Source organism: Rhinolophus sinicus, linkage group LG02 (genome assembly GCF_036562045.2).
Source record: "Rhinolophus sinicus isolate RSC01 linkage group LG02, ASM3656204v1, whole genome shotgun sequence".
In the NCBI taxonomy this organism is placed as follows: Eukaryota; Metazoa; Chordata; class Mammalia; order Chiroptera; family Rhinolophidae; genus Rhinolophus; species Rhinolophus sinicus.
This window is the reverse complement of record NC_133752.1, coordinates 197,327,575-197,570,257: the sequence shown is the minus strand read 5'-3', so window position 1 is coordinate 197,570,257 and position 242,683 is coordinate 197,327,575. Positions and strand designations below refer to the sequence as shown.

At 46.0% G+C, this 242,683-nt stretch overlaps 1 protein-coding gene and 2 long non-coding RNA genes across 4 annotated transcripts; all 3 read right to left on the bottom strand.

Moving 5' to 3' along the window:
• Positions 1-50,153: 50,153 nt before the first annotated feature.
• On the bottom strand, positions 50,154-198,015 carry ATXN10 (ataxin 10). 2 transcript variants are annotated; one of them, XM_019739234.2, is made up of 12 exons: positions 197,611-198,005; positions 177,331-177,522; positions 175,778-175,860; positions 166,570-166,666; positions 164,397-164,555; positions 152,290-152,370; positions 144,594-144,759; positions 137,108-137,216; positions 135,202-135,371; positions 78,660-78,723; positions 50,956-51,143; positions 50,154-50,477 (listed from the first exon to the last, which is right to left on the bottom strand). In XM_019739234.2, exons 1-12 carry the CDS (start codon positions 197,724-197,726, stop codon positions 50,475-50,477), a joined length of 1,428 nt encoding a protein of 475 aa, XP_019594793.2. In that variant the 5' UTR covers positions 197,727-198,005; the 3' UTR covers positions 50,154-50,474. The 2 variants fall into 2 exon arrangements, with proteins under 2 accessions (XP_019594793.2, XP_074182662.1); XM_074326561.1 differs by lacking the exons at positions 135,202-135,371; positions 137,108-137,216 and having other exon boundaries at positions 197,611-198,015.
• LOC141570201 (uncharacterized) lies at positions 142,967-144,587 on the bottom strand. The gene is made up of 2 exons (XR_012494187.1): positions 143,424-144,587; positions 142,967-143,330 (listed from the first exon to the last, which is right to left on the bottom strand). It is a non-coding gene; the product is annotated as an uncharacterized LOC141570201 (long non-coding RNA).
• A 12,897-nt stretch (positions 198,016-210,912) lies between the features above and the next one.
• LOC141570202 (uncharacterized) lies at positions 210,913-211,548 on the bottom strand. The gene is made up of 2 exons (XR_012494188.1): positions 211,227-211,548; positions 210,913-210,960 (listed from the first exon to the last, which is right to left on the bottom strand). It is a non-coding gene; the product is annotated as an uncharacterized LOC141570202 (long non-coding RNA).
• Positions 211,549-242,683: the final 31,135 nt, after the last annotated feature.

The window sequence follows — 242,683 nt, the reverse complement described above, 5'->3', positions numbered from 1 at the left end:
TCCCCTATCTATGGCTTCGATGCTGTTCCTTTTTCACCTCACCATATCCTGCGTTCTTGTGCAGGGAGCGCGAGCTGAGACCCTACATGACAGCAAGGCAAGTTGGCAACGTCCACCTGTGCCCCAAGGGTGGGTGGGGGCTCAGGGCTGATGGAGGCCATGAGGCAATAGCCCATTGCCTCCTGGTTGGACCCTGTGGGGCGAGAAAGGCTTGGCCCTGCTGGAAGGAGCTGCCCGGCAAGGAGACCGGACAAGGACCCAGGACTCAGAGAGAAGCGCCTGGGGGCGGGAGGGCTGGGGCTCACAGGAGCTGGGACCAACCCCAGCTTTCTATGGCACAATTCAACTTTTGATGTGACTGGAGGTGATGAGGGCGGAACCTCCAGAGCCAAGGCCCATGGCAGGAAAACCAGTGGAGCTCCTGGGCCAGACGGGAGGGTCTGGGTCCAGGGAGTAAGGGCAGCTGGGAGGACCCTGGTCCTAGGACCAGGGTATGCAGGGCCCTGACTCTGCTTCCACTCCAAGAGCCACTGAGACCACCTGGCCTCGGGCAGGTGACAGCTGGGGTCAAATCTTGTGGCTGCTCTCAGGCCTCTCGCCCTGGGCCCCCATGAGCACCTGCCACTGCTGATTGCCAGTTTTGTAGGCCCTATACAGACACAGCACCTGCCCCCAGGCCTCTCGCAGGTGACAAGTGAAAGAATGAATGACTGAAAGGACGAACAAAACTGAAAGGACGAAATGAAGGAAGGTGAGGGGATCAGTGAGTGAAGGATTGAATGAATTGGCGAGGAATGAAGGAATGAATGAACAAGGGAGCATCCCTGAGCACTGCTGTTTCTCAGCCCCAGAAGCGTCCCCCTCATCGGCAGGGCCCCCAGCTCCTGGGGGTGGGCAGGGTCCTGGGCAGGCTGGCTGTATGTACACGCCCAACCCCTGGTGACAGAGACAACAGACCTGACCCACAGGGCCCCGTTTCTTCCTCTGTGAATGGGGCCTGTGCTGGCCTTGCAGGGTGATGTCAGGGTCACATGAGGTCCTACGTGCCCCACACTAGTGGCTGCCGTTGGAATGGTGTTGATGGGAAGCGACTTGATCTCTGCAGTCTCCTGTCATTCCCCTTGAGTCAGGGAACATTCTCTCACGGTCTGGGTGCCCGGGAGGGCTGGGGTGGGACCCGACTCTGTCCCACACCCTGCGGGTCTGGTGGGGCCCAGGAAATGGCCCTGCTGTCGTGGGCCTGGGAGAGGCCCTGGGTCCTCTCCCTGAGACCTCCAGCTGTCGTAGCCGCAGCTCGCTTTACCCAGGTGCCGGGAGCTGGGAGGGACAGGCAGACCGTGGGCAGCCAGGCCAGACAGCCGTCCAGGGTGGGCCTCTGGTCTCAGGGCAGAAGCTCCCTTGGGGGCCTCAGCTTTCTTGTCTGCAGGCAGATAACCCCCACCTGCTCTCTGGGAGCGAGGCCCTGGGAAGAAGCCCCAACCCCTCTACTTGGGCCTGGAGGGAGACCCCCAGGGTTTTCACTGGTTGCCCCATCCTTGGGGTAATTGAGAAAGCGGCTTCCTTTTAATTAAAGATCTGCAAAGGGCCAGTGCTCCCCAGGAGAGGAAAAGTGTAGATGCAGAATAATTAGCCAGACAAAAGACAAATCCTCTTAGCATCCCCCTGGGTGATTGCAGGTTAATTGGTTGGTGCTCCTGCCGGCTACTTGGACCAGACACCCCAGCTTTCCCCAGCCTCCCACAGCTCATTGACCCCGAGGCCACACCTGCCCCTGCTGTCCGGCGTGGGAACACAGCAGGGGCTCCAGTTGTCCTCTGATCTGCCCCTGCCCTGCCAGGCCCTCTGCTCAGCCTCCCGTCCCGCCCTCCTCACCCCTCAGATCCAGGGTGAGCAGCCCTGGCCTGTCTCCCTGGAGCTCCTGTGCCCCTGGGCAAGTGTTCTGGCACTGCCCCAAAGGCACACTTTCCTGTGGCCACGTTCCAGCCACAGCACACCTCTGAACCTTTGCCCTGGCTGACCCCTCTGCCTGGCGTGTCCCTCTCCCTGCCAAACACCCTTGACCCTGGAATAACTCCTCCAGGGGCAGGACAGGCCCAGAGTCTCCTGAGACATGGCTCTTCTGCGAGGTGCCTGCCCACGTGACTCTGAGCAGGTCGCTTAACTGGCTACAAACCTATCTCTTCAGCTTGTCCTGTCCTTATCTGTCCCTAGGCAGAGTTAGAGTGATCTCCAGGGATGAAGGGCCCAGCCCAGGCCCAGCACATAGTAGGCACCCAACCAAGTTTTTATGCGCATTGTAACTAAGGAGGTGGGGAGGGCCGGTAGCCTGTCTCACCAGCCCAACCACGGGCCAGGGAGAAAAGGCTGCCTTCCTGCCCACAGTCTCCGTGAACCTAGAAGGTTATCTCGGTAGAAAAGAAAGGAGGGAGGGAGCGAGGGAGGGAGGAACCCTGATGACCTGACTATGGCAGCTCCAAGGTCATCAGACACCGACTGGGCAAAGCTCACCCAGAGGCCCATTTCACGTCCATCTTTGTTAACAATCATTTTGAAATGTCTGTTTTCCTGCCCTGCTACGTGAGGTCTTCCACTGGCTGTGAGTCCTGGGTGGACCCCTGAGCCACAGCCACCATCACCGTCCTCAGCTGTGGACAGTAGCGGGAGGCACTGGGCCTGCATCTGTTTGGGGCCCTGAGGCTGCTAAGGCCCGGAGAGGTCAGGGCCTGTGGGCACACACCGAGATGCAGGACAGCAGGGGTTCTGCAGGATGGGCGAGTGCCCTGTCCTCCTGGCCCAGTGAAGAATGTAGGGCCCAGACGGGTGGGCCTGGCCTGAGGTCACCACGGGGCTCCTGGGGCAGCCCTGGGCCCCTTGTCACTGCCCCTGCCCCACGGCTGGTGAGTCAGCCCCACAGCTCGGCCCAAGGCCCGGGCTGCGGTGGGGTTTCCAGTCCCAGAGAGAGGAGGACAGCTGTTTATTTTTCTTGCAGTTAAGGGTGGCGGGGGAAGGGGGGGCGGGGACAGATGGAGCTGACCCTGCTGATTCTCACACTGGCACAGGCTCCCCGGGAGCCCCCAAGGGGAAGGGGGGGCCTCAGGGACAGGCTGCTGGGAGGGGGGGTGTGGGGCCCGGGCCTCCCCGCCACACTCCTGGGGCAGCCGGCCAAAGCCAATTCCACAGGCCAGTTCCTGGAGCGGGATGTTGGGGTTTCCGAGGTCGGGAAGGAACTGGCAACACTCAATTCATGATGTCACCGGCCTAGCCCCAGCGCTGGCCCAGGCCTGGTGTGCCACTGCCTCTCAAGGAGAGGGGCACCGTGGGGTCTGCTCAGAGCTGCCGGGAAGGGGTGCCCAGGGACTCAGGTGCCCGTTCCAGAGTGGCCCTGGACACCCCAGCCCCTTCATGCCCAGATCCCCACCACCAGGGATACCAACCTGGGAGCCCCTTGGAGGCAGAGGAGTCTCCCGCCTTCTGGGCCTGGCCTCAGTGGCACGGAGGGAGCATTTCCCGAACCAAGAGGACATCTTTCCAGCATTTAGTGATTCACCGATCCTGGGAGGTATCCTGAGGGCCACTGACCTGTCCGGCCCAGGGCCCGAGGACAGACACCCCTGTAGGGTTGGGGAGACCTGTCATCTGCAGCCCAGATGCCCCATTCCCCACCCTCTCACGTTGAGGACCTTCCCAGTGGAGAGAATATGGACAGGAAGAGCCACCTTCTTTCTCCTTTTCTGGGACTTTCAGTTTTCTGCCGCAAACACTATTTTTGCTGGAACTTTTTAATGAAGTATAACCCACAGGAAAGTGGACACAGAAGTGTACAGCTCGACAAATTTTCACAAACCAAACCCTGCACGTAACCGGCACCAGATCAGAAACAGAAAGTGGCGAGCTCCCAGAAGCCCCCTGAGCCCCTCCTGGCCGCTGTCCCCGCCCTGGGGGCCACGCTCCTGCCACCACTGTGGATCTGTTTCTCCTGTTTTATACACTGCACAGTCACACAGCCTGTCCTCTCGGCTGTCTGGCTTCTTTGTTCAACATCGTGTTTGTAAAAAACAAAAACAAAAACAAAAATCTATGTGAAGTGAGGAATATGGTAATTAGCTTGATTGTGGTACTCACTTCACAATGTTAGCGACATTTCACGTTGTCCACCTTAAATACACACCTTTTATGCGTCAGTTATACCTCAGTAAAACTGGGGAAAGGATTCATAAACAAACAAACAATAATTGTGTTGGTGAGATTCACCCCTAGTGTTGTGTGTGGTTATAATTCATGTAATACTCTTTAAAAAAAATAGGCTTTTTAAGAGCAGTTTGGGTTTCTAAAAAATTGTGGGAGAAGTACAGAATTCCCATATACCCCCCTTTACCACCCCTGCAGCTGCCCTATCATTAACTTCTCCCAGACAATATTGATACATTATTTTTCATAAAGCCCATAGTTTACATTAGGGGGGTCACACTCCGTGTCGGACATTCTATGGGTTTGGACAAATGTCTAATGACACGTATCCGTCATTACAGTATCATACAGAGTATTTTCACTGCCCTAAAAATCTTCTGAGCTCTGCTGAGTCATACCCGCCTCCCCCCAACCCTGATAACCACTGGCCTTTTTACTATCTTCACAGTTTTGTCTTTTCCAGAATGTCACAGAGTTGGAATCATACAGTGTGCAGCCTTTCCAGACTGGCTTCTTTCACTTAGTCATATGCATTTAAGGTTCCTGCACATGTTTGCATATGACATGATGTGACATGGCTTGATAGCTCATTTCTTTTTAGTGCTGAATACTATTCCATCGTTTGAATGGACCGCAGTTTATTTATCCATCACCTGCTGAGGGACGTCTTGGTGGCTTCCAAGTCTTGGCAATTACGAGTAAAGCTCCTGTAAACATCTGTGTGCTGGTTTTTGTGTGGAAATAAGTTTCAACTCCCTTGAACAAATATCAAGAGCATGACTGCTGGAGCGTATGCCAAGAGTACATTTAGTTTTGTAAGGGGGGATGGTCAAAAAGGGTAAAGGGATCAAATATATGGTGATGGAAGGAGAGCTGACACTGGGTGGTGAGCACACAATGGGATTTATAGGTGATGTGTTACAGAATTGTACACCTGAAATCTATGTAACTTTACTAACCACTGTCACCCCAATAAATTTAATTAAAAACAAACACTGAAATATCTTCTAACGTGGCTGCACCATTTGCGTCCCCATCAGCAGAGAGTGACAGTTCCTGCTGCCCACGTCCTCACTGGCATCTGGTGTTTTCAGTGCTCTGGGTTTTGGGGCACTCTATAGGTATGAAGTGGGATCTCACTGTTGTTTTTTGGGGGGAGGGGAACAGGACTTTATTGGGGAACAGTGTGTACTTCCAGGACATTTTTCCAAGTCAAGTTGTTCTTTCAATCTTAGTTGTGGAGGGTGCAGCTCAGCTCCAGGTCCAGTTGCTAGTTGCAGGGGGCACAGCCCACCACCCCTTGTGGGAGTCGAGGAGTCAAACTAGCAACCTTGTGGTTGAGAGCCTGTGCTCCAACCAACTGAGCCATCTGGCACTGGCCCATGGGGGAATTGAACTGGCAGCATGGAGTTCCAACCACCTGAGCCACCGGGCCGGCCCCTCACTGTTGTTTTAATTTGCATTTCACTGATGACATATGAAGTGGAGCATCTTTCCACGTGCTTATCTGCCATAAATGAGTTAGAAAATAAGACACTGCATATGCTTATTTATCATCTTTGGTGAGGTATCTTGTCAGGTCTTTTGCCCATTTTTTAATTAGGTTGTTTTCTTGTTGTTGAGTTTTAAGAGCTCTTTATATATTGTCGTCACCAGCCCTTCCTCAGATGCGTTTTGCAAAGATTTTCTCCCCAGCTGTGGCTTGTCTTCTCATTCTCTTAACATCGCCTTTCACAGAGCAGAAGTTTTAATTTTAGTGAAGTCCAGCTTATTAATGATTTCTTTCATGGGTCATGTCTCTGGTGTTGTGTCTAAAAGGTTCCCGTTCTCAAGGTCATCTAGATTGTCTCCTATGTTATTTTCTAGGAGTTTTAGGTTTTGTGTTTTACAGTGAGGTCTGTGATCCACTTTGAGTTACTTTTGGTGACAGGTGTGAGTTCTGTGTCTAGGTTCATTTCTTTGCACGTGGATGTCCCCTTGTCCCAGCACCATCTGTTGGAAAGACTATCTTTGCTCCATTGTGTGGCCTCTGCTCCTTTGTCCTAGGTCAGTTGATTATATATATGGGGGTCTATTTCTGGGCTCTCAATTCTGTTCCATTGATCGATTTGTCTGTTCTTTCACCAACACCACACTGTCTTGATTAGGTAGTTTTACAATCTTGTGTATTGTGTATCACTGCAGCTTTGTAGTAAGTTTGTATAATACTCTGTTTAATTAAGAAAAATGACCGATGCTAGTTTTAGGAGACGCCATGGTAGGAAGGGCTCTGCCTACAGCTGTGCCGCAGCTTGGGTCCCCTCTACTGGCTCTGTGGTCCCTGGCAGACTTCTGGGTCCTAGCAGACCTCCGCATGGCAGGAAGGGCAGGGAAGGGGGGAACCTGTCTTCATCTCCATGTCTGTGAGCTTGTTTCTGTTTTTCAGGCGATGGTGAGTGTGTGGGGGTGGGGTGGGGAGGTGGGACTTCCTTGCTGTCATTTGAACATTAACCATTTCATCAGCCAGACCAGGCTGATGGCAGCGGGAACGGATATTTCCCACTTTGGCTTCCCACAGCCATTCTAGAGAGAAGTCCCCTCAATGCTATTGCCGGCCCTCATGGAGAGGAGGGGAGCCGAGTCCCTGTGGGACCTTGGGCAGGTCACTTTCCTCTCGAAGCCCCTGGCTCCTCACCTGCATCTTGGGCCCCAGCCCTGCCCAGGGAGGAAGGGAGGCCAGGTAAGGCAATGGGCAGACAGCCCTTTGCAAACTCATGTACCAGGCAGACCAGTGGATATTAAGGTCAGCTGGATCACAAGCATGGGCCAGGCTGGCTGGGGGTCTTAGGGCAGCTGAGGAGGCAGCTGAGGAGGCAGCAGAGAACGGCCTGTGGGGCGCTTCTCAGGCACCTTTGTCTTGTCCTGAGTTTATAGGTAAAGGGAGCAGGGCTCCCGAGAGATGTAACTTGCCAAGCACGCAGGGTGGGGAGGCAGAGGGGCCCCAGACCCAGTTCCTCCCACCCTCCTCCAGGCCCCAGGGCACCAGCTTGCTCCCAGGCCCTCCACATGGTGAAGACGTCGTTGATCAGATGGAAACCACAGCCAGGCCACGGCACAGAGAGCTCGGTGCAGGCGCCAACTGTCAGACCACCTGCCCCCACTCCCTCTCCCAGCCCGGCCGGCCTCCACTAGGAGCATCAAGCAGCTGATGACGAAGAACCTCACTGCCTTGTGTGGGCCGTGTGGGAAGCACCTCATGGCTTCACTCACCAGGTCCTCTCCATGGGGTGGACGCCATTGGAACCTCTGCTGCAGAGGAGGAAACTGAGTCCCAGAGAGGCTGGGAGTAAGTGGGGAGGTGACCTCGTCCAGGCTGCCTGACCCAGAGCCCAGCTCCTCATCCTCCTACCCCCTGCCCCCCAACCTTTGGCTCCTGAGGCTGACCTCCTGACCCCGTAGCCTTGTGCCACCCCAAAGGAACATGTTGCCCAGACAGCCCCTAGGCAGCTTGGTCGCCAGATAGATGGAAAACTACTCTGTCTGCCTTCCACCGATGTTTTTGTTCATTTATTTGTGTCATTTAAGAACATTCAATTGGTCCTGTGGGGAGTGAGTGGGGCTGTGTTGTCCCATGTCTGGATGAGGAATGGAGGCTCAGAGCTTTATACTGGTCTGGCCTGGGTGACTAGGCCGGAAAGGGATGGTGTCGGTGGACTCAGAGCCCGGGACTCCAGGGCCTGGCTCTGTCTGAGGATGCTGACCTGGGGGTGGGGGGTGGGGGTCTGACAGTGCCCCGCCCGGCCCCTCCTCCTCTTGGGCCTGCAGTCCCCTCCCGGGCCAGATTGTCTCTTCAGCCTCCGCCAATTTCTAGACAGTCATTCACTCTCAGTAGATGCACCCTGGCCTGAGCACCCCTGAGTCAAATGTTCCCAGAGTGGGAGCCCAGGCAGCCTAGATCCTGGAGCTCCATTAAGGACATTTTAGGGAATAAGATCAGAGAAGGAGGATCGGGTGTATACTGACAGCCCTGGACGTCTAGTCCTGGGAGCTTGATCTGTTCTCTGCACAATGGGGAGCCATGGAAGGTTCCAGAGCTGGGAGAGGATGGTGGTTGGAGGAAGAACACCCTGGTGGGTCGTCTGGTTCTCTATAAGGACATCCTCTCAGGACACCTGCTCCCTTTACTAAGAAAGTTAGCCCATCAGCAGCAGCGTGAAGCTTAACCAAACCAAAGGACATGAGACCTGGTTGGTGCTGGACACGCAGTAGGTGAGGAGCCAACGTGGCTCTGTCTCCAGGACTTGGTGCCAGGCTGTGTCCCTAGACGGTAGGACGGGGGGGGGCTCTCAGTGTCTGTGGACAGCTCCCCATTTTACAGACCCAGAGATGAAGCCCAGACTAGCATCCCAGCCCCAACCATGAAGCCCCCTCCCTAACAGGCGGGACAGCGCACAGTAGGCCTGGCAGATTCACTTGTCATGTTTAATGAGCCAACCCAGGTTCCAAAGGAGGACATTCAAAACTGGTCAAACCGGTTGCAGATAGGAGTTCACCCATCCGGCAGCTGTCCCTTCAGTTTTTATAAGACACTGAGCCCTCCCTCCCTGCTTCCTCGTCCTCTGAGGCCAGGCGGCCAGGCCCAGCTCAGCCCGCGGGCAGCAGTCCCGCAGTGGTCTGGTCAGACGGGGCCTCCCTCTGCGGGAGACCTGGCCTCACCTCTCCCATCTCCGCCCCCTACTGCTATGAGAAAGGGCCACCAGCAGGTCTCCTTTAGTGAGCCCCAACTCCAGCACGGAGGGGCCTGGGTGCCACCTGGTTAAGCAGCTGCCTGCCTGTGGTCTCTGACAAGCCTGTTGCTTCTCGCTGGACCTCAGTTTCCCTCTTTGTAAAGTGGAGTTGGGAAGAACCAGATGGCCAGACCCCTGTGGTCCTACCCTGGCCAGTCATGCGCTAGCATAACCCAAAGGGCAGCAGAGCTGGCTTTTGGGCTAAGGAGACAGCCCCAGGGTCAAGGGCAGAGCCCCAGAGTACAGGGGTCTTAGGAGCCCCGCTCAATGGTCCTTCCTCCAACTTGTGGCCCCCAGGGGCTCCATGGGCCCTGCTCTGTGGCGCCTCTGAGAGACCAGGGCACCTGAACCAGCCTTCACTCTGCTTGGCCTGCCGGACTCCTGTGCGCCAAGGGCCCTGCACCCCAGGCAGGGCTCATGAGCCTCGTCCAGAACCTTGTCGCAGCCCCTCCTGCAGCTAGATCTACAGTGTTAGAAACCTCCCCCAGGCCGTGGGGCTGAGCTCAGCGTCCTGGGAAAGAAGGTGCAGGCGTGACCAAGGCCAGTGGGATGGCCGGGGTTCTCTGGTACCTGGCAGCTTCTCCCCTGGGGTCTTCAGAGGCCTCCCCCTCCCAGGTGTGCTCCTCCCGGCCCCACTGTAGGCAGAGGGCCTGCTGAGCTCAGTGCTGCACAGACCACAGCCCCCCATCCCCACCAAAGCCCTGGCCCTCCAGCTGACCTGCCTGACTCAGACACCACCTGGGTCCTCACCTCCCTTCTCTGCCAGGCTGACTGCTGTTCACCTTCCGAGACAAAGCTCCATGCCCCCTTCTCTCTGGTCAGGGCCCTGACGAGGGAGACCCAGGGGCCACGGTAGCCCTGCCTTGGAGCAGGGGACGGTGAAGCAGAGGAGACAGGAATTGAAGAAGGAGGACCCTTGCCACCCTGCTGGAGTTGACTAGTTTATCTGGTTGCCCCGCTTCTGGGCTGGGGGCCCTGAGAATAGGGGCGGGGCTGAATCCTCCCTAAGGGGTGCGCCTGGGAGGTGCCTGACCCGGCTGGCTACATGGGTGAAGAGTGGGTCAGTTGCCCTGGGAGCCCCTTGCTGGAGGCCTACGTCTATGGGAGGGACCTGTGGGGCATAGGGGTGTGTCATGTGTGCCATGGAAGTGAGACTGACACTGCCACTCACATCTCTATGGTAACAGGCCGGTTAACATAGTGGTCAGGAAAGTGAGTACTGGAGCCTCTGCTGGTTCAAATCCCAGCTCCACCCTTTCCTCCCTGTGTGACCTCAGAGGGGTCACTCAGCCTTTCTGTGCTCTGCAGTAGGGGATAGTTAGCTAGGGGCCCGGTCTGCAGGGCTGAAGGAGTCAACCTGCGAAAACGCTGGGATCAGGGCTGGCACAGTAAATGCTGGTAATGTTGAGCCAGGCAAACAGGGCCGTTTGGTAATCACATCACAGGGGACTCGCACAGTGAGGTCACGGGGCTTCACTACACTGCTGCCCCGGGGGAATTCAGACGCCGAAGCCCATTCTGGGGCGATGCCAGGAGCAGATCCAGACAGAGGCAGTGCTGCATCCAGCCAAGATGCAGGCTCCCAACCCCTCAGTCCCGGGCACAGCCCCAGGGAAGGACGGGGACCCCAAGGGTGAGATGGGGACCCCAGGCATTCCATGGAACAAGCAGGAGAGGGGACTGTCCAAGCCCAGGGAGGGGCAGAGGGGCCAGTGATGGCAGAGAGGGGAGTGGGGCTGGGCCCCTGGGCATGCGGGTCAAAGCAGGGGTAGAAATGATTTATCATCCAAACAAGGACACTTTTTGAAAGGATGGGGGTAGGGACTAAATATCATTTAAATGATTAGTTGTTTAAATATTTATTTATTGACCAACAAATTAATTTTATTATATTGATGAACCTATAAAATAGCTATAGTCAAAACCTTTTTTAAAAACGATGCAACTATTTCTGAAATAATTGCAATAAATTGTGTCAGTGCATATCAAAATAAGCCTGTCCCATGGATTGATTACTTGAACATTGAAAATAACATATGTAGAATGTCGATTCTTGGTCTTACCCACATCTTGGGCCTTATCTGTCTCTATTTGTCCCTGGTATTTCTCTGCCCAATGCATTTTTAAAATACGACCTTATTATTTTTAATTGATAGAAAGTTTATTTCCATCAATTTTCCTGTGATCTTCAAAGTTGCTTAAAATGCCCTCAAAATGTGAATGTGTTTGTACCTTCAGCTGATGCTTCTCTATAGATTACAACATTTTATTTTATCTTATTTTTTAAAGATTTTTTTTTATTGGGGAAGGGGAACAGGACTTTATTGGGGAACAGTGTGTACTTCCAGGACTTTTTCCAAGTCAATTTGTTGTCCTTTCAATCTTGGTTGTGGAGGGTGCAGTTCAGCTCCAGGTCCAGTTGCCGTTGTTAGTTGCAGGGGGTACAGCCCACCATCCCTTGCGGGAGTTGAGGAATCGAACCGGCAACTTTGTGGTTAAGAGCCCACTGGCCCATGTGGGAATCGAACCAGCAGTCTTTGGAGTTAGGAGCACGGAGCTCCAACCGCCTGAGCCACCGGCCCGGCCCGAGATTACAACATTTTAATTGGGAAGCTCCGCTCTCTGCAGGGCTGGGCTACCTGGTGAGCTCAGCACAAATTCTGTAAACGCGGGTTCTCAATTTTAACATTTTGTATTAAAATGTGTAAATATTTCAGCCCAAATGTTCTTATAGGCACTGTCTTTTGGCCTTCATTCAGGGTGCAAATATTCAACAATAAAAGACAAACAGTAAAAGACAAATCTCAAATAAGTGATGGGGAGTTATGATTCTTTCTAATGAATCTTCAAGTTCAGATGCTGTAAAACTGGGGGCCTTCTCGATTCCATCCCATTTTAATCCAGAATATAAATTTACCCAATTAACCATTGAAACTCCATCAACAGATGCTTCCCACTTGTCAAGCGACTCCGAGGGCAACTGCACACTTTCAAAATGAAACCTCGTCAGTTTTTGCTCCCTCACCAGTCGCAGCAATCAGCTACTCCCTCGCTTTTGTGGGCATGAATGTTAATGTGCTCTGCTTTGCGATCCTGGCAATTCTGTAAAGGCTTCCAACGCTGAAGATTTCTGATGCTCTATTTGTTGAAATGTTTGATTAAGGATTTCCAAAAGAATTGCATGCTAAATTTAAAGAACTCATTTCCTAAACACTTGCGAACATTGGAGGTCTCGGGTTGACCATGGAGTGGCACTGCAGAGGCTTTGGGGATGAGGGGACAGCGGGCAACACGTGCTCTGTGGCCAGGGCACCTCTTTGCACGCAACACCTTGTCACCGCAGAAATGTGGCCGTTCAGCCCCTGAGCTGGGTGCACACAAAGGCAGTCTGCAGTCTTGAATTCTGCGTGCATCACCGCCCAGCCCATCTCGATGCCATCGGTTTGTGAATGTGAGAGGAATATTGGTTTTACCACCAGAATCTGTATCGATGTCACCCCTGCAAAGATAGGTCACTTAGTCTTCGTGCTGAACTTATAGCTGAATTTACAACAGCGTTCACAATCATGTCACCCGAGTCACCTGGATGGAACCAACTTCTGGAAGCATTACCTGATTGCTTAAATGGGGTGGAAATGGCTGCTGTTGGACTTAGTGACTCACTGGCCATGTCCCACAGCGGGATGGTTGGTCCGAGACATCTGAATCAGGGCAGCTGTGGCCCCTACCCCAGGATTCCCCCAGCTGCCCCACCATGTCCAGCTTCCGGAAGCGCAGGCTGCATCGGCTCAGGGCCCCATGCCCTGCTTAGGCACCATCGGTTCTGGGGGACCAGAGGCTGAGAGGTGGGCCTCGTGCAGACTCCTGGGCTTCTTTCACCGGCTCATAGTCACCCACAGGCTGGAGCGTGGCGGTGGGACTTGGAGAGAGGTAGGGAAACTGAGGCTCTGAGCCAGTGGGTGCCTCACCCAAGTCGAGTCGGGTAGAGTAGGGACAGGGAGCACAATCTGACCACGCCTGCTTTGGGGGCATGAGACCAAGGATGTAACCAGGACACTGCCCATGGTGAAGAGCCAGCAGGGCCCTGACAGGAGGTGATGTCCCAGCTCCTAAGCCACTTCTCTCACAGCCTGACATGCCAGCACTGGGGCTCCACACCCTTCAGTCCATGTTCCATGTGGTGTTTCCTAAACCTATAAGCACTGAGCCCTTTTGGGGTTCAGCTCTCATGCCGTGGGGCTCCATGGAACACAGTTCAGGAATCACTTAGCAATACCCGCATGAAACACCGTTGCAGTGAGAGCGCTTGGAAAAGCTGCTGTGGCCTGGCTCAGCGGACAGAGCCTGGCCCACGGGGGAGCTACTGGTCCCCACCTTCTGCCTCAGTTTCCCCACTTGCACAATGAGATGAGGAGCTAATTCCCGGTGACTTGGGCACGCAGGTCAGGAGGGGACAGATGACGTTCCGGACAGGGTCCTGGTCGGCTCAGCTAAACCCCCAGGCTGCTCACCCCACTTCAGACTCTCCCTCCCCCAGCAGAGCTCAAATCCTATTCTCTGCAGCCCCCAAACTACAGCTGCCCAGGGCCAGGCCCAGATGGGGAGGCCCAGGAGCCTGCAGGAGAACCAGCCACTGGCACAGGCAGTCCTAGGAAGCCATTGCCTAGAGGCAGAGGCCACCCAGAGGGCCAGCCAGGGCTTTCCTGGGAGGCTGGCTGAGGGGTCCCCGGAGTGTTCAGGTCTTGGGGCCCCGGCACAGCCCTTCCCTTCTCTGGGCCTCAGTCTTTCCATCCAGAAGCAGCTGTTAGCACAGCTCAAGGGTGGACAGTCATACCCAGTGTGTAGTGATAGGGCTTCAAAGTGCCCAGGGTCCAGGGAGTAGCTGAGGAGGTGGAGGTGTCAGTGCCCCCTTCACAGATGGGGAATCTGCCGTCAAGAGAGAAGGGAGGGGCCGGAGCAGGCCTGGGGGCTCTCAGGGTCCTGAGTGTCTGCTGGAGGAGGCACTCACCACTCCCACCCCACCCCACCACTCCACAGTGGGGTGGGGGGGGTGCAGCAGCCAGCCAGACCAGTGAGCAGGCGCCTCCCAGAGCTGCGGCCCCAGAGCAGGGATGGAAAGTAAACTGAAGAAGAAGGGACACCCTGAGGAGCCGTGATCAGGGGTCTGTAGGGCAGACGAGGCCAGAGGGAAGATCCTCCAGGCTGGTGCGAGGGCACCCATGCAGGCCTGTGAGCGCTGCCTGTGAGCAGAGGCTTGGGGACTGGGAAGAAGCGAGAGATGGCGGCTGCTGCTGCCATCAGGAGAGGGAGGGCTGTGGCTGGAACCAGGCGATGGGGGTTGGGTGAGAGTGTCTGATTCCAGACACCTCTCGAAGGCAGAGCCAACAGGATTTGCTGATGGATGGACTGTGGGGTCCAGAGAAAAAGGAGGTAAGGGAGGGCCAGGGTTTTGGCCTGAGGCTTGGAAGGAAGGGGGGGCTGTTTACCGAGCCAAGCAGGGCCATGGGTCAGAGCAGGGGGCGTGGTGAGTTCAGGGCCGAGGTCACCGCTGGAGAAACACACATGGTCATGGTACAACAGTTGGTCTTAAGCCTGATGAGATCATGAAGGAGGGAGTGTAGGATCTAACCCTCTGGGGTCAAGTATTGTCTCCCTGCCTCTATGTGGCAGCCTGATTACTGCATACGTCCCAACAATCTCCTCCACTCTCACTTACACATGCCTGGCAGCCTCCAGTTGTCTGCTGGGCGCAGATAGCCCCATGGGCAGGGGAGGAAGGACTCACTCCAAGCCCTCAGGGTGTTTTGAATGCTAGGTTCTGTGATCTGACCCAGTCCTTGAGACCTCCTGGGATGCAAATACGATTTAGCCCCCATTTTCACAGGTTAGAAAGTAAGTGCAGGCCAGAGGGAGGGAGTGACTTGCCCAGAGTCCCACACTGGTTAACAGGGCGAACCCCCATCACTGCCCCTGGCGTGGGGTCCTCAGCCATTGGAGCTGGGAATGGCAATAAGCTGCCCAGGCCTCAGCGCAGGATCTGGACAGCAGGTGTGGAGGCCAGGCTGCGGTTTGTCCAGGACTCATGCCTGCTTCTGGGACCTGTGGGAATTTTCTCCCCGGAGGGTCCTGAAAGGCCACAGAGGGCGGGGGTGCTGAGTCCAGCTGATGGAGGCGAAAGGGCCACATGCTTTTTGTGGTCGAATTATCCAAACACTGAATCGCCCCCTCCACCCAGGCGGCTGTGAACGGGCCGCCTTTGTCCAGTCCTGAGAACGGGCGGCGGCGTGCGGATCCAGACAAAGGCGGCGCTGACGAGGCCTTTTCCATGGTCCGGCAGAGAGAGAAAGGCCCAGCAGACAAAGCCCCGAGTCAGTGGGGCGGGGCGGGGGCTCAGCTTTAGTCACGGCAGGGCTGGCGGGAGGGATGCTCCCCCCCCCCCCAGAGCGCCGGGCCAGCCCGCCCCAGAGCGGTCAGGATGGGAACAAAATGGCAGGAGCGACTTGCCAATGGCCCTCTCTGTCCTGGGACAGTTCTCTGGGCTGTGATGCCCACCCATCCTCACGCTTGACCCCCAAGAAGAGGCCCGGCAGGGGCACCAAGAGACCACCCAGCTTCCTACCACTGGCAGCACCCACCTAGTCTGTCCACAAGGCAAGGCTGATATGGGGGACAGTGCACAGCTAGTGTCACCGTGCTTGGGTGGGCACGGCCTCCCCAGTGTGTGTGGTGGGAGTGGGGTGGGGTAAGGGGAGGGAGTTGGCAGTCTTTAGGGGCTGCAGCTCGTGGGGGCAGGGTGACAGGAGTGCCGGGGCAGGAACTGAGAGTCCCCTTGTCCTCACGGCCCTGCCCCAGGCACGGAGTGACCACAGACCGAATGCCAGGCCTGCAGGGGCTCAAAGTGAGGCCTGAGACACGGAGAAGGGTGGGGTGGGGAGTGCCCAGAAGAGGAGGAGACCCCAGTGGACAGCAAGGGCAGAGCCAGGCCTCTCTGGCTGGGCTGCAGTGGAGCTGGAGCACAGGAGGCCGCCTCTGAGCATGGGAGGCTGCGGCCTGGGCCGGGAGCAGGCAGCGCCCAGGCCTGTGCTGGTGGCCCCGGCGGCTGCAGGGAGCCTCAGTGCAAGCGCAGGAAGCAGGCCAGGCAAGGGAGGCAGTTCCTCCTCAGGCTTCAAGGGGAGGAGGAGGCGACCGGGTGGACGGAAGGAGGGGTCCTTGGGGGCAGCTCTGCATGGACATGGGCATGGGGTGGGGGTGCCCCACATGCACGAGGTCACAGAAGGGGCAGGTGGCATTGTGACCAGAAAAGAGCCCATAGAGACGGATTCATTCTTGCATTTTAGAAAACTTTCTCGAGCTACCTTGAGAATGAGCTGGAATGGGGAGGCCAAGCCCTACTCAGGGCGGCCAGTGGGGGGCTGCTGTGGAAGGTTCAAGCCTGAAGGATGGCGATGGCAACAGCAGGCAGACAGGGTCCCCTGGGTGAGCTGGAAGCAGAGTCAGGTAGGGTGCCTGTGCTGGGAGTCCCGAGGCCTGAAGAGCAGGCCCTGGAAACGAGGGCCTGACCCGCCAGGCCTGGGACAGTCTTTCCAGATACCAAAACTGCCGGGTGGGTATTACCGCATCTATACCCAGGGAAACTGAGGCCCAAAGGGACCGGGAGTACGAGAGCCAAGCCCAGGACCGGGTGGGCTCCACCCACCATGCCTCGTGGTGCCGACAGCCGACCCTGTGCCATGCCGAGGGACTACTTGCCCTGTCCTCACAGGTCACCTGGGGACCCACAGAGCACACCCTGCCACTGGGGGCCTTGGCCAGGGTCAGCGTCATTCTCCCTCAGGCAAAGCAGGGCCCCTGGACCAGGAGGTGGAACCCCGCCTCCTGCCCCCCAGCCTGCCCCAGCCCCCATCTGGGTCCCATCAGCTGCGCCCTGGGCCAGGAGCGTGTGGCCTTTGTGGGAGTATGAAAAAACAGCCGCAGGGGCCCGGCCTGCTGCCGACAGGCCTGGCTTCGCCCCAGCGGGGAGGGTGCATTTCTGATGAGGAAGCAGCTCGGCTGATCCATCCCCATCAGGTGGTGTCCGGGGAGGCTGCCCAGGCCCCCACCTATCCTGGCCACCGGGCTCTGGCCACGATCTTCCGCCAGGATGTGACTAAAGGCCTGGGAAGGTCTGTGGGTCGCCTGGAGGGCAGCGGTGGGGCACTGAGAGGGTCAGGAGTGAAAGTGTGTGTGTGTGTGTGTGTGTGTGTGTGTGTGTGTGTGTGTACATGAGTATGCATGTGGCTCCCACTCAGGCCCCGCCACCGGTTGGAGAAGGGGGCCAGCCTGCCGCCTCCACTGCAGGACGGGTCCCGTGAGACCTGCCTAGATTCTAGCCCCACCCTGACCCTGGCGGGAGACATCAGACAGCCATGGGTGGTTCAGGTCTGCGCCTGCCGTTCCCACCTCACTTGGCAGCAGCTGAGCCTCTGTTTCCCCAACTAGAAAGCGGTGAAGCTGATACTCAGTGCACAGGCCTGTGTCAACAGCAGGAAACAAAGTCATTCACACAAGTCCCCTAGCACAGTCCTTGGCCTGTAGCAAGTGCTCAGTGAACGATAACTCACCCTTGGAGGAGTCCAGAACCTTCAGGAACCTGGGTGAGAGGCCTTCTCTGAGGAGGCAGGAGGAACCTCAGCATACATCAGGGCCTCCTTCTAGGCCCTGGATGTCCCACAGGATGCAGCAAACATTTCCCAAGGTCCTACAACACGTCCGGCCCAGGGTCCAGGGCTAAGCATCCTAAGATGACCAGAACATGGTCCCTGTGGGGAAAATGGAACCTGCCCCCATATGGTGGTTGTGAGATCCCAGCCTTAAAGCCACACTGGCCCCCAGCACCTGCCTTGCTGGACTGGGGTGCAGTCAGAGAAGGCTTCATGGAGGAGGGGGCATTTGCGCTAAACATGTAGAATGAGCACGCGTCGACCTGGCTGACCGAGAAGGAGGAGCATGCTGGGAGCAGGACCAGCATGGGCAAAGGCCTGGAGGAGGGACTGTCATTGTGTCTGCATGTGGGATGGAGTGACATGCAGGGAGGTCGCAGGAGCAAGGGTGGAGGTGTGGTGGACGGGGCGAGGGGGTGCACCTGAGCAGGGAACAGATTACCCCAGGCCCTTGGGGAAGTTGGGTTCTGGAACCCTCTGTGCCCACTTCTTACCTTCCAACTCCTGGCACCCAAGGTGGAGGGGCTGACAGGAAACCCCAGGCCTGACATGGGGTCAGGGGTCCCCATCCGTGAGTGGTATGGGCAAATGCGGGGGTGCAGGTGGGGAGCTGAGCCACCCTGAACCAAGAGAGGCTGTGCCACTCGCCTCTCAGCATATTGGGTCCTCTCTGCCCCCTTTGGGATGGGGGCTCTAGGACCCCTCCCAGGCGGCTGGGACCCATCCCAGCAGGCACTGAGCTAAGCCTGCCTGCCTGGCTGAAGCTGCCTGGGAATGGCATTTGTGTCGTGGATAATGAGAGTGGAGGGGGCATAAATCTCCCCAAAGCCCTCTAATGTGTTTGGAGAGAGCAAGCGAGCAGCCCTGAATGCTCGGTCACCACTGGTCACCACTGGGCCTGGCCTTTGTTCCCCTGGCCTCTGGGGACCATGGGCCTCATCACAGTCAGCAGAATCAGGCAGGTCCTGTTCGGATTTGGGGTTACCAACTGGCTCCCCCTCTCCCACCCCCCGCAGGCCTCCCTCTGCACAGGGAGAGGGCACCCTCCCTGGCCCCCTAAGTTCATGCCTGGAGCAGGCAGGCAGGCAGTGGGAACAGTGAGTCATGGCCGTGGCTATGAGGCAGGTGGGAGTGACAGTGGGGACACCAGGGACAGAGGGGTACTGTGAAGGGTGAGCAGGAGGAATGGGGGGTGTGGGGGGGTGCAGACAGCATGGGGCCAGGAGGCCGAGGAGCTTGGGGAGCAACCTGGTGCCCATCCCACTGCCTGGCACTGCCCTTGGCTGTGTCCCTGGGTCCTGGTCCCCTCCCTGGGGGCTTTGGGGCCTTGCTCAATACCCTCGCAGAAGGGGACTCCACGGGGGGTTGTTTAGTGATGTCCACCCCTAGCAGGATCTGCCCCCCGTTTTCAGGGGGTCTCCCAGGCTCCCTCATCTGGCCCCATGGGCACCCCCAGGACTCACCGAGCAGACAGGGCAGGGGCAGAATCCTGGTGAGGGCAGAGAGCCCCGACAGGATCTAGGAAGGCTGGGGGTAGAGCTTGGACCCAACCTTGCATGAAGGGTGAGATTGGGGTGGACAGGGAAACTGAGGCAGAGTGCTTCAGGGAGCGAGGAGTGAGGCTGGGAGGGGGACCTGGGGCTCCCATGTCACCACAGCTGGAGGAGGGCCAGGACCAAGGACTGGGCCCCGACTCCCAAACGGGTCCTTTGCACTAAATCACCTTTCTAGAAATTGCTCACAGCTGGGATGCTCTCTCCAGGGCCTGTTGACAGGGGCAGTGACAGCCATCTCCAGGTGGCCTCTTAGGGATGACCCTGTGCCAGGAGCTCGGCCTGCTCCAGGCGTCCATCGTCCCCTCACGCAGCTCACTGTCATTCCCACCACCTCACTGCCTGTCACATGGCTCGGAGCAGGCACCCCGTCACCCATCATACCCTGAACACAAGGGGAGTCATTGCGGTCCCGTGGCTGGTCCAGGCTCTTCTGGGTGTGGGCCGTCTAGGTCAGGAGGGATGCCCTTGACCTCCACGCCACGAGATCAGAGTTGGGACACGCTTGTCAGCTCCTAGGATTAGCAGGTTGTTTTCACTTTTTCTAAAACGCATTCTGCCCCTCAGACACCTCCCACGTCTCCCATTGCCCATCCGTGCAGCGGACACAAGTCCGGTGTCTGCTCTGCCACACCACTCCTGAACATGGTGTGGCCGTGCCTTTCGCTGCTGTCCCTGCAACGTGGGGACTGAGCTGTCTCTAAGGCTTAGCTCAGGCCAAGTCGTCCCCAGGCCTCCCCAGCTGCTGGCTCCCATATGCACGCGTTCGAGCCTTTCGTGTAAGCGTGGGCCGTTGGGGGTCTCACTCCTCTGGACTCATTGAGGATAGAGGCTGCCCTTCACCTGAGTCCAGCGTCCGTTACCGGTGACCCAGCCTTGGCCAGTGACCAGGCACTGCTGGGCTTTGGGAGTCCCACGGGGCCCCGCTGAACAGAGGTGTGGGCTGGCCAGGCATTGGAATCAGAAGTTGCCTCCCAACGGTGGACGCTGTCAAACCCAAGGACACAGAGGGACCCGCTTCGCGGTCACGATGCCGCGGTCCCATCCGCCTTGAGTGAAGCCTCCAAGCTTGGAATTATGGTTCCCAAATATGTACTTACTTGGGTTTGCTTTCGAAAAGGTTAGGATTTAAGTATCATCCGATAACACACACATGCCCAGCTACATCTGAAATTACACAGCGGCCAGGCCCAGGGCCTGGCGCGTGCCCATGGTTCATGGGGGAGGTGCCCATGGCTGTGGACCACTCTCCCAGGGAGGGGCAGGTCTGAGCAGAGCCGCACACCTGGGCCATGGCAGTGGGCGCTCGCAGGGACAAAGGAGGGTCTTCAGGGCACCCTGAGGGCAGAGGAGGCCCCTGCTGGACTGTCATGCGTTCTGATGGCCGGGCCCCTGTGTCTGAGGCTGTGCCCCGGGCCCACTGCCTGGTGCAGAGGACGTGCTCTAACATCTCTCTTAGAGTTTGGGACTCTGACACGTGCTAGCACTGGGGCCCTGGACAAGTTTCTTATCTTTTCTGTGCCCCGGTTTGTCACCTGTAAAATAGGACAGGATAGGGCTGAGGTGAGTAGAGAAGACGTGTGCAGAGAACCAACCCTAGTGCTCACTTGCAGTAACACCCAGGAGCTTTGGGGGCGAGACTGCACAGAGCAGAGCAGAAGGCAGCCAGCCCTGGCAAGCCCGTCCCGGCACAGGGCCCGGCGTGCCCCACGTGCCCAGCAATGGCGGTTGTTATCGACGGCCACGTGAGGACCAGGAGCGAGGGAGGCAGTGTGCCATAGGGGACGTAGGGGATGTCAGGGCAGCTCTCTGCGGGTAGTGAGAGGCAGGCCCTGTGGGAGTGAGGGGAGGTTCTGAGGAGAAGCCCTCCTTGATGGGCTGTGCTTGGAACATGTGGGGCTCGTGTGGACGCCCCGAGTCAGGACCTCTGAGGGCACCCCCTGGAGCTCCCTGCTTCTCTCCCAGGCTTCCCGGCCCCACAAATGTGCAGTACACCCACCAGCCTGACCCCCTCACACCCACCGTCCCCGGGACCCACAGCCTTCTCGCTGGGACCAGCCATCCGCTCTGCAGCGCTGGTTTTGGAGCAGGGGCCGTGTGACCTGGAGAAGAAGCTGTGGCCCAGCCCCACCGTCAGCCCACGCTGAGCTGCACGGTCCTTCCATCTTTCCACGGTGCATCTGAGGTGCAGCTCCCCTCCCCTCCCTATTTCTAGGGAACAGGGTCTTAAACCTGGAGCTGGAAAACCAGGGTCCCCAGTTCTAGGCCAGGACCCTGGCATGGGCTCCCACACCCACACGTCCTAGCTGCCTTTTCCCCAGCTCGAGCCTGAGTTCCTTGGCCTCTTTCCCCACCCTCATCCCCTGTGCACCCTGTGTGACTTCATCCACCTGCTGCAGGGAGCCTGGCAGGTGTGGGGTCGAGTGTGCTTTTGCTTTTTGAGCTGTGTGACTTTGGGAAAGTTAGTTAACGTCTCTGTCCGCAGGTTCCTCTCTATAACAGTAATGCTGTCCCCCCAGGGCAGGGGATACAGTTAGCAGCACAGGTGTTCAGCATTGTGCCAACAGATGCTGGTACTGTTGACACTACTGGGGGTGATGCCTGAACCCCCAGGCTGGAGTTGGGGCCCCTGACCCGCCATCCAGGCTCCCTGGGCTGTCTTGGCCACCTTGCTCAACGCAAAGTACATACTGGTCGGCCTGTGGGTCACTGGACTGCCAGCTGCCCCAGCACAGGGACATGGATGAGGGGTCTCCCCAGAGACTGGTGCTCAGGTGTCCCCACATCCTCCACAGCCAGAGCAGGGCAGGCCCCTCCCAGGATCAGGAACGTGGCTGTGTCAGGAGGGCCTTGTGCCAGCTTCCAGTGTGTGAGGTTTCCTCATGTTGATAAACGTCTGGGTTCAGCTGACAGGAAAGGGCAGTGAGAGACGGGGTGTCGGGGGGCGGGGGGAGTCAGGGCCCAGATGGATGGCATTTGCAGACATCTTACCCTGGGCTCGTTGTGGCAATGCATCCATGTGGAAGGCACCATGCACTTGCGTTCCCTCTCTCACCTTGAGCAATTTTGGTCACAGATAGTCTTCAGTGGATGTTTTCCCATAAGGCGTAACAGACACCAGGGAGACACGGCCCGGAGGTGGGAGGGCCCACTGGCCACAGGCTCCTGGGAGGATGGGCCTGGACTGAGCCTGAGCAGCTGGGCAGGCTGTCCAGGCCACTCACCCTGAGGGACGTGCCAGCCTGGGTCCAGGCACAGGGACGTGAGACGGAGCCTGGGGTGGGAAGAGCAAAAAGCCAGGGCAGCAGAGAGGCCTGTGTGCAAATCCCAGACCAGACCCCGTGGGACTGTGCCCACCTGGAGGCGAGTGGTTCAGCCTCTCTGAGCCTCAGTTTCCTCTTCTGTAACGGAAGTGAGCCAACGCCCTCATAGAGCCGCTGTGAGGAGGCGAGCACTGTTTTCCTATGTCACACACATTGCTCTTGTTCCCAGGAAGTGTAGCCAGCACAGGAACTCTGGGCAGTGACATCCAGGGGTCCAGAAGCTCACCCTGCTTACTGCAAGCCGTCTCGGGACAGGACACTGAGGGGGTCGCTGGGAGTGGCCAGGCGGTCAAGTTTAAGCAGAGGCCTCTCTCGCTTTACTGGCTTCTGCTTGAGAAACCCAAACCCAAACAAAATGCAGCACCAGCCCCCACAAGTGCCTTTGTGCCTGTGGAATCTTCCACTATGCCGGGCATCTGTGGCAGGGGACAGGGAGAGAGCAGAGGCCAGCTCTGAATAGGTCCTTGGTGGTATCTGCATTCAGCAGTGTCCTGGGTGCCCCCAGTGGCTTCTTGGGGCCCCCGCCTCCCAGGACCCTGGGCAGCCAAGGCATTCACTCCCCGGGGTGGTCCCCAACCCTCCCCATCGCCAGTGCCGGCCACCGCCCCTGAAGGATGCCCAGGGGCCTCTGTGGGTATTGTCCTGGGGCCACCTGTCCTGTCCTCGGTCTGCTGGCCACGCACACGGGGTCAACCCTGCTGCAGCTCATTCACACGGGCCTGAAAGGGGGCCCTTCCAGGCAATTGCCCTTCTTCCCCTTGGAGTCTGAACTGTGCAGGGGGAGGGGCCCGGCACAGTCAAACAGTATTTTTTCTGTTCTCTCCTGCACAAATGGAATTCAATTAGGAAAGAAGAAACCCAAGCCCAGCCAAAGAGTGCTTTAAAAAAAACCTTGCAGGAGAGAAATATCTTCCCACATCCTTACCAAATCAATGAGATCAATGGTTCTTCCCCAAATGCAGAGGTCCAGAATGTTCTCTCCCGCACCCAAAGGGGCAAAGGAGGCCGGCGGTAGGAATCTGATGAATGCAAATGGAGTTCACTCCAGCCCCTGACCCCGTCCCTGTGTGAAAGCAACAACTGTCCCCGAGAGGAGGGGTGGCCAGCAAACCAGGCCAGCTCTGCCTCCTCCCTGTGCCAGAGTCTGGTGGGCCCAGGCGTGTCACTGGCTCTGAGGAAAAAGGCTTCTCCCTGCCACCCCACTGCCTCCACTGCCCTTCCTCTGGGACTCAGCCACTGCTCAGAGCTGCCAGGGCAGCCCTGGCATGGCCTGGGGCCTGGGCACAGGAAGTCGTGCAGGCAGCTGCGTCCATGGGCCTGTCACCAGGTTCCCTCAGGTTGTTTTCAGGGCCCTAAGAGGCCATCACTCCTAAGCAGACACTGCAGGGTTAGGGGGTTGCCGCACCTGTCCCTTGCTTCACAAGGAGCAGCTCCCATCCCAAGGGAAGCCATCCTGAGTCATCCTGGCGGCCGAGCCCCTTCTCGCCGGTGTGCCACCTTCTGTGAGAGAGGACTAAGGGTCACCAAAATGTCCCGTCTTATCTCTAGATGCTACAGCATCCCCCTAGCGATGTACTCTGCGTAGAGCCAATTGTTTTCAGAGTATTCACATAAAATGAGAAAAGAAATGTACCAGGCTTTTAAAAAAATAGTTCCCTGGGCGGCTGGATGGCTCAGTTGGTTGGAGCACGTGCTCTCAACAACAAGGTTGCTGGTTTGACTCCCGCAAGGGATGGTGGGCTGCGCCCTCTGCAACTAAGATTGAAAGGACAGCAACTTGACTTGTAGCTAATGAGTCCTGGAAATACACACTGTTCCCCAATAAAGTCCTGTTCCCCTTCCCCAATAAAATCTTAAAAAAAAAATAAAATAGTGCCCTTTGACCTTGGGCAGAGGTAGAGACCATTGTCCATGACATAGTGTTGTCACAGAGCCGGCGCCCACGTGGCCCCCCAGGCTCAGTGCGATTTGGGCAGATTCTGGCTGAGTTTCCCCACCTAGGAAATGGGCAGGTTGGGCCCAGGACCCGGGGCATTTGAGGGAAGGGAGGTAGGGGAGCCATGTGTCAGCTGTGGCAAGACAGCCCCTTTCTGACTTATTGGTGGCAGAGTGACAGTCTAAATGTCACCTGCTCTGGGCTTTTGCAGGTGCTCTTTCCTTCCCGTGTGGGACCCACCCTCACCCCTCGGCCGTCTCTCCTTCCAGAAGTGCCCTGACCTCCCCCAGGCTATGAGCTCCTTGAGGGTGGCACCCCCTCTCTCGCACACCTTGGGCCCCCAGACCCAGCACAGAACTGGCATGTGGAAGGGACTGGATGGACCTCAGCTCCTGCCCTATGGAGCCTTGTCTTCTCAGCTGCATGGTGAGTGTCCTCGAGAAGGTACCACTAGCCTCCCCTCCTTGCCGCCGTGGATGCGTGTGATGCCCGTGTCAGGTGCAGTCCTCTCGGGAAGAGCTGCGGGCAGGACAGCCGGCTGGGGCCAGGACCCGCCGACCAACAGACCGCTCACACCTGGCCCGTTGCAGCAGACACACCTCCTCCAGCCCAGCCCTCCCAACACCTATTCTGTGGAGGAGAACGGTCCAAGGATGCACAGCGGGAAGGGGCAGAAAGCGCTGCTGGGTTTCAGCAGAGCACGGGCTGAAGTTCAATTCCCTTTGATGTTCTGAACCAGCGGGAACCTTTTCAGCTCCTCAGAGGACGAATTGGCCACAGGTGTCTTGTCTCGCAGATTGCCGGAGCACCAATCAGTGCTAACTAGAATCTGACGGCCTTGCCAAGGCACTCTGTCCTGCTAGGGCAGGCGGATCCCAGAGGCTCGTCTGATCCCCAGAGAGTGGAGCGTGGGGGTGGGGGTGGGGGTCTCTGTGCCTCAGGGCTGGCTGAGGTCCTCGCTGTTAGAAGTGATTATGTTCACGTGTTAGCATGTTCTGAGGGGAGAAAAGAAGTACATGCCTTTGAGAGATGGGTGAACAGGGACAGCATCAAGGCCGCCAAGTGTCACCTCCATCCTTTTGTGCAAAGGCACCCATGGGGCTTCAAAGGCCAGGGAGGCCCCAAGGATTGCCATGGGACCGTTCTCTGGTTAGAAGGGGAAGGCAGCCCTGGAATATTCCCTCCTTCCCTCCCTCAGCCTGGGACCTGCTCCTGCCTCGGCCCTCGCAAGGCTGGAGAGGGCACAGGAGTTGGCAGAAGAGGTTACCTGAAGGTTGGTCTCTGGCAGAGGGCAAACTGCCAAGTGAGGGCTTTGGCTTAAGTGTTGTGCCAGCCATTACACCTGAAAATTAATATGCATGATCGCACCCCACCTTCACAAGCGTCTTAGAGGTCAGGCTATCATCCCCGTTTGACAGATAGGGAAACTGAGGCTCTGAGAGGTTAAATAAATGTGCTCAGAGTCACAGGTGAGCTAAGAAGAGGCAGGGCAGGTGACACCTCGGGAAAGGGGCTCACACATGTGCCCAGAGCTGCCTCCACTCACCATGGTGAGCAAGGTGAGCCCCGAAATCACAAGGAGAATCAGCAAGTAAGGGCTCCTGCTCTCAGCCTCCAGCATGGCGGCCGGATTGCTTGAGTGTTTGTCCTTGAGTTTTAGGTCTATGGTCCATTTGAGTCCAACGCCTGCCTCCCTTTCCTAGGTGGGAGGTGGAGGGTCAGCAGGGGAGGGGACGCCCTCGCAGTGCTTGCCTGTGGTGATGGAGCCAGCGTTCTTACATTCTGGTATTTTTACACCCTCCCTGCACATGCAGTGCTTTTCTCTGCGGACAGGTGGTGAGTGCCCCGGCTGTGGGCGGAGCCCAGGAACGCAGGTCCAGGGTGAAGGGGCAGCATCAGTTCATTGAGCCTAGCTGGTGGGGCCCGAGGTACATCTAGGAACTGGGTCTGCAGGCCCACAGATCGGCAGAAGCACAGCTCTGGACAGGCTTCTCTAGGAGCACTGGTGAGCTTCTCCTGGACCCAGGTGCTCTGTGTGTGCACGGGGTGGGGGTGGGGGGTCCGATGGTGCTGGCCACGCTAGCCACAGGCTGAACCTCTTGGGGTCAGGGAGGGTTCCACCCGACCAATCCTTGACCCAGGCCGATTTGCAGAAGGAAGAGAGTGAAAGGTCAGAACCTCTGGATATCTGATGGGCCCCCAGGATGGGGGTTCAGGTTGTGGGCCAGCTATCTGGTTTGTTTTCTAGTACCGCCATGTTACCGCCATGGGCAAGAACAGGAGCTCACTTCTGGAACATTCCTCTTTTTGAAAGGCAGCATTATTGGGGTACAATTGTCAGACAACTAACTGCACATGTTTAAAGGGTGCAAGTTGATAAGTTTTGACACATGTGAAACCACCACCACAAAATCAAGGTAATGAACAAGTCCATTATCCCCAAAAGTGCCCCTTTGTAATGAACCCCTCTCTCCTGCCGCTGCACCCCGTGCCCAGATAACCACTAATCTGCTTTCTGCCCCATTTGTATTTCAGCGTCGTTGTATTTCCTAGAATTTTATAGAATGGAATCGTACAGTGTGTTCCTTTTGCTGGGGTTCTTACACTTAATATAATTATTTTGAGATTCATCCACGTGTGCTGTAGGATGTATCGATAGTATGTTCCTTTTTATGGCTGAGTGTACATCCGACGGTTTGTGTTTCCATTCGCCTGTTGATAGACGTTTAAGTTGTGTTCAGTGGTGGTTACAAATGGAGCTGCTATGAATGTTCAGACCCAAGTTTGCATGGACGTGTGCTTTTCATTTCCCTTGAGTGAATACCGTGTTTCCCTGAAAATAAGACCTAGCCAGACCATCAGCTCTAATGCGTCTTTTGGAGCAAAAATTTATTTTACTATAATATAAGATCCGGTCTTAACATAATATAAGACCGGGTCTTATATTAATTTTTGCTCCAAAAGACACATTAGAACTGATAGTCCGGCTAGGTCTTATTTTCAGGGAAACAGGGTACGAGGGTAGAATGCCTGGATCACATTTTAACTTTGAAAGAAAGTGCCAAACTCTTTTCCAACGTGCTTGTACCATTTTGCATTCCCTGCCAGCAGCCATGGGTGAGTGTTCCGGTTCTTCCACGTCCTGGCAATCCTTGGTATTGTCCGTCTCCCTAATGTTAGCCATTCAAATAGATGTAAAGGGGATCTCGTTGTGATTTTAATTTGCGTTTCCCTAATGAATAAGCATCTTTCCATGTGCTTATTTGCATGTCATATATCTTCTTTGGTGGAATGTTGTTCAAAATTTTGTCCATTTAAAAAATTGGGTTGTTTCCTTAATTGGGTTTTGAGAATTCTTTATATATTCTGGATGCAAGTCTTCAATGAGACATATGCTTTGAAATTACTGTCTCCCAGTCTGTGGCTTGTCTTTTCATTCTCTTAACAGTGTCTTTCAAAGAGCAAAATAAAGCTTAATTTTATGAAGTCCAATTTATCAATTTGTCCCTTTCTGAATCATGCTTTTGGTGTCATATCTAAGAAATCTCTGTCTAACCCAAGATCACAAAGGTCGTCTTGTAAAGTTTTATAGTTTTAGGTTTTCCATTTAGGCCTAAGGTCCATTTTGAGTTAATTTGTGTATATGGGTTGACATTTTCTCTTCAGTTTTTGTTTTGTTTTTGCATACAAATATTCAAATGTCCCAACACTATTTTTTAAAAAGATAACCATATGATCATTTCTCCACTGCACTGCCTTTGTACGCAGTCAAAAATAAGTTTCCCATATATGTGTGGGTCTGTATCTGTACTCTCTAGTTTGTTCCATTGATCTATTTGTCTACCCTCACACCAATACCACACTCTCTCGATTACAATAATTTTATAATAAGTCTTAAAATTATACAGTGTGAGTCTTCCAGCTTTGTTTTTGGTTTTAAAGTTGCTTTGTTTCTTCTAGGTTCTACACATTTCCTATGAATGTTAGAGTCAGTTTGTCAGTTTCTAAAAGAAATCCTATTGGAATTCTGATTGTGATTGTACTGAATCTATAGATCAATTTTTTTTTGGGGGGTGACATCATAACAATATTGAGTCTTCTGACCCATAAACACAGTCTACTTCTCCATTTCTATAGATCTTAAACTTTTCGCAGCAATGTTTTATAGTTTTCAGGGTACAGGTTTTTCACATCTTTTGTTAGATTCACGCTTATGTAGATCATATTTTTGATACTATTGTAATAGAATTTCAAAGTTTTAATTTCTGATTATTTGCTGCTCATACAGAGAAACACAATTGATTTATGTGTATTGATCTTGTTCCTGCAACTTTGTTAAACTCGGTTGTTAGTTTTACCTGATTTATTGTAGATTTATTCGATTTTTCTACCTAGATGATTGTACTATCTTTTTATTGAAATATATTTCACATACAACATTGTGTAAACTTAAGGTATACATGTTAATGTGATATATTTGTGTACTGTAATATGATGACAGTGATTGTGTCATCTGCAAATAAAGACAGTTTTACTTCTTCCTGTTTAATCTGGATGTTTTTTATTTATTTGCCTGATTTTTCTGACTAGAACCTCCAGTTCAATGTTGAATAAAAATGTTGGGAGCAGACACCTTTGTCTTGTTCCCGATCTTAGGGGGAAACCATTGTCTTCCATCATTAAGTATGTAAGCTGTGGGTTTTTTGTAGAAGTTTTTCCTCAGGTTGAGGAAGCTACCTTCTATTTCTAGTTTGCTGACAGTTTTTATCAGGAATGGATGTAGATTTTATCAATTACTTTTTCTGCATCTATTGAAATGATTGTATATTTGTGTTTTTTTTCAAGTTTTTTAATGCGGTGAATTACATTAATTTTCTAATATTAAACCAACCTTGCATTCATTAGACAAACCTCACTTGGTCATGACGTAATTATCCTTTTTATATACTGTTGAGTTCAACTTGCTAAAGAATTTAGAATTTTTGCATTTATGTTCATGAGAGACACTGTTCTGCAGTTTTCTTGTCATGTCTTTATCTGGGTTTTGTGTCATGGAATAAGTTGGAAAACACACCCTCTTCTTTAGTATTTTGAGAGTTTGTGTAGAATTCCTTAAGTGTTTCATAGAATTCACTAGTGAAAACATCTGGACCTGAAGTTTTCTTTGTTTGATTTTAATTTAACAGACACAAGGATATTCAGGTTATCTATTTCTTCTTGAGTGAGCTTGGGAAGTTCACGTCGTTCAAAGAATTGAATCATTTTATCTAAGCTGTGGAATTTATAGGCATGAAGTTGTTCATAATATTCCCTTAGTGTCCTTTAATATCTGTAGAATCTATAGCAACGCCCCCTTTCTCATTTCTGCTTTTCGTAATCAGCATCTTCTCTCTTTTTGTCTTGATTAGTCTGGCTGAAGTTTTATCAGTCTTATCAATCTCCCCAAAGAGACAGCCTTTAATTTCATTTTTCCCTCTATTATTTTTCTCTTTTCTGTTTCATTGATTTTCACTTTTGCTCTTTTTAATTTTCTTTCTTTTGCTCATTTTGGGTTTAATTTGCTCTTTTTCTAGTTTCTTAAGGTGTAACTGAGGTCATTGATTTTGAGATCTTTCTTTTTTACTATAGGCATTTAATTTGTATCAGTACTTCATTCTTTTTCATGGCTGAATAACATTCTCTTGTATGGATAGGCCACGATTTGTTTATCTGTTCATCCATTGATGGACATTTGGATTGTTTCCACCCTTTGGCTACTGTGAATATTGGTGCTATGAACACCGATGTGAAAGGATTTAAGTGCTTGTTTTCAGTTCTTTTGGGCAGTTACCTAGGAGTGGAATGGTGGTGTCAGATGGTCATTCTATGTTTAACTTTTTGAGGAAAAGCCAAACTGTTTTCCACAGCTGCGGAACAATTTCATACTTTTGCCAACAACGTACCAGCATTCCAACTTCTCCATGTCTTTGTCCACACGTATTTTTCTTGTTTGTTTGTTTTAACCATAGTTAAAACATAGCCAAGTATGTAAGTCGTGTTTTATTGTGGTTTTGATTTGCATTTCCCTTAATGGCTAATGATGTTGAGCATCTTTTCATGTGCTTGTTGGCCATTTGCATATCTTCTTTGGAATGTCTGTTCAAGCTCATTGCCCATTTTTTAATTGGGCTGTTTTTGTTGTTGAGTTGTAAGTTATTTATATACTCTGCATACCAAGCCCTTATTAGATATTTGATTTACAAATATTTTCTCCCATTCTGTAAGTTGTCTCTTCATTATCGTGATATGTCCTTTGATGCACAAAAGTTTTTAATTTTAATGAAATCCAATTTATCTGTTTTTTTTCTTTGTTCACCATGTTTTTGGTGTCATATTTAAGAATCCATTGCCAAATCCAAAGCCGTGAAGATTCACTCATGTTTTCTTCCAGGAGTTTTACAGTTGTAGATTTTATATATAGGGCATTGATCCATTTTAAGTTAATTTTTGTTTATAGTGCGAGTTAGGGGTCCAACTTCATTCTTTTACATGTAGCTATCCAGTCGTCCTAGCACTTGTTGAAGAGACTATTCTTTCCCCATTGAATGGTCTTGGCACCTTGTTGAAAATCAGTTGACCATAGATGTATGAGTTTATTTCTGGACTCTCCAATGTATTCCATTGGTCCATATGTCTCATGACAGTACCTCACCGTTTCGCATACTATAACTTTGTGCTATGTTATGAAATTGGGAACTGTGAGTCTTCTATCTTTGTTCTTCTTTTTTAAGATTGTCTTGGCTATTTGGGGCCTCTTGCAATTTCATGTGAAACTGAGAATTGACTTTTCCATTTCTGCAAAAAAGGTTGTTGGAATTTTGATAGGGATTGCATTAAATTTGTATATTACTTTGAGTAGTATTTCCGTCTAACAATATTAAGTCTTCCAATCCATGAATGTAAATGGATATCATTTCACTTATTTCGGTCTTCTTTTCAATTATCTTTTAAAGCAATTTAAAATTTTAAAAATGTTACATACTTACTCATGTAGGCACCAATTCCAGTGTTCTTAATTCCTTTGTGTAGATCTACGTGTCCATGTGGGATTACTTTTCCTCTGCATGAAGGACTTTCTTTAATACATATTGTATGCTGCTCTGCTGGTGATGAATTTTTTCTTGCTTTTGTGTGTTTGAAAATGTCAGTATTCCACTTTTGTTTTTTTGTTTTTTAAAAATATTTCACTGGGTATATTTTTGCTGTGATTCTCTTTTGAAAGATGTTTTTGTTTAAAAGATAGGTGTAGGTTGACAAGTTTTCTTCCAGTACTTTGAAAACGTTGCCTCCCTACATTCTCATTGCATTGTTTCTGACAAGAAATCTGCGGTCATTCTTGTTTTCTTCCTCTCCGTGTAATATTTCTTTTTCTCCAGCTGCTTTTAAGGTTTTTCTCTTTATCACTGTTTTTGAGCAATTTGATTATGATGTGCCTTGGTGTGGTTTTCTTCATGCTTCTTGTACTTGGAGTCTGTGGAACTCTTGGATCTGGGTTTTCATCATTTTGGAAAAATTCTTATTATTTCTTCATATATTTTTTTATGTTCCCCACCTCCTCTCCTTCAGGGATGCTGATTACACGTATGATTCTGGTGAGACATTGGGTGAAGAGGGTAGAGTACTCAGAAAGCTCTTGCCTCAGTAGTGGAGAGTAATTAGCTGCCTGAAGTTCTCCCACAGCTCACTGATGCTCCTTTTCCTCTGAGTGCCCTCTTTTTGAACGAAGTACTGGCCATCTCCTGCTTGCTGGGTGTATAATCTCATGCAAAGCTGGAGAAAAGTCCCTCCCTCTCCTGACCACAAGTCCCTCCCAAGAGATGGCAAGGTTGGTGGGTGGGGGGAGACTTACAGACAGAGGTTTCAGCAGAGGTTGAAATGTGATTTGACACAGGTAGCTGGGTACCTAGGCTGTTCAGGACAAGACACATTACCTGGACAGAGGCCAGCCAGCCAGCAAGCCTCCTGCTAAGGATGCTCAGGGGCTTTGCTCATGAAGACACAAAGAGCCTGGTGTTCACTGTCTTTGTGACGCCAGCATGGAGAGTCTAGAACCCCTAGGTTACAGTTTGGTTGCTGTTCAGAGAACATTCTCCCCTGAAATGGAGAAAGACTGATGAGGCAGCAGGAAAGGGCCGAGGTGTGACAGGTCAGGAAGGAGGTGAGAACCAGTCAATGCAGGTGAGGGTACATTAGCAGCCCGTTGAGGGGCTTATTGTAGCAATAATTCCGGCTGCGTCAAGCGGAGCCCGGAGCCTGGTGTTACAGTAACGATGGCCACAGTCACCACCAACGGGCTTGCGAGAGCCACTGTGCTTTGGGCACTCCCACGGGGCATCTTGCTTGGTCCGCACAGTGACCAGTGGTCACTTTTATCCACTCCCATTTGGGGAGGTGGTTACTGAGGAGGGTGCTTATTCAGGGAGCTGGCATTCTCCCTCACCATGTCTGCGCTCAGTGGAGCAACACTGCTTGGGAATCAGAGCCGAAGGTGAAGCAAACCACGTCCTCTCTCTGGGCAGGGTCCCTGCCTTGACGTAAGGTTCTAGACAAGGTGGTGTGACAGCAAGGGCCTGCCAGTGCCAACTCTCTGGGGTCCTGGCTGATGCCAGGGCCCCGATAGTCATTAGCAAATTGAGGACCCCCTGGCTCCCTCACCCGTGGCAGTGCCAGCAAGTGCATGTGTGTGCACGTGTGTGTATGTGTGCACACGTGTGTGTGTGTGCGTGTGTGCACACAGTAGTGGGGACTCCCAGAGGTCTGAGTCTCAGTCTGAGACTGGGGCCGCCAAATATCCCCAGCTTACAACTGTCACAAGAATGTGGCAGCCGGGGTTAAGCTGTGCGTTAATCTGGCTTTGATGCTGACCCTTGGAGTGCCCAGGGCACCAGGTCAGGACCACCCGCTCTGGCCCTGGATGAAACATCGAGTGTGAATCTACCTCACTCAACCTGACTCGAAGCTCCTCGAAGGCTGAAGGGCGGGGCGAGGGCTTCCTGGGGACAGGGGAGAACTTGCCCGGGCACCCTCCCTTTGGGGCTCCTGGTTCTGAGCAGGTGGCAAAGGGCCTTCCTTGTGCCATTCACTTGGTGGACATTTACAGGCCCTGCCACTTACCTGTGCTGTTCTGGGCCCAGGAAATGCAGGAGTGAACAGAGGTAGAAAACCCTGCCCTCATGAACCAGACCATAAACCATGTCTCTTGAACCAGACAATGCCTGAAATAGACACTAGGCCTGCCAGATGGCTGTGGGCTTGAGCAGGGATGGGGACACAGGGCTATTGCAGAGGAGAGGCTGCTGCTTTACTGAGGTGACATTTCAGCAAGGACTGTGTGGATAGGAGGGACTAAGCCAGGCCGACAGCTGAGGGAGTTGTGTTTAGGCCATGTGTTTGCACCATGTGTTTAGTTGAACATCAGGTGCAAAGGCCCTGGGGCAGGAGAAAGCTTGGCTGGCTTTAGGGGCATCCAGGAGGTGGTGGGTCTGAGGGGAGCTGTAGGAAGGGGAAGCCAGTGGGGGCAGCCCCAGCGACTCAGGGAACACTGGCCTGCTCTGAGCAAGAGGGCCTTTGCAGGGCTTTGGGCAGCGGAATGACACAAGGAGGCAATCACAACAGTCTTGAAGAACAGTGGCTCGGGGTGGAGGTGGTGAGAAATGGCCAGACTCGGGACATATGGGAAGGTAGGGCACAGGATTTGCTGATGTTAAATGTGGGGTTTGGGACAAAGAGGGGAGCCAAGGATGACGCTGGAGTTTGGTCTGAGTGACTGGAAGCCTGCAGTTGTCATTTTCTGCGTTGGGGAGACTGGGGCTGGGGACCTCAGGGCTGGGGACATTTGGGGGTCGCTGGGGTATCAGTGGTATTGAAAGCTCTGAAACTGGGTAGCGCATGTAGAACAGAAGAGAGAAACCCGAGCAATGATGACCTGGCCCGCTTCGGCTTAGGGGCTGGAAGAGGAGACTGAGCCAGCAGGGAGGCGGCCAGGAGCAGAGGGGGGGAGGGGAAAGGGCGGGGAGCCCTGGCACTGAGAGCCACATCCCAGGAGGGCTGAGCACCAACCGACCATCAGGCTGAGGCAGGCGAAGGTCTCCTTTGGTGGTTTTGCAGTGGGCCATGTGGAGCAGTGGGCTGGGAGCGTGAGAGGCTCATGGGAGAAGGGGGACAGTGGGAGACAAGCAGGCGACTCTGGAGGGACTTGGCTTCAAAAGGAGCAGAGACATGATGGCAGCTGGAGGGCAGGATGAGTCAACAAAGGGGTTTAGAGGGGAGAAATCACAGGCTGTGGGATCTGCATGGTGGGGCACAGACTGTGGCGGGGGTGGGGGTACTGCTGAGCAGGGGAGCACAGCTCAGGACAGAGAGAGGGTGGATGCGGTGGCCCAGCCCGCAGGGAGCTTTCTGGTTGCTGCTGTTTCTAGAGCTGGGGAGGAAGGGCCAGAGCTGAGGGAAAGGGTTACATGCAGCGGGGAGGCTGAGGTAACAGGAGTACAGGTGGCAGGGGTGGCCTGTGGGCAGAGGTGCTCAGGGCATCAGGGGGCCACAGTCCCATCGGTGCCACCCGACTGCGTGGTGAGCACTTCCTCCAGGCAGGAGGCTGGATTTACTAGGACTGGGATTGTGCCAGACAAGAATTCCATGTGGGGGAGGATAGGGCCTGAGGGTGTGCGGGCAGTGTGATGAAAATGCAGAACTGAGTTGGTGTGCAGAGTTGAGGCCGCAGAAGGTTCTGGTTGAGTTGGAGAACTGTGAGTAGGAGACAGGAGGCAGTGAGGCTGGGGCACCCGGAAATGGGACATACGCAGCCGTTGGCCCTAAGTTCCAGGCTGTGCCCATGGAAGAGAAGGGCTGAGCGAGGGTCACTGCAGTCACTCTCTGTGCCTCAGTTTCCTCATCTGGAGAATGGAAGTAACAGCTGCACCTGAGTTGTCACAAACTCGGTGTGATGTGCAACCTGGGGACAGTAGGCCCTGGGTGAGTGCTGGCTGGCGGCACCCTCACCACCATGGCCCAAGCTCTGAGAGCTAGGGCAGCGGGGCCACCTCGGTGGTGGGGACGTCTCCAGGAGCTAGTGCAGGAGTGTGAGCACCTGGTGAGCCTGAAGGGCCGCAGGAAGGAAGGAGGGGCAGCCGGAGGCGCTGGCGGGCCTGGGTGTCCTGCAGGCCACGTCCTCCTCATTCCTGCGAGGCCATCCCCCAGAGGGCAGTGCAGGATCACCTCTCTGCCACACACAGTCTCCCCACAGCAGGGGAGCCGGCTTTTCCAGGAACCCCTGCCTATGTCTGCCCTGCCTGGATCTGACTGTACCCTGAAAGAAAACCCCTCTCGGGTTTTCTTTCGTGGTTCCTGACCTGGATTTAAAGCAGGCACCTCCCTGAGCTGCGGTGTGCATGGGGTCTCATCAAATCTTCGCAGCTGCCCTATGATGTACTTACCGTTGTCATCGCCGTTGGACATTAAGAAACGGGAGCCCCGAGAGGTCCAGCAACTTGCCCAAGGCCACACAGCTAGAGAGGGAGGGGCTGAGGTTCCAGTCTGAGGCTCTGAGCCCGCCACTCTGCGGCAGGGCCCACGCGCCTTGACACTGAGACAGGTCCCCAGACTCCCTGCCACACACCTGGCTGGGTCCTTGGTCCTGTCACACTCTAATCTTGTATTGGTTGTTCTTTTATAGTCTCCTCCCGCCCCAGGAGAGCAGGGACCTGGTCTCTGCAGAGGGCCTGGCATGTACAGGGCACTCAGTGACCACTGCTGACCACGGTTGGGATTCACACCCAGGACTGTAGACTGTACGTGTTTATAGGAGGAAAGGCAGAAAGAGGAGAGAAGCCCCATTCTGGCCGGGCCGTGTCTCCAGCTCCCCCAGGGCCTGCAGTTCCCTTGGGTCATGGCTTGTCCCCTCCACGTTCCAGTGCCCAGCCAGGCCTTGCGCCCTGTGGAGGGCAGGAAATGAGTGTGCTCAGCACAGGCAGCGTCCTGAAGCCCAGAGAACCAGCCAGGGAGAGAGGCGGGCAGGGACCCCTGAAGAAGCAGGAGAGGAGGAGGGAGGGTCGGTCACAGGGAAGGTGCAGACGGAACAGCTGGAAGGGCTGAGGGGAGAGGAGCCAGGGCCTCAGTGAGCTCCTGGCGGGTTTATTATCTACGGATGTTAACTACTGGGGACAGATTGCAGCTGGAAAACCTCTAAGTGCCAGCTAAATGCCTCAAAGAAAAGCCATTGAGCAGGACTCTGGGAACAAAGGCCCCACGTAAACATCTCCCGAGGTGTGGAACCTCTGGGTGACTCAAGGACCTCACATCCAGACGCGGAAGTTGTGAAACCTGAATTCCTGATGAGGCTATTTCACCGTCTGCTGTGCTCCACGACAGTGGAATGTTGACTTACCAAGCATGAGTCGTCAGCAGCACCTAGGAAAATGCCCAAGTCACCCCAATTACAGCATTATCACTCACTGCCATCGCTCTGTAACCCAAGCCAATGAAACTGGAGAAGATGCCAGCTGGGCTGGGCCCGGAGCAATCCTTGGCGAAGGCTGCCTTCCTGGCAGGAATCTCTGCGGTCATGCCAAGCCACAAGCCCTGTGTGGTCGAAGTGTGCAGAGGTGTCGGCCCCATTTCACAGTCATGGAAACTAAGGCCCCCTCAGGCCAAGGCCACTCCTGCAGCTCAGACTCCGGGCAGAGAAGCCAGGTAGAGTCAGGCTGCTTGGAAGAGGCCATGGCCTCAGGTGGCCAAGGGTGCGAGACGGGTGGGGAGGGGAGCATCAGGCAGCCACGTGCCACCATCTTGGCCACCGAATGGCCGCCATTCACGGAGCCCCTATTCTGTGTGGGTACCTGTGTGATCAACCTCAGCAAAGTGGGCCCGCTATCCCCATTTTGTAGATGGTGAAACTAAGGCTCAGAGCGTTGTCGCTTGCCCAGGATCACTCAGCTAATAAGTGGCAGTACTGGGATGACCCCAGCCCTACCCGCCTCCAAGTTCACGCTCTTTCTTGGGTGACGTGCTGCCTTTCGCTCACCCTGACGTGAAGATGAACACGCCAGGGAAGAAACTGGCCTCGTCTTAAGGGGCCCGTTCTGAGGCCGTGTGTCCACGTGCGCGCGCACAGCCGCCCCTCGGCCCGGACGCGCGTGCGCAGCGGGTGGAGCCGGCGCAGGGCCCGCGGCGTCGGGCTGCGGGGAGCCCACGCCGGCTGGCCCACCCACGAGCCGCTGGTTCTCCATGCTCTTAATCAGTAAGATATGTTTCTGGAATAAAACCACATCAGCATTTTTATTTTCAAGTTCAGACAAAGTTTTTTTTCTTCCTCCGGATCTTCCCTCCGCATGGGTGAGGCTAATCCTCTCGCCTTGACTGACAGGTCTTCCGACCCAGCCATGCACGTCGGGAAGCAAAGAATCAATGGCTACGGCACAGAGACCCCGTTCATCCCTGAGCCTCCAGGTTTGCAGAAGGCCACAACCCGTAATTACCAACGCCAACGTTTAAGGCGCGACAGCAGACCTGCGCGGGGCCGCCTCTGCCGAGTCAGCAAACAGTGCAAAGCGCCGTGGCTGGCGGTGCCCTCCTCTGGTTAACGTTCAGAGTCTCCCCTTCCTTCCCACGGGGAAGCGGGGCAGGTGCGGGGTGTCCGCAGGTAGCTGGGCCCCGAGCCGGAGCAGGAAGGGTTTGGAAAGCTCACAAAGCTCCACCTTGGGACAGAGATGAACTAGAACGATGATGAAAAGCAGAGATTCATGGGGACGGTTAAGGGGTGGGAAGGCCCAGGTGTGAGCCAGGGCCCCTGCAGAAACCACTCACAATCAGGGAAAGTGAAGGTCGGGACAATGCCTCTTTCAAGGGCGGGGAGGATTCACGTCGGCTACCGAGGAAATACTAGAATTTCCCTTTCCCCCCTTCTTCGTGTCTTTTTGCAGTGTATTAGTCCTGTGCTCCTGGAATTGAACTTGACTTCTATTTAACAGAAGGGGTGTGGGGCGAGGGAGGCAAATGCACTGCAGTCAATTTGTTGGGCAAATTTGGGAGGGGCTCCAAGCAGAGCCCCAGAGACTGTGTCAGAATTAGCCAGGTGAGAAGAGGTGAAAGCCAGAGCCACAGGTCCAAGTCCTGGAGGGAAAACCGAGACAATGCAATTAGGCCAGACGTGGTGGGGTTCTTCCCGCGTCCTCAACACAGTAATTCTTCATTGCGGGGCCTGTTTGACACCCTGGCTGCTGCCTACTAAATGTCAGTGACATCCTACACTGGCTGTGACAACTCTTGCTCCCACACATTCCCAAATGCCCCCTGGTGGGGGTAGGGGGTACTGCCACCAGAGAACTGGACTGGGGTAGAAGTCAGGCACGTGTGTCTGCAAGTGTGTGCAAGTGTGTGTGTGTGAAAGAAGGGAGGGAGGGAGGGAGGGACGGAAGGATGGAGGGGGGGAGAGAGAGAGAGAGAGAGAGAGAGAGAGAAGACACATGGGGAGGATGAGGCAAGGAGTGGAGAAGGATGGTGGTTAGGTTGAGAGGCAGGCAGCACGTGGATCAAATTGTCTTGAATGTCATATTGAGGAGGAAGCCACTGAAGAATTCTGGGTAGAAGAATGAGGACAGATTTTTGCTCTCGAAAGATCACTGGCTGCCAGGTGAGGCAAGCTTTAGAGGGTGTTAAGATTGAAGGTAGAAGCCTGGCATTCTCTTTGTGGAAAGATGCATCACAAATTCAGTTTCTTTAATAGATACAGAGCTATTTGGACTGTTTCTTTTTGTGTCCATTTTGATAATTCATGTCTTTCACAGAAAAAAATTCATTCAAGTTTTCCAATTTTTTGGCATAAAATTGTTCATTATTTTCTTCATAGTTTCTCATTTTTCTTTAAATGTCTGTAGGATTTGTAGTGATGTCCCATCTTTTACTGCTGATATTGATAATTGTTTTTTTACTTTAGCAGGTTCACTGGAGATTTATCAACTTTATTGATATTTTCAAAGAAGCAGCTTTTGGTTTCATTGATGTTCCCTATTGTTTGCCCATTTTCTGTATCATTGATTTCTGCTTTTCCTGGTATTGTTCCTTCCTTATATTTACTTTGTGGTTCATTTGCTCTTCTTTTTTCTAGCTTATACTGGAAATTTAATCATTGATTTCAAATCTCTTTTCTAACAAAGTATTTTAAAGCTCCTAATTTCCTTTAAACGCTGTTTTAGCTGCACTTCAAGAATTTTCATAGTTTCCTAATCATTCAGTTAAACATTTTTGTTTTATAATTTCTTCTCCAAGCCACAGGTTATTTAGGAGTGTGCTTTTTAATTTCCAAATATTAAGATATTTTCCAGGTATCTTTTTGTTACAGATTTAAATTCTGTTATGGCTAGTAGTTAATTCTGTATGTAAAATCATACATATCTTGTGCAATTTCAAGCATAAAAATACTACACTAGGATAAAATTCTGTGAGTGAAATGAAATGGAAATGCAGATTCCAGAGGAAAAAGTGAGACTATTACCAAACATAAAAAAAAAAAGCAAGCATGTTTATTCTTAAAACGGATTAGAGTGGGTACATTTTTCTATATTTCAATTATATTGAAATCATTGCAGAATGTAATAGTTCTATTTTAAAGTATCTTTATTATTTGCTGCAATTATCTGTAAATACTTAAGATGAAAAAATTAGATACTAACTTGAAATGTTAGTGTAGATTTTTTTTCAAAGTTCCTCTAGACAGATGTGAACAAAAAGTTTGAAGACAACTGAGCTAAATATAATGAATGAAATTGGGGAATTTTCCTTTTCTTTTAAGATGGGAGACACGTGAGCCTGTTGGTGGTAGGAAGAGGCTGGCGATACAGGACAGAGAGGTCCTGTCAGTGAGGTCCCAGCGTAAGTGGAGCAAACGGCACCCACCACACGTGTGGCGGTACCAGCCGTCAGGTGGGCTTTCATTGTAACAGTAGAATGGAGGAAGATGGGTGCAGAGTCAGAAAGCCGAGAAGGGTTTGAGAAACGGAGGCAGTTCCAGTTCAAAGGCCCTGGTGAAGCAGGTGAGGGGTGGCGGTGGGGGGACATTATGGTTTTACACAGCTGTTGTGGGCTTCTGGGGGTGCTGATGGTGTGGTGTACAGTAAGTCCTCACTTCATGTTGTCAGTAGGTCAACAAATCAATATTACTACAGGCTAATGGATACACACAAGAGACAAGTTCCTGCGGCATCTCATCAATATGGTAACGAATGAATGAGACGGCCGTATTCGAGGACCTGCCGCCCGAGACTCCGTCTCTTCGGGCACTTACTGAAGTTTAATTGCATTTTGTTGATTCGATCCACGTCGGCCTCTCTCAGCAAATCGGGAGCGGCATGGCATGGGCCACTGTCTGTCTCCAGTCCCAGCACTGAGCACAGCTGTGTGAAAGGCATGTGGAGCTGTTTGCTAAAGGAGTCAGATTCAATCCCCTCACCCACCCCCAGCCCTCCACCTCCCAAGCCTGTTCGGAGTTGGTGGTCCTGGCACACGGAACAGACTAAGGCAGTGGCTGCAGAACCCAGGGGTTAGCCGAAGGTACAGAACAAGGTGAAGCTCTTCCTGGAGGAGGAGGGTGTTCTGGTGGGGCCTGAAGGAATGAGCAGGGCTCAGGAGGGCAGGGAGAGATCGAAGGGCGGGTGGGAGCCAACCCTGAGCCTCGCCTGGCTCTGCCTCTGCGAGCAGGCTTCTCCATAGACTGTATGCCCCTGCCCCGTGCCCCCCCCACCCCAGTCCTGCAGCAGCCCCAGCAGAAGAGCTGAGAACAAAGCCCTGAATATGTAAGCCATCGGACTTAATACTCACCCTGATTGATGGCTAAGAGGCAGACACCGACGCCCCGGATACCCAGCCACTTGCCGAGCTCCGGAACTGGGAACGTGACCTCGGTTTGCGGTCCTTCCACTTGGCTAGGCTGCCTCTTGCCTGGCTTCCGAGCCATCAGTTTTGCCTCGTCCATGTGCTGCCACCCAAGTGCGAATCTCCTGTGGGGGGCTCCCCACGGTCTCAGGTCGCATGCCAGGTCTCCCTCAGCAGCGGCACAAGGCTGAGGTCCCCAGGGGCAGCTGTCCTGTCTTGGCTCCAGGCTGCCGCACACTGGCCCTGAGCGAACTCTAAAACCAGTGTCAATAATGTGTAAGGATCTTTGGATCTATGTTTGGGCACCATGGATGGGCCTTCACCTTTCCTTTCTTCTAATAAACTTTTCAGATGTTGGTATCAAGGTTATGCTCGCCTCTTCAAGTGAGGTGTGAGGTGTTCTGTTATCCGGAAGAATCTGTATGTGATGAGCAGTATTTCTTCCTAAAATGTTGGTAGAATTTGTTGATGAAGCTACCTGAGCCTGAAAGTTTCTCTGTGGAAGTTTTAAAGATTAAGTACTTAAAAATACTGTATTTTATTTCATTTTGTATCTGTTTTGTTTTTACAGAAGTTGGTCCATGTCATCTAAAAGTTTAAATTTATTAGAGTAAGATATTCACAATATCCTCCTAATGTCCACAAAATCTGTAGTGACAATGATTTTGGGGTGCTCTTTTTTCTTCATTGACCTTACCACAGCTTTATCAATTTAATACATTAAAAAAGGCCAACTTTTGGCTCTTTCTTTTGTATGTTTGTTTCCAGGGTTCCCCTCCCCCGCACCCTCGTATTATTATTGTAGTAATTTCCGGTTTAATTATGTTCTGCTCTCATATTTTTCCTTCTTGTTTTCTTCAGTTGTGGGTTTAAGTTTTTTCATAGCCACATCAGATGGATGTTTAGGCTGTTGGTTTTGTTCCTTCTTCTCTCACACATGTGCTTAAGGTAATAAATCTCATCTAAACTTCAGCTACAGCCCGCAAACTCTGCTGTCGCATTTTCATTAAGATGCAGTTACAAATGTGTTCTGATTTCCATTTCTTCATTTTGACCCTTAGGTATTTGAGAAATCCAGTTTAATTTCTAAGATTGTGGGGATGGTCTAGTTATCTTTTTGGTGTTGCTATGTAGCTTAATTGTACCAGGGCCAGAACATGCCATGTATGAGCTCAGTCATTTGAAATGTGTTGAGATTTGCATATGGCACAGCAAAGGATTGATTTTGGTAAGCGGTTCCATGCATGAGATGTGATCAAACAATACAGTGAATGTTTAAATAAAAGAAAAATGATTACAGAAGACACACTGCCATGCATCCACCTTAAAATACTCCCCCTCACTTCATACACATTTATCCCATCGTTCTTGCCACTTTCTGAAGCAGTTCTGGAAATCCTCTTTCATGAGTGTCTTTAGTTGCGCTGTCGTGGCTGCCTCGATGTCCCTAATTGATTCAAAACGTTTACCTTTCATGGTCGTTTTGACTTTGGGGAAGAGCCAGAAGTCACATGGTGCCAGATCTGGTGAATAAGGTGGATGAGGACACACCGTAATGTTTTTATTTGACAGAAATTTCCGTACCAGAAGCGATGTGTGACATGGAGCCTTTCCGTTGTGATCACAAAATATGGTGAATGCTGCTGCCGAGTGCCATCCAGTGGAAAGGCAGGGATCTTCAATACGGGAAGCGGCACATGGAGCCTCAGGAACAGTGTGTGACAAGTTTCAACTTCAGTGCAGTCAGTCAGGTGTGAGCTATGGTTGAGAGAAGGTGTGTTTTAAAGTGTAAATCATCCTCCATCATGACAACACTCCATGTCACCCATCACTTCTGGTAAGGCAATTTCTGTCAAATAAAAACATTACGGTGTGTCCTCATCCACCTTATCTACTGGATCTGGCACCGTGTGACTTCTGGCTCTTCCCCAAAATCAAAATGATTCAGGACATTGAGGCAGCCATGACACCACAACTAAAGATACTCACGAAAGAGGATTTCCAGAACTGCTTCAGAAAGTGGCAAGAATGATGGTGTTCGAAGCGAGGGGGAGTATTTTGCGGGGATTAATGGCAACATGTCTTTTACTGTAATACTTTATTTTTTTTAAACATTCACTGTATTTTGTGATCACACACCTCGTCTACTTTCAAAGAACGTGCATCCTGCAGCTGCTGGCTGCAATGTCCTGTGTGTCAAATAGCATTGATCACACCCTGACTATCCTTAACTGATTATTGTCTGCTTCTTTTGTCACGCAACAAGAGGACAGACCACTGCATGCTGGCCGTGATTACAGCCCTGTGCTGACTGGCAGGAACTTCCAAGTGGTGGCTGAAGCAGGAGAAGCCAGTCCCTGGGAATGCAGCCCCTCCCCTGTGCTTGCTCTTGCAGGAAGGAAAAGAACCATCTGTCTACGCTCAGCAGTGTTCAGGGAATTTCCTCTTGCTATTGTCTGCTTGGTGACATTTCAAACCTCAGGTTTAGGTTTTGACTTTCAGGTGTTATTACCAAAAACCAAAACACGCATTCTCTTTTGTCGTAGACTCTAAATGTGGACATTAGACCTTTTCATTGCATCCCCTATCTTCTGTATTTTCCATCATTTTGTCTCTTAGTAGTTCATTTTGGGTATCGTCTACTGGTCTATATTCATTTATGATTTCTTTCGTTTGTGGTTCAACTCAACTATTGACTTCTTAATTTTGGTTATATTTTCTTCAGTTCATGAATTTCCATTTGATCCCCTTTCATAGTGTGTCCTGTCTTTGGATGACGTTTTCAGTGTCAATTTTCGATCTTGTCTTTTGTCCCTTTTAACATATTGAACAGGTTATTTTAAATTTGGTAACTGTTATCTGGAGCCCCTCTATGTTTATTTCTAGCAGCTATGGTTTTCTTTTGATTTTCATATCATGTCATTTGTCACCTCATATTATTTTTGACTGAGTACTACAGAACACACATGAGAACTGAAGACAAATATGTGATCTTTTCCCCAGAGAGGACGTATGTTGCCAGCTTGGGGGACAGTGTACTGCACGGTGCCCAACGGCAGAGGACCCCTGGGTCACTGAGATTGTCTCTGCGAGGAGCTAGTTCTGGTTCACTCTTCTGATGCACCCACTGGGGTTCCAATAGAAAGAAACGGAAGTTTGCGGGGCAGTCACCCCAGTCACCTCGCCCCTTAGGTCTGTGCTGAGCACCAGTCAGTGGCTCAGCCCCTCTGCTTATTCTTCTGAAATGAAAAACGCCTCTAGAGGGAAAAGCAGCCCAAACATCAGGCTTGTGTCCCAACCTGTCTGCTCCCGGATCCCGGGCCCGTAATTTTTCACTGTGTCCCGTTAACTTCCTAACACCATCAAATGGTAGTTTCAAAGTATTCCGGCCTGCTTGCTGGAGTCTTCAGGGAGGTTGGATTGGAACTGCCCAGTCAGCTATCGCTGATTTGGAAGAGCCCTCCCTTTTCTAACATCAGCAATTCTGAGAAAATCTTCTTGAGCCCCCGTCTCCTCTTCCTTGACCCCCCACAGCAAGCAACCGGAAACATGGAGAAAGCTGGATGCACCAGGATAATCACTGCAGCATTTATGATGAGAAAGAAACACAACACACAACGTCTAGTAATGGTAACAGAATGGTTAAGTCCATGACGGAACATTTTGATGCTGCAACCATTACAACTCTTTTTATGAGGGTTTTGTCACCTATGGAAGAACCTTATGATATAACGTGAAGTGTGAGCTCCACTCTCTCCACAGACAATCTCACTTATTTCCAAGGCTTCAAATATCACCTAAATAAAACCAAGGACTCCAAACGTGATCTCCAGTGCTGACCTCCCACAGAGCTCGTCTTGTGCATCCAGCTCTTCTAAAGTCACCTCCACTTGGCTGTCTCAAAAGCATCTCAAGGGCCGGCCCGGTGGCTCAGGCGGTTAGAGCTCCATGCTCCTAATGCTGAAGGCTGCCGGTTCAATTCCCACATGGGCCAGTGGGCTCTCAACCACAAGGTTGCCGGTTCAATTCCTTGAGTCCCGCAAGGGATGGTGGGCTGTGCCCCCTGCAACTAGCAACGGCAACTGGACCTGGAGCTGAGCTGCGCCCTCTACAACTATGACTGAAAGGACAACAACTTGACTTGGAAAAAATCCTGGAAGTACACACGGTTCCCCAATACAGTCCTGTTCCCCTTCCCCAATAAAATCTTAAAAAAAAAAAAAGCATCTCAAATGTAGTTTGCCCAGAACAGAACTCTCAATTCTCTCTGCCCCAAATTCTTCACATCCAACTTTCCCACCTCGGTGGAAGTATAATCATCTACCCAGTTGTTCAACAAAATCCTCAGCGTTATTCTTGTTTACTTCATTTACCTCCATCCTCAATGACTAAACCATCAGCAGATCCTATGAATTCTACCTCCAATGCATGTATCAAATTCAAATCTCTCCACATCCACTGCCACACTCGTCTACATCACCATCCTCAATGGCGCGGACTCCTCCCCTTCCATTGTTTTTCCGTCTCCAATGCATTTCCCACAGCAGTGAGTGTTCAGTGATAAAGGTGAGGTAGAACCCCTCACTCCTCCGCTCAACCAATGCATAACCTTCCCAGCGCACCTCACGTCAAATCCAAACGCCCCCGTGGCCTTGGAGACCCCGCCCAACTGACCCCTGCTCTCCCCTCTGACCCAGTCTCACTCATGCCCCGCTACCCTGGTCACCAGGCTCTGGCCCCAACCACCTTCACGAAGCCTGTCAGTTTGGGGGCCTCTGCACTTGGTGATCTTGTCTGGGATGCTACTCCCCTGCCGCCTGTCCACCCCTCCCCCCGCCCAGTTCTTTGCACAGTTGGCACCCTTTCAACCCTCTGGCCTCAGGTCAGATGTGACCACCTCAGAAAGGACACCCCAGTTACCACTCAGACCATCACCTTTTTTGTTTTCTTTATGGCATTTATTTCAAGATATGATGCTCTTATCTATTCGTGCACTTGTTACTTTTCTGACATTCTCATTGCAATGTTAGCTTCATGAGACCACAGACCCTCTCTGTCTTGTTTAATGCGGTTGCCTCAGTGCCTGCCTGTATACTGCTTGAGGAGGAAACTTAGGCTCAGAGTAGTTAAGAAACTTGCTCAAGGCCACACAACTGGCGAGGAGTGAAGCTGAGATTTGAACTTGGACTTTCTAAGAGCAGAGCCCACATTCTCCCCATGGGGCCCCCCGTGCTCTCCATCCAGAACCACCATCTAGGCTTTTCTGCCACATTCACTTTATATGCTTCCAGGGAAAGAAGCCGTAATTTTTTTCGTTCACTCAGCCCCTTCTAATTAACTACAGCAACTCATCATTAGGCCGTCACTGCATGTGACCCTTGGCCTTAACCTCTGCAACTCAACTTTCTCATCCATACAATGGGATCAATACTGAACATGCTATAGTTGCGGAAGGTTAAATGATTCATATTTTTCAAGTGCTTAGAACATTGCCTGGTACACAGAAAGCATTACACAAGAATCTGCTGAAGAAATAAGATGCACCTAGTAAGCACCGACTGTATGTCCAGCACCGTGGTGACAGGAGAGGCAGGAGACATGCTTCTCCATGCACTGGCATCAGATGCTCACAGTGGGAGTTCTAGGTGCTTAAACATGCACGTCACTCCGATAATGAGAACAACCAGCACTAGTGAATGCTTACCACGCATCAGGGACTGTCATAAGCGCCTCGTAGCCATTTCCTTTTATCCTCACACCCTCCCACAGGTTGCTGGTATTAGGATGAGGAAATGGACGCACAGGGCTAAGGACTCTGCCCAGACAGACGGCGAGGGAGGGGCAACTGGAACCAGGCACTCGTGTGCGAGTCTCTGCTCTCAACCACCACCCTTTCCACAGAGCTGCTAAAAATCACATCCATGCTATAAAACACCACGTAAGCTCTTGCGTCACTGAAATAAGCAGGATACAAGTCTGTAAATAAAAAATGTATATTATGTTGTTCAAACAAAAACATGTAACTTAACGTTTCTAATGTTTTCATTTATACGAGTAAACAATTACCGAAAGCTTCAGTCATTTCCATTGCCGTAACTGACTGTGGATGAATGAATTAATACCAACCCCCTACATTTACAGAAAAAGCTTACCTTTAAAATTCATGTATATTGTAGCTGGTAAATCAAATTCTTATTGTAAAAATATCGCCTAAATAAGATCTGACCTAAAAAAATCCAAGTAACTCTATAAAAATGTGCAGGAAAGAAGAAAATAGCTATTATGTCATACAAACGTAAGGAGGAAATCTCAATTTTGAAAACAAGGTTTTTAATTGATTTTCCACATATAGGCCACTGTCGCTGAAACTCTCAGAACCTTGGACAGCACCAAGAAGGCCTGTTTTCTCCAAAGGACTTGGTTTTATATTAGATCTCAAATGTTAAGATTCTTCCTCCTTCAACTTCTCTGCATTTTCAGTCTTAATTTTACTGACTCTTACGTAAAAACGGATTCCTTTATGTGTACGTGCGGAACTTACCGATGATGAAATATGTAGTTTTTAAAAGTCTTCCTCCTGCAAAGACTGGCGTTTTTATTCTCACATCTTTGTTTACTCATTCAAGGATAGAAATTCAAGAACAGTAAAAAAACATTTAAATGACATTTAAATCATAGGTGTTGTAAGAGCAGGCATATCAATGCCAAAGACGTAGGTAACGGACACAAGAGATACATACTCACATATGAAATATTAAATTTTGATTTAAAATTTATTTACTAATGGGTAGCCCAAATGACCTCAATCATTTCTCTATATCCATTTTTGCAAAATGGACATCTTTTAGTAGTCTGCAACGTCCTGCAGTTAGATTCAGAAGTTACTGAACAAAATGCATCTCAATGTTAGCTTCCCCCCAAATCTAAACCCATGAGATGTATTAATATGGATATACATACAGACAAACACATCCATTTGTATATACATCATGGACGAATTCTAATAGTGTATTACTAAAATGGTGAAAATAAGTATTTCTGAAGTATGAGCACCCATTGTTACGGTATTAAAAAACTATTCTGCAAACATTTGGACTTGATATCAAACAGAAAGCCTTTCCCTGTTATCTTCTCAAATGAAGCAGGCTAGGAAATTGAACTGCTTTGTCAGTTTGCACTTGGAAGCAGTAACGTGGCACGACACTTTACACACTTGGTAAGGCTGGCCTGCCCTTTTCCCCTGCTAGAGGATTGGCTGAGGTGGTGACTTAATCCTCTACAGCGTGTCAGACAAGGTTCTCAGGAGCTCCCAGGCCGCTGCTGGAGGACAGGGAAGCTCTTGTGCCCAAGAATCAATCTCTCTGAGGGCATCAAAACGCAGCCACAATGCAGCCGTCAGCGTGTTTTCACTCTGCAAGCCCCACATTTCCTATTTAGAAAACACACAACCATTACCCCATTCTGTATTCCCACAAGGCTCCCTTTTATTTGTGTTTGTTATTATATGGCCTATACTGACATGTTTGTGTGATTCCACTGGTGTGCACACATCCATTGAGAGAGGAAAAACAGAAGTGTCTATTGCAAACTTGTTAAAAGGAAAAAGGGACTCCCACTGGTTTTTTCCCCTTTGGCCAGACTTCCATTTAGAGAATAGAATTTTAACTCTTTGTGTCCCAGAGGAGAATGACTTCTTTGTGTGTTTTAAATTTTGCAATGGCTTCTTTACTGGTGGAATGTCATAAATGAGAGGAAAAAAGTATTATTTGTAGATTTCCACATGATCCAAGAAGCTGACATTTCTTCAGCGTTGTACAGAATATATTCGATGGCACAGGGGAAAACTTATTTCATTCTTAACATGCTTAAGCTGTTTTTACAAAGCAATTTAAGTATGGCTACCAAAAAATCTTAGAAGCACTTTACTTTGGCACAATCAGTATTTCTGGAAAATTTCCGGTTGGCTCTTTGTTGTTGTTACTTTGGAAGGTTCGACATGAATGGTGCCAAATCTCTAGGTATTTGTAACATGGCCGTTTAAGGAGATAATGTTTTAAGTATTCACAACACGACCCCCCAGGAGTTTTCTGATGATATGATCCGGTGGTTACAAAGACTGTGGGGCTCACTTAATCCAGTTCTATGTGTATGTATGTATGTATGTGTAGACGTGTGTGCAAACACGCACACAGATATTGGGGAAATTCATTCCCACTCCCCGAGGCTACCTTTGCAAGTCCAGGGAAGCCACGGCCCAAACCGAGGGGCGTGCCTTTGCGAGGCTGGTGCTTTTTAAACTGAAGAGGACACAATGTACCCTGAATGCAGTGGCCTTGCACACAGAACCGACCAGAAAGCCTTTGTTCCCCCTTTACAGAGGCGTGGAGGTGGGTAAGATACAGGCACCAGCGTTGAAACATACTGGGTTGTGAGGAGTGTGATTCCAGCAGGATTTGGAACGAGAAGAGTTAATGGCCTACATGTTCTCTCATCCCCGCTCAATTCCAGAGGGACAGGGCTCGGTGACAACACAGCCCGTCCCTAAAATGAAGAGGGAGGGCGCTCTATTCTTCAGCATCTCTCGAATTAATTAGCTGGAAATGAGTCTCGTCAATGTTTTGGAAAGGCAGCGGGGGTGGAAAGAGATTGCTAGAATTAATCACAGTGAGAAAGTACTTGGGCTGCCTGCCAGAGTTCAGAAAACCCAACGAGAAAAGGAAAATAAAAGGAATGAGGCTGACTCGCCATCTGAAGGAACAAATGGAACCCCAGCAAACAGCCACATCTTTGCCAAATAAGGGACGGGCCCTCCACAAGAAGAGTTTATTATTTGCTGCCACAGTAAGTACAATATATGACTTAAATGCATATTGTATCCATGGGGACAAAGCAATTGAAGACAGCTACATTTTTAATGCCAAGAAACAACAGAATACTCATGTACTTTCACTTTTAAGCTTAAACACATTTAACTCTATTACCTAAAAGCCTCACGAGTTTATGAACTTGTACTTAATAAATCTTCAAACACTTGCAATTTCACATACCGACGAAGATGAAAAATCCACGAAACAGTCTCCAAAAATTCAGGTATTTGGAGAGTGTGTTCACTAAAAAGAAAAAAGAAACAAAATTGCAGATGTAACAGATCTATTTACAAGAATCATTAAAGGAAAAAATAATCCAGAGAATTGTGATCAGTGATGAGAAATAACCGAGAAACCCGACAAAACTCATTCAATATTATACAAGGAGTTTTCTGTCTTTTTCATTGCAGTCAACATTAGCTATCTTTTAAAGAAAATCTAATTCCCATCAAAAACTTCTGGACCTCATGAAAGTTTGATATGCTTTTTATATTTCTCCCTTAAAATGAGTTTGCAGTTTTAACGCTTGGAAGAAAACGGCAGCATAAAGCCTGGAGAAAAATGATTGGCAATTAAAATTTAGGGCATTCTTTGCTATTTTAAAAGCAAAATGCTCTCCTCCACATTCTCACGAAGGAACCTTGCCACGTGCAAGGTGATGGGCAAGTGGGAACCGCTTTCTACAAACTGAGGGCGTTGCAGCCCACGCCAGCATACTCACCGGCTGAGCGGTGTCACTAGTAGATTTCAGAATCAGTTTGTCACCTCTCTTTTCAACTTCAAAACCCACTTTTTTAAGTAGGGATGTGTCGGCCAGCCCCTGCTCCTCCATCTTGGCAATCAAATCCTGGTTTTGGCTGTTGTCTTCTGTAAGGTTTCGGATGGCATACACCACCCACTGGGTCAGAACTGGAACCAGAGTGAAGGAAGCTGCCAGCATATACTTTCCTGCTTCAGAAATTCGCACGAGGATTGGCGGGTGGGAAGCGCGCAGCACAGCAACACCAAAACCCAGACTCAATTAAGTTTTCTTGAGGCTGTGCTAAGAACATGGATCTGAAGCATTAAGTACTCAAAGATGTGATCACATGTATGCACACACGTGTGCAGCCTGTGTGCGCTGTCCGGCAGCTTCCGCAGGATTTGCGCAACGTATGAATGAGGAAGTAAAGGCTTCGAAGGGCCACGTCTGAAGCGTCGGACACCAGCGTGTGCACTCACGCACGCAGGCACACACGAGCACGCGCACACACACTTCATACTTACTGAGTCACTAAGGAAAGACTAAGAGCATCAGAGAATTAGTCGCAGAGATGCCAGCTAGAATCCGACAAGAAAACCATCCTGTTTAAAGAAAGCCTAGTTACCAATAGGAACTGTTTCCTAGGCGTCACCCTGGAATTTCCCTCACTCCTCATTTTAAAGATGAAGCTAGGGAGCCTTTGAAGGATTTGCTGTGTTCAATTTGAATACTTGTGCTCTCGAGAAAGCATCTCCCCCTCGCTGCCTTGATGTGCCCCAGCCCTAGTTTTAAATCTTCTGCCCAGTGTCCTTCTGAGCGGACAGAAGACAACTTACGAAGCCAGACTCACAGCGCCATTTACTGCAGTCTTTGAGTTAGTAACCAAGGGCGGTGGGAACCTCAGGAAAGCATTGCACCGACCGCCATTTGATGGTGTCTTCTAGCAGTGTATAAAAGCTGCTGTGTGGACCAGTGTCTGGTGTTGGACCCAGGGACACACAAGAGATGCCAACAGTGGACCTGGCACCCTCTGTTGGTCCAGAGGGACACACAGCGCCTCGGGTGGAATAAACACTTTTTCCAGTGAAGACAGGGCTCCCTGCCCACAGGGACGGAAGGCAGCAGGAAAACCAAGTCCTGTCCCGAGCACCAGGAGTTTCCAGTGCAGCCATTTCTGATGCAAAACTGGGACACTTGGGTCCCCAAAAGGGATCAGGCCCTTTAGCTCAAGAGTCGAGGCTTCTGATCCTGTCCTGGTGGCCAGCACAGCAGTGAGTCCGGCGCCCAGACATTTCCGGCTCCCTTGATGGCGCAGGAAGCCAAAAAGAAAGGCCTCGCTATGCATAAAGCCTGGGACTCTTTCTTAGAGTGTTTGGGGAAGAAAAGTGAAGCAAACGGTCTTCCTAGTTCAGTAACCTCCAAGGAAAATAGTAAAAGATGTGTATGTCCCGAAAGTCAGACAAACCAAACAGGAAGCACAAACAGTTTTAAGCCCGGGATGCGTTTCCTGGGGTTTAAACGCTGCTCCATCTTTGTCCCTCCGACACAGCCCCGCTAGTCCCGTCCTGACAAGGCCTGCCTGGTGCCGAGGTGGGCGCGGCCTCACCATGGGTGCTTCCCAATTTTAGAGTTGACCCCTCATTGGCACTGGCTATGGGTGCCTGCCTCTCCCAACTCCTCCAGGCCGGGGAGGAGAGACACTGGCCGGCACCAAGAAGAGGACCAGCGAACGTTTGCTGAGTGATCCACTGGTCTCTGGAGGTTTAGCATCCAAAGCACTGATGGGTATAAACGACTAACCCCTTCCAGACGGCAAGGAGTAAGCAAGTGCTGGTGCCCAGCTGACGCTGACCCTGTACTCAGTCCCCCCTTTGGTGGGAAAAAGGCCTCATTTTGCCGCCGATCTGCCATCGTTTCATGACAAAGCCCAGGTCCTTTGTGAGGCTGTACTTCTTGTCTGGTAACAGAGTCCACACAAATATTCAAATGCATAAAACCTTAATTTGATTTTCTGGCTCTTGCACAATCACCAAACCCCCACTTCATGCCAGTACAGAGAATAGACATAATGACCCCGGGCGACAAAAACTTCCAATATGTTAGCGAGGCTCGGAACAACGAATCATCTGCCACAACCATTTCTCGTCCAGGACCCTGTCCTTAGATGAATCCATTTCCTCACTTTCCGTAGGAAAAGACAGGCGGCGATCATGAGGACCGATGGCAGGAGCCATCATTTCAGGGGTAAATTTGGGTAAGAAAAGGCGTGGAAGGTGGGTGAGTTTGAGTCAACGTGGGTCACTATTGCTCATGACAGAGGCAGAGCACGTCTGTCTGAAGCTTCCTGGTTATTCATTTGAATGTAATTCAAAGTAGGAAACCCAGAGTTCCTTTAACTGCACTGAGAGCTCCTGAGAATCAGAGGGCTACTTTGCTCGGTGATGCAGGAATGCGACGCCAGCCTGTCACGCAGGATCTCTGGAGGCAAGCACCATCACCCCCAGCCTCAGATTGTCAAACTATCTCAGTTCCAGGCAAACAGACGCCTGCTGAGTGGCCCTGCAGAGCTCTCTTGCCAGGCGCCCGTCATATCTTAGCCTCTAGCAACACCAGGATGACGGGTGTCCCGTCTTCCCACACATGTCCCTGACCTGAGACGTGCTTCCCCCTCACCTGCCCCTTCCTGTCTCAGACTCAGCTAAGCTCCCCCTCCCCCGAAGTTTTCCCTTACTGTCCGAGCTGCCCCTGGACACCGCCACACGTTAGGCACGCCCGCTGTGTATGTTGTCCAAGCATCCTGTAGCCATTACACCGCCTGTACCCACCTGTGCGAGGGTCTGTGAGCATCTGCGGGGCAGGAGCCACGCCCAAGCGAGCGCTGTCTCCTCAGCACCCAGTCTAGCTCCTGACAGAGTGGGTCCTGGATTTATGTTTGTTGACGTCACGTAAGCTACGATGACCTGTTTATGCGTGTCTGCGCTAAACCCCGTGAACTGATAAGCAAGTCTGAGGTCTTCTTCACCCCTCTGCTCTCCGTCCCAAGCTCAGTGCTGGGACATGTCTGCTGGACGTCCAGACGAGTGAACACACCCGCCCTTCACCATGGGTGGGGCCGTGGTGGGGCTGCAGTGACCCACACAGGCTGGGCTTTTCCTCCTCGTTCTCAGTGTGGTTTCCTGACTCAGGGCTTCGCAGGGTTGAGAGATTAGATGAAAGTAAACCAATATAAATGCAACCCAGGCAAGGAAGCTGAACTGTGTAAATAAAAGGTCCATGACAACAAAACCCCAGGAGAAGTCCCATGTGGACAGATGAAAGGGTGGATTTTAATCACGTCATCTGGGCAGGCATCTACCACATTTGGAGAAAAGACTCACAGTATTTTAAGAGCATTGCACCCTTAAAGGGTTTGGTAGCTCATTTCTGTAGAACAACTTACACGATCCCCATTTAATGTATAGAAAAGGAGGAGCACAGACGGGCATGGGTTACCGCAGGGTAACCAATCAGACACGCATGGGCCCAGCCACTCACTGGGCAGCAAGAATGTCGTGCCCAACCGGGCAGCATGACTTCAGGACAGAACGTGACGGTCAAGATTTCACGAGGAGCAGACTCCTGGCATGGCCACCCTCACAGAAGCAGCATGAAAGCCCAAAGCAGAAGAGGCATTTTGTCTTCTTCCAAAACTCGCATTCAAAAGGCACAGAGGTGCATCTGGCAGGAGTGGGTGGAGCTGGGAGAAGTGTTTTTAGCACCTTGCAAACCAGAAATTACAAATGAACAACAAAGCCCCCAACACTTCACGGTAGGGTGTAGTTCACATTCTTAAGTGTAAGTGACATTCCTCTCATTTCCTCCTTAAGGGGGATTTCACGAGGTGAGAATACCGTGTGCTGTGACACTCTACCTGGGCAGGTACCTCTCCACCTTAAGTGAGCACCCACATTTTGGGGTTTGCTTGTCTACCTACAAATTAAATACCACACGAAGGTCCCCTGATTTGTCCCTATTTCCGGTGAGAACATTTTAGCCCCATTGTCCAGGGTCTCTGACTTAATCATAATTTAAAAACCAAATTTTAATGATTGTTTCTTTCATAAAATTTGAGTTGAAAAGAGAAACACTGAAGCACCGCCCTGAGGAACTGTGTCTAATGCGCGAGGCTGGCTCATGAATATGCATGGCCCCCCTTGTCAGTGTGAAAGGCTGAGAGCCTGCTCGCCTGTGCAGACCCAGACGGCCTGGAGTGTCACAGGGGAGATTAAAGCGAGTCCCAGTTAATATTCACATTGCCCTCTTGTTCCCTCTCTAAAGAGACAGAAAGAAAGGAGGAGTGGGGGAGAAAATTAAACATCTTCTAAAGTCTCTAATCCTACCAACACTTGAAGTGCTTTCTTGTATGCTTAGCTTTAGAAAGAGAGCTTCTAGAGTTTCCATAGCTACTGCAAACAGAAAGCGTGAGCCTGTTTGTTACAAAACTACCTTGAAAGAACCCTGCACCAGCACGGGAGCGAGGACTCCACAGGGCGAGCCAGCTCTTCCACAGAGCACCCCGGTGTCTCGAGACGGGCCACAAAGGGGACAGTGACGATTCAGCACCTCCAGGCCGCTGCGCCTCAGAAGGAGGAAGTGAGAAGCTGTGCTTGGACTCCAAGCACTGAGCCCTGTGGCCTTGTGCCAGTGAGGTGACGAGGAATGTACGCTGGAAGACAACCCAATACAGAGAAATATTTCATGACAAGGGTATTACTAACCAGCAGATTTACGCACCAAATTCACTTTTTAAGTAGTCAGGCGAGTTAAAACATTAAAATGGCAACTGTCTGATGAGAAAGCTTCCATCTAACTGAAAAAGGCAACAGTCTTTCAACGATCAGATTCAGTGGTACTTATCCTGTCGATGACTAGAAATTGGGCCCCACGCTGACAGGGACTTTGTCCTGTCACTACACTATCTCTGTGTCTAGAAGGCTGCTGAGAATGGGGGCTGGCAAATTATGGCGCAAGTTAAAACGTTTTTGTATTTTTAAATGGTTGGGAAGAGCCAAAGAGCACTAATTTGTGACACATGAAAACTATCTGAAACTCAGACGTCAGTATCCATGACGAATAAAGTTTTATTGGCACAGCCGTGCTCCTTCACTTACTATTACCTATGGCCAACTCCATGCTGCAGCGGCCCAGCTGGGCGGTTGGGACAGACATACAGCACCAAAGAAAGCCAAAAATATGTACCAAATTTCAACCTGAAGGTATGCCCATCTCTGCCTAGGACATGGACACCAATAAATATCTGTTATACAAGTACTGTCAATGGAAAAACTTACATTAATTCAAACAATTTAAATATGTTAAAAGACTTTACTGACTTTTCACTATATATGTATATGCACTATATATGTAACATCTCTATGTTTTATATTTCTATAGATGTGTAATGTATCTGTTTAATGTCATATACACATATAATAAATATGTATATAACAAATACATGTACTGTATCTATACTATCTTTATTTAATTTTTGCTTCCAGGATAGATTTTTAAAAATGGTTTTCAGACAGCCCCATTTATGACCAGGGATTTACGTATGCCTGACTGTCCAAAGCACAGTATGTAGTTGGGCGCAGAGCAGACATTAGACAAGCCTGTTATGAAGCTGGTCTGAGAACAGGATGCTCTGTGCTGGGAAGCCTCCTGCATCAGGTGGCCACGAAGCCACGGCGGCATCTGCCATGTGAGGCTGCAGGACGCTTCGTAACTCTCACATCTAAGCTACTACCTCCCCAGACTATGGAAGATCACAAAATTTTTCACAGCGTGAAGCGTTCAACTTTTAAAATTGTTCTTAAAATGCTATACACTGCTAAAGACCAAAATACTTCCAGACAGGCCAGTTTCTGTCAGCTGGAGGAGAAATCACGGGATGGGGCACTGAAAGACGACTTCTCTCCCTCGACAGGACATACTCCTGTCCTAGCAGCCTGTGCGTGACGGGTGGTGTGGCCCCTGGGGGACCCTGACCTCTCACCCCTTCTGCAAGAGTCCTACCCAACCCCGGCCCTGCTCTCGAAAGAAGCATTAGCTTTCGTAGGGAAGGAGAAAGGTATGTCCTCCACCACTGCTGCCCAGGGACTCCGAGGCGCCGGGTGGCTCTGCTGCTGGGGGACGAGGGACCTGTCCGAACCCCGGAGGACGTCATCCCGGTGGAGATGGTGGAGGAACAGTGAGCTGTGGGCAGGGACAGAGGGCAGCTCACGGGTGAAAGTGGAAGATGGGAGGCGGCCAGAGCGAGGGCCCTGACAGGAGGGCGGAAGCGAGAAGCAATGGCCCTAGCCCTGCCCAAAGTGCACACGCTTTCCTGCATCGGCGAATCGCTCCGAACGCCAAGCGATACTTCAAGGCCTTCGTGGTAAAGCTCACGTTTCTTGTGCCCTCATCGACTGTAGTTTTGTTTTGCTTTCCACTCCATCACGTCGCCCGGTCACAGCCCACTCCCCTCATTCAGAGCAGGCAGAGGAAGGCTCCGTAGGAAAGTGTGCAGCCCACACAGGTCTCCGCGCACGACGTGGGCACGAGCATGGGCTCCGCAAGCAGCGCCGACCACCCATCATGGCTCCCTCCTCCTCACGCTGTTGATCTGGCTGGCATCTCATTCCTTCCGCGTTTTGTATTTAAATGTGAGGGGACAGAGCACACTGTGGTTCGCGTGCTTTGCTGCTGTGCTGACATGGACTCTTCTGGGTTTTGCAGTCCATCTTAACAGAATGTGCACTGTATGTGCACTCTCTCATTTACCGATTAACGGTTAGGTGAAAGTAGTCAAAAAAATGAACAGAAGACGGTGGGAACACAAATAATTGCCAGATTTGTCAATTACAGGTCACAGTCTGAAAAATGTGATACTTGTTTAGTGTGTGTCACAAGAAGGAGTGAAGCGTTCCAGTCCCGACCGAGGGAGTCATCCAGAAACACCACCCCGGCTAGCTGAGGCTGCCTGTCTGGCCTCTATCCACCCCCCTGCCCCAGGAGCTGGACATCAAAGGAAGTAGTCCAGCGGCCCAACAACACACACCGCTGGCTTCTGACAGAACTGCAAAGCACAAAGAAGCCCGAGTGGCAGCCCGACAGTTTTCACCCCTGCGCAAAGCCCAATCGGCGCTTTCTTCATGATTTGAAACAAAGGCCACTTCACTGTCCTTGGCAGGCACACCTTCCTTCCCATACATCGACCCTCTAAAGGGAGACATGACGTACTCAGGACGCCACAGGCCTCCCTCCTCTCGGAAGCCTGAACGCTTTCCACCTGACAAGGCCCCACGTCCGCCGTGCAGACCCCGGCCGGGCTGTGAGCAGAGAGGCCTTTACAAGTGCTGGTGCACAAGGCACAGGCAGAACATGTCGCTGCTGCTGTCGGTCGGGCAGTGACGTCACAGGCAGAGGGACCCCTGCTCCCTGTCCAGTCGCCATAGGCAACAGCCCCTCCCAAAGTTCCTGCGGCCACAAGTGCCGTCCTCCCAGTAACCTCACATCCACAGTGCTGTCGGTGAAGGACCCCGCAGCCCTGGGGCTGATTTTGTACATTAGCCTCTGGAATCATTTACCAGCCACTTCTACACACGCGTGGTACAGAGCAGTCAGTCTGGCATCCGCGTCACAGGTCAGGTTTCGGACCAGAAACAACTGATATCGCTTCTGACTTAAACCACACGGAAGGGTTCTGGGGCCACGAAGTCGTTCCGTTTGTACTTGGGGCAGCGCCCCAATGTCACTTCTGAGACTCTCAACGAGCCACGGCATATAGTGTTTAGCAGAATGCCTGGCACACGCCAGGCGTGTAGCAGATGCTCAGTAAATGGTGCAGGAATAATCCTTCTCGAGTCCATCACGCTGTGTGTCTGTCTTCTCTGTGACCTCTCTCATGCCACGTGTCACTCTACTGTCCGTGTAACTCTCTGTCTGGCTCCTTCTACAGAGCGTGTGCTCACCTCGTGCTGGGACTCCTGGCTCGGTCCTAGGAGCTCCTGGCACATACAGAAGGAGGCATGTTCTAAGTAATTGCTGGATGGATGCCCCCTGGCGCCTGGCTTCTCTCTCCTCAGCGGCAGTAACCCCAGCTCTCCTGGCAGCTCTGGGCTGTGGTGTCCTTTAGTAAATGCATGGATACCCAGTGTTATACGTCAGCCATCATGCTGCAAGGCAGAACTCGTCAGGGAGAGGCGTCCTGGACACAGCAAACTCCCCAAGACTAGAATACTGCCCAGTGCCTCAGTTCACATGCGGGGTCACTGCCTGGAGGGCAGCAGGAGAGGGTGTGATGTAACGTGAGAGTACTGGGTCCTGACAGCGGAGGAATTTATGGATGGAAGCCAGTGGAAGCACAGCAGACACACCGGGGAGCTCCAGGCCCCTTCTGCCAGGTAAGAGGGTGTCTGTAAAGTATTCTGCACTCCTTGGGATAAAGGAATTAAATAACAAGCTGGCTCCACTGAATTTCTATTCATGGAGTCTATTGCTACCTTCAGTGTAAGCAAAGCTTTGCAAGAGGAATTAATTTAGGTGTCTCTTGCATAAGCCAAGACTGTCCGGTTATCCACATAAAACCATAACAGTAAGAACAACAAAGATAATGGCAGCGGCCCTCACCAACCAGACACAGTGTCAGGGGCCGTTCCAGGCACTCTCAGAGGGCGATCCACCCGAACCAACACACTCTGCGCGACTATTAGCAACCTCATTCCGCTGCTGAGCAGACAGACACGGGAGGCTGCGACATGTCCAAGGCCACACGACGGGGGCTCCGGTACCCCTTACGCACGTGGCCATATCGCCCCACACACTCTTCACGACCACGGTGATGATGGGGACCTCTGCAGGGGGGCAGATCTTCTTCTCGGCGAGTCTGACTGCAAGCTTCTCAGCTACGCCTACAGACCAACGGCAGCAATGGGAGCGTTTCTGCTACTTGGCACCGGGTCCCTTTCTCTTCAAAAACATCCTACAGCATAAAATAAAGCTTGCAGACACCAGTTAGGGTGACTACCTCTGCAAAATGCCTTTAGAAGTAGCTAATAAACAGTTAAAATGAAGTTAATATTTGAAGCAGAAAAAGAAGTAATCTCATCTAAATTACAGAAGATTAGCGGGAGTCTCGCACTACTGACATTCCAAATTCATAATGTGCAGCCGGAGGCGGAACCGGTTCTGAGAGACACAGCGTAGGGAGGCCACAGTGTGGGGCTTCTGGTGGCTTTCAGACGAGACATGACAGCAGGCTGCAGGGGCAGGGCGCTTCCTCACCCGCATAAGCTAGGTGCCTGCTCCAGAGGTCACTAGTCACCTGGGAAGTTCCGCTCTGCGGGTCACCCGTGGCCATGCTGGCTTGCCTCTCCCCCCTCCCCCCTCCCAGTAGCTCCCAGAGGTCAGCAGTCAAGGGCGGGTGGGCCCGCAGGTTTGAACAGGCCCAGATCCAGGGACAGGTGTGCTTCCCGAGGACACGCTGTGCTGCAAAGTCAACACGGGGTGTGTGTGGAGGTTCCCTTCTGTGTCGTCTGCTTCCATTTCTATGAGTCACGGGCGAGCGGAGAGCTGGGTACAGACCTCTAGCTTTCGCTTACCCTCAGTAAGGGAGCTGCGTCCACTTTAAAGTCAAGACAACCGTCAGCACAAGTTTACAATATGCAAATAACTCTGGTATTAATTGGAAATAAATCCCAACAGTACTTCAGACAATTTAAAAGCCAAGCTGGTTGTAGTGGTGACATTGAGTTCTAAAGCTCTTTTTTGACACACGTCTCTTAAAACTTCTAAAGTACGAAATATCTTGGGACAGGAATCTTATTCAATTATAGAAATCTAATACTTTAACATCTTTTTCCTTCTATCTGTGAATAGTATGCTTCTTAATTCCTATACTGGCATTACAGCAAGGGATTTAAATATAAACAGCAACTTAAACTGCCAATCACACCTCTGAATGTCTCTTAAGAATTTCACCCTGACCTGTTCACACATTCGACGACTCTGAAGGCGTGATGCTCAATGCTAGGAATACAGCACTTGGCAGGCCAGTCAGTGGCGCTGGCATTCGAGAGAGGCAGGCCCAGCTAAAGCAAACCCACTAAACCAAACCCAGACCTGAAGGGGGTGGTATGATGAAGTATCAGAACAGGAGGACAATGCACAGACAAGGGGGGGGTTGGATAAGGCCTCTCTGAGGAGGTGACACTGAGCAAGAACCCACAGGATAAAAAGAAACGGGTCACCTGGCGAGATGGGGATGGCGGCGGCAGGCAGCAGAGCAGACGTGCAAAAGCTGACTAGCAGTGACGAGGGAAATCTCCCGCTGGAGAATGTGTGTGGAAGGACAGAGAACGAGGCAGAGGGAGGCTGAGGCCGGGCTGTTCAGGGATCTCAGGCCGTAGTAAAGTGTCTGCATTTTATTCTAATGCAGTGAGAAGCCACTAGCAGCTGAGGTAGAAAAATGAAAAGCTCCCTTTGGCACCTCTGTGCAGGGAGGCAAGGGAGGGACTGGAGACCAATCAGAGTCTATGTGGCAAGAAGCAGATTCTGGAAGAGGGCAGACCTGGGCTCAAATTCCAACTCTGCCATTTTATAAGGTTTGGGTAGTTTATAGAACCTCATTTGTCTTGCGCCGCGCCGGGCATTGGGTGCACATCAGCACACCTGAGGGCCACAGGTGCTGCCCAGCTCCACCCTGGGACACTGGGAGGCCTGTGGAGTGCCAGGCTCCCCTGTCGGGCAGGAGACTCCACTTCGCTTTGCCTCGGTTTCCTCACCCATACAATCAGGGGAGACAAAATGATTTCCCAGTATGTCAAATGACAGCACCGGACAGACAGTAAGGTCTCACGCCCGGCAGTCAGAAAGTCCAGGGTAGAACTGCCTTTCCTGCTGCTCACCAGCTCACGGGCTCGGCCGGTTACAAAACCTTTTTGCCTCTACTTGCCCGTCTATAAAATGGGGATAACAACAGTATGGATTTCATAGAGTGACCATGAAGTTTAAATAAAATCACAATGCCTGGCCTAAAAGAGGCACTCAAAAGATGTCAGTTCTTTGTGAAACACCCAGATCTGTTATTGTTGCTAGTGTCACAGGGGTCTACCCGGAGGTCAGCAAAGCTGGACTGTACACGTTGGGTATCACAGAAAACCCAGGACCGCCTCTGTCTGTTCAGTGATCAACAGCACTTAGTTCTCTGGCGGCCCCTTCTCCCAGGGACACGTGAGATGGTTATCGCATCCTGTAAGTCACTGTTTCCCAACCAGCACCCCATGCATGTGTAGATTTCATTAAACACAACACCATTTCGTAGTTTGTTCTTTCTCCCTTTACCGATTTCCAACTAAGGGATGGAATGTCAAGCCCATCAGCACGGAGGGAGGGAGGAAGGAGCAGACGCTCTGCGTACGTGCACATCCATTGGTTGACGCGGTGAGTGCCAATCAGAGTGCTTGTCACAGGAAAGGCAGTGGTCCTGACCTTCCAGGAAAGAAACAGGTAACTACAAACTTTCTCAACAGCTACAATGTCAAACGACAGGATGAGACGAAACAGTAACAGGGGCCATAATTATCCAAATTGAGGTCATGGAAGACTTCTCTCCATGAATAATGTTTAAGTCAAAATGGAAGAGTAAGTAGGAGTTGGCCAGTGCAGACGGGAGAATTCTAGGCAGAGGAACAGGGTGTGCAAATGTGGGGGTGGAACAAGCTCGGTGCCAGTGGAAGAGGGAGGCCAGCGTGCCAGAAGGACAGCCGGGCAGGCCTGGAAGCACGCGCCCCTGCTCCAGCCAGCACTCCCTACACGGCTTCTCTGTGCCAGGGACAACTGACACGGGTCAATCAGATGTGGTTTGACAGAAACAGGTCAATCAGATGGGGTTTTACCGAGAAGAGGTCAATCAGATGTGGTTTGCCCTCAGGGAGCTGAGAATCACATACAGGCGGCAGGCCCACTGAGGACACCTCACAAGCTCCTGGGGGCACCGAAGAGGCTTCCTGAGGGCGAGGTCAGGGCTCCTTCCCTAGGGAAGCTGGGCGCTGTCCTAAAGCCTACCCCCCAGCCTGCAGGCTCCAGAGGGCACAGATGGTATCTCCTCTTTGGTTAGCACTGTATCCCGCAGCTAGAACAGCGCCCAGCACTCAAGAAACGCTGCTGAATGGACAAACAAAAATAATGATAGACCTGGTGTACCAGTGAACTGAATCCAGCAACAGGAAAAAGATAGTGAATGAAACATTCGTTGACAGTGGAAATCTGTTCTACCCGGTCGATGTTATAAACCATAATAATTAAGACGGTACAGTCTCATGTTGGGCTAAGGAACAGATAGGGCAGGATCAACGCTCTGAAGAGACTAGAGAACCAGAACCAGAACCACACCCACAGGACAATGATTTATGACAAGGTGGCCCTGCGGAGCCAGGGGTGAAAGGAAGGTCTTCTCAATTCTGCGACAACTGCACAACCACAGGAGAAAACTTAAAAACTGAGCCCCTACTGTACACCACAAGTAAGGATTAACTTCTGATAGATTACAGATCTAAACGGGAAAGGTGAAACTATAAAGCTTTGAGATGAAAATACAGAAGAATATCCTTATGGTCTCAGGGTCTTCAGTAAGATATAAAAGCCTCTAACCATCGAGGGAAGAAAAAATTCATGAAAACACAACAGAAGTCAGAACAGAGCTCAGCTGTGGGGACTGGTACTGGGTGACAGCGCGCACAAAGGAGCCCTCTGGGGGCAGGGGAATGCCCTGTGTTCACCTGGATGAGGGTTCCGTGCATGTGCACATATGCAGAGATGCTCATTTACAACTTTTGCATTTCACTACATGTAAGTTACATCTCAGTAATAAAGAGATACCATAGAGAAAATAAAAAAAATCAAGCCACAGGATTGGAGAGATTATTTCAATACATAGAAATGAACAAAAAATTGATAACTTGAATATAAAAAAAATTCCTATGAATCAATAAAAAGGAGAGAGAACATAAATATAGGCAAAAAAATTTTGAACAGCTTATTCATGACACAGGAAACTCAAATGGTCAATAAACATAAAAATGTGCTTACCGTACTAATTAGAAAAATTAAAACTGTATCGCGACAATTGTATTGCAAAAAAACGGCAAATCATTAACTATGTGAGAAAATACATATACGCATCAGAAAGGCACAGATTCCAAAGTGTGACTGCATCAAGTGTTGGCAAGAACACAGAACAAAGGGAACTCTTGTGTCCTGCTGGTGGGAGGAGCATAAATTGGCACAAATGATTCTGAAAGAGTTTAGCATCATCTAGAATAAAGTCGAAGATACACAAACCACAAAAATCCCATACCTAGGAAAAAACCTCATGCTCATGGGCCAGGATACATGCACGGTACAAAAGGGTCCATAGCAGCATTAACTGTACTAGCCAGAAGGCAAAAATAAGCCAAATGTCCACCAACAGCTAACACATGAATGGATATTAAATTGTCTCGGTATACACTATACAGTCAACCACCAGCAACGATCGGAATGAATCACACAATTCTGACTTTGAATGACAGATGACCAAACAACGCGAGCCCTGGTTCCACTTATATGAATTCCCCAAACGGCCAACCCAAAGCTCATGGTGCAGGGGTGCAGGCACAGGAGCTACCTGGGGAGGGCAGGTCGCGCTGACCCAAGTCAGGCTTGTGAGTTGTGTCTGAAGGGGCTCAAGGAAGCCTGGAAGTGTTTTGTCTTGACTGGGTGCTGTTACACGTCTGCTTTATAATCATTGGCAAACAGTACATATGTACTCTTCTCACTTTGGGGAATCCACATTGTATTTCTAAATAAATAGTTTTGAGAAATGAGGATGACGATGGAACTGAGACGAAACGTGGGTTGGTTTGCCAAATGCAGGTCACGTGCCGTCAACTAGACAGTGCGAAGAAATACTGTCGCTAACACCTCAAAACTCTTCGGAATTCTGCGGGTTCCACGTCCTGGCGACTCACAGCGGGTGCCAGGGTGAGCAGCATATCCCCTGTGGTATCATTTTCTTCTTAGAAACCCGTTAGGATTTCCTGGTGCTTCCTTCCTAGTTCTGCCCCCGGGAAAACACCTGACTAGGAGCTGTGCTAGTTTCTAAAAGTGCTTTAAGGAGAGAAAAACAGCAGGAGTAGTTTTGACTCTGACATATTTTGCTTTCTCTCAAAAATCGGGAAAATGTTTTGAGTTTTTTATAGGCTTTTCCTCCCCAAACCAGGAAGTGCAACAATCCACCTGCATGTGACAATCATCCTTCTGTGAGCTAGTATGAGAATGTAAAATTAGGCCACCGACCAAAAATGAAGACAAGACTCTCCTGTAAAAGTAAGGCTGGTCATTGTCACATGACACAGCTCAATGGCAGGGTGGATGGACCCTTGTTGTAAACTGGCCTCTCGCCTCCTATTTTTGCTTCTGCCCACCAGTGAGGCTTTTCCACGCCCGGGGCAGTTTTCAAGGGCACTCAGCTAACCCTGAAGAGAAGGTCTGTCCATCTCCCAAATAGCCTTTGCTGGCAGCTCACAGAAACCAGGTGCCATGCTGTGTGAGCGCAGGTGGCCCGTAAGCCACAGGGCAAGGCCTGCTGTCCTGGGGTCAAGTCTGTCTCTACCTCGGAGAAGATGCTCAGACCAGAGAAAGGGAAGAGCGGAAAGGGGGAGGGTACCTGATAGGTAGCTTCATTTTTCTCTTTTCTGGATCTGTGACCGTTACCCAAGTGCAGGGCTGAGGTGGGCCCACAAAACCACGGCGACGAGAACGGCCCACAGCAACCGTGGGCTGTCCCTTCCCTCGCCCCGCGCCACACCCGTGTGAAGCCCCAACTGCAGACAGAAAGCAGACCTCACGTCTCCCCAGAATCTGAGGTGTCTGTCACAGGACACACTCAGGAAACGTGTGGTCAGGGTCCCCCCCATGCTCCGTGGGGCTGAAAGGGGGCTCACGCGTGTATTTCCCAACCAGCCCGTGAGCAAGGCTCACACTTCCTTCACCCAGCACCCGGCCCGCGGTCATTTCATGACCAGCCCCTGCTCACTGAGATCATTCTTCCACAGACCCAAACACTCGCCCACAGGGTTTTTTTTGTTTGTTTTTTAAATCTGTTGGTTCTAGAAAAATAAGCGATAGAATCCAACTGTTCCTGCTAAGAAAGACGATCTCAAAGCAACACAGCCAGGGAGTCACTATCTCACTACGCTTGACATGGTCGCACCACGCCGTGTTTTGACCAGACTCTTCTCTGTCACTGCTAAATTTGAGTAAGGTCATTTTAGGCAAAAAATACTGACATTAGTTGGGGTTACCTGGAACATGTTTCTCTGTGCCAAACTGCGGCAACCCAATCTCTCGAGTGTCTTAGAAAATATATATTCTCTGTGGCAATGGTGTTTAAGCATAGCAATTTCAAAAAGTTATTTATTAAACCTCCTAAACACATGCAAAAGTCACTGCTCTTTTTAATAAGAAAGCAAGTAGAAAAAGGAAACTGGCCAATCATTAACTGTGTGAGAAAATACATGCACCGTAATAACACTTATTAAGCACAGACCATGTGCCAGGAACTGCTCGAGGCACTTCAGCCCAGGTGCGCAGACTCCTTCGAAAGTCAGCAACTCGTGAAGGCAAACCTACATCCTCGGGGACCGCTGACTGTGACCTGCCGACGGACTCCACGTCAAGTATGACACGCCCAGTGACGCGGCTAGGGGATGCCATCTGGGGACAAGGTGAGGCCTAATTATCCAGCACGGAAAGGATTTCCTTGTGACTGGAACACTTCGTGCTGAATATGCTTTCAAAGAATTCCAGAATGCTCTGTGCAGAGAAAGGCTCTCTGGGACCCACGTACAGCCCCCTGGAGAGTGCACCATCGGCTGATATTTCAGACACTATGATCTAACTACACACCAGATACAAAACCTCTGAAGTACAGAGCTCGCCTTATACCATAGTTTACACGACAGGGAGACGGGGGAGGTGCAGAATGAGCAGTGTAACTATCCTCGGTAGAGAAAAGCATCTTGAAAAACAAGCACAGCTGGCCTGCGAATGAGTTTGAACTGCGTGGGCCCACTTGTACGTGGGTGTTTGTCAGTGAATCCCGTACACACGTCTTCTCTTCCTTACCATTTTCTTAACATTGTTTCTCTAGTTTACCTTATTGTAAGGACACCGTATATAATACAGATAACACCCAAAACGTGTTAATCCACTGTTTATGTTTCAGTAGAGCTTCTGGTTAACAGCAGGTTACTAGTTTTGGGGGAGTCAAAAGTTAACAGGTGGATTTTCGACGGGGTCGGTGCCCTTAACCCCCATGTCATTCAAGGGTCAATTGTATTTCATCCAGAAAATGGAACAGTCTGCACTAAAAAAAAAACAGCTATGAAGCCATAAAAAATCACGGAGGAACCTTATAGTCATGTCACTAAGTGAAAGAAGCCAGTCTGAACAGGCTACACACTGTCTGATTCCAACTCGTGACATTCCGGAAAAGGGAAAACTATGGCGACAGTAAAAAGATCAGTATTTGGGGGGAATGACTGGCAGAGCACAGAGGATGTTTAGGGCGGTGAAAATACCCTGTATGACACTATAACAATGGATACATGTCAGTATATGTTGGTCCAAACCCACAGAACGTCCAACACGAGGAGAGAACCCTCAAACTATGGACTCTGGGTGATGATGACGTGTCAGTCGCACGCTCTGCTGGGGGATATTGAAATGGGGGGACCTATGCAAGGGTGGGGGTACATGGGAAATCTCTGCACTGTCCTCTCAATTTTATTGTAAACCTGAAATTGCTCTAAAAAGATAAAGTTTTTTTTTTCTAAAAAACAAGGAAGGAAAAACAATGATATAACAATAAATAAACATTTCATGTAGTTTCTAAATTAGATATACTCTCTTAGGTTAGGAAACTCACAACTGCCATGGTGGCTATTTAGGCAAGTACACACGCCTCCTGCTTCCCGGTGACATTCTTCCTCTAGTTACACTCATCAGACAGCTTCCGTTAAGTTAATCAGCCTCAAGGAGCGGTTCCTTAAGAATAAGAATTCCTGGCAATAAGTGTACACATAAAGTTTTGTTTCTGGTTTCAAATCAATTTTACAGGGTGGCACTGATACCATTAGCAATAACCACTGAGAAGTCAAATTAAGAAAACACTCATCTCGAAGCCCGGCGGCTAAAGTGATGGAGGTGCACGCCACTTGTGGTGTGTGGGCAGTCGTGCCCTGGTCCTGCCCAGACCGACACTGAGTGAGCGCCAGGCCACCTGCAGACCACACAGTTCACACTGGGCACCTCACCCTGGGAAAGGACGAACTCGCATCTTCTAACTCAAGTGATGAGACCGACCCTCCAGCAATCTCGCTCTTCATGCGAGTAAACAGACAAAGCAGGACCTGGTGCGTTCTGACCTGAGAGGGGACACAGGGACGAGCCGAGCAAATCAGGCTCAGCACGACACGGCCAGAGGACAGCAAGGAGCAGGACGTGGCGCCGTGAGGGCAGACAGGTACGGCATGCCAGGCTCCACCAGGCGGTACCACACCGAGTGTGGTAACCATACTGGGAGTCCTACCCTCTGGGGCTGCAGCGACGTTAGACAACGAGAAACACGAAACTAAGAGCCTATCGGACACAATCTGAAGGATTGTGTACAACTTGAAGCATTTCATTTTTGTCTCATTCTAAAAGAGTCTGATGATTTGCCAAAATACCTGAATATGGAAACACAGTTCATTTTGTGAAAGCCTCATTCATGACATTACATCTGACTTGTCCAGCTCGGCTTCCAGCTCTGGGGAACCAGTTGCTAGGATACCACAAAAGCTATATAATGCAGGTCTTCTTTCCTCTTGCATTTTGAATGGGTCTATTTAGATGACAACTTGGCCTGCATCTGTGTGTGTTGGGGGGCGGGGCTGCGTGGTGGCAGCGGGTTGTACCCTTAGCGGCCTGGGAGCGGCACCCGTGTGCCTATCGCCCAATCCTCAGCCCCACTCTCCACTCTTCACACAGGGTCCCGGGGAGGTCTCCGCTAATCTGCGAAACTGTGTGTTTGCACTTGTGCACTTTGGCTGGGGAGAGAGATCTGGTTTGCACACCATCAATCGCACTAGGTGAGGGGTAAAAGAATCAATGAGAGGCTTTAAAAGGGCAAATTAAAGGGTTCGGAAGCCGAACCAAAAATTTACCTTTTTAAAGCAAAACAGCACTGAGAGGTTTTCTAGTTTTCAAGTCATGTCAGCATAACAACCGAACAAATGGTAACTGAGGGTTTATCGGTGGCTTCACACTAGGGACACAGAAATAAATGGAGGGTAGCCCTTGCCCACCAGAGGTCAGACTGGCTTGAGCCCGTCTCTGCCTCTAACATCAGGAGGGACAAAGTGAGACTCCGAGAGCAGAAGTGCATCACTTTGTGGCCACAGCACAAGCGCTTCTCTGGTGGGGAAACTCACTGACGCCTTTTACCAACACCAGACCCTGCTAGGAGCACCGTCCTGAAACGTGTAAGACATTTCCCTCCACGCTCTCCTGTCATTGCTGCTTGGCAGTCCCAGTCACAAGCTGGAGTCCCCATTAAGAAAAGTACAGAACGGGACGGGTTTCGATGTTTATTCTGAAATTCCTGCATTCCCCAAGATGTGGCCCTATCATCCAGAGTTTCCAAAATGCACATGAGAACAGACACTGCTCCTATGTACGTATGTGTATTTATTATTTAGAAGCCTTTTCTTATATAGTAGCTAGCTAAGACACCACAGAAAACAAAGTACTTCAGAACCCATTTTGGTAACACGCTCTTGGGTCCAGGGGGTCCAACGTGGGGTGTGCACTCAGGGTGCAGGAGCAAGAGACACAGACCCCGCCTAGGATCAACTTCCTCGAGGGACCGAGTCACATATCCAGGTACTCCTGTGTCACATTGTCACGGAGTGGCAGAGTAACACAGCCGAACCATGAAAGACCACACGGAGGTGCTCAGCTCAGTTGAGGGGGATCAGGGAAGAATTCCAAGAGGAAGGGACACGTAACTAAAGCGTTCCAGGAGGAAGGAGTGGGGAATGGAAGAGGGACTTGTTTTGCAAGAAGCCACCATCTCAGGGCTCTGGGATCGACCTTGATCATTGTCTAGGGTCAGAACTCAGCTGTGAGTGGGGACGATGTGCAAGGAGCTCAACAAGATTAGTTCAAGACTTTTGTCCAACACGGCAGGACAGCCACAGGTTCCCCAGGAGAGGACACTTGAGAGAAACACTGAGCGAGTCAGTGAAGCACCCACACGGAGGGCTGGACACTCAAATCAGGACCAAAGCACGGGCCGTGCAGGACAAAGCTGGGCTTGCACCCTGGCCCTGCCCCTCACGGGCTGGGGGAAGCTGGACCAGCTCGAGTTAGGAAACTATGAGCTTTAGTTTTCTCATTTGTAAAACGGAAATAGTTCCCCAAAAAGTCTGCTGCTTATTTTGTGTGCAAGATAATGTATGCACAAGACTTGGCATACAGAAACAACTGAGTAAATAATTTTAAAATTTTAACGTGAGGTCTAAGAGAATGCACACATCTTGATGCGTCTCCTCATGAGTACACATCACATAACCCCACCCAGACCAACACTCAGGACAGGCCAGCAGCCAGGAGGCCCCTGTGTGCCCCTCAGTGCCCATCTCCGACCCCCAAGGTACCCACTATTCTAACTTCTATCACAGGTTAATTCTGCCTGTTCTTGAACTTCATACAGCGTACAGTATGTGCTCTCTGAATCTGGCATCTTCAGCTCAGTGTGTCAGTGAGACTCATCCATCCGTTACAGTTCCTTCTTCTATCCTGCTGTATAGTATCCCACGGTATGGACACACAACTTATTTGTTTTACTGTGAATATTTGGGTTGTTTCCACTTTGGGCCTATTATAAATAATGGTATGAACGTTCTTGCATGTTCCTGAGGGACATATGTGCGCATTTCTCTGGGGGACACTCCTAGGGATGCAGCTGCTGGCTCCCGGGGCAGAGGCATGCTTGGCGTCGGTGACACTGCCATGAAGGCTTCTGAAGGGATTATTCCAGTTTACATCTCACCAAAAACGGTGTCTCCACCCTCACCATGCCCTGGCAGTTCCTCAGTGGGCTCAGTTTGCATTTCTCTGAGGACCGATGCTGTTGAGCTCTTTCCATGTTTACTGGCGAGCTGGACTTCCTCTTTTGTAAAGTGCGTCTTTTGTCCATTAAAAAAACACACACACACAAAACGGAATTATCTTTTCCCTGTTGTTTTGTAGGAGTCCTTTACATGTTATGGGTACGAAGCCTCGGTCAGGTGTACACAACGCAATTATCTTTTCAGTGTTCTTCCCCTTCTAGTGTTTCTCAGTTATAATATTTATGTCTATGATGTCTTCTAGAAGCTCTTCTGTTTTACCTTTCATGTGGAGGTCTATGATTCATCCTGAATTAACATTTGTGAATGGCGTGAGGTAGGGGTTGCAGGTTTTTCCCCCCATTATGGATACTGAATTGATCTAATACTATTTAAGGCAATGACCATCCCTAACTCCCTGAACTGCAGTGGGGCCTGTGTGTGAATCTGTTTATGGACTCTTTATTCTGTTTTGCGATATTATTCTCATTATTTGAGCTTTACCATTGACTCACAGTGCAATCATAGATGATGAAAGTTCACCTTTCTCCTAGGGATTAATAGCTTGAATAGGATATTTGTACAAGAACATCTATTTGTTGAGAAACTATATGCTAGGCCCTTTACAAACATGGTGACATTTTACACTCACCATCACCCTGTGGGGTAGGTCCCACTTTAGACAAAGAAGCTAAAACTCACGGGGTTAAGTGAAGTGCTTAGAATTTAAGAAGTGGCCGAACGTGGGTCGGTCTGTCCCAAGAGCTGTTGCTCTCGCCACTGTGCCATACTTCCTCAACACGGGATTACGGGGGGAAACACGGTTTTCTTATTATTCCTAGAAACTTACATTTCAGCATGTAAGTGAAACTTACAAATGAGGTCTTTCAATATGAAAAAGAGAAAAGGAAGGGAAAAAAAAAAGAAAACAGAAAGAAAAAGTCCTGTTTGGACTCTCATTCTAACCCTGTCCCCTTCCCCTCCAATAAAAACAACATTAAAAAAACCCACATCAAGGACAAGTGATCAAAACACAGATCAAAAAAGGATGAAAGAAAACATTTCAAATAAAGTTCAGCTGTTTCTATTTGGAAACAACAACAAAAAAATCCCACTTGCCACAATAAACTGACAAATAAGAAACGGACCCTGTGGTAGTGCAGCTGGAATTTTCCGACGGCGTCTGCTACTATGTCATTACTGTGGGTGATCCACAAGTGAGCGGGTGAGTGAACAGCTGGGCGCTGGCTGGGCCTGTGTCGCCGAAACAGCAGCCCAGGACGCGCCTTCAGAGTTAGCCACCGCTTTGAGATGACGTCTTTTCCCTGGAGCTGGAAATCCCCGCTGGCCTCTAGAATCTACCTCCAAGAAATGGGAGAGTAAGCCTTCCAGCCTGGTCCCTGGCCCGGGGGAGTTTTTAGCTCTAGTTTTCTGGTATGCCAGCCTGAAGTCCCTAATCCCCAAGGGTGGCCAAAAAAGGAGAGGTCTTCACGGGGTCCTAACCACAGATTTCCGGTGCGGAGCAAGGACTGCTGTCCAAAGATACCGCGAGCCCTCACCCTACCACATGTAGGTGGTTTATGGGCATGGCCAGGGGTCCAGAGTGACCAGAGAACAGGGGTACTTTCATTCACTAACATTTAACATAAGCACTGTTCCTAGTCTAGGCACAGCCAAAATATCTATTGCTTTTTTAACACAACGTATTATAGCTAAAGTTCAACGAAAGTTTGGCTGGTGTTCATTATTAGGACGCGGTGAAACCAAACAAATTTGAAATAATATCACTGCCAAACCAAGTGTAATTAATTCACGGAAGAATGGAAGAACTCATGGGAGAAATTTCTCGTGCTCAGGACCCTCCCCAACAGAACATACACACGTACAGACATGTATTCACCATGCTACCGTGTGTTCATTTTCTTGTTTATTCATTTACTCTATAGAAACACACCGTGAGTGACTCCCAGGTTTCCGGACCGAGCAACTGGAGGGATGGAGACATTCACCCGTCTACTGAGAAAGAGGGGGCAGTTCTGTGGGGAGACAGGAATAGTTCAGCTTTGGCCATGCCGGGTTTGGAATGGCGGTGAGACATAGAAGCAAAGTGTTATGCAGGGAGTTAGCCACATGTCTGAGTCTCAGGGAGAGGTTTGCCTAGAGGTTAAGTTTAGGAGCCACAGGTGAAGAGATGCTATTTAAAGCCATGAGACTACTCAGATGACAGCTCTGTCTCCCCACCTGCAAGGTTCCTAGTCTGACTCAAGCCACTGTCATCTCTTGCCTGGAAATGGTAAGAGCTGCCCTACATTCCATGGGCCCAGAAGAATGTCTGGGATGCAAAAGGTATTCAGTGAACACTGAATGAATAAATGAATGAGAGGCGGGGTTCCGAAGGGAGACACAGCGAGTGGGAAGAGGGCGCTGAGCTCTGGGAGGCCCAGTACTCAAACCCTGGAAAGTCGTGATGAAGAGGAGGCAACAAAGGAGACAGACAGGGAGGTGCCAGGGAGACGTGAAGAAACCAAGAGAAGGTGCGATCACGAACGCCAAGAAAAAAGTGGTACGTGAAGGAGGAAGTGATTAATTCTGGCGAACTGAGTTTTAATGAGAACTGTAAAGTACCCACTGATTTGGGCAATACGGTGGGGACTGGCGACAATAAGCAAATGAGGAAGCTTATGAACACATTCATCCATCTATACTCCCTTTTGAAGACCTACTGGCATTTTTTAAAAAGCGTAAACCCACAAGGACAAAAAGAATTTCGGAAGCCGACAGGCAGGCAGCCAGACACGAGGTAACAGACAGGCCTGTGGCTTATGGCTGTGCAGCGGCTCCAGCAACAAGCAAACCCAGCAGAGCTGACCCTACCATTCAATCGGTCTGTAGGACGCCCCCCAACTCAGGTGTCGGCGACCCTTTAATGTGAAATGAAGGTGAACATTAAAACAGAAGGGTTGTCTGCAAATTTTGAAAAGCAAGTGAACCTCCAGTTCTCCCCTCAATCTCAATAGAAGATTGAAAGATTCATTAATTTAACAAAAAGGGTAAAACAGAGACTCCCTGGAAAGGAGGATACCAGATACGCTAGAGGGTGCAGCTACCACACTGGAAATCGTGGAATTAAGGGAAAGTATCCATATTCAAGTGTTGAGAACCTGCAACCATCCCAACAGAATACTGGCACCTGGCATATGCTCTCCACAGGAGATAAAAAAAATGGAGGTAAAAGAGAAACATTTCAAACAAACTCAGTTCCCCACCAATGGACACAATTTAAAGGAAATCCTAAAAGAAGGACTTCAGGAAGCAGGAAAATGTTTGCAGAGAGCTGGAGAGAGACAGAAGGGGGAGAGGGCTGGGAAACTAGTAAATGTGTGGATAGATCTAAATGAACAATGAATTTATAAAACAACAATAACAGTTTATGGGGTTTGAAAAATAGAATGAAGATATTCATCAACAACAGCATATAAGCTGGGAAGTGCTAAATGGTCCTGTATTATCTGGGAAGGGGGTAAATGTTTGAGAAACATTAAATATTGCTTAGTTAAGAATGCATAATGTAATTTCCTAGGGAACTATTAACAGAACAGAAAAAAGAATAAAAGAACTTTTAAACTAGAAAAAGACAAGAAATTGAATTACAGAAACAATCCAAAATAAATTTAAAAATAAAATAAAATAGAAAGGACAAATACAGAGGCTTAAGTATAAATATATCAGTAATTACATTAAATATAAATGGGACAAATGCAACAGCTAAAAAACAGTCAAACTACATTAAGAAAAAACAACTATTATACGCTGTTTATAAGAAACACCTCGGGTACAGAAAGGTTAAAAATAAAAGGACTGACAAGGTTACACCATGTAAATACCAACCAAAAGTGCTAGAGTAGCTACATTCATATTAGGCAAAAAAGACTTTGAGGCAAAAAGCATTTTTAGAGATAAAGAGGGTCATTTTTTAATAACAACAGGGACATATCTCAAGATCTATCTTACACACCTTTATCTAGTAACATTACCTCAAAATATATAAAGGGAAAAATGTATACAGCTAAAAGGAGAAACAGACAAATCTATAATCATAGGCTAGTATTTAAAAATCTCTTTCTCTATAACTGATAAACCAAAGTAGATAAAAAAAATATCAATAAAAATATGGAAGTTTTACAGACTTTGACCTAATGTATAAATGTAAAACACTGCACTCCACTACTGGAGAGTAGACGTGCTTTGCAAGCACACACAGAACATTTGCAAAAAATGCCCAATAATGGGTCATAAAGCAAGTGTCAGGAAATTTCACAGGACACAGAACATCAAGTATGTGGTCTCTGATCATAATGCATTTGTACTAAAAATCAATCTCCTAAAGATAACTAGAAATTTCCTATTTGTTTAGAAATTAAGAAATGAATTTCTAAATAATCTACGAGTCAAAAAAGAAACCATAATAGAAACCAGAAAACACTTTAAATGAATGGTCACCAAAATAATACATTCACTGAGCTGGGACAATTATGTGTTCACGTGGAAAAATATAGAAATAGACCCCAAACTCACACCACACACAAAAATCAACTCCAAGTGAATTACTGTGGTATTCAGACTACAGATTATCATCATGACCTGAGGGTAGGAAAATAATTCTTTAACAAGATACACACCCCCAAAAATCTAATCGTAACAGAAAAGTGATAAATTTGACTAAAAATTTTTCTGTTAATCAAAACAAACTATAGAGAATGACAAGGTAAGTTCACAGAATAAAAGAAGAAAGTATTAGCAGCACATGTAGCTGACGAAGAACTTCTATCTAGAATGTATAAAGATACACAAATAAATATAGAGATAACCCAATGAAAACACAGGCAAAAATGGTTTATCCAGTACATTTTACGTACACACACACACACACACACACACACACACACACACACACACGAGCAACCCAAATAGCAAACAAACATTTTAGAAGACACTTGGCTTCGCAGTCATGAAGGCAACAGTAACTGGGATCTGTCATCTTTACCACAGTGGAAGTGAGGGGGAGGACAGGAGGTAGCATACAAGCCCGAATCCTTGGGTCACAACAAATAGATAACATCACAATGTGATATATCAAGAAGCAACAGCAAAGCACACTGCTTAGGAAGACAAAAGCAACTACCAGAAGAGCTAAGAGAGTGAACTGAAAAGTGTGGAGGGTGGAGCCAGAGATCTCGGACCCCCATTCAACACCTGTTGGCATTACAAAAAAAAAAAAGTCAATTCAGATGTAGGATTTTGATGAATAAAAAACATAGGAAAACACACCCCCTAAGAACGAAGTGCACGAGAGGCAAGGAGCAAGGTGAGGGTAACTGGTAATCTTCAGGAAGCATTGCCTGCAAGGGGTGGGGGTGGGGGGGCAGATACAGTATAGAAGGGGTGCTGGTGTACGCTTTACTTGTCACCTGTAGTAGCACGTACTGTCTGCTGTGACCACTACCAAGGCCAGGCTGTAACTTATGGCTCACGTGGATGGACCGAATTTCTGGACTCTAAATGTAGCACATCCTTGTTTCTGATCAACCACTTTCTCCCTTGCTCTGATATTTCAGTATGTTATCTTATACCTTATGCCTATTTTATATGCCTTTAAAATCTGGTAGCTTTAATTAATAGAACTCTAAAGAATGACTGAATACACATCACACTAAACATATAATATTTTACCTTTTCTTGACAATTTAGAGGTGATTCTGGGCGCTTGTAATGCTTCACCATCATCATAAAAACCAGTTATCTCTATAGAGTATCCATGTAAATGTTTTCAACTTATAATTCTGAGTAATTTCTCTGCTACACGAAGACTTACTATGGTTTCTCTGTCCGTGCTCTGTCCCCTCCCAGACTGGTGAGCAGGCAGTGTGGCAGGTGGCTAAGAACCAGGCACACAGGGCAAGTCTGAACTCTGGGCCTGATCTTTAGGACAAGTCACTGAGACTCACCTACGTGCTCACCTAGGAAACGGGGCGGGTGAGCCAACAGCACTGCCCATGGCGTCGTCTGGTGCAGACACGGTCACGTGTGTGAAGATGGCAAGGGCTCCCTAACTGCCCTGAGGGAAGAGATTGCAGGAAGGCCGTGGGCACCGATCATGTGGCTGAGGGGCTCAGCATCCTGTGCGCTGGAAAAGCCAGACTGGTGACAAAAACCGTTTTCACTAGAAGGTCAGTGCAGGGAACAGAAAAGTAAAACAGTGGGTGCACTTCCTTTGTCATGATGAATCACCCTTTTCATCAGGAAATCGACACCAGCACCTGAATGTTTTCCTACTGCTTTCCTGCCATGAAAAGCTTTCTTCTTTCCTCCCTCCTTTCCTTTTCTGGACCGAAATAATTTCAGAACTCGCAGGAGCCCAGCCTGAGTGGCCGATGACAATGCCGGGCAGCAAGCCCACTGTCTCACCTAGAAGGATAGTCGGAGACGGTCTGTCTTTCCCTGACTAAGCTTGTGAGCTGTCTGCTCTTTGACATAAGAAATTTTTTCCTATTGCTACTCAGACATGACAGTATCTTTAGCATAAATGAGCATCTTTCCATCCACAAAAAGGGGAATGTGATTTTAAAACGCCCCTCTCCTCTGTCTCCTGTCCTAGGCTGGGCTCCTCACTGTCTCCCTAGGGTCACATCTCCAAGTTCCTACAAGAGCCTTATTCGCACCCCCTCCACCCCACCCCACCCCACACACGATTAACACAAAGCCAGGGGAAGGGGCTGGCCGGATATTTAGCTCTCACCAGGGAAGGTCCTGAAATTAACCAGTTTTTTTCTCAACCTAAAAAGGCTCTATCCGGTCCCTGGTCCCTGGCCACCGCACTAGGCCAGTTTCCTACAGCGCAAGTACTTGGCGAAGCAAGTCCCCTGGGAACACCCCTTACCCCCCCCAATCTAGGTAAGGGCAAGGGCCAGAGCCCCCAGCTTCAGTCACAGACGATCCCAGGACAGGACCCATCGAAAATGAGAGTTCAGTGCCATTGAAATGTCTCTCCCTATTGCTGGGGTCTCAATGCCCCTCATGCTTCTACGTCACCAAACCATTGTCTAAATGGCTCTCCCAAAGGACTGAGTACTTAGAATCTTTATAGCAAAAGAATGTAAAATTCTTCACATTTACTCCAAAGAACACATACACGGTTTGGAAAGGTGACACTGGTGCCATGCAGCACACACAGGGGCCCCCGAGTTTTAAAGTCCTTTCCATCAGAAGGCTGGTTTAGGATGTTCTGTTTACCTTGAACATTTCAGCTCACTGATCGGCCAGCACCTAACTCTGAGCAAGCGGCATAGTTCTGAGGAAGAAGCAAGTAAGAAAGCATGCCAGCTGCATGTCACATGAATCCCAGGAAGGGGACTTGGTGCGCTAAGGCACCTGGTTGGGAACCAATGCTCCATGATTCACACGCAAGGATACAAGGGTTTCTGTCATCAGGCCTGCAGCTGTCCAGGATCAATGGAATGCCATCCAACTCATTGACCTAGAGAGAAAGAACAAGACACATTTACATGCTGGAAACAGCCTGGGTAGCGTCAGAGATTATAGATGATGCATTTCTTTTTTTATTTCCTTCTTCATTGCTAAGCTGCTGCTGGTGCAATTACCTGAAACACACCTCCATCAAACCAGAAATACTCAACAACAGACATGCAGGCAATGTAGGACTTTTTTCCTCCCCTTCCTCAAAAATGTTGGGGCAACTGGGCAGCCCTATAAACAAGGATACAAGTAGACCTCTTCCTAACGTTGTTCACCGGGATAAACTCCAAATGGTCTCAGTTTATAGTTTACTATTATGAGTAAGTGAATTCTCTTTCTAAGCTACGAGTAGGAAAAGCTCTTCTATGATTCAAAATCCAGAAACCTTAGGGAATGGGTTTTAAAATTGGACTAGATTTTTTAAAAAAGGCAAATGAAAACCGGAAAAATTATTTGTAAGATATCACAAAGAGTTAATATTCTAATATATAAAGAACTTGTAAAACTTGAGAAAAGACCAACAATCCAATAGAAAAATGGATGAAATACATGAACAGAAATGGCACAGAAAAAAGGAAATGCAGGTGGACCACAGAGATATCAGAATATGCTCAACTCTGTTCACAGTAAGAGAAAGGTTAAGTTATCATCACACTGAGATGTCATTCCTCACCTGTCCAAATGGCAATACCTAGTCCAGAAATTATTTATTTACTCTCTTTTGATCCAGTAATCCCATTTCTGGGACTGTAGATAAACATACATTGGCACGTGAAATTTTGTTTGCACAAGGTTATTCATTGTGGCACAATTTCTATTTTTATAACAGTTTTACTGAGATTACAGTTCACATGCCATAAATCTCACCTTTTTACAGCATCCCGTTCAGGGGATTTTAGCAAATTCACAAAACTGTGGGCTCACCACCACTGTCTACTTTAGAACACCTTCATCAGCCCAAGAAGAAACTCCACCCTCCCTCTCCAGTCCTGGCAACCACTGATGTACTTTCGGCCTCTGGATTTGCCTACTCTGGAGGTTTCATACAAACAGAATCATTCAATATGTGGCCTCTTTTACCAAGCACAATGCTTTCAAGGTTCACCCACATTGTAGCATGTATCAGTACTTCGCTCCTTTTAATGGCTAAATGGTATTCCATTGTCTGGACAGATGCCATTTTGTTTAGCCATTCACCTAGTGACGGGGATCTGAGTTGTTTCCACCTTTTGACTATTATGATATTTGTCTCAACCTTTTGGCTATTATGATAATGTTGTTACCATTTATAGTATGTGCATGTTTTTGATGGGCATATGCATTTTAGTATCTTGGCTGTATACCTAGGAGTGGAATTGCCTGTTTCTTAGTTAACTCTATATTGGACATTTTGAGGCACTGCCAGACTGTTTTCCAAGGTGGCTGGCTGCACCATTTGACATTCCACCAGCAATGTGTGAGGGTTCTAATTTCTCCACATCCTGCTCAACACTTGTTATGGCCTGTCTTTTATTTTAGTCACCATAGTGGGTGTGACGTGGTGTGTCATTGTGGTTTTGATTTGCATTTCTCTGATGACTAATGATTTTGAGTGTGGCAAATTTGTAACAACAAAGGTCCTGGAAACAACTCAAAAGTCTGTCGATGCAGGCCACGGCACAAGAACAAAACCTGTCTATGGAGCTGTGAAAATGAATGGAGAAGATCGAGATATACTGCTATGGGATCACCAGACTAGAACGGGAAGTGAAATAAAGCCAAGTGCAGAACGGGCTCACACGGGAACCTCTGGTGTAATGAGGGAGGAGAAACATACCGACTTCCTTATATTCCTAAAAAGAAATGATGAAGGGTTAAGTAAAAAACTACTAATGGTTATCCAGAGGGCAAAGAAGAGATTGAGGTGGAGGAAACAGGAATGGAGGTTAGACCTCCGGGAATGTACCTGGTGTCTAATTCTGCCTTTGGAATCCTGCATATAGTTTACGTAATTTTTAAAAATGAAATTGATAAAGCTATAAAAACAGAAACAAATTAATCTGATGACATGTAAAACAAAGAAAAACCATTTCACAGAGTTAAAACAGTATTTTGACTTTGCATCTCTAGTGAGATATATCCTAAACTCACAGAGAACTACACAGAAATCTTAAAACCACATTCAGTTGTCTGAGCATAACAGATTGGCACTGTTATTTTCCAGGGGTTATTTACACATTTACTTTAAAGCAAATGGGTAATTAACCATTAAGAACAAGATTTTCGGCATCAAAAAGAAGTTAACTTTACGTTTAAATGAGGAATATTAGCATGAATTCATGACATATTTTTCTCTTTCTAAAAAATATTTATTTCCTAGCTGTTTCCTGAAAAGCCCAAGAAGCAAAGACAAGCCAGCAGCAATGATCGTTCCAGTACAAGATGAACTATTATAAATATCACTCCCATGAAAGAAACCAGATCTCCAGTTGCCTGGTGCACAGACGTGCTGAAGACAGAGAAGAAGAGAGTAAATCCAATTTCCATCCTTTCTTCTAGGCACTGAGGTAGGGCGGGAAATGAAGTACTATTTAATAGACATCCAGCACGTACTTGGTGATGACAGATACTTGAACGATTTCATTATTGGTTGCGTTTTACAGATAACGGAAGTGAAGGCTCACAAGTTAAATACCCTCCCGATGGTCACTTAACTAGTAAGTGCGAATCAAAATGAGGTCTGGAGACCACTGTCAGTCTACAAGGACAGACAGCAAGGAAAGGGTCATGCTATGTCTGAATCGTATAACAAAATTTGGGCTTGCATTTTGTCTTTAAAAATATTTCTTTCTCTAGTAATTCATCTGTAATATATTTTATAAACCTATTGCCTCAGGATGGTTTGGGGGTATTGGTCCAGATCACTGGGTCTTCCCCACAGAGAGTCTGCGAAGCTCTGGCACGGAGGGTTAGACCGCGAGAGAGGGTTAGAGCTGGAAGGGATCATGAGTTTGAGAACCACAGAGGGAAACTGTACTCAGAGCTTCCCAAGCAGCCCTCACACCCCACTTCTCTTCCAATGACCTGCCAAGCAGCTCCCAGCAGGGCGCACAGGGTGCTACCAAGTGTCCAAACGGGGAGGGGAGCTCTGTCAAATGCGCTCGCCTTGGGGCGAGGAGGTGACACACTGAAAAGGAGCAAGGGCCTGGTGACTAGCAGAGAGGGACACGCTGGTCCTCACCGGCTCTGAGAACGTGTGAGCCAAACCCATCTGGGATACAGGTCGTCTGCAGGCCGCAATGAGCTTGGTGTTGCGCTCAGGGTTTGGTTTTGTTAGGGGACCATACAGCGTGGGACTCACCAGGCTTCTCTGAGGAAGCGACATTTAGCTCAAGATGAGGAGAATGACTAGGAATAGAACAGACAAAGGAAAGGGGCGGTGCAGAACGCTCTGGCCAGAGGCGCGCATGTGCAAAGGCGGGGAGGTGGGAAGGAACACGGAGCGTCAGGAACTGGGATGCTGCACAGAGCAGGGGCGAGTAGGAGCTGGACAGCAGAGCCAGAGTGCCAGGGTCAAGGCCAGGTCTACAGCACTTGTGAGCTGCCACCGCAAGCAAGGCACTTACCCTCTAAGACCCAATTTTCTCATCTGTAAACTGGAGATGATAGGGCGGAATTCAAAGGGGACTGTGAGAATGGAATGGATTACTCTGAATGGCACGCAGTCAAGTCTCCAGGAAGGGCACCGGGAGTGACGGTGACAGCTGGTAACACTCAGTGCGGTTAACTGCCAGTTCAGTTGGCCAGGGCCTGAAAGCATGAGGACATAGGAGAATACCTTTCATACAGCCGAGTATACAATTCTGCTCCATATTGGGCAAGATTGTAAATTTATGTTCAAAACCCAGTTTTGTGGGTAAGAGAAATAAAAGGACTCAGGCTCTATTATTCAATATAAGAGCAACGTCTCATTTTCTGGGGGTGGGGGGAGGAAGAATTCTCAGATACGCTACATGGGTAAGATGTTCTTAGAAGGCAATGAAGTCACGTGCTAAAAACTAAAATTGAAGCAGGCAGTAAGGGGGCGTTAAAGAGTCCCTGAAAATGATGGTTACTCCCGAGTCGTGGCTGAATTAAGGGTATGCTTCCTTAGCTAAACATTTCTCATTCACACCAATACATTATGAAATGAAACAAAATGAATGTTTACATAAACTCATGAAATATTGGTAACATAAATGACCTACTCTAGACAAGGACGGCAGGGGCATCCTGACAAACAGGTAAGTATACACTTAGGAATGAACACAGGTACAGTCCTGAGGAAGAGTGTATGGATGCACCATCGTCAGGAGGAGCGACTGACAGCACAGTTGTGTGATGGCCAAGCTCAAGTTCACGGCCGCAGCTCCACGTGTGGAGCTCCTGTCTGGGGCAGGGGAGACAATTAGGAAATTAACACGTTTTCTTCTGCTCGCTCTTCATAAAACAAGGAAGTTGTTTGTTTTTTCACTGAACATGTTGGGAACGGATTCTAGACCCGTAATAAATGAGTCACGAGTTGTACTTCGTATCAAGGAGCCAAGTGCAGTCAACGCTTTCCCTCAGCTAACACATCCCAACAGGACAACCTGCCTGCGTTAAACAAACTAACATTTCGCCTCTGGAAATAAAGTGTAAACAGTAGGACAGCTGGTTGGTTTGCTAACTCTTCTCTCCCCCCTTAGCCAATAATCTCAGAGAACGCACTTTGCCACACGCCCACCCCATAACATCTGATCTCCCTGGGGAAAGTGTATTAGGTTAACAGAAAACACAGCCTCAATTATTCGCTGCTCTCCCATTGAAGGGTAAATACCGAAAGCTGAAGAAACACAAGACCACGTGACCAACACAGGACCAAATCTCCTTTGGACCAAAGCTCCTTTTCAAACAGTGAAGTGAGCCTGGCATTTGGTAAATGTGTGTTCGTAACACACCTCCTCAAAACAAACGCACAAATGAAAAGATCACCAGCGTCCTCGTGCGGAAGAGAATAACGAAGCATCTTTTCGGGGCGTATGGGCCAGTCCCGAATCTTTTATGAAGTGCTGTTCAAATCTTCTGCCCGTTTGATGAATTGGGCTGTTCTTTCTTGAGTAGTATGAGTCCTTCACGTGATTTGGCCATGAGTGAGACCTGTCCCAGATACATGCATTGCATGAGTATTTTCTTCTCTTCTGGGCTTGCCTTTTCATTTTCTTAATCGTGTGTTTCAAAGAGTATAACTTTTCAATTCAGATGAACCGTTTATGATTATTTTCATGATGAGTGCTTTTTGTATCCTCAGAAATCATTACTCACGTTTTCTTCTTTGAGTTTTATAGGTCTCGATTTTGTATTTCCATTTTAAATCCATTTTTGACCTTGGTGTAAGATAAGGTACTTTTTATTTCCCGTAAGGATATCTAATTTCTCCAGTACCATGTGTTGACAAGACTAGCCTTTCCTCATTCAATCTATTTCTAACTGTTCTGTTCCTCTGACATAGACATATCTTTATTTATGCCACTACCACACTTAGTCAGCCTTGTAGTAAATCATGAAAGAAGTATAATCCTCCAACTTTGTTTTTTAAAAGTTGTTTTGACTATTGTATTAGTTTGCTAGGGCTGCTGCAACTAACTACCACACTCTGAGTGGCTCAAACGACAGTTTATTCTCTCCCAGTTCTGGAGGCCAAAGCCTGCAACCAAGGTGCTGGCAGGATTGGTTCCTCCTGAGAGCTGGGAATGAGAATGCGTCCCATGAATGTCTGGTGGTTTGCTGACAATCTCTTGGTTCCTTGGCTTGTAGATCTCTGTCTTCACCTTCAAATGGCATTCTTGTCTATGTGATCTGTGCCCAAACGTCCCCTTTTAATAAGGACACCAGTCATATTGGATTAGGGGCCCACCCTACCCCCATACCACCTCATCTTAACTAATACATCTCCCACAACCCTATTTCCAAATAAGGTCACATTCTAGGTACTGGGGATTAGCACTTCAACATATGAATTTTGGGGTCACACAATTCCCATAACAGTTATTCTATGTCTGTCATGTTTCCATCAAAAGTTTAAAACCACCCGATCAATTTTTACAGAAAAGACCTCCTACATTTTTGACGGGTATAGTGTTCACTCCATAAATCACCTTGGGGAAAACAGATTATCTTAACAGCGAGCTGCCCATTAAATGAATACGGTAGCTCTCTCTGCTTAGGTCTTGTTTAACTTCTCTCAGCAATGTTTGATGGTTTTCAGAGTACACGTCTTCCACCTATTTTGCTAAATTTATCCCTAAATATTTCATGTCTTATAATGCTACTGTAGGTAGTATTTTTTTCTAACACAAATACACACACACACACACACACACACACACACAGTGTGTCCTCATCAACCTTATTCACTGGATCTGGCACCGTGCGATTTCTGGCTCTTCCCCAAAGTCAAAATGACCATGAAAGGTAAATGTTTTGCATCGATTCAGGACATCGAGGCAGCCACGACCATGCAACTAAAGACACTCACGAAAGAGGACTTCCAGAACTGCTTCAGAAAGTGGCAAAAACGATGGGTGTGTTCGAAGCGAGGGGGAGTATTTTGAGGGGGATTAATGGCAATGTGTCTTTTACTGCAATAAATTTTTTTTTAAATTTAAACATTCACCATAAGTTTTGGCCACTGTGTGTGTGTATACTGTGACCGTTCAAAAGTCACTTTTCATAACTTTCTTGTAAATTCCTTAACACACGTGATCTTCCCATTTATGGATGAGACAGTTTTACTTCTTCTTTCAATTATGTATACTTATTTCTTTTTCTTGACTTATTGGATTGCTTGGGACCTTCAGTGAACTAGAATGGTGAGAGCAGACATTCTTGCCCTGTCCCTGATGTTCAGGGGGAAATCAGTCAGTCTTTCATCATACAGTATAAAATTAGCTGTTCAATTTTTTTCAAATAGATGCCCTTTATCAAGTTGAGGAAGTTCCTTTATACTCTTATTAGTTTGCTGTTAATATTTATTATGATTGAGTGTTGAACTTTGTCAAATGCTTTTCCTCTATATAACGAGATAATTATACCTCTTTTCCACTTTTATCCTATTAATATGGGGGAATCAAAATGTTTGATTTTCTAATGTTGACTCAACAGTGCATGGCTGAGATAAACCATCATTATTTGTGATGCATTATCATTTTATATAGTACAGAACTCAGTTAATATTTTGAAAACATTTTATTTCTGTTCATGATTCTATTCATGTTCATGGTTCTACAGTTTGGTTTTTTTCCTTGTAAGGCTTTTGTCTGGATTATATCGAGACAAATATATTGCTGGTTTCATAAAATAGGTCGGAAAGTGTTTCCTCCTCCTTTATTTTCTGAAAGACAAAGATTGGGTATTTTTTTCTTTCTCAGGTACTTGACAAAATTAACTTTTGAAACAATGTATGCTTGGAGATTTTGTTGTGAGAAATTTTAAATCACAAATTCATTTTTTAAAATACAGGCTGTGGAGATTTTCTATTTAATCTTGATTCAGTTTTGGTATTTTGTGTCTTACAAGGAAAATTTCCCCATCATCTAATTTGGCAAAAATTTTGGCACAAAGTTGTTTATAATATCTCCTAGTTATCCTTCTAATGCCTGTAGTATCTGTAGTGATGGCTCCCCCTCATTCCTGATACAGGTAGTTCGTTTTTTTTTTCTCTTGGCAGGTTTATCAATCTTATTGATCTTTTATCAATCTTACTTATCTTTTCAAATACCCAGCTTTTGATTGTACTGATTTTCTCTAATGTATGTCTGTTTTCTACTTCAATTATTTCCATTCCTGTTTATTATTTCTTTTCTTCTACATACCATGGCTTAATCTGCTCTTGGTTTTACTAGCTTCTTCAGGTGGAAGCTAAGATCACTAATTTTAAACCTTTTTTGTTTTCCAACATAAGTATTTGAAACCATTTCCTAACTACTACTTTATCTCCATCCCACCCATTTGTTGTGTTTTCATTTTCATTCAGTTCAAAATATTTTCTAATTTCCATAAGATTTCATCTTTGACATATGGGCTATTTAGAAGCGTGTTTAATTGTCAAATATTTGGAGATTTTAAAGATATTTTATTGCTGCTGATTTCTAATTCAATTCTGTTATAGTCAGAATATGCTGTTTGATTTTGATTTTTTTAAATTTATCAAGATTTGTTTTAGGGCCTAGCAAATGGTCTATCTTGTGAATGTTCCATGTGTACTGCAAAGAATGTATATTCTGCTATTGGTGTTTCTATAAAATTTAATTGGTCAAGTAGATTGATGGTATTCATGTTTTTTATATTTCTCCTGAATTTATTTCAGCTTGTTATAGAATTTACTAAGAGTGTTTAAATCTCCAATTATTATTAGAAGATCTATTTCTCCTTTCAGCTGTCAGTTTTTTCTTCATATAACTGAAGCTCTGCTATTAGCAATATGTTTAGGTTGCTATGTCTTCCTGATGAATTGACCCTTTAATTACTATGATATATCCCTCTGTATTATCTAATATACCTGTTCTCAATTCTATTTTGTCTGATATTTATATAGATTTGTGTTTGCAATATCATTTCCATTCTTTTACTTTTAACCTATCTTCATCTTTACAGCCAAAGTGTGTTTCTTGTAGACAATTATATCATTGTCTTGCTTTTTAAAACCAGTCTAACAGTCTCTGTCTTTTAACTGAAATATTTAAGCCACTTACTTTTAATGTACTTACTAATAGGGTTGGGTTTAAGCTTATCATTCTGCCGTTTGTTTTCTACTTGTCTGACTTTTCTTTTTTTCCTTTTTCTTCTTTTCCTGACTTCTTTTAGGCTGCGTATTTTTTAATGTTCCACTTCTTTCTCCACTATTGGCATATTATCTTTTTCTTCAATAATTTTTTAAAAAAGGCTGCTCTAGGGATTAGAGTACGTTATCTTAAACTTGTTATAGTTTATCTACAAATAATATTGCAGCAGGTCCTCGAATAATGTCATTTTATTCAACATTGTTTTGTTACAATGTTGATGAGAAAAAAACACAAAAATCATGATTCCCAGCCAAGGCCACTGTCTGACTTTTCTCTGGGTACTCTGGTTTCCTCGCACATCCTAAAGAGCTGCACATTAGATTAACTGGCCTGTCTAAACTGTCCCAGTGTGACTGTGGGTGTGGGTGTGAGTGTACCCTGCAATGGAAGGGTGTCCTGTCCAGGTTGGGCCCCTGCCTTGTGTCCTATCCACCTGGGAACCTGAACTGAAATAAGTGAGTTAGAAAAGAATTCCCTTACTTGTTTTTATCAATCTTCCTTAAATGTATCTGTCATGCAGGGAGGCCTGCAGGGTCTCTGGTCCCGCTCCCCATACAAGAACGCAGGATATGGTGAGGCCAAAAAGGAACACCCACAGAGCCATAGGTAGGGGAGTCATACCACTACGGTCTCACTGGAGGCTGGGTCCACACTGTCCGCAAACCGCCATCCACACTTGCCAGCCCAGCCGCCATCTTCTTGCTAGCCCCCATTCTTTCTCTCTCTCCCTCTCTCTGCTAGCGTAGCCACAGCAGTTATATTGTGGCCAATGGCTCACTGGTTACAGCTGACGGCCAACTAGCCACAGCTGATGGCCATGCAATCACAGTTGGCCATTTACTACCTGAGCCAACACCTTTCTATGTGAGGCCGAGAGCCTGGAAACTTCTTTCTGGGGCTCTGCCCCCACAGTATCTATAGTTCACATTTATTTCAATGTCTAACATTAGATGTGTTTTGGGTCTTTATTTAGAAGTTAGATGATGTTTTGTGACCAGAAATATGCTGTAGGAACTTACTCTTGTTTTTATCAATTAGCCTAGCCTAGGGTAAAATTGGTTTTGTTGTATGTTGTTCCATTTAAAGTCACATTTTCCAAGAACCTATCAATGATGTAAAGTGAGGACTTCCTGTTTACTATTTCACATACAATGTAAGAATCTTACAGCTGTATATTCTACTTGACATTTGGGCAGCTGCTCTCATACATTTTATTTCTACATACATTATAACCCCCAAAATACGCTGTTATTATGATTGCTTCAAAGAGCCAATTATATTTTAAATAAATTAAAAAGTGAAGATAAAGGTATTTTATTTTGACCCACATATGTAACTTTCCTAGTGCTTTTGATCTCTTCATATGGAATCAGGTCTCCATTTGGTATCATTCTGCTTCACCTCACACAGCATCCCTCAGCATTTGGTATAGCACAGTTCTGTTGACAACAAATTCTCTTAACTTTTGTTTTTCTGGAAATGTCTTTATTTTGAGGGATATTTTGGTTGGACAGTTCTAGATGAACAGTTTTCGTCTAGCATTTTAAAGATGTCATTCATTGATTCCTGTTTTGCATTATAGCTAAAAAGCCTGCTATCATTCTTATCTTTGTTCTTCTCGACTGACAGGCAAAAGTCAGTGAATTGGAGAGTAACAACATAACAGAAAAGATTAACCAAAACCAAAAGCTGGTTCTTTGTAAACATTAATAGAATGGAAAAATTCTGGAAAGACCAGTGAGGGGGGAAAAAAAGAACCATCAATTTAAAAAGAATAGAATGAAAAGAGAGAAACAGGTATAGAAAACATAGATAAAATATTATAAACTTTATGACAAAATTGAAAGTCTAGATGGAACAGATATTTCTGAGAAAAGTAAAAAATTAACACAATGAATAAAATGCTTGAATAAAACAATAATTCAAAGATGCAATGACCAAGACTCACTGACAAAAATAGTCAAAGACCAAAACAGCTCTCCAAGTGGGCACCATTAAATTTTAAATGATCAGATCATCTACCATGTATATAAGATGTTCCAAAAAATGGAAAAAGAGGAAAAGTTTCCTACCTCATTTTATGAAGCCACTATGACTTGGTTCCAAAACCAGGACAAGACAGACCAGTAAGAAAATTACAGGCCTATTTAATTTACAAACATAGACCCCTTTGGCCCTGAAAAAAAAAAAAAATCCTAGAAATATTAATGAAATTAAACATGCTACAAAAATTCACCATGATCTTAATGCAGATCAGAAAATCCACAGTGTAATTGTCCTCATTAATGTACTAATACTTATCTCTGTAACAGACAAAGCATCTGATGTTTAGCACCTATTTATGATTTTTTTGAGTTCTCAGAAAACAAGAGAACTTTTTTAACTGGAAAAAGGCTATGTGCCAGAAACCTATAGTAAATATCATACCTAAGAGGAAATTCAGAGAGCTCGCAAGTCCATAGAAAACACAAGGACTCTGTCTTCTCACTCTGATGGAGAACAATGCGCTCATCAACACACTGCAGTTCAAAAGGTTTTTGGAGCACTGTCCCTGGAAATCCAAGAGGAATTAGTGGTGTGAAAAGTTCTCACTAGTAGAACAGAAGCAGCAGAAAATCGACAGTGAAAGAAAGGAATCAGGCTGATTTACATGAAGGACGAGTGTTTTTTTTTGTTTTTTGGTTTTTTTTAGGAGTCAAAGTTGATGTCTTAGAGGACAGAGCACCCAGGAATAAAACAGGAAATAACGATCTAAAAGGTCAGGAGAACATGATCTAAAGGGAAATGAAAATTGCACCTAGTCCTAAGTGCTGTTAAGGTGAGTTTCAGGAAAGGGGTAAACGTTTGAGTTGTTACTACAACAGAAACTGTGACTGGGGCCCTACAAACCCCAGGAGAGGAAGATAAGCATGGTCTTGGCTCATTGGAATCACTCATCAAAGGGGAGCTGGACCCCAGAAATCAACGAGAGACTGCTCCCAAATGTCACAGGCCACCAACTGCCACAGACGGACTGGAGTCCTAGGGAAGCAGGAACCAGGACGTCTTACACCACGATGTCACAGACTGTCTGCTATGGTCTGCTATCTCGCAACAGGTATGAATGCTGGTTTCTGGGGATACATTTTTGCTTGAGGTTAACTATTAGAAGACTGGGGATTGGCTTGTTCTCTGTGGTGTGGAGGGGTGGGGGTTGGTGTTGGGATTTGTGAAACCTCAAGACAGCGGCATAGGTTGCAGCTGTAACAAGAATCCTGACCCCACGCAGACACCGAGCCCCTCCCATCAGGACCAAGCAGAGTAAGAATCGGGAGGATACATTTTGCACTTAATTCTTTTTGAATTTCAACTTACACAGGCTGAGAATCTGACTTTAATGCCTTTGAACTTTAATTTAAAATGAAATGTAATCTTCGGATTTTAATCTCTCCTTGGGAATTTAATAATGAGATAGAATTTAATATTCAAATATTGAGTATCTCTTGTGGGCATTTCATTATCACAGTGAATTCAGACCTTTCACTGGAGTATCCTAATATGGAATAAATTTTCTGCCTTGAGGTCAAAGTGATTTGGGGGTTAATTTGATTCATGTGTTCATCTGACCCACTTAAGAGCCTTCTGGGGGCACAATCTCCACTCCCCTGATCCAGGAGAAAGAAAGCAGCATGGTTGGTATAGGGAAGAGATGCCAGCCTCCTAAACGTGGGGACAGGACAATCCTGATAAACTAAGCTTCTCTGCAAAGAAGGGGCACCTCCCTGGCCCGACACGTTAGTAGAACAACAAGAAAAAGCAATGCTGAGAGAGGCAGAAGACACTGCTCCTCCCTTATGTTGTGGAGAGAAGTGGATTAACCTAACATTCCTTGGCTTCCTAGGTCCTTCACTGGTCCCTTCCCAGGGCAAGGACAATCAGATTAGTGAGTCTGGTTGTATCAAGTCCATGGTACATGTAGCAGCTCTTTGTTTGTCTGACTCTTTCATTAGACTCTGGGGTTTTCAACTGCACAAAGCACGTTTCCCTCATTCCTGCATCCCTTCTCTTGCCGTTAGACGTCAATAACTATTTGGAGAAAAAAAAAAAAAAGTATATGAAGGAGCTTTGATGACTGGCCCCACCAGAAGTTGGGTAACATATGCATATGAAAAAAAATGGGAAGATCAACTAGAGGGTGATGGGGAGGCCCCATTTTAGACAGGATGGTGAGGGAAGACTTTCCATAAAACGGTGACACTGAACAGACACCTGAGTCATGAAAATGGAGCAGGTGCAAAGATCTAGAGGGAACCAAAATCATTTAAGGGCGAGGGAACCAGGAGTGTGAAGACTCACAGGTGAGAGTGGCCTTCGGGGGCCCGGAAGCCAGCATGGTGTGTGCAGGAGCAATGGGTACACGGCAGCAGGTGAGGCCGGAGAAGGAGGAGTCTGATTAGGAGCAGGTTCTCCAAATGTGGTCCCTGGGGCAGAAGCAGAAGCATCACCTGGGAACCTGCCCTTGAGCCATGCAAATCCTTGGGCGCAACCCCCAGACCTGCAGAATCAGAACCTCTGGGTCAGGGCCCAGCAGACAACCGCCTTTCCGATGACTGTGATGGGCGCGCCCTTTTCAGAGCAGCGGTTCTCAGGCCTGTGAACCTGAATCCCGGGGAAGCTCTGAAAGCTGGCGATGCCTTGGTCCCACCTCACATACCCTGAATGGGAATCAGGGCGTGATGGGCCAGGCACATATCTGCACAGGTGTACAGTGGAACCTCGGTTTCCGAACGTAAATCATTCCAGAAGACCATTCAAGTTCTGAAACGCTGGAAAACAGCCGACAGCTAGGCCTCAGGACCTTGCACTCAGCGGAAGCTGTGGGACATGTTCGACTTCCGAGGCATGTTCGAAAACCGAAGCATTTACTTCCAGGTTTACAGCATTTGTAAACTGAAATGTTCGTCAACGGAGATGTTCGAAAACCAAGGTACTACTATATTTTCAAAGTTTCCTAGGTGATTCAGTGGGGTAGAGCACAGTCCTGACGGCCAGGAAAATTGTTTTGGTTTTTTTTCTAAGTGTTAAATCAGGGGTGTCCAAACTGCAGCCCGCAATCCATTTTTAATTGGCCCGCAGCAAATTCCAAAAATATATTTAGTTCACTTAAATAAACCAGGTGAGGCAATACGTACTTCACCTCGAGTGAGTGGCCCAGCTCTTTGTGTATTTTACCGCATATGGCCCTTGGTGAAAAACATTGAAAAAAGTTTGGACACCCCTGTGTTAAATGAACCACGGAAGATTTTTATGCAGGTGAATGAAAAACCTGCATAAATGAATGAAACCTGCAGGTGAGAGAAAAAATTCAATTTGGATTTTTCTAAGGATGACCCCAGACTGTCATAAACAGAACTGGCTGAAAAGGAGCAAGAGTGGCTCCAGGAAGACCTGTTTAGGAAGCACTGCAGTAATGGACTTGAAAGGGGACGCAGGCAGGGACGGCGGCGGTGGCAGTGAGGACGGGGACAGACTGGCTGAAGTGAGACAGAGTTTAAAGGTAGATCAGACAGGAACTGCTTTCTAGAAAGGTGGGTGGTTAAGAGACAGACAGGACTCAAAGATTCAGTGGCAGTTTCTGTTCGGCTGGACGGGGTGGCATCAGTTCCTAAGACAGAGCAGAACAGATCTGCAGGGGAGCTGGGCACCTGAGAGCATGATTCTGGACACGTTAGTTAGGGGTGAGGCGTGTGGAGACATCCCAGTGTGTGGCAGCAGTTGTGTCTCCCGCATTTCATAGACAGAGGATGTGATCGGTTATGGACCTGGGCAGAGCCGAGGGGACAAGTCTGGGCTCGAGAGGTACTTTGGGGTCATGTGCACACAGATGGCCTTTCAAGCCCAGGAACCTGAGGTCTCCCAAGGGGGGTGGATGCAGACAGTGAAGGGCTCGGGACCAAGTCCTCAGGCATTCGAATGTTTAGGTCTCGGGAGAGAAATCCTGGGCTCCTTCTGTAACTTTCTCTAACCTTGCATCATCACCAAATATTGTTTAGTCAAAACGTTTGAGGAATCCAACACGAGACACTGCAGGCAAATGGAAGCACTCATTCTTGACGGATTAATTTCTAAGCAAAATGAATATTTTTTCATGGAAGGACATACCCAGTAACTGAAGCTGCACAGAAGCAAGATTTTCTTTCAAAGTTACAGTGACCATCAGATGATCTGTCCACGGACCACGGACCGCTCTGCAGGGTAACTTCTTTTAGAAGCTCGTTCCTAAGCCAAATTCTATTGTGGGCTGTGAAACATGCACATTTCTTAGCTTGTTCTGTTAAAATTATATACGAATAACAGATACATGGACCTACCTCTCTAAACTGAATAAAACATATTTTAATTCCAACCGACTCATTATGTCCCAGCCCAGGCCACAAGAAGAGCAAAGACGACTTTGATGAGAAGTTCAACTTCAACAAGACTGATGGGCAGTGGTTCCCATGAAGTAGGTCCACTGAGTGCCCAAGATACACAAATGCCAGTCCTGGGAGCGGGAGGCGGGGAGGTGGGAGTGAAATAGCCACTGGACTCACCGTGTCCTGAGTCCCTCTGTCCCTCTAGCTGGAGGGCAAAGGGGTGAAACAACAGCGTAGAACCAGGAAAAGGTGAGTTTCGGAGCCAATGAGAATTAGAGCTCACTGCAGCCAGACGATGGCCGCCCTCTCATCTCCACAGCCAGGCTGACATCCTAGGACCTGACCCCTCTCTTTAGAGGCCAGTCCCCAACCTGGAGATGGGGACAGATCCTATCATGCACACTTTCAGACTTTTTTTTAACCCATGTATATTATACACTTTTAAAAATAGAGATCTTTATATATACACTATTTTACATGTTTCCATAAAAATTCTTTGAACGTGTGATTTTTTAAATGGTGCATATGATTCCATGACTATAATCTACCATAATTTAGCTAACTTTCCCCTTTTTAGGACATATGATTCATTTCTAAAATTTAACCAACAATATAATGAACATCCATATATACCATATTTTTACTATATCGCTGATTATTTCCTTTGGAGAAATTTCTAAAACAAGAATTACTGGATGAAAAAACACTAACATCTGTAAATTTCTTTCATCCACACTGCCAAACTGCCCCCAAAAGGGTTCTTCTAATTTATACCACCCAAGAACTACCACTCACTTTATCCTACTGATAAGCGCATAATTGTTTTAAAAGTTGCTTTTTAAAAAATAAAAGAATGTAATTTTGGCGCTTTACTTTGTCTTTTACTATTAGTATTAGGTTGAGCATTTTCCCACCTGCCTAAGTTTTTGCAGGTAAGGTTTTCGGAGACACAGGCATTTCACAGTCACGTTCCTTTGAGCAGCTAAAACGGCCACGAGTCACTCTCGGAGTGGCCTCTGAAGCCTCGGAAGAGCCAGCAGTTCTTCCTACGGGTGAACGATGTGCAGGCGGGAAAGATTAACTATGGGACAAGCCTTTGCCCAGTTTCCATACGTGACTGACACACCACAGAAACTCCGTGCCACCATCAGGGACAGGGTGACAGTGCCAATGCAAGGCCACAGCGAGGGCCAGCAATGGACCCAGACTTGTTCACAGACGTGTCCCATAAGTGACCTTGCCCCCCAAGTCGCTGCCAGGCTGATCACTCTGGGAAAGACAAAACATGAAAAATAAACCACGATCCAGCTAGGACAGCAGGTACACTCAGAAAAGACTCCGGAGGGAAGACTGACAACCATGGTTGTGCACTAAAACTCACGGGGGAGGCAGCAGTGTTCTGAGAACGTCTGCAGAAAGACAGAGAAGCTTTGCAAGCATAGTAAAGACTGAGACTTGAAGAACAATGTAATTGTAAAGAACAATGTAATTAATAAAAATACTTTTTAAGTTCAACTACCAAATTCCAGAGAGACGAACGACCCATTTTTCTTTAGCAAGCCATGCGTCTGAATTCAGTGCAATTTTCTCACGCATTCTTTACCCAGCAGCTAAGACCTCTGTTTAAATAATGAATGAAGCTGGCTGGTCTTGAAGATGCTTACTATATTCTGTTTACCCGGCTGAAAAAAAAGTACCGTTTTTAAGTGAGAGGGAAATGGCTCACACACGGGAGAAACTCGGTAAATACCAGGTGAATGAAGGAACCGCACAGCTCCCACACTGACCCATTACAGCAACCAGAAACCTTAGGGCTGGGCATCACGACCGTATTTCCACCTGAGCTGGAATGCAAGACCTCTCCAGGCGTTTGGTCCAGGAGAGTGGAGCTCAGAGGCCGCTGAGCGCATCCCCCACAGCACGGCACCACAGCCTGTACACCACCGTCCCCGCTCCGAGTCCCTCAGCGTCTTCAGACTTCTGCGTGACAAGGGGTGGCAGCAGGAAAGCTGGAGGAGGACCCTATCCCTGCCACCCTTTCCGCCATGTGAACGTAGAGGAGTCACCTTGGTCTCACATGAGGAAGACACACAAGGCTCTACTGGCAAAGCGGAGGGTGTCATTTATGTAGATGGTGAGAAAAGACGGGCGCAAACCTGGCTTCCAGAAAGTGCTTGATAAAATGATAGATATTAATAGCGTCTTTTTGATTTATCCTTCTACTGACGGCATTTCTGCTGCACTCTTTGTAAAGAACTTTAAACTAGCTGAATAGTAAGAAAAAAGTGAAAGCACAATGTTGTTTTTCCATTACTGTCATTTCTTTCGGATCGTTTAATTAAGCAAATGTCCTAGGCTGACCAGTGAAATACCTGAAGAGCTAGATGAAAGGCCTGTTGTCGAGCAGAAGCAGGGAAAACATATGGATCAGAAGTGAACTTATCTCTAACGCACTCGAGTGCACGTGACTCAAAGCTGCACTGCACTTAGCGGCCTCCCTAAAGCAAAGCGCCACAAGATCTGACTTGAGAAAGTAGGGGCACCACAATGGGCTCGGCACACCCTGGCCGTGCCGAGGACACAAAGCAGCTCGGAAAAGTCGTTCTGGCACATCTGTGCTAACATGCAGAGCCGCATGCAGACAAAAACGACCCACAGAGCAAGGTGTTAAAAGTATGCATTCCACCTCTGCCACTTGGGGTGTAATTCCCACCCGAACGCGTCACCTACAGTGTCACACTTCAGTGCCTGAACAAACAGAGACCTGTCCAGAACACATTCAGGCTTTAATTTTTAACCCACGGACAGAACCTCAGCTGCCTGCTGTATTATGATGAGCTCTCTGCCACCGATACATACAGCCTTGGAAACGGATCAACTTGCCCATGGTGTTGAAAAACAGCTTGCTGAAAGCGGGAGTCTGCAGCCAGCACCAGAACCATAGCATACACGGCCCATGGAAGGAGTCTGGAGTGTGAGAACAGCTCGGAGAGGAGGGGCCAGGCCCCCACGGGGGCCCTGTTCTGAGCCCTGCGTCCTCTTGGCACAGGGAGGACTGAAGTGACAGGTGAGGCTGGGGGAACCAACCTCCTGTCCTTCTCTCTGGCACGCCATCTGGGAATCATGATGGACTGGCTGACAGCCCGTCACCGGCTCTGAAGGGCGTCACATGGAAGCCTACTGTCACCTTTCAGGTGCAGATTACCATGAGGGGAATACGTCTGTGAACAAAGACGACACATGTCAGAAACACACCCAACTGTCAGAAACGGTAGTTCTGCTACAGAACGGAGCCTGGAAGAGGAAGGAAACATACACCAATGAGCTGCTGGGATGCCCACGTGCTCCGTGCAAAAACGCGGTGCTTGTAACCGCTTTGCAAGGCAGGAAGGAGTGCTCTGATCTGACAGATGAAGAGAACGCGGCTTGTAAGGGTTAATCAACTGTTCACGGTCACAGAGCTGAGTGAGTGGCAAAGCACAGGTCTGTTCGTTCAACTTAAACATGCATGCTTTTTATAAATCGCACCATACAAATGGCAGGAGGGTATTTCTGGTCTTCAGAAAAGAGATAGTGGATGAAATAATATTAAATGTGCTAGAAAACCTTGAAGTATATGTAGCTGAGGGTGCTCAGAATTGAGACGGGGAGAGGAAGGGGCCAATGAGACAGGCCTGGAGGGGGACAGGATGGCCCCCGGCCCCGGAAGCTGCCAAGAACCATGGGGACAGTGCATGGTCAGCCTCAGCAACCCAGGGAGGCCTCTAGCACCAAACCCTTTGCAGCCCCGACCACCGGTGGGCAGGAACGGACTCTGGCCATGTCTCCAGAGCCCTCAGGAATCTCAGTTAGCATGACGTGAGAATTACAGCGTCATTTCCAGGTCCTTTCTCCATGGCTGATTTCTCTGTTGGCTAACACCTGAACACCTGAAAATGTTTGACTCTACAACTATGTATTTATTTGACAAAAATGTAAAAGCTTCTTTGCGACAGATCCCATGCTGGGGACCAAAGGGGGTTATCAGACACATTTACTGCTTGCAAAAGTCAGGATGAGGGTGGTGATCAGGAAGAGAGAAAAGGCCGTAGATACAAGCAAAAACCACCATGGCTGTCTGGGGCCGGAGGACACGTGACGTGCCATGGGGGTACCACGGGAACAGACGAGCCACACACCTAACCCAGCCTGAGTGGGGCCAGTCACGGGGGGCCTGCAAGGCCAAGCTCATGAGTTTCCAGTCTATCCTGATGGCAGTAGGAAGAGTTTAGAGAGATCTGTTTCAGATCACATACAGATTTTATTTTTAAATTTAATTTACACAGTAAAGTGCACGCATCTTAAGCGTACAGCTTGCAGAAGTTTTATATACGTATATATGGGCACCCACCACCCAGATCAAGACAGAGAACACCCCCGCACCCAGGAGCTCCCTTGTGTCCCCCACCAGCTGGTAACCCTTCACGGTAGCCAGTGCTCTAGCCCCTATCATCTTAGATTTCTTCTGCCTCTTCTGGAATTTTGGGTAAATGGAGTCATACAGTATGTCCTCTCTCCTGGCTGGTTTCCTGCGCTAAACACACCCATTGCTGCATTATCATGGCAGCTTGTCTTTTTCACTGCGGTGTACTGTCCCACCAAGCACACAGGGTGGTGTCCACCCACATTCCATAATGACAGACATCTGGGGGGTCTCCAGTTGTTAGCTATTGAGAATACTGTGCTACGAACGTCTATGTACATGACTTTCGGTGGACACAGGATTCATTTCTACTGGGTAAACCAGGTAACTGTTGTTTTCAGGAAAAGATATGTAGCAAAAAAGACTATTTTGTTATGTTTTTATTGAAAATGCTGGTTGTTATAACCTGGACTAAGATAATGGATCTTAGTCATTAAGAATAAAAGACTGAAAGCAAGACCCTTTGTTTCAACAGGATGGATGGGTTAATGGGATCATAAAAATTTCCAGAGAGGTGGGTCATTTATTATCCGGAAGCTAAACCAAGGAATGACCCAGTCTCGACCCTCCTGAATCTGAAGGTTTCTTTTTTTTGCCAAATTTGGGAAACTGCTTCTTTGAACACTTTTTTGACCCCATCCTTTCTTATCTCCTTCTGGGACTTTGATGACAGAATGACAGACCATTTATCAGAGTCCTACATGACCCCGAGGCTGTCAATTTTTCCCCCAGTCAGTTTGCTTTCTGTTGTTCAGATTGGACAATTTTTTATTCTATCCTCAAGTTCACTGACGGTTTCCTGGATCCTCTCTGCTATGCCACTGAGCCCACCAACTGAGTTTTAGAATTTTATTTCGGGTTATTGGGTTTTCCAGCCTTAAAATTTGCATTTGGCTTTTCTTCACATCTTCTATTTCTTTGCTGCGATTTTCTATTTGCTTCAAGTGTTCATTGCTCACAGCACTTTCATGACGCTGCTTTGAAACCCTTGTCAGATAATTCCAGCATCTGTGTTGTCTCGGGGTTGGCTCTGTTGATGGCCTTTTATCATTCAAGTTGAACATTTCCTGGTTCTTGGTATAACACATGATTTTTAATTGTACTCAAAACATTTGGAGTATGATGCTATGGATGGTAAGAGATTGTGGATCTTAACTTAATCAAGTCTTTTAGCTGGTCTCCTCTAACACCACGACGGGTTGGGGGGCAGTGTCTTGCTACTGCCACATGGAGTGAAAGTGCAGCATGGGGGTGGGCGGTTCCTTACTGCCAGCACAAGGTCAGACCAGTTTTATACCTATCGCCTTCAAACAGGTGGGACTTCCGGTTTCCCACATGGTCTCTACCAACAGCGAGGCTGTGCAGGGGTGGGGAGGACACCTTGTTACTGAGAGCGAGATGGAAGTCCTGACTCCCTCCTAGTCTTCTCAGACACCACCCAGTGGGGCAAGGGGTCCCTCACATATCCAGGTGAAGGTTTTGGTCTAGGCTTCCCATTTGGCCTTGGCGGATGAGGGTAGCACCCCCTTTTCCCCACAGTGTTTGTCTGAAGTAGGGCACTGACTGTCTAAAAGTTGCGTCTTTCTCGGTCCTTTGGCAAGCTTCTGTTGGGGGCTTTTTCTGTCTGCACCCACTGGTGGTTCTGGGCTGACAGCTTCTCTAACATCTGGTCTTAGATATGCAAGAGAAAAGGAAACTCCGGGGACTCACCCTCAGGCTGCGCCTTGAGTCCCGAGGTCCCCAGGCAGGCCGCCTTCTCCTCTCCATCTTTCTGAGTCTTACTACGTTTGTTTGACATATGCTGTCCAGGGTGTTTAGCTGTGGGAGAAATACACCTACACCATCGCCATCCAGACCCACACGTGCCATTCCTGACATTTTGTTTTTAAGATGCCAAAGGACTTCCATTAGGAGATAAAGGAGGAAGTCGATGATCCAGGCTTATATTTCACAAGAAAGATCAGAATGCACTTGTGCAAATAAAAATGACTGCAGTTAGTAGTTACTAAGGCTTTGCCCAGCACACGTCACATGACATGAGCTATCTGACCCTCCTCCACAAAGTCCTCTGGGGTAGGACTTCCCATCGCTCCATTTTTCAGAGGGGGAAGGAAACAGGCTCACACGGGGTCATGCCCGGGTCCACAGCAGTCCAGGGCTTGGACCTCGATTCATCTGACCAGAGCTCCTAACCACCACATTGCATGAATGTCTACACCACATGCCACACTCCAAAATGGGCAGTAAGAGACCTTTACTCACACTTTGCTCTGTCTTCCAAACATATGACCCAACACAGGCGAATAATCAGCCGCTTCAAATGACCGTCTGCCCTTTGGTCTATTAAAGCCTTTTTAGTTGGAATTTCCTGAATTTGGAATACTATAGACATTAAAAGTCATAGATAACATTAACCTTATATTTTACTGACTCCTGATTGATAAAATCACTGAAGTATATTTTCCCACTTTACTTCGTCAGCCAGTGATTTTTCAAAAACACACTGCTAATTAGTAAATATCCCAAAAATGAAGGTTCCAGAAGAATGACATGTTTTCAAACAAAGTACAAATGATTTTTCCTTTGTATTTTCAAAAAGGATATGTGAATTTTATTTAACCTCTGCCAGATCACAAACTATAGATTTCAACTTTTAGTTTTTACAGCTCTAATTATACGAGGCAATTTTGAATTGGTCATTTCACATCATATATGCTTTTAGGCATAAACATTTCCTACGGAGTTGTCTGCCAAAGGGCAAGCTTGACAGGAAAAAGGACACTGCACCAACACCACAGGACATGACAGATGCCACTGAAACCCTGACGTCACTGCCAGGGTCACAGCCACTCTGGTCTTTGAAAACTCCCAGCTCTGGAGGTTTCCCCCTTTCTCCACCTTAAAAACAAAACAAGAGACAAAACAAAGCCCTCTCCCTTCCAGCCCACCTTTAATTTTCAGAATTTTACTCTGGAACCTTCGAATGGCAGAACTGGAAAGTGCCCCTAGTGGTCCATGAGAACTGCACCCCTGCCTACGGCTGCGGACTGTGAAAGTACCCTGATTACGAGGAGGAGGAAACGGGGGACTTCTCAGGGAGCGCGGGGCTGTTACCCCAGTACCATGCGTTCTGTACTCAGAAACAGGAAGAGCCCGGGTGTCACGCCATGTTGAGAAGGAAACAGCGGCAGTTTCCAGCAGGAGGGAAAAACAGGCAAGACTTTCTACTTTGGGGAATCTGGTCAAGGAGAAAATTCACAATCACATAATTAGAGCTGAAAAGTACCTGGAAGAACTTGGTCCAATCTCCTTACTTTACAAATGAGTAAATTAACAAAGTGATTTTCCCCAAGTCACATCGAGGTCCTCTGTCCACTCACCAATTAACTGCCCCACCCACCATACATGCCCGAGTACCGAGATATGAAACACTCAGGTCGAAGGACCTTGTGTACAAACACCCATTAGATCATCAACATTTAACGTACATGAAGACACTAGTATCAATTTCGTATTTTCAGGTAGTAAACTTCAGTGTTCAAACGATCACCACGCCAAAGGACATCACCTAAGCCGAGCCGTCTCCTGAGTACTTCTCCCTACTCCTACACGGATCCAAAGAACTGCCGAGTCCAAGGGATCTAACGTCTAAGGAGAATTTGAAAATATGGACTGAGCAGAAAATTCCAAGAGTTAACGCCGAGTTCTATGAATGAATAGTAAGAGATTGGAGGCAGCAGATTTTCAGTTTTTCTGTCCTTATCTTCTCCATCTGGAGTCCTGTGTACCAGGAACGACCTGTGAACTGATTCACACTGCTCTGAACCGGGACGCAGTGACACAATTCTCACTTAGTGGAGACCACACATCGTTTCACAGGAGTTCTTGTCTCTGTCAGGCTAACTGCACCAGGTACACGTCTGGTTACTTCGAGTTATTCGTTCTTTCAGTAAAAACCTTCCAGACAGGACACATGGAATTAGAAGCGTTTCGATCCTGAATGGAGGTTCTGCTTTGTTTTGTACATGAACCACCCTACACTGAGCATAACAGTAATAAGCTAACATCACTGAGCATGCAATCCACTTACGACCGCTGGTGCCAAGAAATGCTCTAAGTGTGCTTTCCAGTATTACTTCCCCAACCCTCCCTCGGAGGGAAGCACGATTATCCTCACTGAATAGGCTCCACTGGAATGTAAGCCCCACGAGGGCAGGTATTTGTGTCTATTCTGTTCACTGTTACATTTCCTGAACCTAGAACAATGCTTTGCCACATGGTAAACACAAAGTTCATTGAAATGGATAAATGACATTTGTGGAGGAGAAATCAAGGTACAGAGAGGTTACGAAACATGGTCAAGGTCACACAGTTACTGAGGGGCAGGGCTAAGACTCAACCAGTGTTTTTTTATTGCATTGTATTGGGGTCAGCAAACTTCTCCTGCAAAGGGACAGAAAATAAACTCGTTAGGTTTTACAAATCATATGGTCGTGTCTGTCACAACGACCCAACTGTGTTGGTGTAGCATGTGCACAGCCACAGCCAATATTAAAGGAATGAACGTGACTATGTCTCAATAAAACTTTATTTACAAAAACAAGTCCACTGGCTCTAGTCTGCCAGCCCCTGCATTAAATCCTCACACTACTCAAACAAGGTTGATTAATGAGAACCAGAGACTCAGCTAGTAAGGGCTTCATCCAAGATTACACATGCTTTTCCCACTAAACCCCAAGCCCCATGTGAGAGGGAGCCCTGCAGCCTGTCATGCACTCAGAATGTGATTTTGCATTTCTGCTGCAAAGTCGGGTCTCAGCTCTCTTTTGCATCTTGAAATCAGAACCATGACCTCAGCAGGTGGCTGGAGCTTAAGTGCACAGGCAGGTGTGAAGGGGTGTGTGCAAGTGCACAGACACAGTTAATCCAAAATCTGTTTTCACAGGAAAATCTGACCTTACATTAAGTACTGTGATCTGGAAACAAAGCAAAGACTCCATCTGGAAGACAGGCAGGGCACAGGATTGGCTGTTTCTGTTCTCAGAAGGAAAACAGCCTAACCAAAACTAAACACTAACCTGGTTAAGCGTGAGGCTGAGCATAGCTGAATGCATTACTCATCAGACAGGACAATAAAGGAAAATATGCAAGCTCTCTCCCAACTGTTTACCACTTATATTTTTCTTGGAACAGAAATGCATTTTATATATTACATGAACCTGTAAAAAACACATACCTGGTAAAATATTTGAACACATACTCTGTACCAAGAGTATTAAATGTGAAATATTCCGTCATCATAAAAGAATTTTGAGTTCACAAAGGTTTAAACACCCACCCAACTCCAGCTATGGTAACAACGACATAACAAAAACTAAACTGCACTTTATGCTAACTGGACAATCTTGATAATTTTTAAGCTATTTAGTATGTAACTAAGTGTGACAAACTTCTCCTTAAAGCTGGCAGATCTTGGTAAGTAACTTAGGAGTAACATGCTAAAATTTAAATAGAAAACTTCAAGTCAATTATACTTCAAAATATAAAAGCTTTATATTTTGGTTTAAGATTACTGTTCATATATAAAAAAAATCATTCAATTTCAATGGTGTCCATTATTTGGACTGACATAAATATTACTTGGCTTAAAAAGTTCAACTCAATACATTTACTGAGAAATTATTTACAAAATGATACGGGAAAATAAAAAGTTCACATCTGTCTCAGACTCACTGGTACAAAAACTAATTGGCATATAAATGCTTAAAACACCAGTAGCAGCAGCAGTTAGTATTTCGGGGTGACTTGTCATATTGAGCATCATTTGATATACTTTACATTCACACTTACAGCAATCCTGCAAGATACAACGCGTGCATTATTTTTCTCTATTGAGACAACTGGGGTTCAGTTATTCTTGTCCCAAACCACACAGCTAAGTGAGCCCCTGAGCCCGGCATGTGGGCACCTGCAGGACGTAGCAGCAGGTCCGCCTGGGCACCCAGTCCAAACTCCTTCCCTGGCTTAGTTTAAAAGCAGGGTTTGAACTCGGACGTCCCAATGTAGGTTTCAGGGACCTGACAGGCCGCTGCTAACTGGATGAAAAACTTTGTATGATTATGGTGTGCGAGCTTTGCTGAAAGGGAAACTTTTTAAAGGAGAAAAAAGGGACAGAGGGTCAGACGAAACGCATGTAGCATGTATCACACTCGCAAGATGTTCTCAGTGCCTTGTGCAGCCCTTTCCAAAACCTGCTGCTCCCATCTGTTCACGCAATTCTGAAACAAAGAATGACTCGTTCTCTCTTCTCTGGCCTAAGGACAGAAGTGCGAGGTACAAGCCAACCAGTCCGGCTCAGGTCTTTCACTGAACGGCAGGAACTATCCACCCTCACGTTCACCTTGAGAAATATACAACATCCAGGCCAGAGTTACAAGTCCCACGACAAACACCACTGCAAAAAATTCAACTAACTGCACACCATTTGCTTTTCTAGAAACAGGAAGATTCATTCTACAGTCCTCTGGGAGTTTATGTGGAGGGGCCATCGCTGTGCATTGAGATGCCCATGAGCCACTGACCACGCTCGTCACACACTGATTTCCTGACGCACCAAGACCCCTGAAAGAGTGTTTCCAGCAAAGACGATTTATTTTGCAAACCTCCTTCAGTGATGTGCATGTGAAAGTGCTTTGCTATAAAAAGATGAGTTATTATTAACAAACCAGTGGGTGACTTAAGGTTACGGTAAGACATGGCCCACGTTTCTTGAGTTTTTGATGGAGAAAGGGAAAGTCACCGCAGGCCTTATGCGGTGGGGGTTTGCAGTGCTGCGGAACGCTTCCTGTCTGACCACAGATCCGAGCGTGTCCTCATCTTGATTTTAAGGACACGAAAACTAGAGTCCTGAAAGAGCACGTGACATGCTCCAGGGCACTGACTGCAGCCCTGGCTGACGCATCAGGCCATCCCCAAGCAGTCAGGTGACAGAAGGTTACGGAGTGGCCGGATGCCAGTGCCCACAGCAGTGCCACCCAACTTCCCGAGTTCCACATTCTCATCAACAACAAGGGACGCCACGCTTATCTCCCAGGTGTGCTGTGCAGGGCCCAACGGTACACTGTAAATGTTTACCGTTAGAATTACTATCTTAAGTAAGTTGAAGTCCATGTTCACCACATAAGGCACTAAAGAGGTAAAATCTTTCAGCATGAAACTACTCAGATGCTGTGTTTCGCTACACTCCCCTCAATAACAACACTCTTAGTTGTATTCGCGTTATAAATAATCACACTAAGCAAAAAGGCGTTGTTACACAGACTGAAATTGCCCAAAGTCATCGGTGGCAGTCACCTACTTCTAACTGGATTTTTCAGTATTAACTGTATTTTAACAAAATTGACACACTACAGAATAATTATTCCTGAATATGATTCAACAAGCAAATAAGTAAATGAACGAAATATAGACAGCTAAATATGGACTAAATACAAGCTTTCATTTCAGCACGTGAACTCCCTTCCTATAAACCCTTCACCATGGTTGTGTTTTCCAACTTTAGTCTTGATTTCTAATAAAATCTCAACTAAGCCACTTCACGGGGGAGCCCTTAGCTAATGGTCCCTCTGCTGAGGCCCAGCGCGTAAGCACAGGGACATAGAGACCATCTCAGAACCGTGAGCTACGGGTCCCGCTGCCGGTTAAACATGGCGGCATCGGGATGTGTGGCAGACCTCACATTCTTTGTGAGCAAACACCGATCCTCTTTCTCCTGCCTGCCCCACCCCTCCTTTTCTAAGGACCCAGGGGCAGTGTTTCTAAAGGCCAAACTCAGAACCTCTGGAAATGGGGGGATCTTAAGGTCTGCATGGTCACTGACTTTGATAAGTGCTTCTTATCAAAGGACATTCGCGTTTTGTAATTACCAGGAGTGGGGAGTAGGGAAGGAAAAAAGCAGGAACCATACTTTAGTGAAATGTGACCCCCCAGCCCCACCTCCGTTGTGTAAAAGCCATTTAAAATTCCTTTTTGGGAACTCAACTTGGACGATTTGCTGAAGGTGGATTCTTTGCTGGACAACACTGGTGGGATCTGGGAAGGCAGAGATGTGACAGGAGGACATTGTGGGAAGAATCCAACAATACTGGTCTCTTTCAACAAAGCAGTTGCTCCTCTTTTCCTCCAAGGCAGCTTGGGTTTTCACAAAGAAGGGGTGGGAGGCCAAGGTCTCCACTGAGCCGCCTGCTGACGCACTGTCTCCAGACTGTCGTAACTCTAAAACTCTGATACACTGGAAGAGACAGGCAGGCAGCATCTGTCTCTCCCTCCACGGGACAAGTGGCCATGAGAAACAGTAACAGAGTCACAGTGGCCGAAGACACCCCTGGCGAAATGTCACCAGGAGGCGGTGACTCCCTGCGTTTCTGAGGCCCACCCGACACTAGTGGCCTGTCACAGGGCTTCCCGGAGGGTATGCAAGCACACATGCATTGCACTGGTGTAGCCGCTGCACTTAGTACGAATGGTTTGTTCTGCTCTAAAGGACCAGAACATGCTCCATCGCTATGGTTTTGCATTGCTTTCCAGTTCAGTTCTACCGGCCATTCTCTACCCAGAAATGACGAAAATAATAACTCTCCAAAGTTAATTCCGGAGTAGGAAACCTTCACATTCAAATATGCCTATGTGTAAACATAACTACTTTTCTTTTATTCTTTCAATAGTTGGCTCATTTAAAAAAAACATAAGTCTGTTTTCTCTTATTCTTCTGGTCTTGTTTTGTTTGTGATTCTTCTCTTCCGTTTTAATGCTTCTCTATTCAGTAAAAAGTGATTTCTGTTCCCATTCAGCAACCCAGGGAAGAGGGAAGAGAGAGCCATCACAGCATAACCAGAAAAGGCTCCTCGGTGGTGCCGTAAAACAAGAAGTGGCAACAGAAGGCACACAGATTGCAAAGGAAGAAACACACCTGCATCCTTACTCACGGAGGATGCCATTATCTATGTAAAGGATTCCAGGGGATCTGTTTTTAAAAACTCTTAGAATACGAGTTTAGGAAGGCCACCAGATCGTAGGTTAACACGCAGAAATCAATTGTATTTCTACACATATGCAATCAACAACCAGGATATCTGAATTTTTTTTAAAGAAAAAATACCATTCATAATAAATCCCCTCAAAAAGTGAAATGTCCAGGAACATGCAGGATCTGTATGCCAAAAACTACGAAACACCAATAAAAGAAACCAAGGGAGATCTAAATATAGAAAGATGCTCCTTGTTCATGGATTGGAAGACTCAATGTAGTAAAGGTATTAATTCTCCCCCAAAGTGAGCTGCAGGTTTAATGCAATTCCAACCACAACTACAGCAGGGTTCTGCACAGTTATAGACAAGCTACCCTAAAATATACATGGAGGGCAAAGAAGGTAGAACAGCTAACATAAAGTTGGAGGAATCACACGACCTGATTATAAGACTTAATGTAAGTGTACAGTAATCAAGACAAGGTGGTATTGGTAAGAGAGGGACACAAAGATCAATAGAACAGAATAAAGTGTCCAAGAAACAGACCTACACAAATAGGGCCGTGTGGTTTTTGACAAAGATGCAAAAGCAATTCGATGGACAAAATATCATACTTTTAACAAATGATGCTGGAATAACTGGTCATCCACATGCAAAAGAGAAAAGACCTAAACTTCACATCTTCTACAAAGACAAACTCAGATGGAACATAGCTGTAAATGTAAAACACAGAACTATACAACTTTCAGGAAAAAACATGATCCTGAATTAGGCACAGAGTGCTTACGATGACACAAAAGGCACGATCCATAAAAGAAAAAACTGATAAATTGAACTTCGTCACAATTATAAAACTCTTGCTCTGCCAAAAACCGTGTTAAGAAAATGAAAAGGCAAACTCCAGACTAGAGAAAATATTGTGGATCACATAGCTGACAAAGAAATTGTATCCAAAATATATCAAGAACTCTCAAAACCCAACAAGAAAACAACGCAATTAAAAAGTGACACCTCACCAAAGAAGATACAAAGATGGCAAACTAAGCCCATGAAAAAATGTTCAACATTGTTAGCCATTAGGTAAATACAGACTAAAACAAAATGAGATATTACCACACACCTATCAGAATGGCTAAAATAAAAACCACTGACCATGTGCTAATGACGATTCTATAAATATGTGGCTGGTGGAAACGCGAAATGGGAAAGCTACTCTGGAAAATGCTTTAGTTGTTTCTTATAAAATGAAACATACATTATCCTGCAATCTAGCAGTCCCACTCCCGGGTATTTACCTTAGAGAAATGAGAACTAAGTCTTTATACGAATGTTCATAGCAGCTTTATCTGTGATCGCCCAATGCTGGAAACAACCCAAGAGTCCTTCAGAGGGTGAGTGGCTGAAGTGTGGTGGTGCCCCCACACAATGGAATACTCCTCAGCACTAAAACAGAAGGAACTTCGGAGAACGTGGGTGACTGTCAAAGACACGGATGAGTGAGGGCAATTCTCAAATGTTACGTACTGTGTGATTCCACCCATGTGAAACCTTCCTCTGAGTGGGTCAAACTACTCGTTTAAAGAGGTCCCGGCTGGCAGGGGTTGCGGGTGGGGAAAGGCTGCAACCACAGAGACAGCACAAGGGAGATCTCTGGGCGACGGAGCTGTTCTGTATCCTGATTATGTAGTGGTGGTTACATGACTCGACATATATACTTAAAAATTCAAAGAACTGTATAGCGCCGCCGCCCCCAAAGTCAACTTTACTGTACGATAAGCAAAAAAAGAGGTTCAGAAGATATAGAGCTCTAAGGAGATGAAGGAAGAAGGCACCCATGCTTTCCTTAGTCTGCTAGTTCCCAGGATATTTTGGGGCAGTCAGAGGGGAAAAGTCCATCTGCAGGAGGAAGTCACCACCGGGTCTTCTGGAACTTTCTGAGTAGGTGCTCTCCCTCCAGCACAGCCTGTGCACTGTGCATTCTGCAAGAAAGGGCCCCTGTGCCTCACGCAGAAAGAGGCAGACAAGCCAACGTATCTGTGTGCTCGAGAAACTTCTCCTCTAACTCTGGTATGAAGGAAGAAATGGAAAAAGCAAGCAGCCCTGGGGAAGCCCTGCGGAAGCAGGCAAAGTCTGTGGTCCCCTGGATGCAGACGCCCGTCTGAGGAGAGCTGCCAGAGTGGCTGCAGGGCCAGTCTTCGAGTAGGAAACGGTGACAGCCCTGAGGGCTGCTGCGAGGACTGCCTGCAGAGGAGAGGGCCTCAGAGACTGTGGTCTCCTAGAGGTGGTTCAACTCCGTGCCAAGGAATGAACAGGAAAAGGCAGCCCTGGGAGGCCAAAGAGCTGAGCCAGCGTTTGCCCAGGACTGGTGAAAGCCCTTCTGTATGGGGAGGTTGTCGTCCTCTGTTTCCAAGTGACAGTTTCTGGAAGCCGCACAGGGAGTGGTGAGGGAAGCAGGGGTCATTCCAAGGCCACGCGATCCAGTGAAAACAGCTCACCGGCTAGAGAGTCGAGGCAGCGGATGCAGACTGGCGCTTGCTGGACCCCGGACCTTGGATTCCTTCTCCGCGGGAAGCCCTCTCTTGGTCCCGGGCCGGTGCTGGCAGCAGTGAGCTCGCATGTTCGCACAGCTGTCATCCCACGACGGACCAAGCTTCAGCAGGTGTGTCTCCCCCACGGTGGCCATGTGCTCGGTGGGGCGCCCTTCTATCTGGTTCATTCTAGGACACTTCAGAACCCAGTCTGGCTCCCCTCCAGCCCATTCAGACAGCCGCTGCAGTGTTATTTCAATGTGTGACTCTGTCCCACAGTAAGAAATATACTTTGTATTGAACCTAATATACACAAACTCATACAGAAACATACACGTGTGAGCATGTCCAGTAAACGCACGTAATCGTCACACACAGTCCCCTATCTTTCTCCCATCATTTATCTCAATTGGCCACCATCTTTATTATAATCTATTCCATTTTACCTCATTTTTAAAAAAATCCTAGCTACAATCCATTCGATTGGTTTCACATCCCATCAATGGGTTGCAATCCACATTTTAAAAAAACCGCTCAAGGTGAAATTCAAACAGATCCAGGTTTCAATCACACTTGACTATAACTGGTTTGAGCAAATTACTGTGACTTTGTTTCCTCATCTGTGAAACACGGGTAACATCTCTCATAGGTAAATGACAGGCATAAAACACAGGGTCTGACACGTCGTAAGATCTCAAGAAATTGTAGCATTATCGGTGCAGAAACTCTGAGATCGCTCCATCGGCTCTTGGTCTTACCATCTGGGACACAGTCTGCTCTGTGGAACTGCACCCGTGACTCCTTATTTAGAAATGTATTTATAGAGTCGCACTATACTTATGGCAAAGTTTCATTTCTATTCAACCAATGTATCTCTATCTGGTGTTCCATCCGAACATTTCTTCCTATTTTTTAAACTTCCTGACACTCTCACAAGTCTTTATTCAGATCAGGCTCCCTTACTGTGCACAGAGTAAATTGCTTCATCAAATATTTTCTGAGCACCGAGCAGGCACTGTACGGGGAAAACAGAATGACAGAGGCATGGCCCTGGCCAGGAGGTCCTCTAGCTGACTGACTCAAAGTCCTGTGGAATCTGGCCTCCATCCGTTTCATGTTGACCAAGTTTCTTCCAGAGTCATCTGGCTTCGGCCAGGCTGCACTCCCTCTTTCCTTCCTCTGTACCTTTGTGGTGTAACTCGTTCCTCCGGCACATTCTCTGCATTGCCACACAGCTAGTCACCCACCCTACCACAGAGCAAGATCCTCCTTTCCCTGAACTGAGGTTTTGCGGCCTCCTGCCCTTCCGACTCAGAGAGCGCCCCACATCCCCAAAGACAAACTCGTGTATGGATGAATTATCCTCGCTCCGCAGCTCCTGACAGAGTCTGGCCTTCCTGCAAAGCCGGCCAGGTCTCCCAGCTCTCAGTCTCCCGCCGCTGGCTCTCAGACCTGTCTTCCCTCTGTGCGTGTCTGGGTGTTACTCTGACCGACAGCTGCTGTTACCATCCCTGCACTAAGTCAAACATTTCACTTTCCACTGCTTGCGGAAGAACTGCGTGCGTGCCAGAGCCGAACCAGTGTTGGGACGGTCATTTCCTCTGACCCGGTCCTCTTTCTGTGAAGACGTACTTTCCTTCATGTTGCTTTCCTATCCCCCAGGCTGTTTCAATTCCTCAAAGGGATAGTACCATTTAGATGATAACAGAACATTTATCATACGATCACACACAATGTAAAACACGGGACACTAGAACCAATAGTTGCTGAGAATGAACTGACTGATAAATGAAGCGCACGCACTACGGCTGTGAGGCCATGTGCAATCCAGGTGAAAATGGCCCAGCACCCCGCTGGTCGCCAGCTAGATGGGGCTTCCATTCTCGCTGTTTGACACCAAGGACGCAACAGAATGTGTGAGGAGAAGTGTCTGAATTTCAATAACTGCAGAGCTTACTAAATATATGTGTGGTTTGGGACTTTTGTTATTTGTTCCATCCAGACAGTCTCATTTTAACACAGTTTTGAATAAATTCTTCGCTTGCTTAAAAGCTTGTTTAGCTCTTCTTCACCAAAGCATGCAAGGGTTGGATACCAAAAAAGAGAAATCTCTATCTTAGCTGGAATCTGCCCACAAAGGATAGGGGGAAAAGTAAACCAAACTGCCACTGGTGAGAGACAAAGGATAACAACCAGCGAGTCAGATTCTGGTCTGAGGAGACACGGCAGAACAAACCTGGTTCACCAGATGCAGAGATGATGTCTGCTGCGAGCTCAGATGCCCCCACGCATTCGCAGTGACTGAGGCCCTGGCGCTGGGGGCAAGGGTGGTGGCAGTTTGGGCCCTGAAGAGAAGGCCCCCTCCTGAAGGAGGGGAGGGGTCTGGCTTGAGCAAGCAAACACCTGCAGTTCCGTGAGCCGCCCAGTGCTGCCTGTAGAACGTGCTCTGCAGAGTGAGGCGGTCGCAGCCGGAAAGGCCCGGGGAAGATGGGCTGCCGTGTCTAGAAGGAGCGCACTAACCAGGTGTCGCAGTTTTCTCCAGTACCACTGGGCAGCAGCCTGAGAGAAGCAGCAGAGGGGGCCTAGAGGAGGCTGGGGGAGGAAAGGACGCAGCTGACATCACGCCCTTCATTCAGGACGGGCATGGTGAAGAGAAACATGGTCCCAGCCTGCCCTCATCGTACCTGCAGTCCAGGAGTGTAAGCGGGGATGGGAGTAGACAAAACCACAAACACACCATACACATAGAGTATGACAGATGGCACTTAGGAATCAGACAGAGAAAAGGGAAGTGAGTGCCAAAGGGATGGGAAGGGGTAGGGATGTGGGAGGGGGTACGATTTTAAGGGAGGAGGGGCAGGAAGGGTCTCTGATAAACAAAAAGCTGAAGGAAATGAGGGCGTGAGCCAAGCAACTCTGGCGAATCCGACAGGGAGCAGAGCATGAAAGACGCCAGGGGAGCCAGGCTAGCACAGGAAGGGCGGCAGGGCTGCCTGGATGCTCGAGCAAAGTGGGCGAGAGAGACAAAGTCCAAATTCCTCAGCTGATAGCACAGGCCTCCCATGATCTTGACTAAGCTGCCCTATCTCTTAGGAGCCCTCAAAAAAACAAAAACAGACACAAAAAGCCCTTTTCCCACCATACTCTGCACTGAGCACGCTAGCGTGAACATGCTCGTCCACCATCTTCCTGCCCGCCTCCCACCCAGTGCTCAGTCACCCCCACCCCTGCCCTGACAGTAACCAGGATGGGGGAGCGGGAGGGGAGGCCACAGGCAAGGTCATTTTCTAGGCTTCCTCCCAGATTAAAGTGCTGTGGTGACATCCTTCTACTCCAGGAAACAGTGCCGTGCAGTTCTCCGTGCAGGACTGGTCATGGCCTCCACAAGTGCTTCTTAAACTTGACCGTGCGTTCAGGTCACCGGGCGTTTGTGATTCAGCCAGTCTGAGGTGGAGTCTGAGCATCTACATTTCAGACAAGTTCCCAGGGGATGCCTCTGTGGGTGGCCCAGGGCCCACAGGGGCCTGCAAGGATGGAAACAGACCCAAGGAGCCACGCAAGTATTCTCACTTAGAATTTGGAACCAAGACACAGAGGGACATAGGCCAATGGCAGGCTCCAGAGTGGAGAGCTAAGGCTGCAGGAAGAGTCAGGCTGCTGGCCGCTTGGCCTGATATGCAACACCAGAAGCAAGTCTGGAGAGATGGGAGACTGGGCTGGATGAGTGCGAGGGCAGAGTACGAGGCCAGGTGGCCTCTGGAGGACCATGGGGACAGCTCTGGCTCCTGATGGCTTTCGTGTTCCCTGAGGCCCTGGAGGCCCGTCAGTTCCTGCTCTAGCATTCCATGTTCTCACTGTTACGTCTTCAATTCACGTCGTCCATAGGTTCTGGGATTTGAAGCGAAACCAAATTTACCACAGATAATTGATATAAACAAGAATTAAGTTCCTACAGAATCTCATCAACTTTTAACAAAACAACATTATTTGAGGACCTGCCGTCTCTCTAAAACACACACTCTGGTCCAGCTTTTCTTCAGCCAGCTTGAGAACAACTAGAAGGAAGGGCCCCGACCACACCAGGCCTGGGGGTTCCCCAGGAAGGCCCGACATTCGATTCCAGTTGAGCCAGTCAAGATGAGAATCTTTATTAAGAAACTAGTATAGTGTGAAGACACATTCAAAGATGCCACATTCAAAACACGTGTGTCTTAACAATATTCAGGAAAGAACATACAATAGGCCCAAAGAGTCTACTGCGTCCATTTGCTTCTGCTGGAAATAGTCTACTTTTTTTGTTACCTACCATTGCTACAAAGATAAATAAGAAACAGTCATCCCTTCCCTCTAGCAGGGAAAATATTCATAAATATTTGAGGACCTGGGTCAGGCTCTGTTAGGCAATTACACCCAGAGAAAAGTAAGCCAAGATACGTGCCCCTCAAAAAAGAAATACAGAGCAGTCAAGGGAGACACTCAAAGGGAAAATACTACAGAAAGAGCTTCACAAAAACCATGACAAAAGCCAGTACAGAGGAAATTAACTTACTTTTTACCTATAATTTTAAGCCTTTCGCTTCTGTAGTTGTTATGAGCATAATATTATCTTTTATGAGTAATTTTTGTTGTTCAGCTCACTTAAACCATAAAGTAAAAACCTACGTTTAAATAGGAAATTTTTAAAAATTGAGAAAAACCTGGGACTCAGAAGACTTTTAAAGGCTTACCTGGTCCATACACCTACTTAAAATTAGGACCACACCTAAAATTTCCCAGACAGATGTGGTTTTTTTAAAAAGCCAGATTATACTTTAATCCATTTAAAGTACAGTTTCAACACGATTGAACTTAAATCAGCCTCTTCTGTTTTAGACAACATTTAAAAAATATCTCCTTCATGACAACCTCATTTTTTTTTTTCAACTTTAATTAAAGACCATTTAGACAAACCACCAACTTTTGCTATTCCCTGGGGTGTAGCTTAAAACAGATTTTTATGTAATTACTAATAACGACTTGGCAAAAGCAGGGAAGAGACGTACGATCAAAAAAATAGACAGCAAAGGGCTGTACAAAATATTCTATTCACTGGGTTCAAATGGCTCACAAAAAGGAAAATAGATATTTTCTAGCACGAATGTATTATGAGTATAATGCTACATTACATTTAACTTTCACCTTTTTAAAGGAATTTCTACCTGTCACACTGTTAACAATTTTATCAATGATCATTTGTGTATCTAGTCTTCCTATAAATGTTAGAGAAAATGAAAACTAAGCAAAATAGCATTCCATAAGAACTTAAGAGAAGTGAGAAACATAATTGCACTGAAGAATATTCCTTTGTTCTTCGTGAAAGTGTACAGAGCACTCACGCTGGACGAGGCGCTGTGCTGGGGGCCAGGGAGAGGGACGGGCAAAAGAAGGCATGGAGTAGGCAGCCTTGCGCTATTTTAGGTGGTGTTTCCATCTCTGCTCAAAATCACCAACATAAACACGCTCAAATTGTGAGGTGGTCCCTGAAGCTGTAAGGCAACAATAAAAAGCTAACTTCTTTCCCAAAAGGATAACGATAATCAAATACAACGGGCCCATCCCCCTGCCAGAAAAAATAAAAGAACAGAAAAAGGAAAAAGTCCTCTTGCAGTCCCATCTTTCTGAGATGCTCTCCCCTCTAACCTGTCCTCTCACCTGCAGGCTCGCCCCACAGCCCATCAGGCCGCCCTCCTCGGGCTTGATACCTGAGACAACCTCTGACTGGTTCCCCCTGGGGGTGGCTCTTCTCCAAGCTTCCACAGGGACGCTCGTCTGAGTCAGGATAGGATCGTTTGTGCTGCAGTAACAACCCAGCAAAATCTAAGCAGCTTAACATAAAGTTTATTTCTCGCTCATGGCATTTAATAGCAGAGCGGTCTTGGACACGTTACTTAACGTCTCTGGCCCTCAGTCTCCTCCTCTGCAAAAAGGGGAAATAAGATGATTCAATGAGTCGAGAGAGAAGTACCATGCCTGGCACTTGGTAAGCACTCAGTAAGTGGTACTATCATTGTTGTTGCTGTTATTCCTAGGAAGCTTCTGCTGACATCCCAAGTCTTGAAGAGAAGCTTTGGTACTTCCTCCCCGTCCCAGCTCTGACCGTGCCGCACTGTCGCTGTTTAACCATCAATGCCCCCAGGAGGTCAGAAGCTACCTGAGGAAAAGGATTGCATCTGATGTCACTTTTGAACCCCAGAGCTTAAGAGAGTCTGGCACATGGCAGACGTACCTCTCCGCCAAACCAAAGGCGATAATGTGGAATAGCCACCATCCCTGCTGCCTGAATAAACCCGCTCATGCTGAGTTGTCGCACTGAGGACGGTGTGAATGCAGACACGCTCACAGAGGCGTCTGGTCTGTGAGCAAGCTGACTGAAAGCACAGGACAAGGGTCTGGAGACGGCAAGACTGGCTGCTGTGGAGCCCTGCTCAGGCCACAGTGCGGGCAGGGCCACCAGGACTTGGCCGGCTGCTCCCAGGATCATCTAAGCCAAGGGCCATGTCCATCTCCTTTCCATGTCCATCTCCTTTCCACTCTGTCCCCCGTTCCTTACTTAGGGCCACTGTCCCCGCGCACCGACAAGCAGCCTGGACATGGCGTAGCTTTCTGAGGGGGTGAGAATGTTCTATGCATCTTGACCAGGGCGATAGTTACACAGGCACAGGCACATGTCAAAACTTACCGCAACACTCACTAAAAACCTGTGCATTTTAGTGTATATAAATGGGGGGAGCAAGCCACAGACGCTACCAAATGTTCTGTACAACTTTTGTTTCCCTTAGCTCCCAGCGTCCCCCAAAACTAGAGCCTTATGAAGGCAAGAAGGGAAGGAAGGAGGGAAAAACTGCGCAGGTAGGTGAACCTGGCCTCTGCTCGCGACATTATTACACATTACTTACCTGCAAGTCTGCAGTGCGAGCTCCCGTGGAAAGCCTTCCCTCAAGCTTCGTAACAGCCACAGGAAGAGTGGGACTCCTGTGCCCTTCCCCTTACCCCCCCCCCGCCTGTCACAGTGCTGCCATCATGAAAACACAGCTTTCCAGGTGGCACCCTCCTCTTGGCTTTGCGTTACTTAAGGGTTGCGACCATTTCCCTCACTTCCTTCTCTCCAGCACTTAGCACTACGCTTGGCACACAGTATGCTCTTAATGAATATTTGTTTCTCCGACAATATGTTTTTAAAGTTATCTCAGATATGAAATACGCTGCCTTTAGATAAGAATGTTGCTTCTTAGTAAGAATAATGTCTAAATATTATTAAATCTTAGGAACTCTGTAAAGACTTAAATCTCTTCTTTTTTGGAGATGTACAAATCCTACCGTCATGATTTATAAATTAAAAAAAACCCGATATATTTACTGGGCAGAAGAGACAGCAAGCCTGGAATGCAGAAGACAGCACTAGAATTCCTGCACTAAAGATTCCTGAGGCCTCAGGCGGTCACAAAACGAGACGCCACATGACGCTGTCCCTCAAGCGCCTGCTCTAACTGAAACATCGCCCTCTGTCTGTCGGGTGCACTTGTCATTGCAGCTCCTGGCCTCTGCTGCGAGGGTGTGGGTGTGTGTGCCCGTGGAAGCACACAGGCCAGTGTATGTTTAAATCAACACCTAGCAACCTGAAAACAACATCTCTAAGAGAACTTGCAGAGCATGGAACGCTGCACCCACCAGGATTCCCAAGGCTGCGGACTGGCACAGCGCACATCAGAAGCGATCTACAAGTAGGCGTGCTATTCCATAGGAAACCTCAGTTTTTCAAGATCAAGAAACTGAACCTAATGTCTGAACCAGAAATAACGACGTCCAACACTAAGTATGGAGATCTCTCCAGTCATGAATATGTAATTTCATTAAAGTAAGACTGGTTTTCGAGCTCGTACATGGATTTGAAATGTTGGAAAGCCTGCAATACTACATGGAGACGCTGGTGGCCCATATGTCTGTGATACACGCTCAGTGCTTTCAGGGGCCTCCGGCAACAACCTTTCTAGGGGGTGGAGGATCTACCAGGAGGATGGAGGACCTACCAGGGGGATGGAGGACCTACAAGGGGATGGAGGACCTACCGGGGGGATGGAGGACCTGCGTGGGGATAGAGGACCTACCAGGGGGATGGAGGACCTACGGGGATGGAGGACCTACGGGGGATGGAGGACCTACTGGGGATGGAGGACCTACCGGGGATGGAGGACCTACGGGGATGGAGGACCTCTGGGGGATGGAGGACCTACCGGGGGATGGAGGACCTACCGGGGATGGAGGACCTACGGGGATGGAGGACCTCACGGGGATGGAGGACCTACCGGGGATGGAGGACCTACCAGGGGATGGAGGACCTACGGGGATGGAGGACCTACCGGGGATGGAGGACCTACCGGGGATGGAGGACCTCTGGGGGATGGAGGACCTACCGGGGATGGAGGACCTACCGGGGGATGGAGGACCTCACGGGGATGGAGGACCTACCGGGGGATGGAGGACCTACCGGGGATGGAGGACCTCTGGGGGATGGAGGACCTACCGGGGATGGAGGACCTACCGGGGATGGAGGACCTACTGGGGATGGAGGACCTACGGGGATGGAGGACCTACCGGGGATGGAGGACCTCTGGGGATGGAGGACCTACCGGGGATGGAGGAGGACCTCACGGGGATGGAGGACCTACCGGGGATGGAGGACCTACCGGGGGATGGAGGACCTACGGGGATGGAGGACCTACGGGGATGGAGGACCTACCGGGGGATGGAGGACCTACGGGGGATGGAGGACCTACAGGGGGATGGAGGACCTACGGGGGGATGGAGGACCTACCGGGGGATGGAGGACCTACGGGGGGATGGAGGACCTACCAGGGGGATGGAGGACCTATAAGCGGGATGGAGGACCTATGGGGGATGGAGGAGGACCTCACGGGGATGGAGGACCTCTGGGGATGGAGGACCTACGGGGATGGAGGACCTACCGGGGGGATGGAGGACCTACGGGGGGATGGAGGACCTACCAGGGGGATGGAGGACCTACGGGGGGATGGAGGACCTACTGGGGGATGGAGGACCTACCGGGGGATGGAGGACCTACAGGGGGATGGAGGACCTACCGGGGGATGGAGGACCTACTGGGGGATTGAGGACCTACTCTGCTGATAAGGGAGGTGGGCAGGGTGGACAACTCAGAGCCAGAGGTCTGGCAGGAACACTGGGAGTTCAGGAAGAGGGCTGATGTTGGGTATAAAGATTGCACCAGGGGACCACTGAGCAGGGCACAGGGCCCTCCTGCTGCCACTCCTAGTCACAAAGCTAAGTGAGTGTCCCTCTGTGGATACTTTGAAACATCAACTTTAGTTCAAATTCATATATCTCATCACTTGTGTTTTCATCGTTTATCAATTTAAATAAAATTACCAAACAGTGCATGTATACTGACATCTAATAAATGCCAATTTAATAAATGTAGCCTCAGTGAGTATGACTGATTGGAGAAAGTGTATCAGTGCTCCATTTTCTAATAAGGCCATGATGAATTGTTTATAAAAACTACTGCGAGGATAATACTTAAAAGAGAATAAATTATCGATTAATTTACACAAGAATTCTAATCAAAATTTTGACTTAATCACTAAAATTTCAAAACAATGTGACTTACAAGGTCGGTAGATTAAAAATTCCTTGAATCCTGTGTATGTGAAAAAGAGCTTTTTATCCTATCCATATTTCCCGGTGCATTCCTACTGTTTTCTTCTAAAACTGCTAGAAATGGGGTTTTCAAGACTAAACACAAATCTGTCTGAAAAAGACACAGAAAGGACACACTTCTGTTCTCTGCAAAGTGCTGCGTGAAGCATCCACTCCTCCCTTTTGGAGCCTTTTTCTGGGCCCCCCACGGTGAGGCTCAGTGAAGGGAGAGCTCGGCCACCCCAGCCCCCGGCCAAGGTGCCCAGCTTGGAGCCTTCGGTCCCCAGGGCCTTTCCTGGCGCTGCCGCTGCAGCTGAGGGGGAAACAGAGGCAGCTCCTCAGCCAGGGGGTGGCGGGTTCACCACTGCTCCTTCGTGGCAATGTAAAAATCAGCTGGCAGGGCCCCTCTGGGCATGGAGGCCCTGAGATGTTGTTTTGTTGTGTTTGGGGCTGGGGGAGGAGGAGGATGTAGCTGGAAGTTGCCAGGGTTGAAATTCCAGCAGGCAAGACACGCCCTCTCCCTCCCTGCTCCCAGGCCTGCCTGCCGGATTTTTCCTGTCAACACCCCCACCACCCACCGCCCTGCTCCCACTTCCCCAGCCCCCTCCTCCACACCCCCAGCCCCCAGGCTGTCTGTTCTGGAGCTGCAGGTGCAGACCAAAGTCATTCCTGGCCACGAAAAGGAGGAGGGCGAGATGTGCTTTAGAAAACAGCTGAAACTGTATTTCTCGACCCTCAGGTTGGCGCCCCCTTCCTCCATCTCGGGCACTGACCGACAGGATTACAGGAGAACTCAACGCCAACCCCCTCCCCGACTCTGCCACAGAAATGACTTATGTTTAAAGCTACCTGTTGGGTTTTTCCAGTGGGTACATACATTCAACATTGTCATTAAATCATACCAAGTAAATAACGATGAATCATTCCCAGAAATCAGTCTCACGTTAAACCAGTGATTCAAATGCCAGAGAGTAACATGAGCTAAGAGCCGCTCGGGGAAGGATTTGTAACGTAAGACGTACAACAAGACAAACAGTTCAAGCTCAAAAGGACAATCGCGGCACACCCCCGCCCCCCACAGGCACCTCGCACAGGCCGGCTCAGCTCTCAGCAGCAGGGGAGCCGGGCGTCCTGCGTTCTCGGCAGAGGGGCCTGAGGCGCTGCCACTGGCTTCAGAAATATCCGTGAAGTGCATAACAGCTACTTCATTCGCTATCTTCTTTTGATGCCAATAAGTTTATTATTTTTCTTTAAATGCTTAAAGAACATATTTTCTGATTGTGTATGTACATACATATACCGGGGGGGTGCCCCCCAAAAATAACATTTTAAGAGATGTTATCTATTACTTTTCGAAGTTAAATTGAATTACGGTAGCAATGTGTCGTATGATGTTCACTCAAAAGATGGCGTTAGTCAAATGAATGCTGGCGTCATTCATTTTCCTTTCTTAAAATGTGTATATATTGTTTTGGCACCTTCTGTATACAGCACATATTATTAGCAGACAAAACTACCTTTAATAAAGGTGCCTTCAGGAAATGTCCAATGCACTTGGAATATTAGTTACTTAAAGTTACTCTGGATGAGCAAAGAGAATCCGATTTTAAATCTAATTTACAAAAATCATCTTCTACACCTGAAAGATTGATCCTGGATATTCCGTACGCATTTACTTATAAACAGAAACCGAATCTGTGATGTAAATGGAAAGCTGGAAGAATCGTGTCTCTGGCTGACGGTGTTTCCAGCGGACAGCTATCGCAGACTTGGCTGACACGGAGTGAGGGCCACACATGGATAAAGGGGCCAGAGGCTTGAAGGCCACGGAGCCTGGTCACGAGCGTGGGTCTGCAGCCAGTCCACCTGGGTTCTTACAGGACTCTGCCACTGGCCCACTAGGTGATCCTGGGCACGTTATTTAACTGTGATGGGCCTCAGTTTACACACTTATAAGATAGGGATAACAATATTACCTACTCCAGGAAACATAGATGTCCAGAGAGGGCTTAGCTGTCTATCACACAGGAAGCACTATATAATGCTTGCCTCTATTTTGTTCTTCATTGTAGATGTAATTTACTTTTCTAGAGTCTCAAACAAGGTTAAAAATTTTATTTTTTCAATCTAAGTAAGTGGCGAAGGTAACCGCTGTCTTTTCTCCAAAAGATGCAGGTATTTGCAATGTTGACAAATTATTATTAGCAACAGAAGGAGTGTCAGTGAAGAAATGACCACAATGACTGATCACAGCATTTAGGCTTCGGTAGGAGGGAGGCTTGGTCTCTCCTAAGCGTCTTACCAAGTTTGCTCTCAGGAAAAGACAGACACATATCACACAAATACGTAAAAGATGATAAAAGCTTACCATGCTCGCCTCTAGGATGTATTTACACTTTAACATAAATCTGGACTAAAGAAAATGAAAGGTTAGTATCTTAGCATGATGAAAAATACAGGTCATGGAGAAGAATCCGGCCCCTCTGCCCACTCGGAGGGCAGCTCTGCAGGTGTTATAAGCACCGCGCATGCACAAGAATCCCTGAAGCAGACGTGGAGGCCATCTGCTCTGAGGGCTAAGGTGACCAGCTGGGGGCCACATGTGGTTTTCCTTTCTAGGGCCCTGGCACCCAGCATTCCTGAGCTCCAGGAGGCTGCCTGGCAAGAGAGCCAGCCAGTCCTTGTGTAGAGGGAGGGCCAGTGACCTGCTGGCAGCTCAAGTGTCAAAGGACCCCAGCCTTTGCCCTCTTGGCTCCCATTCATGGATGCTGCCGGCCAAAGGGCCCGGGGCCTGCTCCAAGAGCCGCACGGAGAGCCGCACCACTGAGAATGATCGCTGTTCAAGGTCACCTTGTTAATAAAACTGGAATTTAAACCGTCTTTTCCCTCAAATCCAAGTTTTCCCATACACTCCGCTGAAGGTAAGAGTGTGAAGATTTTAGAAGCAGGCAGTCGGGGGAAGGCTCGCCGCAGCTCTGCTTGGATGACAGGACGCACTTTTGTGCCTGACCCCTATAGGGCTCAAGGGACCTGGGTCTCACCCTGCCACTGGGCAGCCTTTGCATCACCCAAGATGCCACAAATGAAAAGCCAGAGTGGTAGACAAGAGGAGAGGCCGTGGGGATCCAACCAGGAGGAAGGCCCCGGCAAGCAAGGTGGCCTTCAGCCGACAAAAGGCAGAGACAAGGAATGGAAACATCAGTCTAGAATGAGGCCACACCACAGGCGGCCACTTCAGGAAAAACTCTGCTCTGGTTTACCAAGGCCTGTGGTTCACCCAGAGATCCAAGTGGGGGCGGGAGGGGACCCCCACCACAAGCAGGTGCTGGGTCCACATGTTCACCGGCAGTGTGGTACCAGACTCCCTGCTCAAGAAATCACATTAATATAAAAACTGGGACTCGCAGGAACCCCGGAGATGGAAGCAAAAGCAAACCACTCTGTGAAAACCAGTCCACAGCCCAGGGTGCACGGGTCTGCTGCAGGAAAGTTATCCCCACGCAAGATGAGGGTGCATTTAAAAATAAAAAAAAATCACTGGGAGAAAAGAACCACAGACACAGCAAAGGAAAAGGAGGGGAGAGGATGGGGGTGGGGAGACAAAGGAGAAAAATTACACCCCAAGGACTAGAAATAATAGAAGCAAACTGAAAGAGAATAAGTATGGCTAAAGTCAAACTACACAGAGATAACACAGTGAGAGAAGTGGATCGGAGAAGCAACTCAAGAGCATTTTCAGAGATGAAAGACATCTATTTTACTGAAGCTCCTACGACTTGCAACTCCTCCAGTGGAGTTCAGAGCTCATCAGCATGGCCAACAAAGCCCGTGGCCCAGCTGCCCTGCCCTGCTCTCCAGCCCAGTCCCCCGCCCCTGCCCCCCACTTCCTACCCCTGGGGTCCCAGGTAAGTCCAGCACACAGCAGGTGGTCCCACACTCGCCTGTAAGGCAGACCCTCTCCTCCAACCGGCATGCCTCCTTCTCATTCCTCTTTTAAAGCCTAGATCCTAGAGGTTCTTCCTGAAGCTCCCAGGTGAGCCATTTATGCGAAGCATTTAGAAAGGTTCTACTACTCTGAGTACTTTTCACACACACTACTTACTCCACTCTGTTGAAATGACCCGTGCTTACACCTGTCTCCCCCTTGCACCCTGAATCCCTTGAGAGTAAGCTTAGGCCAACTCCTCTCTGGCACCCCAGTGTCTGGAGTCCGGGCTGGTACACAGCATACGGCAGGCACTAAAAGCTCTTAGCACGATGCCCAACATCGTGTTCGTTCCCACCTGACTCCAAATTGTTCCTGAGTTTACTCTTAACTGTGACACAGCAGCACATTTACAGTCAAACGAAAACCCACAGCTCGAGACTAAACCTTACTCTTGGTCCATTAGAATGTGATGGGTATGAAACTCAGCTCTCTCAGAACAAGCGTGGGGGGGGGGGGGGTCTGATAGTGCTGATGAAAAAAACTCTTACAGGAACGTGACTTTGATCCTCTTAATTTTCAGTTGCTGCCAGGAAAGAAAAAAAAACAACTAAAAATGCTAAAGATCAAAACTGTCTTAGATGTGTGACAGACAGTTCCATTTTATTTTTTTAGAACAGGAGCGAACTCTCCAACATTTGAAATAACAGCACTTTTTTCATTTCACCACAGAAATGAAGCCTGGGGAGAGAAATGTCACAGATTGACATTAGGTTGAGATAAGTAACTGAAATCTTCAACACTCACACACTCAGCAAAAGCGAATGTACTCGAAGGAGAACACCCGACAACGAAGGCTGAATTCAAACTCCGATTCCTTCGAAGGGGAAAACGATGTTTAACACATGGGAAGAATAACCTTTATTATTTTCTCCCCGCCACCACACACACTCTCTCTCTGTCTCCCTCCCTCTTTTTCTCCACCACCCCTATTTCAGCTAATTATTTGTTAGCAAATTACTCAGATCCTATGCTAATGCTTTACTTTTTAAAATTTTTCAATTAAAAATAGAATTGAAATTGTAACTGTTAAAGCCCCCAGTTCTTGGCCAAGGAAGGGTTGAGATGGTGCGCTGCTATAGAAGTAGAAGGAAGAAAGTATTTCAGTCACTTGTGCCCTAAACATATTCTCTTCTGATCACAGAGAAAAACAGGAATTCTACACACGTGTCTCTTCTTTTTTAATAGTATCTCCTTGTCATATTAAAGCAGTTCATGTTCACTGTAAAGACTACGGAAAAAAAAATAACCAATCCTTTATTTTACCACCTGGAGATACCATATTTTGCCATGTACACTGCACTCCCATGTATTATGTGTACCCATGTTTTTGGCCCAAATTTTCAGGGGATAAAAATCTTTTGCTTTAATTTTTTAATTCAAATTTTTAAATGTTTACATAGGTACTTGTTTTTTTGTATTATAAAGAACTTTAACATTTATTTTTTAACATGTTATGGTACAAGAAATTTTATGTACCAATAACAAATTTATGATATTTACACATCATGGAAGGCCAAGGTCGTAAATTCAACAAAATCAATTACCGTATTCCAGGGTATTTTGCATACGGATATTGTTACTGATTTCTAAAGTTACACTTTTAACTCATCAGCATAAATAAAAGAATTAAAAACACTTACATAGATATGGAATTAGTACTACCCATGTATAATGCACATCCTTACTTCTCCCTCATAAATTTGAGCAAAAAAGTAAGCATTATACACAGCAAAATACGGTAATTGCTATTAACGTGTTTCCCCTGAAAATAAGACCAAATAAGACCGGGTCTTATACCGTATTTCCATGAAAATAAGACCAGGTCTTATATTAATTTTTTGCTCCAAAAGACGCATTAGGGGGTATTTTCAGGGGATGTCTTATTTTTTTCATGTACAGCAATCTACATTTATTCAAATACAGTCATGTCATCTTCTGGAACAGTGTCATAACGTACTAAATGCGTCCATCTGGCTGATAATCTTAACTGGGGCTTATTTTCGGGGAAACATGGTACTGTTGTAGCGTATTTCTTTTTGGTCATTTTCTCATGCACCTATGTATGTGTGGACCTTAAATATAAATGTAACATCACTATAAAGTATATAAAAGTCGGGGCTTATAGATGCAGTGTGTGTCTTGCTTTGAATTCCCACTGACCATGGTGTCGTATGTATTGTGTATCAAGACAGTTAACATTCTTGGAAAACATGGTTTTTATTGGATGCATATCATATTACTGTAATTTACCTAAACATTTCCAATTGATGGAAAAGTAGATTGTCCCTAATATTGTCAATAATGCTGAAATAAGCCTAAGCATAAATACAGCTGACTGTGACTGAGCACTTAGCATACATCTTACACGGATTATCTAATTTACTTCTCACAACGACCGTTTGCCGTGACTACTAATATGACTCTGTCTTTGGTGGAGTAAACTGAGTCACAGAGAGGCTCAAGGTCCCCCCAACTATTATTTAACAGAGCCCAGGTTTAAACCTCTTGGGCTCCTTCAAGCCTCATTTACTTATTTATAATCCACCTGTGGTAATCCTCATTACTTCTAACCCATAAAACATCCTGCTTATTCTGAAAAATCGGTTAACTATATTGTAGATTTCCATGGTTCCATTTTTAACATTTTACTCTTTAATTAATCTCAAATTTATTTCGGTGTTTGTCACAGGCGAGGTTAACTTTTCCCCAAGAGTTAGCCACTTACTCCTCGTTTGTCTTTAAAACAAACGTTCCTTTTCTCTCTGGATTGTTGTACTATCCTTATCACATGTTAGCTTCTTGTAACTTCTCAGGGGAGTGAAACTGTTTTTCTTCCACTAACCTATATACTTCTGAACACTGCCACTATTTAGCTTTAAAATATATTTTAATATTGTTAAAACAATTCCCTAATGTTTTTTTCTTCAAAATTTTATCGCTGCCCCTGCCCGTGGGATTTTAATTGGCCTAGCAATAAACAAGTAAGTGAGTTTAAAAAACAACTAACATCTTCATAATATTCCGTATTTCCACCCAGAAACAAGGCACATCTCAGTTGATGTTTTCCCCTCACCTAAGTCGCAGATTATTTCCTGTTGTGGAATCTGTAAAATTATCATTTTTACTGTTACACAAAATCCACTGAAAATCCCTGCTGTCCAGACTGGCTCCTGTGACACAGTGAAGAACTGAGTGGCAGTTAAGAGAACTAGATTCCAGGCTTGTACAAACTGCTGAGTCACCACGGGCAAATGACATCCACAATGTCTCCCTTGTGTATCTAGGACGCGGGTCAATTACGCTCCTGAGAAATCTGCATGTCCCTGAAAGGGAGCTCTCCACACGCCTCTCAGGGAAGTCAGATCCTACCAGGACACATCAGGCCATAAAGAAAACAGTTCGGCAAGCATTGATGAGTGCAATCACTGTCAAGAACGACTTTCCAGTCTGTCTCACATGCACTGCACTGTTTTACAAAAGGTGTCCACTCTCAGAACCCACCAAGTTGGCCAAAGATTTCAAAGGACGAGCCTCCAATGTCTTTTTCCAGTGAACACGGAAGCAGTGGGGTACCGTGGGAAGGAATGCCTCGGGCTCTGCAGTCAGAATCCAGCTTGTTATCGCTCCGAGCAAGTAACGGAACCGCTCTACACTTTGGTGTATCAGAAAAATGGGATGCTCATGCACCGTCCATTAATTCTTTCCACTACATACCGGGTGTTGTGGCAGGTGTTAACCCAGAGCGTGTTCCACCTTCTAGGAGCTTACAGGATGGTGAGGAAGAGCTGGTGGTGGGGACCACAGCACTGGGCCTGGAGCCTAGTTAGTATGCAGTAGTAATAGTACAGACAGTAGTCAACTGTTACATTTTATTTGTATATTGAGCACGATGAGCCTTCCTTTTAAATAATGTTACACCTTTTCTGCAAAAGAACAAGTTGATCACTTCACAACAAGACACAGAAAAAAAGGGGGTTTTGGTTCTTTAAAAAAAAATTTACAGCTGCAACAAACTAAACCACGATATATGTCCTCTAGATAGGAATTTTAATTTCATTTACTGTAACAGGAACTGTAAGTTCAGGAAACTAATGGTGACAGCTTGATTTATGAATTTTGACATATTTCTTGAACTGGGATTACATTACAAAGAAAGTGGAATTCTAAGCAAGTCCGATCTTGCCTATACATTCAATCTTCAAATCAATAAGCTGGGATTCTATGCAACTTGTTTCTGACGGAGGAAAAACACACAGTCTAACTGAGACAGGCCATGTACCTGTAATTTAAATGAAGTTCCTTAACACGCTCTCAGAATCGAGCTAGAACAGTTTTGGTATCCACACAGAAAACACTTTACTAGGTAGTAACAAAAGAAAAATTCAACTCAGAAAGCATTTGTGGTCAAACTGACAAGAAAAAAAATGATTCTTGTCATAAAGAGAGTGCCCATATTTGCTTTCACTTTACTTCCTCCAAAAAGCCCCCTCTATTAGAAAAGAAATGTACACAAAATAAGGAATATGAGGATTACTTTAAACTTCGTAAGTACCTGTGAAATACTGTCTACAACTTTCTATTCAAGTATATACAATGGGGAGGCACTGAAACGAGTTAGACCTAATCATTTACAGCGAGACTGGTGGAGAAGGGAGGGTGAGAGAGGAGGAGGTGGTAAGAGGCACCAGACAATCTGTTAGACACTTTATATATGTGATTACATCTAATTCTTCCAACCCCATAAGGCAGCTACAACAGTCTCCATTTGACACACAAAGAAGGTGAGATTCAGAGAGGGTAAGTCACTTGTCCGAATCTACACAGCTAAAAATGGTAAAACAGGCAAATCGAGGTTGATCTAACTCTAAAGTCCTATTTTTGTTCTAGACCAAGCTTTCTGTCTGTTGTGAGCTCCCTCCGTGAGCATCAGGCATATTTATGGCTCCAAATGCTACAAGCCGAGCAAAGGCAGAGGGGCCAGTGAAGGAGAGCCCACTGTCTGCACATTTTCAGCAGCCGTCCCGTAATTCCCCAATTAGTCAGGCCCAGGTATGGGACTGACACTTCCCATGAAGGTAGAAAAATAAGAACTTGGGAGAGAAGGCAGATTGAGCCATTGTCATCCAGGAAGACCCAGAGACTAAACATGAAGGGAGAAGAAAGGGGCTTCTAAGTACAAGTGAGCGATACACAAGTCCAACTGTGTGTGTGTCATGGTCTTGCTGGTGGCGGTTCATCGGCGAGTGTCACACTAAAAACAGCAGCAGGCGTCTACTGAAATGCACCAGAATTAACAACCGATGACACACTTGCATACAAACACTGAAGGCACAGGGGGCGAATAATGAAGGGGTAAAGAACAAGCGGTGTGGAGAGGAGTCGGGGGTAGAAAGCGTTTCTGCATCCACCTGAGGTTTCCCAGAGAAGGCACCTTGTCACCGTGAGTTCTAAAGGCCAAGGTAAGGTCACATGGTAAAGGACGCAGGCTGGGCAGTCCACACCGTTGTAGGCTAGGCCAAGGATGCAACAGGTGCGGGCAGCTGTGAGGACGGCAGCACAGGCCGTGCTACCCCGGCCCATGTGACGGCGGCGCAAAGGAAACACTGACGCACACCAGTCAACAACCACTTCTCTGCAGGACAGTCACTCAGACATTGGGAACTGACATGTCAGCCGGTCCTGACGTCCAGAACAAGCACCAACCCTCCTGAGAGCAACAACCTACCGAAAATCATTAGGAATCACAACAGACTTTTCTAAGGTTCATGATTTAATGGGCAAATAAGTTGCTTGAGGATATTTCCAGATAGGAAGAAACCATAAAAAAGGGTTTAATAGTTTCCCAGCTCTTGGCTCATGTCTGGATATGAAAAGCTGAAAGGTACCACCCCCTTCCAACAAAAAAGCCACTAAAAAAGAAAAATGATCAAGGCATGAATGCTTAAAAACTGAAAATGTAGTCTAAAACTTTAACATTAATGAAAAAAGTACACTCATCTATAAAGCCTAAACCCAGATTAAAAAATGTATTTTCGATTGCTCGCAAATACTGTACTATGTAGATGCTCTTACAGTCTAAAGTATAGATATGGATAAGTCAAATACCAATAAGGAAAATTACAGTAAGTTAGAATACATTCAAATATACACGAAACATGACTTTCAAAAAATTACAGAACCCAGAATTTTCCTGTGAAATTTTATTTTTACTACGTCTTTGCTTGTAAATATAGTCTGGATATTACAGAGTAAAATATAGACTCCTTGAAAAGGAGGGTTGTGACTTATTTGCTTTATATTTTCAGAACCTAAAACTGTGCTTGCTTTGTAGTGGACTCAATAAAATCTTAAAAATAAATTCTCATTCAAGAGAAATTTACTGTATGCCTACTATGGGGCAGGTAAAATTTGGGCTTGGGGAAAACATAACGGGCAAAACATTTTAATGAAAAATGTATCACAAAGGTTTTTTTATGCATATATTAATAAATAAAACCTACCTTCACGACAGGTAATTTGGGATTGGACTTGTCAAATAGTTACCTTTACGTGAACTTTTCCATACAGCACAAACTTATTTTAAAATGAATTTAGGCCTGTTATAAAAGCTTCCTGTGTGCACATACTTGTGCACATGGGGTCAAACATACATGTGCGTGCTAGGAATCTTTTCCATCACGGAGGAGGAGGTGGAAGAAGAGTAAAAACCGAACAGCACAACCAGAAAACCTTTGGCAGAATTTATTCAACAGCCAAAACAGTGGATGGCCCATCGCAGCCAAGACAATTTCTTTGGGGAAAAAGAAGGTAGATAAACTAGGTCACCCGCCTGTCCATTTTGAAAAAAAGAATGCATGTAGCTTTATGGAGGAAAGAAAAAGTGTTTTTTTCCCTCCCCTAATAAAGTGTTCACTTAAAGAATTTATGATAATAGCAAAGAAAAGAAGAATGGGGAAGGAAGAAAATAAACCATACATTCCTTATTCTAACAAAGAAGCCAAAGAATGCTTTCTTCATGTTTACAGCATTAATACCGTGTGCTTTTTACAACAGAAACCAAAACAGAAATCTCCATTTCAGGTCCACAAAGGTTTAAAGGTAAACTAATCAGCGCAGATGTGGCAAGGGAATACTGTGTAAGCGGAGCGCAAAAACAAGGCAAGTACAAGCCGGGAAGTGTTAGGAACCCCCCAGCGTGCCTTGGTAAAGGGAAGCCCAGCAGCCCCTTTCCAGTTCAGGGAACACTACAGTCCATGCTGTGTACAGACTCACGGGAAGGCTGTAACAGCCATTTCTGAGCAGATCTGCCAGCTAAGCCAGGCTCCTCGCTGCTCTGAAGTACAGCCCCAGACACGGGGAGGGGTAAGGAAAAGGCTCTGCCTTCCCATCACCGTGGTGCTCCTGGCAGTCCCCTCCTGTCCGGGCACAGCCAGCCAGAGGAGCACACGGCGCCTGTGTGACAGGCCTCCCCACACGGCCTTCTGTTCCAGTTACATGCGCTTGTGCGTGGTATCACCTGTTAAGGTGACTGTCTTCTCCAGAGCCTGCAGCACACAGTGGCTTCCCTTCGATCGATGCTACCTGACATTAAATCACTGTCTCTCTCGGCCTTGGTGTTTCATTTAAAAACCAGTGACAATTACACCTTTTCAGTCTTTTCCCCAGAGGTGTCATAAGGCTCCAATGAACCAACTCTGTCTGTAACAAGTCCACCGGGTGCCAGCCTGCAGGTGGGTACCACGCTCAGTGCAATGAACAGCGGCACACAGACAAGCACAGAGACCCAGTTGGGCTTAAATGGCTTCTGATCAAACCTCAGAGTAATCAGGTAGGACACAAACATTCTGGGAAAATGTGTGCATTCATGATTGGGGATTCTGGTTCAAAGTGGCAAGGATGATGCCTAGATACCCCGAGATGGAAGCATTGAAGGACCCCCAAGGCTGGGAACATTCACATTTGGTGAACGGATGAATGGAGACAGAGATGTGCGTCCCAGCCAGACGCGCACCGAGAAGGGGCTGCAGGGGCCTGGCTAGCCTAGGAGAACCAGATTCACCAGCCTCCCCCATCTTGTTTGAAGTCCTTCGGGAAGTCTATTTCAAAGTCTATTTCAAACGTCTCCTCCAAACCCCTGGAATGCTCCCAAATGAGGCACCATGGCCTGGGGAGGAAGCAGAGGCCAGGAGCTACTCAGGGCTCTGCAACTCACTCACTGGATGGCCTCTCCCTAAATTGTCTTTGGCAGAACCTGCTTTGCAGGACCCAATGCAAAGATGACACTGGTACTACCCATAATTCACTAAACACAATGCTGGGACATCGCAGACACTAAACAAATCATCAGTCCGGTTTTCTTCTGGGTGAAGGAGGAACAAAGTTAGGCTACATGATACAAAATCCCCTAACACGCATCTTCAGTCTCAGGGCAGAGACAGAACTAAATTTCCCTTTAGGCCCCAATTTGGGTAGAAGTGGGACGACCCGTCTAGACAATTCAATGGTAGTTAATGGCCTGGTGACAGACCTGTTACATACGCTCCTAATCACCCATTTCTCCAAAATTGGAAGTGAAGTCACCTGAGGGGCTAGTGAGTACCATCCCTCCAGGAAACCGTGAGCAAAGTTAACGTCTGTAACACCCGGCTGGAATCAGGACGTGGCTGCCAGAATAAAGAAGCTTCCAGCACATTCACAACAAGATTGTGAGGCTGTGTCAGATTCTTTGGAAGGAGGAAAAAAATTGCAGAGGTAATGCTTTCAGGTTAAGGCCTTTTGTTGGCACAGGTAAGAAAGTGGGAGAAACAGAGGCATTCTTATACTCAAAGAACGAGCTCCTTCATACCTTCGAGAGTGTTTGCTCAGAAATCAGCAGTGCTCTTAGCAACTGCACACGTGAAGGCACCCAGCGTGGTCTTCCTGGGCGCCCCGGCGACCTCTCCACAGCAGCACTTGGACACACTCCATATTTACTTACGGTGCAATCTGAGCCTGACTTCAGTGAGCTATTTCATAAGCCTTTTAAGGGTTACTACATTTTATTCCTCTAAGAGGCCAATCCAAAGTAGCAACAAAAGAATAGTTAAACACAAGAAAAAACACCTCCTTTGTGCTCCTCGAGAAAGGCAGTTTTGGTCATTAAAGAGGTAAAGTGTTTTATTCTCTAGAAACTTTCTCTTACAAAGATCAGTCCAGTAATTTTCCAAGGGGAGATTAGGAGTCTTCCACTCAAACCTGCTTGAAGATAAGGAGGAGTCGAAATGGTGCACACGTATAATAAAAGAGCAGGTTACCTGGCACTGGTTCTGTGCCATGTCCCATAAGAATCATTCTACTTGTCAAATGCTGCATAACACACTGCTCCCAAATTTAACATGTTAAGATGACCACTTTATTTTGTCTTTTCTCTCCTCCGTCTTTTAGGCTGGATGATTACTATTGATCTATCTCCAAGCACACCAAGTCTTTACTATGTCGTCTCTATTGAGTTGTTAAGCTCAACCAGTAAAATTTTTTAAATTTTATTTTGGATATTGTATTTTTCAGCTCTAGTATTTCCATTTGGTTCTTTTTTTTTTTGGAGTTTCCTGTTTCTTTAACATACTCTCTTTTCGTTCATTAAAAGCATATTTTCCTTTACATCCTTGAGCACAGTTACAATTGCTTTAAAATCTTTGTCTGCTAAATCTAACATCTGTGTCATCACACAGTCAGTCTCGGTTAGTTATCTTTCTTTCCCCACTTAAGAATTTTCCTGTGTGGCAAGTAAGTCCAGATTTCATCCTGGGCACTGTGAGTGCTCTGTTGTGGAAACTCTGCATTCTATTATATTTCTCTAAAGAATGTTATTTTTGTGTTAGCAGGCAATTATCTTAGCTGGACTTAAACTGTAAACTCTTCAGAGCGACTGCTCAAATCTCAATATAATGAGTTTACCCTTAGTTTAACTGCTTGGCCCCTGACCCACACATGTGTGAATCGGGGGTTTTGGGTCATTGGTACAGAGAATTTCTGGCTTGCTTTTTCCTTTCCAGGATAACCTCCTTTGCCTTCAAATGGCTGTGGTTGCTTCAACCTGTCCTTTAATTCTTTACACTAAAAGGTTTGTAGATTTTCTATCAGAGTTTTAATTGCCCTGCATAACACACTGTGCTTTTCCCTTCTTCCAAGTGTTAATTCAACTCTAGAATCTGCTTGTTTGGGTCAAATTTGAGTGTCTTCACATAGCTGTCTTCTGCCCAATGTGTAATTATTATTTGTTGGAAGATAAGTCCAATAGTAGCTGACAGGGCCATTAACAGAAGCAGAACCTACACAACTTAATTTTCCCCCAACTTTTACTTTTTTCTCACCATGTTGTGGGTGATGAATTCAGGAAGGGCTTGCTGGGCAGATTATTCCCGACTCACGCGACACCTGCTAGGCAACTAAGGAACTGAGGTTAGCGCCACTTCCAAGCTGGTTTCTCGCTCATAAGTCTGGTACCTCGACTAGTCTCCTTCTCTCTCCTCATCACATCTCCTCCTCCAGGGCTTTTCCATATGGACCTGGCAACTCACAGCATGGTGATCTCCGGGAATCTGCACGTGGCAACTGGCTGCCAAGAGGCCAGCAATGGAACCTGCCGGGCCAGTCTGGAGCTTTACCAGAAACAGTACAGAATCACTCCAACCATATTTTATTGTTCAAAGTAGTCACAGGGCTATAGTCACCCAAATTCAAGAGGATGGAGAAATAAATGCCCACCCTTGATGGGGGAGTGGTAACGTCACACTGTAGGAATACATGTAGAATGACAGATTATTTGTACGACCATCTCGGAAAAACGTAATCTGCCACATGTACATTCAATATTTGATGAAGCAAAATAAATGCCACCTAAGGTAAAACTCTAAGAAGATGCAAGCAGGCGATGTGAATGAAGCACGTGGTGTAATTCTCCTGCTATCTTTTTTATCACCCTCTCTTATTATCTATATAATTAACCTCTAAGCTATTCAGCACAAAGTAGGTTTCTAATCCAGTCTATTGAGTGTCCAAAGATTCAATATTATGTCCATTTCAAAATACCTAGAAGAAATGCTTACGATGTCATCATTCAAAATGTAGGGTACAGACATATGTTAAGGTTTATTTTTTCCTTATGATAATGTCAATAATAACTACCAATTACTAGATATTTATGTGTTTGACAATGTCTAGGCTTTTTAAATACCTGTTTTTACTGACTGTCCTCTGTGTGATATGAGTGCTTAAGTGCACAAGCTTAGCACCAACACTGACAATTTCTAAGAAAGGAGACTGACCCAAACACACCAAGGACAAACACAACGCAAATGACCAAAATACTAACAATTATGGCATCTTATGCTTACCTGTGGGAACAGACACATATACATGTACATAGCTCAAGCTATGGTCCAAGCACCTCAAAGCTTTCACTCCAAAAGAGTCAATATATTCTAATTCTAAACACTACCCTCTAAATGAAGTCCCATATGCATGATAATAATAAGAAACAACCTTACCTTGTCCTGGTTCTCTTTATTCTTGTAACACATATTTCCAATCAGACGAATGAGATGAGACTTGAACCCCTCGGCCACATTTGAGACGTTGCCTTCCGCCTTTATGTAACCACAGGCACTGAAGACGCTTGTGCTGTCCAGGCCAGACACGTGGACCAGTCGCAAGAGATCTATCCCAGGGAGGATAAAACTTCATTTTTCATAGAAAAGTTTTTAGGATTTTGCACTAGTTTTCCGTAAGTAAATCTAATTTATTTTAATGAATTACTATTAGGTTGGTGCAAAAGTTACTACGGTTTTTGCAATTATATTTAACCTTTTAAAACGCAATTACTTTTGCACCAACCTAACAAAATAAACTAAAGGTAGCGAGTCCTGAAAGCTTTCTTTAAATAATGATTAGAAGGCTCTTCTGCTTTTGCTTTAAAATTTTTCAGGACTCTGGTTTTGGGGACAGAAGCCAGAATGATGACCCCAACTCAGACTTTCTACTTAACCACAAAGAAAAGTTGGCTCACAATTTTCCACCATCTTTCTTAGAAAACAGTTTCCCATTCCAGCTTCTTTACGAAAGAGCTGATGTGATGACAACAGTCAGGAAATCTAAAAACAACACCGATCTGTAATGCGCCATGTGACAGAAACCAAGAAACATATCGATCTTTTCTCATTGGCCAGATAATCAGAAAGCAGCAAGTGCTCTCCACAGATCTATTCTGGCCGCATTCAGAAGAAACACCTTAGAATTGTTATACTCTATGATATGCCCTTCAGCGGCCTCTGGAAATAAGCAAGCTCCCCGAAGCTGCATTTAAATGTTAAGTATCTCCTTGAACCATCTCAGCAAATCTGCTGTGTATCCCCAAAAATAAGACCTAACCAGAAAATAAGGCCTCACATGATTTTTCAGGAGGACATCCCCTGAACATAAGCTCTAATGGTCTTTTGGAGCAAAACTTAACATAAGACGCGGTCTTATTTTCGGGGAAACACAGTATTAAGGACACCTATCACTTTGCCCATTTTATAATGAAGGAATCAGGATCGTAGAAGTTAGTCGTTTCACAGAGTTGGGATGGCCACCCATGTCTGCCCTGGCTCCAAACACATGTTTTTCCCACAATGATTCGGTTTCCCATGTTCGTGGTATTTTAATTATCACTAAAAGCACTGCGTTCAAAAATAAAACACGTATAAGGTTCCAACTGTCTTCTATAGCTTACTGCTAACTTAGCTACCATCTGGATACAAATTCATCTTTCTTAGCATATGGGTCTCCAGAATAAGTATAATCTTTTTTAAAGAAAAAAATAGCAAAGAATGAAGAGCAACCATAAGTGTAGCTAACTCAGGAACAGGCTCTGCTTGAATTATTTTGCCAACAGTTTTTCAGCAAAGACGGTAAAATTTCAAACACTGTCTTCTGGTTTAAAAACAATATTCTTATAAGAATAGAATACACAATTATTATGTGTAAGGCACTATTCGTCATGCCCCATAAATGTAATTAGGAAAAAATTTACTCACAAATTTGGTAAAACTATAGTACTAGAAAAACTGCCATTATCATGATGGAAACCTCCCCCATCAACAACCCCCCACCATCATCACAAATACCCCATCATGGTCATCACAACCACCTCTGATGAAACATCCACCATGCACACCTGTGTAACAGGTGTGCCCTCGCATACTGATGAGGCCATCCTGAGTTAAACAGCAGGTAATGACAAAAGCCTGAGCTGTTACCAAAACACCATAATTCCTCTCAAGAAAAAATATTCCAAAAAATCTCAAAAATATACCAATACCCTGAAAATTACGGATCTGTGTTTGGACTTCTATGACAGTATCACAAGTCAAAGATTTCTCAGTTAAAAATAGTAACGTGTGATATTTCACTCACCAACCCCTCTCTCGAGCAAGGCAGGGTAAACCTGTAAGTAGCCGAGCAGGTCACTGTTAGCAGTCATTTCACACAGGACATCCAGAAGCCTAATTATAACCAGTGCCTCCTAAAAGGAAAAGGAAACATGTAAGTTTTTACATCCAGCTAAATGATCTGACTGCTCTAAATACCGTAAGTGAATGAAATATTACAGTAAGTACCAAAGAGTCAGTGCTTCTAACACCTGTAAAGAGAGAAACAGCAGTGTCAAGAAGAAACCAGAAGCTAAGCCTGTACATGAATGACCGACCCTTTGCACTGACGGCAGATAGCACCATCAGGGACAAGACGACGTGTCATCATCCTGTGTCTTCGTGGAGCAAAGAATCAGAAAAGTTCTTACTCAAGCAAAAATACCTCCAACAGTGGAATAAATTCCAAAATTACTAGCTACACACATATTTATGCAAATATAATACTTTCCTTTTAAAGTGTTCCTAGCAACACAAGTTCTACTTTAACGATACGAATACCCAACGAAATACATTCATTTCTTGTCCACAGGAATCCTGTAAAATGCTGTGGTTGGAAGGACTCTGGCTCCAAGAACTTGCATTATTTCTGGATAAATATAAACCTATATGCAGTATCTTGGTAGGCTGGAAAATATATTACTTGAAAATGTTAGTTGGCATAACTACTAAGTAATTTACTATCAAATAGACTACGTGATCAAGAAACTACCAACTGCATGGCATTAGTCAAAATTAAATTTAACATGCAATTTCGGTACAGATTTTGAACCTCATTTTTAACATATACATTATTTGACAAAATGTGGTAGATGCTATAAATTTAGGTTATAAAGATAACATTCTTTAAAAGAAAAATAAATACTGCCTTCTGTTAATTCTACATGTGTATTTATCATTCTCGAATTAGGATATTTAAAGGTCCTATTTTAATATAGCATTCTGAAATCTCAAAATAAATAGCAAGAAAGAACACACACTTTTAATGCCTTGTATCTTTAATTTTATTTAATAGCTTTCACTTGCTAGTTAAAAAGTTAGTGGCAAATATCTAGGTAAGAAGTCTGAAATGAGTGCCATGTTTAAAAGCCTCTTGAGCAAATCCATGAACTCTGCATGGCGTCAGCACCCTCTTTTGTTAAATGGAGAGCTGCCCAGATGTCATCTCCTGATACCATTTCTCCTTCAAGAAATGGCTGATTAATTCTAGGTCCAGGGCAATACACACGAGATGCTCCTGAACAGCTCGTCATACCAGACGCAAGGACGCTCCCAGAGACTATCAGGATCAGGTCAGAAGAAATCAGAGGCCACTTGGAGAGGCTCCCACTGGCCAGCAAGGGCACAGCAGAACATTAGGAAGTATAATAGCTGCAACGGATTGAAAACAAATTGAACCATGACTTCAAAATAATAATTCAAACAAGTCACTCATCATCTTTGGATGACACCACAAAACCAACTCCTTACTTTGAACATTGGTAATCAAAGGGGGGGGGACATCAAAATGTACCTTGTATCACTTAACAGTTAATTAGGGGAAGATTCTCTTTATAAAATATTGCAGCTAATAAAAAACGAATGACAGAATCAAAATACCATCATTTCACAACCTCTAAACAATGGACGGAACTAGGTAATAATCAACACCCACGAACATCAAAAAGCGACAACAGACATTCTGAGTCTCTTGATGAAAGTATGTATCACCAACAATGAAACATGATTGAAAACAAAAACTAACTCGAATCTGAATAAGCCTCTGGAACTAATTATCATTCACAGGAAATTTGAGAAAAAGAAGAGTAGGTTAAGTACCACCATGGAGATATACTCATCAAAATCCAAGCTGTAGAAAACTCTACAGGTAAAACAACCCAATAACAAATAACTAGCAAAGGGGGGGGGGGAGAGAAAGAGGAGAAGGAAAAGGGAACCTACATACTATACTAAAGGAGATTTCAGACATACCAAACAATCGCAATGTAAGGCCCTTATCTGTATCCTGATTCAAAGAAATAAACTTAGAAAAAGTTAAAAAAAAAAAAAAAAAATCACACAATGGGGATAATGTGAATACTGTTTTACTTGATACTAACATTTCATTGTTATTTTTAAGATATGCTACATATATTTTACTTATGTGTGAAGATTCCTTACCTTTTAGAGATACATATAAAATACTAACTGATGAAATACGTTGGTGCTCTATTTCAAGCCAGGGAAACTGGCATAAAAACAGGTGGAATTGTAGGCAAAACGAGATTGGTAATCAATAGATACTAAGGGGCTGGAAGAGATGATCTAAGTTTCCTTCCAACTCCTAAATTCTGGTATTAACTAAAAGAAACCCAAAAGAAACAATCTATCTCTACCTAACACATCCCCAATTTTAATCATTAGAATCCTTTTATGAATAAATTATATCTAATGAGCATCTGGAAATTAATAACAAAAGCCAGGAAACATTATTCTCTTAAAACATAAGAATAACGAGTCACATGCCCTTCTACTATTTATAAGTATTATAACACTATATTCAATAAATCAGGCACTATGGGATTAAAAAAGAAAGACATAGGCAAATCAAAGAACAAGATTATGAAGTGGGCAAAGGAGGTAACAAAAAGAGTAGTCTCCTGTCAGGATCCTCCATCTGGGTTGACTTCGCCTTTTAGTGTCTCCCAGCTATTTTACAACATTGTAAGTTGTAGAAAAATGATAATAATGCAAATGATTCTTGTCCACAGAAATGCAGATCGCTTGTGTCTGGCTGGAGTGCAATTAATCATCGCCTGTGCACAATGTTTGTGTCTGTTTGTAAGTTCACTTCCACATCCTTTTATTGCATATACATGTGTGGCTCTGAATTCCTGGCCATTTGTTCATCTTTTTTGTTCCCTGTGTAAAACATGGGAAATGCAGAAATACATCAGAATTTAATATATGATATGTATTAAGTGGAAAGGATGAAATTATTCACTAAGTGGCACTGATGCAACAACTAATAGCTAACATTTGGGGAACATTAACTACTCACCAGTCAGCAGGCTATTAATAGATGCTTATATTACAATACAATTCATTTTACCGTTATAGAAACTGGGGCACAGAAAGGGCAAGTAATATTTCCAAAAGCACACATCCCGAAATAGAAGAAATCAAGATTCAAGCCCAAGCAGTCACCAAAGATTACATAATCTTGGATAGTAAGAGGATATAAATAATTCTTTTGGCTCTATACTTCATTCCTTACTCACAAATAAATTCTAGGTTAATAAAAAATGCAGACAATGTGTTGAAAGAACTAGAACATATAGGTGTGTATTTCCACAACCAAAGTTGAAAATGTTTTACTAAATAAGTGAAAAATTTCAGAAGCTGTAAGGACAAAATTGAACTAGATTAAAAACAAACAAGAAACTTCTAAGATGTTAAGAGTACCATAAATCAAATTAAAACAAAAACTTAAGAGAAAAAAGTTTCTAAAATATATGACAAACATAAATTTTCTGAAAATGCTCAGTAATAAATGTATTTTTAAAAGGTAACCTAATATGAAAAACAAATTAACATATTGGCCCCTGAAAAAAAAAGTTAAAGAGAAATGGTAATTAAATCATATTAGTGAAGGTTGTAGAGCCACACATTCTAGTTCTCTATTAGTAAGTATATCATTTAGAAATAGTTCTAAAATTTTTAAATAAATGTAGAAATGTAGTCTCTGCCTCAGCAATTCAACTTCCAGGAATTTATAATCCCAGATATACTTGTCCAAAATTGCAAAGATATTTTTACAAGGATATTCACCATAACATTATTTATAAAAGTTTTTCAAAAAGCAAACGTGGAAACAACTGCAATGTCCACCTATCGAACACAAGTGAAAAAAATATGATGGATCTATACAGTGAAATACTATTCAACTATTAAAAAGAATGAGATGAATATACATACATGTGATAAATGGAAAGCTGCACAAGACAGATCAGAGTAAGGAAAAAAGCGAGCTGAAGAACAGAATATATAGTATTGTTAAAAAAGTAAACAAAAATGTATAGGTATGTATATACAAAAAAACCTTTGGAAGAAAAAGAAAAAAGTATATGCTGATATATCTGTAGAAAACAGATGGGGCTAGACATAAAAGGGGACTTCATAACTTTCTGTTTCATTGACTTCAGCTTGAATTATTTCTTTAACAACAAAACCAGTATTATTTGCTTAATATAAAAATGTCATCCCTTATCAGTATGTGGAATGAAAGACTGCTCTTTAACTTACTCCACAGATATTTATTAAACACCTACCATGTAACAGACACTGCAACTTAAGTTGGGGATGTAAAGAATGAAACAGAATGAAAAAACCCACAATCTGAAGATAATTCTCAAAATATAGGGATACAAAAACATACAAAACTAAAAACAGTTTTGTTTACTTTCATTAGAAAGGCAAAGCTCACTACAAGTAACAAGATGGAGACTCAAGACAAAGCTAAGTCGAATCTTAAAGACTAACCATATTAGAACTGACAAAAATATGTCAAAAACTGGAAACAAGCACACAGTAAGATACCAAAAGACAGAAACATGTACATTAATATGAAAACCTAAAACTATTTTTATAAAGAAACACATGGAGTAATAAATCTCACGATTTTAAAGCCAAAAAAGTACATCAATTAAAAAACAGATGCTAGAAAAATGACTATTTTCATTCTAATTTTTCCATAACATTATGAGAACTTTATTGGATATCTCTTCCCAAATTGTCACAAATGGGTAAACACCTTGGTTTGCTGGTAGATTGACTGGGGGGAGAGAGAAGGGGGAAGCAGAGCGTAAAGCCCTGATTTGTACATTCGCCGATTTCCTTGGTATAAATACTCAACCATGGCTGACTCTAGGCTACCAAGAGCTTAACAAATTCTCACAAATTTCTGAGTATTTAACAACTGACCCTTGGAAGCTGGTAGAGGTCGCTCCAGCACACCCCTGGAGATATAGTATATTTAAAAATTGAGGTAAAGATTCGTCTTTAAAACTACTGTGGCTTTTCTTTAAAAAACTTCTGACTTAAAGGATAACGTATATCTATTAATATGCACAAGTCTTACGTGTATAGATCAACGAATTTTCAAAAAGTGAACGATTTGGGCTTTTCAAAACAAAACTGTCTACAGTTTTCTATCGTTTAATATATAATAATTTCTCCCACCTTAGAGGATAAAACTATTTGGAGGAAAAATGCAAAATTTCCTCAGTATAAAGTTACATCAGGAAACTTATTACACTACTGAAATCGTCTATACTATAAATGTAAGTGCCTTGAAAGAGTTTAAAGCTGTGATCTCACCAGTACTGAGTTTTCCTTCCCTTTCTGCTGGAAGCACAGCTCACGGCTCCTCCTGCTGGAAACAAAGGCACATGGGATCCCCAGAAGGGAAAGGCAGCCCTGAGGGAAGAAACACCTGCCTTCTGCTACCACAAACAACGGGAGTGAAAACGGGGGCTCATCGGCGAGCCCTAACGGGGTCTGCACGACACAGCACAGAAGGTCAATTGCACAGTAATCTTGAAGAAAAGTATATTCACAGAGAAGGAAATTATAATACCTTCTCGGTAGAACCGCAGCCCACATCTGTAACAGGGTCACCAAGTTCACAGGCGCTCACACAACTCTCCAGGAAATGCCACGGGGCAGTGTCCCCATCCCCTACCTTCCCATTGGTGGACAGTCGCCTCACAGGACAATCCCCGCACCAAGTCCCACCTATGTGCCAAAGCGATCCCCTCTCTAGTCACTGTTCCCACAGTATCAGCACAGGAACGTCCCTTTATGGTGCTTTTGAACATGTTTAAATCAACTTTATTGAGGTATAATTTACACGCAATAAAATACATGCTCGGAGGTGTATGGTGCTGAGTGCTGTCACATGCCTGACAGTTCTGTTACCAACGACGCTCCCTCATGTCCCTCCATAATCAATTCCACCCCCCACTTCCAGCCCCAGGTGACACTGGATGTGCTCTGTCATCATCGATAGGTTTTGCTGCTACAGAATTTCACTGAGATGGAATCATACAGTATGTTCTCTAGTCTGTCTGGCTTCTTTCAGTCAGTATGTGTGAGATTCACCTGTTTCTATCTCAGAAATACATTCCTTTTTACTGCTCAGTAGTATTCCAAAGAAAGGACACTTCCAACTGTAAGACACAAGGGAAGGAAGAAGGAATAGATAAAAACAAAGAGGCTGTCTGAAGTGAAAGGAGGAAAACAGAATTAACGTAAGAGAAAACCTGAGCAATGGAGGGCAGGCTGGAGGAGAATGAAAACACTCCAAGGAGCTGAACAGGAGGGTGGATGAACAGGAACCTCCTACAACGGGCAGAAGAAAAACTCTCTGGAAGGAAGGAAACTGAGAAATGCGCACCCGACGCGTTAAAACTGGACGGACGTGCCCTTACAGCGAGCAACGCCACTTCTGAGACTGGGTGCTCGGTTAGTCAGTATGGAAACGGACCACCGCCACGGACCACCGCCACGACATGCAAGTATTGCTGTAGCACTATTTTTAACAAACAGAAACAAGAGCCACTGAAAGATCCAATTACAGGCAGTTAGACAAATAAGTGACGATACATTGTTTACTTAGAACGCTACAGTGGCATTTTACAAAGCTGTTCAGAAAGTATTACATGTGTATTCATTCAGACAATATATGCTAAGTGCCACTGTGTACATAGTACAATGAACTTCACAGTCAAAACTTCTGCCCTCATGGAGCTTCTGTTCAGGAGACAAAAACAGGAACTGACAAAAAGATGGCATAGGATGATTTCATTTTTAATATATTCGTGTGTGTACCTGCGTATGTATGCATGCATGTATTGATGTTATCTGCCCAGAATGTATCTTCACTAGATATACTCTGAATGGTAGTGAAACAGGACATTATTTTCCTTTATATTTTCTTAAAAGTTCTGAAATAAGGATACTGGTCTTAGTCCATTCAGACTGCTGTAACAAAAAACAGCAGAAACTGGGTGGCTTATAAACAACAGGAATGTATTTCTCGCAGTTCTGGAGGGTGGAAGTCCAAGGTCAGGGGCCAGCAAGGTTGATTCGGGTGAGGGCCTCTTCCAGGTTGCAGACTGTAGGCTTCCTGCTGTGTCCTCACGTGGGAAAGGGGCCGGGAGCTCTGTGGGTCCCTTTTGTAAGGGCATCGCTCCCATCATGAGGGCTCCCTCACGATCTCATCACCCCCAAAGGTCCTAACACCACGGCTTTTGGCATTAGGTCTCCAACTTACAGGTGAGGGGCAAGAGCACGCAGGCATTCAGGCTGTGGCAGATACGTGACATACGCAGTATTTTTTAAAGCTTTTAAGAAAGAATTCTGACAGAGGACCTAGATGAGTCGGAAGTCTGACCGCTCCTCCCACCCTAGATATGAACCCGCCCTCTTACCTCATCGTCCGCATGCTGCTCGGAGGTCAGTTTCAACACAGTTTTGCACTGGTCCACGAAAGTGCTTGCAAACAACTGGGCGTGGCTCAGAAACAGCGGGACTTCGTCCCTGGCCAGGGGCTCCTCAGCCATGACCTTAGCTATCATAATGTCTAACAGCGTAACCCTGCAAACGTAACAGATTTTACATGAATATGCAATACTGAAACTATACAATGCTAAAAACATTTACAGAGACCATTTTAAGAGAATACTTTTATTTTTAACTTTCTTACTTTGCTTATAATGTCTAACTAGGGAAAACATATTTTTGTGAATGAAATTAATCATCAATTACCTATTTTTTTATAATACTGATTTCTCTGATGTGACATGACTACAGGAACAAGCACCTTTTATATCCATTGCTTTGAGCACTAAAATAATTCAACATTTCAGAAATGATGTTGGTTTAAGTTTTATAATCCATCTCCAACAATAACAATAGCAAAGTGCAGTTCGCTAACATTTATTCACTACCTACTATTAAGCCAAGCGTTTTACACGCATGTTCTCATTTGAGCTACACAAAACGCCAGGAGGCAGGTATTATCATTAGCCTCACACTACAGAGGGTCAATGAGGCTCAGTGAGGTTCGTTTACTTGCCCAGTGCCACACATCCCCAGCTGCCACGACAGGATTCAAACACAGGACGCCAGCTCTGACTCCAGGGCCAGGAGCCTCACCACCCATCGTACTGTCTTTCTTACAAAGGTTGGCTTTTCTGTTTGGTTCATCATTTTAGCTTACAAAGACACAAATCTGAAGTTCAAATCTATGCTACTTTTTACATCAATATTTAAATTATCAACTAAATGTTTCTATTCAACAGCTTCTTTCCTTCTCCGAGGAAAAACGAATCACACACCGGGCCATCTATCTGGCACAAATCAAGTAGGAAGTTTCTCAAAATCATATTTTGATCTGGAATTACATGTATAAATCTTATGTATTATATGTATAAATCTGATGTATTTCTATACCAGAAAGGGTATGAGTATCTGAAATGCTTCGCAAACGAGGGAAAACACATTTACATTAGGTATGGAGCACATCTTACTGAAGGAAAAATAGGAATTTTTACTACAAGAAATAAAACTAAGATACTGAACTCTTCTTACATTTTAATGGGAAAGATCACCAATCTGGAAAAACCACCCACAGACCTTAATGATGTTCGAAACTCCTAAGACCTCAGATTCCTCACAGCAACTATTAATCCAAAATAAAACAAACAAATAATCCCCTCAACTGAGCACAAAAGAACAAGTAGTTCAGGAGTAGGATATTGTTTTCCTTTATTCCCATATAACCCGATAAGTAATTTTATCAGAGGAAGGCACAGGTGTGCACAGAGCGCGGTCTGGAGGAACGAGGAACAAGACGGATGGCTCGTCCCAGGGAAAGGCCTGAACACCAGGCAGGTCATCCAGGTTGTCCAGCAGACAGGCCGTGGGGCCCAAGGGTACAAACTGCGGGCGACCTGGAAGCTGGCGCTCAAGGACAGAAAAGGCAGACCTGGCCTTTACACATGCGCGAGGCAGTCCCTTCCCTCCGGGGATTTCTCCCGGCTCAGCTTGTGCGCGCTATACTCGATCCTGCCATTCTCAGACAGGACACCTAAGGACACAGGCAGTGAGTGACTGTGAAGGAAAAGGGGGAAAGTCAGAAATGAACCTTTAAAATCCAAAATATAAACCAAGCTTGACTGTCACCGGAGAATAAATTATACTGCATTAAATGACGCTACTTATATTAAGTCATCTGCCAATAAAAACTTTTAATGGCTCCTGCTATGAAGGAGCGAGTGGGTCCCAAACTCTTTAGTGGGGTACGTGGGGCCCTCCCAATCACGGTCCCCACCTGGCGATCCATCTCCCTCTACCTCTCGCCGCCATCAAAATCCACCCTCCTTACAACAAAGGAATCACTCAGACACACACAACTGTTTTCAAAATCATTTCCTCGTGGCTGCATTTGCTTGTATGGTACTTGCTGCCCCTATTTCTAGGCCAGAAAGCATGTGTGCATTTTTCAAATGTCCTGCTAGTCAGGGAAAATGGCCCACAATCGGAACGTCTTACTTCTTCCAGCTGGGGAACCACACTCCATACTGCCTTGAAAACATAAAATACAAGTGGCCTAACAAGTGCTCGTCACTCACGGATGTATTCAGTCTGGGGAGGAGGGTGCAACAGCAAGAAAACCCAGTCAAAGAGGTCAGAGATTAGCTGCCTGAAATTATCACACATCAGTGGGAAAGTCTGGCTTCCTTTAACCCAGAAATCATCATTCAGGCTGTGTCAGGCTCACCAGACACAGCCCCACAACTCGGAGTCAAGGATCTATCATATTATCTCCCAATCACTGGCTGTCCTTAACACTCTATTTCTAATTCACTTCTGATTAAATAGTTAGGTACTGCGTCCTCAAAATGACGATTCATGCTTCATAAAAAAAACAGACAGCAAACTCACCCCGAGTCCTTCTCCTGTGCCTGCCTGTCGCGTTCCTTCGCCTAGAAAATGTCGCTCTTTCCTCACACGTGCCTGGCGACCCCCCCAACTCCCCTTCCCCCCTCGAATGCTACCTCTCCCATAGTCTTTACTTACTCCTGAAGCCTCTGTCTTCCCCGCCATGTCCCTAAAGCACTGTGTCTGTCCTCTCCGGTGACATCTACCACACACGTCTTATGTTAGTTATCAATACCCTGGTTTTACCACTCCCCACCAGGGCTGTCGCGAAGCTTCCAGAAAGGCTACAGGACCCTTAAGGGTGGGCAGTGTCACCCAACTGTGGCCTCTCCTTGAAGAACAAAGGAGAGCGCCCTGCTCAGAGCAGGGCGTCAACACTCCTCACTGGAATGAAGCAAACCAAAGAAACTCTGCTGTAAGTAAAACCGCAGAGGGGTAGAAAGTGCTCGGAGCCTTCTCGCTTGTGTAAAGCACCACGTATGTCTCCCTACACTCAGGCCCATTTCCTTTCATCCCAAGTGGTCAAGTAGGTCACACAATTTGCCGGTATAATTAAATTGCTTCCACGTGTTTACATGTGCAGTTGAGAGGGAACAGAAACAAAAGCACAAATCTCGAGCCAGAATATTCTGGGTTGATGTTTCTTGAAAATGAAGTTTGCTGCAGCTGGAAATCTTACTGAGGCCATAGAACCACATGAAATATGAACCACGAAGACCCGCCTCCAATAAACTCTCTCTCCCAATGAAACTGAGGGCTTCGATCGTCATTCACTGAACATCTGTTGACGGCTCATGACAAACACCATGCCTGACATGCCATCAACAGGAAAGAAACACACCGATATTCGGGAGAAATAAACCACCAGAGAAAGCTTCTCTTTTCTTAAAGGTATTCAATGTGTATGTTCTCATACAGTGTGCTGTTGGCTGTTTTACGCTTTTTACATATAACACGAATGTTCTCTCATCTTAACGGCCTTCAGCTCTAGGTGGCATCAGGTCAGACGCCAGAGCCAGGCTGCCTGCACTGGGATGTGGTCGACTAAATGCTCCATTTCTGACTCACACATACTCTCATAGAAAATAAGCATTTTGAAAAGAGCAAGGTCCTCTCCTAGAATAGCACCTTAGCATCTCATTGTGCCTGGAAGGACTAGCTTACTATTTGGTGCCCAAGGACAGCAGCCCCTTCTCCTACCTTCTGCCCTGGAAACAGCCTTGCAGGCTTCCTTGGAGTCTGACCTTCTGCTGGCCTTGGGGGTATCTCTGCTGCCCACCTCCCCCCACCCCCCGCCAAGTATCGGGGACTGTAAAATTGTTTTTGACAGAGTTACTCCAGAATGACAACAGCTCTGTCACGCACCCACATGACAAAATGATGCTGCTAAAACTCAGTATCCCTTCCTTGAATACTAATGTGTTGGGCAACTTTGGTGTTCTTAGCATTTGCCACACCATAGAAACCTGCTGAATATAAGTTCAATTAAAAATAAAGAATGAAGCGCCACAGGAACAAATAATCTAGCAACGGCACACTTCCGTTTAGTATTCTCTAAGTTTTTCTCTTTTTTTAAGAAAGGCAGACTGCCACATGTAGCACCTCATTTGAATGTGTCTGGAGTCTTGGAAGCTTAACTTCCCTATGTTCTCCTACAAATGGACCTTGAGAGCTTGTTTGGAGGTTGTAGCCGGGAGCACAGCTACTCATATACCCTTGACCAAAAGAGTCCTCTCCTCTAACAGGGAAGGTCGTCCTCTTCGACTGTGCACACACCTTAGGGAGGGACGCACGTGGAGCGGTGAGGGAGGAAGGGGACACCTGCCTCGCCAGCCAAATCAGCTGAATGAACCCTGGCGATCAGTGGGGTGACAGGTGTCGCAGCCAGATCACCCTCACATCCTCTCCAAGCTTTTCTGGTAAATAAAAAGATTTTCATCACACACCTCCAATATATGTAAATTACAGATAACCTACAATTGTCAAGTTAGATTTTAAACATTAATAAAGCTCCATTGCTTTATTTTTTAGATAACAAGTCAATATAAATAGATGTTCCAGTATTTTCTTGCCATATTCGGCAGGCTTGTCTTGCATACCCCACACTGGAGACGCTGCTCTAATGGAGCAACTACAAAACGGTGGCTGTCACCAAACACAGGACAGACGCCTGGAGAAAGGGCAGCAGCGCAGCTGAGACTCAGGCACAGTGATGCGTCCGAGGGGCTTTACTCGGTTTCCTGCCCTGCTGTCGCCCTCTGCCCTGGCAGCTCTTTAGGCACGTTCCCAGGGTGTCAGAAGCCCAGAGATTTCTATGTCACTACTGACACCTTTCCCCCTAGAACACAAATGAAACAAGGAAGCAGAGCTAAGTGTGTCCAAGCACTGCCACTGAGCAAAGACCACAGTCCCCACAGCGAGCGTCACCAGAATCCCGCCGAGAGCCACCCACCGTCTAAACTGTCCACAGACATCATCCTAAAGGCAGGTTTTGGTGAGTGTCTGACGTTAGCTGAGCAGCCCCGGGTCCACTACTGATTCTGGTGGGTAATCAGGACAGAGAATTCACAAGAGTCAGTTTTTGTCCTTGCAGAATACACATTCTAGCAGAAAAGCACATAATGAGGATAAACCAGCAGATGACATGCAGAGAATTTTGCCTGGGAAAGTCAGGAAAGCCAAAAGAAAGCAGGTAATACCTGATGAGGGCTTATACAGCGTGAGTGCATACTCACCAGGAGAGGCGTGGTCAGGACACTCACAGAGAGAAAAAACAAACAAAGGCAAAAGCAGGAAACTACAGGGGAAGGCCCTGGAGAACAGGCTCGGGGAATGGTGAGAAGTTGTGTGCGGGGAGGAGTCGGAAACAGCACTGTGAAGGGCCTCATATGCCACAGCAGGGAACTATTTAACTGCATCCTGTAAGAGATGACATTTGCTACTAACATGGCACGGCACGACCCACAGGTCCACACTGGCAGTACAGCAGGTAGCAGAGGACGACAGAAGAAAAACAAAGTAATCAGACCCCTCCACATTCATAGCAGCATTCTTCGCAAGAGCTGAAAGGTGGAAGTAGCCCAACTGTCCATTGATGGACGACTGGATAAGTGAAATGTGATATATACACACAATGCCCGCCTTAAAAGGGAGGAAATCCTGACACAGCTACACATGGATGAACCCGGAGGACATCATGCTACGTGAACTAAGCCACACACAAAAGGAATCACTGTGTGATTCCACTTACGTGGGATACAGTCAAATTCTGAGACAGAAAGTAGAGTGGCAGCTGCCAGGGGCTGGGCGAGGGGGGTCCAGTTTCAGTTTTGCAAGATGAAAAAGTTCTGGAAATCGGTTCCTCAGTCATGTGGAATTACTCAACACTACTAAACTATACACTTAGAAATGGTTACGACGGTAATTTTATATTGTGTATATTTTATCACAATTTGTAAAAAGGCTCTTTAGCCCAAGTCTAGTCCAAGATGGCATAAGGGTAAACGGGAGCTGTGACAAGAGTGTGACTTCACAGGTGACTGACACGGCGGCCTGGGAAGGCTTGCTGACCAGTGTGGCCTGAAAAGCGAAGGCACAGGGTTGAGGCTCCCTCTGAAGCTTCTAATCCAGATGGTATTACATTAATCGATATACTAAACAAATCGTTTCATGGGTAAGAACATTCATTCATTTACTCCTTCTTTCATTCAAAAAACTTTTTTTTTTTTTTTTTTTGCACCTGTGTGCCAAGCATGGCCTGAGAAACGTGGACACCACAGAAGATCAAATCCTTGCCCTCACACAGCTAACAATCCCAGGGAGGCGTCATGTAACAGCAAGCAGACATGGGACACGATATGATGTACAAAAAACTATGTGGGGAAATGACAGCACTTCTCCTTTGGAAGAAAAATAAAGAAGCAGCGGGAGGTAACACGAGCAGAAATTTGCATGAAGTCAGGAAGCAGAGGTTGCAACCATTTTATAACTAAAAATGGAAAATGTTTAGTCTGTCATCCTCATTTGGTTAGGAAACGGATCAGTTTAAAAATACATCACTCGATAGGAATAGGGAAAATATTAACTAGAATATTAAAATATCATTAAACTACATATTCCTCCTGTATCCAGGCGTTCTTTATTGCAAAACAATTTACTCATTTATAGCTCTGCTCATCATGTTGCTTATTTTAGGTCAAAAACTACAGATAATTCTTTTTCTGCAATAAAAGTATCCACATGTGGTGGTGGCCGGGGCACTGGCCTTATAAATGTAGGATTTAAACAGACCTGAAAAGCACGAACCTTTCCTTTTTGTGAAAGACATTAAACAAGAAAAACCGCTCCTTAACAGGACTACAAAGGGGCGCACAGGCTTCACTGTTGGGACCCAGAGAGCAGGAATTTCCAAACCGCTGCAACTATAAAAACTGTGACTACGATGAAAACATGAACATTTCTTGAAGTTCTCGATCATTAGGTCAGTTTCTGATCATCGGATTTCTGAGGGTTTTATTTTCCTAAGATGACATTTCCAATCGAGTGCAGAAGAACACACACTACTGGGAAGGGAAAGAGTACTGGGAGCCATTTGAGTCAGTCCTCTAATCTTACCGGTCAAGAACTGAATCCAAACACGGGAAAGGGACCTGGTAGGTCACATGAAGCGTTTCTATCACAACGAGGCAGGGAGCCCAGGTCTCACTCCAGGGCATTCACTGCTGCTCCTGCTACAGCAGCGGAGACGGCACAGACGCTACTGACTTTCTTTCAGACTGAACTACCTCTGGAAACTACCAACCTGGTAGAGATCAGCCCTAATCATTGTACCAGCGATGTGAACAGATGAGCACAGTTCAAATACGCAGCTGCAACCGACAGTTGCATGCATGACTATTATAAAATCACGGTGCAAGCATAACATTTTGTTCTTGACGATTTTACTGTGCCTTTACTGGATAATGGCGCCAACCTGGATTCTGCAACCCTCCGTTAATCACCGTCTGCTGTGGCTGGCTAAGCTGTAATGTTAACCAACCAATTTAAAACCATTACTGACACAGAAACATGTATTTAGAGATTTTGTGCCAACTACGAAACCACACCGTTTTTCAGTCATGTGTCCAGGATACTCTATATGGAATGCTAAATACTCAAAACCACACTGGTTTTGGGGGTTACCTTTCTTGATTGCTCATTTTGGCATACATGGCTTGTACCAGTTCCGGGCTTTTCAGAAAATGGTCTGTAATAATCAAGAACCTAAGAAAAAGGAGGAGAAAGTTTGGTTACTAGAAACATAGTAAAACAGACATGGCTTTACCTACTTTATAGGCGTATCTTACACAGAACAGCACTCTTTTACTGAATTTTTTGATTACAAATGTTTTTAACAGGTTTGCATACTATTTTTCTACTAGCAGCTGAAGGAAAATTAAAACCCTCAAAATATTGCTCTCCAATTTTATGTTATGAAAAATTTACTGAAATGATTCAAATTTATTCAACTGAAGCAAAAGACCTACTACAGCTTTTCATCTAAGCTGAGAAAGGAAAATACTTCACCATAGTTTAAACAGTAAAATGAAATTTAGCTACAAGTTCAAGTGTAAACAGAAGACATTAAACTGTTTTAGTCAGAAGCTCAGCGCTAACATTAACCAGAGAAACAGACATATCATACTTTTTATTTAAACACATGCCAACAGCACAGTCATGAATACCGGCTTGATTATCTCCTCCTTACGAGCTCTCAAGTTACCAAGAACACATCCTCACTGCCAAGCGATGCAGTCATCTAAACTCAGAGATCAACTTATGGAAACCCCCAGGCAAAGATTATAAGCATATTTCTTCAAAGTGCCACTGTGACAACTAAAAAGATTGAATAGTATTATTAATTAATTCTCAATCCTATTTACCAGGGGGCATCTGAAGACTTAAGAAGTAAAGAATACACTGTTTATAATCAAGATTATAGTAATAAGAGTGACTGTGAAGTATTAAATATAGTTACAATCACAGTTTACTTAATCATTTCTTAACCAATAAAGTAATAAAATAAAAGTATGGCTTTCAGTATGACAACCAAATGAAGCACTTCATATAAAAACAAAATCTAAATTTGTACTCTATTTGTTCCACAACCTTTAAAATAACTGGCCAACACTTTGATGCAAAATATTTCTAACAATAAACGGATAATATTCAAAATTCTCAAACAATTTTCCTATCAATTTTGGTAACTTATCAAACTGCAACAATAGAAATTCGTGCATTTCAAGCCAGGTACACAAAACTGTGATCCTAGTTAATTCATGTAATTCAGCTATTTGGAACTTAAAACACTTTCCCACAGAAACATTCATTCAAAAACACAATGTTCCAAGTACTGTGCTTGGGACTGGGTCACGGGCCATATTTGCAAACTCTCACAGTGGAGAAGACCCGTACATAGATATTTATAGAAAACTGTCTTAAGTGCAACATACAGACACACATTACAGATGATGAAAACCATGGTTTATCTAACCAGAAGGCTGTGGGGGGAGGGAGACAAAGGATGGCTGAGAAGATCAAGGAGGCAGGAAGGGGGGAGGGAGAAAGAATGCTGAATTAGACATGACAAAACAAAACACACGGCTTGGAAAAACAGCATGAGGGAAAGAATTAGCAGTGTGTTTAAGGAGCTATAAGCAATAAAATAGCACTAGGGTTTTAAGGAGGGATTCGGGACTGGAAGCTTCTGTCCCTGAATGCTGCTGGCAGATGGCCGTCAGCGGCTGGTCTCTTCAGAATCGTCTCAGCTAAGATAGCTGCCTCCCCCAAGGTTGGAGTTTACGGAAGACTGATTTGACAATCACACTTTCTTTCATGATATTGGTCATTCGTGTTGCTTCTCTTTTTCTCCATCAATTTTGTTGATCTTTTTAAAGAACTAACTTTGCCTTTGTTGATTTTTTCTATTGTTTTCTGTTTTCTATTTCATTGATTTCTGTCCTTATCTTTTATTATTTTCTTCTTTCTACTTACTCAGGATTTACCGTGCTCTTCTCTTTCTAGCTTCATAAAGTAGAACCTTAAGTCACTGATTTCAGACCTTCTTATCTGATAGAAACACACTTAAAGCTATAAATTTCCTTCTAAGCACTTCTTTAGCTTTATCCCACAAATTTTGTACTTTCATTATCCTTCAGTTCAACATATATTTGACTTGTGATTTCTTCTTTGACAAATCCATCATTTAGATGTGTTAATTTCCAAACGTTTGGAACTTTTCTTGTTTGCATCTTGTTAACATTTTCTATGTAAGCTCACTGTGGTCAGAGAACATATTCTGTCTGATTTCAATCTTTTATATCTTGACAGAGACGTTTTTAATAGCCCCAGCTGTGTTCTATATTGGTGAATATAACACATGCAGTTGAAGAGAAAGTGATTTTGCATGTGTTGAGATAATATTCTATACACTTCACTCAGGTGAAGGTGGGTGTATGCCTCAGTACCACCGAGCTCAGCTACTCTAGACTGAGGTCTGCGTACTTGTTCGATCAATGGCTGAAAAGTGAGTGGTAAAATCTCCAACTATCACTTCCAATTCCAGCCATGATGTATAACAATTTACCCTCCTACCTTAACTACAAAAATAGACAAAATGTATCAAACAACAGTTTTCAGACAACAGACAAGAAACCCAGGTCAGTCAGGTTGTGGGAATAAAACAAAACATCCTAATAAATGGGTGACAAATGTGATTGGACCAATATGTTTATACAACCCTTAAGGCCTAACTGGCAGTGAGACCCACTTAGTGCAGGAAGGAGTTAGTTATGCAGCTGGAATGTGTGTTGAAGATGTGGAACCCGACTGGGAAGGTCTTCCACGCACAGGGGCGGTGAGGGCAGAGGAAATGGGGTTGGGGTGGAGGAAGGCCCGGCAGGTCACAGCCACTGCAGGGCTCTGTCGCTGTGACCACCAACCAACGTCACCTGGAGCAACAATCATAGTGGATTCAAACTTTGACCTTTACACCAAGATAAAATGTCAAGCGGATCAAACACTTAAACAGCAAAACTGAAACGACACAATACTAGAAGAAAACCTAAGGAGAGCAAAGGCCTTACAGTTACTACCAAACATCAGTAAGACATTGAATGAAGACTGACAAACTCATCTACTAAAAACATCAAACGTTTTTACATGAAAAAAGTGCCACAAGCAAAGTCAAAACACAAATTAAAAAAGAAAAAGCACTTACATTTTATTTCAAACAAGGGGCTAATGTCCCTAATTTGGAAAATATTCCTACATATAGATAAGGAAAAGACTGACATCCTGATAGGAAAATGGGTAAAGAAAATGGGAATGCACATAAAAGGAAAAAAAGGTTCCTCAACATATAGAAAAATGCTCAACATCATTACAAGAAAAACAGAAAATAAAACTATACAAGGATACCATTTTAAACCTTGGCAGGACTAGCAAACCCCAAACTTTGATAGCACGCCCTGTTAGCAACGATACAGGAAAGCAGGTGCTGTCAAAACATGCTAAGAGGCGTGTAGATGGTATGACATCCATGAAGGACAACACGGAAGAGTCTGTCAAATTAAAGCACACTCCCCTGGACCTGGTGACTGCACTCGGGAATTGATCCGACAATCACACTTGCCCACATGCAAGATGGCATTTGTATGAACAGAACTATTTACTGCAGCATTTTATAGTTATGAAAAATTGGACACAGCCTAAATGTTCACCAATAAGGGACCGATGAAATAAATCCTGCCATATTCATACGATGGAAGAGGCAAGAATGAGGAGGTTCTTTATGCACTGACATGGGAAGATCTCAGAAATGTACTACTTAGTATAATAAATAAAGCGAGAAGCCCGGACGTGTGGTGAGAAGAGAGAACTGCCGACCTGTTTAGGGGATGGGCTTGGAGCAACTAGGGGGATGGCTGGGAGGGAAACGATGCATTTTCATATTGGAATGATATGAATGTATTATCTCCCCAAAAGTTAAACATGTCATGTAAGTAATAGACCCAGGCAGTTCTCTCAAATGTATTTCCATTTAACAGATATTCTGCCAAAGGATGAGAGCACTGCCATACCTTGGTGGGAAGTTATTCAGGTGACCCTGGCAACTCAGATTTCTATGCTGGAGACTCAGCTAAGTTCCATCTTAGCGGCTATTTCTGGGCAGGCAAAGTTCAGTCATTTCTCCAGAATAACTGAATAATAAATCTCTACATCTCTTCTCAAACAGATAAAGAGAAATAGAAAGAAAAGATGAACTAACCTCACCTCTCTATCATGCAACTCAGTGGCACAAAATTCAGCTTATGTAAAATCAAAATCTAATCGCTGAAATGCAGTCTCTACGTCTCTACTTCTCCCCTGCAAGAGTTACCTGCACACAAACCACATCACTGACTGAACACTGCCGACTATTTCTTTTCTCTCTCTCTCTCCGCAATCCTACTACCATCCCCTCTCCCCGACCCAAGCCGCCCTTCACCTTTCACTTTAAGTCTCACGCCCTCTGCAAGGCCTCCCTCACCCCCAGGCCAGCTGAACTCCCTGCCACGGCTCCCATGGCACCCTGGGCTTCCTCCTCTCCTGGAACTTCCATGATGGTTGCACCGTACGTAAGACATCACCGCTTAGATGCAGAGTGGGCACCTTAAATCTAACACGGACAAAGGAGAACTCTTGATCGTCCCTAGCCCCACCCCAAACTGGTCCGCCCACCTCACTCAGTCGAACAAGCCAAACACCCAGCTCCTATCCTGGTCTTTCTTTTGCGCACCGCCCCCCACAAACCTAATCCATCACAGTCTCGTCGATGCTCCCCACTCAGCACATTCAATCTACTCGTGTCTCTTCAACCCCACTGCTGCCACCGTCCCGCAGCCACCATCACCTCTCACCTGGACTGCAATGCCCCCTAAAAGGGGCAGCCTCCGTTCTTCCCTCTCCCCCAACAGTTCAACCTGTGTCCAGCAGCCAGAGGGATCTTTCGAAACATAACCCAGGTTGTTGCACATCTGCTTGAAACGCTCCCCTCACCTCCCACGGTACAGAGAGTAAACTCAACCGCCTTTTCCTGATTGCAAAGGCCTCCATAATGGTCTCCATTACCTCCCGGACTGCGTGCGTGTCCTACGATTTTCTCCATCACTCGTTATCCCATAACCATCCTGGGCCCCCGAGTCCTGCCACAGAAGCCTCTGCCGTGGGGTCTTTGCAGTTGGTGTAGTCGCTGCTTGGACTGTTCTTCCCAGCCTGTCCCCACCTTTCCCCACAGCTCCGCAAATGGTTGGCGGTCTAGTTCTTGGCTCACAAGTCACCAACTCAGACAATTCCATGACCTCCAAATTTAACGTAGCACCTCGTTACTCAAAGTCACATCAGCTCAGCAGAGTATTGCATCAAGGCCTGGTGTTCTCTCGGTTTTTTCATTGTCTATCCTCCCCACCGATCATATTTAAATTACAACTAATAAAATAGCTAATCCTATATATTGTGTTTATTATGAGTAAAGGACCATTTTAAGGGAAAGCTTACACAAAACATGCTGTGTATTTTTTTCGAAGCATTTATCTGGCATTTTTCAGACATTTATTTTGGGATTTTTTGTTCATTATCTGCCTTACAAAAACTGTGTCTTATTAATTTTGAATCTCCAGTGTCATAAACAATACCTGGCACACTTCAAAAACTCAATCAATAATTACTGAATTAACTAATTAATTTACGTATGAAATGAGCATCTGTAAGTCTTCTGAGTTTCCTAAAAGCCTGCACAGAGGAGGAGCAATTTCTAAACCACAGGTTCTTCAAGACAAAGGTACATCCCATTCTCATGAAGAGGGCAGCTGTTCCCTGACAGAAACCAAAGCCTCTGCCGTGTGACATGGCAGACAGCGCGGTCAGGACGTCCTCATGGCAGACCCGAAACAACACAAAGCAAGGCCGCCTGGGCACTGATCCCCAGCGCAGGCCAGGACGCAGGCCAGGGAGGTGCAGACCGGCAGCTGTCCGCCTGGCGGGACGACACAGGACACCTCTCAAGTGCGTGCAGACGCAGATGGGCTGTGTGTTTTCCAGGGAATCTCCTACGTACTCGTGTGCACTCCTGAATTGTTCAGGTAAGTAGTGCGGGCGACGACGTCAGGCGTGCACTCGTTGTTACCCGCCAAATGCAAAACCACAGGCTGTAAAAGGCACCAGAACTGAACATGGCTTATCTGCTTTAATCGACTCTAACTACAAAGACCAACTCATCAGAGCAAAGGACTAGAACGACATCTTCCCACGACGTTCCGTACAAGAGGGCGGATACGTGCCCCATTCGAGGCTCAGGCAGACAGGGAGCACGAGAGGGTTTTGCACCCATTCCCATCCTTGGGCCACACCAAACACTGGGGGAGTCTGCAACGCCGTCACATACCCTTAAACAAACATACAGAACGTGAAGTGCCAAAGGCTGGAAACTTCGAATCTAAACCAACGCCTTCACTTTAGAAACAAGGAAAGGGAGGCCCACAGAAGCTTAGTGTCTTGGTGACGGTCCCTCAGGCACCCAGTCAGAACAAGCACTCAGCTTCCTGCCTTCTGTGGTCCCTTCCAGAACGTTCCCCTACATAGAGCTAGGACTTGCTCAAGCAGCCTGCCTGGAAAGAAGTTTCAGGTGAACTTAAAACCTAAGTCAGGGTCTAGTTCTTCATGTTGCCTTCCGTTCAAAGTGATCAGTGGTAACATTCATTCTTTCTTTCATTCAAGAAATAGTAAACATCTACTAGTGAGTAAAGATAGTGGCATTTAGACTTTAACTTTAGAACTATGTATTTAGAGGGTAAGAACACCTATCACTCACATTCGACTTACAAATATAGTCAGAAAAACGTGTTCTGTGTGGACACCTGGAATTCTTTGCTCCAGCACTTTCTGGCCTAACACTTAACGTGTAACACCGACGGCAAACAATAGAGCACACGTGAAGCGATGATGATGGGTTGCTCATCTTTCAACTCGAAAATGGTCATTTAAGTGGTTGTCAATGACGTAGAAGTTTGCATGTGTTAGATGTTGCAACTGTTTCTCTAAATAAAAGAAATATACTCTCCATTCCAGAGAGAGTATCAGCCAGAATTCATTTCATATATTTTCTAACAAATATCTACTCCACGGTAACCACAGACGAAGACATCCGTAACAGAGACCCAATCATGCTCAATCTTGTCTAAGTTACACAGTTCAAATTATGATTTAATTCTTTTACAGAACTACTATTTCTGTTAAGTCAGAAATTTTGTGGTAATATTGTATGAGGGAGGTAGGTCCTACTAATCTAGAACCTAAAATGTCAAAGGACATTTAAGAGACTGTCATACACAAGTAATGCTCCAACTTTATGGAAAGTAGAACAAACTTTCTTGGGGGAGGGTCAGAAATATATTCTATCAAAAGCAGAAACAGGAGTAGAAGGGGCATCAGAGAAACACGTATTTATTTTACAAAAAGGAAAAAACTGAACGCTCAGGTTCAGAGCCTAAGTAGGGGCCGGGCCTCGCCAGTGGGTGAATGGTGACACCACTCACTGAAACAGCAGCCTGGTGGGGCAGCGGCGGGCTTAGGGGTGGGGAAACCCAGTCTGGTCGGAGCCTTCCTAAGTCTGAGATGCCAACTAGAAGCATACAGGATGAATACGTAAGTCTGGGGCTCAGCAACAGGTCAAGGCCAGAGACATACTCTTGGAAATCATCACCTTAGAAAGGAATTTTAAGCTGTGAAACTAGGTAAGGTCACCCAGGGAATGAGCAATGACAGAGAGTGGTCTGAAGACTGGCTGCAGCCACGTCAACTCTGGGCTAATGTAGAGTAGGAGCCAGCAAAGGAGGCAGAGAAGGTGCCTGAGGATGAAAGTAGCAGGGAAGAAAAATGGGGCATAGATGACAGAAGAGAGTACTGATGAGGTCTTTCAGCCCCTGGACCCAAGTGCCTAAATACCCAATACTCAAGGACTTTTTGTCAGGTGAGCCAAGAAATTCCCTTTTATGCATATGCTATCTGAGCTGGGCTTCTGTCACTTAGATTCAGAAGAATCACAACTAACATAATGCCTACAGCATGCCAGACATTATCTTGTCAAGGGTCCAATAACAAACAACACTAAAGCTTGCCATCAGGGAGCTTGTCGATTGGACAAGTGTTAAACGCTATGAAATCTGAGTGCACGGGACACTCTGAGAGAACAGAAGAGGGGCAACAGATTCAATCCGCAACAGGAAGGACAATTATGTATATTTATCTTCCCAGTATCTTTCTAGTTAAAGAAATAGTACACTTTATAGGCATAAGGCAAGAAACATCCCTAGAGCAGAGGGGACATCAGTCTGGGGGTGAAACTTGGCCATGCAAAATAAATCAACTAGATAACCCAAATATGAACAAAAAATAATACTCTACTCACACTTATAAATTTGTTTTTGTAGTGGAACTGTGTAGAAGTTCAACAGAGTGATAAAACTTTATTCTAAAAGAGGGCAAAACTGAAAGAGTCTGTACCTCCCCGTAGTTGGTAATTCTCATAATAAATGACATGGTTAAAAAAAACATAAGCCTTCAGCTTAGCTTAACTTCCAACTCTACACTAGTTCTGTGATGTTGGTCAAGCTAGTTAACCTTGCTTAAGTCTCAGGGCCGTCATCTGTAACGAGTGACAAACCACAGTCAAAGGAGGGCAGCACCAGGGAAACAAGATCCCATACACAACACGCCACACATCACAGGACAGCACAGGCAGGCCCACTCAGTTCCCTCCCATGTGATTGCACACGGACCCACCTGTTCTCCTCCAACCTACCAACGCACATTTACTGGGCTGTCAGACTCAGATGAATTCAAGTGCGAAAGTTCAGCCCTTGGATTCATCTAGGGTTATCTAAGAGCATGAAAACATCTCTCACACCTACAAACAAAAGAAACAAACATTTTTAGAAGGACATTATCCCAATAATGCAAATTGAGTAGTGCCATCGCCTACAATTTCCTGTGTTTCTGGTGGACCGAAACAAAAAGACCCAAAGTTATTGAAACCTTACATTTGTCCCTTTCCAAGAAAAGATACTAAACCCATGAATTCGAACACCATGTAGTTTTGTACTCTTTGTCAGCTATCTCATACTGTCGGGAGGTGGGAGGGCAAAAAGTGGCTTTTTCCTCTAATTTTCAGGGATGGGTTCACATTTAAGTGAAAAGTAACAATTTTGTTGGATGCCTCAGGATATTTTGTGGTTCCATTGTTGTTTACCAAATGCAGAGTTCCTCTCACGTAAATCAAACTCTTCAGTGTATGGACCACAGAAGACATCAGTTAACTGACTTTCCATCCTTTTTCCTGTCTAATCCCATCTAGTCACCTTTGATTAACTTCAACTTGAGCTATTCTGAAGATCTTATATTTTGCCCTTTATTCCAAGCTCCTAAAAAATTGCAGGTGGTTAAAATATAAATCCAAGACACTTAACAAGTGAAACAGAATTCAGCTACAGAAAACTCAGTAACCTGACTCTAACGATTCAATAATCATGCTAAAAAATATTTGAATACTGAGGGAGATTTTTCTAAGTCAAACACAACATAATACTTTTTTTTACCAGCTTCTTTTGTGCAAGTGGTAACTCAAATATAAATGAACGTTCAGAAACATAAATAACTTAAAAATTAGATATAATTTCAACAGAACAATACAATTCACATCAAAAAAGGCCAAAACTGGGAGAGTTCATACCTCGCTTGTGAAAGGCAAGCGAGATTTACTGACGCTCGAGGCTCCCACCCGGATACAACCTGTGCCCTAAACACACTTACCACTGTGGAGAACAGACATAAAAACAGATTTTAAAGAAAACAGAAGATGGCAGCGTAGGTAAACGCTGTGCTCTCCTACTCTCACAATCACCTCAAAATTACAACTAAACTACAGAACAACCATCACTGAGAATCTCCTGAAGTGTAGCTGAACAGAAGTCCTACAACTAAAGACATACAGAAGAAGCCCCATCAAGACTGGGAGGAGGGGCAGAGACTCAGAATTGGCTGGTCACATGCACACACTCACACGGTGGTTAAATATCAAAAGGGGTATCTCAGCTGTGGCGGTTCCCTCTGGGAACAAGGGGTCCAAGCCCCACACCATGCTTGCTAGCCTGGAGTTCTAGTGCTGAGAAGAGAAATCCCCATAACTTCTGGCTGTGAAAACCAGGGGAGATTGTGGCTGAGTGAGACAGAGGGCAACTGTAGTCCCAGGCGCTCCTCTTAAAGGGCCCACGCACGGACTCACTCGCTGATGGACTCCCTCGCTCTGAGCTCCACTACTGGGGCAGCAGCTCGAAAGGCACCAGGGCAAGGGCTGGTGGGGCAGTTTTCTATGGGACAGAGTGCTGGCAGAAGTCACTGTTCCTTTGTTGAACAGTGCTGCATATGAACCCAGCCTTCATACCCAGGTGACTGCCATATCTGAGTCTCCATCAACCTGGCTAACACCATTTGCCCTGCTGTGGTGATTCCATGAGACCCCGTCCCGCCCAACTTGCAAGCCCACCCAAGTTGCTTCCAGTGGTTTTTCCATACAAACAGCCTGTCTTGGGTCACGCTGCAGACTTTCCTAAAACCTCTCAGAGGATCCCAAACCCCAAACAGGCAGCATCCGGCTTTGGTATGCCCCATACCTCTTGTTAAGCAGCCCCAAGCTTGGCACTGGCAGCAGCCACCTTTAGTTAGCAGCTTAGCCTCTCCCAGGCACCTCCAAGCCCAGCACAAGTGGCAACCATCTGCAGATCACTTTGTAGCTCATACTAAGTGGCCCCAGGCAGGGCACAGGCAGCAGCTGAATTTGAACTTCAACAGAGCTCCTTTCAAGAGGCCCCAGAACCAACACTCCCAGTGTCCAGCTTCAGACTACACCAGAGTACCACCCACCCACCTCCACAAACACACCCAAAGGGCAAACTGGGCAGGCAGCAGAGCCCAACCTAATAAAGTGAATCCTACTCTGTAGGGTCAGCAGCTACACAGCAGCTCCTTCACTGTAGTGATTTCACTTATATGTGGAATCTAAAAAACAAAATAAATGAACAAACAAGACAGAAATAAACTCATAGATACAGAGAACATTTTAATAATTGCCAGATGGGAGGGGGGTCGGGGAATGGTATAGAGGGGAAGGGATTAAAAGCACAAATTGGTAGTTACAAAATAGTCATGGGGATGTAAAATACAGCATACGGAATACAGTCAATAATATTGTAATAACTATGTATGGTGTCAGGTCGGTACCTGATTTATTGGGGTGATCACTTCATAAGTTATATAAATGTCTAATCACTGTTTTGTACACCTGAAGCTAATATAATATGGTATGTTAACTGTAAATGAAAACTAAAAAATTATTAAATAGAAAAAAAAAAGAAAACAGTTGAGGAGCACTCATAAAGGAAAACAACAAAAATTTTGATGAATTTTATAATGATGAAAGAGTCAATTCCTCAGAAGACACAGCAATTACAAACACACAAGTAGGTACCTAACAACAAAGCCTGAAAATAAGTGAAGCAAAAACTGACAAAATTAAAAGTAGAAAATAATCAACTTTCAATAATGAACAGAATGAGACAGAAGACCATCAAGGAAACAGAAAACTTAACACTGTAAACCAACTAAACCTAACAGACATTAATAGAACACTCCACCCAAAACAGAATATACATTTTTCTCAAGTACCTGGCACATTCCCCATGATAGACTAAATGTTTGACCATAAAACAGGCCTCAGTATATTTAAAAGTAATGAAATGATACACAATGTACTCATCAATCACAATGACATCACATGACTGAATTTCTCCTCAGACCAGATGACGAGTCACACATCACCCTCTAATCTTCAATGAGCCATCTACTGCAGCCACACTGGTCTGCTCTGTACACTCCAAAAGCACCTGTGCATTTCCACGCTGTGTTGTCTCATATACTCAGTGCCTCCACCACCACCTTACAAAGTTCTCCGTATCCTTCAAGGCCTAACTCAAACCCACCTCACTTTACCTTTCACAGAGCCTCCAGAGTCTGCTGAGAAACTTTTCTCATTTTGTCAACATACGTTGTTTTAATTTATTGTTCAATTGTTATAATTCAAATTTCTACTTAAGACCTCTATAAGGAAGGTGATCTGTCAGGATGTTCTTAAGCAGTCAAATTTCTAACAAGATACTCACGGCCATTCTGATTCAGGATGCTTTTGGTGAGCTTCTATGACATTAATTGCAATATTGAGATTTTCTTCCAGTTCTTTAATTCTTGAAGAATTAAGGCATGTGAACAAAATCATTGAAGAGTAGGCAACAATTTTTTTGTCTGGATGATTTAAGCAAGACCTTCCAAATTAAAGAAATGAAAAGTGTTAGCCCAATTTAACAACACAATAAAATACTATTATAGCACATACCTAGTAATGATCCCATTAACAAATTCAGTACATACTGATTTTTTAAGAATTATAATACTCTGAATACTGAGAATTACAATACTCTGAAACATGTACATCATTTATTGTGAAAATAGCAAGTATAAAATTAGTCAAACATAGAAGTATCCATTAATAGTTATGAGGCACAGAATGTTTAAAGGAAAGATGGTATATTGGCAAGAAAAGAATGTGGGGTCCAGAGCCTCAGTGTACATCTACCTATCAGCTGTGTCACCTTAGAAGGGTCACTAACTGTCAGTTATGCTATGGCTCATGCACTTTGGCAGTTCTCATTTCAACTTCATAATACTCTTCTGAGGAGGTACTGTCCTTGCATTACAGATAAAGAATGTGTTGGCTTACTTGCCCAAAGACACAAAATCAGTACCAGCCAAAGTTGGAATTCAAATTTGGTTCTATGTGTCTCAGAAACACATGAAGAGTGCAGTCACCTAACCTCTTCCCGTGTGTTATCTGGCATGAAAATGGAACACACTCACAAGACCTCCTCGGCCTACTTCCCATGGCCTCTGTGAGGATGAGATAATGTAAGTAAAGCACCAGGTAAACTGTCACAACTTCTCTGACCACCAACACATGTTCAAGGGCCCCTCCTGTTTCCATGACTCCTGGATTTCTCTAGATGGCCCGTTCTTACACTACCATGTGCTCACTTATTCCTTTATCTCCCCCACCAGCGCCCACTGGGCTCTTGGGGAGTAATACCCACATTCCACTCACCTAGCTCAACCTGGCAGGTATGAGGCGCCCAAACTATTTTAAAGGAATGAATTCTCAAAAATAAGTAATTTCTATTTCTGTAGCTGGAATTCCACAATCCTTCCCTTCCACCTAAGCTCAATTATTAGTAATCATAAAGATAACAGGCATATATATGCCGTCAACTCTGATTATCTGCAGGAATTTGAGCGGCAGTTAGACTCAGCAAGCTAGAAGTGACATGAGAGGCATCTGATCCAAACACCATACTTTCCAGATGACCCAGAAAACCTACACAACCAGGAAAGGCAGCAAAGAATGCAGGCAGTGGGTATGAAGAGTGTGGGCTTTGGAGCCGAGAGCAGCTCTGTCACTTGCCAGAATCAGCATCAGTTCCCGCGTGTGTCCAGCTCCCCGGGACCTACCCAGCAGGACTGTGCACAGAACAGGGGTAACACAGAGCAACTGCCATTGACCGATAGCTGCTGCACTGCTGCTTATACTGCTGCCAGCACCCAAGTCACAACGCCGGGAGGCAACGAGCCGGGGCCGCCCTCCCAGACGGCGCCTTTCCTCTTCCCTATTCGCTCACCTTTTCTCTCTGCTCAGTTTCTCACAGACTAACAGCTGCTCAAAGCAAAGTACGAGATCACCGGGAAATGCACCGGGAGCCATGGAGGTAATTGGCCCGGGGGCCCCACCTCCCAGTTCTCCGCGGCCACCAGAACACTCGGTGCGGAGCCAAACGTGTAAGCGCTCAGTAAACTAATGAATGATTAACTCACTGCCGTGCAACGTTTTCCGGCTTGTTTCTTATTTTTCCCTTGTAAATGTTTTCTTATAATTACAGTGTCCTTAACTATGTATTTCTTATTTGAACCACAACTTTTATTTTCTTAAAGTAAAACGGACATACAACAAAGGGCACAGATCTTAAGTGTACAGCTCAATGAACGCTTAGGGACGAATACACCCACGTGACCACCCCTCCCCCCCAGATCAGGACAGAGAACATTCTCAGAACCCGGGAGACTCCTTGGTGCCCTCTCAGCCAGTACTCAACCTGCCACCACCCGAGCAAAAACACTATCCTGAATCCTATTACCAAAGGTTCGTTTCCCCTGGTTTTGAACTTCATGTAAATGGAATGACAGAACCACAATCTTTTCAGAAGTTAGAAAAACTCTTATCAAAATACTCACAAAAAGAGTTCTGGGAAAGCATGTAACCAGACAACAGACTGGGAATCTTCATTTCGTGAGGCAATATTGCCCAAAAACTGCAGGCCACAGCGAAAAGCTGAGTTTATAAAAGTAAAAAAGACATGTGATTTTAAAAATATTTTTAACACAATGAATGAATACATTTTAATAAGAAATATTCCCCAGGAAGTTTGTGAGGTTCTTTTAATTATAAATGTCTCTCGCCACGACGAAACTTTGGGCATGACATCAATATTAAAATGCCTTACCAAAACAATGCATTCTACAAAATTAACTTCTTAAAAAGACTGTAAATGTTAACACAAATAAACCTGTAACTACATGAAATATCATTGGAATATGGACTCCAATTAAACACTTAGCCTGGGTTTTTAAAAATTTAACTACATGCTATTTAAAACAGACATCTACAACATAAGGCTACGGAAGTACTGAGAGTTAAAAGATGGTAAAAAGATATACTAGGCAAACATCAGCCTAAAAAGAACATCACAGATCATTTAAAATCAGACATAATAACCTTAAAGCTAATGATGAAGGCAAAAAGTGTCATAAGTGATTTTTTTTCCTAAGTTGTTTCAGAATGACGTAATTCACCAAAAAGATATAATAATTTTAAATTGGAACGACCTAATAACACGACCTCAAAAAAAAAAAAAAAAAAAAAAAAAATTATATATATATATTTAAGAGGGGCGGCCGGTTAGCTCAGTTGGTTAGAGCGCAGTGCTCTTAACAACAAGGTTGCCAGTTCGATCCCCACATGGGCCACTGTGAGCTGCACCCTCCACAACTAGATCGAAACAACTACGTGACTTGGAGCTGATGGGTCCTGGAAAAACACACTTAAAATAAATAAAAGTTTTTTTTTAAATTATATACATATATATATGGAAAACTGACAAAAGTATAGAGGAAAGAGAAAATCCACAGTTAAATTGGGCGATTATAATATACCTTTCTCAATAACTTGCAGAACAAGTAAACAAAAATGTCAGTATATTTAAAATATTTGAACACGATTTAATAACCTTGCTGACATGTTAGAATATTCCACCAAATAAAACTGCAGACTACTGGACAAAATCCAGAATACTGACAACAGCACATACTGGTGAAGATATGAAGCAACAGGAATTCTCCTTCACTGCTGGTGGGAATACACAACGGTGCAGCCACTTTGGAAGACAGTCTGGCAGTTTCTTACAAAACTAAACGTACTCTTAGCTCACGCTCCAGCAATTGTGCTCCTCCATCTTTACCGAAAGGAACTGAAAGCTAAGTCCACACAAAAACCTGACACGAATGTTTATCGCAGCTTTACTCGTAATCGCCAAGAGTTGGAAGTCACCAAGATGTCCTTCAGCAGGTGATGGATAAATAAACTGTGGTCCATCCAGACAATGGAATATTATTCAACACTAAAAAGAAATTAATGATCAAGCCAGGAAAAGACATTGAGAAAACTTAAATGCATATGACTAAGTGAAAGAAGCCAATTTGAAAAGGCTATGTACTATATGATTCCAAGTATATGACATTCTGGAAAAGACAAAACTATGAAGACAGTAAAAAGATCAGGAGTTGCGGGGAGGGAGGTGACAAAGCAGAGCTCAGAGGATTTTTAGGGCAGTGAAACTTCTCTTTATGACACTATAATGATGAATACATGTCATAATACATTTGTCCAAACCCATAAAATATATAGTTCTAAATAACCCATGGGGACAAGAAAATAAATTATAATGAAAATAAAATATTTCAAACCGAATGTTAACAAAAATATTACGAACCAAAACATCTGGGATGCAGCTAAAACAATACATGGATGAAAATTTATAGCTTTAAAATGCATTATGCTGGGAAAGACGAATGATGAAAATGAGCTAAGCTTTCAAGAAATTATAAAAAGGATAGCAAAATAACTCCTCGAAAAATGAAGGAAATAAAAATGAAGAGTAAAAAATTATCAAAATGGAAAATAATAATAGAGAATATCAACATATTCAAAGTTTGATTCTTCAAGAAGCTTTATACTGACCAACCTTTGGGAAGACTGATCAAAAGAGGAAAAAAAGCACAAATAACAAAGACAGATTTTCAGAAATGAAAAAGAGGACACTGCCATAGATCTTGCAGACATCAAAAAATATCAGAAAATATTACAAACATTGTGCCAAACTGTTTGAAAATTTAAATAAACAAAACTGTAGAATACAACTAATAAAAACTGACTGTAAAAACTTCTTTGAAATATTCAGGAAAACCCTGAAGAGCCCTCTAACCATTAAGGAAATTGAATCGGTAGTCAAATGTTTTCCCTAAAAGAAAACCCCAGACCTAGACGGTTTCACTGGCCAGTTCACATTCACTCTTCCAGAGAACATAAAAAGAGGGAGGAGACTCCCAAATCAACGTTATGAGGCTAGCATAACGGTGAGACCCAAATCAGAACAAGGACAGTATCAGACAGGAAAATAACACTCATGTGAAAAATACTCAACAATATACTAACAAAATGAATCCAGTACTATACAACAGGACAAAGTAGAATTTATGCCTGCATTGAAAGCTGCTTTAACATTAGAAATCAAAAATTGTAACTGACCACATTAACTTATAAAGGACAAAATCATATGATATCTCAAATACTACAGAAAACATGTTTGATGAAATTTAACACCCACTCATAATTCAAAGCAAAACAAAACAAAAAAACTGCTAGCCATCAAAAACTACAAGGGGGCTTCTTTAACCTAAAAACGGTGCCCATAAAAATCTACAGCACACATTCTAATTGCCAACTGGAGAGAAGGAGAGCTCCTTTTGAAAGGGGACAGGTCAAAGGTACCTGCTGTTACCACTGCCAGTCAACACCGTACTGAAAATCTCAGTCAGCAAGACAAACAAATAAAGTCCTAACAATCGGAAAAGAAACGGAACTGTCATTATACCCTCACAGATGAAATGCATTTCTAATGTATGTAGAAAATATTTTTTAAATGTATGTAAGTTGTTTTATTTAATAAGAGCTATAAATGTTGCTGGATACAAAGTGAATATGAAAAAAACAGTTTTTCTATATACAGGGAGTGAGCAAAAACCAAGAAAAGACATCATTTATAAAAGCAACAAATATATGACCAAAAATGTTGTAAAATTCTAAAACTTGACTGAGAGACATTCAAGTAGAACTAAGTGAAAAGTTTTATCATATTCACAGATTAGAGGACTGCTTTTATCTAGAGATTAAATGCAATCCCAAACTAAATTACAACGTGTGTCTGTGTGTGTGCATGTGTGTGTGTTATTTCACACACCAGAGCATGTGTGTATGTTTGTGTGAGTGCTCTATAATTTGACAAGATGACTCTAAAATTTGTCTGAAGATACAAAGGGTCGAGAATAGCTGAGATGTTGTTTAAAGTAATAAGGTAAGAGGATTTGTTTTCACAAGACAATAAGCAACAGCCAATAGAAAAGAACAGAACAGACTCAAACCTATACTGACATGTGATTAATGACAGAGGTGTAACAGCAGACAGTGGAGTCAAAGACCATCTTTCCAAAACTAACACTGGGCACCTGGGCATCAGTGTGAAAAAAAATGGAATGGGACTCCTTGCTCACACAACACAGAAAAGTCAATTCCACGCACTAATATAAATGTAAAAAAGTAAAACTAGAAAGATTTTAGAAAACAACACTGCAGAATAAGATTTTTAAACAAGACACATAATACCCATAAAAATATTAATAAACCAGAACACATTAAAATTAAGACTTTTTTTCCTCAAAAGACAACACAGAGAGTTAAAAAAACAACAAAAAACCTATCAATAGAATAGGAAAAGATATATAACACAACTGCCATAGGATTCCTATATAAAATATAATAAAAGAGCTCTTATAAATCATTGTAAAACACAAACAATCCAATAGAAAAATGAGCCAAAAATTAAAAAAAACACTTAAACTTGAAAAACACTTAATAAAATAAGATTTCCATAAGGCAAATATATACGTATATATGAAAAAGTGCTCAATCCCATAGGAAAACCATGAGATTCTACTATGTATCTACCAAATTGGCAAAAATTGCAGTCAAAAATAACAAAGTGTTTGTGAGGATGTAATGCAACAGAAACTGAAGGTTCTCGAAAGTCCTTTATGTCCAAGAGATTCCCTGAGCTCTGTCACACCGACTGCATTTATATAAAACATTTCAGAGTGGGTTCCAGTTACCAGTAACTGCCTCTCAGTGCCAAATGAAGCCTTCATTGCTTGCTCTGTGAAAGGAAAGCTGGGCCCTTCGAGTCAGCTTTGTCAGCTGGCACAGACAGCCTTGTCAGCAGAGGTGCTGGAAGGGCATTGGAGGATGGAGGAAGCGCAGGTTTTCCTCTTGCTGGCTCTGAGGTATTCCTCTGGCCAGGTGTCTCAGTGCGCTGTTTCTCTAGCATCCACCTCCTGCAGCGGGCGCCTGCAATGGGCGCCGCAGCAGATGCCTGCAGTGGATGCCTGCAGTTGGATGCCTGCAGCGGACTCCTGCAATGGGCACCTGCAGTGCTTCTCCAGTAGTTAGGTCCTGCACAGTCTGACTACCAGCAATGTGCAACAGCCAGAAACTTCCTCGGGATGCTTCAAAGCAAATTCCAAGTCATGGTACCTCCCCGTGGACAACTTCCCCCTGCACCCCATGGCAATCTTATGAGGGAGGTAATATTCTCCCCGCTTCACACAGAGGAAACCAAAGTTCAGAAGGTCACTGACTCACCCCAGGACATGAAGCTTTTAAGTGGTACTACGTAGGGCTGGAAAAGCAATGGTTCCTAAGCTTTCCAAGGTATAGGATCAAGGTTGACCAAGAAACGTTTAAAAAGCCACAGAAGAATTTGAGTTGAAATCAAAGATTTTGCTTCATTAAAGGAACTGGCACCAGGCATCCACCAGGAGACATTTTTAAGGGCAAGTAAATGTCCAAAGACCTTCAACTTTCTAGACCCCTGCTTTGCTGGAAGAGAGGAGATGTCCTGCTGTCCTCGCACTTTCCCAGGACCTGAGCCTTCCTTCCAAGCCCCGTCTCCTAATCCCTGAACACAGGGCAGGCTGCTGGTCCCAAGACCTCAAAGGCACAGTGGTTGTAAAGACTGAAAAGGATAAAGTGTGTAACGTGCCCGTGCTAGTCACTTATTCACTAACCAACAACAACTGCTTGCTTGCAAAACTGTGGCCAAAAATCAAAACACTGAAATTAAAAAGGTATAAAAAGAAAACAACGCACCAAGAACCTCAAAACTGAATTAAGTTGGTGTTATAATCTAAAACAGTGACACGGGATATAAAACTGCACGTACACATTTATACCCACACATAGAAATACTGAAAGTGACTAACAAGTCAGGTGTTTGTTTAATGTAGCCTGCCGAGACAGTGATTATTGTTCTTTCCACTTTTCTGAGTTTAAAAAAATTACTCTAGAATGAAATTATACAAAATGTTTATAATAAAAAAAAATCTTCATTTTTAAGATAAGTCAGTTTTAAATCACATTTATATTTCTACTTAGTATTTCAGGACATTGATACTCAAATCCTTGTAAAATTTAACACAAAAAAAAGCTAACAACATAAGTTGGTCTGAGAGCCAACAGACCCAACAATTTATCAGGCAACTAAAAATTAGCCCGTTGAATCAAACACGATTCGAGGAAGGAGAAGGTTTAAAGATGTCCTAGAAAAAAGAAAAAAAACTCCATCCAGACAAGTACAAATAATAGTTTACTTTTACCCAACAGCTTATCAAATGATCTTTATGTAAATATTGCAAATGTTACAAAGCCCCTCAAAAATCCCAACATTATTTTTACAGATTAGGAAAAAATAAAGGCCAAAAATAAGACCAATAACTCAATTAAAATAACTCATGCTTGTGTTTACATAAAATTTGATGAGCATAATATATTCGTCACACCACTGTAATTATTCTCTGAAAATAATACTCTAAATATTATTTTGACAATGTAATTATAGTTCTTACCTCAAAAGTGGTTAACAAAAAACTGGCACAGATAGCCTGCTAAAATTCTACCAAGAATAAGGTTCTCACAGAGAAATAGTCACAAGATACAGATACTTTATTAGGAGCCAGGATACTTTTTAAGAGTTGTGTTAGGGTTGAACTAACATACTATAAATTTTTTTAAGTTTCACTGTTGAACCCAAATTTCACTGTTGAATTCCGAATAAAATTCAGTAATATAATTACCGAAAGGTAATGGTAGTGAGCAGTATCTCTTACTTTTTATTTTCCTTCTTGCCTTAGTAATAGCCTTCCAACTCTACCTATAAACCCAGGTTCTCTACTTGAAAAGGATACAACTAAAATATTAAAGATGCATATGTATCTTTAATAAGCAGAGAGATATCCCCTATTCGTGGACTGGAAGACACAATGTCATTAAGATGGCAGCTCTCCCCAAATGGATCTACAAATTCAACATAACTCCTCGTATCCACAATACATCAGTAACTCTTCCAACTTGACAAGAAAAAGACAAACAGCCCAATTAAAAACTGGGCCAAGGACTTGAACAGACGTTTCCCCAAAGAAGATTTACAAATGGCCAACAAGCACATTCAACGTCATTAGTCATTAGGGAAATACAAATCAAAACCACAATGAGATACCCCTTCATCCCCACCAGGATGATTATAATCTTAAAAAAAGAAAATAAATTTTGGCAAGGATGTAGAGATATTGGAACCGTGTACATTGTTGGCAAAAATGTAGAATGGTTCAGATGCTATGGAAAAGCCTCAAAAATTTAAATATACGCTTGCCCCAGCCACTCCCCTCCTAGGTATGTACCCAAAAGAAATGGAGGCGGGTACTCAGACATGCATGTATTTGAGGTGGCACAATAGCCAAATGGTAGAAACAACCCAAACGTCCACAGACGAACGAATGGGTAAACCAAATGTGCCCTAAGCGTACGATGGAGTACCATTCAGTCATGAAAAGAAATGAGGTGCCGATATGAGCCACAATGTGGGTGAACCTCAAAAAACATTACCCTGAGTGAAAAAGCCAGACACAAAAGGAAGGTCACATAATTCTATGACTCCATTTTTATGAAATATCCAGAACAGGTAAATCCAGAGACAGAAACGCAGACAGCAGAACGGTGGTTGCTGGAGTGGGAAACGGAAAGTGATGAAATGAAGAAAAGAGGGAAAAACTGATGATGCCGGAGAGACGGGATAATTTCAGGAGGAGAGTTTCTGAGTGGGCGAGTGGGGATGGGATTCTACGCACAAGGGGAGCGCTGGCTCCCGCTGATCGTCATTTAATCACAGCGTGTGGACGGCACTTCCGCTGGGCATCTTATTTAGGGGCACATCACGACACGAGAAAGCTTCTGCCACCACAGGTCCTCAGCGGTGCCAGTGACACACTGCCCACCACACCAGTGTTTTTCAGCAATTACAAAACAGCACATTCTGAACTCTCTCTGCATTACCATACCACACACGGACTTCAAAAATAGCTGCCTTTCCATGCAGGACAATCTGCATTTTATTGCTCATTTTTAAATCCCCCAAGCTGAGCACTGAGGCTTCCGTTTTATTTAAAGTGGAGTAACAAATATAACTTTAGAGCATCTCAAAAACACCTTACAACTAAGTCCTATATCCCATCAATTTCTTGAGAAAATTCGAGAAATTACTGTTGTTTAAAAAAACTTAAAGCAAACCCTTTGTAAATTCTTAGATAACATAATTAATTCAAAAAATAATTACGATTCCCAAAGGAAAAATTCTAAATCAAATAGAAAGATGCAGGAATTTTAACGAATAAGTTTTAAATGAAAACACTAAGAAACCACAGAATAGAATGAGAAATAATCCAAGTCAGGCAGCACCACTAACAGCTAACTTAGCCTATTTCACTCTGTGCCTCAGTTTCTATGCCTGTAAAAAGAATATCCCCTCAGTTCTCAATAGCCCTTCCTACAGCAGCCAGTATGTTAACATTAAGAAGGCTTCACTTTATATAGTAAGTATAGGCATTAAGAACTGTATGTAAATCAATTTATAAATCAAATCATTTTAAATATAGGGGGAGGTTTCTCATTTAAAGGAGTATTTGTTGACTTATGCTATACTTTCTTTATTAAAAAGAATTTTTTAAACCTACAATCTAGTACATCTACTTATAAGCTAGATATTTACATTGAGATTTTCTTACTAAATGACGTAGTATTTCATTTCTTAGGCTATAGAGATCATATGTTAAAATTCTATGTTTTGTTTTATATGATATTAAGATAATAACCCTAGTTCAAAGGGGAAGTGTTGATACTAGTAGTTCAAGAACCAAAAACATTCAAAACCGCCTAGAAAAGCTTCCTGGTCTTCAAATTCAGAAGCTTGATTTTTCTCTTAATCCCCATCCACAGCCATTTAACAATCAGAGCTAAATTGCCACTCTGTCACACTATATGTTTGTTTATCTAACAGATGTAATATCTGGCTCTTCCATGGGAATGTAAGAGGTATTCTCTGCTTGGGTCACTGTTCCGATCACACCCCACACCCAGAATGGGGCCTGCCGCATCCTTCCGTACAGAACAACCCTGTGTTACTTTGCTCAGGCCACCATAACAAAGAACCATCAGCTGGGAAGCTTCAACAATCCAAATGTCTTTTCTCACAGCCCTGGAGGCAGGATCTAAGATGAAGGGGTTGGCAGGGCTGGTTCCTCCTGAGGCCTCTGTCCTTGGCCTGTAGATGGCCATCTCCCCGTGTCCTCACCTCCGTGTGTCTGTGTCCTGCTCCTCTTCTTAGATGGACACCAGTCATAGGGGATTTTTAGGTCCCACCCTAGTGACCTCATTTCACCTTAATTATCATTTTAAAGGCTCTATCTCCAAATACAGTTGTGTTCTGGGGTACGAGGAGTTAGCACCTCCACACATGAATCTCAAGGGACACAATTCAGGCCACAAGAGAGGTAAGAAAGGAAGTTACTCCAACTTTCTTTTATGGTAACTCTTTAATATCACTAACAAAGTGTCTTGTATCATGAAATACAGAATATTTGCTTTAATGAATGACATAATACTCAAAGTATTGGTTTTTAAACCTTTTCAAAGATAACAGAATTCATGAATCATTCAGCAAGTTACCTGTCAGCAGGGATTCCTGTTCCACTCGCAGTTCCCGAAAAAGAAGAATCAAATCAGCAGCAACGCCAATTGTATCCAAGTTCCTGTATCAGGTTGTTCAAAAAGACAAAGTTAGATGCCTTCTTTTTCCAAAGCCTGCATTTCAAATGACCGCAAAACAGTGCTGAGATGAGACTGCTGGTGAACAGTTCCTGTGGCAGGAGAACAATGGCCTCCAAAGACGCCCCATCTACTCCCCCAAACCCGTGAATGTTACCTTCCACGGCAAAGGGGCCTTCCCAGTCAGGGGAAACTAAGGCTCCTGAGACAGGAAGAGTATCCTGGCTTATTTGGGTAGGCCTCACGTAACCACAAGGCTCCTTTTCAGAAGGATGCAGATGGTCCGAGTCCAAAGGATTAAACAAGATACTACAAGTCAAGCTCCTGGGACAAAGCCTGCTGCTTAGGGCAGGCTCACCCAATGCTCGTTTCCTTCCTCACCAGGCTGGCAGAGGACAAAGATAGTGGCCAGCCCACAGCCAAAGTTTCTGTTTCGAGGCTCTCCCTTCCCTCCTCCCTCACACCAGGGCCTCCTTGCCTAGAAAGGGACAAAATAAACTGGCCTCTGGCCCACTCTCCCAGCACATAACTAGTCATGTTTTTAAAATGTTAACTATTATTATCAACATTATAATTGTTTCTATCCATTTATCTGCAAGTAGATGGCAGCTTTGGTTTAGAATTAAAGTTCAACAACCCTAGCTTTTCACCCCCTCTCCTTTCATCTTAAAAATCTCATTAATCATATCAAAGCCTCAGGTCTAAGAACTGTCTAGGCAGCGAAGGGCGTCCTTCAAGTGGCTTCTGGACCAGCCCGACTTCCCCCATCACAGCAGTGACAGGGAGGCCTGGGGCTCTATCTACATTCAAGTTCAGGAAAGAAAGGTGAGCGCGTTCTTTGTGGCTTCTGAGTTCATCCGCAGTAAAAAATGTTCATGAAAAAGCAGATTCCATAAAGCCGAAGAGCAAAGGCGCTCAGGTCTGGAGGAGAGAGGCACATGGAAAAGGAAAGAACAGCCATGGTACAGGCACCACGTTATAAGGCCAAGACCGGCGGCAGGGCAGCTTGCCACTTTACACCACCTTAAGGAAATCTGAAGAGAAGTCATCTTAGAAATTTACAAAACATGCTCCCTGTTCAAAGTAAACATGAGGGTAACAAATTAAAACATTTGCAACTAAGACAAGTGAGGTCCAGAGCTGCCTATGCATTTGGGCAGACAGAGTCTAGGATCCAAGATTCAAAAATAAGTTCAAATCACTGCGTTATGGAGAAAACCAAATACCTCAAAACATCTTGTAAATGCAAATGAGAAATCTGAATACCCCGTCACGTTAAGCTCACTCTACTACAAGTATATACCACTTATGCTCAGAGTCTGCCCTGAAGACGTGTCACAACGGCTGACACGCAGATGCCCACAACTTCCTACCAGATGCAGCAACGTGACAGAAGCTGCATGCGCACACAGAAATGGAAGGAACGGCATATGTGGCACTGCAAAGCACACTACCTGATTGAGTTCTGGTTCACGTAACACTCGATGCAAGCGTTTCGCAGACACCGGAAGCACTCTGTAATTAACTGCAGACTGGAGGCCAGCTGCTCCTCTTGGGATGGGTCCCTGCAGGCCAGCTCAACCGCCTGAGAAGACTTCTTCAAGATATCCAGCACTCTTTGGAAGATGGTCCTGGGCGCCGTCTCTCTGAAAGAAGGATCCAGTTGTTACGAAGCAGAAAAGGGTGACCTCCTTTCCCAATGTCCTGTGCAGAACACCCTGGGACTCCTTTCTGTGGGGAGGTGAGCTAGGCCCTCCTCTCCCCTCTCCCTAACTGACAACACAAAATGAAGCGCTACGTGTACTGAGCGCTTCCTCCACACCGGGCACTGTTCTGATCAACCTTTTCCTGTATTGTTGCATTTAATCTGTGCAGCAACTTTATGAAGCCAATACTGTGCTCTCCGCTTTCAAGGTCAGATAACTGACGCAGAGGGGAATTTAAGTGATGGGCCCATAGCCCCGAGGTCATCCAGGCCACAGCTACCATCCCACCCGAAGCAGTCTGACTTTGTTCCCACCCCATAGGACCACCCAAGTCCCAGTGTCAGGTGACTGTTCTGCTTATGGATCTGCCCTTAATATGAACGGAATGTCTGTATTTCATGTTCCAGACAGAGAACAGAGCCATGCCCTCTGTCGCTCTATATGGGCCAACAGCACAACTACGAAAAACAATATTCACAAGAACCACCTAGGAGGCAAATGCACTATCCACTCTCTAGATATAAACACGCTGGCAACACGCGCTGGGAGTGTCGGCGTGTGCCTGTGTGTGTGTGTGTGTGTGTTCGTTTAACTACGTAGATGGGGGTGGGGCCATAGGTAGAGACACTCAGAGACACAGAGAGAAAGCCCTCTCCAACCGACTGTAGGCCCAGGGGCACAGGAACCTGCAGCTGTTCCCACACGCCTCTCACGCCAGGAACACGGTCTGCAGTGGCAATCGTTCCAGAGCTATGAAGACACGCATGTTTTTGTGCAACGTGGCACCTGTATGCAAGTCAATTTCCTCATTCCGTGACTCCCCTAAAGAAACAGCAATCTGTTTTAATGGTAGAAGAAATACTGCTGTGTGGACAATTTAAGAGATTATCGCTGAGTAATTCTAACCATGTGAATCGTCTCCTTTTGCAATCACAGCCCCGTCCATCTTAGCCTTGCACTAAGCCGGACATCCAGGGAGCTGCACATTTGCACAGAACTACCGATAATGTGACCCCCTCCCCAAGCTACCGTGCCGCTCAGGTGCTGGCCCGGACGCCACAAGCCCCTCCCTTCCCGCCTCAAGCTTCAGGACCATGAGCACTTGTACTCCAAGAGGTATGTTTTTATCTTCTGGACAGAGAACACAAACCACACTACTCATCTCCGTCGGGGCCGCTCAGAGGTCTGGGGTCAAATCCACCACCCATTTGTAACACTGAATCCCATGGCAACACTAACCTGATTTTTCCTATCTGCCTTTTTCCCTTCTCACCCATCTCTTCCCTTATCTTTTATTGTATTTATCTGTATTTATTTTTTAAGGTGCTTCTAATTCGTTTTTGGAAAGAGACAGAGTGTAAACTGATCGGTTAAAAATTGGGAAATCTGCATAAAATAAAACAATTTTCCCAGGTCTCCCTGGTCAGCCCTCCCTAAATGTAGTTCATAAAGTTTGGACTCCATGTCACAGTGACTGAGTGACTGAATAAAAAAGGAAAAGTTCGAGGGTACAACATCGATTCTGCCTCAGTAACTGTATAAAACAATTAAGTAAGCCATTTTCAGGGCCAATATGCCATAAAAAGAACATTCATTAACACTCTCAGGAAAGCTTTAAGGAATACTAAAGTAGACATTAATATGCTAAGAAAATACCCATTTTAAAAACATGTCAGAGAATGCCAGGAGTGATCACGATTTATACAACAAATAATAAAATAACTTTATTGTTTCATCTTTCAGTCAAATAAAAATAGAGCTCTACACCTTGAGTAATCTACACTTAAGCCTCCTTTTTCTGGTAAGATGGCTACGAAATGCATGTTTACGCCTATGATAAAGAAGCTGACACAATGTCCTTCAGGTCACCTTTGCAAATTCCCTCTCACCTGGGCATCAGGTCTTCCCTGGTGTCACGCTTTGAAATCTTAATATTCGTTTTACTCAAAATTGACATCTAGCACAGCAAAAACTCTGGAATCAAACTATGGTAGACTAAACAAGATTGGGAAAAGGCACCGTTGTTAGGAAAGGTGAGTAATGAATAGTCCAACTACAGAACAATTAGTAAGTTCATGAACTATCCTGTGAGTAATTCCCAATGTCATATTTTAATTTGTCATATATGCACCACGCCTTTTTCCCTTATTACACTTTTAACCAAAAGAAAATGTTCACCTGAGCTAAAGGCAATCAAAAGGTTCCAAATAACTATCAATAGCTACTAAAGAGGAATCACGGCAGCATCTAACGGACACACAGAATTCGCATAACCCCGAACAATCTGGGATTACGACCACTGGCACTTGCTCTCCCCACGTTGCACATCCATCATTTCCCGAAAGCACCAGGCACTTGGAATCCTGCGTCTGCGCAAATGTACGCCCTCCCCCAGAATGCCCTTTCCATGCATCCCCACCCGCTTCTCGGCCTGGAACAATCTGGCTCCTTCCCTCTCAGCGCGGTGAAACTCCTCTGCTACTCCAGGCAAACCAGCTCCCATCTCCAGGGCACACAGTCCCGAGACTGGAATAACACTCATCCACAGCAGATGCTATCCACTCATCCAGTCTGTCTCCCCAGCTAGTCTATAAATTGCCCCCAAACAGAGACTATCTTATGTTTTCCTTTATTTTTAGGGCCCACAACCGAGAGTCACTAATTGTACATGTTCAATTCAAGTTTAAAACAGTGATGAGACTATTCTCATACTCAGTGTGACACCGGACTGCTTCCCAGCTTGTCATGTGATCCAAACCTCTCCTGAGCATGTGCCCCAGGCACCAGGCCTGATGGGGGCAGTGACATCAGGGCACTTTGCCACAGCAACTGGAGAAATATTGAGGCATTAGCTCAAGTCTTCCATTCCCTTTAAGAAATTCACATATTCTGGACTCAAAACTGGAACACTGTCATAGTTAAAGATGGAAATATCTTATGATCGATATTTCACAAACATCTAATTTCTCCTTCTGTGCTAAATGATACAATGGGTACACGTAAAGGGGGAGGGCGGGGAGAGGAGATGTAACCAGATTATATTTTAAATTTCTTGAGAGCAGAGACAATTTCTTAGATGCCTGTATCCCTCTATAAAAGCCCTTTCCTCTAGAGCCATATAATAAATAGCTATAGATGTTCTTTACCACGTTTTGATACAATATAATACATTAACAACTGTCAGCAGATGAGGACAAAAAAGCTTTTACCAGCAGCAAATGAAATACGATGAAAGCATTTAACTCTCTTCTATACTCTGTACCTTCCACACAGCCTTGAAAAAAAGCTACTTGGCATCACAGAGCCATAGTCCTAATGTACTCTGTCTGCAAAGTCTGCTCACTGTCAAGACAACACAGCTAAATATGTGTAATGATTAATGACAGTGAAATAGCTAGTAAAGATCAGTCAATCGTTCCTATATTACAAATGTTATTAATAATAAAAATTGCTGTCATTTCTGCTTTAACCAAACTAACACAAAATATGCACAAAGACTTTAAAAAGCTTAGTTACTTCAATTCACAGAAGGCAAAAAGTACTTAAGAGGACAATTAAAAGTCAACCGTTAGACATTCCTATTAGATAGGAATGCATACCCTGAAGACAACGTATAAATGAAATGTTACATTACAGAACAACAACAAAAAAAAAAGCAAAAAAAGCCTCTGAATTATACAAAAGGTAGAATTTCATTTCCTTCAAGTTCGAACAGATCTGTAGGTTTCATCTTGGCAAGTGCTATTTGAGAAAAATTAAAGAAAACTACCCGTGATTACATGTAACCGGTTAGATAGGTCTAATATACTATATGTACACACATCTTACAGTGAATTCATCAGGTGGGACCGCCTATTGAAAAGGAAACTAAATGCTAGTCATTGTAATGCTACAGCTAAGACTTTCATACTTGTTAAAAGATTTACTCTAATACCTCAGATTTAATTAAAAACTGGCATATGTGGTTTAGAGTAGTTTAACCACTGTCACTAAGAAAAACTATTAAAATATACACAAGTTCAGAGATTAAAGTAACAATCACTGGTTGTTATTTAAAACCATAAACCCCGCTTACTGATTTGACTGGGCTGGATTGAACAAAAACAGAAAATAAAAACATTTCTATCTCCTACCACCCTGGGGCAAAATTTTGAAATTCATCTTTGCAGATCTCAGAATTCTTTTTCATACTCTTTTCCGCTCCTGTCACATCCAGGCCTGTCAGGCTGTCCCTGCAACCCCAGACACTGTAGTTTGCAGGGCTGGCAAATGTTCTCTGTCAAGGGCCAGAGGAAATTCGCCTCTGAGCGCCTGACAATCTCTCCCAACTTCTCACCCCCTCCGCTGTAATACAAAAGCAGCCACGGGCAACACCTAAACAAGCTAATGGCTATGTTCTAATAAAACTTTTTATGGGCACTGGCATTTAAAATCCATCTAATTTTCTTGGGTCACGAAATTTTATTTATTTTCCCCAACCATTTATAAATGTAAAAACCATTCTTCACTCAAAGACTATTGGAAAAAAATAGGTGATGGATCAGATTTGGCCCAGGGACCATGGTTTGGCGACTCCCGCTTTAAAGGGTTCCAAACATATCAGTCTCCTCTTCACCCCCAAAGCATCGCATGCTTCCCCATTACCCACTGTCCTCACCAGTCAAAATTCACCTCTCAGAACAAAGAATCTCAAATGTACTGTGAGAAGTGAAAGAAGCTAAGAGAAGGTGAAATTGCACAGAGGTGGAAAAATAAACCACTGGATAGAGCGTCCAGAAACAGAACTGTGAGTGTAGAGAAACTTGATAAATGACAGTGCTCGCACAAAATGTCTGTAGGGGAAGGCTGGACTGTTCCAGAAGAGGTGCCGTAACAACTGTCATCCACATGGGAAAAAACTGAATTGGATCCTTACTTATAACCCTACTAAAAAAGTAACTCCAGATGGATTTAGGAGTAATATGGTAGGCAGAACTATAAAACGCTGGAAGAAAATGTACTGTTTCCCCGAAAATAAGACCTAGCTGGACAATCAGCTCTAACGTGTCTTCTGGAGCAAAATTAATATAAGACCTGGTCTTGTTTTACTATAAAACCGGGTATAATATAATATATAATATTATAAATATAATTCATATAATGTATAATATAATATAATATGATATAATAAATATAATACCGGGTCTTATTTTACTATAAGACTGGGTATAATATAAGACCGGATCTTGTGTTAATTTTTTCTCCAAAAGACGCATTAGAGCTGATTATCCGTCTAGGTCTTACTTTCGGGGCAACACGGTATGGAGAATGTCTTTTTATTCTCAGGTAGAGAAAGATTTGGTGTGTAAGACTTATTAAGAACCTTATTTAAAAAGTGGCATTTGAGCACAGAACTGAAGAAGGAAGCAAATTATGCACCTTCCTGGGAGAAGAGCGAGGATGGAGGTGAAGGCATAGCTGGTAGTCAGGAAGTGGGGGCTAGCCTGGAAGAAACCCAACGAGCGAAGGGAGTCAGAGGTCAGAGGGAGACAAACTGCGCAGGCTCCACAGGCCAAGGCCACCGAAAGGACTTCAGCTGTCACCCTGCTGTGATGGATGACAAGGAGGCATCTGGGTAGAGGAGTGCTATCCCTGACTTTCATTTTTAAAGGGTCCCCCTGGCTGCTCTGTAAAGAACTGATCAAAACAGGAGAAGAGAAGACACCAGTGGGGACTCTCTTCTTGGAAAGAAGTGGTGGCAGCAGACATGGTTAAGCAGAGATGCGATTCTGAACATATTTAGAAGATAGTCAATCAGATCTGATAATAAGTACTACGAAAGACAACTGAGAAAGGGGAGTCAAGGGGGACTCCACACTTTGGCCTGAGCAATACATGGACAGAGGTATTTGCTGTTTCCTGCCATGGAGAAGACTGCCATGAAGATATTTGGAGAATGGGGGACTTAGGAGTTCAGTTGGAGATTTGGTAAATTTGAGGTGCCGATTAGAAATACAAGTGGAAAAATGGAGAAGGCAGATAAACAGACAAGTCTGGAGACAAGTCCAGCTGGAGAAAAACGTTGGGAGTCACCAGCAAATGCAAAGTATTAAAGCCGCAACACTGAATGACATCACGTGGAAGCAAGTACAGGGGGCAAGAGGCCTGAGACCTGAGCTCCGGGACCTGAGAAAGAGCAGCCAGGAAGGTAGAAGCCGAGTCAGAAAGGGGTGGTGTTCTGGAAGCCAGTGAAGAAGGTGTTTCCGGGAAAAAGGAGGGATGAACGAGAGCAAATGCAGCGCACAGGTCAAGTAAGACAGGGTGCGATGCAGACCCCTGGATGCAGCAACGCAGAACGGGGTCAAGGGGAAACGGGCGGGGGGAGGGGGCTAGTCTTAGGGTAACATAATGAGAATAATGCAATAGAAAGGGCAAAACTGATGATTTAAGGAAAAGACCGAGACAGCAGAGAATTTTTGGAGCAATGCATGCAAAAAGCAGTGGAATAGAGTGCAGACCTGAGGGGAGCTGGCATTTGGAGGAGGACAGTCCGTCCACAGGACCAGAGGGAGGGCACAGATACAGGCAGAGACACACGGAGGTGAGGAGAGGGTGCTGGGAGTTCCTGGACACTGTCCTCTGGTTGTTCCTTTCTTCTCAGTATAATAGGAAGCTGCGAAGAGGATGAAGGAGAGGCAATGGAGACTCAGGGAGAGCGAAAGGCACAAAACTGTTAAGTAGGGAAGCAAGGGGCTGTGTGCACCAGGGAGATACAGCAGGATTGCCAGGCAGCACTAAACGCCTACCAAGGTTAGCGATCTTCAATGTAAAGAAAGAGCAGTTGGTTTCAAGTTTTTCCCCAGCCTCATTCAGTTATTTGGGCGTGGGCGCAAAGGAAGCAGCCAGTTGGATTTAACTACAGCTGGAGTGTAAAAAGGAAAGTATTAAGTGTAACAGAAGAGGCAAGGGGAGGGGCGGCCGGTTAGCTCAGCTGGTTAGAGCGGGTGCTGGTAACACCAAGGTTGCCGGTTCGAGCCCTGCATGGGCTACTGTGAGCTGAACCAAAAAGAGAGAGAGAGAGAGAGAGAGAGAGAGAGAGAGAGAGAGAAGCAGCAAGAGAGTTGAGTTAAGGTGAACTAGAGCTACATTCTTCAAGGAATAAGGTCAGGGACCCACAGATCCCTCATTAAGGGCAACAGAGATTATGTATATTGCATACTCTGATGGCATGAGATGGAGTTATGGAGGAAAAAGGTCAGAAAGTGACAATGCGAGGGAACACCGACCACACCTTCGAGCCAAGCAGCACACTGGATGGAGGAGACAGCCCGCCTTGACCCCCTGGGAATGAACCATATTCCACCATAACAGGAAACCTAGGAGTTTGTCATAGAAATTAGACAATCAGCTTGTGAATTTCTGACAAAAACCCTGCTGAGGTTTCGCTTTGAATGTCACTGAGAATTGATGCCTTTATGCTCCTGAGGTTTCCTATCATGTAATGGGATACGAGTATCTCACCACTTACGTTTTCTTTACCGTCGTCTGATAAAGTTTGGTATCATTCTCTGTGACAGTGATGCCCTAACACTTGGCTTGTGCGTATTCTGTGCCCAGGACTCTTCCTACCCCGTGTATGTGAACTCCTGATGGCCACGATAAGAGGGCTGCGTGCTCACAACTCGCCTCCTCAACGCTGATAGGACTTCTCCAGGCCTGTGGCCGGCAGACCGGTTGACTCAGCCGAGAGTTAGCCCCAGGGTTCCTGTGCCTTTGAGGGAGTGTCCCTGCCCACAGGCAGTGACCAGGCCTCGGCGTCCAGGGACCACTACAAAAGACTGGAAGAATAAAGAGCTGAGAAACGGTCCTAAGGGTACTGCTGGTCACAACTCTAACCTTATTTATTTTGATTTGCTGGCTCAAACTTTTTCCGGTCCACTTGGTCCATTTAGGATAATTGGATGTGAGGGATGGCTCACACTGACCACATCTGTATTTTGAAGCTGAGTCAGAACACCTTACCAAATAGTTCCTTCCATGTGGTAGCCCAGCTCACGGCACACATAAAAATAATGGAAATTGTCATCACTCTAGAAAGTTCTTTTTATAGTGTAACTTAATTGATATTCTCTCTCAACAAAGTTGATCTGAATCATGGTTGAGTCAAGATGATATGGCACCCTTAACGAAGCTGACAATTCGTGTGGGCTTTTTGGGGGTTTTTTGTTTTGCTTTTGGCGTAGTCAAAGGCTCTTGCTGGCCAGAGGCTCAGTAATGTTTGGGGAAAACCTATGTGAACGTGTGTACACAGACGGATAGGTTTATTTTTGTGTTCTGCAGTATGTTGACGTCTAAAGTGCTCAATCTATTCCCTTTCTTTATGGCAGTTAGTCAACGTATTTATACAAGCAATTAGCAATAGCAAGACATTTTCACCACTTGAAATCAGTCATCGTATTTGATAATTTCTCTATCTTCCTCTATGCTCTCACTTTTATATCTAATGACTCCAGAAAACTAAAATAGTCAAGGAAATGACAAAAATGCTACCAGATGCTCACTCTGTGCTGTCTTCAAGTAGGTCCTGAGACTACAGAGGTAACTAAGATTCCTGCCCTCAGGCTGCTGTCATTCTAGTGGCACTGCTGGGTGATTCAGTGACACGTGGAGCTGTTTGAAAGAGGCAGAGTGCCAAAGGGAATAGACGGCAACAGCATGTAGGTCAGAAAAGCCTTCAGGAGGAGATGAAAGGGTAACTAAATCTTGAGGAAAAATTAAGAGTGTGCACAAGCAAAAGAATGAAGACATAAGACATTTATATTTATTAATATAAAAGTAATATTACAGCCCCTGAGCTAGTGCTATTTTGGTGATTCGAAGTGAGCTAAACATAGTCAGTTAAACCCTGAATCAACTATAGCTGCAACACTAGAGCAGAGCAGGGCGCACAGCGCATGCGACGTGATTAAATAAACGAAGGAGCACCATGCTCAACAGAACCAATAGTCTTGGAGTCATCAGCGCAAGCCGACTGGCTCCGTAACAGCACTAGGTGGTTTGTTTCATCACCGCCACGGGCTCAGTTCAGTTCAGCTCAGCATGTACTGAGCACCCAAAATGGACCAGGCGCTGTGCTGGGAAATACCATAAAGAAGCCAGTCCCAGCTCAGAACAAAGACGCCACCAAGCAGGGAGCAAACCATGTAAATTACAAGACTATTTCATTATGAAATAAAAAGTGCAGTGAAGAAGTTACTTTAAGCCTCTCCCCTCCGTTCCAAAAACGTAATCATGTTTATTTTTAAATATTATAAATATACAGCCCAACTTGAAAGCTAGGTAAGTATCTCCATCCACCAAAAATGGGATGGAAATGCTCAGTTGTAACCAGGCCCAAAACCAAAGGGGAGGACGTGTTCAGAAAGGGCAGAGTCCATCTGCAATTCAACCCCGGCAGGGTGACAGGGAACGACAGCCCCTACGCCTCGTGCTGGTTAGAGCTACTCTGGACAACTCAGTGCGAGGTGAGGACGCCCGAGCACTTGACCGGGGAAAGAGCTGCCCCGCGCGGCCCTACGTACGCGTTCTAGGGAAAGCCACGCACCTCCAATGTCACGAGGAAGCCGAGAGGGTCAGCGAGGCCCTGGCCCAAGATGCTGGCCAGCTCGGTGACCAGATACGTGGTCTCCCCACTATCACTGTGACATAAATCACCAACAGCAGATCTTAGGCTAGGGTCACCGGGGAGGTGAGTGCAAGAAAACGCAAAACCATTCCTCGGGGAAGAGTGAGCCCAGAGAGGGAGAAAATATAGCAAATCTCTCACTCTCGTGAGCCAGCGAACTAAAGGTTCAGGAGAAACACTAACCCGAGTCGTTCTCCTCGTGGCTCCCAGTGACCCACCTGCAGAATGCGTGTTCCCAACCCCGCAGCTCTAGACGGTGCTGGCCGGTCCCGGGTCCCAGACACGCACACTTCATCCAGTAGCACGGGAAGCAATCCCGTGTACTTAACCTAGATCCACAGAATGACCACTTTTGGATGCTCAGACCGGTGGACCAGCAGGCACCGGCAGGAGTAAGTGACCCTGTTACCAGAAGACCTGGGGCTGCCGGTAGGAGAGGGGGAAGGAGGAGCAGGTCTGGAGCCCGGGATTTGGGGGGAATGTTGCTTGGTTCTCCCCGGCTAGGCGTAACCGCAAACAGGCCACCGCAGCCACCAGCCTGACGACAGACAGGCAGCCCGGCGGACCCCGTGGCATCAGGGCCCAGCTGAAGCGCTGCCGGGGTGGAGAGGGGAGATGCTTATTACCCGTTACGGCCGCAGGGCAGGCTGCCGCCTGGGGCCGGTACTCGGTACTGAACTCCTGTCCGGGCCTTTCAGACTCCCACCGGGAAGTGTGACTGAGTGGACAGGAACGGGAAGACCAGACTGTGACACGCTCGTGGTGTCTCACTCCACACCCGTGGCCCACCTAATTAATGACCCCGGGGGCGAGTCTCAATCCCTGGGCAACAGGTTACTAGAGGAATGACCCAGCCACGCCTCAGGGCTGCCAGCCGACAGCCTGTTGCCCACAACAGCTACCAGCTCAGTGAGGCATCCTCACAGCGGCGGTCTCTCCTTCCGGCCTAGCTTCCCCTCTCCCACAGTCCTCCTGCTGGGGGTCACTTCTAATTCAATTACTTCACCCAAGTCTTTGCCTCAGATGCTGATTTGGGGGAAAAACAAACTCAGGTACACAAGGAGATGTGTACAAAGGTCTCTGGTGGTGGTTGAATTACCAAAAATTCAAATATCTGACAGTACGAAAGGCAGGTAAATGATGTACCCTTAGGATGGTACACTGATGACAGCTGATGTGACGACCTAGCTCTGAGTGAAAACCAGCGTTCAAAACCATCATGCGAGTAACGATGCAAACCGCAGCGCACACAGCACACATTTATGAGGGAGCGAGGGAGGAAGGAAACACAGGGCACCCCACCATGCCCCCCCTCCTGGTATTCACCCTTATACGATGTGACCCCTCCCGGGCTCCCAGCTCCCGTGACCATTAGAATGCACAGTAGTGAGTGTATGTCATTTCCAAGGTTATGTTATAAAGACACCCCAGCTTCCCTGAGTGCACTCTCTGGGATCATTGGGCTTTGGAACACCCCTGCCCTCATGAGCCTCCCTAGGGAGGGCTCCGCGTGGTAAGGAACGGAAGCTTCTGGGCAAAGCCTCCAGCGGCTGGAATCCCAAGCTTCAGTTCGCGTGGCCTCCAGAGGCGCAGACCTGGGGCTGCAACCCGCTCGAGGGATCAGCTCCCAAATGCTGCCTCATCAGTTGTGTGAAATACTGAATGTCTGTGGTTTCAGGTGTCGACTTGTGGGGTAACCTGTCCTAATACAGGACAGTAACAGTACCGGTGGTGCGGTGGATTCTGGGAGAGCAAGACAAAGTGTTAACCCTTGTTGATTTTGCAAGTGTAGTACTTGTTAGGTAGTTCTATCCATAAAGGCATTCACATCATTATGTATTCGTAGTTTTGATTTGTCAAGAGTTTAGAAATAAGCAAGCCAACAAAACACTAGCATGAAAGCTAATGAAAAGCTTCAATTTCCTTTTTCCTTCGACCATGCAAGCACGGTTTCTAAAATGTCCCTTCCTAAAGCAGTTACTCCACGCAAAATCATCTCCAGGCCTCTGCTCAAGTCGTAACATTATTTTCAAGTATTCCTTTTTATTGGAAATCCTCACAGCTTTTTAGAACTGTTTAATATTTCTAAAAAGCCTTTCTACCAAGGAATCCAAATTTTGGCAAGAAATTACTGCCCATATCTTCTGGGTCTAAAAAAATATTTTCCTTATTCTAAAGTTCCAGAAGCAGTTTCAAAAGCCTACTAAAACAAGGACCTGATCAAGGAATTGAAATGAAATTAAAAACATTATAAGCACTATTTTAAAATATTCAAAATTCCAAGAACTTCCACACATTTCACTTCTTTTCCATTCTGACTCTGACTGGAGCCTGCAATACCAGTGTTTGCTGGGCACCAACTATGCACCAGGGACCATTCTGGACTCTATACAGAGCACACTCTACTGCCTCCACCAACCCTACAAGGTAGGCATTATTATAATACCCATTTTACCAATGCGAAAACTAAGGCTCCGAGAAGTTAAAATATTTGCCATTTCATACAGCGAGGAAGTTGCAATACTTGGATTTTTTGAAACTAAGCCTATGCCTCACAAAAGCCTTGAAATTGCCAAATTTCAAGCCCACTGCCTGAGTCCAAAAAGTTACGGGTATCTCATACAGTACATTTCAGGAGAGAAAAGAGGAGAGGGGAAGAAGCCCCCAAAACACAAATTGTTAAAAAATAAAAAAATAAAAATTTCAGTCACATTGCAAAACAGACCCACAAGGAGCCCTGCATTATTCAGAGGTTCACAAAAAGCTGAGGTAATTGACCCTTCAAGTAAGGCTCTGAAGTCCCAAACAGTGAGATAAGACACGATACCATGGCTAGCCGCGCAACGCAAGATTCCAAAAATGGACAATGAACTGAAATTTCCAGTGCCACATCCGCTATTTGGTTCCCTCATCCTTCCAAGATTACTTCTACTTTTTTCTAGATTTGGTCTCAGGCAATTCACTCATTCACGTATCAGCTCAGCTCCTCTCCGGCTCTGGACACCCAGAGAGCACTGTCTGGCACAGGTGAGAATGTGGAGCAAAACCCCATCAGCTCCCAGTATACTAAAAACATTGGAAAATGCAATGCCCAATTCTCTTCTTCAGCAAATTTTACGATTCAAAAATACTGTTCTACCAGTGATAACTCTCAAATGTGAGCAGAAAAGGCCAGTCCTGTTTCCTTCAAACATGCTGGCTAAGGTTCAGCTCAAATAAGTTTTTTGAAAGTAGAGAGAAGGGTAATAATTTACATGGAGAAAAGAGATATAATTTATAGTGAAATACACAGATTCCAAGTGTTAGTTGAATGAGCTGTGACAAATGCATGCATCCAGACAACCAATACCCCACACAGACATAGCAGGTTTCCTTTACTCCAGAAAATTTCCTCACGCTCCTTTCCAGTGAATCCCAACCTCCTGTGACAACCACTGTTCAGACCTGTGTCATCACTCATGAGCTTTGCAAATTGTAGAACTTCATAAAATAAAATCACACAGTATACACTCTTTGTGCCTGGCTTCTTTCATTCAGAATGCTCCTGAGATTCATCCATGTTGTTGTGTGTATTAGTGGTTCATTCATTTTAATTACCAAGCAGTCTTAGCCATTTTCCCACTGATGGACAGTGGAGTTCTTTCTAGTATTTGGCTATTATCAATAAAGCGGCTATGAGTGTTCTTTTACAAGTCTTGTCGACATACCTTCTTGTTTCCTGTGGGTAAACATCTAGGGTCATGGGCAGGGGTGTTTATAAAAAACTGCCACAATGTCCCAAAGCAGTTGCACCATTTAGCCTCCTCCAGCAATGCATGCGGATTCCTGCTGCTGCATATCCAGGCCACAATTTAGTGCTGTCAGTCATTTAGCAACTTCAGCCATTATGGCGGGTATGATGAGGGCCTATCTCATTATGGTTTTGCTTGTTTGTAACAGCTTTATTGAGATATAATGAATATAGCCTACTATTCACCCATTTAAAGTATGTAATACATTGGATTTTGGTACAGTAAATGCATGTTGTTTTTTTAATTGTGGTAAAATGTATAAAATTGGCCACTTAGACCATTTTTAAGTGTAGAATTCAGTGGCTTTAATTATATTCACAATGTGCAACAATCACCACTATCTAATTCCCAAACTTTTTAAATACCCCAAAGAGAAATTCTACGACCATTAAGCAATACCCCCATCCGTTGCCCCAATCCATAGTAACCTGTAATGTACTGTTTCTATGAATTTGCCCATTCTAAGTACTTCATATAGGTAGAATCATACATATTTGTCCTTTTATGTCTGGATTCTTTCACTTAGCATAACATTTTCAAGGTTCACCCATGTTGTAACATGTATGGGTACTTCATTGCTTTTTATGGCTGAATAATATTCCATTGTATCCCATTTTGTTTACCCACCCCTCTGTTGATGGACACCTGGGTTGTTTCCATCTTTTGGCTATTGTGAATAATGCTACAATGAACATTACTAGCATACAAGCAGGCTATTTGAGTCCTTGTTTTCAATTCTCTTGGGTATACACACCGGGAGATGTGGAATTGCTACATCATGTTCTGTTTAGAAAACCACCAAACTGTTTTCCACAGTAGCTGCACCCTTTTATGTTCCCACCAGCAATGTACAATGTTCCAGTGTCCACACATCCTCACCAACACTTACTTTTCTTTTCTTTCTTCTTTTTTTTCCCTGGGGAGGGGGGGTGGTAATAGCCATCCTGAGGGGCATAAAGTGGTTATCTCATTGTTTTAATTTGCATTTCCTTGATGACTAATGGTGACGACTAATGGTCATGTTTCTTAGCCATTGTTATATCTCCCTTTGCAAAGCATATAATTTTGCCCAATTTTTTAACTGGGTTGTCTTTTTATTATTGAGTTGTAGGGGCTCTTTATATATTTTGAAACAAGTCCTTTGTCAGATGTATGTATTGCAAATGCTTTCTTTCAGTCTATGGCTTACCTTTTCATTTTCATTTCTTTTGATGAGCAGAAGTTTTTCATTTCTATAAAGCCTACTTTGATAAAGTCAATTTTTTTCTTGCATGGTTAGTGTTGTTTGTGTCCTGGATAAGAACACAAAGGTCACAAAGATATTCTGCTCTTTCTTCTGAACACTTTATAGTTTTAGCACTTATGTTTAGGTCTATAACCCATGTTGAAATATTTTTTGTGAATGGTGTAGGTGTGAGCCGAGGTTCACTTTATTCCAATTAGATACTGAGTTATTCCACCACCACTTGTTGAAAGAAATCGTTTTTAGATTGTTTTTGGTTCTGAGCTTGCAAATATCTGCAAAGGGAGGATCCCTGGTAATGGCCTCATTTGTTATGCACAACATTCAACATTCAATAAAAAAAGACAGGACCAAATGACTGAACACCAGGAAGACAAAAAACTGACATTAGAAAGTCATCAAGCATATTATTTAACTATAATATGTTCAAGAAGGAAAATAACAAAATGAATTTCAATAGTGTCATCTATTTTTAAAAATTAAAATTAAATAGAAATTCTGCAATTCAATAACTCAAAAACACAATACATGAAACTAAGCACAACAGATGACAGCAGGTAAGACAGCAGAAAAGATTAGAGAACTAAAGCAGATTAGCAGAAAATTTTCAAATAGAAGCTCAGAGAATGAGAAATACAGAAAGGAGCCTATGAGACATATAAAATATAATGAAAGGTTTAACGTATGTGTAATTGGAGTCCTGGAAGGAAAGAATAAGAGAGAACCAATAGTTGAAGAAATACTGGCTGACAATTTCCCAAACTGATGAAAGACATCAAATTCAAGAAGCATTTTCCAAACAGGATCATTACAAAAAAGCCAAACATCTCTGCCTTCATGGGCCTTCCATTCTGGAAGGAGACAGAATAAATCAGAAACTACTATAACTACATAATATGTGGGAATGTAGTAAGCGCTTTCTAAAAAGAAAAAGGAATATAGAGTTCATAAGGTAAAGGGCTTCAGAAGTATGGAGGGAAATATCTGCACTACTAAACATGATGTACAGAAACTTGAAGGAAGGAAGCAGAAACATGATTTAACTACACACAGACTGAAGAGGAAAAACAAGCCATACAGACAGAACCTTAAAAAAAATTTGTCTACCTGAGTACGGAAGAAAAAGACCAAGCACGCACAATGGGGTAAAAAGCTACACAAATAGAAACAATCGCACAAGAATTTGTTAAGCACCAACAATGATCAGACTCTAGGCTAGACCCAAAGGACACACGGAATGTGATATGCTCACTTTATTCCAGAAGGTTAGCAGATGGAAAAGCAACAAGGTAGCAGTTTCAGTATGAGAATTTATAGAAAGTCATGTCCAAACGTTACATTATTTCAGGACTACTCAAGAACCAGAACATAATGTTCTCTAGGTAAAAAACACAGAGAGCAGCATTATCCAGCAGAACTTCCTGCACTGATGGAAATATTCTAGAGCTACACTACAGGAGGGTAGCCGCCTGCCACATGTGGCAGTGCAGGTGACGAACAGAGTTACTCATGTATTTACTTCTCATTAACCTCAATGGCCACAGGCAGCGAGTGACTGAGTGACTACTACAAGTGAGCTCACTTGGCTCTACATTTTAACACAGGGGGGTCTGCATACATCATAAAGCTAGATGACAGACACACATCATACAGTAACTTAAGGGTTGGGAAACAACACCTCTAGGAAAAGGCCAAAAATAGAATTTGTAATGTATTTATATCTTACTTCATTCCAGAAACAATCTGACATGACTTTCTAAGACTCACAGCATAGCAAGAAAAATCACTTGTTAAATAAATGTTAAAAATGCAGATATGCACATTAAACAAAAGATAGAAAACAAACTTAAAGTTTAAAAAACTACCTTCCACTGAGAATAGTTGAGTAATATCATTAATACTGATATTTTATGACCATAAGAAACGTTTTATGAACTTTAGTGATTCAGATTCTACTCAAGAAGCGGGTGGCAGAATATGGGTTTAATCCAGAGCATAAAGAATTTAGATTGGGATATTAATGATCTATTGCTATTTAATAAATTACCCCAAGACTGGCAGTTTAAAACAGTCCCACTTATGGTCTGGCGCACGTCTGAGGGTCAGGAATCTGGGAGTGGCTGAGTGGGGTGGTTCTGGCCCAGGGTCTCCCGGGAGGCTGCACACGAGGCTGAAGATGGGACTCACTGGATCCACGAGCAGGACGCTCAACTCATGGCTGCAGCCTCCACTCCTCACCACCAGATCTCTCTACAGGGATGCTTGGGTGTCCCCATGACATGGCAGCTGGCTCTGTCAGTGAGCGACCCAAGGAAGAGCAGAGGAAGCTGCGATGCCTTTTATGAATGACCTCGTCTCAGAAGTCACACAGTGCTACTTCTGCCATATTGAAAAGCCAATCACTGAATTCAGCCCCTACCAAAGGGGAGAGGAATTAACTCCCTCCTCCTGAAGGGCAGAGCAGCAAAGAATTTGTGGACAATCTAAAATCGCTGCAACGAGATACGAGAATTGCCTCTCACCTGGGAGTTGGCTAAAAACTGGAATGAGATCCTGGGATCCCTTTTCCTGGAAACCCCAAAATTAGAAGTATCATCTTTTTGGAAGAGCTTCCATTGCTTTTTATAAAACAGGACATGAAACACAATTGGGTTCTCAGGTCACAGCCCAGTTACTTTTCAATAGCACATGCTAAATAAATGGCATCTACTATGCATAAAACACTGTGCTATATGTGTAAGATCCTCACAATAATCCTGCAAAGTGGGCATCGTCATTTTCAAGACGAAAAATAAGAAGTCAGGAGCGAAAAGCCAGGATTTTTGCCCAGGTCGACCTGGTTCCCTAGTCATTGTTGTTTTTTTCACTGTGTGACACTTCCGTTACTTTAGCTACCAGACAGAAGCTTGTTTTGTACCATCGAACATCTAGGAAGGACCACAAAATACATTTTTTTCAGCTAAGATGCGTCTCTTTAGTTCCATCAATTACTTTCTTACTTTCTCCTTAGTCTGTTTCTGGTGTTTTCTACTTGGTACTCTGAGGCCTCACTTTGCTTTACTTTAGGTCCCGTCCAGCTCCTGGCTCCGTGGCCCATCCTGCCTGAGTCCATCTGCATAGGAGGGTTCCTCTCAGAGCAGCTGGACTCCGGTCCAATCCCCACGAGACCCCTCTGAGGGGCAACTAGTGGTTTGTCCAAAGACATACAGAGAAGCAGTGGCAGAACTGGGACCTACAAACCCTCATCAAGAGCTCTCTGCCTCACTGCACAGCTGCCTCCCCATCGCAAGACCTGCACGTACGTCAGTTCACCTTTCCTGCTCTCCAAACTCATGGAACAAGGACACAGCCCAAGAAAAACTGGAGCCAAGTGTGGGAAGCATCTTCATGTCCTCATTCTCCCCAACAATCCAACTGGTCTGAGTCCTGCCCATTCAACCTTGTAAATATTTCTCAATATTTATCTATGCATCCATCCCCACAGACAATATCCTAAATCAGGCACTTTTCTTTCACCTGGGCTTCTGCATCCGCTTCTTAAGTCCCCAGCCTCTAGCCTCACCCTTTCTAACTTATTCCCCACAAAGGCAGCCAGAGAGATCTTTGTAATATGCGCGCAGATCTTACCATGCTGTTCCCTTGAAAGAACCTTCACTAGTTCCCCATTAACTCCTCTCGCAATAGAAGAGAAACGCTTTGTAAAGTGGCTCAGGGTCTTGGATTTTATCCTACAGGTAGGTTATAGAAAGGGGTCTGATGCTTGAATGTCTCCTCTGTACCAGACACCTTCCCTGTGTTATCTCATTTGATCCTCTTAGGCACCCTGCAAATCAGCATCAGGTTCCCCTGCATATACTGTTCTTCCTCATCAGACCTCATCTGTAAGCCGCCAGTTTATCTAAAGGCTTTCACGGCCCTCTGAGGTGTCCAACACATCCAGTCTCCTCCACCCTCCCCATTTCAATTTGTTTACACAGCCATTTCCCTAACACGCGTGAAAAAAAGCGACGTCACGTTCAACTTTGTACCCTCCGCGCCTAGCAAAGAACCTGTGTCATAGTAGGTGCTCAATAAATGGTTGATTAGCGTCTACCATGGTACAGATATGCGGAAGCATTACTCATCAACACATCTCCCAGAAGTGTCCTCTCAGTTAACACACCTCCCAAAAAGCCCAAGGAATAGCGCCCCGAGCGTTTGGCACTCTCTCTGTAGCTCAACACTTCCTGTTATGATTTGAGGTAGAAGCGCTCAGACTAGGTGTCTGGTTAAGGACAAAAGGACCTCCAAGTCCAGCTGTCCCGTTCTATGCTCCCTCTATCTTTTGTATCTACTCCCACGATCTGACTTCCCAGTAGCGGCCTTTTCATTTTCAACTTCATCACCTAGCACAAAACCTGGCACACGGGGAGACCACAAATATACGAAGTAACATCAGCTAACATCTACTTAGTACTGTGTCAGGTATGTACTAAGGATTTAATATGCATAATCTCGTTTAATCCTTGTACCACCCCCACCATGGAGGTACCGTTCAACATTATTCCCATTAAACAGATGAGAAAACTAAGGCCCAGAGACGATTAGAACAAAATCAAACAAACACTGACTGAGAGCATCACATACTTTGCATTTTCACAAGCTTTATTTCATTTGTCCCTCTGTACAATCCAGGAATGGAGTTATGCAGCATATTCCCATTTTCAGACAAGAAATCTAAGGATACTAGAAATCAGCCTGTGACGCACAGCGTGTTAGGCCAGGAACCACATTCCGGTCTGTCAGAGGCCTGGGCACCACCTCACCCGGCTCTCTTGCCCCTCAGTGGTCGAGGCCGAGGCCACTCCTGACCAGGGCTCTTCCACCCGCCACAGAGCGCCGCCCCGCTGCGGAGCACAGCCTGGGCTCCACTGTCAGGTCGCGTGCCAATCCCAGCCCCACCGCGTAGTGACGGGTACTCACGCGACCTGGGACGCGTCTGCCCCGCTAACATACGTGCTGTGCCTCTGGGGCCTTGTCAGTCGGCTCCCTGCCAGCGCCTAGACTAACACCTTGCACCTCACAGAGGCGCCGTCAGCTCGTGCTCCATTAACACAACAGGCAGACGCTTCCGTCCGCCTGGCTTCACACGGGTACTGACGGTGGGGAGCAGGTGTCAGCCCCCCAGGGCACCTCGGGGACCGACGCGGGCGGCGAGTCAGCGGCCTGGGACCCCTGGGCCGACCGCAGAAGCCTCCACCCGCAGCCTTCCCGGGAGATGCAGCGGCCCCCTCCCCGCGCCGCTGCTGCAGCCGGGCCGCCCCGGACACTCGAGCCGCGCGGGCCGTTACCGATTCCGCTGCTCCTTGAAAAGCGCCGTCAGCGCGCGGAGAGCCTCCAGGTCCTGGATGGACGCGGGCATAATGACGCCGGACAGCCGGACGGGCAGCGGCCTGGGCGCCGCCATCTTGCCGATGCGGAGCCGGGAGACAACGACTAGCCGCGGGAGGAGGAGCAGCAGCGGGAGGGAAGCAGGCGAGGGAGGGCGAGCCCCTCACCGCGCGGACCAGGCCGCCGCCTCTGCGCCCTGCAGCCCGCGGCCCAGTCGGGAGAAGGCGAGGGCACGCGCGGAGGCTCGCCCCGGGGAGGGAGGGAGGGAGGACGGCGCCGCGAGAGGAGGGGGCGCAGGCGGAACGCCAGCCCGAGGGGACGGGGCGCGGGCGGAAGTGAGGCCTGAGGGGAGGGGGCGCGAGCGGAAGTCCCGCCCGAGGGGCCGGGGCCTGGGCGGAAGTGCAGCCTTAGGGGAGGGGGCGCGGGCGGAAGTGCCCCTCGAGAGGACGCGGCGCGGGCGGAAGTGCAGCCTGAGCGGAGGGGCTGCCCGCGTAGGTGTGTGCGAGGGGCGGGGAGGGGTGGCCGCGGGGTGTTGGGTGTGAGAGGAGGAGCCTGGGTCCCTGGTTCACCCTGAATGGACAGGGGGCACGGGTCGGGGTCACCTGCGGGGGGAGGGTATGCGGGGACAGGCTCACCTGAGCGGGAGCTGCGAGCAGGGGTCCCGACTGGAAGGGGTAGGTGGCGGGGGGCGCCGTGCAGAGGCTCTCAGGGAAGCCGGAGACGTGGGTCCTGACGTTGCGTGGGTGCCCCCACTCAGACACACTGGACACGGGAGCAGGCTGTCCCGCCTCGCATGTCTCACCCTGAAAGTTCAGTTCCCTGTGCGTGGTGACCACTTACCAGGCACTTTACCGAGCGTGAGAAGACGTTGCTCCAGCTCATCAAGGGCTTATATACAATTAGAAGTGACGGGACCAAGTTCTGCAGCAGTAGGTAGGGTACAAACTGGTTTTTCTCCTAAGAGAAACAAATCTATTTTTCAGGAATCAGACAAGGTTCTCTGGCAGGTGTTGGTAACTCACATATTTGCTTCCCAGGGCCCTGATCATATCGTGTGTATTTTCAACAAGCGTTATTGCCAAGACCTGGGCTGGGTGAGATCCCAACCCTGAAAGAACTGAGACTTGAGAAAGACAGAGGCAAACATAGTTGAGTACAGTTGATAACTGCTATGATGGAGGACTGTACAAATTGCAGTGGGACCACTAATACGTAAATGCATCCCCTCTACATTTGGATTTGAAGAGTAGGAGTGTGTTTATAATGGGGCACTTTTGATGTCCTTTGCTAAATACAATTTAAACACAATAATAAAGCCCAGCGTATGCACGAGAAAGGAGTCATGCACAAGCGAGTTACTTGATAGTGTAATTCAACCTCCCCCATGTAACTGAGTACTTACTATTCATTCCGCAAATATTTGTGTGCCCACTGTGTGCCAGGCATTAGACCACCTAGCAGTGCTCCACACAATTCACAATCTTTAACAATCCTTAGACTAGAGGGTCAAAATCTCCCCATTTTTCCTAGAGCAGCAGGGGATAGTACAATGTACTGGCATGCGTCAGGATCTTGCCCCTTAGTTTTCTATCCTCAATGGTAAAACAAAAGTGACTACTCTTGATTCTTCCAGAAAGCATTCCCCGTAAAATTCAAATTTATTGCCTGGAAATTGCAATATGATCCTGATTGATTTCTTTGCTTCTCCTTTTGCCTATTCTGGATCCTTTCAAAATTCAAGTCAACATTTCACTGTGCTCAAAATCATCTAAAGGATTTCCATTTCACTCAGGACAAACCAAAGGTTTTCCAGTGGAAAAGTCCCTCAGTCGCCTGTTTCCCTCCTCTTGCCCTGAGTCTGATCACATTTCTTCCTTCTCTATTGTGCTTCAACCACACCAGCCTCCTATAGTTCCACACCAGGAGAAGTACCCTCCTGCCTCATGACTTTGCACAGCTATTCGTTTTTCATGGAACTCTTTCAACATTCCCAGCAAATACTTGCATGGTTTGCTTCCTGGCTCCCTTCTACTCTCTGCTCAAATGATCTCTTAATAAGTTTCCCTTATCAATCTTTAAAACTAACACACCACCAACATTCCTCAGGAATTTCTCTCCACAGCACTTAACACTTTCTATGTCACAGTTTACTTACCTGTTTATTGTTACTTATCTATTTGGTTTACCACCAGAATGTACTCTAGCTCCTAGAAAAGAACCTACTGTGTGGTAATTGTTCAATAACTATTAGTTGAATTAATGAACAAAGAATATTTTTAAAAGGTATTTTCAGAAAGGAGAAAGGAAACAACATGCCTCCAGAAGTACAACAATCAAAAAAGTACAGGAAAGAAGAAGGATGGAAGAGAGGAAGAAAAAAGAAGGAAGAAGATTAAAAGGGAGAGAGACGTTAACAGGACAAACTAGGATATTAAGTTGGTCAAACAGTGGATGTTATTGACTGCCTGAAATCGAGTAGAGGATTTCAACCTTGACTGAACTGACAGAACTAAGTTAGTATTTCACTTGGGCTGCAGGGCATTTTTAATGCTATATAATTGTTTGCCTTAGATAAACATGCCACCATGTTGATGTACCTGAATTAAACTTCAGATGAAATTTGTGATATAAATTTATGTCTTGAGCCCACTGCAGAAGAACTAGATCACCAATGACTCAGTAATCAAGAAGTAAACATACATAAAAAGAAAGAAGGAAGAAGGAAGGAAACAAAAAAGAAGAAGGAAGAGAGAAAGTAGGTAAGGTGCAGACAAAAAGATTTGGACCAAAGTGCATATAGTTTTGGCACAGAAAAGAGAGGAATAAGCGGATGGTAAAGAGAATGGAAGATGAACAACAATTGGAAAAGTTCTTGCTTATGTATGGTGCCCCTCTGTCTCAGACGTTCTCCTTACCATCTCTGCCTGTGATTCTCTCTCCAGAAAGCATATGCCATCGCCACCTACTCCACCACAACATCAGGGTAAGCTCTCGTCAGACTAGACCTCTCCCTTGGCCTGCCTTTCCATAGTCAGCCGTGTGCTATAGGTGTGTTTATGTACCATCTACCCTCATCCAAGGGCCTTTGTCTTCTTCATTCCATCCAGAGCCAAGTGTCTTGTGCTTAGAAGCAATACTACAGATATTTGCTGAACTGAAAACTTAGAGACTGAAGGAAAAATAACAGGACAGTATAGTTTTTAGGGCAGGGATCAGCAAACTACAGCCTGAGAGCTAAATCTTTCCCACTATCTATTTTTATAAATTGTGTTGGAAACTGTCATGGTCATTCATTTCCATATTGTCTATGGCTTCTTTGATGCTAGTGGCAGGGTTGAGTAGTTTGAGAGACTGTATGGCCTAAAAAGCCTAAAATATTAACTACTCGGTCCTTTATAAAGTTCGCCAATCTCTGGTAAAGAACGTGAGCTCTGGAGTCAGACACACCTGGATGATGTGAATCCTGCTCTCACCTCTTAGCAGCTGTCCTTGTACAAGTAACCATCTCTTTAAGAGATTTTCTTCATTTGTAAAATAGAATAGTAATATTGCCTACTGAATTAATTGGTTGGTTGAAAGGATTCAGTGAGATCATCTATGTCAATCCACTGTCAGTCATATATTTAGCTGAGCTCAATAAATGTTAACATTGAACTACATATGATATGAAATTGAGTAAGTAGGAGGGATAAAGGGGGCAAGGAAGTAGAAAGCTGTTCGGTAGCTGAGCAAATCAGGAACACTAGGGAGTAGGTAGGTAGACTGCTGGTATTTGAGGTAATAATTCTGATGTTACTATTAATAGTTACCGGTAATTGTAGGGAATCAATGACTTTTATACAATTTGTAAAGTTAGTAACTTAATTCCCTATGATTGCTATCAATCCGTTTTTAATTTCATTTTCATATTTCAATTTAGCCAATATTTTTTGAGCATCTATCATGAACTGTATTAGAATCTAGCATTACAAAAATGAATAGCATAATGCCTCAGCCATCAATCAGCTCAAGGTCCATTAAGGGAATCCAAAAATAAACACATACTGATGATACCACGTAATAATATCAGGAAAAGGTATACAAAGAGCTAGGGAACTGGGAGACGAAGAAAGACTAGAGAAGACATTTAAACTGAATCGAAAATAATTAGATGAGTGCTAGACAGGCAGAAGGTGGAAGTACATTCCAGAAAATGAAGCACCAAAAAAATGGCCTAAGACCAGTTGGTTTTATATATGAGTTCTACCAGACACAAAGAAAAGATAAAATCTGTGTCTTATTCAAGAAGTTTCAGAAAATGGAAAAGGTTTCACTTTTAGTAATGACAGGCTAGGTTATTTAAAGTAATCCTCTGAGTGAGAAAAACTTTAAAAAATTACTGAATGAAATATTTCAAAATTTCCCTGTCACCAAGTTAATCCAAGCAACCAAAGTACTTGAATTAGGACTAAGACAAACCCAGAATGGTAGCACATCTAGAAACGTGGCAGAAGTAAATGAAAACCATCTTTGGAGGAAGGTGGCATCCTAGGCATCAGATTATTCCTATAATTCTCAGATTTAGTGAATCGCACAAAAATGACTAGGTTTACAAGGAAACAAAGCATTATGAGAGGAACCAGCAACACACAACAGAAACTGACCCACGAAGTCTTAAGCTATTGGAATGATCACACATAAACAATGAGACAACAATGTCTCTATCCAAAGAAACAAAACACAGTTCTAAAGTCCAAGTAAGGAACTGAAATATAAAAAGTGAAATAACATATTTATGAAAGAAATAAATAGGAATTCTGGAACTGAAAAAGAGTCTAGAACAATAAGAACTCAATGGATGGATTTAATAGCAGGTTAGAGAGACTTAAAGAGAGAATAAATGAACTGGAAGGTAGATCAGAAGAAATTATCCAGCATAAAGAAAAATACAAACAATAAGGAAGAGCTAAGAGACACAGAGTCTAGATTGAGGAAGTCTAACAAATGTAACTGGAGTCTCAGAAGGAGAGGAGAGAGTGAGAGGTCAGAAGCAATACTTAAGATAATAGCTGAGAATTTGCCAAAACTGATGGAAGATTCCAAACCACAAATTCAAAAAGCTCAATGAATACAAAGCAGAATAACACACACACACACACACACACACACACACACAGTGAATCTGCAGAAAAAGACAATGACAAAATCTGATAAGAAGCCATAGGGAAAAAAGATGGTTTATTTTTAAAGGAGGGAGAATTTGACTACGCTGGGTTCTCTACAGAAACACTAAAATTTTACACTAAATCAACACTAAAATAATGGAATGTTATCTTCAAGGTGCTGAAAAAATACAAATAGACCCATGCTTAAGGAAACACAAGTGCATGAATAAGAAAGCAATCCAGATGGAAGGGAGAAAAAAAGGAATAAGAACAGTGAACATTCAGCTCCATCTAAATGAACATCCAAAGTATAGAGTAATAATAAAGGAACCATGTGTCACGGGGTTTAAAACAAAGAACTGGAATATTTATGACATGGCTCTGCTCCAAACCATCATAACACCGTCTGGGGACTTTTCACCCTCTGGTACCCAAGGTTGTGCTCCCAGGTCTCTCAAAATGACACCTCTGCACAGGCAACGAAAGAAAAAGTAGACAAATTGGACTTCATGAAAATTTAAAGTTTTTGTGCATCAAAAGACACTATCAACAGAGTAAAAAGGCAGCCCACAGAATGGGAGACACTATTTGCAAATCATATATCTGATAAGGCATTAATACCCAGAAAAATAAAAGAACTAAATCTCAACAACAAAAAGTAGATAACCTGATTCAAAAATGGTCCAAAGACTTGAATAGACATTTCCCCAAGGAAGACATACAAATGGCCAATAAACACATGAAAAGAGGCTCAGCATCACTAATCAGTAGGGAAATACAAATAAAATTACAACAAATAAAATTACCGCCTCACACTCATTAGGATTGCTACTATAAAGAAGAAAATAGAAAATGATAAGTTTGAAGAGGATGTGGAGCTATGGAAACCCTTGTGCACCGTCGGGAGGAAAGTAAAATGGTAGTCGTTATGGAAAACAATATGGCAGTTCCTCAAAAAGTTAAAAATGAAATTATCAAATGATGCAGCAATTCTACTTCTGGGTATACACCCCAAAGAGTTTTCAACAGGGTCTCGACGGGATTTTTGCACACCCATGTTCATAGCAGCATTATTCACAATAGCTAAAATGTAGAAGCAATTCAAGTGTCCATTGATGGATGAATGGATAAGCAAAATGTGATATATACGAAGAATGGAATATTATTCAGTCTTAAAAAAGAAGGAAATTCTGATCTATACTACAACATGGATGAACCTTGAGGACATTAAGCTAAATGAAATAAGCCAGTCACAAAAACAAAAAAAAACCCTGATTCCACTTACACGAGGGCTTTAGAGTAGTTACATTCATAAAGCTGGAAAGTAGAATGGTGGTTGCCAGGGGCTGAGGAGAAGGGACGGGGAGTTTTTATTGGGAATAGAGTTTCAGTTTTATAAGAGGAAAAGAATTATGGAGATGAATGGTGGTGATGGTTGCACACTGTGAATGTACTTAATACCACTGAACTGTATACTTAAAGACGGTTAAGACAGCAAATTTTATGTTATGTATATTTTATCACAATTTTAAAAATTTGGGGATGTGGGGGAAAGGCCACCTCTGTGGGCACAGGCCCAGGTATATCTCTTGCCTAAGGACTTCCTCTGCTTCACACTTCCTAGCAACTAAAATCACAGGAAGTTGAAGGTCAGAAAAGAAAAAATCTATTGACAGAAAATAAGAGAAAGACTTTGAGAACAATCTTCAAAGGCCAGAACTGCTTGATATAAAATGAGCTGTGTCAAGTCAATCAGAAGCAAACAATATTCAGATATTCTTCGCACTCCTACTACCTTCTGTGCCTGAACTCGGGAGTCCCTCCACTGGCACTGACATTGTCTAGTATTGAGCCCTTAATTATAAATATCTGGCAGAAAACTATGGAAGAGAAGCTTACAAATGTCATTCTGAAAGGAGCCATCATTGAGACAGTGGTTTAGACTTGTGCTATTCAAAGAGTTCTTTGTGGAGCAATTCTTAAGATTCTACCTCTGGGTAAGATGGATGAAGACCCTACCATATCACACACACACACACACACACACACACACACCCTGGGAACAATCATAACACCTCAACATAACACAAACACAACCACCTGAAGGTATTTCAGGAGGAAGACATAATAATCATAATAATTATAAATGCATATTTGCCCAATGAGAAAGCTTCAAACACACGAAGCAAAAATTGACAGAATTGAAGGGAGACAGATGGTTTCACAATCATAATTGGAAATTTTAACAATCCAATCTTAGCAATAGTGAGAACAATTAGACAAAAACTAACAAAGACATAGAATATCGGAACAATACCCTCAACCTCTTTTACTTAATTAATATTTATACAAGGCAACACCCGACAATGATAAAGTGTACATTCTTTTCAAGTGCACGTTGTAGACCACATTCTGGGCCATAAAATAAATCTTAATATATTTATAAAGATTAAATCATACAAAGTATGTTCTCTGACTACAGTGGAATTGTTAGAAATCAGTAATAATAAAATAACCTGGAAAACCCCTAAATATTTGAAAAACAAACTTCTAAATAATCATTGGATCAAAAAAGAAATTAGAAAATGTTTGAAACCTAGTGATAATGAAAATGTCATATCAAAATGTGTGATAAAGTTAAAGCAATGTTTAGAGGAAAATATACTTTTAGATGCCTCGATTGGAAAAGAAGAAAGATCTCAAATGCATAACCTAAACTTTCACCTTAAGATACTAGAGAAAGAACAGAAAATTAAAGCCAACACAAGCATAAGGAAGGAAATAATAAATATAAGAGAAAAAAAAACACAATGAAATAATAGAGAAAAACAATGTATTATATTAATGGAAGCAAGAGCTAGTTCTTTGAAAAGAGTGATAAAATTGATAAACTTCTAGTTGGACTGATAATGAAAAGGGAAGACACAAATTTCCAATGTCAGGAATAAAAGAGGACACATTAGTACTGATTCTACAGACATTAAAATAATAATAAGGGCATATTATAAAGAACTTTATGACAATAAACATGACAACCTACATGTAACAAATTCCTTGAAAGACACAAATCAGCAAAAATGACCCAAGGAAAAACATATACAAAATTTGAACAGCCTGATAGCAATTAAATAAATTGAATTTATAAATAAAACCTTCCCATAAAGCAAACTACAGAGTGGCAAATACGATCGTGCACTTAAGGAAGAAATAATATCAATCCTACGCAAACTCTTTCAGAAAACAGAGAGGTAACACTTCCCAACTTATTTTATGAGGCCAGTATTACCCTGACTTCAAAACCAAGCAAAGACCCCTCAAGAAAAAAGAACTACAGACCAATATCCCTCATGACCATAGTCACAAAACTTCCTAACAAAGTATTAGCAAATCTGACCATATATAAAAATGATAATAAATCAGGACAAACTGGGACATATTCTGAAAATGTAAGATTCGTTTAACATCCAACACTCATTATGATTCACCATATTCATAGAATAAAAGAGAAAAGACGCACAATCATTTCAATAGATGCAAGTAAAAATATTTGATAAAAAAATTCAACATGTTTTCTTTGTAAAAACTCCCAGAAACCTAAAAATAGAAGGGAACTTATAAAACCTTATTAGGAGCATCTACAGAAAAAACTTACACCCAATGTCATACTCAGCAGTTTTCTACATAAGACAGGACGAAGGTAAGGATGGCTCTCACTACGTCTAACATTTTACTGGAAGTCCCAGGCAAGACTAGAGAAAAAAATGAAAGACATACAAATCAGGAAAGGGTGAAAATGCCTTTTTTGCAGACTACTTAACCATGTATGTAGAAAGCCCTAATGTATCTATAAAAACAGTGCTAGAGCTAATAAGTGAATGTAGCAAGGTTGGAAGATACAGGTTAATATGTGAAAATCAATTGTATTTCTATACACTATCAATGAACAATTATAAATTCAATTTAATAAACAACTTCACTTATGATAACATCAAAAACACTTAGGAATAAATTTAATAAGTGGTATACAAGACTTTTACAGTGAAAACTTTAAAACATTACAAAAGAAAATTGGAAAAGAACTAAATAAATGAAAAGATATACCATGTTAATAGACTGTAAGGGCTAATATTGTCAATCTATACCTCAAATCAATGTATAGATTCAATGCAGTTCCAATTAAAATTTTAACAGACTTTGTAAAAATATTATTGACAAGCTGATTTTAAGATTTATGTGAAAAGACAAAGGACCTAGAATATTCAAAACAACTTTGAAAAATAAAACAAATTTGTAGGACTTAAACTATTTGATTTCAAGACTTACTATATAGTCATCAAGACAGCATGGAATTGGCCTGTAGATTAATGGGATAGAAAAGAGACTCCATGGGCAACTAGTTTTTGATGAAAGCACCAAGGTAATTCAAAGGGGAAATCAATGAGATACTGCTCTGCACCTGTTAGAAAAGCTGAAGTTGAAAAGACAGATAACAATAGTGTTATAAGTGATATGGAGCAACTAGAACTCTCACACATTGCTGGTGGGACAGCAAGTTGACATAGCTACTTTGCAACAGTGTGGCCATATCTTTAAAAATTAAACATACTCTTACAACATGCCCCAGCATTTCTATATCCACAGAGTATATGTATATGTCTTTCTACACAAAGACATACGTGTATATGCATATACATATACATACGTGTACACATAAATGTTCATAGTAACATTTTCGTAATAGCCCCAAACTGGAAGGAACCCAAATGGCCATCAACTGGTGAATGGATAAACAAACTGTGGTATATCCACACAATAGAATACTACTCAGAAATAAAAAGGAACAAAATATTAACATATGCAATAATGTGGATAATCTAAAAACATCATACTAAACGAAAGACATCAAACACAAAAAGCTATGTGCTATATAATTTCAAAATTACGGAAAAAGCAAAACTATACTGACAGGAGTTGCATAAGGAGAGGTGAGAGGATGGAGCGTGAGGGGGCGTGGGGAAATATTTTCAGGTAAGAAAACTATTCTCTACCATGATGGTGGTGGTGGATACCAACTGTGCAATTTCCAAAATTGTTCCAACAATATACTTTAAAAAGGTGAACTTGACTGTATATAAATAATAGCTAGTAAAAAAAAATTCAACAAGAAAAATATGGCTGGCCATAATGGATAACTAGTAGCAGACTGGTCCTCTTGCTGGAAACAACTAGAAAAGTGGACAAAACATACTGGAAAAAAACAAAAACAAAAAACATTTTCGGATAGTGAATAGTAGGCAACATAGCACTGGGATCCCTGAGACAACATAAATACATGAGGTGATCTTTTGATTGCCCAGCCTTTCTGCCAGGACTCACTTTCCACATCACAGCACAGAAAACAGGAGCCCAGGATAGCAAGACGGCCTCACTGAATTAAGGAGACAGAGATCACAGATGGCAAACCAACGTGGCTGGAATTTGCGGAGGTGGGAGCTCTGCAGAGAGCAAACTCCAGAGATCAGATAGCAATCTGTTTGGGTCTCGAACTAAATATTAAACGGTGCCTGCACAGGGCGAGAGTCCACGAAGCAAGACAGAGAATGAGCCCCAGAGCTCACACAGGGCTAGAAGCCTGAGTTTCAGCCAGTCAGATTGGAGACACACATACAGCATGGACGAAACTCAAAAACATAAAGAAATCAGACCAAAAATCTACGGATTGCATGACTGCATTGTATGAAGTTTCTAGAAAACGCAAAAACTATAGAGACAGAAAGCAGATCTGTATTTGCCTGGGGTTGGGGGTAGGAACAGGGATAGACTGCAAATGGACTTAAGGAAATTCGGGGGGATAATGGAAGTGTTCTAAAACAGAAATGGTGATGATTACACAACTGAATAAATTTACAAAAACTCATCCAAGTGTTAAAGAAAGAAAGCTCCTGGCATGCTACTGGGCCCTGGTAGGTATGGAGCACCTGACCGTGACATCAAGTGGCCATGTGGCCAGCACTGCCCATGGTGAGCTGGACTCTTTCAGACCCTCCAAGGCTGCGGCAGCAACTCATCACAAGATGGAGGTAGAGCATCTGGGATTAAGTACTACAAGGCACACGTAAGCAGCATAAACAAGAAGCCCCAAATCATGTCATCCACCGCTGTTGTACTGGCACGTGTCCGGAAGCCCTCACCACCTCGGGCCACATGGATGGGAGCAGCTTATGATCAGATGGAGATGGGAAAGTAGCTAGCTTGGCCACAGATAGGATTGCTTAGTGTCATATTCGTTTCTAATGGCCACTGTAACAAATCATCACAAACTTGGTGGCTTGAAATAACACAAATTTAGTATCTTACAAATTTAGTATTTTACAAATCATCAGGAACTTAGTGGCTTGAAGAGATTTAGAGTCTTTCTGTTCAGAAGACTGCAGTGGATCTCCCTGGGCTAAAATCAAGGTGTTGGGAGGGACAGGCCTGCATTCCTTCTGTAGACTCAAGAGGAGAATCCGTTCCTCGACTTTTCCAGGTTTAGAGGCTACCCGCATTCCTAGGCTCGTGGCCCCTTCCTCCATCTTCAAAGCCAGCAACACAGGGCTGAAGGGTTGAGCCCTCATACTGCCGTCCCTCTAGTTCTCTGCTTCCATTACCACATCTTCCCTTCTGACTCACATGCCTTCCTCTTTCACTTAGAGGAAACTTTGTGATTACATTGACAGATAATTCAGGTAATTCAGGAGACGCTCCCATCTGAAGATCAACTATTTAGCACCCTGAATTCCCTCTTGCCATGTAATTTAACATTGTCACAGGTTCCAGGAACTAGGTTGGGGACATCTTTTAGGGACCATTATTCTGCTTACCACCCTTGGAATGTGGGTTCAAGCCAAAGTGGAATGTGGCTATGGGGTAGCCACATTCAGGGATGGCTAAGAAAGACAGCAGTGAGTGGAAATCTTAGAGCAGAGGACCTACACATCCATTTCATGTGGAAAGAGAAATGGCCCGAGGTTAGAATACATAGACCGATGAGCTGTGGCAAATAGGTTGGCTGCTTGGTCAGAGGCCTGAAAGAAGAAATATTGGAAGATTAGGAACAGAAGGATCTGGGGAAGGAGATGTGAATCAACCTAAGAGAATGGGCACCGAGAAAATACATCTTTGTATCACATGTTAATGCCACCAATACAAAAGGGGCCCTAAACAACCAAGTAGACAGAATGACTTTACCAGCCTTTGCCACTGGTACTGACACAATGTTCTCGTGAGTTGATTAGCTATCGTTTCAGGGACTGGGGCTATGTGTGGCCCCAACAGCATGGCAACCACACACTAAAGCTGATTTACCATATGTTCAATCTTCTCCCTCCCCCGTCCCACTTCCTTCACTCCCGCAGGTGTCGATCCCGAGAATATGTTCCAATAAGCTCCCTGCACCCAGATCTCTATCCCCCAACTCCCCAGGGAACCCAGCCTGGAACAAGCTACTCAACAACGGTTTGTTGGATGGAATTGAACGAACTTGACTCCATTGTGGGAGTGTCATCTTTCTCTCACCATGGAGGCGTGCAATGGGGGCAGCCATCCACGGCTAATGGTCCAAGTCTCAAAGGACCCATTTCTTTCCTGGATGATTGAGTGACTGAGAAATATTCCCACTACCTCCCCACCTTCGGTCGCACTGAGCTTATCCTCTATACAGGAGATACCTGCTCCCAGTGTGTGTGAGACTGTTTTGCTAATGATGGCATCCAGAACACGGTGAGTGGAGGTGTCTCTTCTGGGACAAGTGGGGAGTGAGGATGGACGGGAGGCTGTCCACGTTCCTTCCCTTCAGAGGTCTCGCCAACCACCCTATCTAAGCCAGTCGACTCTGTTCCGGTCACTGAACTCCGCTTCTTCCTTTGCTGGCACTTACAGTCTCTTATTATCTAACGTAGCCATTCATTTACTTATCGTCTGGCTGTCCTTCTGGAATGTCAGCTTCATGAGGGCAGGAACCTTGTCTAAACTGTTTCCCATTACGCCCTCAGCCTCCAGCACAGCACCCGACTCTCTGCATCACGCACACACATTTAAAGACACGCAGCCTCCTTTTACCACCACCCCCACCTCTTACCTACAGGCCGTGGACTCAGGCCAGTCACGGAGCCTCTGGTTCCCTACCTGTAAAATAAGAACAAAGGAGGGTTGTTGCAAGGATACATGGAGAACACAGTAACACAGCACTTAGACTGGTGCACACACATAGAGAAATGCATTTGTGGGCAGGGGGACACAGGGCCCCCGATGGCATGGCGGCCACGCTCCCCCAGTTCCTGCGTGAACCAGAAGACAGAGCCATCTGCTGGGGGGAGCTGCTGAGGTTTGGAATAGATGCTGAGAAGAAGAGGAGGTGGGGCCGTGCGCAGGGAGCAGCTGACTCTGGGTACCATGGCTCAGTGGGCAGCCGACATCCTTGGTGTGGGATTTCCTCCCTCAGGGCGCAGACGCGGTGTAGGGCGGAGAAGACAGGTGCCTGTGCAAATCCTTGGCTCCAGTTTGGCCGGAGGAGCAGGGCGGAAGGGCAAAGGGGCACAGCCGTGGAGGATACTGGCAAGAGAATGGCTGCATCGATGTCCTGTGTGGCCCAGAGGTCTGGAGATGGGGAGCCAGGGGTGCTGGTCCACGTGGGAAAGTCCGGGGACTGGAGATCAGGATGAGGTCAGCTGGGGGCGTGGTGGGGCGGAGGCGTGAGAGGACTGGCAGCTTCGGAAGCTGTGGTCAGGGAGTGCAGTTGGAACCATCCAAGTGATGACAAGGAACAGGGTGTGGGCGGCCAGAGGGGAGTGGAGGTGAAAGTGACCGGCTGAGGGGGAGGCGTGGGAAGCATGGACAGACCTGGCAGCCCCTGCCCCCCAACCCCCACCTCCTTTGCTCACTTATTTCCCCTCGGCTCTGGGACCCCTGTGCCCAGTTTCTGGGGTTCTGTCTGTCCTCCAGATGACTCACAGATGTGCTCTTCTGGCCCCCCACCTCTTACCCTCAGTTCCTCTTTTCTGTTTTGCCTTCTACCTAACATGTGAATGAGGTTTCACCACCACTGACGACTCAACCTACCTCAAACGGAACTCATTTTGTTTATACCAAATCCTCCCCTTTCTTCACCACCCTATCATTGTCTTTCCAATCCCCCAATTTTTATGTCATTCGTTTCCTCTCCTTTTTTGCTGGTTTTGCTCCCATCGTCTGGTCTGTTATGAATCCTCATGAATTATTTTGTCCAGAACAGCTGTGAGCCAAGCCCCTTCTTTCAATTGTCAGAGCTAAACTCCTGCTCGTGAACTGGCAGCAAGAGAAATAGGCTGAACCCGTGGTGAGACGAAGTCCTTAGATGGGGGAGAAGTAGCACAACGTGGCAGTCAGACAGATGTGGGTTCCAGGCCTGGCTCTCCTCTCAGCCTCAGTAAATCGAAGAAAACAATACCTAACGGGGGATATTGTAAACATGAGCTGAAAGTACTAGCTATTAGCAAGCCTGGCACACAGTAAGTACCTGATGGGTGCTAGTTCCCTTCCAGTAGAACGACGCTGGCTGTAGACTTACCCCCACTGCGCTGGATGGTGGCCCAGGCTCTGGGCCACAGCTGAGCCCTGCTCCACCCCTGACTTGTCACCCAACTGGCCTCTGAGTCTTCATCTGCCTTGCCCACAGAATGAGGCTGCAAAGAGAATCAAAGATGGTTACGTACGGGAAGATACTTTGCAAATGGTGATGTTTTAGTCTCAAGTAAGTTAGCAAATTATTGTCCCAGGCTTCTCAATATATATCTACTGCCATCATGTACCCCTTCAGTCCGGGTCCAAGGAGAAAACGCTCCCTTAAAGGCTGTTTTGTGCACATCATTCAGAGCTGTCACAGTATCACTACAGACGGTGGTAGAGAGACGATCTGTAGTCAAGCTGCCCATGCCCAAACGCCTGCCATTAGCATTGCCAGCTGTGTGGCCTGGGCACGTGATGTAACCATCTCATTGGGTAACTGAACATTCAATGACAGGGTGTGGGACACTCTTTGAACAGCGTCTGGCACATAGTAAGTGCTCAATAAATGTTAGCTGCTATTGTTATTAACAACAGATCTTTGTTGCGTTCACCCCACTACCTAAAAAATGCCCACGTGTTCCCCCAAATGCATAAAGATCTCTGTCATCTGCTCTCTTAGGAAGGTCACACAACTTGATGTCTCAGCTGAACCAACCTCCCAAGGCGTTCACTCATCTGCAGAGTGACCCTCCCCCATCCTCGGTGCTTCCCAACTTTGTTTTTTGTTATTTTTGTGCCACATACAAACCCCACCACCACAGGCCGTACCGCCCAGAAAAAAATGTTAAGTAATTGATGGTTTGGCGATTTTTTAATCTAGGCTTCTGGAAGAGGAGACCTTTGTACACGACCTGGGACGGGAAGTGAGAGCGGGGTGGGAAGCAGATTCAAGCAGCTCTCAATTTACAGGAAGGAATTCCTGGTTACCCCTCCTTGTTCCATCCAGGCGTCATTGGCTTCTGCCTCCAAGACAGAGCACATACCTTTCCTGCACCTGGGGTGCTCTCCGTGCCCCGCCGCCTGCCAGGGCCTCCAGTACAGTGCAGGTCCATCTGCCACCCCCAAAGCTTTCCTAGCCAGCTCCTCTCCAACCCAAATTCCTCCTGCCTGTGGACACACACCTCCCTGGGTTCTTCACTTTCACGACTAGCATTGCTACTGGTTTTTAATGTGTTTCCTTGTCTCGGTGATCTGTGTTTAAAATGTTTCTTTTTTTTTTTTCCTTTAGTGACACCAGTCCCAAACACTCCACATTCTACCATACGCTTTGCTGGCTATGTGGTGTGGGGACTAGAAAGGTGGGAGATATTCAGAGCTCACAATCTAGGTGAAGGTGGGACAGGCCGCAGAGTGAGGTGTGACCTGGCAGACCATGAGCAATCCTAGACCAACAAGCAGCAAGCCCGGGGATGTGGGGCCAGACGCACTCCTTCCTGAGGGGCACACTCGGGAGGCGGGCCCCTCCTGCTCCCTCGGGCACTGGCAGGAGTGCGTTTCCCTGGGGTTCTGGTAAGGCGCTTCCACCCCCAGCAGCGCACCATTGTGCCGTGACCACTCTGGTGGGACCACTGCCAATGAAAGGTCCACAAAAGGGGGAGGAAGTTTGTCGCGGAGAAAAGAAGGAAGGCCATTTAGCAGGAAAGCAAAGATATCTGTCGTGGAGCGTTTTGGAATGTTTGCGCCGGAGGCAGAGAGGAGAATTTGAAAATGTAGTCTGAAAATAGCCGCCCTCCAGCTGAGGCGCCAGCAAGCGGTCATTCGAGACCACAGAGTGACACCTAGTGGACACCTGGGGAGATGCTTCCCGCTGCTGACACCGGCGGCAGGCGCGCTCAGGTGGGTTCGTGGAGCTCAGGGTGCTCAGGGCAGGGAGAACCTGGGCCAGGTGCTCACTTCCGGAACTCGCCTCCCTCCGCGCTGGGAGGATCCCGGATTTCAGCCCTGGCGCAGACATCACAAGCTGTTGGGAAGCCCCAGAGCTCCTCCTCGGCCCCAATGTCCCGGGATTCCCAGACCCACCACGCACAGCCCGGGCCTCTGCTGCTCTGCCCACCCTCCCTCTGCAACCCGAGTGAGCTCACAGGAAGGGCAGGCCTTCATCCTCCGGGCACGAGGCCCACCTTTAAAGCTTTCAGAGTACACCCGACATAGGAGTACATCCCATCATGGAAGCCAAGCACTTACCACCAGGCCAGTGCTTTGCCGGTGGTAAGTGCCCCAGAAAGATCTGGCAGAGGAAAGAGCCCTGGATCTTTGGCCAGGATTCTAGCCAAGTCTAAACATAAGCGCCGTGGGGATTGGGAGCTGAGCAGTTCTTCTAGAAACTTCTCTCTATTCCTTAGTCAAAACTGGCCTCTCTACAACTTTACCCCATTTGTCCTTGCTCAGCCTTCCAAAGCAATTCAGAATAACTTTCGTTTTAATGCAATGCCTGCAAAAAAGCTTTGAAGTTCCCTGTAAATACTGTCATTTTGGCTAAACGTGCTCAACATCCCTTATTGTTTAGAGCCCTGGTTATCAACCAAGGACTATTTTGTCCCTCAGGGGTCTATTGACAGTGCCTGGAGACATGATGGTTGTCACACCTGGAGGAGAGAGGCTGCTACTGACATCTAGTGGGCAGAGGCCAAGCTGCTGCAGCTCAGGCCGTGCTCAGCAGGGCCCCTCCACGGCTACACCCCCAGCCCCCCAAACGCACACAAAGAAGAATCCAGCCCCAAATGAGTGAGTGCTGGGGTTGTGGAACCCAGCTTGAGTTCCGAGACATCTCAACATCCCCGCCCCTTCCGTGGATACCCTTCATTTGTCCCTGACGTTTCTACCGCGATGTGTTACAGAAGTCCAGACCAGCTCTGACCAGCCTGGGCATTTGGGGTCTACACAACGGCTATCTCTCCGTGGAGCCTTAAGATTCCATCCGCCCTCTCAGCAATCCTTTGTGGTCAGTATGTCCTTAATGTTTCTGAACAAAGACTTGATAAACTCAAATGTGTGTACAAGTACAAAAATATGTGTATCACCTAGAAAAACGACTTTATTTTCACACACACAAAAAAAATGTGGGGTGAAAATGAACATTCCTATCAGGTGGATGCAATTTTAAATGGTTACTATGATATCAGCATGTATTTGTAACCATTCCTCTTAACAAAGAAATGGCGAAGCCCTCCAGAGCGGGCAGAACAAAGAAAAAGGTGCTTGTCAAGTAAAATATGAAAGGCGTGCTTGGGGCTCCCCTAATTACATCTTGGAAGGGAAGCTTTGTCCTATTGACATTCGGGATCATTTTTCACAAGCTCAGGTTACCCCCTTGAAGATTTTTAGGAAGTTTCATGATATAGAGACATTGTTGAAAAGTTGGCTGCTTGACTTCTGCTAAGCAATCAGATCCAGAGATCAAATCCATTGCTACCCACTTAGACAGCTTAGAGTGGGGCTGGTTATCTCGGGCAAAATGAGTTTGCAACTTTAACTCCGACTTTTCAGAAGTCAGGTGGTTTACCCTGCTTTTGTGTGTGTGTGTGTGTGTGTGTGTGTGTGTGTGTGTGTGTGTTTTACAAAAGATCTCTGAGGAAGCCCGGCTGAAGGTGTGGATTGATCTCTGATATCTGACATATTCTGTATTCACAAATGTCAGTATTTAAGGAACAACAAATACTGTTTTTATTTTTATAAACTGGAAGCAGAGGAAATAAAACTTCTTTCACCAGACCCTTAGGTCTTTCCTTTAGAATAGAAAAATCCTAAAGTAAATTGTGGGTTGTTCTTGCCCTGTCCTGAATTTTAAGTGTTTGACTGCCTAAACTATCATTAAACTTAATGAAATTAAACTCACTTGGCTCTGTCGGATCTTGATTTATGCACATCTGTTTTACACTCACGGAGACTCCGGGGGAGCGTATTTTTATATGGGCTCAAGACATTAAGTAGACCTCCTGTTTCTTCAGTAGGCCTTCATTCCTGGGACCAGGAGTGTCTAGCAAATAGGAATATATTATAAATCACATTTTTAGCGAGAATGACAAAGCTTAGTAACCCTTGCCTTAGGGAACCTGTCCAATTTGTCAGTTAAAATTCAGCCTTCTGATATAAAACGAGCCCATTCATGTCGTGTGCGGGCTGATTCCCTGTGGAAAGAATGTTCGGGAGCTGTCAACAATGCAGAGAGCAGTAGTAACTGGTGGAATGTGGGCACCTCTGGGAAAGCTTTTGGTGTTTGCTCAGTTTACCACCCAGCCTCTCAATCACTCACCCATCAGGGGCCTTTCTCAGGCCCCGCGGCATGTGGACGAGCCTCTGAAATCAGGGCTCCCATCCAGGCGAGTTTTTGCTACATAAAATTAGAACACAGAACGAATCGGTTACTTTTAAGAACAGGACAATGGAAACATCAAATCTAAAAACGGTAGCCAAAGTAAAAAGTGTTTCATTGAGAGGAGAGGGTGAAGGCAGACCCGTGTCCATTTCCAGTTGGGTCACCACAAGATGGGTCTTTCCGGGCTATGAGGGAGGGGGTTTGATAGTGAACCCCATGATTTGATGATTCTGAAATGTCTGTGACTCTGGGAATGTGCTATGGGCAGGCTCACCAAAGGAACTGGGAGGCAGTGAGTGAAAGGGGACTTTGTTCTTCATAATGACACTCCTTTGGGGAGAAAGGCCCACAATCCCAAACACTGCGTTCCCTCAGCGCCCCACAACCAAACCTGGGGGAGGCCAGCCCCCATGGGGCCCAGTGCCAGCCCACCTGCTTCAGGACATGTCACTGGCAGGGTTGGCTAAAGTCACACTTTCTGGGACTCCACCCCAGACCTTCAGAGCCAGGATCTCCATCATCTCGGTGGTCTGGCCACTCACTAAATCAGGACCCCCAGAGCGAGCATTGGTGGTCAGCCCAGTCCCCCCTCCACGCCTTCTCTCTGTCCGGGGTGGACATCCGGCACGGCCATCGCTCACACCATGGGGCTCCAATGCCACCTCTATGCAAAATCAGAACACAGGTTGGAATCTGTCACTTTTACGAACAGGAAAACAGAAATATCAAATCTATAACGCCACCTCTGCTGAGGTCCACCCCGCCCCTGCCATGTCCCCCATGGAGCTTCGCCCACCCGCCCTCTGTCCCCTCCACTGCCTATGGCTGAGAGATCTTCAAACGTCGGCGTGTTTAAACCCCCCAGTCTGGCAGCACCAATTTGCAGGTGGGCCCAGAGCTCAAGCCTGAGCCAAAGCTCATACCTACTGGAGCTGAGGTTCCAAGGCCACTGTCCCTCAGGCCTCAGCCAGCGTGTTCACAGAATGTGTGACCGCCACTATGCCCAGACTTGCTGCTGCTGGGCAAAAGAGGACCTCAGAACTGTCCACGAGCTAAGCTGGGAGCACGCGTGGCTGGAGCACTGGGCGTTAGGGGAGCGTGCTTCTGGGCCAACTGTGCTTCTTCCTGGCTGTGCTGCTCCGGGTATGTCGGTTAACCTCTCTGAAACCCATCTGCTCTATATGCCAAACAGGAGAGGGAGCATCTCTGCCTCTTCTCAGGGATGAAAGTGCTCTGAATGGGCCCCGGGCAGTGCAGGGCAGGGGTGGAGTTGACCCTTGCTTTTCTTGAGAGAGTGGAGACAACCTCTAGTATCCAGTCCCAACCTCTTGGCAGATGTGAATGCCTGGCTGTCCTCAAAACTGAATGTGGCTGCCACAAATACAATGCACCCAGCTGACCCCATGGGCCACCTGCAGCCCCCATCCTGGGACTCCCCAAGCTGTAAGACCTGTCCCTTCAAAGGGGCAGTTACATGCTTGTGTCTCAGAGCGGGAGTCAGCGCACTCAGGAGGGAAATTCAGGCACCTCCATAGCCGTCCCTCTGGGACAGGGACTCTTCCCAAAGCCACCCCTACCCTGCCCCAGTCTCCAGGACCTGCCACCACTGATGCTGACAGGCAGTGGGACAGACTCCTCCTGACCAGGGACACAGCCTGAGAGGAAACATCACTGACCGACCCTGAGGGCCAGGGCACTGCCCACCCCACCCTGAGAAGAGAAAACCTGCAGGACTTCCCAGCTCCTGGGGTTTAAGAAGGGTTAGGATGGGTTTGCCCTCCGAAACTGTAGGATCTGACAGCAAAGCTTCCTCCTTGCCTGCTGAGACCAAAGTATACAAGGGAGGGGAGGAGGAAGGGGAAAACAGACTCCCTCTCTTTCCCTGCACACCCACACCCCCATGGGTTTGCTCCCTCAGCTTCCCGAGCCTCTGTTAGCTGCTCTTCATTCTTCAAGACCCACCTGAAATGCCACCTCCTCCAGGAAGCTTTCCCTGGTTCCGCCCCTTGTGCCCCAACACACCGCCGCTCCCACCTGGTGCTCCAGGCAGCTCTAGCTCACATGTGCATATGGCCGTGGCTTTCCTGCCGCCCTTCAGAGCAGCACCTCCCTGCCAGGCCCATGTTTATTCCATCAGTAGATGCTGTGCTCTTTCTTTCCTGGCTGGCATTTCACTAGGCGGTCCTCACCTTGGCTGTGCAAGCTCGGCCCCCAGAGCAGAGGAACTGTGCTCTGACATTTCTCTTTGAACTTGCTGGATGACGGGAGACAAATGATACATCCTCCCGGCTCAAAGTGAAGAGATGGACTTATTTAAAGTCCTCTGGAGGCTGTGAGGCACCTGGTGCCTGCCGCAGTTCCAGAAGTGGCCACGTTGCCCACTAAAGCCACGGTTCTGTTGGCCTCTGCTTCCCTCACTGGTGGGACATTAGTGATGCATGCAAATCCACCCAGGCCATGCTCTTGACAACCTTTCATGGTAGGTGCCATGGCTGACCCTGGTTTATGGAGGCGAAAGCCAAGGCACAGAGAGGTAAAGCAACTTGCTCAGGTCACACAGCTTGGAAGGCGCAGCTCCAGGAGTCCCACACGGACACGTGCTATTGGCCAGCACTCTTGGCTACCCCAGGTGTGGCCGTGCAGTAGAAGGCCTGTCTCCAACCTCATGCTCCCTGGGTGGCAAGGGTCATGGTCTCCTTTCAGACTGGGCACTTGCAATCCTGAGAGAAGGAGGCAGTAATGAAGGGAGGGTGCCTAGGAAGATGATCTGGACCCATGAGGAAGGCCAGCGGCAAAACCCAGCTGGGAGAGTTCACCTCTCACTAACCTCCGTGGTGACCCTCAGGCCTGTGGGCACCAGAGAAGAAAGTGCTGACTCACTAGGGCGGCCTGGAATAATAGAAAGCTGGGCCACTCCCTGGCGTGGCAACTGCGGCCTCCGGGAGGTGTTCTTGCCGGCCACCAGGCCTGTGTCCCTCCCGGGTCTGCATGAACACACAGACAACGTTCACATCTCTGTACCCGACAGCACCTCGCAGCAGGCGGTTTCACCACGTCCTCCTCTCCCTGCGCCACCAAATCTGGCCACTGGAAAAGCCACCATTAAAGCAGACATCATCGTGGGTCAGATAGTGTGGCTTTGCCTCTACTCAAATCTGTTTGTCCAACCAAAAGGTGCTTTGTGTTGAAATCAAACTCTCCTTAATGCATTTTTCATTCTCTACAAAAACCACAGCCGCCAATTAAAAAAAACACACAAAACCACGAAGCACACTTGGTTTGCCATTTTCTTTGATCCATTAAAATCCGAGAGCGAGTCCTCCTCCGCCTCTAGAGTGAGGCAGAGGGGAATAATTACCCGTGAAGTGGCCATCCCAGTGTTTGCTCTGCGATGAAAGAAAACTTTTGAGAACTTGGAATAAAGAAGGAAAACGTAAGTCTCTCCAGATCCCATCACTAATAATATTAATGAATTAATGATTTACTCGCGTTGTGTATGTCTATTTGCTTTGCTGTTCGTAAGCATACATCGTTTCCTTAGTAACCTTGACATCAGACCGAAATTCATCTCTCTGAGAACGAAGGGGCACCTCTCAAGGAAAGGCACACGGCTTCTCTGGCTTTTTTCAATGTTTGCAAATGGGGAAATGATGAATTGATATCTTCTAAAGGAGCCATTTTTCTTCTTTCCTTTTCCTTTTCATTACCATTGAAATTTGACATTTGAAACACCTACTGTATCAACATCTAATTCCACTACCTTCCTTCCGAACAATGCTTTTAGTCTTAACCAAATAACGTTGCTTTCACCAATGTGTGTCATTTATTTATACATGTGTATGTGGGCGCACACACACACACACACACACACACATATAGATAGGCCATCAACTTCTTACTGACAAACAAAAATGTTGATTTATTTTCTTAGCCGACTTTAAAAACCTTAGTAATCGCATTGCCTGTGTACAGGACCATGCCAGAGACTTAATAAGTGCTCACAAAGGGTTGGCTGATGAGGATGGAAGGTTCTGGATTTGCCGAGTCAAGAGTCCATTTATCCATAATAGCTCAAGTGGCAGCAAGTCAAATTTCCTTGGTGCAAATACTTATAAAGGAATCTGATCAGACAGACACGGATATAGATGGCTAAGAATAGAATGAATATAGATTACAACTCATGCCCAACTCAATAACATTTTCTTTGATCTGCCACTGCCTCTGAGAACGTTCTTGTGAGAGGATTTTGTAATTTTCCTCTTTGGGGATAGGTTATAAAAGAAAGAGGAGAGGGGAGGGAAATCTGCGTGCTAAGGGAAAACTGAAAGGGATTGTCGACATTTTCCAACACACAAAAACCTAAGAGGTCAGAGCAGTTTTCCCCCATATCAGTGAATGTCTTTTAATTTTTACAGGTTCAACCCTTTTCTGCAGTCGCTGCCCCTCTTCGGGTCTGGGAAGCACCGGCCATAGTCAAGGAGAGGCTTAGTGGTAAGGGGCCTCAAGGAAGGAGCCGTTGACCTGCCCTCCAATGAGAGTGTTTTGGGGACACGACACCGCCCTTGGCCTTGCGAGGCCGCTGGTCTAGTTGGTTGGATATCCAGACAGCAATGAAACGGGGTGCTGTAACAGAGATGGGAGCACAAAGGAGTGGGGTTCATATGGCCTGAAGGGGTTTGGAAAGGCATTACCTGGACACAGAGGTAAGGCCTGACAGGTACATGGATGGAGGGGAAAGGCAGTTTCATGGCAAATTTCAGATTCCAAAACTATCACCTCCCTTCCCGTGTTAGCAAAATTCAACAGAAGTAAACAACTTGCCAGCGTTAACTGTTCACCACCCCGTTTGCTCCTCTCCTGATAGGTACCAAAGCCATAGAAGATTCTGCTTCTTAAATACACATCAGTCAGCGAATGTAAGTATTTGGAATATCAACTCAGAGAGACAGCTCCAGCTCTCACTGCTCATGCGTCTGACACGGTTGCAGTTACAATGGGAAAGAGGAGGCGAACTTTGAAATGGCCCATTTCACTGACTCCCAGGTGTCCTGTTTGCTCTGAAACTAACTGGGGATCTGAAGTTTTAGGCTAGGAATGTTAGACCTTCTCAAGAATGGAAGCTAGCCAGCCCGGGACCAAACCATGAGAGACCACAGAAATTGTCCACTGTTCTTACCAAACATGTCCCTCGCTTGGCTGCAGTCGGACCCAGGTTCTGAAGGAGTGAGCCCAGCTTGCTTGCCTGTTTGTAGGGGAACCAAGACCAACCTACCCTGTCCCTTGTCTGCGCAGGTTTCCCAGTAAAAACGTGACTGGCAATTTTTATAAAGTATTCCCATGACAGGGCAGCCTGCGTGCAGCAAGGAGCCCCGAAAGGGGCAGGCAGTCATGGTTGCCTAGAGGCAGGCAGGAGCTGGAATGCTGTGTCCTCTTACCAAACATTCCCCATCTTCCCCCCATCTGACCTGCAGCCACTGTGCAAAGAGAGGCCTTGGGTGTAGAAGATCCTGGAGTCCACAAGGGCCACAACTTCTAATCTGGAGGTGATTCTGCAGGATCCCCCTCACATCGCTGTGTTGTCTCTGAAATAGCGGGGCTGACTCTTTCGTATTCTGAAGCACTTACAAAGAAGAGTCAAAAACAGCTGCTTAAAATCACTCAGTAAATGGAATATTCCTTGCGTGGCTGCTGTTCATTTGATTGGGTTAAATTCACCTCACGAGGGGAACTTAAACATTTCTCTGTAGCTGGAGTGATACCTGCATGAGCAGGTTGCTGCTCTTCCTCCAGGAGCAAAGGCTATTTGCAGCTTACAAGTTGGCCTGCGTGGGCATCGTGGTCACCTGGGCATCAGGACCTAACTTCAGTTTTCCTGAAGCACAGTGGGAGTCTGGCTTGGAGATCCCAGCCCAACCCCCCTCCCACCCAGCGTGAGTTCCAGTCATTTAACTTGTGGTTTCCCTTGGGAACCTTTTCGTTTTTCCTTAAACACCCAGTTATGCAAACTTCAACTGGACTTTTTTTTTGAAGGAGGGCGCAGCTCACAGTGGCCCATGCGGGGATCAAACCTGCAACCTTGGTGTTAACAGCATCACGCTCTAATCAACTGAGCCAACCTGCTGCCCCCTCAACTGGACTTTTTAAAAAGGCCCAATGTAAACAAAGCAGGTGGTTTTAGCATATAGTGTCTTGATTATACCCCATCTGAGAACATGCATTTTTGAAAGTATTTAGGCCTAAGAGCATGGGGGAAGGGCAGTGTCTTCCCATCTTCCACCCCCCCCACTGCAAATTCTGGTGCTGCTGCTGCTGTGTGACCTCAGCTCCATTACACAACCGCTCCGTGCCTCAGTTTCCCCATCAGCTCTCTGTGTTGGAGGATTGGGCTGTCTGCCCGGCTCTCTCCATCTGCGCACCAGTGACCTGGTGTCCACGTGTCAGGCAGGCTGGTCTTACTGTCAGCATTTCTCCATCGCAGCCAGACTCAGTCCTGGCTCGTGGGAAGCAGTGATTAACCGTCTTTTCCTCGGCGGAGGCATTTACCAGCCCGATCCCTCATCGCCTCTTAGTTTCCATGACTGGTATTTTCCAGGGTTGGCCCTGAACTACACACTAAGGTCTCTTCTTGAGACAGAACAATAGAAGCGCATTCTTGCTTCAGTGGTTTGAAGTTAGGTCACACGCCCAGGCTATCTACCAGTTAGGAAAATAAACACAGGCACGCCCACCCACCCCACCCTCCGCCCCCCCAAGGAAGGGAAGGCAGGCTGTGGACCCCGACACAATGCCTTTCTGTTTCATCACCTGTCCTGGGGAATAAAGGATCACTTTTGTGGGGGTGGGCGCTTAGCCGAGAAATAGGGGACAACTTGGCCCTGGACCCATGGGAAAAGGACTGATGGGCACTTCTCGCCTGGGGGGGGAAGGGACTGCTGCAGGACTTGGTCTGGTCTGGTGGGTGGAGGGCTCCAGGCCCAGGGCTGGCCAATCAGTCGCCAAGGACCTATTTGTGGCACCGAGAAATCTTGCCTCTTATGCCTTCCTCTGCTTGGAACTTTTTCTCCCTACACCTTCTCCCCACTTCTTCCTTCCCTGTCTCCTTCTTTTTCAGTCATATACTTATTTTTTCTTTCTTGCACTGTTATCACTGCAGACAGGGTCTCTCTCCTGTTCTTGGGCTCCTTTCTCAGTGTGTTCTGTTCTTGTTTTATGAATGCAGCATCTTCTCCAATCTCGTTAAGGGCGAGGTTTTTGTGGTTGTTTTCTTGATGTGCTAGCTCTCACCCTTCCCTCAATTCTCGGTGACTGCAGGATTCTTCTTTTCTGTGTTTGCTTTGATCTCCCACATCAGAAGCTTTCCTTGAAGTTCTTGCCCCTCAGTTGTTCTTCACACTTGATAGCGAGGCATAAACCAGCTGATTCAGAGCCCTGCACAGGAGGGCTTCAGTTTGGTGTGACCAGGCGAGTAGCGGCTCCTTAAATGTCAGGATATGGAAGGTTGGTCTCTGACTGATCTAGAAACCAATTTTTGGATTTCTCTTAGAGACCAGCATTCAAATCTGCTTCCAGCACACATGGCTTGGGTAAGCCACTACATCTTTCTAGGCCTCTGTTTTCTCCTCCAGAAGGAGAGCATTCTAGTTGCTGAGTGGCTAACCCTGCTCCCTCTGGTAAGTGTGCAATGGCATTACACAGGCCCAGGTGGCCACAGGATACCACACTGAAACATACGCTTTTCATCTGACCACTGGTAACATTCAGGGGAGTTACACCAGGTCTGCAGGATCCAAGGGACCCCTGGGCACCCCAGGCCTGGGTGCCACTTTTAAACAATGCCAAGTTCTTCCTTTCTTGGTTTCATCCTTTGTCTGCGGCACAAGTCCCTCCCAGACCTCCTCCCTCCAGCCCTTCCTCAAGGACAGACCTTGTGTGCAGTTCCCCTAATTGCAATTTACCACATTTGCATATGGCTTTTTCATTCTAATTCCCTGAACCTAAGCAGCCATGTTGCCAGGGCAACCAAGAGCCGACTGGCTTGCTTACTCACTCACTTGGGGGCTTCTGGGAGAACCTGGCATTTCTTGGTCTGGCTCCAGCTGTGCAGTGGGCCCCCCTGAGAAGGTACAATCTGCAGTTTCCTCCTGCTGGTTTTGTCTGTTTCTCCACAAGGTCTCAGCGACCTTTATACATGCCCCAGACTCATTCGATTTCTCCCCGCTAATTCAGAGTTTGCAGCCCTCCTCCCACACAGTGAACCCCAGTTTTATCAATCCTGCCCTCACCCCCCCCCCACCCGCCCCCCAGCTGGACCTCCTCTGGGGCTCTTGTGATGCTAAACGAGACCCTGCAAGCAGCAGGAGCATGGGTAATCCTCAGACTGTTACAACAGTTACGTGTTGTGCTCCCCGCTCTGTCTGTGCTCCCCGCTCTGTCCCAGGAACTCAGTCATGTTTGTGGAATCACCAAGCTCCGTGGGGTCCACCTCCTGCGTAGGTCTCAGGCCAGCCACTTCTCTCTCCCGGTCTCCCTCCAGCTACCAGCCTCTTGTGCTTGGAGAGGCAAATGCTTCCTTCCACTCACCCCTCTGCTTCTTCTCTTTCAAACAGTTTTAAATTGGTACCTCAGGTGAATCTAATGAGTTGTGGCTTAATGACAGGCCTTGGGTCACGACCCGCTCTGCTGAATGAATCAGTGAATCAATGCACTGAGGGACCTCCCAGCCTGTCACCCCCCTACAATCTAGTTCAGAGATGTGGATATTTAAAGCTTTTTCACAGCTTAATTAGGATAATCAGTGATGAAGAGCAAGGACAGATTGTGGTTAACAAGCCCATCACTAAACATCAGGCCGCTTTGAGCCACGAGCTCCACGCTTTTCCCTCTAGTTTTTAAGTAGCCCAAATGGCTTAGCTTTCCCCGCAGACCCCTTAGCAGAAGTATGAATATGTCATGAAATTAACAGAGTGTGGACAGGGAGATCATGTATAAGGGAGAAATTCAAGGCCAAGTGTATAAACTCTAGCTAACCTGGCCAAACTAGTTAGATGTGGCCTGCCAGACCACTGTGAGGACGTCCCCAGAATTTCTGCATCCTGGAGGCTTCCGAAGCAGGAGTGGGGAGGAAAAGATGGGGAAGAAAAGACCTTACAATAATTCTCCAGGTGACAAATTGAGTCCAAAAGGTCCCATTTCAAAAAGCTGAGCTCATTAACACTTTTGAGGGTGGGGAAAGGATTTAAACAAACACACACACACACACACACACACACACACACACAAAGAAACTCTGCCTTTTAATTCTAGCTCAGCTTCCTACCAGCTCTGCGACCCTGGTCAAGTTGTTTAACCACCCTAAGATGTCACTGTCTCACCTCTTGCTCAGAATCTGGTAGGTTCTCAGTAAAAATGATGGTTGAGATCCACATCCATCGATCAAAGAGGGATTGCGTGTAACAATGACTGTGATTGTACCTAAGATCCCCAGCTCACATGTACGAAGCCCCGACTGGGTGCCAGGCTGGGTGCTGTGCACAGCAAGACCACAGTGTGAGGCACGTGTTAGCTCCACCCCACCACCAGGAAGCAGGCTCAGAGAGTTGAAATGACTTGTCCAGACCCACAGAGCTGTCAAGGAAGTGGCTGCCCGAACTCAGGTCTGCCTCACTCCCAAGTCTCTGTGTTTTGACTTTGGTGGACTACCTGCTTGGAGCCATTTTTAAGTGATATATGCTGCATCTCCCTAAAGAGATGTAAATTTTACTCTATGTGCCTCCAACAGTGATACTAGCATCACCAAAAAAAAAAAAAAAAAAAAAAGAGACAAGAAGAAAGAAAGACTCTCAATGATGCACAAAAGTCACACCAAGGTGTGCTGGGAGTGGAGTCCAAACCACTGTTGCTTGCAGCAATTTACGGCACTACAAGTCATGTTACCTGTATTACTAGTTTTTTGCTAAATGTACTACTCCTGCCATAAAGTATCATTACTGAACTTGAAGCAGACAACACGATTGCCAAGCATCTGTTTGGCGGAAGGGAGTTCGCTTACTTTTGAATCTTTCTGGAGCGAGAGTTGTTTTCAGGTTAGTTTTGGCGAGGGGACAAAGCCATAGTAAATAGTAATGGCCCCCAGGGCAGTGCACCATCTTGTGGCCCTGGGGCAGCCTGGGTTTCTGGAAGTATTTCACAGAAGCAAACAGGCTCCAGGGCAGTGTTTTCATTGACTTGTGATACCCTATTTCGTCAGAGGTTTGGGGGTTTGTTTTGATTTACGCGGTCCCAGGAAAGGAATTCAAGGGTAAGGTCTGAGTGGATAAGCGAAGCCTCCACGCCTCCAACACAGCTCCCTTTGGGTGAACCCTGCACAGCTGATGCACCTGCAAGGATGGGGAGGGGGTGGGGGGGGGTGCGGGTGGACAGTGCAAACACTGCCATGACCTCGTCCCAACAGCAAGCCCGGGCCTTTGCAAAGAAGGGTACAGCATTTAGAAGGTTACACTTCATCGGTAATTAGTTCCAATGCCTTTAGACGTCGTTTGCTTTTGCTTTCTTGGTTTCGTTTATTCCTACTTATACCTGCACCCTGAGCTGTGCTGAGACCTGGGTCAGAGTCTGGAATCCTCTTCTTACTAAAGGTGCGAATGCGGCAAGACCTGGGCTTGGTTTCCTCAGGTGTCAAACAGAAATGAAAAAAAAAAAAGGTAACTTTGTTGTGAGAATGAGAGATTTTGTAGATAAAATCTGCAATTCCTGCCATGACTCATGCGACCATCCTCACTAAAAAGCCTGTCCTACTGAGGACTTACTGGCCCTGCACTGGGCTGGGTGTTTTGCGGAAGACAAAAGAGAAAGGTATAGAATCCTCACTCCAGAGTAGCCGAAACCAGCTGTGAAGACATGGCTTCATACAAATAAAACGGGACAAAATGCGGCAAAAGGATTCTAACCTGAACTGGGTTTTCTCCTCGGCTTCTTGAAAATGAAACCCATTCCATATTTGGCACATACATTCCCCAACTCTAGTAACCTCCAGACTTCTTCACCTGGTCTGGACCACACCTACCCACCTTGTCTGACTTTAAAGAGAAGAGGGTGTGTCCTAGAAGAGGTATTTCTCACACACATGTTTCATCCTGGAGCCTGGCAACCTTTGCCAAAGATGACTCAGGTAAACAAGTTATCAAGCCGAGCTGCCAGTCGCTCTGCTATGATCCAGCCAGTACAGTCATGCCAGGTATCCAGCTCTACTCACCTGTGCAGCTTCCAGAAAACTCCCTGGCTTGTCTCCACTAGAATCGGGATGGGCGAGAAGGAGAACAACCAGCTTAGCTCTGTCCTCCTGGGAGGAAAAAGAGGAAAATTGTGAAAAGAGGAAAAGGAGAATCAATCATATGGATAAATATTAAAAGTGCCAAGTACTGGGTTGGGACTGAGAGGACGGCCAGGAACAGAGTAGAGGGGTCCTGGCCTCCGAAGGTGTACTGTCTAAAGGAAGCATCATAAACCACAAGATTACATAAATAACAAGACTCACTACATGTATGGTAAGAGCTAGAAAGGAAAAAAATGACAGGATATGATAAACTGTCATAAAGGGGACCTGATTTAAATTGGGGGAAGGGTCAAAATGGACACCTTAAAAATAATATTTAAACTAAGAACTACCAGAGTGGCAGTGAGCCAGGTGAAGGGGACCAGGACAAGCATATTAACCAAAGGAACAGCATGAAGGACTCCAAGGTGGCAAAGAGTTTGGAATGTGTGAGGACCTGACAAGAGGCCAATGTAGCTAGAGTCCCATAAGCAAGGGAGACAGTGGCTTGATGCTATTATCTGATCAACATAAAACTATAATATATTCTACTCCACGTAACACGCCCGCCATGTGGGGAGCACTATGTGGGGAACTGAGGACCCATTCCACTTTGAGAACCTTGTTCAACCGTGACTGGCCAGGGTTTGAAGCCTGGCCTGCCTACTTTCGAGGCTGGTGGGAACTCTGCTTAATTCTTAGAACTTGGCCTCCTGTCTGTCATGTGGAGCTAACGACACTTGCCTCAGAGGATGGGGTTCTGAGTTGGTTGAGAAAATGTGTGGGACGTGCCCGGTATGGTGTTGGGCATTTGGTCGGCCCTCATTAAGTGGGAGTTAGTGCCCCTGTTCCAAATATCCCCTGCCGCCCTCGACTGGGGACCCCTGTGTCCAAAATAAAAAGGGTCATTGCTCTCTGCAGCTGGCACTGCTCACTTGCTTCCTAGCTTCCTCAGAAGTTGGGTGAGGGAGGAAGGTATTAGGTATTAGGGCCCTTTGGCAACCACCCCCTCCAAAAACAAACCGAAAAAACACCCAGAGGGTGTGGGAGACGTTATCTACTCTTCATTTAGAGGACGGAACTGGAGGAGAAGCTGGAAGGAAAGATTTTTTTTTAAAGGACAAGTCTAAATGTTTGAAAGACTACGTTATGTGCTTGATTTGGCAGCGCTATGCTAAAATTGGAACAACACGCGGAAGACTGCATGGCCCCCACGGGTGACATGCAGATTCGTGAAGCAGTTCACGTTTTTGGAATCCAGTCCAGTAGACAATGGAATAGCATCTTTAATCGCTGGAAGAAAAAAACACTCTGCCAACCTTTGTGAAGAAGATATTCTTCAGAAATGAATGCTAAACAAAAATGTCTTCAAGTAAAAGGGAAGAGAATTAGTCACCAGCAAATCATCCCTACAAGGAACCCAGTGGAAAGTTCTTCAGGAAAGCGACCCAGATGGAAGCACTGAACTGCAGGAAGGAATGAAGAACACCGAAAAGGGCAAATATTGGGTAATATTGATGATTTAAAACAATAATAAATGACTAAATGCTAAAATGCATAATCTCAATGACTCCAGGGCAGCAAAGGGGTTACGTGGAGCCCTGGAACATTTACCAAAATAGACCATACGCTGGATGGAGCAGGTCTCGACGAAAGGCTGACATCACACAGAGCATGTTCTCTGACCACAGTGCGATCAAGCAAGGAATGAACAACAGAAGAATAAGGACAGGATCCCCAAGTATTTGGAAATTAAGCAACACTCCGCTGAATAAACCCAGGGGTCAGAAGAGAAATCACAATGGATGTTAGAAGATCCATTGAACTGAATGGTAATGAAAATAAACATATTGAAACGCAGGAGGAGCTGCTCAAGACGGGCTTAAGTGGAAACCTTAGTCTGAATGCGTGAATTAGACAGTAAGGAGGTTGAAAACCAATACTCTAAGCTTCCGTCTCATAAAACTAAAAACAAAGCAAAACACAGTAAATGTAACCTAAACAGAGTGGAGGGAAGAATGCAATCAAGAGTAGGAATCAATGAACTAGAGAATAGATGTACAATAGAAAAAATTCACAAAGCCACCTTAAGTGTTTGAAACGATTGATGAAAATGACAATCTCATCAAGACTGATTAAGGGGAAAAAACAAAAAAAATAACGTCCCCATTTTTTCATCCCAATATCAGAAATAAAAAGGGGCCATTACGACACGTCCCATGACATTTTATATGTAATAAAAGGATATTATGAACAACTTTATGGCAATAGAAGTGACAACCTGGATGAAATGAACACATTCTTTAAAAACTGAAATTTAACAGAACTAATACAAGAAGATATGGAAAATCCAAAGAACCCTATACAGTTAAAAATAATGAAATCTATGATTAAAAACCTTCTCACAAAGAAAACTTAAGATTCAGATGGCTTCACAGGTATTTTCCAAACATTTAAGGAAGAAATAATACCAATTTTATACAAACTCTTGTAGAAAACAGAGAAAAAGAGAACACCTCCCAACTCATTTTATTAGGCCAGCAAAACCCTGATATTAAAATTTCACAATGACATTACAATAAAAGAAATGTATAGGCTTATATCGCTCATAAACATAAATGAAAACCTTAAACAAAACATTTGTAGATCGAATACAGAAACAGTGAAAGGCTAATGCTTCATGACCAAATAGAGTTTTTTCCAGAAATTCAAGGTGGGTCTAATGTTTGAAAAGTCAATGTAATTTGCCATAGTAACAAAATAAAGGAGAAAAAAACATATGACTATGCCCACTGATGCAGAAAATCATTTGATACAATTCAACACTTAATCATGATAAAAACTGTCAATCAATTAAAAAAAAAAAGAAACTTCCTTAATCTGATAAAGAGTATATTTAAAAACTAGACTGTTAATACAAATGAAACAATTAAGCATTTACCTCTTGTTGTCCACTATCACCACTCCTCTTCAGTATGGTACTGGAAGTCCTAGCCAGTGCAATCATGCAAGAAAAAGAAAAGGTATAAAGATTGGAAAAGGCAGGAAGTAAAACTGTTCTTCTCAAATGACATAATGGAGTACACAGAAAACCCCTAAGAATCTATACACTATTACAATTAATAAATGAATATAGCAAGATCACTGGACAAAATGTCAACATATGAAATTGTTTGTTTCTATATACACACAACAAAGGAGTAGAAAACGAAATTTAAAAAAATTTACAATAGCATAAAATATAAAATACTTAGGAATAAATCTTTTGAAAGATGTGCAAGACCTATACTGAAAACTATAAAACATTTCTAAGAGAGATTAGAGAAGACCTAAGTAAATGGAGAGATATACCACATTTATGGATTGGAAAGTTTAATATTGTTATGATGTCAAGTCTTCCTGATTGATTTATAGATTCAATGAAATCTCAATCAAAATTTCAGCAGTGTTTTTGTAACGGACATTGCCAAACTTATTTGTATGGAACTGTGAACAACCTAGAACAACAAGGACTATTTTTAAAAAGAACAAAGTTGGAAGATTTATTCTAGTAGCTATCAAGACTGACTATAAGGCAAGCATAATTAAGCAATGGTAATTGAACAGTGTGATATCGCCATTAGAAAAGACACAGACCAACAGAATAGAATAGAGAACTCAGAAACAGACCCACACATACAATGTGTGATCAAAAATTATCGTAAATGTTTAAATTTAAAAAAATTTATTACAGTCAAAGACACATTGCCATTAATCCCCCTCAAAATATTCCCCCTCGCTTGAAACACACTTATCCCATTGTTCTTGCCCCTTTCTGAAGCAGTTCTGGAAGTCCTCTTTCGTGAGTGTCTTTAGTTGCGTTGTCGTGGCTGCCTCAATGTCCTGAATTGATTCAAAACGTTTACCTTTCACGGTCGTTTTGACTTTGAGGAAGAGCCAGAAGTCACATGGTGCCAGATCTGGTGAATAAGGTGGATGAGGACACACCGTAATGTTTTTATTTGACAGAAATTGCCGTACCAGAAGTGATGTGTGACACGGAGCCTTTCCGTTGTGATCATAAACTACGGTGAATGCTGCTGCCGAGTGTCATCCAATGGAAAGGGAGGGATCTTCAATACGGGAAGTGGTGCGTGGAACCTTAGTAACAGTGTGTGACAACTTTCAATTTGTTCAGTGCAGTCAGTTGGGTGTGAGTTACAGTTGAGAGACAGTGTGTTTTAAAGTGTGCCGTAAATCATCATCCATCGTGACAGCACTCCGTGTCACACATCGCTTCCGGTACAGAAACTTCTGTCAAATAAAAACATTATGGGGGTGGCCAGTTAGCTCAGTTGGTTTGAGCATGATGCTCATAACACCAGGGTTCCCAGTTCAATCCCCACATGGGCCAGTGTGAGCTGCACCCTCCACAACTAGATTTGAAACAACTACTTGACTTGGAGCTGATGGGTCCTGGAAAAAAACACTTAAAATAAATAAAAGTTAAAAACAAAACATGGTGTGTCTTCATCCACCAGATCTGGCACTGTGCGACTCCTGGCTGTTCCCCAAAGTCAAAATGATTCAGGACATCGAGGCAGCCACAACAGTGTAATTAAAGACACTATGAAAGAGGACTTCCAGACCTGCTTCAGAAAGTGGCAAGAACGATGGGATAAGTGTGTTCGAAGCGAGGGGGAGTATTTTGAGGGGGATTAATGGCAATGTGTCTTTTACTGTAATACATTTTTTCTATTTAGACATTCACCGTATTGTTTGATCACACCTTGTATATGGCTACTTAATTTACAAGAAGTGTACCTAAGCAAGACAGTAAAGGAAAGGATGGTTTGGTCAATAAATGATGCTGAATTGGATATCCATGAGGAAAGAAAGAAATCTTGACTCCTACCTCATAGCATTCACAAATATTAGTTCATGATGAACTATATTCCTAATGAGAAAGGTAAAACAAAAAAGCTTCCCAAAGAAAACATAGCAGAATATCTTCATAACTTTCAGATAAGCAAAGATTTCTTAAATAGGACATAAAAGCCATTAATTGTAAAAAAAAACAAAACAAAACAAAAAAACCCCACCAGATTGATAAATTGGACTTAATCAAAATTAAGAACTTCTGTTCATCAAGTGAAACCAATAAATGAGTGAAAATACAAGCTGCAGAGGATGTTTACATTGCATATATCCAGGAAAGGACTCATATCCAGAATGTATAAAGAATCTTTACAAATCCAAAAGAAAAAGACAAGCAACTGGATTAAAGATGGGCAAAAGACTTGAAGAGGTACCTCACCAAAGGGGGTACCCAAAGGACCAGGAATTATTAATAAAAGGAGCTCAGCATCATTAACCATCAAAAACAAATTCAAGTTAAAACCATAACGTATACAATTTGAAGAGGTGAAGAAAGTACTCAAAGTCAAGCGGCTAACTAGAATGGCTCAAATGAAAATGACTGATGACACCATATTGGTAAGACTGTAAGTGACTCTCCTATGGTACTATAAATTGGTACAACCATTTCGACCTACAGTATGAACCAGACATTCCACTCCTAAATGTATACCCAGGAGAAATGGGTGCCCGTGTCCACCAGAACACATGGACAAGCATGAACGTAACAGCTCTCACGTGATAAATAAATTGTTGCTTATTCACACAACAGAATACTATACACAATGACAAAAAAAGAATGAACTTCTGCTGTACCTGGTAATATGGATGAAATTCACAGACATAATACTGAACAAAAGAAATTAGATACAGAAGAGTTAAATACAGAACGTCTTTTACAGGACGTTCAAGAATAAGCAAAATTGAAGAAAGGGTAAAGAAGGAAAAAAAAAAAAGAATAAGCAAAATTGTGGCAGGAGTCAGGAGAGGCGTTGCCTCTAGGGGGCTGGGCACTGGCAGGGAAGGGCCAACGTAGGTGCTCGACAGAGGTCAGGTGGGCAAGGCTTGCAACACAGCTGGTCTAAGTCTTGGTCTGTGGTCCTTCTGCACCACGACAGCATGGAAACCTTGTGTGAGGAGCTGCTTCAAAGAACATTCCTCTGTCTCTTCCCTGTCCACCAACCAGCCTGTCGTCAGACAGTTGCCGAAGTCACTGGACATCCAGTTCTCACCACCTCGGGTCCTGATGGGGTCTGAGACTCACGGTACCGCTGCAGGCTAGAATGGGCTCCTCGTAACAGGGCAGCCTGTCATCTGTGTTGCAGTCTCATTGTAACTGGCATCTGGGGCTACTCTTCTTTTCACTGTTTAATCCAAAAAGGGCTCATTGTTTTTATTGCTCTTCTGTTGGGCTTTGTGCTTGCCAATTCTTACACATGGAAAGTGGCTCATTCACATTCCAGAAGGAAAGAAGGGGTTGGAAAGGGATCCGGTATTCACTGCAAGCTGACTGTCTGCAGAACACTGCCCTGTGCATCGTCCATAGAACTAAATTCACTTGCTACACATTGCCCCCAGTTAGGGTGGCCCATGGCCACTTTCTGTATTTAATACTTTGTTCATATTATCCTCTCCGCCTGTTGTCTGGGTTGCAGCCTGCCAGTCAGCAGAGATTAGAAGAGCAGAATGTCCAAGGCAAGTCCTTAGGAATTAGTCCTCCTGACTCTGCAGGACACCAGCCAGAGTGGTTCCAAGAAGGTACGGTCATGACTGTCCCGTAGAGGCTGTCCTCTCCATCGATGGAGGGAAGTGTGGGGACGAAGGCGCTGAGCACGCAGGAGGGGGTCTGGAGTCTTGTTATCAGCATAGTTTTCCCCACATGATGACGGGGAGGAGAATGGGGAAGGTGAAAAGGTATCAGGTACCGTGCTAGGAGCTATCGTGAATAGCATCTCATTCCCCATATCAGGCTCAGAGAGGTTTAGCAACCTGCCCACATCACACAGCTTGCCAATGGCAGAGCCAGGACTCAAATCCAGGCCACCTGGCTCCACCATTGCACTTGGGCTGTTGTTAGGATGAGTTGTCAAGGCAACTGTGCCCCTGCCCAGCCTCAGGGTGACCATGGTCACCTCTGGCTCACTCAGGAGAGATTCCGTAAGACCCACTGAGTCAGGCACAAGCACGGCCAGTCAACAGGATGGCCTGGCTTCTGTCCACCTTTAGTAAAACTGAGTCAGGCACAAGCACGGCCAGTCAACAGGGTGGCCCAGCCTCTGTCCATCTTTAGTAAAACTCACTTCAAGGGCCCCCAGAGATGACAGCGAGTATGTATGAGGTCTTGGCCAGAGGAAGCCTTTCTCTGGCTCCCGTCTGTCACCAGCACAGTTAGAGCACCAGGCGTGCAGTCACCCCCCTCGTCTTCCTCCTCTCCCGGAGCGAGATTGCTTCTTTCTCTTTCCTCAGTGCCCCCGTGGTACAATGGTACCTCCTCCCCCACCGACTGACAAGCAAAATTGTGGCTGATGATATAATATGACTAATAACGAGGAAGCAGTGTGAATACCTGGAGGCCAAAGATAAAATAAAACGGTGATGACAGTCGCTGCTGCCGCTGAAAGCCTACATTTACAGTGTTCCTTCCCGACGAGGCCTGTGGGCTGGCTGGCAGGGGGTGGGGGTGCCCGGTGCTCCAGCTCCAGCCGGTGTCCTGCTGCTCAACAAATGCCCGTCTGCTCTGGGGACACAGCTCTGCTCGCTCATCAAATTATAGAAAACTCGGGATGGCTGTGGCGTGTCGGGTAGCAAGTCAGCATTTGCACAACAGACACCTCCTCGGAGAGGTCAAAACACAATTTACTTTGGTAGGAGGTAGATAAACCAAAACGTGGAAGCTACTACGAGATCCCTCGACTACAAAAACAAAACAAAAAACCCCAGCAGAAATTGGCCCGGGGCATGTTCTGTAATACAAAAGTGTTACAATGTTCATTTTCAGGTGACTTCTTTTTTCACTAACTTTTAAAAAATTGTGGTAAAATATACGTAACATAAAATGTACCATTTGAACCATTCATAAATGTCGAGTTCAGTGGCATTAAGTACATTGACAGAGTGCAACCATCTCCACCGTCCATCCATCCCCAGAACTTTCTCATCTCCCCAAACTGAAACTCTGTCCCCATTAAACACTGACACCCCTCCCTCTCCCCCTCCCACAGCCCCTGGCAACCACCATTCTTCTTTCTGTCTCGATGAATTTCACTACTCTACTTCAGATAAGTGGAATCATACAGTATTGGTCCCTTTGTGACGGGCTTAGCTCTTTGAGCATAATGTCCTCAAGTTCCATCCATGTGTCAGAAGGTCCTTCCTTTTTAGGGCTGAGTAACATTCCATTTTATGTATATAATACATTTTGTTTACCCACTTATCCGTCAGTGGACACCTGGGTTGCCCCCACCTTTTGGCTATTGTGTCAGGTGATTTCTATGATGATATTCTCTTCATTTTTCACAAAATTATTTATAATTTATGGCTCATTTTAACTGAGGGTCTGAGACAACTTCCCTTAAAAAAACATTCTTTAGAATGGGATAAACTAAGACAATGGAGATCAGAAACAAGGTGGAAGGTAAAGTTAAAATTTAAATGTGAGGTATTAATCAATTGGACATTCAGTATAGATTTGAGCTTCCCAACAGCCAAAGTAAAAAGGGGTATGTTAGTTCTCAGGATTCTAAAAGCCTATGATATTTTTATTAGCAAAGTTAGCAGAGTTAAATTATAACCAGCTCATCAGATCTCTCTTTGAGAATTTATTTCTCTAAATATTTGTGAAGTTGAAATGAGTTTTATCTAAAATGAGTTTTATCTTGGAGCATAGACAGAAAATTAACAAAATAAAAGTGATGAAAACAAAACTTAGTCCAGCAAGTTTGTGACAGACAATGAAAGAAACTGGCTTCTTCTGGGTCCGAAAGACCCTCCCCCGCCCCTGCATACCGTTCTTTACATTACCTTGTGAGCCACTGTGTGTGTTGTTCACTGTATCTCTGGGCCTGACTCTACACCTGTGGTATGGAACATATGCAATCAATCTTCGTTGAAAATAATTAAAAAAAAAGAGAGAATGAAGAGTAAAGTGATGTTTACTGAGAGGCTACAAAAGCAGGTCCCCAGGGAAGGAGGAAAAGAGCCGGAACAGACATTTCTGAGCCCGGCCTTGGGCCAGGCACTGTGCCGTTTTCCATTCACCATCTTGCTTCCTGCTCACAAAAGCCCGGCAGGTAGGCCCATTTTTCAGATCAGAAAACTGATACGGATGAAGAAAACTCTTAGGAGGATCTTGTAATGAGTTGGGGGAAAGCACTAGACGTTGGGTTTTGGTCCAACGGGGAGAAGTGCAGAAAGTGTCCTTTTCCAGTGATGAAATGCCAGACCCGCCGCCCTGGAGAACTGGGAGCGGCCTCGCCGCTAACTCCATCTGGCACACACGTCCCACGGAGGGGCCTGCCCAGGCAGTGTGGCCCTGTGTTCACTTGGTTATTCCTGTGCTGTTGTTTTTTTATTTCAGGTGTATTTGGATACAGGGATTTGTAGATAACAAAGGTTCCATCGATATTTATCAAATTAAACTGAATGTTGTTTGCAAGGAGGAAAGATTGGTTCCCCGATGCCAGAGTTTATCAGGAGCTTAGATGGAAGCAGTCTGTCCTTTCCGGTTGTAGGGGGAATTGCTGAGGAGGGCTCCAGAGGGAGAAGCAGCTCTGTCGAGTCCTACCCTGGGCAAGTTTCTTAACTTCCGAGGTTCAGGTTGTCGTCTGCAAAATGGTAACAGTGACACTGACCTCGCAGTGTTCTCTGGAGGTAGTGTGCGTTAAGGTGGGGACATTTCTCTAAAGAGAGTCATCCTGCTCCAGGAGGGGTCGTTTCCTTTCCAATCTCTGTTAAGACTCCGTGAACACTGGTAGCTTCCAGCTCTGCGCTCCACATGCCTGTCGCCTGTCACACACTCACCCTGCCTCTCCCTAAACACCTGTGGCATTGAGGCCCCAGGTGCTAACTCACCAAGCCTGGCCTTAAATCCAGCTGCAAAGACCCATGTTCTGGGGAGCTGGTCTCAGTCTTCCCATCATCGTGTAACTCACAAGGTTGGCAGGAAAGCCACAGACTGATCTAATAAACATTCTCATGTTACCCTAGGTTACTATTCCCTGCCACATTTATGTGGCATAAAAGAAACAAACAAAAAACAAAAAACTCGTTTTTTTCCTCCCATAGAACCAAAGAAATCTGGAATGTGGCAAATCCCCAGCCATCTGAAATTCCAGTCGGATTAATTATGCTGGAATGGATTTCTTCCTGTTCACCAAAAACACTAATATTATCAACAATAAGTCACCATCGGCACAGGCCAGAGTGGGTTCTCCAGGGACCTCCATGCTATCAGCATGTGGTCCTGGGATGCCAACTGCATTCTCTGCTGGGATCTGGGATTGGGGGCTGATGTGCTCAGGTTTCCAGGGTGATGCTACTGGAAGGGTCTGATTAGTTCCTAATGGTAGAGGCTCAGGAGAAGCAATTTTAACCCGGGGTCTCTGCTAATCACGGAAGCAAGTCAGAAATAGTTCTTTTGTGCACATCCAAACTCTTCATGCTGGGGTGGCAGGCTCTTTAGAGCAAGAATTAAGCACCTGCGGTGTGCGCAGCAGTGTACAGGCAGAGAGGAAAGGCTGTCCAGGACAGTGCGTTCTTGGGAATCTGAAGATTTCTTCTAGGCTCTCTCTGACTTGGTCCACAGCCCAGTTTGCTGGCTACTCAATAGATGGGCTGAAATAATTCACCCACAAAGGCGCAGGAAGTGGGGCAAGGTGCCGGGGCCTGAGACTCGGTGCTGCCAGTGAGGGACTTGGTGACAATACAGCGACAGGGTCAGCGTTGCTGCTTGAGGCAGCCATTAGAGTTGGCCCTGCTAACTGCTTAGATTTCCCATGTGGACACGGGAACTTGGCCACCACCCCAAGAGGCCTGTAGGGGTGCCAGATGGCCGCTTTTGTTCTGTGACATTTCAATAGTTTCTGGGTCCCACCCTCCAAGTGACTCCCTTTTCCTTGACCCAGTTCCATGCCCCTGTGACCCCTGCCACTCTTCTTTCTCAGCTCCACAAGGGGTGCCCACCTCTTCCCCTTCTACTTGTCACTTTTCTTAATAGTGTTGCCCAAAGCCAGGGTTCCGGGGCCGATTTTAGGGGTATGTTGGAAGAAAAGAGTACTACAGGGAGGGCGCCAGCTTTCCCCACAGCTTGGGGTTCTGTACTGTGTGCTAAGGTAATCCCAGGCTCACAGGCAAATGGTCACAAGCTGCTCACACACAGAGACTGTGTGCTTTGTCCCCGAATTTTCTGCAGAGGGAGAGAGAAAGTAAGAGGGAGGGAGACCAGTGGTGTGAGTAGTTATTCCACTGCCCCTTGAAAACAACCCTGAGCCACCCCTCCACTCCTGCTCCTCAGCACCAGTGGCTGCGTGTGCGAAGACTGTGGAACAGCAGACTGGGGAGAACAGACTTGGAACAGCAGACTTGGCAATCTGTGCCTCACAGAGGAGGCTCCAGAGTCCCAGCATGGTGGTGATGGTGGTGGTGATGGAGGGTAATTTAGAGAATCAAGACTAATTTGGGGAGCATTTCTCTTTCCCCAGCACCCAAAGCACTTGGTCCAGCGGCACCAGGGCCCATGACAGGGCACACCCACTCCAGATGAAAGCCGTCTGAGCGATGGCCTAGCTCTCTGAAGGTGGAGAGCCCCCAGGGTGGGGTTGCCGCGGTTCCCCAGCACCGTGGCTGATTAGGGCTCAGCCTGGGCACAGGTGCATCAGACCCCAAGCGAACACATGGCTATGGGGACCATTGAGGGGGCGTTAAGGGAGAGGAAATGGAGGCTGGTTTTCCAGAAGTGTCTCCAAAACCCAAAGGGGGAATGGCCCAAGCCCCAAGGGAAACCCTTGACTCTTTCCAGCCTCAAGGCGAGGAGACATCTTCACTTCAACAACCCTGGCAGAGCCTTGGTTCCAAGGAGCAGCCTCAGACTTGACCCAACAGAGCCAACAGGCAGCAGCAAGGGCCACCAGGCTCTCAGGCTGAGCTGTGACCAGGTGTGGGTGCAGACCTGGCGCTGGTGGCTCCTCTCCACCGGGCATCTGGCAGAGGCCAGCCTGGCGGCTTCCCAGGGGAGTGGGCGGAGGGCTCCCCATGCCTCATTAACACCTTCTCTGGGTGACTTACCTGCATGCAATTAATTATGCAATTATCCAGGCTGGGTGGAGAAGAGCAGCCATCAAGCTGTCAAGATGGGCCATGGGATAAGAGTCTTTCCTCTCCGCAGAGAGGAGAACATTCCTTTCTAATTTCTAAATCCCATCTGGTCATCGCAGTTAAAGCAATGTCCAGTCACTCCTGTGGGGTTGGCCCAGCTGAGCTGTGTATTTGCCGTTTTAAAACCTTAATGTAGTTACAGGAGTACCCATCACGCAAGCACTTTTTATCATTATTACTGTTTAACTCCCCAAAGTTGACAGTATTAGCACAATATGGTGGCACGGAATTTGAAGGGGACATGGTGGTCCTTGGTTCAGGTCAGAGGTCGGCGGTCAGGGGGTGAGGCAGATGGAGAAAGCTGACATGGCCCTTCATCTCTGTCAATCCTGACCAGCTGGAGAGACTTTACTTCAGAGAGGACAATCTGTGAAGTGCACAGAGGATCCCAGGGAGGGGAGCCCAGTGCCTCAGGCCTGGTTTGGGGCAGAAGTTTGGCCAGACCTGGTTTGGCTAAAGGTGTAGTTAGTACGGGAGAAGAGGAGGGCAAGGAGGGGTTGGTTTGGGTTAGATCTCAGAAGGAACTCCTCATGCCGCAAGACTCTAGAATGTTCGAATTCTTGAGGGATCCAGAAGCCCCGTAGAAACTCTTGGGTCTTCGACTCCCACTGCCAGCTGCCCACACTGGCTGTTGCACTGATATTACAGCTACCAGATGGCTTGAAGGTCCTGTGTCTGTTTGCAGTGTGTAGAAATTAGTTGGTGTGGCTGCCCTAACAAAATACGAGAGACTGGGGGACTTAAACCACAGACATTGATTTCTCCCACGTCTGGAATCGGGGAAGTCCAAGATCAAGGTCTTGTAAACATCCACCTTCTGGAGGACACCTATGTGTGCTCACATAGTGGAGAGAGACCGATCTCTGGTGACTCTTCTTATAAGGACACTAAACTTATCAGACCAGGGCCCACCCTTATGACTTCATTAAACCTTAATTCCTTCTGTAAGGGCCCGTCTCCAAATACAGTCACATTGGAGATTAGAGTGTCAACATACGAATTCTGGGGGAACACAGTTCAGTCCACAGCACAGAGCCTCCGTATTTTTCCATCCAATAACTATTTCCTGAGAGCCTGTCTGTGCCAGACACTGTGCTGGGGGAAACTCGGAGATGACACAGGTGAGTCCCTGCCCTCCAGGTGCGCCCTGTCTGGCAGGGGACAGACGTGTGAAGGGACATTTACAATATAGTTCAGCAAGCCCGTCCCACGTCAAGATCCCACGTGTACAACAGAGAAGGGCAGGACTGATCACACCTGGGAAATTAAAGGGAGTATCTCAGAGCCATTAGCACGTCTTTTCTATAGTGTGAAAAAATAACGGTAACATATGCTTACCGTAATATTTACCATTTTAAACACTCCTAAGTGTACGATTCAGTGACACTACACATGTTCACTATCTATACCCAAACCTTTTTCATCCTCCCCAGTGAAAACTCTGGTGCCCATTAAACACTAACTCCCTATAACCTGCCCACCACAGCCCCTGGAAACCTCTATTCTACTTTCTGTCTCTATAAATTTGCCCATTCTAGTTACCAATTATAAGTAGAATCATATAATATTTGTCCTTGCGTGTCTGGTTTATTTCATTAATGAGGTCCACATATCAAAATATCATTCTTTTTTATGGATGAATCATATCCCACTGTATGTATAGACCACATTTGCTTATCCATTCATCTGTCAATGGACACTTGGGTTGTGTCTACCTTCTGGCTATTAGGAATAATGCAGCTATGAACACGGGTGTACAAATATCCATTTGAGTCCCTGATTTCAATTCTTTTGGACCTATACCTAGAGCAGTTGGCATTTTATGCCGGGTATGGTAGGGTCAGGAGACGTTCACAGGTAGAGAAGGCGGAAAGGGTATCATTCCTAGTCAAGGGATCTGCGTATATGACTCAGAGGCCTGTACATCCAAGGCTAATGAGTTTTGTGTGTCTGGACCCTGTGTAGAGTGGGTGGAGGAGGGGTGGGAAGTAAGTTTGGGGCCTAGACATAAAAGGTCATGAAACCACATTAGGAGGTTGGTGTGGAGACCCCCGAAGGATGGAGACCAGGAACGGCTCCGTCCAGTCTGGGTTTGGGAAAGATAATCTGGCAGCCGTGGGAAGGACTGGATAGAGAGGGGAGGAGACACAGAGGAAATGACTCAGCAGTATGTGTGTGTAGGGGGCGTGACCTGAGGGGAATGACAGAAGGAGTGAAAGAATAAATGAACTAACAAGTAGATGGAAGGAATGGGACCACATGGTGCAGGGTTTTGCAAAGGAGGTGGAGGAGTTGGGAGCAAGTGTGCTTTACTCTGAAGGAGCACATTACCAGGAAGAAGCAGGATCCAGAGGTCAAGGCAATCAGAGTGAGAGAATTTAGAAAGGCTTGTCGACTGGTTCCAACCAGCA

Bases quoted from the DNA above. Each gene is read 5' to 3' on its own strand.
- ATXN10 (XM_019739234.2), bottom strand. From the start codon at position 197,726: ATGGCGGCGCCCAGGCCGCTGCCCGTCCGGCTGTCCGGCGTCATTATG. The intron at 177,523-197,610 runs GTAACGGCCCGC...TCCTTCTTTCAG, and splicing joins TTCAAGGAGCAGCGGAATCG to AGAGACGGCGCCCAGGACCA. The intron at 175,861-177,330 runs GTAGTGTGCTTT...AACCTGATACAG, and splicing joins GTGAACCAGAACTCAATCAG to GAACTTGGATACAATTGGCG.